Here is a 266,970-nt window from a genome sequence, read left to right on the forward strand (position 1 = left end):
TGAGAAGGGGAAGTTTTAAATTAAGTGGAGGTGCTGCAATAGAATTGGCTGAAGTCTAATCTAATATGCATGGAATAATGAGCAGGAGCACACACAGCAGCTGGAATTTTGGACATGGGAAAAAATTGGGAGAGAAGCCATTCTATTAGTTTGCAGAATATGGGTCACTAGACCACTGAGTCTTGACAAGAAAACTTTGCCTCTTGAAGATTCCCAAGTCAGTTTCAGACTGTGCAGTAGATGGTATGCTAACAAAATAGGACTAGTTTCAGAGTAACAGCCATGTTAGTCTGTATTCGCAAAAAGAAAAGGAGTACTTGTGGCACCTTAGAGACTAACCAATTTATTTGAGCATGAGCTTTCGTGAGCTACAGCTCACTTCATCAGATGCATACCGTGGAAACTGCAGCAGACTTTATATATACACAGAGAATATGAAACAATACCTCCTCCCACCCCACTGTCCTGCGATACCCAAGAAAATCGCATCTACACAGATCCATCCTATAGGGTTTTAGTAAGAGGGACGCGAGATCAAAACACATCTTGGCACACTCCAATGTTTGATTTGGAGCAATACTTTGATCTCATCTGACCTCAGTCCTACCATCAAAAGGGAGTGGATAGTTATCTGCATTCAAACCGGCCTTTTTATATGATGTCTGCTATGCCCTATGCTGCTAAACTGAACGTCATTTTTAAGGGAACACTTCTATATTCCAGGATATGTCTTCAAACTCCTGCTTGCAAGGAAAGATCAAACAGAAACATATCCTGGAGGCATCAGAATAAATATGCTTAGGCTCAGTTTACAGTAAGGAGTTATCAGCTTCATTGAACACCTCCACTCTGGTTGGATGTCTGTGTACCACTAAGTGACTCACTGGCTCTTTCCGTGCTAGAGGCTGTCGGTTCAAATGTGGGGGATGCCCTAATAGTGAGGGATAAAGTCTAACGGTTGGTTTAAAGATATTATTCTCAGTTACAGCACCAAGAGTCCCTGGTGGCCCAAGTGATAATGTTTGTGTTATATAGGAAGTCAAACTAGATGATCATAATGGTCCATCCTGGCCTTAAAATCTATTAAATCTAACTAAACTCCCGCAGAGAGTTCTGATCCTGTGTAGTAAAGGATGAATTCTTCAAGTTTGGTTCTCCGAAAATCTGGGTCAGGAACAAATAAAATTGGGGTGGGACTCTGTCTAGGACATTATGCTATCTAGGCTACTTCCTCCAATTACTTTTCCCCTGAGCATATTGGTTATATTTGATTATTTTGTTACCACTGGAAGGAGATTTTGGTCCTGCAATTTCACTACATGGATTCCCTTCCCCTCCCCCTCATCTGATTCAAATCCTATTAAAGTCAACAGAAACACTCCCATTGATTATTGATTGTCTGACTCCTTTATGCTCTATCTGTTACACTGGAACTTCAAAGACTCTGTCATAAATGAAAGGACACACCAGCCACAAGTCAGCAACTTGCAAAAGTCTATTTATTGTGTTGGTGTACTACAGAGAGAGATTACCATCCTGTCATTTTTATGGTATCCTATTAAGGTGAATTATTCATTCTATTCAAAGGCATGCAGAATAGCAGCACATAACTACAGCCTCTTCTTTATGTTAATGATAAAATACAGAGTTGCAGTTCAGTGTTAACCATAGTTAACCCATGAGATATCTCAGTATTAGGGAACTTAGAGTCTTAGTCTACAGGTCACTTTTGCGTTTCATGTCAGGGACTGTCTTGTGGTTTCCCTAGATTTGTTGTTTGTACAAAATTAATTCAAACAACATTTTAGATTGAAATTCCAGTGTCCCATAACGGGTAGAAATCATGAGACAATCTGTTTTGAAATACACTTTGCCAACAGTAATGTCACATATTTCCCCACGATGATATATGTAGTCAGTGTGGGAATTTATACAAGGGGAGGTCCTGGATTGTGGAAAGGACCCTCATGGCTTCTGAGGATGGGAAGGTGGAGAAAATAACTGGGGGTCCCTACAGGACAGGGGTCCTGGCAGGTGAATTCTAGCACTAATGAGATACTGAATAAAAAGCACCCTCCTGGCCAACACTGATCTTTTGGATTGCTCTGATTTGCTGCACTTGCCTGGGAAAGACATGCAGATGGTGTGAAGCAGAAAGAGAGAAGCCAACAATAAGCACCTAACTGTCACATGTTTTGGGGTGAACACCTTGATTTTGTTTAAGGTTTAATAGCATAAGGGAGAGACATGTGACTAATCTTTCTCTGTTCTGTGGAGATCAATGAGTTAAAACAGTATTTTCTGTATATCTAGATATTTATATGGCCCCATCACCAAGTATTTATGGGTTTATCTTCACCCCCAAAGAGGCTGAGAGGTATTATTACACCCAGTTTTCTGCTGTGCCACTAAAGCACAGCAATATTAGAAATCAGATTTTTCAGAGGCGTTGAGCGCCCGCCTCTCCCATTGATTTCTGCTGCAGTTGCGGGACTCAGGCCTGACTTTTCACAAGTGGTTACTGATTTTAGGTGCCTCCATTTCTGTGTGCCCAACTTGAGGCCATCTTAGGAGCCGTATTTGAAGACTGTGCCTACACCTGCCTTGTATAAACTAGGCTCTTTTTAGGTGTCAAGCTGGGCACCCAAAATCACTCGTCCCTTTTGAAAATGTAGGTCTGGGTGCTTCTGAAAACCAGACTTTATGTGATTTGTGCAAAAGCAGCCAGGAAGTCTGGGGCAGAGTCCACAACCTCCCACACACTTTACAAAGAAGCAGTTCCCACCCGAGACATTAGGGAGCTAGGCTTTGGCTCATGAAACTTTCAAGGGACTTAGCAGCAGCCCAAAGGGGAAAACAGTAGAGGAGGTAGTTTTTCTCCTTGACAAATTGAATAATTACTGTACATCATAACCTGATGTTCATGCTGTCTCATGTCTCTCTCTGTTGCATTTCACGAACACTCACCAGAATTAGTTGGTATATGCAGAGTGGCCTATTCACGCAAGCAACACCTGTATGACTATGACTATGAAATGACTTCTCACTCCCCCTATACTCACCTTTGCATGTTTATAGATTATAATTATATATCAGCATCCATGTCATATTGTTCTGATGCCATGGAGCAGATGTGCCTCCCATATCCCCAACCAGTTCTTGTATATTCCCTGTTCTGAAGTCTCTCTCTTAATGTGGGCAAGATGATGCCACCAATGTGGCCAAGTCAGGACTCTCTTGGTTTTGCAGAGCATTGTCGTTTAGGGATTAGTTTTGCAAACTACAAACTCAGTGCTGTTTCTCCACCAGTTTCCATTTGATGTGAATGCTGAACGTTTTGGAGGGATGATGATTTGGAAAAATGGCTCCAGTTTGGGCCCATCCCTAGAGGATTTCAATATAAAAAAATTCACGTTTCCTTTTAAATTGCCAAACATCTCCCTTTTAAGGATGTTTATGTTGCGATCATTTGAGGGTTTCTCTACACTTTCCATCAGCCTCTGCTATATTCCTAAGGGAAAACTATATCTATAAAGCAGACAAAGGCCCGAACCAAGACACCTGAGCCAAAACTCCAGATCTGAACACCCTAGAACTTGGCAAGTGTGTGCGTAAAATCTGAACCCCAATTCCAGTCTGAATTTCACAATGGTCTTTGTCTCCTGAATCCAAAACATGGATCCAAACACCCCAGAACTTTGTGGGGATCCAGATCCTCATTTTGTAAACCCATCTCTGCTGTATTGTCTTCAGTAAAATCAAAGACTTCAATCCTGCCACTGGCTCTGTGCTCTTGCAGGGGGCCTGCCCAAAGTACAGCTGTTTGCAGGATCAGGGCGCAAATCCTAGCTCCAGTAACTCTCAGCTCATTTCTATTAATCCATAGTTTATTTCAGTCAAATATCAGCTACACAAACAAAACAAAAGGGGACTTCCCCTCCCTTGGATTTATAGAACTTTTCCTTCTGGCAGCCACAGAAACAGAAGAAACCAAGTGTCCCAGAGAACATGAAGGTGTTTTCTTCAAATAAAAAGAGGTTTATTAAGATAATGAGAATGACACTGTGGTGTGTTGTACATCGATTGCAGCTCTCAGAGAAACAACAGCAAGTACAAAACCCTGCAGAACTTCGATAGCCATTATCATCACAGCCTGTTGTCCATGCTACAGGCCTGTGACTCCAAAACTTCATTCCCATTTCTAATGGCAGAAAATCCAAAGACTTTCCTCTTTCAAAAAAAAAAAAATCCCAACTCAATTAGATATAAATAACTTGCACTGGACATTTTAAAACTTTCAGATTTAATTACACATAAATAAATATGTACAGATTTAGAACAGTTCAGTTCGATTTGGCCTGGTTCAAGTTCTGCTCCTTGTGCTTTATTAATTATTATTATTAATTTTAGAAACCTATGTGCTGTTATTTGTAGATTGTGGAGTTTTATTTAGTCCCAGGTGTAACTTAACCTGCTTGACCCCATTGGCTTGCATGTAACATTCCAGAAGGTTCTCGTTGATCAATTCCCATCTTGGAAAGAAGTCTGAGTGTAAGACTGTTCTCCTGACATGGTTCAGGGTTCCATAGGCCCTGGAGAAAATCTGTAGTGAGTGTCAGTTTGTTGCAAACTGTAAACAAAGTCTTAAAACCGCTTGAAAATCAAGGCAGCAACGCTGGTGATTTTCCTCTTGTCTTGGGCATAGGACGATTGTGTAGGTGGCATCATTGGAAGATTCCCTGTCTGCCTGTTGAAGGCAGGTTATACATCCAGATCTGCCTGCAATACAAAAAAATCCCACCTGACTTACTTCTGCCTCAGTTTCAAAAGCATCTTGAGTGGCTGAGGCCTTTCCTCTCTGGTGATTTTTCGGTGTTTCAGTTTGAACAGACTCCTGGGGCACTTCAGTATTTTGTTGTGGGTTAAAAAACAAAACAAAATAAAATTGCACATGACTTGGCTTCCTGCATCCACCATTAAAATAAACAAAAGCCATCAACCTGTCTTATTCTCGTGATCTCAGTGATGTCCATTAAGGTTCTTTTCTTCTTCTTTTTCTTCTTCTTCTTTCTTAAATTCTTTAAATCTTCTTGTTTATTTGTTTGCTTTAAGAGTTGCGTCTCAAGTTCAAACATCGTAGTTCGGAAAACATATTTTTTTTCTAACACCAATAAGATCAGACCTCCTATCATGAGCTGGGAAGAACTCCCCCCAGTGGGGAGGGGGAGGGAGACAGCATGTTATTTCCGATGTTTCACTTCTTTCTCTGATGCTTTAGAGTCTCCAGCTGCATGCCCATTCCCTGTGCTGTTCATGAACATTTTATCCAAACCCTTGAGGGACTCCACCAGGTAGTTCTGGAAGGCTGTGAGTGCTGCACAGATAGCTGGACCCCCGAAGCCGTGGGTTATCAGGCTGAAGTGAGTCAAGCAGCTTTGGACACCTGGCTCTAAGATGAGAGACGGGCGGCTGTTCCCAAGCGGAGAACGATCCTGGGCCATCAAGTCTGCAAACTCTTTACAAATTTGCCTACAAGAGAAAGGAAGCCATTACGTTTTTAAAGAGGCTGGAAACCTATGGTCTTAAGTTTCTGTTTGTGCTCTGTTTCTGTAATTCATTTAATCTGTTATCACTGGGGAGACTGACTGAGCCAAGAGACTCCAAGTGTTTCCCTTCCAGGACACTGGTCTGAATTCAGCCCTGAGCTGGTAGGGATTGAAGGTCATTTCCATTGGCTAGCTGTTTGCTAGCCTGGACGAGATGAGTTTAATGGGTCTCCGATTCAATTCCCTGTGCATCATTATGAAGCCCCAGTAAGAATCATGTTTGCACAGGTGTCACTGAGGGCATGATTTGAAGGCAATGGGGTTGCACAGGTATTACTTAGGGCATGATTTAGCTTGCAGAATCTTTATGATTGGTGATGATGTCCAAGAAGGAAAGAACCTGGCTTGAAGTTCAGGTCCCAGGATGAGTTTGCAGGACTGGCAGTTAAATAAAATCCTTTTACTGTAAACTAAGTGAAATGATCTGAAAGTCTCTGAGGCCCAAAAAGCAAGGAACCCCATGAAGCTATTTTTAATGAGTCACTGTTTGGAGCAGAACACCACTTGAAAACAGTTAGCTTAAAACAATCCAACAACAAAAAATAAGAGGAAAGTGTTTGGTGAAGTGATGCATTATCCCCAAAGGAGATGTCATGAAAGGCAAACATAAGCCAAATGCGTGCAGTGTCAATGAGCATGTCCTTTGAATGTTCATGTTCGTCCTTCCAATGTGAGTGAATGATGCATTTCACTGTGTTGTGTATCCGTTGGATATGAGTGTGTGCAGCCCATTACCGTGAGTGTGTCCTCCTTGGGGCAAGGACTGTCTTTCTGTGATATGTATGTACAGTGCCTAGCACAAGGGCGCCTCGATGCTGCTGGGGATGCATACTCACTTGGTAGCCAGGAGCATGTTTTTCCGGGTGTGGAGTTCGCTGGGATCGGAGTGCTGACGGCACAGGTATTCCGCTGCTGCCTTCGCTGGGAACTCTGTTTCACACACGTATCCAAAATCCCGGGCGAGGTGAACCGCTTCGCCTAGAAGAAGGACAAATTAATGAGCTGGGTCTGTACTTGTGTAACAACGAGGGAGCATTTTGTGCAGAAGTCTCCACATATCTTATTGGGATGCCTTGCTCATTTCTGTTGGGGCTGGATGCCCTTTTCCTCAGATCTCTAGCCAAGGGGAGAAAAACTCTGGACTCTCCAGGATTGGCTCTAGCATTCTGGGACTAGCTGCGTCACAGGGTGGCTAGCCCCTGTGAAGAAGTAGGTCCAGCTCTCCTGTTCAAAGACAAGTGCTCCCATTTGGCCAATTAAGAGGGCAGGGCACCACTGGGGGCTATAAAGAACCAGAGAGGATCAGAGACAGGGAGGGGAGTGAGGGATGCTCCCCTGGTAAAGGGATGGGGGGAGGGATAGCTCCGTGGTTTGAGCAATGGCCTGCTAAACCCAGGGTTGTGAGTTCAGTCCTTGAGGGGGCAATTTAGGGATCTGGGGCAAAAATTGGGGATTGGTCCTGCTTTGAGCAGGGGGTTGGACTAGATGACCTCCTGAGGTTCCTTCCAACGCTGATATTCTATGATTCTATGATCTCCCAGCAGAGAGGCTGTGGGGTTCCTGCTGGGAAGAGTGGAGCTGTTCTCTGGATGTGGAAGGGCTGGGCTGGCTGCCTTGGTACAAGGACAGGAGAGGACTGGGCTGGATAGCTGGAGCATGAGGAGGGATCCTAGGACGGTATGCTGTGCATACTGTTTTGGATTATGCTAGGGAAGTTCTAGACAAAGGTTGTGGCACTTTGTTAAAATTTACATGCATGGGACTTCTGTAATAAATGGAATGCACAAGGGCTATATTTATACTTGGGAAGATGCTTTGGAGGGAAAACTGAGGCAGACAGGCCTGTCGTGTTGCACCTGCCACAAGGGGGCCCTTCTGGAGGTGCTGCACTATGTCAAGCTCCCACCGAAGGCAATGGGAGTTTCTTGTGCCCTGCTGTGGGAGAATCATGCCCCAGGAGTCCTGATTGACAGTCACCAGCTCTAAGAACAAAATCCCTCCCTCCCTCCTTTGCTGGCTGATAAAGTAACACACCAAAGTCAATGTGGCTGAAGTTACATCTGGGTGGAATTTGGCCCATTGTGCTGTGTTCTTGCAGGAGGAAGCATAACAGAGACAACTCTGTCCCTCCCACCTCCCGCATCATCTCTCTCTTTCTCGCACCGGTATTCTCCTTCTATCTTTTCATACTGGCCCTCCTATTTCAGAATCAGAGTATGATCCCATTGTGTTAGGCAACCATGCTGCCTTACCACAAACCCAGACTATCAAAGGGGACTGACTCCTTTTGTGGGGGGGGGACACCCTAATATTGTGATTACTCAAGAACAGGGGAAGGGGGGAAGCACAGGAGGAATAGAAGGAAGATAGGTTCTTGTTTGTATCCTTCCTCACTGAACAGAAAGGCCTAAGGGGAGAGTGCTCAGCCTAGGTATCCATCATTCCATGGAACTGCCCTCTCATTGATGAAATTGATCCATCTTCAGGCATCCCCATGGAAATAATCAGAGCTGATGGCAATTGATCATGCCCAAACCCCCGGTTAGGCAGACAGAGCTAATTTGACTTGCCCCCCACTGTTCATACGTATTAGGCCATCCATCCTAATAGCATTAACCTAGTTCCCATCGCTGCCACCCCAGCTCTGAGAATTGTGCGTGAAGCCTCGTTTGGGCAGAGTGTTTGCGCTTCCCTGTCCGAAGCGTCTCAGTTTCCTTTCCCTCCTCGCTCCCTCAGCCATCACTATATCATGAAATACTAGAAGATCAGAGAGGGGGCAATTCTGTGTGTGTGGGCACATGTGCGTGTGCACAATATGCATGAAAATACAGTCACTTCTGTGGAACCGAAGCTATAACAGAGGGGTTAAAGCAAAGCACTGGAAGTTGGGACTTCTTGGCTCTGTCCTTGGTGCTTGGTGGAAGCATGTGGTAGTGGCTAAAGCTAAGTGTTTTGAAGGTGACTAGTGATTTGGGAGCCCAACTTGAGACACTGTAAAGGGGCTTGATCCGAGGGTCAGTACATGTTCTTAAAGTGCTTTGCTGAATCAGGGCCTGGTGGAGCAGGGGCTTCCTTACCTGCTGTAATGAAATAGATTGGGACACCTTCAGGCCAGTGTGGCGCAGGAGGGCACATGGCAGAGATGGCCATGAAGGAGAGTTGTCAAGTGACTTTACACAGGTAATGCCCTAATTCAGCCAACATTTCATCCCACGTGTTTCTTTCAGCGCCTGGGCAGTCTCAGTAAAGTTTTCAGGCCAGATGCCTACATTAGCCACGTTCTTTTCAAACTCTTTTCTGGAGTGTTTGAGAGTGTTTTGAAAGTTGGAACGTAACCTGGTATCTTGTGTAGAATTAAGGCCAACTTCATCCCTGGTGTAACTCCAGTGAAGCCTGAACCCAAAATGCCAGAGAGCAGACGGCCGAAAATCCCATGAAAAATTCCAAACACACATTTCTATTTCTACTGATTTGCCCATGTGGCTCTCTTAAATATTTCTAACATGTCTAGCATTGCAGTATCTAAGTGCTAAATACTGTCCTTGAGATTTGCATAGTACATTCATGGAGGACATCAGGATGGCTTCTGCTCTTCCCTTCCCCCTGGTTCTAGCATGCCATGCTTCCTCTTTATAAGATGATGAGATTGGCACTTGAGAATCAAAAGAGACAAATCTTAGACTCCAAACTGGCTGAACCTTAGCACAGGAGAAACAGCGTGTGAGTTCTACTTGAAGCAAAGCTCTGGAAGCAAGCAAACTGTCCACTAAGCACATCCCTCGAGTACAGCCTTATGTGTCTAATGTTCTTCTTTTGCTATTTTAGGTGATGATTTTTATTCCCCTGTCTCATTTACCCACAGCCACCAATTCTCCCTACATCTATAAAAAGAAAAGGAGTACTTGTGGCACCTTAGAGACTAACCAATTTATCTGAGCATAAGCTTTCGTGAGCTACAGCTCACTTCATCGGATGCATACTGTGGAAAGTGTAGAAGATCTTTTTATACACACAAAGCATGAAAAAATGGGTGTTTACCACTGCAAAAGGTTTTCTCTCCCCCCTTTTGCAGTGGTAAACTTTTGCAGTGGTAAACACCCATTTTTTCATGCTTTGTGTGTATAAAAAGATCTTCTGCACTTTCCACAGTATGCATCCAATGAAGTGAGCTGTAGCTCACGAAAGCTTATGTACAAATAAATGACATCATCCCTCCATCTATAGTTATGAACAGCTCTGCATCAATATAAAAATATAATTAATGCTCAGAAACACCCAGTAATAAATAAAAAAATGAATAAATAAAAGTACAGAGGTTGAAGAGGCAGAGGGGAGCAAACAGATTAAAATAAGACGGCAAATGTCCAAGAAAAAAGGGGCCTGGGGCATAGCAGGGCAACCTAGTTTCTGTCTGCTGAAAAATGGCAAAGCATTAGCACCTTCCCCTGGGTGAACCATCTTCCAATACCAGAACGCTGAGTTGCAAGAGGAAATCAGATCCATCAAGCACACATGGCCCCACTCTTTTATTTACTATGAGCCGTTAAGCAGTAACCAAAAAGCCAGCAGCCTCGTGAAATCAAAATGTATATTTCTTCCTTTCTTTCGTTCTTTTCGTTCTTTTCTTTGAATGGAAATCAGCCTGTCATTCAGCGCGCACCGACTGCCCTTGGTAACAACCTCCACCTAATGAAGCGGGTCATTTAATTTGCTGGCAACAATGGAGACAATTTTCTATTCAAAAACTGCAGGCAGCTGCCTCCAACACGCTGGGCGCAAATACAATGGATTCCGAAGCTGGAAGGGAGTTGGAGCTACCATTTCATTTGTCTCCTTCCTGTGTCCTTTGGTCCATAGATGCGGTAGCAACATCATCATTTCCATAGTGTGAAGGCTGTGAGGAGAACTACTAAACATGCAGCTTTAAGCAAGGGGACTTCATGTTTAAAGGGCAAGTTATATGTTGACTATGGAGGCCCTACATAGCATATTTCCCGTAGCCTCACTCAGCACCCACCATACTCACAGATCAGCCACTACAGACTGTCTCCCTCTACACACCCTAGAAGGCTGTGGTTCCCTCACTGTTCTCTTTTGGGAATTGAACCCTGCTGTCTCACACAGCAGAGCCATTGAGCCAACCTCAAGCATATTTTTAAGGAGTGTGCGGAGCACTAGTGTATCATGAATCCAGACATAGGGGCAGCTAGGATTGGAAGTGCATTTGACCTATTTCAAAGGCAAGTCAAGGGAACATGTGGAGATCTACACAAGTCTGAGTCCCAACAAACAGGTCTGTTTGGGCCAAGGACACAACATTTTCAGTAGTGCAGTAACTTTGCAATAGAAGTGAGTGCATATTTGTGAATAGGGTGGTGAATATTCGTGATAATTTCTTAATGAGTTTGCTTTGGCCGCGTTCCTGCTCCTTTTGTGTTTGCTTTCTGTGAATCTTCATGCAACTGAGTTTTACTTGTAGTAATTCACAAAAGTGAATTTTAAGCTCCAATAGTCATTTATAGCACATTTCAAACTAGTGCTGAAAATTTGATTTGAAGAGTTAAGCTCATACAATGAGGGAGCAGAAAGAATAACATTTGACTTATGTGAACCAGTCATAGCTAAGCAACACAGGTTGGGTTTCAGATTTCAGTGGTTCTAAATTCTAGATCCCGTGATGTTCTAAAGGACCCCAAAAGCATTGGTTGCCATGTGTAAGCGCTGCAACATTTGCCTTGACAGGTCTGCAGAGTCCTACCTCGTTCCGATTGTGAGTGCTTTCTCCAGACTGTGCTCTTGTTAGCCCAGCAGAAATCTGTTAGTTCAGAAGATGTGCTTGGGTCAAGATGGAGAATTACATGCAGACCCCACTTTGGCTTAATGATGGCTGCTGCATAATCTGTTCTGTTTTAGGCCTTCTGTCAAATTGCAAATGGAGGACTTAGAATGGGCAAAGGTTGGGCACCCCAGTCTGATGTTAAACCACAGAACGACTCTTACCTTCCACCAACGACGTCAGCAAAGTGACATTGGCAGCTTTACGCCTTCCTGCAGGTAGATTTAAGCCTATTTTCTCTAATCTTTCCCTTAAACACCTTCCACCATTTTTTGATTTTGCCCTGCAAGAGGGAAACAAGGAGGGAAAAGATTTTAGTTGAAAGGAAAGAAAAAGCAACACACAAATTGCTGTTGTAACTGAGTAGTTTCTTGATCTGGCATAAAATATACAATAAGCTTCACGAATCTCAATTGTAAGAACTACTGATAACAGAATATAAAGTTTGTTAAAATCAATTTCTATATTCCAAATGACACAGTAGTCCTGGATTCTTTTATAGCCCTGGAGAGAATGAAACAGATATGAGACTAAAAAGAACCTTCATCCAATCACTAGTTTTATTGTTTCAAATTCTCAACAATAGCAATCCTCTGTGATGCCTTTGTTCCAACAAACAGCAGCTCATCTAAGTTTGTGCAGGAGACTCACAGATTCATTAACAAAGAAGCATTTGGGCTGCAAACTTGTAGGAACTTGCAAGGTGATGCGCTATATTGCAAAAATACCCATGTGCCCAGAAGTGCACAGAGACCTGCTGGGCTTTAATATTGTTCCAAAAGGTGGGTCTTACTGGAGTGACAACAGCAACAGCCAACCAGTGAGCTCATTGCAGGTTTGGGGCTGCATCTCCGCAAAAGGCAATAAAATTGACTATCCCCCAAAGCAGCAGCAAAACATGTGGCCTGTTACTGGAATAATTTAATTCAACAACTCTGCAGCCTTTGCTGTTCTGAGATAAAAAGAGCCCTGGACTGGGACTTCTCTATCCGATGACAAGATATAAGAATAACCACGTGGTAGAGTTGAACAAAGCACTTGCAATGGATCCCAGAACTAGGGCACAAGCTGCAAAATTCGTACTTGGGTTCAGATATTGAACACCCCTGAAGTTTGGCAAGGTGTTTGGGATAGGGCTTTGGCTTGGCCTTTTATAGAGCTAGGGGGCAGCTGCACAATTTGGATCAGAATGTGAACTTTCCCAGATTCAGATCTCGGGGTTTGAAATTGTAACCAGACCTGTACATCATACCAAATCGGAAGGACCCGCAGATGCCATCTGAAGTCAGTGGGACAGTCTCAAGGGCATTCCCTAGACTGTAAGCTCTTTGGGGCAGGGTTTATCTTTTTGTTCTGTGTTTGACTGAGGCTCCTAGGCTCTACTGCAATGCAAATAATTAAAAATGACCGGCAAGGGTTCATCACTGGAAATAGCTCAGACACTTTGACCTGAAGGAAGCAGAGGAGAGACAAAATCAGAGGAAGATAAGTAAGGTGTGGTACTTACCTCCTTAGGACTCCCCCGAGAAGAGAGGCATTGAGACACTCTGGTGGGGAGAGCCTTCTCTGCACCTCCCCGACAGTCACTTTGTACTTAGAGGTGGAACTGAGAAGGGAGAGCCGGCCAGGCACGGAGCAGAAGACCTCGTTGGGATTTGTCACCCCTCCAATCAAACTGTCTTTGTTCATCGATAGGGCAGAGATGGTGGTGCCGTTTGCCTTCGAGGGGATGGGCACTGGAAGGAAAAGCAGCAAGAGAGAAAGAATGTCACTGGAAAGGATCTAAAGCAGAGAAAACAGAAACTTGGTGATGCTTGGGGCCACTCTGGCAGCATTCCAGGAGCTCAATGTACAGGCATTTCCGTCGTAAGAAGTAAACAGACATGACCATGGTGTTTTCCTTGGTCTTGTATGTTTCTTAATGGAGAAAGAGAAACTGCCTGAGGGGTGGGTTTGAAAACCAGGCAAAATGCAGATCTGTAACTTATCCCTCCAAATTCAGGGGTGCTAGGACCCGGGGTTCTTGTTTGGCCTCTAGGAAAGGACCAGGTGCATAATTTTGACCAGATCCCCAATCCCGCCTTCCCCTGTCTGTCTTAGGGGTGCTTAGGATCCAAGATTTTGGTTTGGCCTGTCACAGAGAAAGGGGCCATTTGCAAAACTCAGATCTGGATCCTGTCTCAAGATTTCCAGCACTGCTGATTTTTGGAGGGGTTTTGGATTTGGGATTTTCATTGGGGCCCATGGTCACACAGCACCATTAGGGAGGAACAACAGACCTGGACTCTGTTCCTAGTGCCTCCGTTATCTGAGACTCAGCAAACCCCAGGGGAGCTAAGGGAGATGTGAGTGGACATGGGAAGGCTCATATTGACTTCATCTGGCTTTGGATCAGGCACACAGCAAGCGGGAACCCCACACTTGGGTCACCCTGGTCTAAAGTTAACTGAAAAGATCAGTTCACCAAACAACCCAGAACAAACTGCCTTATACTTAATGGGGAAAATGCCAATTAAAAGCAGAAAGGCAGACGGATGATGGTGAACAGCAAGCTCACACAGAGCCCATGGCCTTACACCGAGAGTGAAACTGGCCTATTTTCCCCAGACATCACTTCACTATGAAACCTCTTTAGACACAATAAAGGTTTCTTGGTTAGAGCCATGGCAGAGGCTTGTGCCAAGTGACTTTGGGTTTTATATTTTGAAATTAATACCCAATTTAACTCTGAATCCACGGTTTTCAAAGACGCCATAGCTAACTGCAAATGCAATCACTCCAGATTGTTTAAACCCTGGCATTCTTTGTGGTTACTGAGTAATGGTCACTCCATGATGTACATTCAAACAGTACACATGCCTAATACTTAGAGCAACAAATAACAGGGTGAGATCCAGGTTTTATAAAGGAAATACACATGCCCAAAATGAAACAGCAAACCTGAAATTTAATCGGAAAGGGCAAGTATACTGAGCCCATTAAGGGGGCCTTACAATCAGCATATTGTAAATACAGCTCAACAACTTGTTAGCATGGCAATAAAAGAGCAGCACATGTTACATAAAAATGGCTAATGTTTTAGGGCTAAAAGATGAATGGAAATAAGCTATGGTCTATTAAGTTCCCTCTCAGTGTGAAACTCTGACAACGTCGGGGGACTGAAGGACAGGTTGCATGGGTTTCCCTTCGGAACTGACTAGCAAAGGGTAAAGTTCTGACAGTTGTGACACTTGGGATTGTGGCTGATGGAGAGGTTCTAAGGGAAGAACAGAGGCTAAAAGATTCAAGAACATCACCGTATGGGCTAGGAAAGCAGAGCTGCTTCCAGACAGCAGCGACGTCAGGGCTTTCTTTCACATTCCCCGGATGGTTAATATTTATCCCTTGGCACATTCCTAAAATAAAAAGCCAGAGCATGTTTTAAAAATGTCCACGTATCACTGCAAAGATGTGTCTCATTGCAGGTCCATGCATTTCTAAGTTTTTGGACTTCATTGAGACATGAATCAACATGCATCCATGCAGCCCCATGCATCCCTGGAGAGCTGTGTATGTCTTGTGGTTTCATGTGTTTTGTGCATCACAGTGTGTCCACGTGTTTCCATGCATTCATGTGTCAGTGAAGAGTTGTGCATTACTTGTAGGTTCATACTTCATCCCTGTGGATTCATGCATCAAGTGTATTCATGCTTCCGTGCACCACTGGGCACCTACGTATCTGTGTGTCTGACTACATATCCATGCAGGACGGTACAACCATGCAACACGACTCATCCACATGTCACAGCATTTGTTTTCCCCTGGTCCTGGATGAGAGAGCGAATCTTGGACTTGGTGCGGTATAATGCTGGAAGCTATTGGAAAGCTCACCTTGCAGAGCAAAAAGGTAAAATGCAGACATGTGTTTGGGAGGCATTCCATGCCGTGACAGAGTGCGGGGCAGCAAGGCCAGGCGCTACGGTCCATGGCAGCACGGTGACGGGCGGATGAACAGGACATGATGAGGCACTGACACATGGTGTGTCACTATGACAGTTTTAAAACGTGCTGACTTTTTTTTAGGAATATGCACACTGCAGAAAACCAATCCACCTAGAGAAGACTAAGCTAGTCCCTGCCACTCCCAGAGCCACAGTCCAGAACCAGTTAGGCAGCCTCTGTTACATGCAATGACTTTCTGAATGTTATAGGTGCTGTGACAAGGAGAACCCATAGCAGACAATTAATTTGAATAATGATCTGTATTTCAGTAGTGCTTAGAAACCCCAACTGAGACCAGGGCCCCATTTTGCTAGGTGCTGTACATACACAGAAGGAGAGAGTCCCGTCCCAAAGTGTTTGCACTCTAAATAGACAAGACAGACAAAAAGGTGGAAGGGGAAACAGAGGCAAAGAGAGGGGAAGTAACTTGTCCAAGGTCACAGAATAGGCCATTGCTAGTGCTGGGAATAGACTTCAAATCTCCTGACTCCAAGATCACTACCCTATCCACTAGACCAGGCTTCCTTAATCCAATCAGACAATCAAACATAACTACATGAAATATTTTTGTTTTGGTGTCGCTTTCTGTTTGCCTGGTCCGATCTCCAGCTTTTTTACCAATAAACCTGCTGCAGATGAGAGACAAAACTACCATCAGAGACTGGGAGTTTGGTTTCTTTGGCCTTTTTGGAACCAAAATTGGCTCTTGTCATGAGCAAACCAAAATGTCCCCCTGATCTGCAGAAAGCTGCTTTCCTGTTGCCTCAAGACTCAGGTGATCGGAACACCAGTCAGCCTGCAGACAAGAAGGAAGCACAAGACTCTCAGAGGTTTACCCAGTACTCAGCAGGCAACACGAAGCCCTGCCTGCACTAGCTCTGGGTTTGCTTTGTTTCCGATGCAAGCAGAATCTCACTTTCCAAACCATGTTGGTGCTTCCAGATGACTGACCATCTGGGAAGTGCTGTGTTGCACTAAGCAAAGAACATTTCTGAGATTTAGACCTGGGCCCCAGTACAGCAGGAGGAACCACTGTAGCAAGATTTAAAATTACATTATGGGGACAAGGTTTTCAAGGCAAACTAGCTGGGCTTCGGGCCATTGGATGGTTCTCCCCAGGAAGCGTTCTGCTACTCTGTGTGCTAAGCAGAGGCGGCACTGTGTTGTACGGTTTGGATACAAATCTAAATCGGAACATTCCCAGTGTTCAGGGGTGTTTGCCTCCAGCCTTAAGGCTCTGATATACAAATTAAGCAGGCTGCATTGTACTGGGCTTTCTCCTTTAAAGTCTGCTTGGTTTAGACCACCTGAGATGTCCTGTATGGGGTTTGATCCACCTTGGAACACTGCGGGTATTGCCTTCCCATCAGTAGGCTTATTCTTCCATTAGACTCCATGAGAAATAGGTGTGTATATCAAGGGAGGAATTCGCAAAAAGAAAAGGAGTACTTGTGGCACCTTAGAGACTAACAAATGTATCTATCAACTTCATGAAAAAACTTGTGCGGATACAGACAGACATCATCTTCCTCTCCAAATGCAAACAGATGGACATCAGTGGTCAAATAAATTTGTTAGTCTCTAAGGTGCCACAAGTCCTCCTTTTCTTTTTGCGAATACAGACTAACACGGCTGTTACTCTGAAACCTGTCATTATGCAAGGGAGGAATTGACCCCACTGCAGATGGATAACCCTAGAAATATAGGACCCAAATTAGGAACTTTGGTGAGCTGAGCCATCTGTCCTTGTATTATACAAAGACTGTATTTCCACCATGAATGTTACAGGGACACGCCCAAGGCTCTGCTCATCTGTGTAACAGGGTGAATATAAACCCAGCCACTGGGTGGCAAGGAAGGAGTTAAAATGCTCTTCTGGACACAGAACTCACCACAGGTGTTTGTCTCCTCACTGCAGGGATTGCCAGACAGCCAGGCTGGGGAGGAGAGGTAATTGGATAGGGCTCAGCTGAAGGGAATTACTCCAGGAGGACAAAGGGATGCAGCAGTGGTGGGTTTCTCTGTGTGTGTGTGGGTGTTGAGCTGGGCTAGGGGACTGGCAATGGATCTGATTTAAGTTAGTGAGCATCACCTCTACCTGCCAGAGCTTTCAAAGCTACAGAAATCAATGGGATAGGGAGAATGGGGAAGCTGATAAAATATGGCTAGGTGGCACTGTCTGCATAGTTTAGCTTCTATGGATTTAAGCCCTTGCCCTCTTGACTCACCGGTGATACTTTTATTGTGTATTTTTAGTAACTGCCTGGAAAACTTGAAACCTCTTTCTTTCCTGATGCTTTCTGCTTCACTACAACAATTATTATTACTTAATTATTTCTATAGAAACAGTTACCCAGATTATTACCCCATTTAGCTCCAATGTTGAAAGACAGCCCCTGCCCCAGAGAGCTTACAGACTATGCAACAGCTAAATAATGCGCTCAGACAAGGGAGGACCTGGTAGCGTTAGAGATGGGGCTGGGGGCGTGTTCCCAGAGGTCCGCAGTTGCAGGGAGCCTACAGCCCAGGCAGTGCTAGAAGACAGTGTTCTGCAAAGCAAAGGTGGGATTTAAGGAGGGATTTAAAAGATGTGGCTTGTGTGCTGGGCGACCAGCACGGATTTATTTTTAAGCAAGGAACATTAAGTTCCCATTCTGGGGGGAAAACTCATGGAGTCTGCAGACAGTTTTAGGCAGATGGATAGATTGTGTTTTGGGGCCACCTATCTTTAGTTGTGTCCCTTTAGAAATCCCAAGTTAAATCCGGGGCTTTAAGACTATAAATGGCAGCGTGACATTAATGAATAGCATTTATTTGGCACAACTGGTGTATTCTGTTTGTGCAAAAAGGCTCCGGTTGAGAAAAGGGACCCATAGTACTGAGCGCTGAACAGACACATAGCGAGAAGCAGTCCCTGCCCCAAGAAACTTACAGCGTAAATAGACAAGGGTGAAGACAAGGAGTATTATCATCTCCATTTTATAGATGGAGAACCGAGGCCCAGATTCACAAAGGTACTTAGACATCTAGCTCCTATTGAAATAAATGGGAGTTAGGTGAATCTAGCCCTACAGACTTGCCCAAGGTTTGAAAAGCTTTGAACTTGCTTTGAAATGACGTTGTCCTGAAATATCAGGGGGGATTTTCTCACATAGTCTCTGATCTATTATCCTCTCTCGTATAATAAATTTAGCCATTAAAAATACTGCAGTGTCAGTAATAAACGTGCAAGCAGTGGGCAGATATTGGAAGGAAATTTGCCTCTGTGTTTCTTGTTCGTGTTGCCAGGTGCATTTCCATCAGGCAGAGCTCAGGATCTCACTGTCTGGTTTACTCTCCCAGGGGAGGCACTGGTTGCTACACATTACACATTTTGTGTGTGCCGAACAGCAGGGTAAATGGTGACCTAAAATCCTATGTGAGCGTCCAGCCATGGTTCTAGAGGGTACATGCTGTTTTGTCTTCCCTTAGAATGAGAGAAACTTGTGATTTCCAACCAGAAATATCGTGTGTGTGTGTGTGTGTGCATGCTGATTTGCATCTCTTTTGTCCTCTGCACACACCTTGGGCATAGCTTTCTGAGATGGTGAAACTCACACGCTGAGACAGAACTCAATTAATCTGAGACAGGGACTTTCATAACAAGGGCCGAGAGAGATTTCAAAATGTGTCCCAGTTTCTAAGAACAGACAGCCATGTGGCCATTCTGCGTACCTTCCCTCACTGCTTTCAACAGGGTTTTATCACCCCATGCTCATCATGCTGGACCATGCCATGGAGCTGCTATAAACCCACAAATGCTGCAGAGTGGCCTGGTGGTAAGAGCTGAGAGACTGGAAGTCAGGACTCTGGGTGCTATTCCAGCTCTGCCCTGGACATGCATTGTGTCATTTCTTCTCTGTGTGCCTGGGTTTCACTATCTGCAGAATGGGGATAAAGATACCTTGGAGGAATGTTGTGCTGTTTAATTAAAGCTTGTCAGGTGCTTTGAGATCCTTGGATGAAAGATCCTGTAGGTGAAAGTGCTGGGATGGTAGATGTAGCCAGGGGGAGTAGATACAGTGCCAAGATATGAGACTGGTTGATGCTTTGTAGATAGACAGAAGGGAGCTGAAAGACCAACCTGTGAAGGACCTGGCATCTCCAGTGGGATGCTGCAGTTTTCTCAAAATGTAATGGGAGGCCAGGAGCCTGGGTTCTGTGCTGTGCCTCAGGCAATATAGCCCAGGGTGGTGAGGGGAAAGGTGGCTTCAAGCCATCTCTGTACCTCCTGGATTCTGGATTCAGCGGGGGCTGCATAGCCCCCTGTTGAAGTTAGGTCCGAGGGGCTGTTCTAACTTGTGGCCATTCTACAGCCCAGAATAACTGGAGTGCAGAGCTCCCTGGCCACATCCCCTCCTCCCATCAGGATGCCCTGGTGCCAGGGGCTGTGCAGGGAGACTGCACAGAGTCCTTTTGCCAGCTCTGCGCTGGCTGAGGAGGCCCCCTGCTCTGAGGGCATTCACCCAAGGCCATCTTTGCCTGCTACCTACCCCCTTCTATTGCTGAGTGGATTGTAATGGAGACTCAGGTGAGGGTCTCTTTGTGACCTGTGCCTGGCTGGGCCCACTGCAGGGTGAAGATGGGCCAGGCGATGTGAGGGACACAGGGCTCATATTACAAACACAGCCCCAGCAAGAGCAGAGGGAAATGAGAGCTACACTAGATCCACTTTTGCCTACAGTTTGCTGGGGGAAAAAAAATCTTTACACATTTACTCCGGTATCAGAATCCTTCCTTGCAAAGCATCTGGACCCAGCACTTGACTTTCCCTAAGCAGCTGCCTCAGCCCCCCGCAATAAATGGTACATCACACTCCCTGCAACTGAGAGCTTTAATTGTCACTTTACAATCTGTAAACTGATCATTCCCTGCAGCACCAGGAGCATGGCTAGAGGAGGGTTTCTCTTCTGCTCCATTGGAAGAATAATGTGTTGGCCGCTAACAATTGGCCCTGATTCTGATCTCGCTTATCCAGGGAACTTCATGGGCTTCACTGCAGTCCCCTCTGATGTGCTCAGAGTGCATGAGAGCAGGGCCAAGGTTTGTAAAATGTACAGATTGGTGTTTACAAAATGTAGCAGAAAGAAAGGAAGCTTGGAGTTTGGGTTTGGTTCTGGTTTGGGGAAGCATCCAAACTCCTGGTCATTTATCTGAATGTCTTGGGACTGGTTCTCACTGACAATTGACACCAGTGTAAATCAGGAGTCACTCCACTGAGCCAATGGAACTAGATGGGTGTGAAACCAGTGCCAGGGAGAACAGAGTAAGGCTTGTTTCTGTAGAATTGGGCTGGAGAGCTTCCAAGGCTAGGAAGCGTAAGCATGAGGTTTCTAGCATGTTTGCTCCTGGTCCCAGCTAAGAGTCCCCTACGCACAGAAGCCTTTGTTTTGGATTCAGGTTCCAGGTGCAGAGAGAAACCAGAAAGGAAAGAGGAAATGTATCCAAGAGGTTCCTCTCAAAAAGTGAGAAAAGTGAGGGCTTGGAAAGTTTCTTATTTTTCCCTTTCCGGTTTGACCCATCCCACACCAACCTCAGTGTCTGTTAGAAAGCAGACATCTCTCTATCCCCAGCTCCCATTGTACATCAAGCAGAATAAGCTTTCATCTGTCAGGGATGGGTTAGGATTGCAGCACTGACAGATCTGTAACCCTGTGGTGCTGTTGCCTCTGGAGATAACCTCCATCCTTTTTCTGAGTGCATGGTGCTTTGGTGGCAATGACATTCCACCTCCAGGCATCCATGGTGCTGTCTGTCTTTGCAACAAGTGGATATTTGAGCTTGTGAATATATAAAAACTCCTTGCAGTGCTTGGATCTCAAAACTCTATTGTCGAACCAGATACTGTCCTTAGAGACTAGTCAGTTAAACTCCTGATGTACATTTGAAAATGGCTCTCTTCCCTGTTCTTTCATTAGAAAATTGCATTCTTAGCCCCTGGCACACACCAGTATGTAGCAAAGAGAGCTTTACAAGGAAATTGGACTGGATGGAGGGAGTCTTGCAGCCTTGGCTTTGGTATTTCTTAGGTTTAAATTTTTCATCTTGTTCCCTATAGCTGGCTTTATTCCCACTGACATGCCATCCTGATGAGGAGGGGTTATGAATCACTGAATTTTGCTCAAAGAAGTTTCAAACAAGATCTGGGTGTAAATCAGGAAAGAGCCTTTTGCAAATCTTCATTTGAATTCAAAAGTGAATTTCAATTCTGCTGTGTCTGCAGTACGCTCACGTTTGCTTCCCACAAACATCTGAGCCTTCAAGCTTCAGTAGGCAACTTGTAAACAGCAATGTTTAACCAGGAATATTCACCACAAGCAAATTTTGAAGCTTCTATTTAATTGACAAATTAGTAGTATGCACAGTGGTGGTCAGGTAGTGTACATATGGCATCCAATCAAATTACAGGGAAAGTACCACATGATTTCTCTAGCTAGCCACCAGCCACTCAGACACCAGGATGAGGAGAATGATGGACACAGTTTGAGGTTCAGATATTGGGTCTTCACAGCGAATTGTTCTTACAGGAGAAAATATTTTACAACAAAAGCGGGCACGTGCTTTTTCATTTGAGAAATGTTTGTCCTTCTTGAAAACAATTTGTGGGCAGAAAAAGTGGCAACATTTGACAACTAAATTGTTTACTGCAAATTACTTGCTCAGCTTGATTTCCAACTCAGTCACTGGGCACGGTGAAGAGGAAACAGGGAGTACGTAGATCAATAAACGTCACCCTTCCTACCAGCCTGTTTTCCCCTTCTCTCTGACACATGCCTATCGAACCCTAGACCCCAGCTACATCAAACCTCTGTGTAATGCAGCTGTTATAGCCACATCTCTTCAGAAACTCAGAATGTTAACACTTGGATGGGTGTTTTAAAGAGGTATTCAGTGAAACCTGTACAGGAGACCAACCCTACAAAACAGCCTCTAATCTTAAGACTCAGCCCCCAGAAATATCCTTAGACACATTGGTCCTGGTTCTTTCTCCTCTCACTGGTGTCAACTCCACTGAGTTTAATGGAGTTACTATAGATTTACAACCGTGAGAGTAAAGTTCTGCTCCACCTTTAAAAGGACACCTGCACTGAGTAATCTATTTTTATCAGTCCTTTGAGAGGTTGCTTAAGACAAGTTTCACTGTGTGTGATAGAATTCTAGATGCTAGCACAAAGGAACCTTCTGTGTAAGCTAGTCCAGCCCCTTGCATTAGAAACAACAATGGCTAGCGATTAGAGCAGCAGACAGGGAATCAAGATTCCTGGATTCCATTCCTTGGCACAAAGTGGGACGTTGTCTATGTCACTTAAGCTCTCTCTGCCTCATTTTGCCCACTGGTAAGATGTATTTATGTAGACAGGGTTGAGAGGCTTTAGTTAATTAATGTTTGTAAACATTAAGAAGGGCAAAGGATTATCAGCATCCATCAAGGAGGACTAATCTAACCTCAGTTTGAATGTCTCCAGTTGTAAATTACATACTGTAGATACACAGATATACAAGAAGTGTCTGCATGTGGGTGTGAGTGAGAGTAGCTCCTATTGTACTGTTGAAAGCTCTTATTTTCAATCAGACGGTACTTCAGAGTTCAGATTGTTCAATTTCCTGGTGTTTCAGCAGGGAGGTATTTATTGATGGTCCTGAGAAGGAGGTCAGTGCCATCAGCTATATTTCAAACCTGCAGTCTGTAATTATCCTTTCTTCCCAGAGGGGATTATACAGGTATTTTCTTTATCTTGAATGCACGACCTGAACCAAGTCCCCATGTCAAAGACCCTCTCTAGGAAATGCCGCACTCTGCTTGCAGGCCTTTTCAAATGGAAGGATCGAAAGAATCTTGTTTTTTATCTTTCAGCTTTCAAGATTCCTGGGTGATGATCGGTAAATGGAACTTAGAATCTCAAAGGGAAAATGGAGTACAGGGCAGAAGCCTCCAACTGTTCCCACGAGATCGCTAACACGAAGAGACCCAGTGCTTAGCCAAGATCTTTATACTAAAATTTTCTTTCCAAATGCAAATCAATACAGTAGATTATGCCCCCAAAGCTGACCAGGTAAATATGTTTGACCAAAGTCATATTGGAGTAGTCTGAAGGGAGTTGTGGAATCCCTCTCACTGGAGATTTCTAAGAAGGGGTTAGACAACACCTGTTAGGGATGGTGTAGGTACACTTAGTCTTACCTCAGCCCAAGGGGCTGGACTACATGACCTTGCAAAGACCCTGCCAGCCCTATATTTCTATGCAATTCTACATTCTACCTGCTTAAATTTCCCCTGTGGTTTCAGTAGAATACAGATTCTTTTTTACTTCCCGCTCAAACTGTTGTCTACTGTTGCTGTGCCCTGTTAAACATATCCTGTGTTTAATCCCAGAGGTAGCTGAATGTCTGTGGTGGGTTTCATGATCAGCTTGTAACATTTATGAGAGCAGCTAAGTATTCTTTGGACTGAAAGGTGCTAGTTAAGTTAAAGATGAAACCTGAACACTGTATTATCTCCTTAAGGAAACAGACAATCAATCGGATAACAAAAACTATTCAAACATATGAGCATAAAGTCCTTTCATCTTCAGGTTTGGGAAATAGAGGTGAGCAAGTAATTGGCAACTAATAATTGTATTTAATTAATTTTGCCTTCTTTAGTGTTCATGAATTGTCTACAAAAGGATCACAAAATGCTCAAATGTATTTGTTATTCAGAATCATTCATGCATTTCTGCAGCTAATTCACAAACAATTCATTGTGAATATTCACAGTATGCACAGTCATGGTTAATTTCATAAGTCACATGGAATTGTTTCAGTTCTCTGATTGGATGACTTAGGTAACAGCCTGAATTGCAAATTTTGCAATTCAAAATTAGCAAATATTCAAGGTTAAAATTCACTCTTTGCTACTGAAACTCAAATGATCACAGAAAGTGAATACAAAAGGGTCACAGACACAGTCCCTTAGAAATGTGCTTTTGAATTTCAATTAATATTTCCGATAATTTTTTCCACCATTCACTCAGCTCTAGAAATAACTATCCAAGTAATGCTCTCCACAATGCTGTCTGCTGTCTATAGTGAACAATGTTGCAATTTTTATTTTCACCTTTATATCTCTGTTGAAAAGGTAGGGTTTATTACAATTTAGCTCCTTCAATTTTTCCTTCCTAATTAAATATAATCTTCCTTTAAGTCATGAAACTGAACCCCTTCTTCATGCCTATATTAGCAAAAATAAAATAAAATATAACAATAAATGAAATCCTTAATTCAATGATTACCAGCTCGCTATAATTCAATAGCTACTGCCCCTTTTCATAAATAATGTTTTTGCTTCACATTAATTTAGAAAAATATATAGATATTTGGAAGGGTGTGCAAAGGAAAATAAAATGGAGAGTGGAAAAGAATGAAAAGATAAATGAAGGTTTGAGAGTTTCCTAAAGTTTAAATGAAAGGAATTTGATACTGGAGTTCCGTGCCGATGACAAAGGAAGTTTCTTAGTGTCAAACTAGATCAGCCCAGCTTCAGATGTGTAACACAGTAGCAAACTCTTTCACACACATGCGCGCACACACACCATTCTGCCCTGTAGCATTAAGCATCACAGGTTTATTCATTTAGCAGCACAAACTCCCATTACTTTTTGGCAACGGGTATATGGGATCTTTATGTGTTTAAACAGTATAATCCATTTTACAGTAATATGCTTGAGAGGTTTTCACTGTAATTTCCTACAGAAGCGCCTGAATTTGTGTGGCTTGGATCTACATAATCTAAAAGGAGAGAACAAAGATGCAGTGTCTTTTAGAAATGGCTATGGATCCTATACAAGCCATGTTAATGTTGCTATCAATTTGTTAAAATGTATTTAGAGTATAGAAGGGTGAAAGACCCTTCAGCAAAGATTAGACTGGAATAGTCATACAAAAAAAGACTTCTCTTCATGTAGAACTTGCTGCCAATCCACAGAACATTTGGGGAGGGCTTTAATTTGAGCTTCAAACCACAGTCATGTAGATATGCCAGTCCACCTGCCATTTTGGAGTTGGTGGGTAGCTTGGAGATTGCTCTAGGGAAAAGACACCAGTACCACTGATCTCCATCAGACACCAGTGTCACAGTGGAAAGAGCCCTGTTTTTTTTTTCTAGTTCAAAAGCCTGCACACGGGCAAAATCACATGGGATGCCAGGCATTTTTCAGTATAATTGAAACCTTACTTAAAAGAGCAATGGGAGCATTCTCTATAGGTTTGTGAAGCTGCCGCCGTGTTCATGGGTGGGATTCTAGACATCTCATGGAAATGTACACACTGCAAAAATCTTTCATCACAGGCCCACCATGCTTTAGAAACTGCTTTAAGATGAATCCCTTATAAGATCCTGATTCTGGAACTCTGCGCCCATGCAGAACTCCCCGTTAACATCAGTGGGGCTCTGCACAGACGCAGGGGATTTGCCCGCATGGGTCCTTGTTGGACTGGGGTCTTGCTCCAGACAAGGGGGGAATTGGCAGATCTGGGTGTAATACCGACATGAGTTAAGATAAATTGTTTTGCCAAACAACCAATCTCAAGAAATTGATTCCTCCTGGTATTTTTGGTGGAAATTATTAAGCAGTTAGAGCTGGTCGAAAAATGGTCATCCACATGTTTTTTCAATATAAAATGGCTTTTGAGCAAAACAGGAATGTTCATAGAAAAAATTCATTTTCATCAACATTTTTTACAGGAGAAACAAAATCCCAACCAGCTCTAATAATAAGTGCCAAATTGAGTCCAATAATCTGCATGGAACGGGGAGTAATCATTATGAAAGAATTATTTTAATTGCAGCTGTTAATGTATCAATACATTCTTGTTACTTTTATAATTGTTCTGATCACTTCTTGATTTGAACGGCCCTTCCTGTTTGTGGCGACAAGTTGTGTGCTCCTGAATATTTTCAGGAAAAGACAGGAAGTGTCTCCTGCTAATACCACATCAAACACAACAAACAAAGTTCCACTTTCTCTCACCTGTTGCTTGCAGCATCTGATTACTGTCTATCTGTAATGAGTCTGCATGGAGTCAATGATGTCTCATGGTTAGAGGAGGGGACTGCATATCAGGAGGCCTGGGTTCTGTTGCCAGCTGTCATTGGCTCACTGAACAGTTTTGAGCAATTCTCTTAACCAGCTACTTTACTCTCCATCTATGCTACTTATGTGGCCCCATCAATACAGTATCTGAGAGCCTCCCAGTCTTTAATGGATTTATCCTCACAACATTCCTCTAAGGCCGGGAAGTGTTATTATTCCCATTGCACAGATGGGAAACTGAGGCACAGAGAGACTAGGGGCCAGATCCACAAAGGTATTTAGGCCCCTAGTTTCCATTGATTTCAGTGGGAGTTAGAGACCTAAATACCCTTGAAGATCTGGCCCTAAGTGACTTGCTCAAGGTCAGAGAGTAAATATGTGGCAGAACTGTGAATTAAATGCACATCTCCCAAGTCCCAGGCTAGTCCCTAACCTGTCCTCTCTGTGCCTCTGTTTTCCCATCAGTAAAGGTGGGACTTTCTGATCTTTTGCCAACCTGATGGAGCTCACTGGATGAGACAAGATCTTTGGCTGTCATGTGTTGTTCTCAGTTATACGCAGTTCATCATAAGCAATTTTTGCTTTTGTTTTTAGAGGATATTGTGCTAAATAAAGCCAGTGTGAGCTTTTAGCCAGACATGAAAAGATCCCTCTGGTCAATGCTCAGAAAGGAAATCAGTTCAGTCCAATACTGAAGGGGTCCAGAACAAGCCAAGAGAAAATGTATCGGAGTTGTGGGGGAGTGTCTGATCACAGCTAGTGGAGACTGTGGAACAGGAAGCACCGGAGAGATGAGAATTGTCTGGGAGGTTGTGTCTTCATCTAGTCATCTCCCATGTGGAGACGGAGCTCATGCAGCTCAGGACTCGTCCAGCCGGTCCAGATGGAACAAGGACTGACCGGATCCTTCATAACCCAGCCCCGAAGTACTTTGGTGACTCAGGCTAGATAAATAGCTGAGACAGAGCAGGGAGGATTCAACCTAAGCCAAAATTTCAAGCATGTTGGATACTTCTGCCAATGAACTGAAGCTGCGGAGTTCAGCTCCAGGGCTGACTCCCCAGGCACCCCGCCATTCAGCAAGAGACCTGACCCCCCAGGAACTCTGACATCCTGCTCTAAACTTGCCGTCAGTTACAGGGATTTCATTTGGGTTCATCTCTAGCAACAGGGACATGTCAACTGGCAGCTGCTTGGTCAAAGCCTCTTTCCAGTGGGCATGTGTGACCCCCTCAGACGTCCACCATAGAGAGTGAACCTAGGGCTCAAACCAACCCAGACCTCCAGTGACTGATCCCCCTCCCCACACACCCCTAAACCTGCCCAGCTGCCAACTTCTCCCTTGCTCTGCCGGTTCCCAAGCCTCTGCCTGAGTCCAGGACCCTGCAAGTGTCAGCTCTGCCTACGTGTGCTGGTTTTGTCTTGGGGCTGCAAAGCCCAAAAAGCCTGGGAGAGGCTCTTTAAAATATGACCAGCTGAGCCCAGATGTTTTCTCAAGAGCCCTCCAGCCCAGCTGTGCAGGTCCTGGCAATGCAGAGGGGTATCCTGACTTTTGGGAGTTTCACTGAACTGAACCTTCTGGGCAAATGTAGACCTGGTCCTATTCAAATCATTAGGTATTAGAGATGGCTTTCTGTCCCCAAAGATCAAGAGTGTCTGGCATCAAGGCATTGGTTTGGTCCGCTCTGCGCAGTAGGGCATGAAGCCGGATGTTGAGAGGAAAGAACCTTTGCAAATCTACTCAAGCATGTGGATTCTTTTTCCAGCAGGAACTCTCTCTGTGACTCAGAGCCTCTATTTGATCCATTTGAGCCAACAATGGTAACCAGATGCTGCAGGGATTGGGGTGGTAAAATAATCTGACTAGAGTAGAATTTAGCACAGAGCATCTCCAAAGCATTTTACCCACTTTGGCTAATGAATCCCTATTTTAAAGAGAAAAAAAACCCTGAGGCACAGAGAGATCAAGGCCCATGTCCTCAATGGCATTTAGGCTCCTAACTTCCACTGATGTCCATTGATTTCAGTGGGAGTTAGGAGTCTAAATACCTTTGAGGATCTGGGCCTAAGTGACCTGCCAAAGGTCACAGAGGAAGAGGAGGGATGGGCCAGCGGTTAGGGAACAATCTCTGACTCTGAGATCTGGGATCTTTAGGTAATTAAGGCTTTGTACATCTTCATCTGAGACTAGGGATCTTGGATTATCAGTTAGCAAGCAAGCGATGAAGGAAGAAGGACGGTCTAGTGATTACGGAGATTTGGGCTGTGAAGACCTGGGTTTGATTCCCAGCTCTGCCAAAGACGTCCTGTGTGACCTTAGGTAAGTCACATAGCCTCACTGTGCCTCAGTTCTCCATCTGTACAATGAGGATAACAGCAATACCTGGACAGTATGAAGAGAAGACATTAAATGAGGCGCTCAGATACTACAGCAAGCGGGCCAGCTCAGTACCTAGATCGAAAGCGAGCCAGTAGCTGAGCCAGGAATAGAACCCGGGATTTCCTGGCTCCCTCTGTGAGACGTAGCTGCCTGTCCGCTGAGGCAGAACAAAGAGCAATATTTTGCTTCCCAGCTCTGAGTGCTAATGTCAGTAGAGCTGGGCGGTTTGGGGAGGTTAAATGACTCGTTGTGAATCAAAGCCAAACATTCAGAGCAAGGTGACGCTTGGAGGAGGCAAATCCGGCCTGTTGCAGCTGAGGAAGTGTCCCAGGCATGTGTATTCCCAGATGAATATCATTTCTGAGCTGAGTGCCAGCGTCCTGGGTTCACAGCACAAGGACGCTGCTGAGCTCCCCAGGTTTATGATTTTGCCGATATGCGGCTAATCTCATTATGTTCCAGTTGGGGTGGTAGCTTCTTAGAGCACATAGCAAGGGGATATTACACCAGAAATATACCGTGGCGAGAGCGTTTGCTAAGTGAAACAAGTGCTCCTGGCAGTGAGGCCATGCTGGACCTGAGAGCACCCAGCCTGCTGCCTACAACACCACGCAGCAAAATTCCGGCGCGACATGGGATGCTGGGGTTTGTTAAACGGCATTTCAGTACTCAGCACACTCTGCCAGTTCCCGGCTGCTGGAGTCTGAGCTTTGCTGGGAATAGGTTGCAAGCACTGGGCTGGGTTCATGGGCACTCCAAGTACTTTCCAAGCCAGCAGCGTGGGGAGCTCTCCTGCATTTAGCCTCTGGGCGTGTATGGAGGGTGAGACATATATACAGAAAACTGTGATGCAGAAGTTGGTTCTGCAGAGCGTGTGGGTTTGAATGGCTGTACTTAAGTATTTTCATAGATTCCAAGGGACCACTGTGATCATCTAGTTAGCTCTCCTGTACCACACAGGCCAGAGAACTTCCCAAATTATTTCCCAGAGCAGATCTTTTAGAAAAACAGCCAATATTGATTTAAAAATGGTCAGTGATGGAGAATCCACCAGGACCTTTGGTAAATTGTTCCAATTGGTAATTACTCTCTCTGTTAAAAATGTGTGCCTTATTTCCACTCTGAATTTGTCTAGCTTCAACTTGAAGCCATTGGATCCTGTTGTGCCTTTCTCTGCTAGACTGAAGAGCCCTTTATTAAATACTGTATTTGTTCTCCATGTAGATACTTATACATTGTACTCATATCATCCCTTAACCTTCTCTTTATTAAGGTAAATAGATTGAGCTCCTTGAGTCTATCACTATAAAGCAGGTTTTCTAATCCTGTAATCATTCTGTGACTCTTCTCTGAACCTTCTCCAATTTATCAACATCCTTCTTGAATTGTGGGCACCAGAACTGGACACAGGATTCCAGCAGTGGTTGCACCAGTGCTAAATATAGAGGGAAAATAACCTCCTTGCTCCTACTTGAGAGTCCCCTGCTTATGTTTATTTTGGGTGTCTTACTCATTAATAGGAATATAGGAATTGCCAGACTGGATCAGATCAGTGCTCTTGGTAGTCCAGTATCCTGTCTCCAGCAGTGACCAAAACTGGTTACTTCAGAGGAAAGTGCAAGACACCTCACAATAAAATAAGTTGCCTATAGGGGAAGTTTCCTCCTAAACCCAGGCAGGTAACAGTTGGTTTATGCCCTGAAGTGTAAGAGCGTTTATAACCTGTTTCTATCCTGTCTAATGTAACTCTCTGGTTGCTCTCATTAGCCATGTAAGCATCTATTCCTTTTTTGAATCCTGATAAACTCTTGGAATCAAAGCTATCTAATAGCAATGAAATCCACAGGTTGATTGTGTGCTATGTTTAAAAAAAAAAGCTTTTAACTGGTTTAAAATTTGCTAACTATTAGTCCCCTTGAGAAAGGGTAAATACAGCCTGATTTATGTTCTCTATACCATCCATTAGTTTGTAAACTTCTCTCACATCTGCTCTTATTTGTCTCCTCTCTGACCAGTCCCAGTCTCTTCACTCTCTCCTCGTAAGGGAGTCTTTCCATGTCTCTAATAATTTTCCCAACCCATCTCTGCACCACCTCTATTTTGGCTGTATCCTTTTTTGGAGATGGAGCGACCAGGCCTGGACTCCAGGTGAAAACATCCAGCTGAGTCCCAGAAAGGTGTTAGAATATTCTCAGCTCTATGCTCCACCCCATTCCTCGCGCATCAAAATATTTGGCTTCTTTGGGGGCTGCTGCTGTGCTGTTCATAGAGGTTTCCATGGAGTTGCCCAGGACACCACTCTAGTAATTTCAGGTTTTGTTCGTGCCCTTGTCCCGTTGGCATGTGGATATGTTTGTGGAGGGCTGATGCAGTTTATCAATGAGTCTGTTACTAAAACTGCACTTAATTTAAACCCGTCTAAGCAGATCCCACTGCTGCCAGCACTTCACAGGCAGAATTCGCAGTGGAGTCAACAGATGGGCTGGGTGCAGACTGGCAGCATGTTCAGGCAACTCTAATAAACTAACCTCAAATCCTGCCCTCTCCTCCATGACCAGAGCGGGTCTTGGACACTGTAGGACTTGTATGCCTGAACTGCACCAGGAGCAGAGGCAGGACCGGGGGGAGGCAGGGAGCTCCTGCATGCCACCAAACCCAGTTCCTTGGGGCACCTTCCTAACCAGCACTGCGGGACCATAGCGGGGATCTTGTGGTCAGAGGAAAAGCTTGTGGGCTCTTGGCTATAAAGATCTGTCAAACATTCTCCCTTGACAAAGGGATGTGCATCTGTGCTGGAGGATAGTGTAAGAATAAGGTGGCAGTAGCCCCCACTGACCTCATCAGAGACATTCTGTACCCTATCTTATCCCTACCAAGCTCAGTTACTCAGAAGGAGGATCTGTGCCCCGCAAGCATTGAAGTTTTGCCCACTAAGCTTGTTAGCTCCATGCAAGGCACTTAAAGAAGAGTTTTTCATTAGTAAGAATAGTCAATTAACAGCATAAATGTGTTAATTAATTTTTTTGAAAGCTGGTGTCAGGTTCATGTTGCTGCTGTGAACTGAGTTTGCCTGGTGGCTTTATTGATTTGTTTAGATTTATTCACACACACGCACACACACAGTCCCCGCTCCATGGGCTGTGGGAGCCCCTTGACGTAACTAGAACTGCAATCTTTCAGTCAAAAATTGTTTTTGATGAAAAATGGCCTTTGTTTAAAAAAAAACCCGAAAAATTGTTTGGTTTTTTTTTTAATTTTTTTTCCAATTTTTGGATGGAAAAAACTAAATCAGAAAACTTTTGAGTTTTCAATTGTCCCTCCTTTTGCTCCAATTTTCAGTCTCGCTGCCCCCCACCCCACACACACACATACTTCTCTTCGGGGACAAAATGATAAAAAGGAGAAGGGGGGGAAGGAAAACCAAAATCCAAACATTTTCAGGTTTTCGGAGTTGACAGGGGTATTAAAATCTGAACGTAGTCATAAGAATCTTCAAGAAAATGACATTTTTTTAAATATTTGCAAAGCATAATTAGTCTTTTTGGACCAGCTCTAGGTATAACTCCAATCCGACATCACAAATGCCCAAACAGAACACCGGGGCAACAACACAATTCAATAGAATTCAGCAGCAGCCAGCTAGGCCATGCAAAAGCTCAAATCACCCAGCTTTGCAACAAACCAGTGTAGAAAAAAAGGGCGTCTATCGAGATATGCAGGAGAGTGGCACCCTGGGCTCTGTCGGCTGGTGCTCTGGCTAAGCTGTGTGCAATGGGACAACTCAGAGCAAAAGAAGGGAAATTGGAGGTTCCTTTAGAATCTATGAATGGGGCCTGACCTCCCCCGCCCCCGATCTTATCTACCACCTTATCCTCTCTCCATCTCCCATTCCTGGGTTGGTGCCTTCTGTCATCCTTGAAACAGCCTCCCATCCTCCTCTCAAGCCCTGTTTCACACTCCTGTCCCATAGAATCTCCCACACACATCTCCTCTCCTTTAAAGAGCATTTGTATGTGATCTGTTATGTAGTAGCTTGAGTGACAGCTCCAGAAAGTGCAGTGACTTGACCAAGGCAGTAGACAGTGACGGAACCTGAACCAAAAACCCAGGGGACCTGATGCCAAATCTACTCTAATCCTGAGATCATGTGTGATGGCCGCTGTCTTGGCCAATACCAGAGACAGAACTGGAGACTTCCTGAGCTAAAAGCATGAATCCCAACAGCTTGAACTAAAAAGCCGGTTGGGCTCAGGGGGGCACATCTAACATACACTGCCAGTGGGTCACGCACACACCCTCGAGGCATCAACTCATGAGGAACAATCCACGTTCCAAATTCACATCTCCCCAAAGGAAAGGCCATGTCAGTGTAACTTTTAAAGAACGCACCCAAGGAGCAGCCCAGCCACCTTCTCTGAACCTGGCTTTTAAAAAAGGCTTTTCCACTTCCAACAAAGGGGAAAGAATTCATTTAAAAACATCTAATTAAGCAGTAAGTCATGACAAGGTTCGTGAAACTCAGAGATAACACATGCCTGGGAGGCATTCTGAAGGCTGAGACAAAAAACAAGGCCTTCCACTGTGCTTGCCGTATGTTATCTCACATTAACACACACCTTGTTGTATCCTGCTGCAGTTATAAGACATTAAAATATCATTTTAATGAAGGGGTGCTTATGCAGGCACGGGTCAGAGTAAAAAACTTTCTTTTAATCTTTTTGTCTGTGATTATTGGGGGGCAGGGGGTGTATACACTGGAGGGAAACAACACCTCACCCAAATACTGGATACAGTCTTACAACTACAGGTCTTTGTGGCCTTGTATTTTACAGAATGACACCACATCTTCCCTTTCTCATGGCAGGATATGACGTTACACTAATCTCTTATGAATATACTTAATTCATTAACTGTTTTTTACCCTTGCCATATCAGGCTTCATGTTGTGTTAATTAATCTGAATTCTACAACACATACTGAAATTAACAAAAAATAAAATCACTCCCCTACCACCACCACCATCAAACTCTACCAAGGCCCATCCTACCACTGGCCTACACAGGAAGCTCCCCCTGAAAATTCTACGTGTGAATCAGGGCTTTTAATTTTGCAGGAGGATTATTTTTTATCTTGAAACCTGAAAATTGTGCGCAGGACTAGTCTGTGTAACTACCTATTTCTCATTCTCCCTCCTTCATTCCATCCATTAGTTTGTTACATCACTTGTTGCATTTAGACGCTAAGCTCTCTGGGGTAGGAACTCTTTGTTACTATGGGTCTGCACAGCACAATGGGGTCCTGATCCTGATTGGAGCTATGACACTTCCACTATCAACAGCAAAATATCCTCAGCTGACAAATCAAACAAATCAAAATAAAGACAGCAAGACCCTGATACTGCTGCCTCTGAAATCAAAGGAAGATTTGCCACTTCCTTCAGAGCAAGCAGGATTGGGCCCTAAACCTGCAAGTGCATTGGATGCAAATAGCTATTTACGTTTGGTGCATGTTTTATTTTGCTGATACTTAAGAAATATGAAGCACCAAAGCCATTTATTTATTTATAGGGCTTCATTGTAGACATCTAATCCATCACTCTCTTTCTAGGGACTCATCTGATCCTCCTGACTGTTGCATCTAAGCACCCATTGCCATACCATCATGACGATGCAAGAGCTTTTTGGGCAGACATGCCCTCTGCTGCTCTCACAATGAATATGTGTCTTAAAGGCACAAAGGTACCTAAGAGATTTTTGTTTTCTTTTGAACAAAAAGACTTTATCAGAAAGTTTCAAACATTCCAGAAAGGGCGTGAATGTGACAACCAAATAAACCTCCTTATTTCTGAGATCAAACTGCAGCCGTTCAGTGTAAAACTCAATGGCACCGTGCTCAATTTGACATACGGAAGAAAACTTCCCTCCACCTTCTAAAAGCCAGCAAAGTGAGGACTCTTTAAGCTCCCCGATTGTGAGCTCCAGCTGATTGTTTTTGGACATGTGTTGCTGTTTGTCTGAAGATGCTTTTTAATGTCAGAGTGTGAGCAGCTGTCTCACGCCTCAAAGACACTACGACAGCAGGTGAAAGAGAGCAGAAAATGCCATTTAGCTGAATCTATCAGGACAGCCAAGGCCTGCACTGAATTTGCACTGTGAGCTCAGAGGCATTGTTTGATTGTTCTGGTTAAATTATGGTGTTGAGAAAAATATATTCCCCTTCTCAGTTAAGGCTTGATCTGAAAAATGGTTATGGAAAAGAGGCATTTCTAAAGCACTTTCCAACAAGAGAATGAATAAACAGGTTTGTGTGGTGGGTGAGTGGGTGTGTGCACGTGTGGGATAGTCACAATATCTGTATCACCCTGCTTTAGCTATTTAAGATTTTACATATTTTCTTCTGAAACTAAAAATTTCTTATCACTTACCATTGTTAGTAATGGGGGGACGGATGGTCCAGTGGTTAGGTCACTAGCCTGCAACTCAAAAGATCCAGCTTTAATTCCCGTCACAGGCTCCCTGTGTGACCTTGGGCAAGTCACTTAGGTTATGTCTACACTGCAACTCAAGGTGTGACTGCAGCATACTTCAATCTAGCTGGTGTACGGAACAGTGGTGGATGCAGCTTTGGCACAGGCTAGCCACTATAGTACAAGCCTGCTGGGGACTGTGCGTACGTACCCAGGTTGCTGGTCCACATCGAGGTCTGTGCTGCTGTATCCTCATTGGTATTGTTACCCATGCTAGCTAGATTAAAACTAGGGTGGGTATGCTGCAATGACCCCTTCGTCTGCAGTGTTGATGTACCTGTAATCTCTCTGTGTCTGAGCTAAAGCCCATTGAAGTCAGGCTATGCCAGTACCTATATTAGGATTCAGCAAATGCCTCACAATGTTCTCTGGATATTCACTTGACTGAAACACAGGGTTTTGTTAGCCTATGTTCATCCTCCATCCCACAAAGATTCTAGCAAATGTGTTTACTGGGATAAATGTTCATGGAAACAGTGAATTTAAGACAATTATAAGAATATTTGTGGAAAGTGAATTATGAATGCATATTTGCAACCAAAATCTGGCTAAAAGGTCTGCACATCCAATCAGGGAATAGAAACAATCCTATATGATCGTATAGGACCCATCAAAACTAACCTACACAGCAACTTCTGAATAGTCACAACAACAAAGTGCTCTTGAACAATCTACAGACCAAGAATTATCCATAGAAATTACCCAGGAAATAATAACAAATAAAGGATAAATCTGAGAACATTGTAAATTTGCTCAGAGATGATTTGTGAAAAACAAAGAGGCTCCTCCATTCCCTGAATAAATTGTTCAGTCTGCAATGATATCTCCACAAACCGTGGAACCTTCTTGCAGGTGCAAATCCCCAGCCTGCTGCCATGCTTAAGGAGCTGGATAAGAACAAAATCTGGCCCTAAATTCTCTAGCCCTGACTGTCCGTGCTACAAACTGTGGTGCGCATGGCTATATCATTGAGAGAAATAGGGTTGTTATGCTTTATGCGTACTTCACCTTTAAATGTCGAGGAGTCTCCCTGTCTGCTGCTTGGGAGCTGTCATTTTGTCTTTCCTTTCAGATGCAGAATGTTGGGAGTGAGTCACACACTCTGGACTGATCCCCCCTACCTTCCACTCTGTGCAATCCACTGAATCTGTGCAAAGTGTGTGCAGTTGGGTGTAGGAAATGCCAGCAAATCAACCAGCAGTGTTTTATACCTGCCATGCACAGGGGTAAATGACTACACAAGGTGCAGGGCTATTGGGACTCAGGCTCACATTCCCTTCCTCCCCCCTGATACTTAATATTTGTTCATTCTTTGCTGCTTTTCTCAATCTTAAATAAAAGCAACTTAGACAGAAGGAGCCATGTTTAGCTCTGCGAGTCTGAGAAAACACAACAGATCCATATCAAACCACTTACTTCATCTCTTAAAGCTACATAGAAATGGTCTATGATGACACTAGCTACCAAAACTACTGACGTTAAAAAAACCCAACCAAATATTTTGGCAATAAACCCTCAAACTAAATGAAATCTCCTCAGTTGTGACCCTACCTGCTGTTGCAAGTATCTGAACGAGATGTCTGCAATATTGAATAACCGCCCTCTGCTGCAGCTTTACTCCATTGCCAAACAGATTGCATTAAATCTCAGTCACTCAAGGTTAGTATCAATTTGTGCAAAGGGAATATGGATCTGCTCCAGCCAGATCTATAATTATGGTCGCTGTACTAAAGAGATGAGGCATAATGCACCCTAGGGACTCCCAAGGTGACAGACTATACAGGCAGAGCTACTGTTTACAGGCATCAGAGATCTTTGTTGGGAAAGTTAGAGCGGTCTCTTAATATTTTGCTGCCATTTTTCTGCTCAAGTTTTCTGTAAAATGATTTCATGGCTTGGGACATGAGAATCTTTCAGATAAAGATGGGAAAAGGTCAGTTTAAAGTTTATGGAGTGGATGATGGAAGTTTTATTGACCAAGTGAGTTAGCCTTATCTCAGCACTTAGAAAGGAGTTTTTTCCCCTTTTCACCTGCAACGATTTATATTAGATTTGTGTCAGGGAGATCCATTGTGGGGAAGTTATGGATTAAACTTGCCTGATGCAGTAAGATTAAAGTGCAATTCTTGCAATACTGGGTGCTCTTTACATTTATCCATAACATCTAGTAGAGAGAAATATACTCAGAAATCCCCACTATAAATGTGTTCATCTCATAACTTTTATTCCCTGACTGTAAATTGCTTAGAATTTGTCTATGCAGGTTTTTTAAAATTAAAAAAAATTGAAATTCATTCTTTCAGTGCTGCCAGGGCAGGGAAGGGTGGATCCCGCAGAGAAAATGCAACAATATGTGCTTTGGTGTCTAGCGAATAAAACTAGCAACCCCAGACTGGAGCAAATCCTGAGGGTCCTTATTCGCTTCTCCCTTAGTGTTTACGCAGGTAAAATTCCCAGTTACCTGGAGCAAGGGCTTCCAGATTTGACCCTGAAGTAAGCAGAGGTGAGTGAAGAAAGAATGATGCAATATCACCTCAAAATAAATAAGGCTGCAAGGTAATTAGTTCTGCCTACTTCCAGTTAACGGCTCCACTGTTTATTTACTATTGACTAGCAACTCCTGGCTTACAATGCAAAAACATACCTTCCCTTCAGACATGCAAAGCAGAATGGGCAGTTATTTGAGGATTAACATACCATTAACCATGGCTATAGATATAAACTCTGGACAACGTTAAGGGCCTGATCGGCTCCCACTGATGTGAATGAGATCTTGACCACTGACTTCAGTCAGAGAAGGATCAGGCCCCCGTTTCTTTTTGAGTCAAAATATGCCCACTCTTGTAGGTGTTGCAGAGTTGTTAATCAAAAAGGGGAAACAGACAGCAGTTACTGAGCCCAAACTGCCGAGTGTAACGGGACTGAGTACCAAGAGAAAAGTACAGGGTCTGATCCTGCAAGCATTAACTAGGGAGCAGAATATGTAGTGCTGTCAGAAACCCCACTGGCTAGGCATGGTAAAGTACTGCATCCTCTAGTGAGGGTTTTCAAGATCTGGCCCACACGGTCACCTCCACCCCAGAGCAGGATGCACAGGCACCGTTTAAGGCCCATAGGCCTCTTGCTGGCCACCTGCACCAGAGGGAATTCCACTCTCACTACCTTAAAAATGAGGGACACCTTTCTGTGGTTTAAAAACTTGCCCATGAAACATGCCATGGGCCCAATCCTGGGGCTCTTATTCTGGCAGAACTCTGTTTTGCTAAGGAAGGCAGGATTGGGCCCCAGGTTTAGAAGGCTGGTTGTCTTTCTTTCTCCGTGGAAAGATATGGTTCCTGGGCAGAAGTAAAGCTCCCTGTTACATTAGGGACATGGAGGAGAGCTGGGGATTCTTTTGGTTTTTTGGTTCTGCAAAGTAGATCTTTTTCAGATACACATTTGCAGCTATTGCTCATGTAAAAGTTTCCCCAACTGCCTCCTTGCATCATAACACAACAATTCGGACTGTGTTATTGCTGAGCCACCAAAATGTTTTGGAATATATGATTAGAGATTATCTGTTTAGTTTGCACACTCTGCACTCTCATTTATGAACTTCACAATCAGTTTCTGCGTGTACATACAGAGAGATCTGGAAATTGTGTGCAAGGCTTTAAAGACACTATACTGGGGAAAACAAAAACAAAAATCTGGTTACTCTCCAAAACATATTGTACGTCTTTATTCTAAACGTAGCAGTTTGCTCAAAAAGAAACCTGATTGGAAATTATCCATGGGCACTGAAGTTGCAGAAGACTTGTATCTACTTGCCTTTTCTTTTCAGACTTTTTTTCCCCCCTTGAGACACTGCAAAATCTTCAGGATGCAAGCCTGGCTTTGTAACAATAATGATAATTCCAATTTGGGAGACAGAGATTTTCTAAATAATCATAAATTTTGACAAGTGAAGAGGGGAACACCCTCCCTTCACACACTGTAATTACACCCAAACTTTCCAGACTTGTATTCGCATTGAAGCATATTTTAAAACTGTTATCTCTGATGCTTTTGGCACACACAAAAAAGCAAATGTACAGCAAACACTTATGTGTAATGAGAGCGCAAACACACACTGGAGCCTGTTGTAATGATTTCTCATGCAATGGTATTTAATGAAATGCCTCTTATATGTTCTAATTAAAGCTAAAATAATTATGGTTGTTAATGCTTCACTGAAATGCCTTCTGTAATGAAATTTTATTCTTGGAATAACAATTTTCCTGTAAAGGGTACTGTAATGTACGATGTTTTTTTCTTTTCTTTTTTTTTTACTATGTAATGACTACCATCAGTGCACCATTAATGTCGATTGGAGCTTTGCCTGAATAAAGATTTGCAAGATTAGACCCAGTAAGAAAGGATTCTGATCTCTGCTAATCTCAGTGATTTACTCTAGGTTCCAACTGGTGAAATTAAGATCAGAAGTTGGGTTCAAAAGGTTTACCCCCACCCCTCACACCCTTTCTTCTTAAAACACAGTATAAATAATAGAGAGGCCTGATTTCTCTATTGCTCTATACTTTGTAGAATATAATCATTTACACCAGTGCAAAGTTAGTGTAAGATACTACCACTCTTTCATAGGGGTTTACACACCCACTTTGCACTAGTGCAAATGATTGTACAAATTGGAGGGCAATAGTGAAGCAGGCCCCAATTCTACAATCTTTACTCAGGCAAAACTCCCATTGACTTTACTGGTGTTTTGCTTGAGCAGGAGGACTGCAGCCCCAGGTCTCTCATTATTAACCCAGTTCAGGTGTCACTCAGGTGTTATCAGATATAGTTATCTCAGGAACCTTTGCATCCCTCTGAACTTCAGAAACCTGAAACTGCCCATATTAACTGTCACCACTAAACCTTTAAAGAGGGCTGTGGTTTTGTCCCTGTGCTTGTGTTTAATGGCTACACGTATCAGTGGTTAAACAGCGCTTTCTATCTACACGTTTGCTCTCTTCAAAATGTGAAGGGAAGCCAAGAGCAGGGTTTGACTATTTCATACAAGTTATTATCCCAGGGAGCCGCATAAATCGATCATGGTCTTAACCCTCTCGACAATACTCCGACGAAGTTTTTATTAGAAAAATATTTCACAGAGTTGAGCTATTTTAACCACGGGTCTTTGTTTTCAAGCAGATGGGGGCGTTTAACAGGTAGAGGCGAATCAGTCGTAAATTAGGAAAGACACTCTCAGTGACACCAGAGACCGTCAGCTACGTGTGTGTGTACACTTTGTGCGGGGCTGTATTTATGGCTCAAGTTTCTTTGACTGTCATTATTGCAATCCGGTTTCAGAGTAGCAGCCCTGTTAGTCTGTATCCCCAAAAAGAAAAGGAGGACTTGTGGCACCTTAGAGACTAACCAATTTATTTGAGCCTAAGCTTTCGTGAGCTACAGCTCACTTCATCGGATGCATTCAGTGGAAAATACAGTGGGGAGATGAATGCATCCGATGAAGTGGGCTGTAGCTCACCAAAGCTTAGGCTCAAATGAATTGGTTAATCTCTAAGGTACCACAAGTCCTCCTGTTCTTATTATTGAAATCCGTTTTCCTGACCATCAGAAACAGGGAATAAACTAAAGAAAAAATATCGCGTTACCATGGCAGGCGTTATTAATCTGCGGGTTACATTCTGCTGTCGGTCATTAGGGTTTACGCTGATGAAATAGTGTTGAAAATCAGTGGCCTTGATTTGCGCTGGTGCAAGGAAGAGTAATTTGGCTGCATCTTTGGACAGGGAGGAAGTGTTTGGGGTTCAGGTGGGAGGCTGGTTTCGATTCTTTGCTTTAACTGGGGGAAGGTAGTCAAGGCTTATCTTTACAAATTTAGGGAAATAGAGGGCTCTTGAGTAGAAGCGGGCTGAATAGGTGCAAAGTAGAAATATTTTGCACAGAATGAGATGAATGCGACTTCCCCTGTTTCATAAAAAAGTGTTTTCAGAGAGAGCGAGAAAGAGACCCCGGGACGATCAGTAAATACACCGAGTTCTCAGCAAAACCTCCAGAGCGTTCAGACGCTGTTTTATCTCCCGGGTCTCGGGGCATACTTCACAAAGTGACTGTTTAACGTTTGAAACAACCCACTATTAACCTCCCGCTGAATGCTCGGCCTGTTTGATTTGGAGTCGAATTTAATTTGGGAAGGTTAAAAATAATCCGCTCAAGTGGGGCTCCCAAATTAATCCCAAATAATCCGCTCAGGTGGGGCTCCCAAATTATCTTCAGTTGGCGTTAAAATCAACTGCGCTCAGCTGAAGTCAACTCCATTTCCCTAACATCAGCTCGCTTCGCTTTTCCAATTTCTCCCCAACAAGGATTTTGTTTTACATGGTCAGGGAGCGACTGGAGTCTGGGACAGGGAGGCAAATTCTGCATTTGCTTTGACTAGTATTCATTCGGATGGCGGGTCCGATCCTCAACCCTTTGTCGAATTAAAAACAAAACAAAATTGAAATCAGGGCAGGATCTGGCCCTTGGCTTTTGTAAGGTTAGAAATAAATGGACTCTGTCATGGGACAGCAGCATCAGACTCAGTGAGAACCGATGGCGGGGAAACGAGGTCAGGATCCGAATCAAGGGGGTGAGAGAAGCTGCGAAATGGCTGAGATCAGAAACGAGAGCCCCTGCGATAAAGCAGTGGGAATGGGTTGTAAGCGCCTAGGAGTCCCCCGCCGAGGGAAGCAGCAGTGACATGCCTACAAGACTCAGTTTCCCCGACCTGATCTTTAATCCCAGGCTCTGGAAATAACCCGGGGTTTACAAAGCACCTTGAAATCGTTTAAACATCAAGTCTAACGTAAGAGTGTCAATGGATAAATATCTCTGGGCCCATCGAGATCCGTGGGCTTTCTATTTGAAACCTTCCCCCCCCCGCTTTGGCAGTCCGGCTAGATGTACGGAAGTGCAGTTAATTCGCAGATGAGCTAAACGACACCAGTCACCCCATTAGGGAGAGTTTGTTTTTCCTTTGAACTGTTCCCGGGGATTGTAACTCGCCTGGCGAGCTCTTCCCCGGCCGGCCAGAGGCACAACGGCCTTGCGCGGCCTCTTGGGCTTTGTTGTTTTGCAAAACAAGATGAGAAAATAGTCTCGAAGCTGCATTTCATTAGAGCCCTTTACGGGGGGCATCCCTCCCCTCCGTCCGCTGCCCGCCCCAGCGCCCTGGGAGAAGAACATCCCGTCGACACGTTTCTTCCTCGCTATCTTCTTCTGCTGAACGTTGTGGGGGGCGGGGGGCCGCAAAGCAAAGCGCGACTTGAAGCCTGACCCGAGCCCTTTGAGGCGCACCATGCAATGGCCCGGGAGTCCTCAAAACAGCCGGCCCGGCCGAGTGGGACCGGCGGCTCCTGCCAGCCCGGGGAACTTCCTCGGGAACCTTCTCTGCTCGGCTCCCGGGCCCGGGGAGACCTGCGCCGGCCGCGGGACGGGCTTGGCTTATGGCTGATCAAGTCCCTACGACTGGCTGCGCCCCCGGTTCGAGTTCAAGGGGGTGAACTAGCGGGAACTCCCCTGGTTTTACACACCCCCCCCGCAGACCGGCCCCCCGCGCGCCCCCCCAGTCAGCAGGGGCTCATGGAGAGGGAGGACTGACAGCGACTCTAACGCAGCTGGGAGGGCTGATCCTTCACACCGAGATGAAATCTCATCCTCTCCTGCCCCCTGATTTTCGTCTCATTTCCCGAGGAGCCCTTTTTGCTGTGGCATTCTCAGCCTGTTACCCTGTTTGGGTTTCTCTCGCTTTCTTATCTATTTATTTTTTAAAAAATGACCCAGTCTCATCCAAAGCAATATTGCTGCCAAGAGCCCAAAGACCCTCTCTCTTTGTGGTGCCTTGCTCTGGTGCAAAGCACATGCCTGGACCATTTCATGAACAAGAGAAACTAGTCTTGAAAAAAAAAAAGAAAACCGCATGCGGGTCTCCCTGTGACACCTTCACTCTCCGGGGCCAGGGGCCACTTTCTCTCTCTGCATTAATGCGACCCCAGACGCCTCTCTAGTCTAAACCCCTAGTTTAGTCCGAAATCAATATAAACTCGCCCGTACCATTGTTTTGGCCCAGACTGAGACTTGGCATACCCAGGTCCGATTTTGAAAAAGTAGATTTACAACAACAACAACAACAAACAACAGAAGGAAGCCAATTCACTGGCTTGCTCAGAAGGGATCCAAGGTTTCGGCGCCGACCGAAGAAGTCTGCAGGCCGAACGCAAGGCAGGGCAGTTTGCAGTCACGGTTGCAGATGCCTTTTATGTTGCGTTAGTCGAGAAAGTCTCGTTCCAAAATACAGCGCGGTAATTAATTGTCCCTGGTCTTTGTTTGTTTTGTATTCAAATGGCTTCCCGGGAATTCCTCCCGCTTTTGTCCCGACTTTAATCCGGCTTGATGGGGGTGCGCGGGGGGAGAGGGGGGCTGTGTGGAGTGTGACCCAGATGCTGTGGTCTCGAAACCAATTGCTCTGCGTTCGGGGGTAACTTTTGACAGCAAACTTCGTGAGGCGCCCTGGCGGCGCAGCGCCATCAGCGCGCAGTGAATGGTTGAACCTTTGCACAGACTTTTTAGGAACCTGCCCAGCGATTATGAAGCCAACCCCTGAAGGTCCCCGAGTCGCTGCTGGAAGGAACCAGCATTTTTCTGCCTATTACTGCGCAGTGACTTTTGGGGGGGTTGTCGCTGTTTGGGGGAGAGCAAGGGATGTAGACGCGGAAATTTATTTTTAAAAGTGCTAACCAGGTTTGCCCATTTCTCCATAACCCCTGGGAGCTGTTACGGTCCGTTGGGTAAATGCAGTTTCCAAACCGGGAACACATTCCGAGCTCTCCTATTTAGAAATGCTGCTCTGGAGATATTCTAGTCCAGGGATAAATAACCTGTGAGATCACCGCTCGGCTGCTCTCGGCAGCACCAGCCGCGTGTCGGGGCTCAAGAGGCGGGACAAGTTCCTGGAAGAGTTTGCAAACTACGCGCCCCGTCCTGCATATCTTTACCCAAGCGAGCAAGTCTGTACCGGGCCGGCCTGAGCCTGCATTCCCCGGCCACCCAAACCCGGGGGTGCCGGAGCGAGGCGGGATTGGCTAGCACCTTTGCACAGGTGGCTCCTGAGGCAGGCTCTCCTAGGCCGGGCTTTGTTTTTAAATTGTCTAATTGAGAGCCCCAGGTCTGCCGGTTCAATAGCAGAGCCAGCCAGCCTGCAGGCCCCTGGAGAAAACGGCTCCGCTTTGATTTTCTGTCTCGTATAACCAGGAGGTTTTGCCACCCACCCCCGGGCTGGAATTCCAGGCTCAGGGCTGGTTCCCCTCGGTCCCCAGCCAGCCCAGGGAGGGGGATGTAGTAACTTTGGCCGTACCGCCCTCAACCCCTGTGGGCGACTTGGATGGGGCCATACCTTGCCCAGAATCCCTGAGCCCGAGCGTGGCTGAGCGGCAGCCGACCTGCCACCCGCAGCATCCCGCTCGGATTGGCCCGGGAGTGTTGCCCTAAATCTGAACAGACAAGTTTCGATGGGCCGGAGCCTGCCCGGATTCCTGTGCAGAGAGTTAGCTGGGGAGTTGTATGGGGGGGGGGGGGAATTTACTGGGGGAGGCGGGAGTGCAGTGACTTGCTCCGGTGTCTGGGTCCCATCCTGGCTGTGCCAATGACCGGCTACTTGGCCTAGGGTAAGACCCAGATCCAAAGCGCACAGGGGCCAGCAGCTAGATTCTTTCCATCGGCCCCTGTAAGGCAGGGATACTATTCACCGGGGGGGCGGAGGGGGGCGCTGGGTGTTATTCAGCATTATGGAAGAAGGTTTGGGGCAGGAGACGGACAATTAGACATAATGCCGCTGGTCAAAGCCCTCTGGCCCCCGGAGACGCGTTTCTCCTTCTTCCGACTGTTTGTGCGCGTTTTGCTGGGCTTTCCCTGGAGTTTGACTGCTCTGGCTCCCGGGCCATTCCCGGCGTGTCACCCTGTAGGATGGTTGCCTTGGCCACATCCGCCGAGATGCCCACGGGCCGCTTTCATATGGAGCTGGCTGAACGGCTCCGCCACAACTGCGGGGCCTTTTATTTCTTATTCCGCTCTCCTTTTTCCCCAGGCGCTTTCAACCCAGCAGGTCTCGTTTTTTAAAAACTATATTTGACTTTGCTAATGCTATTTTACTGACCCACCTCAAACGGGACATTTTGATTCTAATGGGTGACTTTTTTAAAAAACAAAAAGGCAACTGTAACTTTGTCTGCGATGAGCACAGACTGTAAGAGCCCCATCCCGGCCGTGAACCCAAGGTCTTTCCAATGCTGAGCAGCGAGCCCGGATGGGATCCCAACCAAAGTCAGATTCTATTTTTAAAAATATTTTCCTAATTATATTTACTCTCCTGGGGAGGGGGCCGAAGAGACACTCCCCGCCCCCTCCCCCCCGCCAGCTTCGGGAATTCGCAACGATTTCACTTAGCCAATCAATCGGGCGAAGTGCAATCGATCGGGAGCTGCCGGCCAGGACAGTAAATAATCAATAGTAGATAATCACCCCCGAACTCTCCCGCTTTCTTCAAGATCGCGACTGCTCTTACCAGGAGCTGGGATTGGTGCAGTTTAAAAAAAAACCACCACCACCACCCATCCCTGCTCCACAGTGGTTTATTGTACCACTCCTGTTCCCGGCTGCTGAAGGCGCCGATCCAAAGCCAACTAAAATCCATGGAAGTCTTTCCATTGGCTTCCTTCGGCTTTGGATCAGGCCCCGTGTCCACTAGCTTGGAGCCTGTTCGGAGAGGGCTGTAGAGAAGTCCCCCCACCCGACCCCAGCACCCTTGCGTAGGAAGCAAGAGACCCAGGCAGTCCCCGGGCGCCCCCAACGTGTAAGCCCCAGCCAACCTCCTTCCCCCGGATCTGGAGCAGCTGCGGACTGGTGCGAAATAGCCCCAGCGCCAGGTCTGAGCAGTACAGTCCATCCTTGGGCCGTACGGATTTGGTGGGGTGGGGGGGATTCCAGTTAATCAGTGCCCTCCCCATCTGTGTTTCTCCGGCCCCTCTGACTCTGACATTGTTAGTGCTTTATGAGGCAGTAAATATCCAGAGGCAGGGAGGATGCATTTGAACGCCGGGCAGGCCCCTAAGTAATTACTTTTAATAGGGAAAAAAACCGAGGGTCTCTGCGAGAAACCGGAGATTGGATCAGGCCCTAAGTCCGGAAATTGGAGCAGGCAGCCCGGATTGGCAGCTCGTCTCTGAGCTGGTGTGAAATGTGTTTAAGGGATTATTTAAAAGGAAGAAATGCGGGGGCCGGACCCCATAAAGAGGCGAGGGACCCGGAACTGGTGTTTGGAGCAAACCCTGCGGCTTCAAACCCTAGGCAGCGCCAGAGATTGGGGCTCTCTCCCCCTTCCCAGTGGGAACTGGGGTCCCATTGCAGCGTCGGCCCGGTCCCCAGAGGTGGGTGGGCTACTAAGAAAGACTTTCCTTGCAGCCCCTGTTTCCAGAGGAGATCTCCTTACCTTTCTTGATCACCGACTGATCCAGTAAATTCAGCCCAGCATCATCCACAGCCTGAAAGCACGCAAGACACAAATATTAGGGTGCTGCTTTCCTAATGCAGAACTGAGGGGTGGGGAGCCGTGGAGATCTCTCCGTTTTCAAACGGGCCACATCATCAACACACACACACGAACAGCGGAGATCTAGGCTTCCCCGGGCTTTTCTTCAAAGATCGAATGAGATAAATTAGACCCTACAAATATTGGGCTTGCAAATGGATTCGTGCAGCTCCTGTGAACAGTCACCCCCAGTTATTTCATCAGATACTTTTAAACCTACTTTATGATTAAATTTTTACAGAGAGCAAGAATCTAGAGTTGTTCTTTCTTGTTAGCAACGCGCAGACTTCCCTGTGCGAGTATACTGCCTCGGTCGCTCAGGGGGGCCGGGGGGTCGTTCCAGGTAACTCCGGAGCTAATTCCTGTTTAAGGGGGGGACGCAGATAGTTTGCAATTGCCTCCAAGCGGCAGACAAACAAAAATATTCCGAGATTTGAGGGGACAGAGGACTAGGCTGTTCGCAGTGTGATTCTAGCCGTTGGTCCCAGGATATGGAGAGAGACCAGAGAGGCGAAGAAATGTTTTTTATTGGCCCAACTTGTGTGAATGGAATAGATTTTTCCTCAAAATGGAAAAAAAATTGTTTGAGCTAGGGATTAAATATCGTTCTGGGTGCTTTTGTATTCTTTGCGCATAATGTTTCTTTCTCCATATTTCCTTTGCTAGAGAGTTGACAAATCCGGAATAAAAAGCACACGCACATAAAAAAACCAAACCAAACCGTGTCGTGTTTTGTTAAAGTAATTGAAGTTCTCTACAAAACTCCTGCCCCTCTGCTAGCTACTGTCTTCACGTGGTAAATAAATAAAATGATACGAAAATACAAATAGAACTCGAATTACTTCGGTACACTTGGGATTGCGAACAAAACACCGACACAAATTCTCTCCCTGGGCTCTTTGTTAGCAGTTTGTGTCTTTGATGGCTCGGATAAAAGCATCGCTGGAATAGAATTGGATCAAACTAAAGGGAACGTCTCGATTTCTGTCCTTTAGAACGAGGATAGTATTTTGCTCCATCTTTTAAAACAGTGAAATGATGTTTTGTAAATATCTCTGCGCAGCCATTCCCCCGAGTCCGTCTGCGGCTAATATCACGATATAAAATGAAAACAGGAGAGGAGACATCGTGTGGCTAGAAAGTTATAAAACATTTCACATTCGGGGCGATTTGGATGGCAAAGGAAATCTAGTTTCTTGACAGGACAAGAGAGGAAAGGATCTGAGCGGAGGCGCAAATTCGGGAAAAGCGAATGGGAAGGAGAGTCTTGAATTTGCAGCAAATCCAGAATTTACCGCAAAGATCCAACCAATAGAATTGTAAAATAAGAAAATGAATATATCTACCGGACCGTTTTGCAATGGAAATGTCCCCCTCGATCCTCCCCAAAACAACCAACGAGGCAAAACACCAGTTCCAAGCGCAACCTTCCCCCCCGCCCCCGATCCTTGTCATTTTCTTTTCTTTCTTTCTTTTTTTTTACGAAGCATCATCGAAAACGAAGGGGTGAAAGCGAAAAAGGAGAGTTGTACTTTTAGAAGCGAACCCTCCCTTCGGAAAATGAGCCATCTCCACAGCCTGAGTGTGAAGGTCCCAAACCTCCCCCTGCCTGGGCAGAGCCTGCCTGTTACAGCGGAACAGAGGGTCTTTTCGGCTCGGAGAGACCAGCCGGGCATTTTCGGGATCACTTTTTGGTTTCACTCCCGGGATGGAGCATCTGATGGAGCAGCGAGGGGCTGTTTTATGATTAATTGACCCCACTGAACAGCTTCTCTCAAACAAAGGGGCTCCCCCTTTAGTCCCCCCCACACTTTAAATTAACCCCCTTTCCCCTTGAATCGCTTTGTTCCACCCGCTTTCCCCCCTTGGGCTGCCCTGGAAAGTCCCTTCCAAAAGACTGGACACAGCGCGGGGAACCCCTCCAGAAATGCAAACCGGGCCAGGGGCTCCGGGCTTTGCGCACCCAGCTGGGATCTGGGCACCGGCGGAACCGAGCCCTTCGGCCGGAGAAAGGCTGCTAACTCCCCACCAGCCCGGCCTCCTGGGGTACCCCCTCCACCCCCACGCCTGGCGGGCCTTGGGTCATTACACAGCCACGGGATGTACCTGGATGTCCTCGAGGCTGGGATGTCCGAGTCCATGGAGGCCCAGCGGCCCGTCTCCTAGCCCGTGGCCCGCATCGGCCAGCCCGTGCAGCAGGCGGGGGACCCCCGGATATTCCCGGCGGGGATCCAGGCTCAGCGCCCGGTGGGTCTGTGAGAGCAGCCCCGCTTCCTCCTGCCGGGCCCGCTGCGAGTGCCAGCCGGGCTGCTGGTGCTGGTGGATGGGGTTGATGGTGCTGTACGGATCCCCCAGGTGCGGGTAGCCGGCCTCCTGGCTCTGCGAGTAGGGCATGGGGGGCTGCGGGTAGGGCGGCGGGAAGTAGGGGGGCTGGAAGTCCGAGGCCGGCGTGTGGCAGAGCGGGGGAGCCGAGGAGTAAGCCGCCTGGTTCAGGGAGGAGAGCTGGGAGAGGCGGCCGCCGGTCGAGGCCCCGTTCAGCCCATCGGGACGGTCCTGCGGGGAGAAGAGAAGAAAGACGCTGGTCAGGCGGAGCTGGGGCCCCGGCTCCCTCGCCTCCCCCGTGGGCGCCCGGCTCCAGGGCCACCTGGCTTCCCAGAGGCGCAGAGAAGGTCACCAAGCCCTGGGCAAAGCCCCCAGCTCCAGCGCCTGACACCGCCTGGCCACCTGCCCCGCCACGGGGCTAGGAATCCGCTTTGCCCCCTGGCTCCGCGTCCCCTTGGCAGGGACAGGTCCCCGCTCCAGCCTGCAAACACCTTCCTACCTGCACCTCCCTCCTCCGCTTGGATCCCCCCGAGCCTCCCCAGGAGAAAACAAAGCGTCCGCTCGGGACCCCCGAGCTCTGACATCTGGCCAGAATCAGAGGGTGAAATCCCTTCTCGTTGGGAGGGACGAGGCTGCCTCCATTAAATATCTCTGGGGTGGCCCCCTATGAGTCTCTCCCCCCCCCACCAACTTACCATGGCTGAATAAGTGTGAACTAGCATCTGTGCGGGGGCGGGGGGGGGAGGCCTAGAGGAAGGTGTCAAAGCAGAGACGTGGAGGAATAAAAGAAACCCCAATAACAATCCTTCAAAATCGGGTACGGCCCAGCAGCTCCATGCAGGAAAAATCCCAGATCCAGCGGGGGGGAGTTACGCGGATGGCTTTGTCCCTTCGATTACAAAACCGTTCAGTTCCGAAGTGTTTCAGATGATTCCCACCTCCCTCTCCCTCTCCCTCTGAGCCCAAACCAACGCCATGCACTCCAGTTATAGAGCCGGGGGCGCGCCGGCAGCGCCGGGAGCGCGCGTTAAAGAGACAGAGCCCGAGTCTCGCCTTTTTGTATTATTATTTTAATGGGCGGGGGGGAGGTTTGTGTCTCTTTCTGAGGAGGGTTCTTTTTCTTTTTATTTTTTGTTTTTCTTTTTAAACAACCACTACATTCAGGGGAAGAATCTTAAACAAAACATATCCGTGTGAATCCGTTTACACTGAAAGGACTCTGGATTTAAAAAAAAAAACAACCCCACACAAATATTAAGAGACAGAGAGAGAAACCGTTTAGCAAAAATCAAATTGGTTCTTAGAATTTTTCTTAGTGGTTCTTTTAAGACCAGGTTTGTCTCTTTTCCGTTGAATACGGATGAGGCATCAAAGGGGGGGGGGGTGTTGATTCCGCTCCCACGGAAAATTCAGAGGGAATTTTAACTCGCGAGATCTCATTAACTATTCGCCTAATCTGGATTTGGAAGAACTGTGTTTTTTCCTGCTTTGCTTTGCTGGATTTTTGTGCCTTTCTTCCGGGCGTGCACCGCTTTCCATGGGGTCCATTACTTGCATTTTTTTTTTTGTTTCATTCTTGCATTTTTGTGTTGAGCACAGACTCATTTAAAAAGAAAAGTCCTCCCCTTCCCCCCACCCCCGCCTGTTGGGGTGGGAGCCGGTGAATCCCAACCACCGCAGCCTCCAAGCAGGCTGCAAAAATCTTTGGAAATTCCGGTTCTCCCCCCCCCCCGCCCCCGCCCCCGCCCCCGCCCCAGTCCCTCAAGTCCACTGATGTCGACGCTGTGTCCCGCGGGCTTGGGGGGGGGGGCGGTTGCTGGAGCAAAGAACAATTTCAAATGGCTGAGTCGTGGCTGGGCTGGGGGAGGGAAGATGCTTGTGGAGACGGATCGCGGTTTAAAGGAAACGTTTGTGTGGCTCTAAGGTTTCAGTTTATTAGCCTGAGCAAGGTGTTAATTTTTCTCTTGTACGAAAAGCGAAATTCCCAGTAGCAGCCTCGGAAATCAATCGATTCTGCCCCCCCCCTTCGCCCCCCAACCCGGAGCAAAGCGGCTCCCTCTGCGTCCCGCACCGACCCGCGGGGGTTATGCTGAACTTTACGAATTCACTCTCGAAATTGCAAGAATAAAAATAGGCAGGAAACTTCAGAGCAGCAGCCGCAGACGCCAGCTCCTTGCGCCCCCCGCTGAAACCCGCCCACTGTCCAGCACCCCCAGCCTCTCTCCCCGCGGGGGAAGGAGCCCGGCCGGGGGGCGCCGGTCGCGAACAAATCCCCGGTATTCTTTAGACAACAATCTCCAGGCTCATCGATACATGGTTGTGTGTAAATCCCCCAGCCTCTCTGGATCCCGAGCGTCCGGATGGGCCAGCGGGCGGGCCGGGCCCAGGCAGGGGGGCAGCCTGCCCGGGGCAGGTTTCACCAGGTGAGCGGGGTCTCTGCCCGGGGCTCCGGGCGAGGGTGGAGGCCGGCCCGCTGCCGCCTGCCCTCAGCCCGCTCCGCAGGTGTTTTGTGGTTCAGAGCCCGTATTTTTGCAGCCCCGGCCACAGCGAGGACTGGGGGGAGGGGGGGTGGGGGTGGGGGTGGGGATGGGGCGGGGGGGAGCGTCTGTGTGAATTAAAAACAACGAAATAACTGTGTGAACCCCCCCCCTCCATGCAAAAAGAACAGGAGGCCTTGTGGCCCCTCAGAGACGAACACATTTATTTGAGCAGAAGCTTTCGTGAGCTACAGCCCACTTCATCGGATGCATCTGCAACGCTAAGATGTGTGTCCCCCCCCCCCCCCAGAGCTGGCGGCCCCTGCGCTGGAAAGTCCGTCAGCAAACGCTGAGTGCTGAAGTCTGGAGACTTGGAGTTTGAATCTCGGGTGGGCACCAGTTTAGCGCAGGCATCCACGAGCGCATCTGGACAAAACCCGCAGCAACGGGCGTGCACACACACGGATCAGCACCCGCGTGCACGCGCGCACACACGCACACACGCGCGCGCATCTGTGCAAAAATACACACACGGATCTGCACACACACACACACACACGTGTATCTGTACAAAACCACATAAACGGATCTGCACACAAACACCCCAACGGATCTGCACACACACGCAGAAGTATCTGTACAAAACACACAAAAGTATTTGCACACACACACACACACACGGATCTACACACACACGTGTAAAACACACAACCATATAAACGGATCTGCACACAAACACACGCAAACGTATCTGTGCAAAAACACACCAACGGATCTGCACACACACACACGAACAAATAGATCTCCATAGCTCCCCACCGACTTTTACAACTACTCAGAAGTCTACGTAGCGACACACCCCAAGATCTCGTTAAGTGTCCAGAGACACACACATCTCTCTCTGGAGCCGGCCACACAAGTACGCTTCTGTCTCTGGAATTATCCACCCACCGAGAGACAATTACACACCCCCTGTAGCAATGCACAGACGCCTCTTAACACCGGCATCACACACAGACACAAATCTAGATCCACGTGCCATGGTCCATGGCGGGCTGCACACACAGCCAGCCCTAAGCTGCCCTAAGCAAATATTGTCTGCATCACAGAGGCGCTCAGCGCCGCGCCTCGATCCCTACCTACAGACAGGCACAAACATCTCCCGGGAGTGCACAACCAAACACCGGGAAATGAACATCTGGGGTCCCCCCGGCCGTGCGCCCGCATCCCTCTGAAATAACACAACCCTGGGCACCGCGGAGATTGCTCCCAGTTTACTGTGTTTAGAGAAACCGGATCAACTTTGCTTAACCCCCTTGAGCCAGCCCCAGGCAGCCGGCCCCCTTCCCCTGTCACCCCGCTTCACGGGGCTCCCGTCGCAAACCCGACATGTGCAATTCTCCCACCTCCTGCGGGACCTCGCAGATGCAGGGACCTGGTCCCAGCAGGCGAGAGAACAACACACAGGAGACGTACAAACATTGTCCCTCAGGCACCGAGTCGGAAAGTGGCGAATTAAGCTGTTTATTTCGGAGTGGAAAATCATAATATTAAAGGAATCGACGTATTTCCCTGACGATAAAGATATTACGGATTTGTTTAAAAAAAAGAAAAGTGAAACACTGCAGGGGAAAATCAAGTTCCTTAGATTGCTGGTGAAATGAATTGATCATAGACACAGATGCGCCGGGTACTTCTCACCCTTCGCAGCCACGACGTGCAGGGAACTGACTGGCTGATCGCCCCTCTCCTGTGAGCGCTCCAGAGGCAGGCAGGGCCCGCGCCCCACTCCACCACAGTGCGCCCCCAAGAGAGGGGCAGAGAGCCGGGGGGCAAAGTCGGATTTTAAACAAAGTTTGATCCCTCACTTTCCTGTTTGCGCGTTAGCAAATGTCTCGCCCCGGTCGCTCCTGAAATGCTGAGATTCACACACACTATTCCCCCTTGGAGGAACAAGAATGAGGACCGTGTTGTTACACAAGAGACTTGAAGGGACATCCAGAAACCCAGACTATTTCGGGTTCTTTCTCCCTCCCTGCTGGGGCTAGTCCCACAATACAAAGCCTTATTCTACCGGTCCAATAAATCATTTCCCAGCCTTAGGACAAAGCCATGTGGCATTTCCAAAGCAGGTTCCCTGTACCGGGGGCAAATCACACGTCCTTCCGGATAGGAAACAAAACGAGGAGAAAGGAGCGTCACCCCACCCTTTACAGCTGCGAGGATATCGCACAGAAAGGCTTGAACTCCAGAGCCTGGCCAGCCTGTAGCAAAGGGGATCCTGCTGCATTTTAAATCAGCTTAATACATCATCAAGCCCCAGCCCCGAGAATAATCATTCTAATCACCAGCACCCCCCCCCCCCAGCTCCTCACCTGCAGGTACAACTGTTCTTCTTTCACGTTCTCGGCTTTCCAATGCATTTTGGGGCAGAAGGGAACTAAAAGCGCCTTTGTAAAGAGATGGAACAAACAATCGAATCGGACGAGCCAAATTCTTCTCCGGCTCCCTCCCTTCTCCCGAGGCCGCCTTTCCTCTCCAGCCGGCTGGGCTCGCGTTCGGGGCCGCGGGATCCAAGCTCCAGGAACCGGCCAGCGAAGGGCAGGTTCCAGGAAACCCGCCGCCCCTCGGAGGAGCCCGTGACCCCTGGCCCGGCGCACGTTTAATTTCCAGCCCTAACACAATTCTGGGGCAGGCGCAGTGGGGTGGATTTGAATATTGCGCTGCAGGGCGCGCTGCTCCGCATTAGAATAATTGAATCCGGAATCCCGAGTTCATTTGAAACTTTCCAGAGACGCGCCCGGGCTGAGCCCCCGGAGGGAGCGGGAGCAGCCGTGTCAGGAACCGAGCTAAAGGCGAATACCCCCCTCTCGGGTTTCTTGCTGGCTCGAATCGTGTGTCAGGGAGATCCGCGCTCCGCGGAGGCAGGGGACCCTCCCGCCTGGGATGGGCCGGTGCCTTCGGGCAGCGGGAATCGACCACGTCTGGACCCAGGCGAGGGCAGAATTAGTTTGACAAAACTTTCATTCCATTCTTTGGGGGGAGGGGGCGTGAGGGTGTGTTGGGGTATGTCGGGGGGGGGGGTGTGTAAGGGGAGAACTCAATTCTAAGATGCTACCAGCGCATCATGTAAACCAACCCAGTCCCTAGAAAGAGGTGTGAGGTCCTTCCCGTGTGGACATGCCTGCAGCAGGGTGGATGGGGCGCACCCAGCCGCTTTCTTGACCAAATCCTTCCCCTTCTCCTGCTGTCTTCTATTTGTTCGCTTGTTAGCACCGTCTTCACTTTCCCTTCTGCCTTACAGAGCCCAGCCTGCGCCGGAGAGGAGGATGATGAGGCAGAGGAAGGCTTTAGTGGCAGACAGTTGGAGGTACAGGGCTCTCCCTCCTCCAGCTCGGTGTCAACCTTCCCCCCTGCTCTGCTGAATGGTTTGGGAGCTGAGCAACCTCTTCCCCACACCCCACACTAAAGATTCTTTTTATTTCCCTTCCCTCCAAGCCACCCTAGGCCTGTGGTTAGAGCCCAGGACACCTGGGTTCTATTCCCAGCTCTGTCACTGACCTTGGGCAAGCTACTTCCCTGCTCTGTGCCTCAGTTTCCTCTCCCACCCTTTGTCTTTTTAGGTGGTCACAGACTGTCTCCTGGTCTGTGTTTGGTCAGCACCCGGCACAATGAGGCTTTGATCTCCTTTGGTCTGACTGTAATATGCATAATAAACAGCAACAAAGTCTTTGCTAGGACCAGACTGTCCACTGTTGTGCAGAAGTTTCCATTCCTGGCAGGGTGTAATTTGTGCAGGAGCAGAGAAGAAACACTTTAGCCTAAACTGTAATACACTGTGATGTGTGAGAGACATTAACAAACAGAATCCCACATTACATTTAATTTAATTCCACTCTTCCCGCCCGGAGCTACAGCTCCCTTCATTTTCATTTTCCCTCTGAATTCCCACAACTCAGTCCTCTTTGATTTCCAGGTTTAATTAACAATGCTCATTAAGTGAATTTTTATTCCTTTCTTTTAATATTACTCTGCCACCTGTCTTTAGGAGGCAAAGGCTGATCATTTATTCTAATTTATTCCTATTAAAGATGTCATTTAAGGGAGGGAGGAGGGATATGCAGCGGTGAAAAGGGCTGATCTCTGCAGATGCTCTTCAATTCCTCTCCCCGCCCTCCTTCCAAAAATTCTTTTCAAGGATGCTACCCCTGAAAGTTCTTTGGGGCTGTATTTATTTTCCACCAGATCCTTTCATTTGCTAAGAAAAATTGGATTTGCCATGCTGTATTTTGCAGTTATGTTCCAGTTCATTCTTAAAGCCCCTTGCCCATCTAGTCCTTCTTATGTTGATTCTTTATTCATCTGAAAGAGGCGCAACTGTGCAAAATGCTGGCAGTAAACACAGCTAACTCGCTTGCCCACAGGATCGCAGCACAATGGGGGAGGCTGGGATCTAAGCTGGGAGCATCAGAGAGGAAGCTGTGATTCCACTGGGAAAAAACAAAACAAAACAAAAAAGCAGAAAGGTACCACTTTGTTACCAAATAGTCCTCGTGAACTTGCTTTGTGACAAATCCCTTTGGGCACCTGGGAGAATGAGTCGCAGCAGAGCGGCTCTCAGCTCTCCTCTGCATGGAGGTGTAGGATGGTAGGAATTGCCGGGATGGATGAGACCCAGGGACCATCCAGCACAGGATCCTGTCTCTGCCACTGGCCAGCACCAGCTGCTTCAGAGGAAGGTGCAATACATTTTGAAAGTGTGAGTGTATGTTGGTGCTTTGGGGCTTGTGTGTTTGTGAGACTGAGTGTGTCTGCCTCAGTGTAGGAACCCACCACTGCAGGGCCCAGCTCTCTAAGATGAGGAGTTCTTCCTCTCCCCAACCCCCTTTTGCTGGGTATTCAACTCTCCTTCACTTGTTCTCACCTCATAACCAGGGCCCACGCCAGCCCCCATCGAAGCCAAGAGGAATTTTGCCATTGACTTTGATAGGGCTAAGATGAGGCCCTTGGTTCCTTGCTGCAGTGATCAGGGTCAATCTAGGAGTTTGCTTTATCACAAGCACCTACAAGTTCCAGTCATGGACCAGGACCCCGCTGCGCTAGGTGCTGTACAAACAGAACAAAAACACAGTCCCTGCCCGAACCAGCTTACAATCTAAGTAGGAGATACAGCCAGATGGGGAGTTCCAGGAAACAACGAGACAGCATTGTCTAACTAGACAAGACAGACGCAAGATGAAGGGACAGGACACATAATTTCATTCATACCTTTCTTCCAGGTTAGGACTGCCAAAGCAGGAACATGCAGAGTTACCTCTTCCTCATCTGCTGTGCCTAGGTGAGCAGCTCACCTGGCTTTGTCCAGCACCTCACTGGCAGCTCTGAGAAGCCACTGCATATGGAAGCACCAGGGAACCCTCTTATGCTTTTCTCCCTGTGCAACCTCCCTCTGGCTGGAGTTTCCCTATCACTGGAATTGCAAGCTGCACATTCCATTCCCTTCCATCCTACTGCACTGTCCAGGCACTTCCATTGCTGAACTGGAGTTCCACCACGTCCCAGGTCACTACGAGCAGGTTAGACAGAACTAACACAACGGGCAAGACTTGTAAGATTTCCCATCTGCCCATCAGTACTGCAGATTTATTTAGAGCATTTTCCAACAGCTATTGAAGTGCATCATTTAAACCGAACCTTAGAAACAGTTTCCTGCCCCACAGGCAACAGCCAGATTTCAAAATGTTGCTGGAGATTATTATTTATTACTCATATTATTGTGGAGTCCAGAAACCCCAGTCAGGATTACGGCCCCATTGTGCTGTGCGCTGCACAAACACACATCGAAACACAGGCCTCACCCCAACGAGATTACAATTGAATATGCTTAATTTTATAACTGGTTCAGACTGCCAAAAGCAATCGGACAGTATCATTTACAATATCTGCATAATCTAACTGTGGGTGTATACATTTCAGTTACACAACAAAGAGTCACATGTGTGCCACAAAGAGCACACACACACAGAGAACCAACCTGTATAATTTTTGCACTGGAAAATTTTCCTATAAGCAAAGGTTCACTATTAAACAAAACTGCAATGTGCATGATGTGATACATTGAACCAGTTGGGACTTTGATCCTACCAGTTTCAAATTCACCGTACAAATGGATTCATGGATACATGAGTACAAACTGTGTCACCCTCTGCTCAGACCACCATTTACCCTGCACCTTAAGCTATAAACAAGGGTGAAATCCTGGCTCCCCTGAAGTCAACTGGAAACTTGTTCACTTGTGAATATTGACATCCAAATTAGCAATCCCTGAAAAACTGGTCACATAGTGGAGATGGCAGAAGTTTATCCCCAGCCAGGTCTGTTTACCCCTTGATCATGTATCACCATTTATAGAGCCCCATGCATGTGTGTGGTGCTTTGTGCAGTCTCTGCTACGGGGCCTTTGCAGCCTAAGTTCAGACATATCACCAGTGAAAATAACTGGCTGAAATGGGGTGTTAGGGGCACATAAATAAGACCATATGGTCACTTGGCTTTTCCTCCAAAACAATGAGCTGATTCAGCCCCACATTGATTCTCTGCCATTAGGAATCCTGTCCCAGCTCTCATCAAATACTTGGGTGAGTCATGGACTGTTCCCATCATTCACAGTGTCCATTTAAAAGAAATATAGAGAACAAACAAAGCTACATAATGACAAAGTTCATATGGGGCTTGAGAGGACTGAAAAGAGTTCAGAAGAGAGGTACTTACTTAACCTGCGAGCTACCCCTAGAGGTGAGCTGGAATCGGTGCAACTTCTGGCACCACGTCGCCTAGCAAGACTAACCAACTTCATCCCATTTTGCAGCAAGCTGTTTGAACAAATGCCCTGGATGATTTCTGAGGCAGTGCAGCCACCAAATAGCAACCTTATGAAACGTTTAGTTTAATCACCAGGGCTTTTAGGGTGAGATGATGTGATATGAGTAAGCACCGTCGGATAACACATGTTACTGCAGAATGGGCGCTGCACCTTAAGCTATAAACATAAAACAAAACAAAATATGCATCAGCTCACTTGAGACCTTATCCATCCCACCCACACGATCGTGGGGTAAGTCTGCTCGCTCCTGCAGAGCCTGCACTGGTGTCAAGTACACGTTGTGAGATAAATGCACAACTTTGTGCGTGTGTGATCAGCTATAACACCGATGCCCGCGCCTGCCATTCCGGGACCTCAAAGCACTTGACTGGCATGAACGAGTTAGGACTCAGACCACCACTAGGCAGCAGGTGCTATCTTTCCCATTTTACAGATGGAGAAAGTGATGCCCAGAAAGTGCCATGACTTGCCTAAGGGCAGTCACCGAATCACCAGTAGAAGCTGCCGTAGACCCTAGTCGGCAGCATGGTCTTTCGAAGATGTGGGTCCTAGCCCTGGCTCAGATACTGGCCTGCCGCGTGGCCTTTGGCAAGTCACATAATTTTTATGAGACTCCTTCCTTTGTCTGTCTGGTCTATTTAGACTGTGAGCACTTTGGGGCGGGGGCGGGGACCGGCTCTCCTTCTGTGGCTGTGCTGTGCTCCCTGTGATGGGGCCTTTAGAGTGCTCCAATCACACCAAGATTCCTGACTCCACCCCCTGTGCTCTAACCACTAGCAAACACTCCCTTTGCATCATCAGAGCACACTAGGCCCGGGAAGAAAAGAGCGGCCTTTAAAGCTGTATTGCATCCAAGCCCATGTTTTAGAAAGCCAGATCCTCGTGGGAGGCTGTACTAGCATTTCCCATGCAGTCCAGTTGCTTATACAATGTGTTTGCCCTGTGAAATAAGTCACTGTCAGGCATTTAGCCCCATCTCCCTCTAACCCCCCAATGACTAGCTGGCAGCTCATGGAAAGCCGGGGGGTATATTCACTCTTACACATACGTGAAGAAACACGTAACTGTTAAGCAAACTGGGGATGGCCAATGGCTCAAGCTACCACCCACTTCTGCCCAGCAATGGACATTCATTCCCACATCCTGCCAGAGCAAGAGTGTGCCTTCCCTGAGCTGCGGAGTACAGGAATCAGGAGTTTAGGGGACTACTTCTACTCTAACTGGACTGATAGTTCCCCAAAGCCATTGCCCTTGGATGGAGCAGTTAAAGGGCTGGTCTGAATGGAGACTGTGGCTCTTAAGTATTTTTCCAGGTGGCACAAGCATCCATATCATAGACATCACCATTGCCATTAGCTACTGCCCTGATTGGCATGAAAGGTCAAGGATCAAATGGGTCACAGGGACTGGATTCCCTCCCCCTCTTAGAAGAGAGTCCCACTAGCACCCAGTTAGGTCTCTGTCCAGGCACTGTGCGTGGGAAGTTTCCAGTCTCTGGGGTCATCAGGCTGGCACTGCTCATGAGCAGGGAGGTGGAGAATCCTAGTGCTGAGCCAAGGGGTCTAGTCTGCTGTGGCTGCAGACACGTATCTCCTATTGACGATATCCTCTGCTAATGGGCGATCCAGGCCTCGTGACCAGAGGTGGAATCGTACATGGAATCTGGAGCAGGAGCCACCTTTATTAAATCATTTGGCAGGTTTTGATGATCTGAAATGCATTTTAAAATATTCCAATTCCTTTTGCCTGTCCCCTTGTTTGCTGAGGGCCAAGCTTTCTTGGGAGGATGGGGAGCTGCCCCCAATCAGCAGAAAGGGTGCTGACAGGCCCGTGTTAACACAGTGATGTACAGCCTTTAACCCTGGCAGGTTCATCCGCTTGCTTGGCTTGGATGATCATTCTTGGTGCCGCTTGCTTTTCTTTTGACTTGCATTCGGTTCAGGCTAGGGAGCTCAGAAAGATATGCCTCTGAACGACAGGTGACTCCAGACAGCAGACGCCATTGCTCTGATTATGAAAGCAAATGCCTTACATAAGACTGGGAGTTTGAAAAAAAAAACAAAAACCCATCCAACCAAGGCCTTCATCCAAGGAAGCTCCTCTCTCCTGGTCCTGTGCCCCAGGAAGCCGACAGTGCCCCTTCACCAGGGGTTTTCAGGGCACAGCCACCCTGAAGGGTTTGTTCTCTCCTCTTTGAGAAGTGGCAAACTCTAGCTTTAAAAGCTCTTTGGGTGACCCCTGGTGGTCATGCCTCAGAGTAGCTGGCTGGCTCCTGAACAGAGAGCTCATCTTCTCCAGTGAATTTTCTTTGGATAAAATTGGTTTTAACTGGTCCATCTAGGCTGGAGATTTTTTATCCCTAGACTGATATGGTTACATCAGGTTAAGCAGAAGCCTGGGCTAGTCTAACAGTAACAGCATAGAACCAAGCACCAGGAGAGCTGTGCTGTACTCCTGGCTCTTCCATAGCCTTACCTTGCCTTGCCTCTGTGCGCCTTAGTTTCCCCTTCTGTAAAATAGGTACAATACATTCCTCACATCAGAGGGAAGCCCTGAGGCTAAATTCACTGACATCTATAAAGTTCTTTGAAATCTGTACCCAGGGAGAGCAACACAAGGATAAAGGACTTGTTGGTCCAAGAGCCCCTCCCTGAGCATGTATAGAAAAGATCGCATCATCACAGATATTTAGGTAGAGCCAAACAAATAGCACAGTCTCCTGCCTGTGAGTAGCACTGGGGTTTTATAGGGAAAGCCTACATGATGGCACAGGGTGCAATAAAGGTTTTATTGGCAGGAGTTTGGGACAACATTAGTCACGAACCATGAGCTGTGAATTATGCAAGTCACCTCACAGGGTGTCTATAAACCCTTTGTCCTGCCTCACAGCAGCAGGGATTTGGTTTGTGTCACATTAGAGAGAAAAGTTATGGGGATTTTTGAGTTTTAAAAAACATTTGTCGTTCCTAGTTTTCATCTCCTTCTGCCCCAAAGGTCAAATCATCTCAGGAACATGTACAGGTCCTGGAGATACAGAAACATGAGGACGCATGTTTAAACATACTTCTCAATGTGGGAAGCTATTTTAGGTGGGCTGAATGTTTTTGAGTGTGAGGTCTGCTATTGAGCTTTACTAGTTACAAATAACACACACCCCTAGGAAGCCCCATTTTCCATACGGCTAGAGCAGGTGGTTTTATCATATCAGCCTTTAAAAGTCACTGGTCCCGCACCTAACAGGGGGTGCTTGTGGGGGGGAAGTTTCAATATTTGGTGGGGCAGGAAACTTTTCTGGGGTATCACAAGTGCAGTTACCTGAAATAGGACCAGGATGGCAAAAGCAGCACTTGCAGAGATGGATCAGAGCACGCGAGACAGCAAAACAAATAGAGCTTATCTCATGGCTGCAGAAACATCGTACAAGCATTTGTCCCATGAGTATCATTATCACGTGGGTGACATAAAACTCACACACACACACGCCTTCCACCTCTTAATTCAACCTTGAGTAAATTTGATCTAATTTTATCAAACAGCCAGGAACCAAATCATTTGAACTAACAGTCACACCACTCCCACGCTTCACCTTGATGGCTTGGAACAGCATTGTTGGATCAGTCAGTTACTACCAGGCCTTTCATTACTCAGGGGCCAATACACTGCATGAGGCAGAAGGAAGATACCCAGGGAGCTTCATGTTAGTGAAAACCCCACCTGCGCACTGGGCTATTCATGCTGTTGTTAGCAGTCTTGTCGCTATGAAGTTGTGCTCTGCACCCTAGTGGATAAATAGAGCAGCTGTTTATTTCAATGACGACCCGAGGAATAGGTGAAACGAAGAGAGACTCACAGTACTATCTGTTACACACAGCAGAAAATGAAATGTGCAGTAACAGAGATTATTTATTAGTTCAGAAAAGCAGCTACGCTCAGCTGTGGATATACGGCTAGATTGTGTCAAGGGTTTCTGGGGATAAATGGATCTTAAGGCCAGAAGACCATTCCAATCATCTCGTCTGGCCACCCACAGAACACAGGTCAGAGAATTTCACCTGGTGATTCCTGCATCCAGCCTACAGCTTCTGGCTAAGCTAGAGTGCGTCTTTTAGAAAGTCATCCAGCTCTTGTTTTAAAGATGCCACATGATGGAGAATCCACCATATGCCCTAGATAAGTTGTTCCAATGACTAATTATCCTCAGGGTTTAAAAAATGCTCCTTTTACAGGTCCCAATGCAGTAAGAAGCTCTGTGTGGCATAGGAGTCCATCAGCGTAATGGCCCTTGCAGGATTGGGCCCATATTTGGTTAGGTGGCCTGGTGTGATCATCAGAGCCTTGGAAATGTTTGGGGTAAATGGTAGGCAATCTTTGGGGCCCCCTAGCCTTACTCACCTTTGGAGCTCTGCAGTCCTCTTTCTGAGCTGCTGCTTGAATCGCAAGCATGGTGACTTTAGAATATCCAGCAAAGCGAGTACAAAGGAGAAAGGACGAGAGACGCTCATGCACTTTCATAGAATTAAATCTCATTAAGAAAGGGATTTGCAAACTGAAGCAACACACAAATTCTTCTATCGCAACTGGGCTTTTATTAAAACACTTTATTTAATATTTGAAATGCCAACAGAAGGAGAGAAGGTCAAAGTTTTCCTTGGTTCTTTTGGAAATGGCAAAGCCCATCCTGCACATGGGAACACAGGATCTATAGGCTGCATTCAAGAGCCCAGGGAGAGACAAATAAAAATCCTTTGGTCAAGATGAGAAAATATAAAATCAACATCCTGGGCAGTTTAAATCCCAGGATTCCATCTACACATGGGCTGGGGGTGCTCTCCAGTGCAGTGCCTGGTTTAACGGGGAGATAAACTTCCATTCTTATGACAATGAAAGAGACCTGCCAACAACGACAGACCAAAATTAACTGCAGCTTTGACCCTTTTGAAACAAAAGCTCAGCTGCACCCTGTACAATCACGCTGCTTGATCGGAGAGCGTGCAGTCATTTCACCTCCAGTTCACTAGCTGCCAGGGCAAGGCAGGCTCAGGTCACAAGGGAACTTGTGGCCATCTTGGATCAAGGCCCTAGTGGCATTTTGCTCACACTGCATCATGGAACCACCAGACCATTTGACACAGGGTTGTCCTTGTTGCTCAGCTGAGACCGCAGGACTAGAATAGCAGGGGGTGCTGCAGATCAGGACCGAGATCCATTCATAAAGCTGGTGGGGGGCTTCATTTTAGGGATGAGGTGCATTGGTAGGGGAGCCCCAGAGTGGCAGAGCAGGGGAGGGCTGCAGTTCAGGATGGAGGTCTAAGAGAGCTGTGTGAGAGCCCAGATTTGACCAGCAGGGGGTGCTGCTGCTCACAGGAGAGGTAAAGCCGTGGGGTGGCCCAGGACTGGAAAGCTGTACGCCTGGCTCAGGCTTGAGAGAAGCGAGTGCTTCTGCTTTCGTTAGCCTTATACACAAACCTCCTTGGAAACCACCCCCAGAACACGGAATCCAGGAAGAGTTGGCCATCGGGCCACTTTCCCAGCAACGCCAGAGCCTCATTAGTCCTGAAGAAAATGCATTTCGAAGGGGCACCCTCACGCCGGCCCTCTCCCCCGTTGGGACCCAACTCCCCTCACCCGAATCTGTGAATGCAGAGAGCCAGACGCAGCCAAGCAGCAATTATTCTGAACAGCAGGTGCCAGGCGGAGCAAACCCTGCTCCTCCGGGCCCTGCTGAGCTCTGACTGCACCTCTCTAATTTTACGAGGTGTTTGGCTACTTAAACGCCTCGTGCCCACGTCCTGGAAGTAAACGGTTGAAAGGTGTGTGAGGAGCTAGGAAAACCTCTCTCAAATGCCTGGCTTTATTCCCCGCAGCACGCGGCTGTGGGAGGAGGGGTCCTTCACCGCTCACAAAGGCACTGTTCTAAAGCTGCCAGGCCATAAAGGTTGGCCAGCTCCTTGCCCTGCTGTAAGATGATCACCTCCCTGCATTGCTGGCTGGCTCTGGCCAGCTCCAGCAAGACACCCTGCAATGCCGTCAGGAGCTCAAAGTCCACCGAGACCGGGGTAGCTTGACCCAATAACCGCAAGAGGTCGTCTAGCCAATGTGACCGGAGGACCATTTGGGGCAGCCAGGGAAAGAGCGGTACGCAGCTGGCAAAGGCCTGCATCCCCAGGAACCACAGCTCACTGAGGTCTGCCCAGGCTGCCTCGTAGGCTGGTGACACAGCCATGGCCAAGCACTGGCTGGCGGGATCCACCTGGGCCACGTGGGCCTGAGAAAGGAAGCAGATAGCGGCTTCGAAGAAGTCCTTGGCTGGTGGTATTCCGTGGAGAGCTGAAAGAAATGGGAAATGAATTAATTCACTGGGCTGGCCTTGGCATGCTCCCAAGAGTCAGCTTGCTGCAGGGCTTTCTTCAGCAGGTGCACAATAGGTGATAGGGGAGTTCCTTAATCCATGTCTTTCCAGCCCCCCACAAGCGTACCACATGCTCTTGTTCCACAAGGTTTTGGTTTGTTCACTAAACACATCTTTCCAGTAACAGGGCTCCTGACCACAAACTGGGCAGGTCACCCCTGCTGTGCAATCTCCCCCGGTCCCAGTCCCGTCCCATTGACAACAAAAGTGCTCAGCTACGTCGCCAGGATCGCTTCTTACCTGGAGAAACGTTAAGGATCCTGGCTATCATCAAGCCCAGTGTGGTAATGTTGGCTGCTAGAACAAGGCGGTTCCTCTGGGGAAGCAGAGCGGGGAGAGACTTCAGCAGCGCATCCATCAGGGAGGAAAAGCATCTGTCTTGCCTAGAGAAAACCAATGTGTGCTGAGTGGAGCTGGAAGCACCCAGAGGTGCCAGGCTTAACCCCATGGCAGGGAAGCAACACTGTCACAGTGGGAAAGTCCCAATCCTAAACCCTGGAGTCCTGGGCAAACTGGATGCACATTTTACAGCAAAGCTGAAGTGAGCGAGTGGCTGTTATCAGGACCCCAGAGCGTGGTGACAACTCTAGTTCTTCTCTCGGTGATGTCCCAAATGATCACACTCCTGTTACAGAAGGCAATTTCTCTCCATCCTGGCACCACAAACTGCACCTGGGACCCGAAGTGCCATCAGAGCTCTTTCTGCCTCAGCAACGCCCTGATCATTCTGTCAGTGATGTGTAAGGAAGAACTGACTCTGGCTTGGTCCCAGTGGCTGGGTCTGGTCTACAGGGGTAACACGAAACCACGCCTGTTTGTCTCAGCAGAGGTGCCGGACCTGATTCAGACATGCAGGGGTTAGAAACCTGAGTAATGAGGCACCCTTCTAAAAAATCCCTTTGGGACCAGATCTGCACTTTGAGGACCCAACTCCTTGCACAGAAGGGCTGGATTCAGTTTTCTCTAATGCAGCTCAAAGCACTGGGCAGTGTCACTCTAGAGCAGCCTAAGGGAAATCCTAGCTCTGCCAACATGCCTCCAGTCTGCCCTGAGAGTGTCTAGGCTGAGAGGGAAGTTCAGTGCCATGGCACATGCAGTTCTGGCCTCTCTTCTGAGCCTGCCAGTGGGGAGCCAATTAGTGACATGCTGGGAACTAGCCTGAAACCCAACAAACTCCTCTCTCCTACCACCTTCTTTATTCTTACTGAAGATCTTAAAACAAGTGCCTTCCTGCAGTTCCGGGTTTGTTACCTGACCAAGTCTGGGGCGGTCACCACAAGGTTAAGGAAAACTCCACAGGTGGTTTGCAAACTGATATCTATGCTGTTTGGAGGAGCAGAGGTCTGGGGGTTAGAGGCCAACAACTCCCACTGGTGCAGGAAATATTGACACAGCAATGCTGGAGCCCCCTCTGAGATAAGGATTTCCCGAGGTCGGTCCTCTGCCGTCAAATGGCACAAGCCAGGTAGCAGAAATCTGCAGAGGGGATGGGATGGGAAATACAGTAAAGGAGATGCAGTTAGCTGGTTGCAGGCTGACATTTCAATCCGTTAAAAACAAAATGCGTGCATGGGAGAATGGAACATAGGAATTGTCAGACTGGATCAACCCACAGGCTATCTAGTCCACTGTCCTGTCTCCAATCGGATGCTTCAGAATAACAGACAAGAAACCTCAGAGCAGGCAGATGTGGGAAATCTGCTCCCAGGAAGGTCTCACCCTAACTCCTAATAGCTAAGATCTGATGCAGGAGATTCTGTAACCCTTCCAGAACTCTTTGCTGCACTAACTGTTGCAACTCTGGCTAGTCTCATTATCGCCATAATCAATCCCTCCCGGAATCTTACAAAGGGAGTTCCAACTGCCTCTTGAACAGCAAACGAGAAATCCATATATACCGCTGAACAACAGTCAAGCTGTGAAACACAAGGCTAGAAGCCTGGTGTGTGAGCTGCACTGCCAGCCAGGAGACCAAGGTTCAATTCCCTGTCCTGGCTCCTAGCAATCGCAGACTGGCTGGAAATACTGTCGAGTTTACAGCATTGTGCCAGAACACAGCAGAAGATCCCCATCCCTGTGTGCTAGGTGAGCTCCAAGTGCTAGGATTACACCAGCAGAATTATTCAGCTCAGAAAGAAAAGGTGCTTTGAGGCTACAGTGGCATGTTCTGTACAAACCCTATGATCGAAAGACTGGGGTTAACAAGAGTGAAAAATACAAAATCAGATCGGCCCCCTATACTGCGAACACAGGGACATTTGAAATGAATGGCTGGTAAGTTTAGAACAAAAGGAATGCTACTTCCCACTGAATGCAGTCAACCCGTGGAACTCTATGTTGCAGGAGGGGACGAAATAAAATATTGTGGCAGGACTCCTAAAAACATATGAATAATGAACTACTGCAGTTCTGCTAAGACAAGAAGTGCCAACTCTCATGTTCCAAGACATTGGCTATTGCCACGAGACTCAAGAAAGGATTTCTCCAGCCACCTCATGCAGAGTTGCTCAAGTACGTAGATGTATTATGGGTTTTTTCCTTCCTCTGAGACATCAGCTGTGGACTGCTATTGGAAGCAGGATACAGACTTGATGGCCCCACAGTCTGATATGATCTATGTTTCTGTGCCAAGATGTCGGAGCAGCATAATTGTATCTATCCTATGCTTGAGATACTCACCTTAGAGCATCTCTGGGCCACTCGGAGCCCTGAGGGCTGCCTGGTCCAGACAGCTCCGCCGCATGCTGGGATGCACTCCTGGCTTTGTCCCCCTCTTGGAAAAGTGCCTTTGCATAATGAATGAGGAAAGGCAGGAGGTCGCAGATTTCCTGCTTGAGGGAGGAGGTCTCTTCAGCCAGCCAGGCACTGAGGATTCGAACAGAGGCAAATATGAAAGGATCCTTCAGCTTCTGCTTTCCCACCTGCCCAGGGAACAAACCAAGCATGAGATGATGCAGCAGAGGAGAGCTCTGGGAGCAGAGGCTTTTTCCCATTTCAGCCTCCCCAGTGAGGTGAGGCCAAAGGCAGGAAACCCTGGATGGCCCTTCCCCTCGGTGCTGAGCAATTCGTAAAGGACAGGAAAAGCTGGGCTCTGCACCTCACTGCAGTGAGGTAAACTGATAAACACATTTCTGTTGTGATATACTTCCTTTCAGCTTTAAGTCTTGACACTCCCCCGAAAGCTAAGTGAACTGGGCCACCTTGCCCTTCAGCTACACAGGGAATGAAAATTACACTGGTCCTAGGTCCAGGACTTGCTGTATTCAGTCCTGGACCAGAGCTGAGTCAGCACGGCTAGGCCAATGCACCAGGGACAGGTTTACAACCTCCTGGGGTTTCTGATGCTAGAGAGCATTGATTCCTGATTCTGGCTGGTCTCTAGATAGCAGCTGCCAAATATCTTTTTTCTTTGCAGGGAACACGGTGTCACCAACATGAGGATAATCACAGTGTTCACGATTCTGAATGTCTCGTGATTGGTCAGATCTGAAAAAGCTTTGAGAAGACCAGTACAGATGTTTTTGGAATCAGCGAGAACTATTCCAAGTGTCTGGTGATGGGAACAAGGAGCAGAAAGGAACACTTGGGGAGGGGAGAGTGTCAGTCTGGGGCTATAACTTTTAAATGACACAGAAGAAAACAAAAACAGAGAGGCCAAAGCAAACTCTCCCTGATTTCCATGGATGCAGGCATAGGCCTATGTGCATTTGGGATCTCCCAAAACCCAGCAACAGAGAGATCTCCCAGTGACTGCTCGCAGAAGGCAGGCATCACACCAGGGAGGGGGGCTATTTCCAGTCATAGCTTTACCTGTCTCAAGTAGTGTATTACAGCCCCAAACGCCTCCTCCATTATCCTCACGAGTTGCATTTTCTGTGCCTCCTTCAGCCGTGGTTTCTCTTCTTTCATGCACTCCAGGATCCCCAGCTCAATAAGGGTGTAACAGCCTGTTACTACCTCCTGCTTCCCATCCACGTCTGCTGGGTCCAGCTCCTCCAGGGACAGACGGACCTCCACACAAGCCAGGTTCACCAGCAGGGCCAGGAACTTGCTCCCGGCCCTCTCCGTTGGGATCCATTCTGAGCCACAGGCCTGTGTGAGGCAGGCAGCAAGCTTCAGTGCAGGGTCACGCTGGGACTGGCTCAGTTTGCTGCTCAGGATGCTAACCAGGCCTCTGTAAAGGTTGCAGAGGCACTCAGAAAGTTGTTGGTCCCGGGTGAGCAGCAGCGATGGAGATACAAAGTGAGGCAGACTATCACACAGCTGGAATTTGGTCATGTCTTCAGCCTGGTGGAATTCCTCACTGAGCCTGCTCAGCACAGCCCTAAGATCAGGGGTGGCTCTCTGCCAGCACTTAGTCTCTGCTGTGGCTAGAAGCCCCATGAGCAGCTCAAGGGCGCGGTCACAGCCGTAACTGCGGTTCACATAGGCCTGGCACAGAGCTGACACGGTTCCCTGGGACACCAACTCTTTGGGGCCCCTGGGAGTGCCCATGACTGCGCCCAGACACTGGTAAACATCATCAATCATGGAGCTGGTGGACATATCATCTGGATCAGATGGAGAAGCCAGGATGTTGTTAAAGGTCGGGATTTTGTTAAGGATCTGGGAATGGCTGGCTAACTCCGGATCAGTGCAGAAACATGCCAGGAGGGTGAGGCCAAGTGCTCGGAACATGTGCTCTGGACAGCCAGTTGGGGACTCCCTGGAAGCAAGAAGCCGGTTTGGGAACGTGAATCCAACTGCATCAAAGATCCGACGACGGGTTCTGGAGTCAACATCTCCTGCTCTGACCGCTTTGGTCACCTGCCAGACAAACCAAGGATCAGTGAGGAGCACAAACACATGGACAGAGGCCTTGCTAGAGGGTCTTTACAGGGCTGAGTAGTTCAAAAAGAGGCCAGAGGAACTCATTCATTTATACAGCGAAGTGGACCCCCAGCCATCCAGCGGCCCCCAGATCTGCATAGCAGCCTGGGCACCTGGACAAAAGGTACAGCTGTGAACCTCAGAGTGCTCCGCTAACACCAATTAACTCTCACAACAACCCCATGGAGATGTGTTTTACCCCCATTTTACAAACAGGAAGGCCTAGGTATAGAGATTTGGAGGAAGTTGCCCAAAGTCTCATCGCATGTCAGTGGTAGAACTGGAAACAGAACCCAGGAATCTGTACTTCTCCCTGCACTAACAATTCTCCCTGCAGAGACATCTAACCGATGGTGGCTGTTCCTATGTTTGTTTCTGAAGTGGTTGCACTCTATTGTGCCAGCTGAAAATGGATTCTTACCAAGAGCAGGGCTGCAAACTGCTCACTGTCATGTTTTGCATCTCTGAGCACACTCAGGCACCGCTCCAGCATTGCATTCCTTGTGCTTTCACTGGCCTCGGGAGTAGCTCCTGAATGGGAAGTCATGATGCTAAGTCCACCTGTGAACAAAGAAAGGCAGCGTTTACCAAACCAGCAAGCACTGGGATGCGGTGGGGCTGCCAGTTCCAATGGAGAAATCACGTATGATGGAGAGATGCTCTAACTGAGAAGAAGAGACAGAGGGGAACGTGACAGAGATGTTTAAGATCACTGAGAACTAATCAGAGCCCCGTCATTACCCTGCCCCGTAATCAGAGAACAAGGATTAAATTAATCGCAAGAAAATCTAAAAGAAAAGAAAAACGTTCCTGCCTATGTGCTCAGCCTATAGAATTCCCCACTGCAGATGGTCAGCATCTCAAATACAGTGGCTGGATTTTAAAAGGAGCTGGGTTATTTTATGGCTCATAATAAAATCTGTAGTCATGTAAGCTACCATAAGGGTAATCAAACATCAGGCTTCAGGGCATAAACGGATGAATGTAGGAATCAGGAAGGAATCTGCAGCATGGTAAAGTTGGCCAGGTTTTATGGTTGTTGCTTTGTGCATTTATATTTGAAGTATCAAATATTGATCACTGCCGGATCAATGGACTGATTTGGACTACATGGTCTATTCTTATTTAAATGAAGAGAGAAGAAATTATTAAAAACCATTTCAATCTAAGGGATGCCAACTTTTGCTCATTTAGAGCCACATTTATTTCTAGCTTAAACTTTGGAGTCGCGCCTTTCTCAAATACGTATTCCACACAGGCTGCTGGCAGCTTTCTTTTGTTTGGATAATTACATAGCAGAAAGCTTCCTTAATTATAACTACGTATTTGTGTGTGGCTGGGCTCAGAATCTGTCATCAGCATTTCCATTACAAACCACGGTTTCAGAGAAGTTTATTACTCCGCTATAAACATTTGTTCCAGGCTCATACATGGTACAGTACGTCCAAACCCACACGTGAAAAAAAATTTTAAACCAAATTTGGTTTAAAATGTTGAGGCTATTTTAAAATTACAGAAGCACTAGACAAATAGAAAACAGGAGTGTGGACATTTTGTAGGCGTGCTTCTACTGCTCAATAACAAACTTTGTGTTTTCACAAGGATATTTTGCAGAGTTGGATTCTTTTGGGCATTTCACATCAAAACAGCCACAATATTTGGGGGATGAAATCTGTGACTGTACCCTAGTCACTCTGCATAAAGCTTTTTGAATAGCCATTTGGTATTATGGTGCCACAATATGTAAATACAGCACGTACTAACATGAATGTGTATTTACATATTACAAATGTGCTTCCTGAGTCATAAATCTGCATATTAGACTAAATGAAAGAGTCCTGAAACTACCTATTAGAGGAAGCCCGACTAAATTAAAACGTGTGGATGGGGAGAGTCTGCTAGTTTTAGCAGGTTTCAGAGGAGCAGCCCTGTTAGTCTGTATTCGCAAAAAGAAAAGGAGGACTTGTGGCCCCTTAGAGACTAACCAATTTATTTGAGCATGAGCTTTCGTGAGCTACAGCTCACTTCACCGGATGCATACTGTGGGTCTTCTGCAGTTTCCACAGTATGCATCCAATGAAGTGAGCTGTAGCTCGCGAAAGCTTATGCTCAAATAAATTGGTTAGTCTCTAAGGTGCCACAAGTACTCCTTTTCTAGTTTTAGCAGTTACACGTCCAGAGCTCCTTTTCTTTTGGAACAATGCACATCACTTTATAATCTATTATATAGACAAGGATCCCTTCATCCACCACAGAAATGCAGCCACCTCTGGGATGGTAGGCAGCCAGCGTTTCACAGCACACAGCAATGCTACAGAACTAGTTCATAGTAGTAGCAGGAGAAGACTCCAGACCAAGGGGGTGAGATTGTGAGAGGTCATAAACCAGTTGCTTGTGTTGAAATTAGACCAGCTCTAAGGATCTTAATAAGCACAAGCGGCCCCAGGCCTCCGCTTTGTGTCCTCCCAGAATGGTGGCGCTCCCAGCAGCACAGAGTCCCCAGCCCCATCCAGCACGGACTCAGAGGGGAAGGCAGTGCCTAGTGACACCCCAACCCCACGTCCTGCAGCCCCGGGATCTGCTGCACCCTGCAGTTTGGGCATCACGATCCACGGCTTTACGCGTCGCCAAGCGGCGGCGTTTCCCAGGGCCCTGTTAATGGGCTTCTGGGAGTCAGTCGCCCTGTTAAGACGGGGGCATGACCCCCCACAAAAAAACTTTAGGGGTGGGTAGAAACAGTGACCAGGCCTGACTGTGTGGTGAGATGGGCTCCTGTCCCTGGGGGTATCCTGCCTGCCCTCCTCCCCCCGAACACATCCTCCCCCGCCCCCGACGTGCCCTTCAACTCGCCACATACCATGCTCCCCCCCCCGGCCATTGCCCCCCATGGAACCCTGGTCGGGCAGACCCCCCCCCCCCGGCCATTGCCCCCCATGGAACCCTGGTCGGGCAGACCCCCCCCCCGGCCATTGCCCCCCATGGAACCCTGGTCGGGCAGACCCCCCCCCCCGGCCATTGCCCCCCATGGAACCCTGGTCGGGCAGACCCCCCCCCCGGCCATTGCCCCCCATGGAACCCTGGTCGGGCAGACCCCCCCCCCGGCCATTGCCCCCCATGGAACCCTGGTCGGGCAGACCCCCCCCCCCCGGCCATTGCCCCCCATGGAACCCTGGTCGGGCAGACCCCCCCCCCCCGCCACTGCCCCCCATGGAACCCTGGTCGGGCAGACCCCCCCCCCGCCACTGCCCCCCATGGAACCCTGGTCGGACAGACCCCCCCCCCCCCGCCACTGCCCCCCATGGAACCCTGGTCGGGCAGACCCCCCCCCCGGCCATTGCCCCCCATGGAACCCTGGTCGGGCAGACCCCCCCCCGGCCATTGCCCCCCATGGAACCCGGTCGGGCAGACCCCCCCCCCGGCCATTGCCCCCCATGGAACCCTGGTCGGGCAGGACCCCCCCCCCCCCCGGCCATTGCCCCCCATGGAACCCTGGTCGGGCAGGACCCCCCCCCGCCATTGCCCCCCATGGAACCCTGGTCGGGCAGGACCCCCCCCCCCCGCCATTGCCCCCCATGGAACCCTGGTCGGGCAGGACCCCCCCCCCAGGCCATTGCCGCCCATGGAACCCTGGTCCGGCAGCCTCCCCCTCCTAGGGGATCTGGTCTCAGAGGGGGCTGACACAGAGGCTCCCTCCACCCCCCACAAAGTTCCCCTCATTCACAGCTATGAGAGCCTGAACATGCTGCCCTCACGTCAGCCGCCGGCCCCCAGGGTCCTCACCTCACACCCTTCAGCCTCTCCTCCCAGCCAGTCAGCGAGCCCCACGCCCCCGCTCCAGCCAATCGCGTGCTGGACTGTTAGGCAGCGGGTGATGCCGCCGCCGCCATGCCGGAAATGGGCAACGTCCGGCGGCAGGACTTCCTCGCGGCTCTCCGCAGGCCCGATGATCCCGCGAGCCCCTTCCCGACCCGGACGGCTCCTGGGGGCAGACGCGGCCAGGCCCCGCTAGATACACAGAAACCACCGCTCTCCGGCGCAGCCGCCTCTGTTTCCGCTTCCGGGTGCCGGGGGGGGGGGGAAAGGTGAGGTTGTGTTTCCGGGTCAGAGGTGAACGGGTGCCGCCCCCAGCCTGCCGCTGAGTGAAGCCGAGAGAAGGAGCCTCCGAGCCGGCGCACGCCCAGGGCCGGCTCCTCGGGAACCTCCCCTCACTGCGGGGGCAGACCCGGCCCCGGCCCCATGGAAGCGGGGGAGGAGGCTGCGCGCCCCCCCGGCGAGAGGCGCTGGAGGCCTGAGCCCCCCCTGCCCTGCGGGGAGCGGCGCGGGTGAGGTCGCGGGGGCCGCGGCGGGGGCCGCTCTCGGAGCCCCGCGCGACACCCCCGGGCCCCAGCGAGAGCCCGGCCCCCCGGTCATGTGCCCGTGGTAGGTACCCGCTTGTTTGGCGAGCCGCGTGCTCGGCGCTGCGCAGAGCTAGTGGCCGGGAGTTCCGCAGGCAGCGGCTGCTGGGCTCCCTCCGCTCCGGCACCGCTGCGCCCCCCCCCCCGCCCCCTGGCCGGCACGGGTGGGCTGGGGGCCGTTGGCGCTTGAGCGTGGGGAAAGCCCTGTTGGACCGGGGTTAGCAACCTCCAAGCGGCTCGGGGGCTTCTTGTAATGGGAGCCTCGGCTCCGCGGAGCCCGAGCCGGGTCTGGGCTGCGTGTGGTGCTCGCCGCGGGTATCTGCTGCCCGTCGTAACGCTGACTTTTAAAAAAAAAATAAAAAAATCCGTGTTCTTCAAAATAAAACGGTTAAAGGGATGTGCCGGAGATGGACTCTTTCCAGGGAACAGCAATAGCGTCTCTGTCAACTGATCAGCTCCCCCTGACTCTCATTTGACTCCCCGTTTTTTTCCAGGAAATTACTTTCACCTGTGCAAAGCCAGTCTGGCTTTTGCACTGGGAAGACTAAGGTATGCTATCTAGAGCTGCATGCAGGGAAGAGGGGAAAAGAGAGCAAACATTTGTTTCCCTTCTCAGTTTGGAGTGGGGCAGGGAAGCAAGTGAGATAATTTCAGGCTTATTTGGAGGAGTGTGCTATTTTATTCAATGCGTGTGTTACTTTATTTTGTACAGCAACGTTAGGATGTGGTGTTCCTAAATTGTATATGATTGCATAATAGAAGGAAAAAAGAAATCAAGAGACATAGTAGTGGAATAAAAACTTTGTCAGATGAAAGTAGACACTGTAGGTATTTTCATTATTAAACTCAGTGTCTGTGTTTACCAGTGTGACTGCCCAGCTAAAGCTCACCTTGTAATGTTTTGTAAAGGGTTTTGTTTTATTTTATGCTCCTCTTTCATCTGTTAAGGATAAGTTGCAGTCTTATGTCTCCCTGAAACATAAAATTTTAAATATGTATGCAAGGCAATATATATGATTACAAGCAAAATATATACTTTAAAAGGTCATCTATTCAGTAGGTTTACTAGGTTGTCTGAGTTGTAAGTTTAAAAAAAAAAAGTCTTGATTACTCAAATTGAATGTCTCATTTCACAGCTGTTAAGGTGCTGATCAAACACAGTTTATCGCTGTGTACACCAACAGACTTCTACAGAGCTGGCAGACCAGACTATGATAGGTCTTCATCGATCTAAAGACGTTTTAAGTAAACATTGTCCTGTGATCCATGCAGAAAGCTACAGCCGCAGACATGGAATTTTTGTTTTTGGGTGTGCTTGTAACACGCAGGACAGAAGTGTTGCAAACTTTCTTAGCTTTCTATTGGTTAAATCCTCCCCTTCAACTCCTTTTCCCATTTGTTACCTTGTGAAATTTTCTTGTTGTTATAAACTATGTTGGCATCAACAAGAATTATTTGCTGTCCATATTCTTGTCTACTGCTGTTGGCCAAAATTCTCTCCCTAATTCTATGGAAATTTCCTTAAGAATAAACTGATACTCAACTCTATAATAATAATGATAATACTGCTGAATCTCATCTGAGGAACTTGAGGTGGCTTACAGACATAAACTACGTAAGCATCACAATGCCCACATTCTGCCTTGTAAGGTTGATATTTGATATTATATTTTAGATGGTTAACTTTTTGTGTCATTCACATTTCTGAGCAATACATCTGATAGCTCCTTCCACTGACTGGGCTTTGGTAACATATGATGTTATGAAAGGACTCGAGTGACAGATCTCTTCAGAGCTAGTTAATGTTACATCTGGACTCTTATTCTCAGTCTGAGAATGTGACTAGTCAGGGATTGGAAGGAAAACTGATTAAACTCCAGTTATAACTTATTTTTTGTTTTTGATGCTGCCCTCAATCTTGGCACAGGTGAGACCTGGAAATTCAAAAAGATTGAACTTCTGGTTAGTGCCATCATCAGTGTCCTTAGAAGCAAAATTGGCTTTTAATTGGTTGTTTTGTCAATGCTGCTGAATCTTTGTCTTTGTTTCTGGCTGGTACCAGCCTGCACAAATAGCCAAGTGAGGACATTTTCTGCTGCCTGCCTAGCAGATGTGCTGGGCTTATTGGTGTTTGTCTTATCCAAGCAGCACTGGCTGGTTGTCAGCTGAGTGTTGTAGATTTGAAAGGGAAGTTTCCAGAGTGCGCACACAGAATCAAATGGATTATAATGATGCTATTGGGGATTTTGTTTTTTATGCTTCAAAGATGCAAGTGGTGGTGTCTAAAGGAATTGTGAAGGAAAAACAAATATCCTGACTTACTGCAGTACAAACACAGGAAATGGTGAGGATCTTTTCTGCTACTGTTGGTTTCATTTCAGATCTCTCATAATACTGGTAATTAGTTCTCTGTTGTTGGTCTGAGTCATGATAGATCAGATTGAACACTCCTTTCCCCCCCCAATTTCTTCAGTCCTTTCACCTTGTCAGCTTCATGAAGAACCACCTATAAATTGTTTGCTGCATGATTTCTCTTTCTTGTGTGTTTATAGAGCCCTGGTTCTGCCTACGAAGGCCATGGAGAAGAGGTTGGAAGCCAAGTTCAGCATTAGCTTCTGGATTTTATCAGGACGTTGCCTGGGAAGTTTTCACCTGTTCTACATGTGTGCCTGCCTCTGTGCCCTTTCTTCATCTACAGGTGACTATTCAGTTCTCTCTCTCAGCTATTTCTGTGCCTCAGTCTGGATTTAGCCCCTTGATTCATTTTAAATGTTTGAAGGGTGGGGTGTGTGAAATCTGTTAATTACCAGGCAGGCATCCTAGCTAGTGAAATAGCCAAAACAAAACCCAACCCACACGTAAGTACCTGTGAGGAAGGGGGGTTAACCACGTGTCTCCATAGCAAAGTATGCCTCTAAGCTGTTAGAAAGATAGGCTGACCAACACATTTTGTAGTAAAATGGTGATTTTACTACCCCTTTCTACAGCACTACTTTACTCCTCTAAGGGCTTGTCTACAGTTAAAACACTACAGCAAAACAGCTGATCCACTGCAGGTGTGCCAATGCAGAACTTCAGTGTAGACGCTACCTATACCGACTGGAAGGGTTCTCCCTTTCGGCGTAGGTAATCCACCTTCCCAGAATGCGGTAGCTAGGTTGACAGGAAGAATTCTTCCATTGACTAGCACTGTCTACATGGGGACTTATCTCAGTTTAACAGCACTGCTCAGTGGGGTGGATTTCTCACTCTCCTCACCCTCGTAGTTAAGAGGACCTAATTTTCTAGTGTAGACCTGGCCTAAGATGACAGTGCTACTGACCTGATAATCTTTTAAATAATCTGTAGCTCCCAGGCTACTAACAAAATTCTCCTTCAACCTGAAAAAAAAATTGTTTTCCACCTAGCTCCTATTCAGATGCGTCTGTCTTGCTTGGAGACAGTTTCCAGAGAGAGTCTTCTCAGAGTTAAGGATCTTTTCCAAAAGAGAGGATAAATGATACTGTGCAGAATCCCTTCATTTGACTCTGGGTTGAAAGCCAAAAAAGTTGGTTAACCTTGTAATGTTTAAAATCTCCACAAAGACAGTGAATCAGTTCAGTGATCTGAATTTACTTATAGAATCAAAGCAATGTAGGTTGGAAGGGACCTCCAGAGGGCATCAGATCCCACCCCCTGTATTAAGGCAGGACCCTTTTATCATTTTTGTTTTTCTCCTGTGGACTCTCTTCAGTTTGTCCACATCTTTCCTAAAGCGTGGCACCCGATATTGGACACAGTACTCCAGCAGAGGTCCCATCATGTGCCAAGTAGAACAGGACAGTTACCTTCTTTGTCCTACATATAAAACTACTGATCATACATCCCAGAATTATATTAGCTTTTTTTGCAACTGAATCATATTGTTGGCTCATGTTCAATTTGTGAACCACGAAAACCCCAAGAACCTTTTCTGCAGCTCTGTCACCTGGCCAGTTATTCCTATTTTGTAGTTTTGCATTTGATTTTTTTTCCCTCCTAAGTGAAGTATTTTGCACTTAACTTTTATTTAATTTCATTTTGTTGATTTCAGACCAGTTTCTAATTTGTCAAGGTCATTTTGAATACTAATCCTGTCCTCCAAAGTACGTGCAGTCCCTCCCAGCTTGGTGTCATCTGTGAATTTTATAGGCATACTCTCCATTCCATTATCCAAGTCATTAATAAAAATATTGAACAGTACCTGACCTAGGACTGATCCCTGGGGGACCCCATTAGATACACCCTCCCAGTTTGATAGCAAGCCATTGATAACTACTCTTTGAGTATGGTATTTCAATCAGTTGTGCACCAATCTTATAGCAATTTTATCTAGATCATGTTTCACTATTCTGTCTATGAGAATGTCATGTGGCACTGTGTCAAAAACCTTGCTGAAATCAAGATACATCATGTCTACAGTTTATCACCTGTGAGCTAGGCCAGTAATCCTGTCAAAGAAGGAAATTAGGTTGGTTTGACAATACCATGCTGGCTATTCCTTATAACCCTGTTATCCTTTAGATGTTTACAAATTGATTGTTTGTTAGTTTGTTCTAATATTTTTTCAGCTGTGGTTAAAAAGTTTTTGTTCTTATTTCCTGTTCAGACTTCAGCCTCCCAAAACCCTGGAAATGAAAACTAAATTAGTTACTTGTGCAGGATTTTTCATTTGATGGGGTTTTTTGTTTGTGTTTAAGATTTATCTTTGAGATTTCCAGATCGAAGCATTTTGTTGCATTTCAGGCCTTGTCTTCACTAGGAATAAGTGTGTTCTTACCACGTTAACTAACATGAGGTGAAATTCAAGTGAAAACAAGACAGCTTTTACATGTGTTGTCAGGTCCGGGTCAATGATAGGCTCCCTTTTTGTTTACCTCTACCTGCTAATATGTAAAAACGACAGATTGCGTTGTCTCACTAGGATCTTCCCATTTGTTAGTTGCCACATAATAAGTAAACTTTTTTCCCTGTGTGAGTGTACCCTCAGGCTGCCATTGTCTGTTACTTTCACTGTGTCTACCTTGATATTTGCCAAATGGTAGGTTTGATTAAGCTGATGAGCCGTAAGTGTCATTAATCTCATGGTCAGAGAACTGAAAGATGTGTTAAATCCCTGCTTTTTAGCTGAGAATTCTAATCTCTCTGTATTTTGTTGGCTTTTATCAGATCACTTGCTTGATTCCTGTAGACTGGTTTTCCTGTTAGGAGTTTCCTGTTTTTAATAAAGTTTCAAAACCCAAAGCTGTTGATTCTGTATTGCTCTAACTGAGCTTCGGGTACAGCATAGCGACATTTAAGGAGTAAATAAGGGTGTCTCTGTATGGGACAGTTTTACCAGTATAAGCTAAGGTGTGAATTTAAACTGACAGTTATACCAATATAACTATGCCTGCTATGACACACTTTCTGAGGAACAAAAATGCATTTTTTTAAATTTAATTTACACACTTTGGAAGGGGTTTAAGCTAAATCAAACAAACCCACGTTCATACCCAAATGAGTGTTCACCCAATGAGTTATTGGTATAGCTATACTGGTATAACTGGCAAACTGTTTCCATATAGGCAAGCTCTAAATCATTAATCTGAACTTCAGCGTAAGAAGATAAATCTGAGTGTGTTGATTATCTAAATACCCTCACAGACTTAGTGGCAATAGGCCAAAAAAAAAAAAGTCTAAAAGATTTAACTATCTGGTATTTTAATAATACATTGGTACCTAAAACAATTAAGAAATTTTTATTGCAGGGCTTGGTAACTTTAGCAGAAATCTACTAACTGTGGCCCCAGTTCTGCACAGTACTTAAACACATGCTTAGCTTTTAAGTACATGTATCTGTGCTTTGCTGAATTGGGTCCTGGAGGACTAAAACCACCAGCTAGATATGAAAGATGAAGTTGGGGGCTCCACCAGCAAGGTCCAAGGGCAATGGCCTGGTGAGAAGGCCAGTTTTGTTGCCCATCTTAGCTACTGGGGACGCAGAGCGTCCTTGGATTTTTAGTAGGCTGCCGTCTCTGGAGCCTGCTTGTGGGACTCCATCTTTCAAATCCAGCCTTTAGCTATTTGGGGTGTGATAAATGTGACTCCTCTCCCTATTCTATCAGCTGGATCAGGAAAAATACATTTCTGTCTCTTCTCCCCCACCGCACCTCCCTAATCCCAGAGCTTTCTGCCTGTTTGAGGTGAGGGGAAGTCTTCACTCCTCTACCCTACCCCTTAGCCTCTTATTTTTTGTGTATTATCCTCCTCATTAAATAATCCAATGCCTGCTTCTTTCGCGAGTCACAGCTCTTCCTAGCAGCAGTATGAAATGGATATGGTTCTTGATAATTTCACACTAAGGCTGACTGACCAGTCTTATTAATTTTACTCTATTGCTGCTTGGCAAAGCTCTGAGCAGCAGCAGAGGTACTGAAGCTGTCTGCCTGCAGACTCAGGAGGGCAGCCATGGCTGACATTTGGAAGTTTATGTTTATAACCATAAGCACTAGATTTTTATTTTTATTATTTTTAATGAATGAAAGCTTAAATTTTGAATAAATTAATCCTCGTTCGTCAGGGAGAACTTCCCATTCTCCACTAGTGTATAGGTAATCAAATGCTTTCCAGCTCCATTTTATTGCAATTAAAAAAGCAACAAACTCATTGTTAAGAAATGATTCACCAGTTGCAATCTGTAATTATTGAGTAAGGTGCTTTTTGTGGTGCCCCATTAGCTAGCTGTAGTTGTGCAATTACAGCAAGGTGTGAGAGGTGGGTTTTGGTTGGCATCAGGATAACCTGGACGGTTTCCCTCCGGGCTTAACTTTGTGCATGTGCAGCAGATTGGTTCCAGTTAACATTATTGTATCCCAAGAACATTTGAATTAAATGTCCAGCAAGCAAAAGTAAACCTTACACTAGTTCTGCTTGCCCTGTTCACACACTGCTCCAAACCACTGCACGTTAGGACTTGATTGACATTCCCTATTCAAGAGAAGCCAGGATTGGAGCAGAGGGGGGTGCTGTGGCTCATGACTATAGTGCAGCTGCAGTTGTGTGTAGTTACTTGACTGGAGTAGCAGAAAATGCTGTAGGTCAGGTTTCAGAGTTATTTCAGGGCTGTGTGAGTAGAATCTCGGGAAACTCTATCCATGGTATCGCTGGTTAAACCAGTGCTATTAGTTGGTTGCTGATTTATTTACTTTGACAGTAATCTGATTGCATTCAGATTGACTGTTCCTTTAGGGGATTCCAAATGAGGTCTCGAACAAAGAAATGGCTAGGGTCCAAGTATTCCCGAACAGGAGAGAGACTGTCAACTGACAGGTTTCAGAGGAGCAGCCGTGTTAGTCTGTATCCGCAAAAAGAAAAGGAGGACTTGTGGCACCTTAGAGACTAACCAGTTTATTTGAGCATAAGCTTTCGTGAGCTACAGCTCACTTCATCGGATGCATTCAACTGAGTTCACTTATGTCAACAATTAAAGCACAGAGGGTACACTTCTAACTTGTGGCCTTGAAGTTCCATGCAAACGCTGCATATTCATAGACCTACAGAATTTTGTGCTGTGTGCAAAGATGTAATGTAAGCAGTGCAAAGTAACTCATTGTTCCAAGAGGTTGAGTTTTGTTAAACTACTGTTTAAGTAGTTTAACAAAAGAGTTCTGTGGTCAGGGCTCAAACACTGCTAGAGATAATCTAAAATCTGAGACTGTCCCTTTGGCTAGCAAAATACACACTTTGCAGTTCTGTAGTGTGTCTTTCATTGCACTATTTCAGAGTAATTAATTGATGGGCTATTTGAGGCAGCAGCAGCTGTGACTTGCCCAAAGCCAGTGGCAGAGTCAGCATTAGAATCCAGGACTCCTGATTCCCAGTCCTCTGTTCTGACCACTAAACCATACTGCTGCAGATACACATATGAATGTTGTTCTACAATGTACTACGATTTTAGACTGCCAATTAAAACTCTTCATGTACCACACCATGAAATTTCTTCTGTTTTTTGTTTCTGTATTTCCTGCTCGGCTGGATATAGTCTCCATGACTTCCCTCTGAGGAGGAATTGGAAAGATTGGGACTGTTCAGAGAGAGGCAGGAAAAAATGAGGTATAGCAAATAATGAATGGCATAGAGCAGATACACAGGGCAAACAGAAGCACCCATTTATATAATACAAGAACTAGGGGGCATCTAATGAATTTGGAAGGCAACACATTTAAAAACAGAAACAAAGGAATATTTGTTCACATAGCACATAGGCAGTTTATGGACTTCGCCTCCATATGATCTTGCTGAGACCAAGAGCTCAATAGGACCAAGAAAGGATTAGACAGAGTATATGGATAAGAAAATTCACAGGCTAAAAAGCACTTACTGGCAGGGGTCAGGAGGAAACTTCTCTAAGGGAAGGCTATTTTATGGGCTTTCTTGCACTTTTCTGTGAAGCACCCAGTCTAGCTGGAGGCAGACGGGGCCAAGGAACACACGTGTTATGTTTTCGCTCTCAGTTAAAACCCAGGTAAGAGCCCAGTTTAGCCTGACTCCATCCACACAGAAACCACTAACCTGGGTTTGCAGGTACGTTAAGCCCCTCTCAGCTGGGGAGGAGCAGGGCTAGAGCCTGAGCTTCACTTTAATTGAGGCTGGAACCTGCCCATTTTGCAGTGAGCACGCAGGCCAAGTCACTCAAGTGCTGGTAGTCCTCCAGCGCCCCTTCCACAATTCCCCTGAAGGTCAAACACATTCTCCCACAGTTGACTTGGGAAGAGTCTTAGTGAGTCTCAGCACAAAGGACCCTGGGACATGCCTCCAGACACCACAGCAAGTGCAGAAACAGTGAGGACACAGTGACATGTGTAGGGTTGTGCTGGGGAAACACTTGTACCTGGGCTAGGCTAATGTGGATGCCAGTCACTTAAGTTAACTGCAGTGAGCACGTACCCACAGAGACAGCGAGAGCCCCTGCTGCGAGCACGACAGTCTTTCTCCCAGCCAGAAATGGGGTTAGCTGGGCTGAGGGGGATTTACAAAATCTGTCAAGGAAAGATTAAGGTGTAAGGAAGACACTGGTGTATTGGCCTTTTATTGTTTTTTACCCTTTGCTCTACAAGCTTTGTACCTTTGGTGCAAGGAATAAATAAAGCTTTGTTTTAAAGGCACTGTTTTTGAATCATTTTAATCAACAGGTCCCTGGAGTGAAAGGGCTGACAGATACCAAATGCAGTTGGGCAGGTGGCATAACACAGTTAGGAAGCTGGGGCTGTTGCCCAGAGACCCAGTCCCAGAGTGGGTGGACTGCATGGGTCTGCCAGAGTGAGGTGCAGGAAGTCCTAGCCTGTCACCTAAGAGGTGCACTTGAGAGGGGCTAAAAGTGATCAAAGGCACAGTTCATCTTGTAACCTTGACAGATGTAATTTCTTATGCTGAGGCTATAAATCAACCTCCAACTGTTGGGGGTTAGGAGGAAAGCTGCAGGGTTTCTTCTCTCTTTCTCTGAAGCAGCTAGTGCTGGCTACTGTCAGAGATAAGATACTGGGCAGATGCACACACAGGTCTGATCCAGTCTGGCACTTCCTATGTTCCAGTATTCTTCTACTGCTGCCCAGTCTTGCATGGCAATCAGCATAAGGAAACTGCCAGGAGAGCATTACCAGGAACAGTTTTGCCTGAAAACAGCTGGGTAATGCAAACAACATTTCCTGTCCTTTCTTCTGCTTTCCAAAATTTGACAGTAATGTTACATCACCTGCTGAGTGATGCTATAATGAGGCTTTACTCATTTACACAACAAAATGATCATAGAACTCTGTCAATATCAAACTCCAATAACGGTACTAAACTTGCTATGCCACCATTTAAATTGGCTGTGTGGGTTTAATAATATGTGCAAGAGACTCTGTCTGAAGAAATCACTGAGATCTTTTTAAATGAACCGTAAAAGCTGGCTATTAGCCCTCTCCATTCAAGACCAATGTTGTCTGTTTTAAGTGCATTTCAGGAAAAGCTTTATTGTAGTTACCATAAAAAACCCTAAAATTCCATTTTCAGTAGAAATATCCAAGCTTGCTCAAAGATGCCAGCACATTTGTGTGTCATACTGAGATATCGTGAAAACTTTGCACTATGGGTAATGAGTCTAATTTCATTTAAAACTTGCTTTAAATTACTAGCATCTCCTTTTCTTTCCTGGAGCTCCCACAAAAAAAAAATGGGTTAATGAGAGAGCCTTTTACTTGTACAATTTACTTTGTTGGATAATGCGTTTTGTATTTTAAAGGACCAGGTGACCTTTTTGGAGAGACCCCCAGAAAATATCCTGCAGGAAATAATTCTGCATTTGCCACATGAAGCTGGATTAAGACAGGAACTAATAGATCACTTCTATGATTCTACAAACCCCATCTTATAACGTGTTGCTTGTGTGCATGGGTTTTGTGAGTCCCATCAAAGATCAGGAGAATCGTATAGTTAAAAACCCAACATATTTCTATATGCCCATTGCTCTGTGTAGAGTACTGTAAATTGCACTGTTTCATAAATGCAAGCTCTTTCCATGAGCTGAGTAAATTGGGTTTTTAATTATCCATGTGCAATAGTTGGGAAGCTGTGTTGGGTAACCTGATGCTGACGTCAGGTAAAATATGGTGCAAGTGTATATTAGTAGAGCTCTGAAAATTAAAACTTGACCAAATGTAGTTGTAATCTCTGCTTTGTATTTCTGTACCTTCCATGTGCCAGCCAATTAAAAAGAGAAATGAAATGCTCTGTATACAGTGCCCTGGGGTCATCTCTGCTGATGTGATTGCACTGGTGTATCTAGGAGACGTTTATTAGGATTCAGACATGAGTTCTTAGAGGAATGTAATTTTTTTTTAGGGTGATTTTCCAGGGGAGATGTTTTCTCAGGAGCCATTTTTGTTGTGTGTGGCTTTTTTTTTTGTTTTTTTGTTTTTTTTTTAACACCTACTGTTCATTCAGCTTTGGATCAGACATGTACAGGAGTCTATGGACAGATACCCATGGATTTTTCAGTGGGCTTTGGACGAAGCCTTAAATTCCTAAGCACAAATCTTCCCCTGCAGAAGTCACAATGAGCTAGGGATAAAATCATTCCAGGGTAGGAACAGGTGAGCAGTGTAGAAAGGGGATGTAGTGGAGGGGTGTAGTCTTCCAGAGGCAGGTTAAAATCCATTGCTGCCCTGCTTTCAATTCACCTAATAGTTCTTTGGCTTAATTAGAGAGCGTTCTTAGCTTCCAACAGAAAGTGTATTTTGCACAGTTAAATAAAAAAAAACCCCTCGAGACAGGCAAAATTCCTCTTGATATTCACAATGATGGTGTTAGTCTTTAATCTCTATAGTACAAATCAAAGGACCCAAAGCTTTGTACTCGCAATAAACTTGCGAGAGCTGAGAATTGTCGATTTCAGATTTTAATGTGCATCCGATCACCACCGTCTCCTTCCCCCCACCCCATTTAAAAAATAATTTTTTTTATGCTCCCACCCTAATAACATGACGAACACTTCAGGTTACAGCAGGGTCATTTCCCCTGCTAGACTCCATGAAGCCCTGTCAGTGTGATCACAATCCAAGCACTTCAAAGTGTAATGAGGTCATATGTTTCCCCCAGGCAGGCGACTGGTCTGCTTGCTCTTTGAGCAGGGACTTCATGTTGATAAAGTGTGACAACAGTGATGCTGGTTTAAAAGGTACTGTTGTCAACTTAGCCTTCAGTTACGTTTATTCAGTGTTTCATTTAAAAATAGTAATTGGACTCTGCTTTGTTAGAAACCTTCACCTCCCCTTTTCTATCTTCTAAATGGAGGATGACCCTGGAGTTGCTGCCAAAACAGATTTAGAGCAAATTCTGTTGTCTGATTATTTCCTTCACTAGTCGTGTTACCCATTTATTTTCAATTTGCATTTGCCGGGTAAACATTAAAAATAAGTTGGAAATAAAACAGCCTCTTTGTTTCTCCCTACATTTGGAGAACAAAATCACTTTTAAGTTGGGTTGTTTTTCAATTAAAGTTACTATTTGGGGGGAATGGACTGTTTGTTTGGAGTAACACATCCTTTGAATAAAAACATTAACATCTTTAGAGCAGAATTTAACTTCACTTTGGTTTTAAGCAAATGGTTTACCTATGATTCCCGGTTTAGATTGCGTGGAGGTCAATGTGACCAGATGCTTTCAATGATTGATACTATAACTGCGCAGTTGCTGCATCATCGCAAAATTGCATGCACCCAATTACCTGGGACAGTTGAGAAAAATATAATTATCTTTATCATTGGAATAAGGCTTGCCAAGGAGCCTTTGTGCCTAGCTGCTAGATTTTCATGGTGATTTTGCAAGGCTGGGTTACTAGCCCTCTCAGTTAAACTGTAGTTCAGGACAGCGGTAAATTTCAAATTTTAGCACCAAAAAAAATCCCCTTCTCTCACACTTGAGTAACTTTGGTGGCTGTTCAGTATGTGGAATTTAGGTTTCCCTATACTAGTGGCTGTGAGCATGAACCAGGCCAACAGAAAGCATCAAGGAATTATAGTTAGAACAAAGAAACATATGACACTTCATGTTTGTTGCCTCTCTCATGCAAGGATCACAGAGCATTTTACGAAGGTAGATAAGAATTATTTTCATTTAATAGCTAAGGAAACTGAGGCATTGAAACTTGAACTCTCCTTCTCCCTTGCCTCAAAACACACACACTCTACCTGAAAAAATCTTTGCTAAATGTAGAACCCTTATTTTCTTTGAAGTGGAGAAGGAAGGAGAATGAGATTTTACATGGGGAAGAGGAAGAAAAATTTTCTAACCGTTCCCTTTTAAGGGAAGCTTAAAGCAATGTTAAGGATGGAACTTCCCTGCTTGTCTAAGTTGTAACTATAACAAGCATCACTGAGTATAACGCAGTACGACCGTTTCTCATTTCCAAAGTGTCCATCACTGTAGTAGCTATACACAATATGCAGAATCATTAGACTATTAGTATTTAACTCTCACTCTTGTGTTCATATTTTAGGGAAAAACACAGGATTTGTCATGTATTTGTTATCCATTAAAATAAATAGAAGTTACAAAATTTCCAGCAGTCAAGAGGACCTTGCCAGAGAGGCAAGGAGCCTGCTTTTTGGGTTGTGTCAGTCTTTGCACAGTGACACGGTTTGTAAGGTAATCTCCCAATGACCCATTATCTCTGGGGTATTGTAACAATCCCTTAAGCCATTAGTGTATTTTAGGGAGTCCTCAATCTGCAGAGCTCTGAGTATAGGGAGCCTTTAATTCATTGTTCTATGCGTGCACTCTTAAATTTTTCATGCTAAAAAAAATCCATAGGCAAAGTAGTTTGTTGTGCAAGCTGTTTGTACCTGATCTAAGTATGAAATAACTTGTCTTTTTAAAAACACGTGAAAGAACTACTGAAGTTTACATTGTGGAATAATCACCTGAACAATTAAAGTCACATAACTGCAATAAATAAACCCTGAAGCTAGAAAACTGAGGCTTATTTCTCTGCTCAGACTGCAAATTGGTCAAACTGACTCCCCCTCCCCTACAAAATTTGATTATGAAATTATGCTCCAGTGGTTTAAACATCATAAGTCAGGTCTCAGCCTAAGGCAAATTTTTTTATGACACCGAACACTCTGAAATGAGAGGTTTATAATGGGTAAGCTGACATAACCTTTACTATAGTGACTCTAGCTGCTGGAATCACACTTCAAGTTACCCTCTGAGTTATTTCCTGTATATTCCAATTTACTGCCACTTCATTTAATCCAAAAGTCCTATAAATGGGTCCATTAAATAAATTGTTTTCAAACAACAAGTCTTACAGCCATTCATTCTCAAACTTTTTAGTTGTAATGTGCAATTATAGTGTACACCTATGGCTTTTATCTGCCCTTTATAAAGGGGAGACTAACAACCAGTTTTGGCTAGTGGGTAACTCCCAATAAAAGCCAGAGATGACAGATGATAATTTATTAGGATTTCTTAAATCATCCTTGTATTCCCTTCTCTGCAAGATTTACAAAAACAAAACAAAAAACAATTCAACACTTAATTTAAAAGTTGATTTTTTTTGGCACATTACCAATATCACGTCTTCACCATGCACAGTTTTCACTGCAAGTAGGTTAATGAAAATACTTTTTGTTCATATTTGCTTTCTAGTCTTTCTTTTTGTGGTTTGCAGTGCTTCAGTGGTTAGGTTTCTGGTTGCTGTTTGAGAGAGGTTAATGTCCAAGAAAGCTGTCTTCACTGAATTAAAAAATGTAATGCAGATGATGTAAGTAGGTTTTTCAGAATGTATTGTTTAAATCTAAATTTTAGCTATAAATTAGTGTCCTTTTATACATATAAATACTGATGAGTTATTTTTTAAAAAGTACTGTACGAAGACCACTATCTTACTAGAAGCCATCATATTGAATAATACCTAGTACCCTCTCATTTTAGAATTAATCAATTTTGGTTTTTTGGCAAAATCTTGTGTTGAAATCCCTGGGGTTTAGATTCTTTAACAAATGACGTTTTAAAGACTTTAATAAAATTATTCTTAATCATGTTTATTACAGCAGTGTCTAAGGGACAACCAAGAAAGGTGCCTCGTTGTGCTGAGTGCTGTACAAATTCGAGTATTAAGTGGTACTTGCCCAAGGAGCCTCCAATCTAATCAGACAAGACAGACACAGGTTGGGGGAAGGAGTAGAACACGCAAGCAGGGTGAACTATGTGATAGTAGCAGACCTCATGTTAGTTTTGGGTGTGGCTTGAACTAATATGAACTAATGGAGTAGTATGTGAAATAGAGATGAAAACCATGATGGACTGTCCCTCTCGCTGCCTAGCCTCAAGAAAAGGTAGTAATCTACTCCACTTGGAGCAGAAAATCCCACCTGCTTTAATAATTGCCCTCTGAAGCTGCTTTCAACATTGTAGAGTCCTCAAGGTTTAAACAGGTGGCCTTATTAAAACATCGCTGATACAAGTCATTTCCATTCAAAAGCCTCTAGTTATTCGTTAGTCATTTAAAAAAAAAAAACGTGCTTCAGACCGAAATGTGAAAAACAAGGTCTCAGGCAGATGCATTCTTTATATTAATTTTTTCACCTTACCAAAATAAATATTTGTTGTTTTTTTAAGTTGTGTGAAGGGGGAGAGGGACAGCCTCAGAGACCTATTGGTGGCAGGCAAGCTTTACAGTTTGTGATCACCAAGTTATGAAGTTCTCTGGGCACGCTGCTGGGGAGGGATGTTGCCCCAAGTGATGAGTGGACCAGGCACAGAGAGACAATGAAGACTTAAACAGCTGCTTGTTCCTAAGGCTAATTTGAGTGGTGGCATGGGGTCAAAGATTTAGTCTAAATATTCTGTTTCCCACAGAGGTGGGGAGCATGCAGAAGGCAGTGCCTTGTCCCAGCTGAGAAGAGGAGTGTTTCATGTTGCTACTGGGGTGACAGGCATGATGTCCAATTGAGGGAAGAATCAGCACTCCCAAGGGCCCTTCGCATAGACATGGTATTACAAATAGCCTGATACAGAGTGGGACAACAGTGCTGATGCTGTTCCAGGTCAGGAAGGAGCAATATGTTAGGAAGGGGGAATGTGTAGCCCATTAAAAGTGGATCCTTTGCAGCCTAAATCATATGTTGTCCAAACAGGAGGACATAGAGAGGTGGAAATCAGTTTGGGGAGGCCTTGTCTCCCAAAAAAGTGAAAATTCCAGATTTCAGACATTTCCCCACCTTGCTCATTTGTTTCCCTACCTAAAGCCAAAGTGGTTTTAATCAACTTCCATGAGGCACTCTCACCTTTTTCTTTTTCAGGGAAGCACAATGGGTGACTTTGCTAACCTGACTCAGTCTGACTCAAATCACCCATATTTGAGCAAGTCCAAGTATCTGTTCACACGCTACTCATGTTCTTTATTTTATGACTTTGAGTCAAGGAGGGGTCTCAACCTTTGCTTAGAATTTTTTCCAAATCGGACCTTCTGAATGCAGGTTTCTCACATTAAAGTTCTGCTTACAAGTCTTCTGTTCTCCCTATAAAAGTCTTAGTAAAAGTATCCACCTGCAGCTGTAGTCTGTTGGAAATATTCCAACATGGCTTAGATGTGAATTGATAAAAGCTGGTGTGTCTGCAGCAACTTGTATCTTTGCTCAGTATGTTTGTTTCAGGGTAAGTGAAAGTCTGCAAGGACTTGGATAAATGGATTGAAATGGATTTTTTTTTTTTTTTTTTTTTTTGGTATCTGCTGCAGCTCCTTTATATCAAATCAGAATCTTAGTTCTCTTCAGTACTAAGTTCTGCCACGACACCTGAGAGGGACTAACATGGGGTTGTTCCCTATCCTCTATTTTCTAGTAGATCATCCATTTTAGTATTAAATGTCCCAACAAGAAGTCTAGTCCTTCCCTTGTGCGGAACTGTTCTGGATGTACTTGATTTTCCCTTTCTCAATTTCATTTCATTACTGTTCATTATGCTCCCTTGAATCACCCTACATAATTCCTCTCCATTCTCTCCCTTTGCATGCCTTAAGTACACTGTTGCTAATTGACATGCACGTTGAGTCCCTGAGATGCATTTTTGTAAAAACCTAGCTCCCCTTCGCATTTTTAGCAATATTATATTATGTAAATGGTACACTAGGAGGAAACTGTTTTCTCCTCAGTGAGGGAAGCACTTTGGTGTTCCAAGACCGTTACAAGTTTCTGGCCCTCTGTATGTGATGCCAATCTACAGTAGAGATCTAGTTCAGCAAAGAATGTTGACTGGTTATTTACCCTTGTCCCGAAGCCTGGAAATCCATACACATTACCAGCTAACAATGCTGTCTAAACCTTTTCAGCTGCTGGTGGCTTTCTGAGAGTATTTGGTCCTTTCCCCATGGCAGCAAACTGTGCATGATCCTCAGTCACAGGTGAATAGCCGGCATATGGGGGTCTGTGTATAAATTTCTCAGTATGTGTAGACTGTAGAGCTTGCTGGTTTAAATCTAATAGACTATAACAGAAAGTGCCTTCTAGACAGGCTACTATATTATGTTTGAATCCTACTATAATATTTTAATCTTGAGTTTTAATCATTGTTCTGCATGAAGAGATGCAGACTTCAAGCTGTTGACTCAACTATTGTTACCGCCCCCCTACAGGAAAATGTGATCGTCCTCTGATAACAATTGATACACAACCATACCACATCATTCTTTGATTACCAAGCAACTTTGTTTAGACAGTGGAACCTGCGCTTGCTCATGAGGAGCAGTGATTGATTCACATGACTTTGTAGCTGGGATTCCTGTGGTTTTATTTAATTGAAATTTCACACAAATGTACTTACAATAAAGCGGCAACCACTTATTACAAGAGAATACACATCCTAGAAGAAGGCAGTATGAATGCCAGACTACCTTGTATATGGGGGAGAGGAGGCTTGGAAGGAGGGGCAGAGGCATCTGCTCCCAGTAATCCTCCAGAAACTGCTTCCAAATAAAATCATAATGGTCTGTTTTATCACCTTTCCTAAAAGGGAATTTTCTCACCATCTTGGCCTTGTCTAATGGAGCATTAATCAGCACCTCTATACAACATGTCTTCTCTACCTCTTCATCAGAATAGACTTTTACTCTCTAAATTAAAAAGTTTGCTTCTGTGAAAGTGTAAATCTTTGCAACATTTCTGCAAGTAATAGCTCCCCTGTGGGGAACCTGAGCCACGGATAAATGAAGCGATTTCCCAGGGACCACAGAAAGAGTCATGGCACAGCCAGAATTAGGACTTTGAAAATCTGGCTTCCAGTCCCATTCTGAGTTCACTAAAGCACGTGACCTCTCCTGAATACATTTTTATACGGCATGTAAAGCTAAACCTATTTCTCATGATAGTTGTTACTTTTTCTTCTCTTCTCTTTTTTTTTAATGAAGCTATATAGTAAAGCTTATTTTGATTAGAAAAATTTAGGAAGTATCTCGTTGTGTTACTTATGGTTGATGATGTGACCACACTGCACAGTGATGTAGTGGGTGGACTGAATATTTTGCACCTATTGTACTTGTCAGGTGGACTCAATGGGACTGACAACGGGGAAAGAACTCAGTGGCCCAAGGTGCACTGCGCAGCTGATAACTTAAACTTAAAATGTTTAGTCTCTTCAGTACAAGGTTAGAACATCTCATTAGCCAAGGCTTGTGCTGCAGTCAGTCAACCTAAACATTCTTTATGCAGAGTATCTGCAGCAGGAAAGCAACTCCGCATTGACTTGGGCTTCAGAGCCCTTATACACTGAGCTACCATACATAAGCAGGCAAGCAGCTCTGGATACGGAAGAGCCCCCGTGTGTTTAAAATGTTTACCGTACTATTGCCAGAACTGAATCTGTTTGCTACAGGTCACTACACCTCAGTAGGTGAGGGACATGAGTGTGTACGTCTTCATTTCAAGATGCAGAAAAGAGTATTAATCTTATTAATATTTACGTGGTGCTTTACAAACATTATTGTAGCCTTAATGCACCTGTGACCTCGGTAAACTCTAATGCTGTTTTGCAGATGCATATATTGAGGCACTGAGATTGAGTAGTGAATCTAAGGTTGTGCAGCTTTTTAAAAGCAGATCCAGGAATGGAACCCAAGATTCATTACTTTGATCTAACCACTAGACCACACTGCTTCTCATAACTCAACTGTCCACATTTTTACTCAAAGCAGATGTCAACTGGGTTGAGAATGGAAGGTCATTTAAATTCTTGCTACCCCATGCTATGCTGAAGTCTTAGAACTCAGCACTAGTTACTGTGGTTGAAGTTCCCTCATTCTGACAAGAATCTCTGGAACGTGGCTGCATCTTCCACAGAGTAGTGGCCTGGCCAGATTATCCCCCTAGCTTGGTTTGCCACCATGTTGCCTGACATGATGATTTATAAAATCCCCTTTTGAGTTCTGACTTTAAGTAAAATGGTAATTTAGAAAATCAAAGGGGGGGTTAAAAATTCAGGGATCCTTAAAATAATAGAAGCTGCTTTTATACTTCAGCTGTCAGAAGTGATGTACTCAGATTTGGTCAGTCTACTTGTGTTGCTGTTATGTTGGTGCGGCGCATAGCTGGTGGTGGAAAGCTTGATTCTGATGCCTTTGGTGACAAATAACATTTGTATCTTTGTGCTGTGGGAGATTTTTAATCCAAAAGGGGCCTCGGTGTAGAGAGATGGATTTACCAGCCCTAACTGTTCACTGAGGTAACTCCAGCCCTTATCAGAAACTAGGTGTGCTGCCTAGTATTACTTTGCCCTTCTGTGATACCTTCCAGAGAGTTACAAGCTAAAGGAATTTAACCTCATGATGACCCTATGAATGGGGTAAGTTGCTGTTTTGATTTAGAGAGGGAAACTGAGGCACAGAGAGATGTAGTGACTTGTGTACGGTCATATGCAGTCAGTAGAGCAAGTTCTAGAACCCAGGAGTCCTGCCTTCTGGTTCCTTGCTCTGAGCTCACTCCTGTACTCTGAATACTCTTTGGCAGATTAACTGTTAGTCACTTCACAGCATTTTGAATTGTCTTTTCTTTTCTACTCTGCCTCCTTCCCAGATGCAAACTGGAACAGAGCCGTGTGCCAGCCAGAGAAGGTCCTGTTTGGTGGCCATTTGAGATCATGGAAAGATCACCAGCTACAGCTTCTGAAGGGATTTCACACTGCCCAGTCATGTCAGGCTGCTTGCTGCCAGAGCCCCAGCTGTGATGCCTTTTGGCTGTTGGAAAAGATGTGTATCCGGGTGAACTGCATGATTCCCCATCAGTGTCAGGCAAACAGGACTGACTCCTCAGATTCCGTTTTGGTGTTTCTAAAGAAATCGAAAACTACAGAGCACTCCTTAAGCTCTCAGTCTGAAGGTGAGGTGGAGACTCTGCTTCACAAATTGTTGGATTGGCAAATGCCAGTCCAAGCCAAAAAGAGACTGCGAAGGTCCTTCTGGGAGCTGTTGACACAAAAACAGCACTTGGCAAATGACAGGAGGGGCTTGCTGAAACGGGATAAAACAGATATACCCACCAGGGGGAATGCTGAAAATCTGCCATCCGGTACCTTGGACAGCAAATCTAAGAGCAGCTTGAGTAAAATTGATCTGAAGGATAACCCAGAATCTAGGCCTTCATTGAGGGAGGTGTATGTTCCCAGTGACCATGCAACTCGAGAGAAAACTTCACTGCAAAATGGAGCAGACTCAAGAGAACAGAAAAACAAAAGCCTTGCCTTTTCTGAGAGCAATAGTGTGAGTGGACTGAGTGATCCAACTGGTAGCAGCTCTCTATGGGTAAGTGTATGGAAAGAAATGGGAATGTGAATGGACTGTCTCTGTTGCTAGTGTCAATCGTAACTGGTATGAGTTGAGCATCCTTCTGGTTGTCATTTATTATGCAGGCTTCATATTAAGAACACTTAGAAGGCACCTTCAGAAATGTACTATCAGCCTCTTTGCAGGGAGATGGGGCAGTAGCGTTTCTCTGAATTGGGGTAGGATTTGATTTAATTTCATTAGCCCTTTGGCTCTTGGAAAAAAGATGACAGGCAGACTGCTTCCTGTCCCATATAATACACATCCTAAAAATGAGCGGTAAGAAGGAGAGATGTCTGGTGGGTGTGAAGTAACCAGCAAAAGGCAGGGAAGTGCATGTGTGTTGGAGTCAGTTACCCATAATATATCTGGTTGACCCACAAAATAAAATAAGTAGCTTTCTATAAGAAGAGTGTTGAATTCTGGATCAATTCAGCATATTACTCTACAAATCTCTACTATTTTGTCATGTGTCTTCAGATCAACTTTACTCTGTAACTGATCTGAAGTCTTAATTTTTTTTTTTAAGACTCATTCTTTCATACTCAGAAGTTCATAAGGGTTTACATTAGCAGTGGATAAATGAGGATCATTTGGGCTTCTATTCCAAAAAAATAAGAAGTCAGTACAGTATTTCCAGGTGTCGTCTGATCTGAACAGAAATAGACATGTTTGAAATACTAGGTGCTCTTTGTTATATGTGCAAAGGGTCTGATCATAGGCATTGTAGAGACTCTAATAGGAGTGGTGTTGCAGAGTGAATCATACATTAGGAAGCTACATTGCTTGAATATCTCCTGCCATATTTCAAGGATTTGGGATTATTGCAGTGGGCTCCTTTCTCCTGTAGTTACATTCTGGCTTAAGAGAATCTGTTCCACTCCAGCTATGCAAATCTTACGGTGCTAGGTAGTGCTGTGACTGATATCCATCACCAGCTTGCAGAACAGGATGTGGAGTGGAGCCAAAGGACACCACTGAAAATTCCAGAGCCAGGTGTGTGAAACAACATTGTGGTTTAGCTTTGCATTTGCAAATGTTTGATCTTCCAGAACCTCATGCTACTTAAGAGTGACTCATGAGTTTCTCTTTGTTTTCTCTCTCTCCTGCAATATTGCAGTATTTCTGTTCTTCCTGAAACCTTTCCTTCATCTAGCATTTCATAGGAGATTGAGACTTAAACAGTGATCTCATTCTCCCATTCCACATGCACCTGACTTCTGGGGAGATTTCACTACAGTTCACCTTAAACTTTTCTTGTCTCTCTCAGGCCTTGTCTACACTGGCAAGTTTCTGTACACACTGCCAAGCCACTTAGTGCTCAGAAATTGCGCAGTTGCAACGCTGTAAAAAAACTACCCCTGTGAGAGGCGTACAGCTGTCTGCGCCGGGGCTACAGCGCCGCGGTGCCAGTGTAGACACCCTGGTCGATTACAGCGCTGCAGTTGGCCTCCGGGAGGTGTCCCACAATACCTGTTCTCGCCTCTCTGGTCATGAACTCTACTGCCCTGCCCTCAGGTCACCAACCAGGAGCCCCACCCCTTAAATTCCTTGGGAATTTTGAAAGTCCCCTTCCTGTTTGCTCGGTGTCAAATGCAGTGGTCTCAGCACATCTTTCCAGGTTATTATGCCTGCTCATGCACCAGACAATCTCCCGCTTGGAACAATGTCGAGCTGCTGGACCTCATCAGCATTTGGGGAGAGGAGGCTGTCCAGTCTCAGCTGCGCTCCAGCCATAGGAATTATGATACATACAGACAGATGTCACGATGCATGACGGAAAGGGGCCGTGATCCGGACACATTGCAGTGCAAGGTGAAAGTGAAGGAGCTGCGGAACACCTACCACAAGGTGCGGGAGGCAAACCACCACTCCGGTGCTGCACCCATGGTTCTACAAAGAGCTGGACGCAACACTTGGTGGCAACCCCACCTCCACTGCAAAGGCCCCTGTGGATGCTTCGGTGGCTCGCATGCCAGTTGAGAGTGGACCGAGCCAGGAGGAGGAAATCTTGGATGAGGAGGCGGAGGGGGACCAAGAGGCAGAGGATGACTCGGAAGTCAGAGATGCATGCAGCCAGGAGCTCTTCTCTACCCCGGAGGAGGCTAGCCAGTGTTAGAGCTTGGCAAAGCGCAAACAGGAGTGGAGGCGCCTGGTAAGTGGCTTTGATTTTGGGAATCACTGAAGCGAGTTGTTGGGGGCAGGAGGGCTGCAGAAAGTAGGCTTGTGTCCGTATGATGCGCATACCACCACGTGCCTAGTCTGAAAGGCAGAACCAGGTGTTGATTGATTCCCTCACTTCACGGGAATCTGCCTCAGAGATCTCCACGAAACTCTCATGGAAATACTGGGCAATCCGCTGCTGCAGGTTCTTTGGCAGACCTGCTTTTTCTTGCCTCATTAAGGGTAACTTTCCCATGTCACTCTACCGTCACTGGGAGGGAGAACATGGCTGCACACAGACAAGCCGCATAAGGTCCAGGGCAGAAGCCACAGTCTTGGAGAAGACCCTCCCTTGATTCCCTGCTCACCCTCAGCAGCAAGATATCTTCCATAATGAGCACAGCCTGTGGAAAATGTGGGGACAGTAATGATAAGGCCCCCTCTACAGTGCTGGCTCTCCCCAAGAGCCACATGCCCAGTGTACAGTACGGTCCTGGAACACTGATTTCCTTGCCCCTACGGTTACTCACCATTTTGGGGGTCTTGTGGCTCATGTGTGCTTGCCTGGGGTAAGTCAGTTAGTGACAGGTATGTGAGTAGTGGCTGTGTTTTAAATCACTGAATCAGTGGCCTGTATGTTGCAAACAATACTGCTTCTGTAAAATGCTGCATTTTGGCTTCACAGATATGAGCTTGGGAGCCTAGCCTCCCTCTTTCTTATCGCCGGTTGAACGGCCGCACAGAATTAGAAAGCGGCCACGAAGAACTAAAGAGGACTTCCTGCGTGATGTCATGATAAACTCCGCGGCCGAAAAACAAGAATTGAAGGAGTGGCGGGACAGTGAGAAGAGGAACTGAAAGGAGAACACGGTGCGCCAGAACGAAGCCACAGAGTGACTCTTAAAGGTTATGGAGCACCAAGCAGACAGACTCCAGGCACTACTAACACTGCAAACCGAGCAGCTCCATGCCTGCCCACCCCTACAGCTGCTGTTGCAAAACTCTTCCTCATGCTCCTCCAGATACTGCCAACACACTCTTATCAATCTCCTGGCTCCAGTCTGTACCCGCTGCGTTCCACTCCTGCCCTGTCACGGTCCAGCCCTGTGGACTCTCAGTACCCACTGCACTCAACACCCGTCCCTCTGCAGTTTAGCCCTGCCGAAGTACAGGACCCGCTGCACTGTACTCCAAAGGACAAGGTTGCATATGATACCTGGACATACACAAAATTTCACAGGACCCCACCTCCTACTGGGACCCTCCCTTCCCCCTGTCTCCCACAGTGCTGACGTGCTTTTTTGTTTGTCTCTCTCCTCCGGTGGTTGTTTTTAATAAAAGAATTGTTTTGGTTTGAAAGCAAACAGAGCCCTGCAAAGCAACAGGCAATTTTCTTAAACCTTCACAGGGCATCGTCTGCACCAATCACCTCCTAGCATTACAAGCACTGCCCTCCTGAGCATAGCAACAAATGTTAGTGACTTTCTGCTTCAGATTGCTGCCTCAAGGCATCCCTGATCCTTATGGCCCTGCACTGCGCCCCTCTAATAGCCCTGGTCTCTGACTGTTCAAATTCAGCCTCCAGGCTCTGAGCCTCAGCAGTCCAGCCCTGAGTGAAGCTTTCACCCTTCCCTTCACAAATATTATGGAGTGTACAGCATGTGGCTGTAAGCATAGGAATATTGTCATCAGCCAGGTCCAGCCTCTCATAGAGGCAGTGCCAGCAGGCCTTTAAATGGCCAAAAGCACACTCAACAGTCATTCTGCATTTGCTCAGCCTGTTGTTAACCGCTCCTTGCTGCTGTCAAGGTTCCCCGTATATGGCTTCATAAGCCATGGCATTAAGGGGTAGGCAGGGTCTCCCAGGATCAGAGTGGGCATTTCGACTTCTCCTACAGTGATCAAGAAAGTCCCTGCTTGCAGCTTCCTGAACAGGCCAGTGTTCCGAAAGATGCACGCGTCGTGCACCTTTCCAGACCAGCCTGCGTTAATGTCTGTGAAATGCCAACGGTGATCCACAAGTGCCTGGAGAACCATTCAGAAATACCCCTTCTGATTAATGTACTTAGTGGCTGGGTGGTCTGGTGCCAGAATTGGAATATGCATGCCAGCTATTGCCCCCCCCGCAGTTAGGGAAGCCCATTTGTGCATGTTAACAGAAGCTACTGTTGGCCATGTTCAGACTGTGAATGAGGACTGCTACAGAGTAGCATGTCCCAAGATTTACCAGCTTCTTTAGTGCAAAGAATCTGTAGCTTCACTGAAGCATGAGAGCCCGTTAACTGGTAAGAAAGTGGAGAGAATCTTTCTTTGCACATAACATTAATAGTGCTTTACCCTTGTCTCTTCTGTCAATGGAGCTGAAAGTACTTTAAACACAGGAACAAATATAGTTCTTCACCCTTGCATTGGGGATGAGGAAACTGAGACAGAGCAGGTATAAGTGACCTACCCAACACTGCAAGGAGAGGGAGTTTTGCAGAAAAGCCTGAACCACAAGGCCAACCTTCCTCCCCTGGTATTAGCATTGGCTGGCTGTTTCGGAGTGTATGTTCAAGGGCTTCTTTTTTACCTGTTTCAGAGTAACAGCCGTGTTAGTCTGTATTCGCAAAAAGAAAAGGAGTACTTGTAGCACCTTTATCACATCAATGAAGTGTGCTGTAGCTCACGAAAGCTTATGCTCAAATAAATTGGTTAGTCTCTAAGGTGCCACAAGTACTCCTTTTTTCTTTTTTTTTTTTTTTTTTACCTGTGGTATTAAAATGTTCTCTCTAGTCTAATCTAGCTACTAGGACGCGTGGCAATGCAGTTCTGCAGCGTCCATTGCCCAGACTGAATGCCAGTAACGTGGTATTAAAGTCATGAGTGCCTTTCTTTGGTTTAACCTTTTGACCCAACTGTACCAGTTGAGTCAGTGATGGGGTAATTCAGTTACAAAACTGGTTCCAAATCAAAGATGGTGAAGTGCTGCATTTTAAGTGTTCAGCAGATATTATTGAAACTGCATTTGCTCAACAAATGCAGAGGTACTCTACAGATAAACCCAGTTAAAGTTGAAATGTCCGGGAGTTACCTTGCAGGCTACTAACCAGAGTGGAGCTAGGTGCTGTAGAAGGAATTTCTAATGAAAGAAAGGAAATTTGTTTTTGTCTGCTTTGATTATTTGTCATAAACTGACTCATGCTGCATGGTATGCGGGGGGTGGTGGGGGATGTGTACAAGTTTTCTGATCCCCCTTCCCCAAATAGTTTCTGATGTTCACATAGCTGTTTGAGTGCAGGTCGTTCAAGGCACGGATTACCTCTTTTAGGGGCAGTCTAAAATCAATAACTCTCTGCTGCAATGAGTGATTCTTAAATCAAAAAGATGCCGGTAGAATCCTCCTCCTTCATACCTGCCCACATCGCAGCTTCAGAAATAGGAATATGTGACGGACAAATTACCAGAGGGAAATCTGGTTCCCTGCTTTAGTGTCTTCAGCTTATTCTGCTGTCGCTCTGCTCATTTAAGACTTACAGACACCCCAGCGTCTTCTATGGAGTCTGCCATAGCACCTGATATGCCACAATAGCTGATGTATGTAGATATAAAGGGACTAAGCTATGTGCAGCTGAGCTGGAAACAACCTAGCTATTCTGGAGAAAGAGCCAAGGGGGAAGTGAGGGTGGGCAAAAACAGATAGTAGCCATGTTGGAAGAAAGGGGAGGGAGCTGCAAAAGCTTCCTATCAATAGGAGAATAGGTATAGGGGGCTTCGTTCCTCCCTAATTTTAGGAGGAACGTGTGAATATCTTGCAGGCATTTGATACTGTGCAGATATGAGGGGAATTTGGGGTCCGTTTGAGTTTGAAAACTAAATTGGCATCCAGTTTCAGATTGAGACATTCTCTTCTTTCCAGGCTCATGCAGGAACATCCACATCAGAACTCCCAGTGCTGGCTACGTTCTCCAGCCCCATAGCGCTGGGTTTGACTGCCACTGGCAAAGCTGAGAAACCCAAGCAGTCAAACGACACTTCCATCCAGCCTCTTTCCTTAGAGGAGATTCTCCCTACGATCAGTGCTCTGCAGGGGAAAAACACGATGAAGGTGCAGACCGTTACCACTCTGCCCACCGGTGTCCCCACCAACGACAGTGTTACCACCGTCCAGGCTATCTCTGCCATGTCATCAAGCACCCCTATGCCAGTGCCAGGTGAGTGTGTTTACTCCGCAGCACCTTCCAAAACCAGAATATCCCACTGAGAGACTGATGAGACATTAAACCACAGTAAAGCCACCACTGTGGGGCAGTACCTGAATAGTTTCTCCAAGAGAGTATTGGGGGGTCCTCTTCCAACATGTATGTTGGTTGGGGCCTTTGGCCCATCCTGGGGGTCCTGGCATGGGTCCCATACCATAGGCCCTCCTGAGGGCTTCTGGTATAGTCCCATGACAATCCCTGAACGGCCCATTGGGGCCCCTGGCAGAGACTGTGAGGCTATGGGATGGGATCCTGATTTGGAATTACAGATCTCTATATGTCTACTGAATCTTTTCTCCAAGTGCAGCTCAGAAGGAGTGATAATGTCTCTGGTACTGTAATGGGAATAGAGATCTGACATAAGATGTAGTGGCATGAAACCTTGTATCAGCAACTATCTACAGTACATGGCCCTCCATCAAGCTAAGTGTAAATCCCTCATTTGATTTGGTAAGGTGGTTGCCCATAATGGGGTATGACTTTCCCCCCCGGAAATGTCAACGTATAGTTCAGTCATGCAGAAGCAGTACTCTTGTCCGTTAGCCATGTCTTACTCTGCAGCAGAGTGTCATGTTTCCATTCACACAGGTGTTCCTAAGGGTGATCATTACAGAATGTGTAAAATAACAAAAGAACCACAAACAACACTAGGATAAACCAAACTTGACTCACTAGCTTCTTCTGTGAGGATCTGTGCATATACACAGAGCATTGTGTGTTGCTCACCTGGTGTGACTAGCTGCAGTACAACAAAATTCACTAAATTCAGTTCTTGGAAAGACCCAAAGCTGAATTCTTATAAATTTAGGGTGTATTTTGCCCCTGAAAATGGAACAGATGGCTTCGCGGAAAGGAAATGCTATGTACTTCGATAATTGGCAAAAAGCCAATTGGCTATCTGAACTAACCAGTTTACTAATCTTTTTTTAATAAATTCCTCCCCCCACTAGTGTTGGAGTTAATATATTCTTCAATGTCTGAAAAGTGACCTTCATAGGCAAACATTTGACTGGCGTCTTGCTGCTCTTTTATGAAGTATAAAGAAAACCTGAAAAGTTATTTTCAAAAAAGGGTTGGAGGCATTATTTTTCTGTTAGAAATCCAGATCTCCTTTTCCTCTGGGAGACACTCTGTGTGATTGGAGAACTAGTGGAATTGTGACATCGCAAGAGGTTAAGTAATTGAGAGGAGAAGGAAGTTTTACTCTTTTAGAACTTTTGTTCTGGGTTTCTTTCGTTAACTATTTAACTAATAAACAGATGAGAGTTTAAATATTCAGCCTCCCTAACTTTTTAAAATAGCTCCCAGTGTACCACTCTGAGATCCCAATAAGGTCTCAGGGAAGAACAGACTTCTTTTTCTTAATGTGTTCTCCCCCCCCCCCCCCCCCCCCCAGATTTTTTTAAAAAATGTGGGGAGAGCAAAAAATACTCTGAGAAAAGTAATTGCCTTTCAGGTCTTTGTACATAGTAAAGAACCAGAAAAGGCCACAAATCCCATTTTCCCCTACCTTTATCAAGTCACCTTTAAGAACAAAATTAGTCCTCTCTTTTCATCTCTCTGTACATATAAAATGATGGGGTCTAAATTAGCTGTTAACCCTCAAGAGAGAGATCTTGGAGTCATTGTGGATAGTTCTCTGAAAACATCCACTCAATGTGCAAGTCCAAAAATGGACAGTCAAAAAAGCAAACAGAACATTGGGAATCATTAAAAAAGGGATAGATAATAAGACAGAAAATATCATATTGCCTCTATAAATCCACAGTACGCCCACATCTTGAATTCTGCATGCAGATGTGGTTGCCCCATCTCAAAAAAGATATATTGGAATTGGAAAGGTTTAGGAAAGGGCAACAGAAATTGTTAGGGGTATGGAATGGCTGCCATATGAGGAGCGATTAATAAGACTGGGACTTTTCAGCTTGGAAGAGAGACGACTAAGGGGGGATATGATAGAGATCTATAAAATCATGACTTTTGTGGAGAAAATAAATAAGGAAGTGTTATTTTTCCTTCTCTTAACACAAGAACTAGGGTGTCACCAATGAAATTAATAGGCAGCAGGTTTAAAACAAACAAAAGGAAATATTTTTTCACACAATGCACAGTCAACCTGAGGAACTCCTTGCCAGAGAATGTTGTGAAGACCAAAACTATAACAGGATTAAAAAAAGAACTAGATAAATTAATGGAGGATAGGCCCATCAATGGCTATTAGCCAGGATGTGCAGGGATGGTGTCCCTAGCCTCTGTTTGCCAGAAGCTGGGAATGGGTGACAGGGGATGAATCACTTGATGATGACCTGTTCTGTTCATTCCCTGTAGGGCATCTGGCATTGGCCACTGTCGGAAGACAGGATACTGGGCTAGATGGACCTTTGGTCTGATTCAGTATGGCCGTTCTTATGAGTCAGCTTTGTAAAGAAATGGATGAGAAATGCTGCTGATCTTTTCTTCCTGATTAAGAAATGAGAGGAAAAATCAAAGTGAAACACCCTTGTATTTAGGGTGAGAAAAGCATGAAAGTGGAATGTGTGCAGCTTGTTTTAGAAAATCTGTTAGCCTGCAAGAAGCTTTTATTTTTTTCAGCTGAGAATACTTTGAATTCTTCATATATCTGTAAAGATCTGAAATTGCAGTTCAGTAAATAGCAGTTCTTGTCTTCCCCCTTCCATACAAGAGCATCTGGGTTCTTTCCTGAAAACCTATCTGCTGAGTCCTTCTCATCCCTGTTGGACTGGGTTGAATAGAGGTCTCTGTACAGAGCAAGAGGGTCCCATTTCAGCTCCTCAGAAAAGCAGCAGAAGTTACCTCCCTCTCTTTGGAGACACTGTGTAACTGAATAATTCTAGGCTTCCCTCACAATTGTGAAGGCCCCTTAGTGTTTCTGCATTCAGGTACTAGACAGAAACCTGAAGTGGCACTGAGTGATGGGATGTTTGCAAAATACAGCTATTTTGTAGCTGGCTTTTATTCCACAAGCTCAGAAGCCGAAGTTCTCTTTATGTATGTAATTTTTTTCCTGTTCCTTTTAACAGTTATGAAGGAGCTGGTAGTTTCTGCAGGAAACAATGTCCAAGTGACCCTGCCAAAGAATGAAGTTCAGTTAAATGCATTTGTCCTTCCTGAACCACCAACGGGTAAGACTTCATCATCGCCGCGCATTTAGAGCTCCCAATGAAGTGACAAACAAGAGATAAGTGCCTTGTTAAATAGGGAAAATCTTGAAACTCTCCCATCTAAATGTAGTCCTTCTCTACAGTTCACATGGCAGTATGGTCTGGGTCAGAAATGAGGAGCTGAATGCAGTAAGTTCTGCTGAGACTTGTTTTCGCTCAGCAAGAATGAGGATATTCTTCTTGCTCATGAGTGTGTGACAATCTCTGAGAGAAGACCATTGTTTTAAAGAACTGCTGAGCAAGCGAGGAAAACCTGGTTTTAGATTAATATTTTTCCCCTTCGCAGGACAACATGGTTGTTAGTTTTTGCTGAATGACACACACACATGCCTGTCACAATTTTCTCTTGTAGCCGTACAGACTTAGGCACAAGAAGGAACAAATAGCTGAGCTGAGCCTTAGGAGTAATTCAGTGAAGTGACAGGGTTTAAAAGAAAGAGAAGGCCACGTCTCATTTTCAGCTTAAGATCTGATGTACTGATCAGGAATTTTTAATCCGGGTCAGCAGTTTACCCCATGGGCAGTGAAAATATTTATTTGTCTGGAGTGAGTTTTTGTTGTCCTGGATTGCCAGACTGTAGACCTTCCTCTAGCTGACTGCTGACATATTACAGAATACTCTGGAAAACCGTTAATCCAGAGAGCATTTTGCTGTTCACTGGGATGGAAGTTTGCACGGAAATGGAATCTTGCTTTCTTGAGAACTTTCTCCACTAAACTGAAGTCCTACATCTCTGACAACATAACTTTTACAGAACTGTACTGTGACATTGCATTACAGTGTTTGCAAACAGATGAGAGACTTGCTCCTTGAACTCAGCTGTTCTTGTTTATTTCCTCCACCTGAAATATAAACATCCTTTGTCCTAATAATAATAATAATAATAATAATAATGCTTTGCAGTTACATATTGTGCTTCAGCTGAGAGTCTGAGTTCTACCTAAAGGTGATGAAGTTTTTTTACAGGGGAATTAGCTGAGGCATAGAAAAATACAATTTGACCATTGTCTCCCAGTGAGTCCCTTGTCCTAGCCATTAGACCTTGCTGCCTCCTATAAGAGCAAGGAGCAGAAATACAGACACTGCAGGTGTGTAGTCTCCAGAGAGAGCAGGTTTGGGAGTGATTGTCACTTCAACATTTTCTGTGAGGAGTTAGTGGGTCTTCAATGCCAGTCGATGGGAATCTGAGCTCCTGCACTTGCCTCTTTCTTTTTTTTTTTTAAACGCTCCTTTAATTGTGTGGACTCTGAAATTCTCCTTTCTTTAGGAACCAGCTACTCCTATGACTGGGGGCTGATTACTCACCCAAAAGACTACAGTGGAGAGATGGAAGGCAAACACTCCCAGACCCTCAAGTTATCTAAGGTGAAGCTCTGACTGCTTAGTATCCTGCTGTGTGTAATGCAGGGTGACACACTCTAGCAGAGAAGGCAGAGACCTTGTCAGCCACCAAGGACTTGCACGCTATTTCAGAATGAATAGGAAATTGCATGACAGGCAGGCTGCCGGTGTTTCAGCCAAAGACTTTTAGATAAATGTTTTATAAAGAGCTGAATGTAGTGCAGTAAAACCTGTGATAAAGAATGGACAGATTTAAGAGCCTCAATGCTGTCTACGAGCAGAATGTAAAACTCTAAAATGGCAGCTAACAATAAAATTCAAGAGAATGCCTTGATTGCTTTTCCCCTGAAGCTGGTCTGTGGTTAGATTATTTTTAAAGCTCCCTTTTACACACTCCCCCGTCTTGCCAGGATTTGGGGTGCTGCACAGTTATTAATGACACTAGCTCCCTGGCCTTTGCTTTTAAGGTGTTTTATAGCAAATTGAAAGGATCATTCTTTTCCACAGAGATGTGGGGAATCTTTAACAAGAGGGCTATTTTAAACAGTGCATGAAAATGTAATGCTGCTTTTACTGGGAGATTCCTGTGAGAAGCATCAATTCTGCTCCAGCACTGCACTCAGAAAGACCAGAGCTTTAGCCGTAGCAGCACGCAGGGTCCCTCCCCCCCCTTAGCCCCACAGTTGCCATCCAGCTTATAGCCTCAGCATTTAACCATTTCTTCTGCCCACACACATGCAATTCCAGACTTTTGGGGGTTTAGAGAAGTGAAGGGACCCTTGGCTGAACCATATTATGGGCACAATCCGTTTGTCCATGAAGGCTGAATGGAGGAGGATCCCCTATGTAAACTTTTTCTCACCTCTTAAATAGGCCCTGTGTTTTGGCCAGGAGACCTGAATTGAGCTCTGTAATGCCTCTTCTGTTGGTCGTCAGGTATTGCTAGAAAATCTAGCCTGGTTGAGAGCCCTATATCATCAGTAGCAATGGGAAATATCAGCCTTTTAATTTATGATGGAGTTGTTGAGACGAAAGATGCCTCAAGTTGCCTTGGAGCAGAACCCTCTGCCTTGCATATATGGACCACAACATAGTTTCCTCTGCTCTGTGCTGCTAACAATGTATCAGGATGCAAGATAATAGTCTGACCTCTTAATGGCTCCTGGCAGATTGTCACTGCCTTGAAGTTGTGTAACTTCTTCCATTTCCTTTCCAGCTCACCGTTGGTCTGTATGAATTCAAAGTAATAGTTGATGGGGGAAAAGCACATGGGGAAGGTTACGTGAATGTGACAGTTAACCCAAGTAAGTTCAGTGGCTGGATTGTGTCCCTACAAGTTTAATTTGGCAGCTGTATTATGGTATTTTGTTTGCTGGGCTTGGTTTTGGCTTAATATAGTAAGAATTCATTGGGGTGGGGGGGATGTATGAGAGAGAAAGAAATTACTTTCTGAAATGAAAAACTACCTCCTGTATACATAGCTATGCTATCCTGAGTGCAAACCTATTGAAAACTAATATTATACGATGAAAGGACTGGAGCACTGCTGCAGAAATACTTAGCAAACTCGTGCTCCTGGGAAAAGCACCACTCCAACAGAGACTAGTTGCATCAGGGATAAAACCTAGGGCAGCAGGGATGGGAGATGAAGCCTGTGCTTTGAAGCTCCTTGGGTTTTTCCCCTTATAGTAATAAGTATCAGCCCCATCTGCAGCCAGTTTAAATCAAATCTCATTCTAGGCAACAGGATACTTTACAAAGATTTTGTTTGTGCAGCAGGCTTATGTTGTGTATACAATAAACTCTGTGAAATATTGTTGGCGAAGTCTTTGTTTCCAGATAAAGGACTGCTTCCAGAGGTGGAAAAGGTTGAGGGATGTTAGGTTGGGCTTCAGCAGATCAGAGTTTTGAACTCCCTGACCCGTTCTTGCAAGTACATTGAACATTCTGTGTCTCCCTTGTTTATACAAGAGAACCTTTTCTTGAGCTTCAAAGACCTTTTTCCCTTGAACTTTGTAAGAAAAAGCAGTATTCTCGCCTCCCCAAAAATTTGTAAGAGGGTAGATGTAGACTTTTAAATATTATTGGATGTCCCCTTAGACCAGGGGTTGTCAACCTTTTTCTTTCGGAGACCCCCCCCCCCCCCAAAAAAAAACATGCTCTAAAAACTCCACGGCCCACCGATGCCACAGTAACTGGTTTTCTGCCTATAAAAGCCAGAGCTGGCGTTAAGGGGTAGCAAGCTGGGCAATTGCCCATGGCCCTATGCCACAGGGAGCACCGTGAAGCTAAGTTGCTCAGGCTTCTGCTTCAGCCCCAGGTGGCTGGCTCAGGGCCCCAGGCTCCAGCCCTATTCAGTGCGACTCCGGCTTTCTGCCCTGGGCCCCAGCAAGTCTAACATTGGTCCTGCTTGGCGGACCCCCTGAAACCTGCTTGTGGACTCCTGGTTGAGAACCGCTGCCTTAGACTACGTATTTTCTCAGGTCAATTTGAGTGTAAACAGTGAACCTGCAGCTCACCTAGCAGATTTGTTAAATTGCTCCTTTTTCAGAGTAGTGGCTGAACTCATTTGAGTGATCACAGGTGCCAGCCTGTTAGAAAACACCACATTCTGAATGCCGGATGCTCTAGAGGTGACGTGACAAGACGATATCATAATCCCTATGTGAGCCCTGGCTTCATGTCATAGCCTGCTTGTTCCCTTCTTTATTTTAGAACCCACCATCTGTAGCACACCACCTCAGGCTGATGTGTAAATAACTGGATTGTGCAGTGTCCAATCCCAAGGAAGATCAGGGCTGGGAGCTGTAATCATTGCAGGATTATCACAGACCTGTTGTTGTTATCAGCAGTCTAGGGGAGTGACCATGCCTCGCAACTGTACTTTGGACCTCTCTTCTCTTGGTCTTTCTGAGGCTGGATCATCGAGGCAATTCTATCAGCAAACTGAGTGGGCATAGGGTTGCAAAGAGTGGAAGGAATGTGTTGCATGTCTGTCTTTAGCAGCCCCTAGTGGACAATCTGAACAGTTTTGCAGAGTTCCTTGTCTTACGTTTGTACCATTGATCTGCCTGTAAACAACATTGTCACAGCGCTGTTGTTGTTGCAGAGCCTCGTGTGAATCAGCCTCCTGTGGCTATTGTGTCACCACAATCCCAAGAGATTTCCCTGCCGACCACCTCTACTGTCATTGATGGCAGCCGTGAGTACCCTAATCACATGTAATCCAGCAAGCTGAGGCTGGCTGTCCACTCTGGCAATGAGCAGACTCTGTGTCACATTAAGATGGAATAGATGTGTCCCTTTGTGCCACATTTCTGTGGAAAGAACCAGTTCGTAACCTGGGGACTTGGTTAACTCATCCTAATTATTTTTTAGGCTTTCCCTGTAATTCCTGTTAGCTTGAGGCAAGGACAGCACAGCTACTGGTCGTTATTGCCGATTTCTCTCTCCATTCTGCACGCATCGGCTTAAATACAAGGTCCCCCTCCTGGGGGCACTTGCCCCGGGGAGTCCACTGAAACGGGACGACGCAGAAGAGTTACAGCCCAACTATATTTCCTGGTTTCAACTGAAGTACAAAGAATCAAATGAGTCTATTCAAAATTGGTGGTCTTGTGTGTTAAGCTGCAAGCATATCAATTAACCAGCATAAGCGCTATTGATTTTGTTGTTGTTGTTGTTGTTGAAGCTCTGCCAAGCTTTCCTTTTAAACTTGTTCAGTTTTGTCTCATTGCCTGCCAAAAACCAGTATCTTTTTCCTGGGAAAAGTGGGATGTGTGTGTCTACAAAAACAGTGTATGGCATATGCAATTTGACCAAACCAGTATAATAGAGAAAGATCTACAACTAGAGACTGGGACAAAAAACTCCACTCTCCAAACTTGTGTGTAAAGAACAAATTAAAGCTCTTTATTTGAAATGTGCCCTCATAAAGCCAGATTCCTAACTCATGTTTTTTTAATTGAATTAGAAAGCACTGATGATGATAAAATTGTCAGTTTCCATTGGGAAGAATTGAAGGGGCCACTACGGGAAGAGAAGGTATCGACTGACACTGCCATATTGAAACTGACCAACTTGGTACCTGGGAATTACACATTCAGGTAAGTTTTGCATATAGCAGTTCATTAGTCCAGGTTCCATATGAATCTCTTTAGTTTTATACCTGATTACATCAGTCTGGGTTGCAAAAGATAGCAGAACAAATCCAGGAACTTTCTGGTCAGTTGCAAATAGAGGTTTATACTATATTTCACTTGAGTAAAGATTAAAAAATAGCTGGCTGACTTTTTTCTTTTTTTTTTTTTAACTTGTAGAATTCATATAAGACCATTGCAGGAAAAGGAGAATTTAGTATAACAGAGCTACTAAAATGTCTTAAAATACAAAAATAGATTATTCTACATTCAGGAGGAAATTGATTAGTTAAATACAGTATTCTCTCTAAATGTAATGTGTTCACTAGTGAAAAATTGTTTTTAGACTTACGTATTTATACAAATCTCTGGATAGTTATGTAGCAGTTGACTTTATTTTGACATCTGCTTGGAAAAAGGAGGGTATATTTATTTCCTTTGATCTATAATTTGCTGTGGCGTCAGTGCTAAACACAGCAGTGGATCTAATTAATAAAATGACACCTGATATAACTCATACACACATGAACAGAACAATACCTTTTATATACGGTGGCGTAATGTGTGTTACCTGGTACACGCTGGGGTTGAAGGTTTAGTAGAAAACTATTCCACTTTGTGCCTTTTTTCTGCTTAAGAAGGAATGCTGTCACCACAGGATTAATGGTGGGGTGTAATGATAAATACCTGAAATGAACATATGCTTTTAAAACTGGCAGGAGCTCTGGATTTTCAGTACAATGGGTGTGACTTTAACAGCATGTTGGAAAAATCTTGTTTCGTGGGGATTTCTTTGCATTTGTAACTAGCTGATAGATATTAGGAGGGGGGTGGATTTGGTTGTGGAATGCCTTGCTCTGCCCTTATAATTACACGTTTCTGTGATACTCATTTTGCAAGTGCACAGTAGACTTAAACTGTGTTTGCTCCCCCTCCCCCTCAAAGGCAAACACTTCAATCCCATACTAAGCTAGTTCTAGATTTCTAACCCCTCAGTTAAATCCAGACTGTTTCATCCCTTTGCATTTGAGCTCTTCGCTCATAGCCCTAACCTTTCTGTTTTTCCTTTTTGGTCTTTAGCCTAACAGTAGAGGATTCAGATGGTGCCAGCAACTCTACCACTGCCAGCTTGACTGTGAATAAAGAAGTGGATTATCCTCCAGTGGCAAACGCAGGCCCAAACCAAGTGATCACGCTTCCTCAAAATTCTATCACCTTGTACGGGAACCAGAGCACTGATGATCATAGCATTGTCAGCTACGAATGGTTACTCAGCCCCAATAGCAAAGGAAAGGTGATGGAGATGCAGGTAAGTAGAGGTTTCCCACTAATACCCTACATGATGCTTATCCATTGTGCTGTGATGTTTGCTAGTTGTCATTTAAAGGTCCAGTTTGTATGCAGAAATATCTCTCATAATCTGGGCAAGCCTATGTGTTGATTAAATATTAATATATGTCTAAACCTAAATACATTTTAAGATCACGTCAGGTTCGGTGGTTGAACTAACAGCCAAGTTTAATCAAGTCTTCTCCCTTTCCTCTCGGTATGTCGCTCCACTATCCCATCATGCTCTGAGGTGTTGAGGTTATGTTCACTTGCAAGTTGGGTTGTAAGCTCCTTGGACACTACATATCTGTTTGATGCCATGCATACCTATGGCTCCATATATGTGATTAATGATAATAAGCAGCCAGTTTCTACCGAGGATAGTTAATACTGGTTCTGGACCTTCATATCTCTGATCCCTTCAGTGAAAGGAGCCATTGTAATGCATTAGCTTGTTTTCTCAAAGGGCGTGAGGACACCAATATTACAGCTCTCTGCAATGCAAGAAGGTGATTACACCTACCAGCTAACGGTGACTGATTCTGCAGGCCACCAGTCCACCGCTGAGGTCACTGTGATAGTCCAGCCTGGTAAGTTCCCCTTATTACTAAGCAGTGCTGTTGCAAGGCATGGCAGGCAAGATTGCTGTTGCTAACTCTCACTTCTCCCAACATACTTCTGATTTGACTGTCACTTCACCACCGCTCTGTGCTGCACTTTCTCGCAGTGTAAGATGGGATTAATACTATCTATCCAGCTATCTTGTCTGAGGCTTCTATTCAATTGGGTATTTATGGGGAAACAATCCTAAACTTTGCCTTACAGAACAAGCAGCATGTTTAATTCCATCTCCTCTTCTTTTGTTGTCCCCAAATTATTTTCCAGAGAATAATAAGCCCCCCAAAGCAGATGCTGGCCCAGATAAAGAACTGACCCTCCCTGTGGACAGCACCATGCTAGATGGCAGCAAGAGCTCAGACGACCAGAAAATAGTCTCCTTCCTCTGGGAAAAAACACGGTCTGTATCACATCCCAGATCCTTCTGTTGGGAATATCTGTGACTTTAAACTTTAGTTTTAAAAAAATACCAGGGTCAAAATCTTGGTCCCATTGAATTCAATGGGAGTTTTGCCAATAACTACAGTGGAACCAGGATTTGGCTATTAATTGGAGGAGAGCCCCAATATAGGCCTTGCTGGAGCCCTAAGCATAAGTAACATATGAACCAAAGGGCTCCAGCAAGGCCTGTGCCCAGTTTTGTTTAAACGCTGGAAATATCCTGGCCTTAGCATTAAACTCTTTAAGCCCAATTCCATTCTAAGCTCATTTATACTACGGTTCTGGTAGTGTAAAGGGACCTCACCCACTTTAAAAAGCCCCTTTACACCAACAGTGTAAATGAGAATCTGGGATAACAGAAGCTCCTTTTTGTTTTAAATGGGGTCCTCTTGCAACACAAGCGTGAGCAGAGATAGCACTTCTTCTCCTGCAGCCCTGTTAATTTTGATCATTGTGTCAGGCTTCCCCTAAGAGGCTCTGATTATTTTTTGGAATTTAGGGCAAAGCCTATGGACAACTTTTAAATGTAACTTTTGGTTTTGTGTTAGCCCAACAGCGCAAGCTATGTGCGAAGTTTCGACTGTAAAAAGAGCTGTAATTGCTATAGTATTTTCACTGTTGTTTGCTCATTGTGCAATTACCACGAAGCTGTTTTTTCTAGCAGTCACCTGCATTCGGTAAATACTAATAAAGCACTTTTGCCCTGGGGAGTGTTTGGCACAACATTTAATTTGCACTAGACCCCCCGAGACTGTTCAGAATATACTGTATGTAGGATTTACCCATTTTAGTGTCTTATTGCCTGAGGTTGGAAGAAATAAATTTTCTTTATATGCTCAGGTATCTTGTCTCCTGCTGAGGAGCAGGGATATTACCTGGTAACTACACTTACCGTTGTTAGTGTAACTCCCCTGTTCATCAGTGTGAGATCCGATCCCAGGTCCACAGGCACAGACTAATGCTCTTTTGTTTTGGCTAGGGGCCCGGATGGTGTAAAACTGGAGAATGTCAACAGCAGCATTGCTACTGTAACTGGGCTTCAGGTTGGAACATACGAATTCACACTGACTGTCAAAGATGAAAGGAGCTTGCAAAGCGAAAGCTCAGTTAATGTCATCGTCAAAGAAGGTGTGTCCAGTTGTGCTGATGTTACAGTTAACGTCTGAGAAGAAAGACCTGTGCAATCACTGAGAGCAATCAGTGAAGGCCACTGCCCAGTGTGCAGCTGTTCTTCAAAAAAAAAAAAAAAAAAGGATGTGGGGGGCGCGCAAACAAAATGCCTAAGGAACGGGATGGAGAATAATACGGGAACTGTTCTAATGTCATTATACAAAGCAGTGGTTTGCCCTCACCTGGCATACTGTAGGTTATGACATACATGGTTACCCCATGTCAAAAAGGATATTTGGCGTTGGAGGGTATTCAGAGAAGGGCAAGAACTTTTTTTGTTCTGTTTGTACAGCACCTAGCACACTGGGGTCCTGGTCCATCTTAGGCACTATGATGATACAAATAAATAAATATAGTAAGAAGAAGAAAAGGCTAGGGGCCTTGAAAATCTCTCATTTGAAGAGAGATTGAAACCATGGGAGTGTTCAGTTTAGAGAGGACTATAAGGGGACATGATACAAGGCTACAAAATAATGAATGGCCTAGAGAAAGGGAGATCAGGAGCTTTTGTTCTCCCTGTCTCCTAATACAAGAATGAAGGGACTTGAACTGAAATGAAAAGGACTTGAATTGAAGCCTGATAAAATGTTGTTTTCACACAAGGCATAATGAGACTGGAATTCGTTGTCATGGGATGTCATTGAGGCCAAAAACTTAGTAAGAGTCAAAGAGGGATTTTATACAGATAGCAAGAATATCCCGTTATAATAGTTAATACTATAATGAAAGGTTTGGAAGGGTAATGAAGTCTCATGCTTGGTCTTAAGCCAGTCTGTACTTGTTAGGATGAGACCTTTGTGGGGCAGATTGTCACCTGCCTACTGGGGGGTTTCCAGCACCTTCCTCGTAAGCACCTCGTGCTGGCACCAGTCAGAGACAGGATACTGTGCTAAGTGGACCATGGGTCTGATCCAGTTTGGTAATTCCTGTTCTTGTAAATCAATATCAGTTTCTCTTGCTGCTATTTAACGGAATTCACTTCCGCAAGACATACACTGGACCCTCGCTAGAACGCGGGATTTGGGATCCATGCACAGTACTGTGTTAACGGGGGGGACCATGTTAAAATGAATTGCAATTAAAGTAATTAAATTTGGGATCCATGACCGCGACCGCGTTATATGCAAATTCGCGCTATATAAATGCGCATTCTAGCGAGGGTCCGTTGTTGCATCTGGTTCAGAATTTGGCCAGGACCTTGCAGTTACCACTTATTCTTACAAAAATTGCCATGGGATCTTTAATATGAGCATACTCAGGAACTCCTGTGTGTCATCTGAGTAGCACAGTGCTCCCTCCCAGCACCATACTGGGGTACAGGTTCAGATGTGACTGAAGGAAGAACAAACTGCACTGAATCCTGCAGTATCTGGGTTAACCCCCATTTAAGCCTGGGTCCAACCAGACCCTGCAAGTTATGGATGCCTAGACTACAGCACAGCCCCCAGTGCTATACTTAAGCTCTTACAAATTCTTGTAACAGTTTTTCATCTACTTGTTTAGAGATGAACAAGCCACCAGTTGCAAAGATTGCTGGGAATGTTGTCATCACCCTGCCTACAAACACAGCAGCCCTGGATGGATCCAAATCCTGGGATGATAAGGGAATTGTCAGCTACCTGTGGACCCGGGACGAGGGGAGTCCTGCGGCTGGGGTGAGTCCTGCAGACATGGTCTCTGTAGTGGGAATATGCAGCATTGCACGAGTATGAAAGATGTAGTGAGGTTTAGCTAGACTTTTTGGCAGATAGCTCCTAGAAGAGTACGACATTGGTTCCTGCACACTGATTGCTGTGTGGAGTGATGCAGCTCAGTATGTTGTATAGGGGTCAAATCTGCAGGGCCTTGTTTGTTTCTTAATATTAGTTTTGCTTAAATTCCCAGGAGGTGTTAAATAATTCAGACCATCACCCTGTGCTTTTCCTCTCCAACCTGGTGGAAGGGACATACACGTTCCATCTGAAAGTGACAGATGCCAAAGGAGAGAGTGATGCAGATAGGACCACTGTGGAAGTCAAAGCTGGTGAGTCCTCTTGCTCTTTGCACCTTGGAGATTTTTTCTAAACTGGAGTATCCTGCCATGAATGCACCTTTCCTGGCAATGGCAAAAGCTGGTTGCAATACCCAGGATCTTAGTAAAAGTGAAGGATTCTCTTTGTAGATTGTGTTTAGGGACTTTGTACCCTGATGCATGCTCTCATATGACAGAATCGATTGCAGGAAAGTTGTGTGTCTGAATCTGGAATGCTCCAAAATCCATCAAGAGCAGGAAAAGTCAGAACATGAAATTAGAGGGAGCTGATTAAATGATGTGGAACATTTACCTGATGAACATTAGACTCTAGACAAGCTATTTCAGCTTAGTCTCTAGTCTGTCAATCTGTAAAATAAGTGTAATTTTCGGGAAGTAGATAATTGCTACTGCCATATACCCAGTTGAATGACCTGTGTTGTCTTTTTTAAAAATAAACTCCTATAGCCAGCTTTTTTTTTTTCTTATCTATCCAACCATCCATCTATCCTGCGTTGAGGAGTTGTATTCAATTGCATTCTGTAATGTAGTGGACATCTGAGGGAAAATTAACTGGTCTTCTATGCTCATCCTTCTGAATATGGGATTTTCTGATGTTTTAGTACATGAGCTCTTGACTCAGCTAGGGAAAGTACAGGTGTCATAAATTGTTGGGGGGGGAACCATTATGTTTTCCTATAGTCTTTAAAGGTGTTGGTCCATTCTCCATGTGGAGAGCCCCACTGCAGAGTCTTACTGCTTGCCATTATGTATAGAGATCATGTCATCTCTATTATCCTCTCGCTATTAGATGCTGCACTTTGTGTCCCAAATAAAAGTATTTGAGGAAGCTACTAAAAATTAAGATTTTTCACCCACACTGTCATTTGGAAGCCCTTAAGGATCTGCATGATCTTGTTCTGTGTTCTCCCTAGATCCAAGGAAAAACAATCTTGTGGAGATGATACTGGATGTTAATGTCAGCCAGCTGACGGAAAGGCAGAAGGGTATGTTAATCCGTCAGATAGGCGTTCTGCTGGGGGTCCTGGACTCGGACATTACCGTACAAAAGATCCAGCCGTACACAGAGCAGAGGTAGGAGCGATGGAGCGGGCTGCACGAGGGGGTACTAAAGCAAGATTCACACTCCAGTGGGAATCAGAATGGATGATGATGGCATGCTGAAATGCTGCTCAAAGTGTATGTTCTTGGTTGACTAGAATTTGTGAATGTGAGTGGTCGGATAAGTATCAGTGTTCGTGCAGCTCTGGAGATTACCAGTTACTTTCCAAAAGCCAATTCCTGCTTGCTGCTGTGTTTGGTCCTTCATTCTACAGATTGATGGGGGAGTCTGTTACAAGGTGCAGATTGGAAAGTAGCTTGATGTGTTTGAAGGTTAGGAAGAATTTCTAAGATACATTCTAAAGAGATGCTTTGGTCAAACACAAGCTGTTGGGCTCAATACATCGCTAACTGGGTGAATTCTCTGAAGCTTATTGGCAGCTTGTGTAACCTGACTAACCTGCCTTGGCCTTAAAATACCAGCTTGACTTCAGCACTCCATCCTTGGAGCATAGAGATGATGCTTCTGTGCACTAAGACACGGGGAAGGTGATTGTTTTAGAGAGGGCTACAATGAATATTTTATACTGTTATCAAAGCCAGAACTACCAAATAATTCCTAATAACAGTATTCCAGTGTCATTACTAGAAGTATGTGTAAAGATGACCGAATAAAAAGGGGTGTGGTAACAGAAGTAGGTTATTTCAACAAGTTTTCAAACTAACCTGGATGTGTGTGACATGACTCCTCTTTTTTTAAATTAGAGGGAGAAGGTAGGTGAGGTAATACCTTTATTGGACAAACTTCCTTTGGTGAGAGACACAAGCTTTCACTCTTAAATTAGTGATTCAAAGAACATGAGACAGTGCATTAAGCTGAGCACCAGTAGAATCTAAACTATAGATCCACTTGGTTACACTTCGCGGTTTACAAAGCTTTGTCATGGTCAGTGTTCTGTACAAATGTTTAATCTTTACAAACATCTCTCAAGGCTCAGAGGAGACTAAGACAGAGTTAAACACTCAAGGTCACACCACAAGTCAGATATAGGATTAGACTTTGCACTTTTTTGACTTCCAGCCTTCTGTTAATTCCTGCACACCCACGCTTACCTGTGGCAACTGTAAAAGCAGAGCAATTCATTGTCCCTGGCAAACTTAAACAAATATTAAATGAGCCAAGAAATGGATAAGCTAATGCTTTTAGTTCTAACAGTATTTTTTCCATCTCTGCCTTGAACCTGGTTGCCACCATTCTTCCTCTGAGCCGGGGAGTAAGGAGTTTCTTCTAATCAATTTATATTTGGCTGTTACAAGTAAATCATTAATTAAGTAAACGGACAGTGTGCAAAGTACTCTAAAAAGGTGCAGTTCTTTTATACCAGATGACTCAGAACATGGCTTTGTGAGGTCCTATGTTTGCCTCCATGGCTATCGACCATATTCAGTTTGAGATAAAATGAGAGTTTCCCCAGAGCAAGATATGCATGATCTTGCTTTGTGTTCTGTGACACAGAGGAATGTCTGTTTATTCTCTCTTTCTGGAATGTAGTGATGACCAGTTGACATGTAATTCTGGCCAGATTCTCTTGGTAACATTTTCTCATGTCTGATTTGCAGCACAAAGATGGTGTTCTTTGTGCAGAACCAACCGCCCCATCAGATCTTCAAAGGGCACCATGTAGCGTGGACACTCAAAAGTGAACTCCGGAAACAGCAGTCGGACTTCCTCATCTTCCGAGCACTAGAAATTAATACAGTCAGTAAGTAGGAATAATGGTGGAAGGAGCTAACATCTGTTCTTCTCCCTCTTCGGATGCTTGCGGGACCAGGGGGCCTGCACAGGCTGTTAGCCCCTCTATCACCCCCCCCCAAGAAAATATCCTAGGTCTAGCACCAATAGGAAATCAAAGTGTAACCCACTGGGCAGTGAATGTTATGTCCAACCTCCATTCCCCCCCCCCCCCCGTGTCTGCTCCACAGAGCCTATTACAGTTCTCAGCTTGAGAGCCTGGCTTTTTAGCTGAAGTTTGTAGGCACTGGTGCTTTTAGATCTGGAGCTGCCAGGTTCAATCCCCAGTGTTGATCAAGAGGGTGATCATCACAAATGCATCCCCATTCCTACTACAGGTAAGCTATGCTAGGAACCTGCCCCTTCCCTTTTGTCCTGTTTATGGGAGAGCACTGCCCACCACAGGTCAGCTTTGCTGTCTGCTTAACGTGCTTGAAAAAGACGCACTAGGCATCCATCTCCGCTAAAGCCACCTAGGGAGAAGGTTAATTATCCTTAACTTTCTCAGTGGGTCTGGAGCAGCTCAGACACAGCTGATCTGTTTGCAGCTCTAGCTCTCTGATCTAGAGAGAAATTTAGCTCCGTTTTCTTAAGAAACGAAAACCAAGAAATGAGAAATCAGGTTGGTTTCACAGGCCGTCGAGAAAAGGAGAAAGATACTTATTGGGTGAGTGGATTCAAGTTTGATCCCTGTGGGATTGGGCAGCTCAGGAACTTTATTATATTTGCTGGTTTTTTTTTCTTTCATACTGTACCAGTTCTAAATCATGTGGTATCTGTTGCTTAAGTCTCAGCTTAACCTCACTCTCAGCCATTCCTGTCCACAGCATGCCAGCTGAATTGCTCTGAGCATGGGCGCTGTGACTCCTTCACCAAGCGCTGCATCTGCGACCCGTTCTGGATGGAGAACTTCATCAAAGTGCAGATGGGGGAGGGCGAGAGTAACTGCGGTAAGTGCAATCTGGGGTGCGGGGGAGAGTGATTTCCCTTCTTGAAGAGGGCTGCGTGGAAGGAGCTGAATGCTGCCTAGTTGAACAGATGGTGCATGAAGCTCATTGCCGTGCTGAAGAGCCGTTGTCTGCCAAAGTTAATTCAGCTGGGTTTTTCCTAACATCCAGTTACCCGGATTTGGGGCCCAATGTGGTTAATGGCAAAACTCTCATTGATTTTAATGGGAGCAGGAGCAGCGTCCCTATCCTGGTCAGTGAATATTTGGTAGGGAAACTGATCTCCAGAGCCCTCAGATGATAAACTCTGATAAAAAAAAGAGTTGAGTCCCTTTTCAGCATACGGCTAGCACCCCGGTCCTTTCCCTGGCTCACACAGCAAAGTGGACTCGCTGCCCATGCTTCTGCTTCCATTAAAGAAAGTCTAATGCTAACCTTTTGTGCGATTATGCTACAAAGAAGCGGAATTCACTGTTAAACCAGACTGTTGCTCCCCTGTCATGGAGGACTAACTTTTTAATAAGTTAATACATAGTGTGAAAAGTGTCTTGCAAGTGGCATGGACAACAGAGACCCGAGCAAAGAGAGGGCCTCAAAAATCAGGTCTGAAATGTGTAGGCTCCCTAGAGAAGTTAGTGGTGGAGCTGGCAATAGAATGCTGGTCTCGTGAATGCTATTAAGTGATTGTTATGATTGACCTTCTACCGGAGGGTCACCTAAAGTCCCAGCCACGAACTGTGTGAGATGCTAAATTGTGTATCTCTTGGGGTTTTTTTGGTCACAGAATGGAGCGTGCTGTATGTGATCATTGCGTCCTTTGTCATTGTGGTTGCCTTTGGAATCTTATCCTGGACTGTGGTCTGCTGTTGTAAGAGGTAATAACCTGAGCCTTTAAATCCTCATCTCTAATGCTTCAATACGTGTAGCTGCCTCTTGAGACAGGTCATCCAAACGATAGTCTAAGCAGGTCATCTTACATAGGCCTCTGTTATTCCCATATCTAAAAGTGTGTCATTCGTTGCCAATTCAGAAAGAATGGGGTGTGAACAATGGTGTAATGAGGAGAGAGTAGGGCAGAGGGGTACAGGTGAAACACAAAGGGCCTAGAACTCCAGGTTCAGTTTGGATGCAAGATGTTGATTAGCATAAAATTGTGCGACCAAAGTAATGTTTTTAATATAGTGTCCTCTCCTATGGATAAAACTGGAAACGAGTTACGCAGCTCTTACGCTTAGATCTTTTCCTGTCAGGGTTTGTCTAAATATGAACTTCAGCCTAACTTTTTCCCTTCTCCCCTCCCCCTCCAGGCGGAAAGGAAAACCCAAAAGGAAGAGCAAATACAAGATTTTGGATGCCACGGATCAAGAGAGTCTGGAGTTAAAACCAAACCTCAAAGCAGGTAAAACATGACAGAAGAGCTTAACGGTTGCAGAATGCTGACACAGAAAATCCCTCTCCTGCCGATGTAAAATCACAGTGTGAAACTAGCATGGTATTGAGTGATGATGACGATGCTAAGAAGGTCTGGGCTGTTGCTTCAGATCTAAAGACTGGTCACTTAGTCAAAGCATCGAAACCTCTTTGGTCTAGAAGAGAGGTTGGAAACTGCCTAAGAACTAGTCTCTGTCCTGGTATTTCCAGGTTCTGTCCCATTACAAAAAATACATGAACAGCCACTCCTTGTATTGTGGTACTTCCAGTTCTGAACCCAGCTGGATCCAAGCAGTGAGAGAGATGCGCAAAAATATAACCAAAAGCTATTTCTGTAAAGTTTGGGGCTCAATTCTTGGGCCTTATTTGAATGTTTACTCATCTCTAGCAGGATAAAAACTCATTGCCCTCATTAAATGTCTTGGCTGGATCCCAGAGCTGAGACCCTGACATATCCGTGTTGCAGCTGAGAAATGGAGCGGCATAGTGGGTTTGGACTGGCCAATGAACAGCAAGAAGTAGAGTTTGACTTCTCAAAAGGCACTGGGGACCATGCTCCTGCACGGCCTGGTCTGTTCTTCTGTCAACATGCTCTGTGATTTTCTCTCTTCCCCCCAAATCCTCCAGCCTAAAATGTCCATATAAAAATATCCCAAGAGTCTATGTCAAAGTTAATTATTCTCTCTTGTCACTGCCCTGTCACTTGTCACAGGACAACTAGGCAATGGGGCTTTGTGCTGAGAAGTTCTCATAACTGTAGTGTGAGTATGACCTGGAGTGGGTGTGGGGGCAGGAACCTAAGCAAAGATTTCTGAAACATCTAGATTCCTTGGGATCACAAGTTTGAAAGCGTGCCATGCTGGCTAGGAAAGCTGATGTCCCCCTTGAGAACAAGACCTTTTAAAAACCCAGGTTGTGCATGCTCTGTGTAAATACAGAATCCATTAGCCTTTTCCACCAGGACAGGGTGTGTCCCTCTGTCCTGGGCCAGTATTTCCCTCCCCACCTCTCACCTGGTGCATCGTGCTGGTTGTCACCCTCCACCCCAGAGATGGCTGCATTTCTTGTGCAGGTGATCTAGAAATGGTATGTTTGTATCTGTAGAACACCTGCACCAAATCATTGCTGCTGAGGGTAGGAGGAAGAAGTTGCGAAGCATGTGTAGAAGTTACACACACCCTCCAGAGAGTGAGAGATATTTCAGCTCTTAAAATAATTCTTACTAATGAGACTCTTCCCCTACTGTTTGTATGAAAGGGAGAGGTTGTGTTAACAGTTCATGGAAAGTAGTCCTTAATCTTTGTTCGCTAGCTGAAAATAATTGCTCATCCTAGTATTATCCTACTTAATGGCATTCCAGCAAAGTGAACAGTACCTAATGACAGCAGTGGAGGGCATTGCCATAACTGTGCTGATCAGATAATTCCTTTGGGAGCAATGCATCCTGATTGCTCAAGTTCAAATGCCATTGAAGAAAGGGGATGCTTCCCCCTCCCACAACATGCCCACTCCAGTTAAGTCTAACCATCTGGCAACTAGCACCAAAGAGCCTGACCACCAAACAAAGGGCTTATTGTGTCACCATCACCCTGTGGCAAATGTACCTCAAACTCTCACTTTTCACTGGTAACTAAATTCCCTCCTTGATGCTTCAGATGTTGTCTGCTAAGCAGAGTGTCTCTTTGCCCAATTACACATGAGAATGTTCCCGCTTTCAGAGCAAATGTTGCATTTCACCATAAAGTAAAAGCTGAAATTTAAATATTTCCTCTGTTGACAGCATCAGTATACATGTCTCTCCTCCGCCCTTGTGAATTTAATCTTAATTCAGCCCGTTAATTTACCTTCCTTCCCTTGCAGGCCGGAGGAGAAGCAGTGATGCTAGAGAAGGGCAAATAGTAAGAGTATGCAGTGATATTCTGTCACACCCCTGTCTACTCTTTACTACAGCCTCTAATCCCAATAGAACTATATCTAGGCAGTGCCCTCTCCCAAGGGCAGTGAGGTGTGAAAGCCCCAAACACCTCTCATCCACCCTGACAACCTCACCGGTTTCTCTACAGGTTGTGTCCTGGAGCATCTCAACATGAATGTGTGACCCTGATCATGTCACGATGCCTGAAACAAATTCAGGGGTGGTTTGTTGTCCTGCGAGCTTGGTGGCTCTTGGAGGGAGTTGGGGGATAGCTCCATGAGACTCAGCTGAGTTCTCAACGGATGATGTGCACCTAATAGCAGCACTGAGTGAGCCTGCGATCCCTTCTCCTGTTCGCTCTAGTGTATGTTACTGAGAACGTTGAAAGTGTTTCTAATGTGGGATTCTCTTTGGCTTCTTTTAAAGGCAGCAGACAGAAAGCTCAGGTCCTTAACACCAGCCTGATGCACTCTGAATCTGAACTGGACAGCGACGAAGCCATCTTCACGTGGCCGGACCGAGAGAAAGGGAAACTACTCCGGAGTCAGAATGGCTCCCTGCGCAATGGACAGGTGCTGCCCAAACCGAAGAACCAGAGAGAAGAGATCTTATAGCCAAGCCCTAGGTCACCTTTAGCTAGGGGACAGAGCAAAACGGGGGGCAACTCCATTCCCCTGTCACGGGGGGGCCCTTGGAGACCAGCTGGATCGTGTTAGGACAAAGCTGCTAACTTATTTCACGGAAACTACCTTTGTTTTTGTGGGTTTCTTTTCGTTCGATGGGAACTGGTTGTACTTGAATCCTGACTTCAAGGGAAATCAAAGGGAGGGAAAAGGAAACTGTGAAATACAGACTACCTGGCATCTGGAATGTAACAGGACAGAACCACTTACCACAGCTGTGAAAGCACAGATGCACCCACCTCATACTGCAATGGAGGAAAAGTTCCCACGGACCTTCAATCTACTCCCCACTGGAGGTTTCTTCCCTCTGAAGGAGGGTCAGGGTCGGGCTTGTAAGAGCCAGGCTTTGGGCTCCCGTCAGACCACCGCAGCCTCCCACGGTAATGGCACACTGACTGACTGACCTTTTTAAAAAAGAAAAACAAACCTAGCTCACATGTACTTCAGCTGCAGAAACAGCTTTTTTTCTCTACCCCAACCCCTCCACTAATTAAGCACCATTTTCTAAAAAATTAACCTTGTCCTTTCACACCAGCTGACCACATGGGGTGGGGGGGGCATTCAAAATACCGCGCTCACTCAGAATGGGCTGCCTCCGTTCACGGCTATGAGGAGGTTGTAATTGTTTTAAATTGTTAGTCTTGTCACTGGGAATGGAGATGAAATGGCACCTAATCTGATGCCGAAAGCTTAGCTGGGGTGAACGGCCCAGCTCCAGAGTCTGTGGTAGCCAGCTGAATGGGGCGCCCCCATTCCTTCAGCCAGCCCTTCCTGGTTTGGACCAGACCAGGGGATCGTTTGCTAATGGGAAGGAGAGTGCCTGTCTTTCTGGCATCTGCGACTAATAGCTTAATTCCAAAGCCCTGCAATGTTTATTCAGATCCATGGCACACTGTGTAGATCCTGAAACACTTCAGCGTATGCTCACTAACACTGTTGAATATCAATACTGCCCTCCATACTGTCAGAAGCCATGATGCTGTCCTTTCTTCAAACACTTACACACGTCAAAGACAAACATGGGTGGATACCTTCACTCCCCGATGGCTGGACATTCCCTTCCAGCTGGCACTTCGGTAGCCTTTTTTTTGTGCTGTAATTGAGTAGCATTGAGCCCTGGGTATGCTCTTAGCATCGAATTGTTTTGACTGGTGGCTGGCATGCACACAATCATTAAGTGACTGAAACTGGGACCATTCAAATCCTCTTTGCCCGAATACCTGCAGGTGGCTCTAGAGGTATGGAGTGTGTCCTCGCTGGGGAGCTTGGTTCTGAAGTACATGCCCCATTTGGTTGAGGACAACGTGGAGTTGAATGATTGTGTGGGGCACTCCCTCCCCAATGCCATTTCTGTCTCAACATGCTGCTTTCTTGAGCCAAACCTCCATCCTTGGCAAGCGTTTGCCCTTTTCATTGGGTTGTCAGATGCCTATGCCCTGCTGGGATGAGTACTTAGTTCTTGGCCTTTCTTTGTGTTTAATTAAACTGGTAACTTGTGTCACTGGCTTTCTTCTTTGGATACTGAAAGACAAAAGGCTTTAAACTCCTAAATTGTATTTATAGTACTGCACTACTGACTTGTGTTGAACCAGATGAAGATTAAAGACACTATTTAATTTGAGGGAGTGTCCCCCGTTGAATGTTGTCATGGCTGCTGCTAATTTAATGTTTCCGTGCAATCAGATGTCTTCCTTAGGCACAAGTGTTGGATTCTGTGTTTATTTCTACTTAGCTAATAAGACATGGGCATTTTGCCCAAATGGCTTAAGCCAGCTGTAGTTCTTGACCTCACTTGAAAGTGCTCTGTAGTGCAGGCTGCACTTCTACCATCCCGCATGCGTGTGCTCCTGTTCATCTCTCCATACTCGTGTGGTGGACTCAGCCTGGCTGTTCTCCCCCTAGGTGATGGGACCCCCAACGCGTTGCCATAATCCCACATCCACTCCTGCCTTTCCCCCACTACGTAGGGTGAAGGGAACACCAGAATTGTCCATTTAAAGGGACGCAGTCAAGTTAAAAATCACACTTCTGTCTGAAATGTACTGTTGTTTGTGAGTAGCACTGAAACCTGTGGGCAGGGTGTCATCCATGAAACTCCTTTAAACTGATGGTAAATATCCCTTTAATCCTCTCCTCCCTTAGGCACATACTTAAAGCCTGTCACTCCCCTTTCCTTCTGGGGAGGTCCTCCCTGCAGGGAATTCTCAGCCTGTTTACAGCAGCGAAGCTTCCAGGGATTCTTTTGCTGCAGCGATCAGTACCCCTCACCGGAGATGCGTGGCGTGCCTTTACACTGGCCCTCTGCCTTCCTGTTACGGAAGGGGGAAGCATTAAAACCTGTCCAGCTATTACTCGATGGCACCTTTGTTTAGCAGAGGTTTTTTTTTCCTTCCTCCCATTTCAACGTGGGGCCTGACCACTTACAATGAAGTGCTTTCGTTGGCTGACAGCAGCGATGTCGATAGAATAGTTGTTTCCTGCCTGGCATGGAGACGACTTGCATTTTGCAGAAGGCGACAGGCCTGCTACAGACTCCTTGCTAACCAGTTTTGGTAGGAGAGCTTCCTGTCCTTAGTCATTTGTCATCTGAAAATGCAGGCTTATGACTGCAGATCACAAGTCCCGAAAGTTAGATTTCCTGCTTGCCATTAGTATTCTTTTATTGTGCAACATTCCCCCTCTGCATGAAACACCCCCTCAGCCACCCCCAAAAAAACCCTGTTCTACACTTCAAATATTAACCCTTTGTGCCTCTAAATTGTTTCACCCTGACAGAGGTTACTAAGAAGTATGTATATACACATGCCCTCCCTATGCACTGATAAATGTGAGAAGCTTTTCGTAAATGAATTCAGAATCTAGGAAAATCTAATCTTAATCAAGGGACAAGAGGTCAGTGAAAAACCCTGACAAACAGAAGGTGGAAGCATTAGGTGCCTTGGTGTAAAAATCTCCGTTAGGGTGGAAGACAGTGTGGGCAGATTGCTTGGAAAAAGACAACAGCCCATGTTAGAGAAGATCCTCTGATGTAGGAGTGTGTACAATGAAAGCATTAGTTTAAAATCCTGTAACTCCCTTTCCTCCTCCCCAGGGTATTATTAATATCATTGCTCATTTGTTACCTAAGTACCCTGATCCTAGTTTGACCTTGCAATAAGAATTTTTCTGCATGGCTATGCGTTATAATGTCACAATTAGAGACTCTATGGCTACAAGTTACCCATGTGTGGAAGTTAAAAGCTGAGACATCTGTTAGATGAACCATCAGCCCAATTTGATTTTGTTTTCCTCACTCTTCAGTGTAAATGTACTTCAGACACACACTTGTGTTTAGTAAAGATGTTTGAATCAGAAGCCAGAATCTCTTGCAATGTTGAGATCCAGTTTTAAATAGTTTGTTCTTAATTTTTCACTAGTTCTGTACACTGGGGCGGCCCAACCTGTCTGAACTTTAATTTAATGTCATGCTGTTTGTTTGATTGCAGCGTTACTTGGATCAAGACCGGAAAATGGTTTTTTTAAAACCACATTTCTTTCAAATAAAAGGGAAGTTGTTTTGTTGCTGCTTATCTTACTTCCGGCTCCTGTTTCTGTCTAAATAGACTTTGATGGGGTGTCTAAAGCAAGCATCCCAAATGTGAGGCTCTTCCACTTGAAAAATATGCTGTCTACAGTCCATCAAATATCCTTTTGTTCCCTTTTCCCTATCCTCGACGTCTGCAAGCCACTTTGGTACCATTAACTAATAACAATGGTGCGGCCACTCTCCTGCCTAGCTGAGTGTTGTATTTTCAACTTGTCAGGAGCTGGAGTGCAATATTCTAAATTTGTAGATGGCTGAAACATGCTTTACCTAGAACTCGGAGGCTGCTCGAGACTAGCTGGAGCATCCTGGGCTGGATCTTGTAGATCTTGCCTAGACACGGCTCTCTGAGGGATGGCCCAGAGTCCGCAATATAAAACCTCATGGGTTTTCAGACCCACCAAAGATGCTTTGACTGGGTGCCCTTGCTTTAATGCCAATAGATATTGTCTGGTCATGAGCTTGACAGAGCTGCTGCAAATGATCTCTTCAACTTCCACCTCCTGTGCTCACTTTCCGTCTGTTTCATGGCGATTACCTTGAGAGACAACCCCACTAACTGCTCTTGGCCTGACTTCTTGCTTTTCAGGCTAGGACTGAAGAGGAAATTCAATCAAGACAAATGCGAGCTACTTCACTTAGGAAGGAAAAATCAAATGCACAGCTACAAAATGGTGAATAACTGTCTAAGTGGTAGAACTGCTGGCAGGGAGCTGGGGGTTTATAATGGATCATAAACGGAGTGAGAGTTGTCAGTGTGATGCAGCTGCAAAAAAAAAAAAGTGAATATTATTCTAGGGTGTATTAACGGGAGTGTTGTAGGTAAGACGTAGGAGGTAATGGTCCCACTCTACTCGGCACTGGGGAGGCCCTAGCTGGAGTACTTTGTCCAATTCTAGTGCTACGCTTTTTAGGAAGGATGTGGACAATTTGGAAAGAGTCCAGAGGACAGCAACTACCCTGATAAAAGGTTTATGAAAACTTGACCTAGGAGGAGAGTGTTTAGAAAAAGTTTGGTCTTGAGAAAAGAAGGTGGAGGGGTGACCTGTTAAGGGCTGTTATAAAGAGGACAGTGATTAATCATTCTCCCTGTCCATGGGAGGTAGGACAAGAAGTATTGGGCTTAATCTGCAGCCAGGGAGCTTTAGGTTAGATATTAGGACAAACTTTCTAACTCAAGGGGTAGTTTGGTTCTGGAACAGGCTTCCAAGGGAGGTTGTGGAGTCCCTGTCATTGCAGGTTGTTATGAACAAGCTGGACAAACGTATCAGGGCTGGTCTAGGTTTACTTGGTCCTGCCACAGCGCAGGGGGCTGGACTTGCCTACCTCTCAAGGTCCCTTCCAGCCCCTGTGACTGGTCAGCCCTCTGCTGTGTGCCTGGCTGTTGAAGGACATCCCTGATATACATATACCCCAAAGGCAGCCTCTGTGCTGATACCGTGGGACTTGGTGCAAGTGGTACACAGGCGCCAGCCCTAGGAAACCCCCCCACCCCTGTCTCTGACTTCCAGCCGTGTGCTTTAGCCGCAGAACCAGCCCTAAGTGCAAAGGCTGCCGCAGTCCCTGGCAAAAAAGCCCTGACAACTAATATTTCCGAGGCTGGGCGTGGAGGGAGGGAGCTTCATGTGCATCCGCTGAGGGCTGCTCTTACGGAAGCAGGAGGAGATGCAAATGTGGACTATTGATTTCACTGGAAAGCGAAATTGCTGAAGCTTCAGGGATTGAGCTTCAGCAACGTGCCCCGCTGTCTGTACCTCCTGATGAAGCCGAGGAAAGTTTATTAATTAGTGCAGTCCTTGAAAGAGATTAACAGGGGCTGCCCTGCTGTCAGTTAAACGAGTTGCTGTAGAGATTGCACATTAGCATTGCAGCGGCCAAAAGGAGCCTGTGTAACATTAGGGGGCTGGTTTATTTCAACAAGTGGAGGGAATTCACCTTCAGAGCTGCCCCTCTTTCCCCCTCACCAGCCCACGCCGTCTAGGTTACTGTACAACTTAGAAACGGTGCCCTGGAGTATACACCCCTGCTGCCGCTAGCGGTCACTCCAGGAGATGACCCGGCTGTGCGCTGTTACCTGGGCCCAGCCCCCGCTGCTGAGGGCAGCCTCTTCCCTCCCTTTTCTGCCTTAGGCTCAATTATCAATTGGCTCCAAAAAAAATAAGTATAAAAAAAAATCAACCTTAAATTTCTCAGATGGTCTAATGGCTCCAAATGGCACCATCTGCCCCAGGCCCCCTTCACTCTCCATATCTCCTAGCCCCTTGTGCCTGTTGGTTTTGGGCAGGATCTGGCCACCTGAGAGCAGCCCTACCACTTTCTAATCATTTTTAAGTTACAGCTTCCTAAAATGGCCACATTTCAACTTTTTCCACTCCAGGATCCTCCCTGCCCACCTAGCCAGGATCCCCCACCCATTTAGCACCATGGGATGGCCGTGACCCCGAGGCTATGAATTCATGTTCTTACTCAACCCCCAAGTGCGGTCCTGGCTTTTTACCTTAGATGGGGAACAAACCACCACCTAGCTCTGGGGCTAAAGCTTTGCAGCCAGCACTGCCCCTCAGGGAGATTCATCAGTGAGATCACAGGTGGGGTTTAGTGCTGGCCTGCTGGCCAAGTCCCAGTCTTGTCCTCTGTGCACTAGGCCACTCTGCCTCTCCCTAATCTAAGCATCCGATGAGACAGCAGGTGTCTCCTGCTGATGAAAAGAGCTAGTATTAGCAGTATTAGCCTGTGGTGTGCGTTAGGGCAGGGACTGACTCTCTGTTCTGTGTTTGTACAGCGCCTAGCGCAACGGGGCGTGGATCTCCGATGGGGGTCCCTACATGCAACCTCAACACAAAGGAAGAATGACTAACTCCGAGGCTCCGACGCCTTCTCTGCTGGACTGTTTGTTGCACCAGTGCGGCCCTATTGATCAAGCTGCACCCTGTGCAAACCCTCGGTACAGGGGTAAGCTGCAAATTGCAGGGGTTTTTTTGCCCCAAGGCAGCACCGTTGCACAAGGGGTCTGCACTGGCCCCAACCCCCCTCCTATCATAGACAGGACATTCAACTCAGCACTTGCTCTCCCCTCCCTTGAGAGGCAGCTGCAGCTCACGTGGGGGCAGAGGGGATGCCGCTCGCCAAGTCCTCCAGAGACCCTGCCACGTCTCCTGATGTACCAGGCAAGGTGTGGGGTCGGGGGGGTGGAGTTCTACAAGGCCCAAACTGACAATATCCCTGGGGGTTTGCACCACTCTTCCGTTACCAAAACAAAAACCAGCCTGTCCATCGGGGGCCAGTCCAGGGGTCCCTTGCTCTGCCTCTAGGGATGTGCGTGGTGCTGAGAGCCCTGTGTTTAGGGTAAGGTCTGCTAGCAGCCCCTTCCAGTTTGGCAGGGAGGCCAGGGCAGGAGAAAGCCAAAGGCCTAGCAATGAAGCAGGCCCAAAGATTTTTTTTTCCCTAAGGGAAAGTTTAAAATTTTGGTCTAAAATCTTTGTACCTAGAGGAGCTGCAGTGGTCCCCCTGTTGGCAGGGTTCGATGTGCCATCTCCCCCTGCCCAGTCTGGGGGTGCCCAGCTGCATTTAAGACTCACTCTGGTTTCCACAGTCCAGGATTGCCTTGCTATTACCTTGGACGCTAGGTGGTGATTTAGCTGCACTTGCTAATGTGTTTGCATTGACACCATTAAGGTTAACGACCTGCTTGTTAACAAGAGAAGATGGCTTTGAAGGGGAAATTTATTCTAATAATTGTCAATTGTCGTAGCCAATACCTGTGAATGACACGCCCCTGTTGCACTGCATGTTACATTAGCAGCAGGATAACACCAGCGCTGCCAGCTGCTTCTCGTGCTCATCAGATCCAGGGGATGGTTGCTGCCATGTCTGTTCTGCAGGGGCCACAGGATTCATGGGAAACAGCCACGCTCAGGGATGGCGCTGTTGAGAGGCGCAGGGCGCTGTTGAGAGGCGCACGGCTCTGCAGGTGGGGGCAGAGTGGGACGCAGGCCTGGTGCAGGGGGAGCAGCCTGTGAGGGTGGGGTCAGCTGGGGTGCTGAGTATGGGGGTCTTGAAGCTGCTCGGCAGATCTGGCTGTACTGAGCCCATTTGCCACTGGGAAGGGCATCTAGGCAGGTGCTGGGTAGATACTCGGCATGGATAAAGGTCAGACTTTATGCTGCTTGCTTTTATTGGCCTTTATTTAAGGAGACCCCGTCTCTTAAGGGGCAGAGCCGCCTGCCCGGTCACTCCAGGACACCTCAGGCCGATTACTGTTGTTTGCATTACGGTAGCAACAAGAGTCCCCAGCTGAGACCGGGGCCCCCAGGGTGCCAGGCGCTGCATGTGCCCTGCCTGAGATGTGGGGCCCTGCACAGAGCGGCCTCTAGTAAGAAGCAGCTCATCCGCCAAAGAGTGTACAACTGAATGGTGCAAAGGTGGGAGACAGGAAGTGCTGTTATCCCCACTGCATGCATGGGACCCGAGGCCCAGAGAGAGACAGCTTCCCCGGGGCTAGTGCCCCCCTGTCAGTTCCAGCCCCAGGTTCTGCTTGGAGCCCAGGGCTGGAGTTATGAGTCCCTCCTAGTTTCAATGCAAAACGATCAACCAGCCACGAATGCAGGCCAGGCCAGGTCCCATCTCCCTCCAACCCCCTGCAGCCCTTCCTGGCCACCCTGGCTAGGAGTCTGCGTTTGCAGCAAGGCTCCGAAGTGGAGAGATTTGGATGTTGCTGCCCGCTCAAGCCAGGATGCCCCCTGCAGTACCCACGAGATTCACCCCTTGCTTGGGGAGATTCTGCTGCCCAGTGAAGCTTTTCCCCTCGGGTCCTCCTGGCAGCATGGCTCTCAATGACCTGCCCTGTGTGCTGCAGCAGCCAGCCCTGCACTGAGGCGGGGCTGGGCTCACATGCACAGGGCTCCCCTGGGTGCAGATTCCAGTGCCGGGAGAGGCTCCCCTTAGATTCCTGCTGAGCAGGGTAGCAGGAAGGGAGAGGCCCTGAGAAATGCGGGGGTGGGAAAGGTGCATCTTGGTATTTAACTGTAATTCATTCATTAATTAGAGCTCCAGCTCGAGTTGTCCGTTATCTGCTCCCCTCCTCACTCAGCCTGACAGATGCTGAGACCCTCACAGCTCAGTCCCTGCTCCCAGGAGCGTGCCCGGGGTGTCACCAATGCAGCACCATGCCCCTGCTTCTGCCCCCTGGCTTGCAGTAGCTCTGACCCTCCCTCTGCCTGCTGCTTCTCAAAGAAGCCTTCCCATCGCTGCTTCAAAGCCAGGACCCCTCTGCCAGCATCCCCAGCCCCAGACGTACTGGATGTGTCACACCTCCTTTAGGGACAGGAGGATCTGAGGTCTCTCCACCCTGCTCTCTGTTGCTGTGATGTCCTGAGCAGTTGTGATGTGCAATACAGGTCATGTCCTAGGGGAACATGAGGTTGGCTGTGAGCGTGGGACATGCTTCACATGCAGCTGCTTTGCCGTGCAGAGGGGGAGGCCAAGTAGGGCATTGGGGCTGGGTGGAGGCATCCTGCTGCTGGGGACATTTCACTGGCTGCCTGGGCAGGTGCAGATAACGCTGTTGATCAATACAGCCCTGGGTCCCCCATTCTGTGTGAGCCCCTGGCTCCTTAAAGACCTGAGCTGGGACTGCTGGCTCAAGGGATAGCACACGGGGGCTGGGGACCAAGGGCTGTGAAACCTTCCCTATCTCCTGGGCTAATGTGGACCCTGGAATTAACCCTATAGTAGGTTTCAAGGCTTTTTAATTTCCTGGCGTCTTTGCTGTAGTTTAATCTGGTGTTTCAGGTGACTTTTGTTATGTTCACAGCCCACACACAGAGAAATTAGATAAAGGCCTACACACACTGGCTGGAAGGTTGCAGCACCCCACTGGATTTCTTAGAATTCAGAATGATTATACTCAGGAACCCAAAAACAGAGAGAGACAAAGCAGGCTGCTCCCTAGGCAGAGAGGCCCAACTACTCTGATCACAGATTTCCCTACAGTGTCCCCTTGTTTGCAAGCAGGACCAGGAACACACACACACGTCTTAAAGTGAGCTTGCAATTCCAAGACAGTTCTTCACACCACAGCTTTAGCTGGTTTAGGGCCTAGTTTTCAAGCCCAGGGCCCCCGCTTCCCCCACTGCATGTATACACAAGCACTGTGTGTGTGTGTGTGTGTGTGAGCGAGCACCTGCTTGAATCCTTGTACATCCAGGTGCAGGCAGGACATGGGTAAACATTGCTGTTTGCTTTGAATGCTCTCATCCGGGAGTCTGCCAGGGGTGTGCACATCTGCCTTTGCCCTGGCTACTTGGCTAGCAGCCACCACTATGGAAACCAAACAGGGTGTTAATTAGCGTGTGAGGTTTGGGTCTAGGAATTAAGGCCAGAGCTGGGGTCTGATTCTGCAGCCCATTGGGTGCAGAGTGCACATGGGGGAATCCAGCCCTTGTTTGGGTTCCTGAAGGGGAGCCAGGCGATCTGGAAAATCTGGCCTCTGAGGCTTTGAGGCAGAGATCAGGGCTGAGCATAATCTCCCATTAAGCCCTCCCAAGCCACATGCGTGCCCGCAGCACGGTGAGCAGCCCAGGGACCCACCAGGGCCTACACAGCCCCTGAGCAATGTGCCCTTCCCACGTGCCAAGGCCCCGCGCTAGCTAGCTGTGAGTCCGTCTTTCCATTGTTGAAAACAATCTCTTTTCCACACTTGCTGCCAAAGTTTTCCCGCTTTCCCCGGCTCCTGCACGCTCCAGTATATTTAGCTGCCTCTAGCCTGCTACCTTTCCTTATATAGCAGAGGCCAAACGAATTTCTCACTCTCATTATTAATAGCCTGCGAGGAGTTCTGAGGAGCCTGCCAAAAATAGCAGGCAAACGCTGTGCGGCCGGCCGGGGAGAGGGACATTAGTGCTGAGGGACTGGAGTGAAAGGCCCTGCCAAGAAAGTGCATTCTGCCAGGGGGAGACATGGGGGGACTCCTTGGTTTTCTCCTTTTCCAGTTGGTCACTAGAACAAGGAGTTGTATGTTCCCCGCCGACCGCCCCAATTCTCCACCTCGCACCTCCAGGGGGCTGCAAAGCCTCCTCTTGCGTTTGGGATGTTCTGCAGCTCCGAGGAGCCAGGCTCAAAGCCCAGAGGATGCTGCTGGCGAAAGGACCCGGTGGAGGGAGAGCTGGGAGGTAGGAGCTTGGCTTTCGAGTCTCTCTCATCACTTTGCAGGTGTGAGGCTTTCAGGAAGGGGGGTGGGGGGGAGCGGTTCAATATACTAAGAGCAACCTGCATTGCCTGGGCCTGCTTTGAGATGGGGGGGGGGGTCGAGTCCTTTCCACAGCCCCTCCCCACTCCCCCTTCTCCCCACTGCTCTTCCGCCAAAGGCCGATGGAGCACTGATCAGTGGGGCTTTGGCATGTCACAAATGAGGGGTGTTTGGCCTCCCCCCATCTCCAGAGTCTGGGTGTCAGGGGCTCCAAAAGTCACCCCAGCCCCAGGCGAGCAGGCAGCCCCTGGGAGCGCCGGCAGAGGGGACAGCAGGGGACCCGAACCCGCCGACACATTGCTGCGCACGTCAACTTGGAAAAGCCAAACTGAAGTCCAGAGCCACTGGCGAGAGGCGAAATGCTCCTTGCAGCAGGGTCAGGAGACGGCAGCGCCCAGCGGCTTCCCTCCTGGGCCTTGCCTACTAGCGTGCTGACAGAAAGCACGTCTACACCGCTGGACCCGGACAAGTCCCCCAAATCCCAAACGCCCAAACCCCCGAGTCTCCCCAGCGCTGATCAGCCAGCCAAAGGGTTTGGACGTCCTAAGGCAAGCGACCTCCTGAGCTCCCCTGCCTGGGGAGCCCTCTGACTTGCCCTGGCTGCTTTTTGCCTTTCATGCCTCGGGTTGGTTTGATGGCAGCGTCTCTGGGCCCCTTTGGCTGCTTGTGGCCAGGGTCTCCTAGAGCTGCTTCCTGGCCTGCTTCCACCATTTTGCAGCTCCCCGTGGGAGGGGGGCGAAGTCACTGCTGCAGCAGCCGCACGAGGGCTGGGGGTGGCTCAGAACTGTCCGGACTGGACTTCGCGTCTGCTGGCGAAAGGGGAGAGACAGGGGCCTCTTGCAATTTGCGCACCCGCGACAATATTTACTGGCAAATACAGAGGCCGGAGGATTCATTCGCGTAGATCTGTGCGGCTCCCTCGCCGTCCGCCTGGCAGCCGGGCATGGTTGTGTGTGTGTGTGGAAAGGGTGGGACTCGTCTTGGGATGGGGAGGTGAATTCTGCCTGCAGGGGAGGGGGGGAAGCCCCAGCAATGAATGAGGCTCCTTTATAAAGAAGAGGGGAGCATCTTTACCTACGTGCACCTGAAGGTGTCTGCAAGCCAGGCAGGGTCTGCCTTTAAATCTCCTCTCTCCCCTCCCCTCCCTCGCAAGGAACTTCTCAAGCTGAGCTGTGAGGATGCTGCATGCTCCTCGGGAACAGGATGCAGACAAGCTGAAGGAGTTCTGTGGCAAAGTCAAGACGAGCAGGCAAGTGCCGGGAACTGGCAGGCGACACCACCGCCCCCGGGTGCCGACGCTCCAGCCCCAGGCAGAAGTGGACTCACCTTCAGGACAGTAAGTGGCTCAGCACTGGGGAGGGGGCCAGAAATCGGGATGCTGGGGACTGCAGGGCGGGGGAGCTGGGTTTCCCTGGGCTGAGCGTTTAACCTTCACTAGTACAAGGCTGGTGCCTGCACTCCCAGCTCCCACGCCGGAGATGCCTTTTGTTATTTGCAGCCTCTGCACCAGACACTGATAATCAGAACCGTAATCAGCATTTTACTTGGGCTTTGCAGCAGCTTTGCAGAGTGTGTGTGTGGAGGGGGTGGGGGGCTCAGTCTCAGCCATGCGTGGGAGGAGAAGGGGCTTGTAGTCTCAGCAAATGTCCTGCAGGGGTAGGGATGGCTGCGGTCCTCTTGCTCCCCTACCCCCTAATTTGCTTGGGCCCAGTGGAGGTGCCCTGGGATTGGCGAAAGCAAAGAAGCAGGGTCATAGGCAAACTCTCCGCAGGCATGGGGGGCTGCAGGGCAGCACAAAGCCGGCTCTGCATCACCCCGGTGCTCGGGGTATGTGTGCTGGCCCCCCCCGGTGTCTGCACGGAGCGGGGGATAACGGTGCTCTGGGCGACGCTGCTGTGGGGCCAGCAGCCTGGCAGGGTCTCTCTCTTTAGAGACCCTGTGTCTGTGGTGGGGGAGAGAGCCTGAGCCGTAAATCACCTGCCTACAGTCAGCAACATGGCAGGGGTCCCCCAGAATAGGGTGCAGGGCTCCCTCGCTGCTGGGCAAATCCTTTGGGGGCCAGGACAAGGAGGAGCATCCCCTACATTAGTGTGTGTAGGGCGGGGAGGGGCAAAGGGATCCCAACTCTAACTTCTGGGCTCCTGATCCCCATATTCTGCACATGCCCACGGAGGATCAGCGTGGCAGGATGGGGCTCCTCTGGTCTAGCCGTCAGTCAGGCCCCACCGTCGCATTGTCATGTTGGTTTGAAGCAGAGGGAGGAGGGGTTTCTCCTGCCATCGGCAGGTCACTTCACAATTTCCTAGCCTAGCTGGTTTCTTTGGGGAGGGGGCAGAGGGGGGTGTGGGGGGCGCACTGGAAGGAGCTAGCCCTCTCACCCTGCGCCCAGCTCTGTGCCTGGTTGTGTGTCTCTCTTTTTTCTGCCGCTTGGTCTGATGAAGTGGCTAATGCAGTTGGTTTCCAATGGATCAATGGCCGGGGGAGGCAGGGAGCAGGGCCAAGCCGGAGCAGTGAACAGTACAACTTGGAAACGGCTGTGTTAGCGAGCGCCTGCCGAGCACCGGGCAGCACTGGGGAGAAAGCAGAAAAAAGACACTTCCTTTTATAGGCCGGCTGGGGCTGTGCTGGCCTGGCAGGGAGGGTGGCTGGATGCCTGCAAATCCCCACATCAAAGCCTCTCTTGGCAGCCTCCCCGGGCCCTCCATTACTCGGGCTTGTTGTTGCTCTCCCTCTGCAATGGAAGCCTCGGGAATTGCCAGGGGCTGGCTGTGAGCTGGGCACATGGGTGGAGCTCCATGGAGGGGCAGCAGCTGACAGGGGCTGAAGATCTGGCCCACATATGGGGGTTGGGGTCACTCGGCGATGGCTCCCCCGGCCCAGAATCACAGCCTGGGCACTCAGACGTGCCAGCTTCCCCCTGCAATGAGTGGCCAGGTATGTTCAGAGGGTCAAATAAAAGGCACTTTGGAGCAGTGGACCTGGCCCCGGCCTCCTGGTTTATCGGAGGAGGGTTGAAATCTTGCCATGGGGCTGCAGCCCTCCTCTCCAGCTTCCTGCGAGTTTCCAACCGCAGCCCCGGCTCCCCCGGCACAGTGCAAGAGCTGAGCAGCTGCTGGCTCAGACACTCGTCGGCACCCGTCAAGGGCAGCTCCAGCCCAGAAGAAATCTTGGGCCTGGGCCCAGTTAGGTTTGGACAAGTTGCGGGGTCGGACAACCCCAGGGATCTGAACCAGTAGCCAGCTCAGCCTACGCTGCCTGGCACCTCAGCTTCACCGGGGGCCTGCTGCATCATGCCGGGCTGTGTAGCTGGGATGGGGGAGCATGGCAGCTCCTGCGGGCAGGGGGATAGGGGGCATGATGCCACCCCAGAGGGGCTCTGGAAAGAGCCCTGACCAGAGGGAGGGGGAGGGGCTGGGGCATTAGAGGGGCAGTTGAAGGCTGCCAGATGCAAACATCTGGCTTTGCAGGGTGGGTGAGTGCTGTACTTAAGTCCGTGCAACACCTGCCTTGGGGCCAGCCCCGTGCAAAGGACACCACATCCCTGAAAGGAAGCAAAGAGCCCAGGCTGCTCCTCAGCAGCGCTGGCTTCCCATCCCAGCGCTCCTAAGCCACTCAGCTTATGCTGCCGGGAGCCGGGCTCCTGTCCCCTCCAAGGTCACCAGGTCTCACCCCTGCACCACCAAAGCCAAGGTCAGAGCAGGATTCCTCTGCATGGCCGGTGCTGGGCTCCGAGGGACAGCGGCAAGGCGGGGGTGTGAGGGCTGGGGCAGCAGGCGGCTGTGGGTCAGAGGCAATGGCAGAGCCACGGGGCGTGGGTCAGGGCTGAAATGTGCTAGCAGAGATGGGGCTGGGGGGCATGACTGGAATGAGAGGGGATGCTGTGGGTCAGGAGTGAGGGGGGCTATGGAGGTCTTGCCTGCAGACTGTGTGGGGAGGGAGGGCTGTGGGGCAGGAGGGAGGGGAGGAAGCTCAGGCTGGCCCTGCCCAAAGCGTGCCTGGCTCCCCCAGCTCTGGCTGCTTCCCACGTAACAAATCAGGCGGGGGACAGGGTTCAGCCCCAGTGCCTGTCGGTGACACACAGGCGTCTGTGTCCCTGTGGCTTCGCAGGGCCGAGCAGAGCAAGGCCTGGGCCCCTAACAGAGCTGGGTCGAAGGGCCCAGGCTCGCAGGAAGCCGGTGCCAGAACTGGGCCTTGAATCCAGGGCTCCCAAGTCCCAGCTCAGCCCCTAACCCTTGTTCCTGGCACCTGATTGTGGTGTCGCAGTGCCCCTAGGCACCTGCTACCTCTCTAGCCAGAGCCCCCTCGGGGCAGGGTCATGGCAGAGACTCCCGGGGTGGGGGGGGTGGGGGGGCAGCCATCCCTTTAGCAAAACAGCCATGATCAGCTGGGGGAACGGAGCTGTAGACAAAGGCAAAGAAAGAGCAGAGCTCCCCAGACCGGCTCTGGGCTGCCAGGACCATTTCCTGTGCCGGCTGGGCCATTTCAGAGCGTTTCTCTTGGGGGCGCTGTTGTGCGCAGGGGCGTTTTGCAGACACAGAGACATGCACAGAGTTCCCGGCCGTGCACTGCGCACGCAGCGTCACACGCACGTGGGTACACAGACCTGGCCACTCACGGCAGTGTCCCAAATGCACGACCGCCTGCACCCACTAGCATCAGTTAGCCACGGGGATATTCACTAGTGCACTTGAACGCCCCAGGCTGGTTCCCCTCGCACTCGCAGCCGGGGAGATAATAGCGCAGAGACCTGCTGCTCACTTGCCCGTGCCCTGTCCTAGACATTTTGGGGTCACGCCCTCCTCTTCCTCGGCCTTTGCAGCTCTTCTCTCCTGGGGGAAGGGCGATGAGCTCTGGGGCGAGCTGAGGGCCTGATCCGGTTTGCTGGGGTGGTGTGAATGGCTGCAGTGAGGTGGGGGGCGCTCTCTGGGTGGAGGGGAGGGTCTGGTATCAAACTCCAAGGAAATCGCTGCAGGCTGAGAGCTCAGCACAGTGGGGCTGAGGAGTGGGGGGCGAGGGAGCGGCGATGCCAGCCCCGTGCGGGGCGGGGAGACAAGGCTCGGGGGGGTGGGGCACGTAGGGCTCCAGCAAGCAGCAATATCAGCCCCCGTTTTGCGCGGGGGGCAGGCAGGCAGAGCTTTGGTGAGCAGCAATGCCAGTCCCGCGCAGGAAGGAGGGCTCGGACCAGCCCTGTGGGGTGGGGCAAGGCTCGGGCCAGCTCCATGGGAGTCGGGGCGGGGCCTCAGGCCAGCCCCATGGGGGGAGGGGAGGCTCGGGCCAGCCCCACGATGGTGTCCTGTTTTCCCTTTGGGAAATATGGTCACCCTCCTGTGAGGGCAGGAGAGGGGGACCCCGGAGTGTGCTGGGCACACCGGCCCCTTGCCTGGTGCAGGAGAAGCTGCCCCAACCCCTCTGCTGCTGGGGCTTGGGCCAGGTCCAGATTTCAGTCCTGGGAGCCGGGAGCCCAAGGACCACAGGCTGGGCTGCAGCCAGAGGGAGCCAGATCCCGCCCTGGGGTGACTCCAGCCGCTCGGGGTGCGCTGTAGGGATGGCCTTGGCTCCAGAGGCCGAGCAGCATCTCGTCTGCCAGAAGCTGCTGCTCTCCCAGGCTCCCAGAAGCCGGGTCAGCCGCGCAGTAAGTGCATATTTGGCACCCGGCAGCTCCTTGCAGAGACAGGCAGCACGTGTGGTCGCTGTCCGCCCGGTGCTGAGTCACTGCTCGCCTGAGGCCGCACCGCCTGCTCCGGGGAATGTGCCCCTGGGACCAAGTGGTCTCCTGGGCCCAGCCTGCCCCGTCCCTGGAGCCCAGAGGGCTACGACCCTGGCTCTAGGCCCGGGGGGCTCTGCCCAGCTTCCTCAGCCAGAGCCACTGCTGCTCCTCATGGCCCGCTTGAAAACCAGTCCCATCGGGCACGGGCACGGCCAGGCTTTTTTGCAGGGGGAGGGGAGGGGGCTGTGTTTCAGCCTCCGAGACGGCCCCTGGCTTGCACCCAGCGCTCCAAGGGTCCGTTCTCCAGCTCTGGTTCAGTGCAGCTCAGGAGAATGGGTGTTTGGGGGAAAGCTCCCCCGTTTTAGTGCCATTGAATCAATCTCTTCTCACCCCAATTCTGCCTTGACCCTGGACCCCCCTCTGCAGCCTCAACCAGACCTGACCACCCCCTGCTCGGCCCCTCCAGGCTGGGGCTTCAATCCCCAGGGGCCCGACTCCACCACTGGGGCTCTCAGCAGCAGCCGGAGAGCCCAGCTCCTCCTGCTCCGAGGGTGGGGGCTGGGAATCAGGATGCCTGGGTTCTATCCTTGGCTCTGGAAGGGAGTGGGGTCTAGTGGTTAGAGCGGGGCGGGGGAGGGGGGGCGGGCTGGGAGTCGTGGCTCCTATGTTCTATTCCCAGCTCTAGCACCAATTTGATACGTGACCTTGGGCAAGTCACTTCCCATCCTTGGGAGATACAATGGCCAAAGAGGGGCCTGGGGTGACCTGCCACCTGACAGAGGACCCAGGCCCTGGCCCAGCAGCTGGTATTGCCAGGAGCTTCCCTCTGCCTGGCCTCTGCAAAGAGCCAGCTTCTGCTCAGCTAATGTGCACCACAGCTGAGAGCAGGAACTGGGGTGGGGCGGGAGGCGGCCCTTGCCCAGTGCCCTCGGGCCGCATGGCCAGCGCTGAGGGTGGCAAGCCGTCCCTCCAGCCTAGAATGGCCCTGCAGCTCTCCCAGCCTCTCCGCTAACTTTGGCCCTTCCAGCATCCCTGTCCCCAGAGTGCCGCAGACCAGGGCTAAGGGCTCTGTTGGGGCAGGTGGGGCCTGCAATCAGCAGGCCAAATTCACCCCTGCACTTACACACACCCCCGCCCATTCCCTGTGTATCTCTTACTGCCGTGGCATCCAGCCCCTCCTGGCCCGTGGGGAATAATGGAGGGGCAGGACTGCCCCAGCAACCCCTCCCCCCATCCCTGACCTGCCCATGCTGGGGAATGGGGGTTCTTGCAGGGGGGAGCGCAGGCAGCTCTGGGCCAGGCTTGAGAGAGTGCACTGCACAGCTTTGTACCTTGTGCCAGCCAGGAAACCAGGGCGAACCGCTGCCCTGAGCAGGGACCATGGAGCCAGGAGCCCTCCGCACCCACTTTGCACAGGTGGGATGGGGTGCCAAGGGGAAAGGAGGGGGGCAGTGGGCCCACCTACAGCAACCCCTTGCAGAGAGAGAGAGAGAGACAGAGACAGAGAGACACTCACAGAGCTCCGCAGAGGCAAGTACAGTCTGCTCTGACTTTCCCTTGCTCCAAAGTCCTCTGTGCCCTTTGCTCAGCGCCGGCAGGGGCCTTGGGGGACTGGCTCGGGGCAATGCGCTGTGTGACGTCAATGGCACCTTAGCCTCTGCGCGGGGGCTAACATCACCCATCGTGCCTTGGAGCCAGGGATTACTTGCAAGGGGTGAGCACTGGGGTAGGGGGTCCATCCCAGCCATCCATTCCCTAGGTCCAAACATTCCCAGCCCAATGGGCCCAAATCTCCCCTGCAACCAGTACAACCTCATTGGCTCCAGCAGCGTTATTCCTGATTTACACCAGGGTGGGAACAGAATTGGAGACAAAGAGCAGTGATTTCCAGCAAGTTGCATGAGTCCCCTGCCCCCTTGACCCTGCTCTGTGGCTCTGAAACCTCCCCTTCCCCAGAGGCGGCAGCTCTCCCTCCAGGAGTTTCATGAGCTCGTCGGGGCTAAAACAAATCCACCAAGTGGCCCCGGGCCTGATCCTTGACTGGTGTAAATCAGTGCAGCAATGCAGATTTACACCCACTGAGGTTCTGGCCCTTAGGGAGGAGGAGGCTCTGCGTGAATCCCCGGGATCTTCCAGCGCCTGATTGTCCTCGCTGCTGAGCCCCAAATGGCAGCACTGAGTCTGCAGAGGCAGGAGGGCCTGGTGGTTAGGACTCTAGCCTGCACGGGGCAGCCCAGTAGTCAGGTCCCTGCTCCGGCCTGTACAATGGGGTAATAGCACTTCCCAGCCTCGCAGGGGGAGAGTGGGGGGGCAGGGAGGCTAAGTCCGTGAAAGGCTGTGAGGTGCTCAGATATTACGGTGACGGGCGCCACATTGGGATCTTAGCTAGAGGGGGATGTGGGGGGAGCATGAGCCCCCGGTGCCGTCCCCAGCCTCAGTACTGAACTCCAAATGTTGCTTTGACAGGGAGAACACTCAAGAGGCTGAGGGAGTGGGTCCACTGTGCTCTCGCTCCAGCTGTAAGAGGATCCCAGAGTGCATTGGAACCGAAGCCTCAAGTCATCCCTGAGGTAGGTGTGTAAGTACCATTCCACCCCATCTCTGCATTTTACAGCTGGGGAAACTGAGGCACAGAACAGGGCAGTGGCTGGGGGACACAGTGAGCGGAGGCAAGGGATGGAGCTAGAAAAGGCTGTTGTGAACCTGGCCGATTTTTACAAATGAGGAGTGGGTGTGACAGCATGACACCAAGGTCTGGGGGGTCGAGTCTATGGCAAGCCAGGGAAGTCGGCACAAACGTGAGGGGGAAATGGCGCAGCTGGTTTCCCCTGGAGCAGCGAGTCTCTCGATTTGTCTGTCTGGAGGGTCACAGGGCGCTGTGGGTTTCACGCCTCGTTCCCAAGGCTCAGCACAGATTTTTGTGAAAAGGCCCGTACACTTTGGGGTGCGGGGGGGAGCCACAGGGATTGCAAAAGCCTCCAGCTGTTATTTGTATTACAGCTGCGATCAGGGCCCCATTGTGCCAGGTGCTGTACATACACAGAGACAGCCCCTGCCCTGAAGTGCCGACAAGACAAAGGAAAAACTAGTATCCCCATTTAATGATGGGAGAAACTGAGGCACGGAGAGACTAAGTGACTGGCCCAGGGTGATACAGAGAGGCAGTGTCAGGGCTGGGAAGTGAGCCTTGATCTGCTGAGCCCCCAGCTAGTGCCTTAGCTGCAAGCCCAACCTCTGAGCTAACACAGCTCTGTGTCTGAGCCATGTGACTCACAAGTACATTTGTTGTGCTCCCTGCAGACAGTACTTGGCCAGACTGAGGCAGGAGCTCACACAGTTACAAACTGCAGCAGAAAAAATGACCTGTGCTAGGAGTTAATTGTGCAAAGAAAGAGGAAATGTTTTGGGCTTCGAATTCTGTTCTCCTGGCCTGAGGTCTGTGTTAGGATAATAAATACACAGTTATTGGGGGGTTGATTTTTATAATCTCAGGGGTAGGGGAAGCTAGAAATAGGTCCTCAGCCCTGTTAAACTTGTGCCTTTCGCCTCACTAAAGCAGCCTTAAGAAATATGAAATATTTCCTGCATTCACATCCTGAATAAAACAGCGTCGTGGGGAATGGAGGGTGGTTCTTGTTTTTGTTTTTTTACTTTTAACCTTTCAAGCAGTGAAAGAAAGAAGGTAAATGACTCTCCCCACTCCCTATGTCCCGCCTGAGTGTGATGTCAAAAGGGGAATTCAAGCTCAGTATTTCAAACCTTCCTAGGCTGTGGAAGCAAGAAGAGCTGGTTTAACACACGAGTCTTGGGTTTCTAGCTGTTCAGGAGTCTCGATGATTTGCACGGCTCAGACCGTAGATTTCTATCTAACTGGGCTTGGATTTAAGGCCATCAGAGATCATTAGAGCTCATCTAATCTCCTGCATAACCCAGGCCAGAGAATGGATCTGACCCTCACCACCGTAGTACCTGAGTGCCTCCCAATCATGGCCAGCTTTCACCCTCCTAGCAGCATCCTCCCCATTTACAGGCAGGGAACCACGGCACAGAGAGGTGAAATGACTTGCGCAAGGTCACACACAAGAGTCTGTGGCGGAGTTAGGAACTGGGGCCACATTTCTTGAAGGCTCCTCTGGTGCTTTCACGACTAGCCCATCCTGCCTAGCCAACAAGAGATAAACCTGGGTTGTTGGTGCCGTTTTGGGAAACCACTCTTGTGCTCGGTGTTGAGAGCAGAAAGGGGGAGAGGCGGGGTTGCTTTCCAGTATGATGCATGCATCTGAAACAACCTTATAAGGAGGTGCAAATTTCAGTTAACATAGAAGCCTTCCGGTATGCAACATGCCAGGAGTATGGTACTCCTAGCCCATGGAGTAAACCTTCGGCTGTGTCTAGACTGCAGATACAGGGTGTGACTGCAGTGCAGGCTGACAGGCCCGTGCTAGCGTTAATCCAGCTAGCTCAGGTACTGGAGCAGTGAAGCCCCAGCGGCGCGGGCCAGCCCCCACGAGTTATTAGCCAGGGTTCCGGGCGGGTTTGCACAGCCGGCGATGAATCTCCTGCTGCTGCAGCATCACTGCTCCAGGCTCTGAGCTAGTTAGATTAAAGCTGGCTCAGGTATGTCTGCCGGAGCTGCAGTCCCACCCTGTGACCCCAGTCTAGGCGTACCCATATTTTCCTTCTTCAGTCTGCAATGCAAGCAGTGGATAGATCTGGGGTCCTTGTTCAGTGGAACACTAACCCTACCCAGCGCAGCAGCATGCGGGCCAGATTTCCCAAAGAGCCAGCACGTTGGGTTCACGCCGGGCATGGGGCTCTCCTGAAAATCTGCCCCAACGCGTCACGACAGGAGCGTCTGGCTGCTGGGGGCGTCAAAACTCGGCCCAGAGGAAGAGACGCTCAGCTAACGTAAAGCAGCGGAGCTCCACCGGCCATGACGGAACTCGGCTGATTCACCCCTGCTGAGGATCCAGTCCATAAATCTGTCTATAACGCCTAGAGAGTCAGCCAGGGGGCTTCATCGTTGTCATGTCTGAGCAGACAGCGAGACAGAGACTGAGGTTGGCTTCTGGAGGGGTGGGATTTGCTCACCTGAACCTTCCCCTGGGCTGATGGGTGACATTGTCCACTGGTCATCTCAACCTCTGGGTTACAACTAGGTAACTCTATGGTGCTAAATATAGAGTCATAGACTTTAAGGTCAGAAGGGAACATTATGATCGTCTAGTCTGACCTCCTGCACGATGCAGGCCGCAGAATCTCACCCATCCACTCCTGTAACGAACCCCTAACCTATGTCTGAGCTATTGAAGTCCTCAGATTGTGGTTTAAAGACTTCAAGGTGCAGAGAATCCTCCAGCAAGTGACCCGTGCCCCATGCTGCAGAGGAAGGCAAAAAACCCCCAGGGTCTCTGCCAATCTGCCCTGGAGGAAAATTCCTTCCCGACCCCAAATATGGCGATCAGCTAAACCCTGAGCATGTGGGCAAGACTCACCAGCCAGACACCCAGAAAATAATTCTCTGTAGTAACTCAGATCCCACCCCATCTAATATCCCATCACAGGCCATTGGGCATATTTACCACTAATAGTCAAAGATCAATTAATTGCCAAAATTAGACTATCCCATCATACCATCCCCTCCATAAACTTATCAAGCTTAGTCTTGAAGCCAGATATGTCTTTTGCCCCCACTGCTCCCCTTGGAAGGCTGTTCCAGAACTTTACTCCTCTGATGGTTAGAAACCTTCATCTAATTTCAAGTCTAAACTTCCTGATGGCCAGTTTATATCCATTTGTTATCCGAAGGTCTCTGATCCACACAGGAGAACCCAGTTCCCTGCTCCAGCTATTAAACCTCCCTCCTTCCCTAAGCCTGAAAAAAGAACCCAGGAGTCCTAGCTCCCAGATCTGTATTTTAAGCACCAGACTGGCCTTCCCCTTTATGAATAAGCAGCAGTGAGACTGGACGAATCCTGAGTGAAAGCATCAAGGAGAAACGTGGTGGCCCTGCCACCAGGCTGGGGATCTCGCTACAGGGTCTAGCCTCAGCTCTGCTTCGGCCAAAGGTTCCTGGCCCAGGGCTGGCACGATGCAAATGACACGTGGTACAAAAGATTCCTGAGCCAGGAGGGGAACCTGGAGGAGCTTGTCAGCTCCAAGCTGGGCTCAGAGAGAATTTGGGGTCCAGTCAAACAGGTGTAAACTGGCTCATTGCTGGAACCAGGGAAAAGCCTCCCCCGCCCCGACCCCCCACCTCCACTGCGTGACAGGAGCCCCCAAGTCACCTCCGGCTTCTGGTTGAAACAGAGCCTGTTTCTCTGAAGTTTAGCGCTGGCCAGGCCTTTCTAGGTCCGTGCTCCCTCGCTCACCCTCCCCAGCCGGGGGCTGAGCGCAGGCTTGGATTTCGCTTGCTCTGTGCATTAGGGAAAGGAGGGAGCAGTTCTGCTGAGTAGACGTTTTCGTCCTGCTCTCCTTTGCCTCAGGGAAAGGCAATCTCATGTGGGGATTAGGCCATGCAGGGGGCGAAGTTATCTGCAGCCGTGTATGATAGCAGAGGGTATTTGCTGGGCTTAGCCAAGGCCTAGTGGTGGGTTTCTCCCACCCCTGCAAAACTATAAAGTTCAGCAGGATTCAAGAGGTGCCCTGAGAGGTGCTACTCCGGATTGGAATAGCAGGGGGTTGTAGGTCAGGACTGAGGGGTATCAGCAGAGCTGGGCGGGTGCACAGGACTGGGGTAGCAGGGGCACTGTGGCTCAGGGTTGAGGGGCATTGGCAGAACTGGTGATGAAGGGAGCCCAGGGGCTGGAATAGACGGGGACTGTGGGTTGGGATTGGGGGGCATCGATAGAGCCATGTGGGGGATGCTTGCCAGCACACCCCTGCTCTGTAGCTGGCTCTGTCCCTTGCTTTTGGGAGGACTGAATTCACCCCTTTGCTTTCCCGGGTGTCACACTAGCCCCTGCTCCAGGATTCCCGGCAAGCTGCTGCCAGCCCTTGGCTCATCCTACCCTGAATATATCTGCTGCCCCTTAACCCTGGCCTGCCCCTGCATTCTGTAAGGAGCCATGAAGAGAGAGCAAGGCCTGGAACAGGAGGAGCCCAGCTAACAGCAGGGGCAGGACTCCCCCTCCTCTCCCTGGCTTGGGGAAGCAGCTCCTTCTCCTGCTGTGGGGAGAGACAATTTGCTTTGACCCTCAGCCAGCCCAGTGGCAACCCTGAGCCCTCGAGCCCCCACACATGCTTTCATGGGAACTGCAAAATGAGGAGTCTTTTTGGCTGCCCAAGCTGTTCGTCTGCCATTTGAGTCAAACTCAGCCAAGGCCCCTCGGCTGCCCCTGGCCCTGGAATTTGGGGCTGGACAGAAATGGACGAGGTTTGTTTTTCATGCCGATGAGCCCTGCAACCCCAGCCTGCAGGTGCAGTCATGGCAGGGACAGTGCAGGCCACTTGCCCCTAAGCCAGGAGGCAGCCCCTTTATGTCTGGCAGAAAGTCCAGTCTCTGGCTCAGTAAATTCACAGCCTCTCTGCTGTGGCAGCCAACAGGTGGGATGGGCCACTACAAACTGGGTTCAGCACCTCCAGCTCATCTCACAGAGCCACTGCAGTCAGCCAAACAGCTCCCAGCTCCCCTGCAGTTTTTAGAAAGTCCATTTCTTTACTTCTGTTCTAAACCACTGAGAGGGGGTGCCCTGTATTGCCGAGCTGCTGCCGTGTTCTGCCCCAGAGGTGGCTGCACTGCAGTGCTGGGTGAGGCCTATATCTCCCTGGCAGGTGTGCTGCAAAGCTTAATTAGTTTCAGAGTAACAGCCGTGTTAGTCTGTATTCGCAAAAAGAAAAGGAGGACTTGTGGCACCTTCGAGACTAACCAATTTATTTGAGCATAAGCTTTCGTGAGCTACAGCTCACTTCATCGAATGCATACTGTGGAAAATACAGTGGGGAGATTTATATTAGTTAATGACACAGGCAAAGTGCTTCGAGCTGCTCCCATGAAAGGCAGAGAATTAGCATCAATGACAGTGAAACAGTAACCAGGTGTCTATTGGGAGTTCTCGCTCTTTATATCAGCGCCTAATAGACCCGACGGCAAGTCTGCTTGGCCCCCGAAACCCGGGGACCAGACTGCATGTTCCAGAGCACCATCTGCTGGCACCATGTCGATTTACAGCTGTGCAGACATGGAGCACGCTTGTAACACTAGCATAAGCCACCTGCCCGGAGCCCAGTCAAGAGCACCCTCCCGTCTCCGGTAAGTGCTTCATTTTTCATGCTCCTTGGAGTGGCTCGATTTTCCAAGCTGCAGCCCACTGCTGCATTTGAACTCATGACCGAGAGGGTCTCTGGAGCCAGTCATTCCCCGCCCCCAAGCCTTTCAATAAAGGACAAGGAGCCACCCCCAGTCTCACCCACAGGCAAATGTCAGACTCCAAGCACGTCTCACCGCCGTTGTTTCAGCCAGGCCCATCCTGCCCCCCTTGTCCCCAGGTGGGTAACGTAATCTCCTTGATGTAGTTCCAGTTCCAGTCAGTGCCGCTCGGGGCTGAGGTGCCCTGGCAGCACGGAGAGGTTACGCAGGAGACAGTCCCTCTTTCTCTGCCTTTACAGCCCGACTCACTTGCCCCCCTCTCCCCCGACCCTGCTACACGGAGGGAATCGATAGCGTTTAGAGCTGACAAATGAAAAACGTTCCTGAGCGGAGAGGAGGTGGGGACGTGGAGCTTTTAGCGTGGTTGGTAAAAACATGTCGTCGTCCCATGGAAAACGAAGCTGGTTCGGAGAAGGGTTTTAATGTAGCCGGATCACTGTGGGGAAGTTACTGTTAATGGAGATGGTGGGGGGCAGGTAATACACGCGGCAACGGATCTCTGACCGGTTCGGGACCTTTGGCGCCATCCTGTGCATTGCAGCCGTTCTCCGTGTTGGGGATAGAACTCAATCTTGCTCTGCAACCGCAGGCCTAAGCATCTTTCAGCGTTAGCGCTATAGGGACAATGAAGCACACTGCAGCAGTCTGACTCTATTCAACGGAGGACAGCGGTGTACACTTTATACATGTGCACACTCACGTGCGTGCACAGAAACACCCACACCCACGGCAGCAGCCGGGTTGTAGAATTACTTTGCATTTGTTGAGCACCTGCTGGCAGAGGATCCCATAGTGCTTTGCAAACATTGAATGAAGCCTGACAGATAGAGCAAAACCCGTGAGCCTCATTTTACAGATAGAGAAACTGAGGCACAGAGGGGCGAAGGGGCTGGCCCGGTGGGCAGACAGAAAGGAGCATGGGATAGAGAATGGGAACAAGGGATGGGCAAAATCAGCGCAGCGAGGCTCCCTAACCACAAGTACTTTGGGAGGAGTTTGGAGCAGGGTCTCCAGGGCCGATTCCCTTAGTTATTTGTACTGTTTCATAGACCTGGACCCTCTGCAGCTCACCCAACCTCCCTAGTGCAGCCCAGAGGCTGGCAGCCTGGCAGAGTGAATCAGCACCACAGGCTGGAGCATGATCAGCCTGCAGCCAGAGACGTGCAAGAGCCAGACCTGAGGGGCACAGGCCCTGGGTTTGCCCCTCAGTCTCCCATGTGGCTTTGCTGAGAGCTTTGTGCTCCAGTGGGGGATACAACAGCCCCAACTCCCCCCACCTCCAGCATGAGCCAGAGCTGAACTCCCCAAGGGCACTTGCCATTTCAGGGTGGGGGGTGGCCCCGCCATCAGGCGCTCCCAGCTCCCTCCTGCCCAGGGGATGCTCACAACACAGGGCAAGGGGACAGAGCTCCCCCTGCCCCATAGTCTCTAAAGCTGCTGTTTCATTGCATTCTCTTTTCAGGGTCCAGAACGGGCCTCCCAGGGAAGGAGCTGGAGCAGGGGGGAACTGGGACCAGCTGCCTCGGAGTCTCCAGGAGATGGGGTTTGTCCAGTCCAGGAGGATTACTGGAAGGCAGCCTTGAGATGGTGGTAGGTGCTGATCCTGGCTGGTGAGCCCTGTGCATGCTGCAGGGAGCTGGTACATGCGGGGGCTTGCCCCTCGGGGCCTCAGCACCCCAGCAAGGGCCCAGAAAATTATTTTCATACACACACCCCATCCTGCCCGCACAGCTAGAGGCCCGACTCGCGCAGCTTAGGGGATGACAGCAACAAACCAAGCACCAATGGGGGCTGCCAGGTGCACGGCCTGGAGGAGCAGCCCCTCCCTCCCAACCCTACATACTTCTTCATATGCCCATAGGGAGTCAGCCGGCGTTATGGAATGTTAAGAAGTATGTATCTTTGGGCTGGGGTCCTCACATCCTGCAGACACTGGCTCAGGACAGGGTCTGCACCCCGGCCACTGGAGGAAGACCACAGGCTCATACTTGTCTGGGGGGACGGAAGCCCCGACGTGGGACTGGGCCCTGGAGAGAGTGTGTCCCTGGGGCTGGTAAAAAGGAACCAGATCAACTTGGAACTGGATTTGGTCCCCTTCAACCAGCTGCAGTGGCGCATATGCCAGCCTCACCAGGCGATGGACAGCACCTGTGCGGCATGCTGTGTACGTGTGTCTTATATGCCTGCTATGCTTGGGAAGAACGAGACGTGGGAGAATGGGGCGGCTTGGAGGCACCAGGGTATTTTAATAGGATCCAGCTTGTTCGCCGTCCCCTGGGGCAAGAAGACAGGAGTTCCCAGAGTCATTGGAGGACAGTGGTTTGTGGTAAGATCTCTCCCTTTGCCCAGGGACCCCTCCTCTGGGACTCCTTACAAAAGCTAAACCTATGTTGAGGGGCGTGTGCAGGATCAGGGTTAGTGGCTAGCTTCAGCTTTTGACCTGGGAGCTTGGTCTACCCAGGATCTCAAACAGGGAAAGCTCTAAAGGAATTTAATTGTGACCTGCAAAGGGAGTTTCAAAGTTTGGTTTATGTCGCTTTTTCAGTTCTTGATGGTGGATAGAGATGGCCTGAAAGGGTTCTCCCCTACCCCGTCTGCCCGCTTTTTATTTTTAACCTTAGAAATATCAGCTGTGTCAAGATTGGCTGTGATGATATCACTGGAGGACTCCCTGTGGCTCTCAGGGATATATGCTGGCAACTGCCTCGTGTCTTTCATTCAACACTTAATTGGACTGTGGAACTCACTGCCACAGGAGATTGTTGAGACCAGAACCCTCACAAAGGAGGACTGGACGTTTATATCGATAACAGAAATCTACAGAGCTAACATAGATAATGCTAAAACAGAGAGTTTTGATAAAAAAACCTCCTGCTTCAGGGCTCAAGCCAGTCTCTAACTATTAGGGGTTAGGATGAGAACTTTCTGTGGGGCAGAGTATCCCACAGAAGCCTGCTACAGGGCTTCTTGTCCCTTTCTCTGAGGAATCTGGGGCTGGTTACTGTTGGACGAGATACTGGACGAGATGGACCTTGGGTTGGAGCCTACATTTAACTGAAGAGGTGGGGGTGTTGATCTTTAAAGATGGGCAATAGAGTTAAATAAAGCATTAACGTCAAACAAAGTCTTAAGCACTCTGACTCAAAATCTTTTCCTCTCTTGATTGCTAAACGGTTGCCCTCTTGCACTGTCACCATTTCACTCATTCTCCAGTTGCACGTAGGCTAAACAAGACCTTAATTTCTAACGTTAAAAAAACCCGTGCAGAATTTGTAATCCTCTTAGCCCTTTTTATCCACCATAAAGAACTAAAACAAAGCACCATGGTCCTTTTCGCTTTGCAGGCCACCTTTGCAACATGTTTATCGGGCAGACAGCTACCGCCTCAATCACTCACTTTCTAGTGCCCAGCCTTGGAATTAAACACCCGATCAGAAAATATATGAACTATACCATCTGGTCACAGGGGGGAGAAGTTTGAGGTGGGTGCGGGAGGGTTTATGTGCTAAGGACAATTAATGATAAATAAGTCCTGCTAATTCTGTGCAAAGTATGGGAGAGGTTAAACGGGCAGGGTTCCCTAATGAGTTACTTTGCCTTTGGGATGGGTTGCGTATTCCTCTATCCATAGACAACCACATAAAAGCCGACTCCCTGGAGCTGGGTGCTGGGCTCCCTGTCTGTAGCTGGAGTGTTTTCTCTTTAGTGCCCGGCTGCTCTGCGAGTAAGTGAAATTTGCAATGATCAAGTGGCCTAGCTAATTCTATCTGGGGCTGGGGAATCTTCCGAGCAGGTCTGTTTGGAAGGGAGACTATTTTAAACAGAAATGGAAGGAGAACTAACTGTCTTGTAAAAAGAACAGGAGGACTTGTGGCACTTTAGAGACTAACAAATTTATGTCTGTATCTGTACGAAGTTTTTTTTTTGTCTTGTGTGAAAGGGAACCTCTTAACCCTTATTTTAAGCAGGCAGATTTCCTTATCCCAAGCTACTAATGCTGCCTTTAATTATTAAACCTGAGACAGCTGTTCGAATCCAGTTCTGCCTTGCACTGGCTGGGCCACTTCCTCTGTGTGTTCTCCCCCGTGATGGGCTGGGAAGCAGGAGCTAATGCAGTCACAAGGCTGTAGGGTCTGTGCAGACTTCTCCAGTGGGCTTGGGTTTTGCAGCAGACTCAGGTGTCTACCCTTGAGGCCAAACCTGACATCTCTGAAGGATCCTTGTGCTGTTACCACGTCTGTCTCCTACACCCACCCGTCCACCTCTGGCGTTTGGCGTGGACTGGCTGTCCGGGTTTCACTTGCCCTGAAGTAACTGGGTTGTCTAGGGTTATTTCTACTCCATGTGGATTGCACTGCAGGCAGGTAGCAAATTTCATCTTAAAGGCATGGCTTCGTGCTGTCCCTTTAAAGGGCCAGAAGCAGGTGTCCTGTCCCTAGCCATCTACCCACAGCTTTTCATCTTAGGAAGCCTACATGGAGTCACTCCACGAAGGGGCTGACAGCTCCCCGTGGCCGCAATGGCAGCAGAAGTCAAACCGATGCAATTCAAAGAAGAAAAAGAAGAGAAAAGCTTCTGCAGCCACCGTAAAGCTCCTTGTTCCTGCCTGGCCCAAGGCCAGCTGCATCAGGAGCCCAGGGCTGGGAGGGGGCCAAGTGCCGCCCTGGTTGCACAGTTGCGATCTCACGAGCAACGCGGCCCGTTCCCGGATCTGCTGCTACAGAGGCGGAGCCGCTTGCGCCCGTGGATGGGAGCGGGGCCCATTCCTTCCTCTTGGGCCGTCCCGCTGAGGCGTCAAACCGTGAGGCGTCGGTTGCTCCTGGCATGTTTTTCTACGCTTAGTGGGGAGAGAAAAGAGCAGAAAGGAGCGGGGCTGGAGGGCGTGATCAGAGCCCCCTTCCAACGGAGCCCTGGTTCCTTGCAACCGGATGGCGCTTGTGGCAGGACTATGGTGACAATGAGCTGGGGGAGGGAGTCGCGCGGGCGGAGGTGTGGGGTGCAGGTGAGCTGCCCTAGCAACCTGCAGCCCGAGCGGGCGGCATAGCCGTGCCGATGCCCTGTTGAGAGAATAGCACTGGCGTGCGTGTGCGCCCCGGAAATCACGCCCTCGCTCCGTGGGAACTGACGGAGCTGGATCCTGAGACTGCCAGTCCTTAGCCTCGGCTTTCCTCGTCTCTCCCACACCCTGCCCCTGCCCCTCGGGCCCCAGGTGAGAGCAGGGGACTCAGAAGTTGGCCTGGCTGCGTGTCAGTCTCCTCCTGCTCAGGGCTGAGAAAGCTGGTGTGGATCCAGGACCCCCCCTCAGCCATGGGTCGTAACTGTCTTCACGTCCCTTTCGCTAAGGGGAACGCGCACCACGAATTGTGACCCTCACACAGAGGTGCAAGTAAGCCAGTGCGCCCCGGTATGGGGTACCAGCAAGAGCCATTGCGCCGTACTGGGGCGGCCCGGCTTCCCCAGGTGGCCACTTAAAGGGCCTGGGGCTCCCAGCAGTGGCTGGAGCCCAAGGCCCTTTAAATAGCCCCCAGAGCCCTGGGGTCGCAGTGGCAGCCCGGGGCTCTGGCAGCGGTTTAAAGGGCCCAGGGCGGTAGCGGCTGCCGGCTGCTACCCCGGCGGGGACGGGGAAGGGCACTTACCTTGGCTCTGATCCGCCCCATCCCCGCCCCTTCCGGGGGCCAGAGCCAGCCCCAACTCAGCCCCGTACCGGTAAGTCCCTATTTCTACTTCCACCCCTGGCCTCCGAGGCAAGCTGTAGAATGTTTGTACGGTAACTCCTCACTTAACCGCGTCCCGGTGAACGTTGTTACCTTGCCGATCCATTCGGGAACATGCTCGTTTAACGTTGCGCAATGCTCCCGTAGAACGTTGTTTGGCGGCCGCCGGCTTTGCCTACTGCTGGCAGGAAGAGCATCCCCCTGGAGCGAGCTGGCCGGGGTGGGGGGTCTTGGAACCAGGGTGGGCCAGCAGCCCCCCTCTCAGCTCCCCGCTCCCCTAAGTTCCCTGGAGGGCAGCCGCCCAGCAGGCTACCAATTACCGCCAGTTCATCTGTCCCTCCCCCCACTGCCGTCTGCTACTCCTGCCCTCTGCCTTGGATCCTCCTGCTTGCTGTGCAGGGAGTGGGGGGAAAAAGGGGTGCCGATGTCAGGGTGCCCTCTCCCCCCGGACTCCATCTCTACAGAGCAGAGGGGACACAACAGGGCTCAGGAGGGAGGGAGCTTGCTGGCAGCAGCTGCTGTCTCAACTTGCTGATCTACTTAAAAAGGCAGTGTACTTAGAGTAGGGTCAGCGTACTTAAAGGGGCACTGTGCATCTCTCTCACATACACACACGCGGTGTGTGTGTCTCTGTCTCACACACACATGCACCCCTCGTCACTTTGGAAAGTGGAGGGAGTGGTGCGCTCCAGTGGGATAGCCTGGGTTCATCATCACGTTCAGTTTCCGCAGGGAATGTTTGCAGCCACGGCCATGCGTCCGTTGTGTCTCCTCCCTCCATTTGTGCTGCCTTGTAGAGTGTGAGGCTACAGTAACAACAGTGTGTTAACCCTTGAGGGCCCAGCTGAATGCTAGTTCATCATTTAGCAGTAAGGCATTCCCTGGGAAATATCCCACCCTCTTCCACCCTCTGACTCCACCACCTCAACCGCGCTTCACAATCATCGTTGCTGTGTACAGTGTTCAATTGTTTGTTTAAAACATATATAGTATGTGTATATATATATATATAATGTCTTTTGTCTGGTGAAAAAATTTTCCCTGGAACCTAACCCCCGCTATTTACATTAATTCTTATGGGGAAATTGGATTCGCTTAACATCGTTTCCCTAAAAGTAGCATTTCTCAGGAAGGTATCTACAACGTCAAGTGAGGAGTTACTGTAGTTTGTAGGCGGCCAGGACGCCCGAGGGCCCAGCAGAGCAGGAGTGTTGCCAAAGGTTATCACCACAACTTAACCATTGATGCAAAGCAGTCCTCCCATGCCTTCCCACAATCCCACTGGAATCTCCCCACTGGCTTCCACTGACTCCCCTTTTGCACGCAGTGACCCTGCCCTGACGTTCACAGCCATGTCATGCTGGCCATGTAGGTCCTCGACCCTCAGCTGCCAGTTCTGATTTCAGATCCAGTGATGGAGGCCAAGGCGGGTGAATCACCATGTTCTGAACTAGCACCTGCTGCTTTGGCCCTGCCTTGGCCTGAGACGAGGTCACCTCCGGCTGGAGATCCTTCCCAGGAGCCAGAGGAGCTGTTTGACCAGGCGCCGGACCAAGAGGAACCAGGTGAGACCGACACAGAGGAGAAACCGGAATCAGAGTCCAGTAAATCCACTTGCTGACCATGCCTATGGGTGATGTACACTGGCATTACTTGTTATGGGGTGGGGGGGGCGACACTATGAACAGTGAGGTGGCAATAATGACTAAGGACTGATACAGCTTCCCTGGTGGGCAGTAACTTCCAGCTTTCATCCTCTCCCCCTAGACCATGCACGTCCCCAGATGGATTTGAAGTAGGTTAGGGTGGGGTGCGGTGAGAAACCATTAACAGTCAGACTGCAGAGGGCAAAGGAGCTCCGGTTCAACCACAGTACCTTGTTGTGAAATGAGCCCCCCTCATAAGCAAGACACACTTGGGTTGTCTCTTTATAGCACACTAAGCAAAGCAGTGCAGGATTTTTGCATGTTCCAAAGTGCACAGCTAGTTATTTAATCTCTGCTCATAAACCAGGCACCCATCATGTATCCAAATGTCACTGTGGGCATCCAAGGTTAGCCACGCAGGCAGCAGAAGGGAGCATGCCCAAAGGTCAGGAATGAGGCAACACCTCCCTGGTGCACAACACCTTTTTCCTGCACCTATGACATCCCTCTCTGCTATGAGGAAGGCATATGTGTTAATGTCACAACAGCGGTATCCCGCACATTCAAGCCCAGTGCAGGGGAGGGAAAGAGAGAACTTATTCTGATGTGCAATTTCACTACTTGTATCTGATTAAAACACCTAGTTTCTGTTACATGCTCCATGCCACTTGGTGTTGAAAGCCGTGTGGGTTTCTCAGTATCCTAGCAATTCAAAAACTTTTTTTTTTTTGCTTTGGGGAAGGATTTGAGCCAAAATCCAGGTAGTGTGAGGTTTTTAAAATATCAGTGAATTTAACATTTGCAAAATTTTTGTTTTGGGGGTGAACGAGACACTTTGTTCTGATTGAGTTTTCTTTATATTTTTAAACAATAAATTTTGAAGGAAATGTCCAAACAAAATTGTGTGGAACTAAAAAGTCAAAACACCTTTGACTCTTGAAATTTTGACACACACAATTCTGTGAAAGCCACGCAAATCTGCGCAGCATTTTAGCAATGCCAAATCTGCTGCTTTTTAAAAAATTTTGTAAAATAAATAATCTTGGGCTGAAACGTCTGCCAGCTGCATTTAGCGCACCAGTGCCTGTCTAGAGCTTGACTTGCAGAATTCAGCAAGAGCATTCGTATGGCTGCTGTCAGTGAGTAACCACCACTAACATTTAAACTGCTCCTTCCCTTTCATCTGGTCATGCTGAACTACCTGGCATGTTTCAAGTGCTGTTGCGTACTGATGATGACAATCCGGCTGCTAATCCTCACTAGAAAGGGTTTTGAAACATCCCTCTCTGGGAAGACCTCACATTTTATGGGGGGTGGAATTGGCTTTTGCATGTATTCAATTAATGAGCTTTCTTATGCTGGTTTGTTCACAAGATGCACCAAAACAGAGCCGTTTGCCCCAGCACCTATAAATCACTATTGTCTCCATCATACAAAGCAAACATTTGAGAGTATAGGTCACCTCTTGTTGCCAGGGTCTGGAGGTCTAGTAGAAAGTAGCCTGTAAAGATTCAGATTCTTGAACCCACTCAGTCTAAAACATTCCCCTTTATCTTCTTAGTTGTCTCCTGAAGCTCTGCATGTGGCTGACACATTCTCCTGTCAACATCACACCTTGCCATTCTCTGGGCAAGGCCGACACTTACTGCTGCTTTCTGCTGTACCTGCTTCTCTTGCCAAGACATCAGTAGCTCTACAGAAACGGCTACTAGCAGCAGTGTGTGTCACTGCCGTGTGCGGGCTCCATGCCACCACACCTGCTGGCTTCCTGGAACGAGGTGGACTGTGGGAGTTTCCAGGTTTTAGATCTTTGCAGTCTCAGATCCGCCCTGGCAGGGAGCAGAGTTCTCCCATGATGCCTAGGGAGAGTGGTTCAGTTTGTAGTGATGCTATGAACCCTGGGACACGTTCCCAGAAGCCTTAGTGTAACACAACCGGATGCAGTGTTAGTGCGGACACAGGGAGTCACAGCCCACCGCAGCAGCACACACTTGTTGACGTATGGCAAGGTCATGCTGTCGCATGTTAGCCTGAATCAGGAGAAGTTTGCTGAGATAGGGTCAATCAAGGCAGCTCTGTAGAGTAGACACACTTCCACAGCAGAAACCAGTGGTGGGGTGAATGTCATAGAATCATAGAATATCAGGGTTGGAAGGGACCTCAGGAGGTCATCTAGTCCCACCCCCTGCTCAAAGCAGGACCAATCCCCAATTTTTGCCCCAGATCCCTAAATGGCCCCCTCAAGGATTGAACTCACAACCCTGGGTTTAGCAGGCCAATGCTCAAACCACTGAGCTATCCTGACCCCCAAATTTGTTGGGACAGCTGGAAATAAAAACATTCTAAGCTGGTCTAAGTGGATGATTACTTCACCCCCCAGAGCAAACAATACTGAGGCAAATCTGCTTTACGTGTGTAAGGACAGAGGGCCTCCGCTCTGAGTGAAGTTCATGAAGCGTGTGCTCAGTGTGGGTTAGTATCCAGTGCTACTGGTAATGTATTTTCTGTAGCATCTGAAACGCTCTGCCTCTTCTCTCTGCTGCTCTTACCTGGACCACCATTTCTGGAATGCCAGTGCAGTACAATCTTCTCACTCCTGCTGCTCCAGTCTCCTCCTCTGGGCTGGTCAGAGACCTTCCTGAACGAAGAGGACAAAGGAACCCTTCAGAAAGTGGATCTGCTGGATAAATGTGTCCTGTTGGCAAGTGCCTGCTTTGTGTGGAAGTACTTACTGATCATTGCAGCAGAGCAAAATCCAGCAAATTTAGACAGCGATTTAGAAACAAGCCTGGACCATGGAGGTGTCTGCACCAGGAGCTGGCTTCCTCCTCCATGTCTATGTGTTTAAAATTTGCTGATCTCATTGTAATGATGCCAATCTTCTCTTTCCCTAGAGTCCAGCAGCAAAGCCATGAAAGCAGCAATCGGGGCAACTGTCGGAATAGGTAAGGGGCTAATTCAAAGCACTTAATTCATCCAGAGTTTTTTGTGGCACAGTTTCTCCCCCTGCAGACAGTTCAGGTGTCATGCTGAGTGGTGGCAAAGAGACTCCAGATGAGTGAACATGCTGGCCTGTAGGGAGCAGGGAACCTCATTGGCTGCTTGACTGTGTCCCAGTGAGTCGGCAGCGGCTCCAGAGGAAGAATGGGGTCACTGGCCTGGGGAGCAGAAATCTGCATTTGAACTCGTGTGTGTGCCCATGGGGGCTGAGCCTATTTTGCAGAACTGGACGGCCCTCCAGGCATGGGGTGTCCTAGCCCTGGTTGTTCCAATGATCTGCCTTGCCTGGGATGACTCTCCCTGTAGCCCTTCCTGGCAGTCTAGGTCAGGGCATGCAGCTCTGTGGGAGCTGTGGGTGGGAGCTGGTTCACGGACGTTCTTCTGGCTGGAGCCAGTCGAGGGGCTTGTCGACACGTACACCGGTGCTGCTGTAGCACTTTCGTGAAGGTGCCACTACACCGACGGGAGAGCTGCTCCCATCGCCGTAGTTCATCCGCCTCTGCCAGAGGCACGAGCTGTGTCGATGGGAGACGCTCCCCTCTTGACATAGTGCTGTCTGCAGAGCTGGCGTTAGGGGGCAGCAAGCAGGGCAGTGGCCTGGGGCCCCACGCCACAGGGGCCCCCGCAAAGCTAAGTTACATGATCGGGTAACTTCATCCCCACATGGCAGAACTCGGGCTTCAGCTCCTTCGCTTCTGCCTGGGGCCCTAGCAAGTCTAATGCGGCCCTGGCTGTCTACACTGGGGGGCTAGGTCAGTAGAACTACGTTGCTCAGGGTGTGAATTTTTCACACCCCTAGGGGATGTAGTTACACTGATTGTAAGACCTGGCCTAACAGCCGATGCTGTGCTTAACACTGCAGTGTCTCTAATGCAGGAGTTGCAGTCATTGGGGCCCCAGTAGCAATCTGGGCAGCAGGCTTTACTGGAGCAGGCATTGCAGCTGGGTCCCTTGCTGCCAAGATGATGTCAGCAGCAGCCATAGCCAATGGAGGAGGAGTGGCTGCTGGGAGTCTTGTGGCAGCCCTGCAATCAGCTGGTAAGCCTACGGGGCATCAGGAGGTGATGCCTCATTCAGACACATGTCCAGTGCTCTCCTGCCTTGCGAAGAACTCACCATGGAAAAGTGATCCTGCCACTTCCAGACAAGCTCTGATTTTCCTTTAGAAGGAAGAGCAACGTCTCTATATTGTTTGACCAAATGTGTTGCTAACTGACCTTGCAAACGTGACCTGCAGGGGCAGCGCTGCATGCATTCAACAGTATGCTGGTGATGGTGGTGGTCTGGCTAGCTTGGGCCTGACCTCATCGAAATAAGTAGCATTAATCATGTTGTGTATTCAGTATCTTACCAAGTATAGCTTTTTAACTTCGGTTAAACTGTCAGGCCAGTCCCTGGTGCTCTGTGCCTTCCAGCATTTGCATCTAAAGGTGGAGGTCCCGATTACCATGGGGGTGGGATGGGAGGGAGGTGCTTCCTTGAATCCACAGCTCAAGCCATCAGAAATTGAGGCAAGGATGCTGTACGTGTCCCAACATTGCATGAGCTATTGCACTGGGGTGCATGCTCAGCTCACTGCAGGAACAAGAACTAACCCACATGTTTGGGTTTAGACGCTCAAAGGATTTATTTCCTCTAGGAAGGAGTTGTGAAGGGGAGAGATGAGAGCTAAAACCCTGGCAGGTTAGGAATAAATACAGTACTGGGTTCACCGTACCTCTGATCAGGGACTCATCCAATAATGGATGATGCAAATGAGCCAAGGCAGAGGTGCACAGATCAACAGGTGTTCAACCCACAAGTGTCTTGCAGCTCTTGGTAAGAAAGAAGACTGCAGCCAGCAGCCTTAAAATAGCAGAGTCCATTATGTCAGTGCAGAAAGCATTAAGGGTTAATTCTCAGATTTCACTGGCAGTCTATCCCTTATCCGCAGAGGCCAGCGGCAGGGGTTAGCTAGTGGCTCTGGGCTAGATTCTATTCTCAGTTATGCTCATGCAAGTCCAGAGTGACTCCACTGATCTCTGGAGTCTCTCTGGATTTACACTACTAAGAGCAGACGTCACTCCTCTAAGAGAGTCAACGGACTAGTGCAATGTAGTGATACTGACTAGCTGTTCCTCTGATTCTTTGCAGGCGCTGTAGGACTCTCACTAGGTGCTAAAGTTGGGCTGGGTACTGCACTCGGATCTGTAGGTGCAGCTGTTGGCTCCTGGTTCTCTAAGAATGAATGAAAGCCGTGCAAGCCCTGCTGGCCTCAGAAGTAGACACTGACCAGTCCTGGAAACCCTTAAACTGCAAAGCTGGGCCAGAACAGCATGTGGGGTGTGGCAGTTACTTCGTTGTTGCCTGGGAAAAGCTACTGCAAACGTGTCACTTGTTCTGCCTTCTCTTTGACCGTTGTTGAGCTGCTCTGATTATGGTGCGGGAGGGGTGTGTGAAAACAATAAAGCTGGTTTTAAATGGACAAACTTGTTGGTTTGAAATTGATGTGGGGAGAGTCAAAACCCTTGGGAGCATCAGAGGTTGTGAAAGCCTCTCCAAGCGAGATGCTTATGGAGTGAATTCTGTGTCCAATCCTGCCTCGGTGGCAGGTTGCTGTATCAGCTGATCCTCCCTGTATCTTTTCCCTGAAGCGCACATATGCCTGTCCCCTGTGGGGTTTTTGAGAAGACACAATAGGCTGAATAGAGAAATCTCACACCAGACGCATTGTCTGCTCCTGAGTGTGGATGCTGCCAATCCCACCTGCCCAGGCTAAGTGACAACACAATCTCTAGCTAGCCCTATGCCTCGCTCTCAGCCAGGCCTTCAGTCGCCCTCCTGGGTTTAGGACTTGCTATCAATTTTACTCTCTGGCTGCAATTGAGTCAGCTATTTAACCCTCCTTCTGAAATGCTGATAACACTGTTCTTGTCAGTAGCCTGCGAAGATCAAATCAATCTGAGTGCCTGAAACCTGCTCCCAGCCCCTGTTAGACTGGCTGTAGATGTCCTGATTTTATAGGGACAGTCCCGATATTTGAGGCTTTGTCTGATATAGGCACCTATTACCCCCCAACCCCGTCCTGATTTTTCACACTTGCTGTCTGGGCACCCTAACTGGCTGAGCCAGAAGCCTCTAGCTTCTTGGGCATTGGCATGAGAGAAGAGACGCACTAGACCCGTGGAGAAGAGATCTGATTCAAAGGCAGAAGTTAGTTCTGCGATGTAAGCAGCCCTTGCCAGCTGTGTTTATCTTGGCTGACGAGAGAACCCTTCCTCGGAAGCACAAACTGTGGGTTCCCTCCTGCAGCTGCCCAACGTGGCAAAAGAAATGGTATAGTTACAATGAGTTCAGTGCTGAACGATGTGGAAGTGGATCCTTGCACACGGGGAAGTGGTGTCAATGACCAGCCACCGCCACTTGCTTCGTTTTGGCTTCATTCCCACTCGTCCGACAGCCCCACTCAGCAATGGGAGAAGGAGCTAGATTCCATTTCCACCTTGTGCATCATCCACAGGCTTGCTTACTGAGCTCCAAACAGTTGCCTATAGGAAACCCGCTGAAGACAGACGGCTGCCCAGTGCCACTGAGGGCAGAATGCCGCCCGCGGCAGCAGCTGCTGGTGAGGATGCCCAAGGCATCCCATCTAAAGCCGGTGAGGAGCGAATGCTGTTACGCTGGTGGGGCCCTGTCTACACTGGCACATTGCTGTGCAGTAAAGCAGCTGTCTGTGCTGTAACTCCCGAGGAAGAAGCGCCTGGCTCAGCCTCTCAATGCTAGTGCCTTGCCTTTGGCTGGCTTTAGTGCCCAATATACAGTGAGTTTTGGTTTCAGTGTAGATCCCAGTGGACAATTCCCTGCATCCCGCAACCTCGTTTAACTTGCTCCTATCCCTACCCTTTGGGGGTAGTTGCAGCAGAGAAACAAAGGGCTGACTGGACCTCAGACTGAGCTTCCCTCTCCCTCCAGCCCAGCCCTGTGGGCAGAGGGTCTGCTATGTGAGGACAGCTTCCAATCCAGAGCTGCCAAGCCACTAACCTGCCTTTTTACAAAGAGCCCCTTTTCCTGTCAGGGGAAGGGGGGGGGAACACAACTATTCAGGGAAACTCGGGAAAGTTTCTGTTTTAATTCTGCTGCATTTCTCTTGAGGATCTCCAGTCAACTTGCAAACCAACGAAGGAAATCTCATCAAACCTCTCCCCGCGAGGCCGGGGAGGAGTCACACCAACATAGAATAATCTTTTGAAAAGGGTTTCAGGCCCTTGGTTATCCACCAGGAAGCAGCAAAAATAAATAAAGAGGCAGAACCGGAATGGGGTTTGCTCTGGGCCTCCTTTGGATAACGTTTGTCAGGCAGGCAGACCCATGAGCAGTAGAGCAGGACCGGAAACTTTCAACAAAATGTTTTCCAATTGAAAAATGCCGGTTGGTCAAAAACAAACCTTCTGCTGGGCAGGTTACTCAGTTCAGGGGGGAACTTCTGCTCTGCCAAAGAGAACGCTCTTGGGATTGCCGATAGCCCGCTGGTTTGACACCTCCCCTGGGCTGTGGGAGTCCTGGCTTCCAGGTCCTGCCGTGCCTCATTCCGAGCAGACAAACAGGTGAGCGCCCTGACCCCAGGGTTGTTCGGGAACACACACATGCTCAGGAAGGGTCTTATGCTAGTTATGAAGTGGAAATGTTTTCTGGCCAGCCCTAGTCAGTAGGTGTGTTCATATTTCAAAAAACCCCAAACCCCCCTCCCCACCAAAACAAGCCACCATGCTGCACACGGACTGGACAAGCATTAGACCAGGGGTTCTCAAATTGGGGGTCTGGACCCCTCAGGGGATTGCGAGGTTATTGCATGGGGGGGTCATGAGCTGTCAGCCTCCACCCCAAATTCCACTTTGTCTCCAGCATTTATAATGGTGTTAAATACATAAACAAGTGTTTTTAATTCATAAGGGGGGTCGCACTCAGAGGCTTGCTATGTGAAAGGGGTCACCAGTAAAAAAAGTTTGAGAGCCACTGCGTTAGACTCTCCCTCCAGGGCTGAAGTGTAAGGAAAGCGGGGGGAGGGGGAGGAAATGATCGGCGTACCTAAAAGCAGGTGCCATCTGGCTCTGAATCGCAGGGGCTAGGGTTGGGGGCAGGGAGGGGGGGTTGAGCACACTTTGGCTGCTCACAAGCGAATCCTCCCTAATCCTGTGTTTAAAAGGGAGCAAGTGGACCCTGGCATTTTCCCTGCCTTTGGGGTGGCCTGCGTGTCCTGTGGTCTAGACACACCCACGCAAGAGCTGGTTTACTGTATATAGCTGGGTGCAGCGCTCCCTATATATAGCGACATCCCTCAGAGGGTGGACCATTCTGCCCCAAGACTGAAGGTAAGTTGCTGCTCTGTTGATAAGAGAATTTTACCTTGCAATGGTGCTAAAAACAAACACATTGAAAATGACAGGAACCTGCAGCGCCATAAATTTTACCCCCCCCCCCCATAACATAAGTAACATTTTTAACTTTACCTGGGCTTCAGGTACCTTCTGATTAGGGTTGCAAAGGTTAGATTTTTATTGGTAAATGTGGATTGCTGCACACACACACACCCACAAAAGAATATTTCCAATAATTGAAGTTTATGGATAGGCAAAGTAAGACAAATGCCGCTAGAGAACTTAGAGTTTGAATGAAGGATATTTATTTACTTTGGATATTTGGATATGTGATGTTGACAATTCATCGTAAAGGTTATAAGGCTTTAACTTTTTGAATAACAAGGTCTTCTGCCATTAAATAATTATTCACACACACCCTTACCCCGTTGCCTGCCCATCTCCAATAATTTCCTGCAACGGTGAAAATTTAAATCTATAAAAATGCTTAAACCCCACACTGTGACCATTTAAATAGACACATTTTTAAAGACAACAGTATCTGTTAATTTATTTTAAAAAATTTAATTCTGCCAACCTTATCTCTGTGAGGCTCTCCCTGGAGCAGATGATATTTACAACAGATGTGGAAAGACGGCTTCCAACCAAGTAACTTCCCCATTAGCAAGAGCCTTTTTAATCTGATTTCTTTCCCGTGCGTAGCCACACTTCTAATTAAGAAACCTAGTACAGCAGAAACTCCGAGTTAGGAGCTGACCAGTCAGCCACACACCTCATTTGGAACCAGAATCAGGCCGCAGCAGAGACAAACGAAAGCAAGTACAGCACAGTGCCGTGTTACATGTAAACTACTAAAAAAAAAAGGGAAAGTTTAAAAGAAAAAGATTTGACAAGCTCAGGAAACTCTTTCTGTGCTTGTTTCATTTAAATTGAGATGGTTAAAAGCAGCAATTCTCTTCTGCATTGTGAAGTTTCAAAGCTGTATTAAGTCAATGTTCAGTTGTAAACTTTTGAAAGACCAGCCATAACGTTTAGTTCAGCGATACGAACATTTCAGCTTTAGGCACAACCTCCATTCCCGGCAGTTCGGAACTCTGAGGTTCTACTGTATTTTTTAAGTCCGTGTTTGCTTTTACTTTCGTTTCTCCTTTTCATTTCTCGCAGCTTGGGCTGGGAAATTGAAACCTAGGGCTCCTCTTTCACCTGCTTGTCATCAGTGATTATGCAAACTTCTCTAATGCTCTTGAATTGTGAGGTTTGGGTTGGGTGGTTGTTTTTTTGGAGGGGGGGGCAGGGAGAAGGGAAGGGTTGTCTTTGATTGTGGGCCAAATTTCAAGTGAGTACCCCTTGAAAAGCCCCCCGAGTCTAACTTTTCTGCAGAGAGCTTTGAGATTCTTAGTGGATGCATTTGAGTCGGTCTCAGACAATCTTCTGGAACCAGGTGGGGACAGTGAACAACACTGTTTTAAAAAATATTCTGGAAGGGTTCAAGGCAGGTGGCTCTGAAAGCTGTTTCCTTTGAGGCTCTCACTAATGTATAGCGGGGGGAGAGCAGGGATGGAGGAGGCTGAGTACAACAAAATTGCAGGGCAGTTAGGGCACGGGTGGGCAACCTATGGCCCACGGGCCAAATCCGTCAGCCGTTTTAAGCCGGCCCTCGAGCTCCCCCTAGGGAGCGGGGTCTGGGGCTTGCTCCGCTCCAGCACTCCAATCGGGGAGCAGAGTCGGGGCTGCTCCACGAGGCTCCCAGAAGCAACGGCATGGCCCCCCTCTGGCTCCTATGCACTCCAATGGCCCCCCTCCAGCGCTCCAATGGGAGCTGCAGGGGCAGTGCCTGTGGATGGGGCAGCGTGCAGAGCCACCTGGCCATGTCTCTGCATAGGAGCTGGAGAAGGGACATGCCGCTGCTTCCAGGAACTTCTTGAGGTAAGTGCCACCCAGAGCCTGCACCCCTGAGCCTCTCTCCACCCTCCAACCCCCTGCCCCAGCCTTGATTCCCCTCCCGCCCTCCGAACCCCTCAATCCCAGCCCAAAGCACCCTCCTGCACTCCAAACCTTTCATCCCCAGCCCTACCCAGAGCCTGCACCCCTTCCCACAGCCCAACCCCCTGACACAATCCCCCTCCCGCCCTCCAAACCCCTCGGTCCCAGCCCAGAGCACCCTCCTACACCCCAAACTCCTCATTCCCAGCCCCAGAGCTTGCACCCTCAGCCGGAGGGGAAATGTTCAGCAAGAATTTAAACTACAATCTACCCAAGAATGAAAGGGGTGACAGACAACCCCCTTCGCATGGCGCAGGGAGGTCCTGCATGGGTGGGGACAGTCTGGGCCGGGAGCGAGGCTGGATGGGTGGTAGCACAGAGCCATGCATCCCCCACGTGCAATCGGAGGGGTGCTAAGCACGCACGAGAGCCGAGCGCTGGGGTTGGCTAGGTGGGCGATGGGGTTTGGCGAGACATCTTGCAGACCAGCTGCGAGAATGGGTTACCCCTGGACACTAGCTCAGGCTGCATGTGGGTAAGAAGCTGAGGGCTAGTTAGTGACACTGGGGCATGTACAAACACCAGCAAGTACACGTGTGTGGGCTTGTGCGGCCAGTGGTGTAGCCCCACACCCGTGGCACTGGCCCCCAGGGGCTGTATTTGGGAGGATGCTCAGAACCGGACTAACTGCACTTCCCACTTTCTGTGCAGGGCCAACGATACCCAGGTGACAGACTCAGAGCCACATGCAGCAAACATGCTTGGTAAGAGCCTTTTATTTACCTGTGCCTTGAACAAGAATTGCCCCCCGACGGAGTCACCACGCTGTGCTAGCAGCCAGCCACCCCTTGAAACCCAGAACAGGGGGAGGCCCTGGACACTTCCAGTGCAGCCCCAGTGCTCCCTTCCTGCAGTGGCGCGTGCGTGAGGAAGTGTCTGCCCGTGTAGTGAAGAGAACAATTCAGAACTAGCCCCACTGGCTGGGTTCCTTCTCCCTGGCGCTGGCCAGACTGAGGCTCATCACCACCATAGGGCAAACAGTCTCCTGAGTGGCCCTGCTCCCATGGGCGGCCGGGGTGGGGCCAGGATGGGGTGGAGACTTCAGAGCCACTTCAGTTCTTCTTTTTTAAATGTTCCTTTTGCAACAGACTGGAGCATCCCCAAATCCCTTCCCTCTTGTTCTGCTATGCTGAGCCTCGGTTACATTGGGCTGAGGCTCTTCATGGCTTCCCCGGCCTTGGCTGCAGCCTCCTGGTCAGTGAGATGCTGCTTTACAGAGACAGGGAACCCATCAGGTAATTCCCCAGGCTGAGGAGGCATCACTCTCCTTATCAAACACTTCACATTGGAAACAGGCCCTCCAGCTGCTTTAGATACAGAGGTTCAAATAAAAAAAATATCCTGGTGCTCACTAATGGCACCGACCTCCCCAGCTTTGCATGATTACATGTTTATAGCACGTGAATGTCTTTGCTGGGTCACTAACATCAGATTCTCATTCCCTAGACAGTCTTGTTACTTTGGTTGGAGCAGGAATTGGAGCAGGTAAGGGGCTAACCCCTGGCACTGGCTGGTTGACACTTGACATCTGTACTTATCAAAGACTTATTCGGCCCGGGACTCTCCTGGCTCACCAGCTGCCCCAGCAGTGCAGGGATCCCTGCTAGTGCGAATGAACCTCAGGAGAGTCAGGCATCCAATGTTATAGACTGGTGGGGAACAAGAACTCTGCCTGTCAGCTTGACTTCTTCCCCAGCCCACATGAGGCCGCAGGGTCGCTGTGGGAGCAGGGTCAGGGGCTGGAGACAATACCTTTGAAACCCTGCAAGCCCACCGTTCATTTTGCTGGTGTGAAAATGGAGAACCTGTACCCACTGGGCTATACCGGGCCTAGGCCTTCCTTATACAGTACGTGCCCTTGGTGAGAGTTCCATCCCCAGCTATTGCCCTGGTGCTGTCCTTCCAGGGGCAACCGGCCCCAGAGGGGTACGGCAAGGCCTGTAGCATCAATGCACTCTGCTGAGCAGAGATAGGAAGGCAAGATGCTGCTTCTGAGCTCCACTTGTGCACCCTGCTAGGGCTTGCTTTGCAGATTAGCGAAAGTTCAGTTCAGGGAGCGGTTCTCATATCACTCTGACCCTGTTGCCCACCCTGGTTGCTAACCACACGATCCATTGGACCACCCAGGAGAGGAGCTGGGGGGGTGGATGGGTGCAGGTCCATGGAGGGCTGGCTCTGCTGCAGAAGCAATTGCTGTAGGAGCCTGGACTTTGCTTATCATCACTGTGTCATGAACGTAGGCGTGGCATTCGTTGGAATCCCAGTAGTAGTCGGGGCAGTCGGCTTTACTGGAGCAGGCATTGCAGCTGGGTCCATTGCTGCCAAGATGATGTCCGCAGCGGCCATAGCCAATGGAGGAGGGGTAGCCGCTGGGAGTGCTGTGGCAACCCTGCAATCCATTGGTAAGTAATGGGGAGCTAACCTGTCACTGAAATGCACGTGTGTCTGGTAGTGCACTCCTGCCCTATGAACAACTCTTCATGGAGAGAGTCTGGCATTTCTGCGGTGGTTCTGACTTCTCTTGCATGTAATGAGGAATGAGTCTCTCCCCTGACTGGCCAAACCTGCTCCCCACAGATCCTGCTAATAAACTGCTAAGCACTTAGATGCAACATGCTCTAGCTTCTCTGTTCACTAGGTGCTCACTCCGTACCATTGCTCGCTTCCATTGCTGTAGAGGAACAGATGGGATCTTCAGAGGTGCTCAGGGTTCACTCACTTAACTCTGTTCTCGCTGGGGATGCGCCCCATTGACTTTAAGGGGAATAGTGTCAGTGTTTGAGTGTTTGAAAATCCCACTCCTGTTCAAGGGTGCACCAACAAGACTGGTCAGCAAAGTACAGAACTGGCCTCTTGGCTCCTGGTAAAAGGGACTCTGCCAAGCAACAGTGTAACCTATTGCATCCATACAGAAAGCACAAAGAGTCATGACTTCTGTAGTGCCCGGATGTGGGAAGGGGATAACTGGCCTGCTAGTATAACGTCGTGATACTGGCTAGCTGATTCTCTGTTTCCTCTCAGGTGCTGCAGGCCTCCCTGTAGCTGCCAAAGCTGTGATAGTAGGTGTTGGGGCAGCAGCCAGTGCCTTATTCTGAAAGCTCCAACGGCTCCTTTATGCTCTGGAAGACGCACTGACTCGTCTGCTGGCAGTTTCTCAATGGCACCATCAGGCTTATGCATCAAGTAGCAAGTTAGAGAAATGGCTCTGTAGTTGAATGCAAAAACAAGTGGCCTGTAGAAACAGCTCCCGCACATCTGTCGCTTGTTCTACCTTCTCCACAACAGACGTCAAGTTCTGTTGGGATTATGGCTGAATTATTGCTGTTGGCTGAAATGTGAGAAATCAATAAACTTTTGCAAATTTAAATGCCCTGAGTTGTTATGGTTGAAAATTGTTGATTGTGTGTCAGTGGAAAAATAGCTCACCGAATGTGCACACACACCTTCATGCCACTGGATTGCCAGGACCAAAACAAAGTGTTGTCAAAGTGGAAAAAAGAGCTAGAAGCTCTAGACCTCTGCCAGAGATAGATCTATCCAGAGCCGGCTTTGCAATAAACCTGGGGTTTAATCTTGTGGCCACTCAATGTGGCTATGGCTAGCCATTCCTAGCTCAGTGGCGGGTTACTCAGTGGAGTATTGTTCCTTATTGTTTCTTGATGACTCAGCCCCAGGACACGCAATACGGTGAGATGGGAAAGCTCTAAGAAGAGCACCCTTGCTACTAGGGCCTCGTGGAGTGGATTGATGCAGCTGGTCCTCCAATCCCCCATTACTGTGACAGTCTCAAACCAGGATGAAACCATTCTCTGTCTAGTCCAGGCATTAGAGTTACGTGGGTATTAAAATCAAACAGAAAACAGAGTTTTGGGCCATGTCACTAAAAATCCCCCTCCCCCAATTACTCACCTTTCAGCCTCTTGTGATGTCACCATTTCACTAGTTCGCCTTGACCACTGAATCTTCTAGGCTAATGTAACAAGCAAAAAAAACCCAACCAAGCAGAATTTTAAACCACAGAGGTCCCCTCTAGCCACTCTACAGCCGCACAGAAGAGGGTGGAACCCCAGGGGGGCAGTTGTTTTGCAGCTTGTATCTACAGAATGTTTCTTGGGCAAGGAGACGGGGAGGTGGTACCCGGCCCGGCTAGGATGTGGCAAGGATGGGGTTTACTGTCTTGGCATAGAAGGACTGTACCATTTGGGTCTGGATCACAAGGGGAGGCACTGCAAGTGGTTTTCTCTGTTTGTGCCCTACAAATGTTAACATGCAAATCCTCCAGCATCCGGGTGTCCGGCGGCAGGGAGGTTCAAGGGGAGCAGGGCGTGGGATCTTGCCATCCCTGCTGTTGGTGCAGGATGCTTCGTCCTCTCGACACACATACCCATGCAGTAGCAGACGCCTGGAAACTGAGCTCCTGATACAGCTGCATTGCACAGCAATCAATTCATTCTGCTCACCCGGTGCTGGAGGTAAGTTGCTGCTCTGAGGGTAAGAGACCCTTCATTCTAATAGCCCTGACCTACCACTTCTAACTCTGTCCAGGGCTAGGGAATCTGCGTGCAGTGGGTGATGATTCAAGGAGAAGTGAGGGGATGCCTATAAATTACATAAAGCATTGTGGGGGTGGGGGTGGGGCTTAATTTTGCTTGTTTGTTTCAGTGTTACAAGGAGTGGATGGGTCAGTGGGTCTTGGCAAAAATCACCAAACTGTGTTATGTCGTTTATACACAATTCCTGAAAGACGAACTGCTGGGGAAGTGAATGATGCCTTTAAATGAAATCCTACTTTAAGCACCCAGAATTCCTCATTCGGGCTTTGGAAGAAAGATTCTTCCAGGGTGAATAAAGTCCAACTTGGGCTGGAAAATAGAAATCTAAGAAATCAGTTTCGTTTCCTGTGTTGTTTGCGCACAAAGCTGTAAGCAGGCCTTCTGTTTGGGCCAATCAGCGTAGAGAAGCCCTGAGAACATGGTCCTGTTAGAGCTCGTGTAGCTACAGCCAAGAGGGGGGCAAATGCTTCTTCAAAGCTTCTGAATCTCCGTCTTCTACCAGCTTTTAGGGGAGACGAGGTGGGTGAGGTAATAGCTCTTCCTGGACCAACTCCTGTTGGTGTGAGAGATGAGCTTTCAAGCTACACCGGGCTCTTCGTCAGGTCTGGGACAGGGACTCCGGGTGTCACAGCTAAATGCAAGGTCGCACAGATTGTTTAGAATATGGAGTTGACACCTAGGGTACGGGACCAGTCCAGGTGATGTGGCCCCTTTAATGCCCCTGTGGCCGCAGGACAAAGAGGTGAGTGGGTTACCGATTTTTGTCATACGCCCGAAACCCAGCGTCTTTACGAAGCCCAAGATTTTTAGTGGCTAGCAAAATTATGAATTTAAGCTCCCAGGATTGCCTTTTGAGGGTGCCAGTTTCCTTTGAGGACAAGGCCTGAGCATGAGAGCTCACAACAGAGTGAGCCTTTGGCGAGAAGCGTTCGCCCCCCAGGTGAGAGCACATTTTGTCTTTTATCATTTTCATGTGAGTCCATTCGAGAGCGCAGCAATTGTCTGGCTTCACCCACCGAGGGACCAGCCGGGCTTTTACCCCAGCTGGCTCATTACATGGGTTTTAGAAGCCACATCCCAGCTTACTCTGCAGCTGCTATAGAAAGGGAGGAATTTGCACACACCAAGGGAAGGAGACAGGGACAAAGTCAACCCTATGCTGAGGTGATGGCAGTCCAGGCAGGGGAAGGGAAGAGCAGAGGAGGAGCTGGGCCATGGTTGTTACCCTAGAATTTCTTGATACGTGTGCAGCTTCCCAACAGAGCTGTGCTCCCCACACGTGCACTGGGCATGACTCCTTGCAGCTAGGAGTTCACTTGTCCGTGACAAGGTCCCACACCCTCCATGTGGGGCTCAGCTATGCAGGAGGAGGATGGGTTACCCCAGCTATTAGCACAGGCTCCGCAAAGGAAGAGGCCTGTGCTGAGGCTCTCTTGTGTTAGTGGCTCTGGGACACCTCCCCAGAGCTGCACTGGGCGTTGCTAGGAGGGAGTTGCCCTATGCTGTTGCCGACGTAACCCCAGGCCTCTGGCACCTGCCCGAGGCATGGGGCGTGGGTGGAGTCTCAGACCTGGTCTAAGTGTATTTTTGGCTTTTTGCTCAGGGCTGACGAAGCGGAGCTGCTATCCCAATCATCAGGGCGTGTGGGTCAGAGTCTGAGTCATGGTTGGTAAGGTCCTTCTCTTTCACGAACTGAGCTTTGACCAGGAACGGTCTCCGTCCCAGGCAACACGAATGCGTCAGGGTATCGTGCAGGCAGCCAGTAACCCCGCAAGCCCAGAACAGGGGTTCTTGCATCTGGCTCTGGCCCCTGTAAGAGACCGGAAACTGGATGGAGATGGACCTCGGGTCTGATCCAGTTTGGCAATTCCTATGTACATGGGCAGGCCCGGGAAACTTGCTCTTCTAATGCAACCCAGTGGTCTGTTCATACAGCGCGGCTTGCGTGAGGATCTATTTGCCATTGAACTAAGGCAGAGAAAGGCTTACTGTGACAAGCATTAGCTTGGAAAGACTGGGAGGGGGCCAGATTCTGGTGAGCTACAGCAGTAAATCGGGAGTCATTCCACTGATCTCACTGGTCCCTTGGTTCTCCTTTATTTGATCCTTTTAAAATATCCCTTTTGGAGCATCCCTTTTAAAATATCCCTTTATTTCCCTTTTCACTGCTGCGCCTACCCGGCCCCGAGGATCCCAGAAGCCATCTTCCCAGCGTTGCTGGCCTCACCGGGAGCTAGGGTGACCAGAGGTCCTGATTTTATAGGGACAGTCCAGATTTTGGGGGCTTTGTCTTATATAGGCACCTATTACCCCCCACCCCCGGCCCGATTTTTCAGACTCGCTGTCAGGTCACCCTACCAGGAGCCCTGGGGCTGCTCAGTGCTCTTGAATCAAGAGAATGAGCGAGCCTTTCAGAGAGTGGAGCCCTGAGTACATAGCTCATTATCGAGTAGAAATGCTCAAAGATGACGGCGAAGTGGAATCCAGCATGTTTAGAGACAGGGAACGTTCAAACAAAATCCAGGTCACTCACGCTAACCAGCATCACAGGCCTCTCCCCATTTCTATTCTGACCTGCTGATCATCTGCTGAAGTCTTTGATGGCTCACTAGTATAAACATCTCCTTTCCTAGGATTTATCCCCATTGCTGTGGGAGCAACTGTTGGATTAGGTAAGTTGCAAGCTCAGGACAGTGGGTCAATATTGCAAAATACTTGAGATTGTAACTGAGATTTATCGCGCCTTGGGTTTACTTGGCTCACCTGCTCTCCCAAAGCACAGGGGTCTCGCCTACTGAGAACGCGTTGGCCCTTATGACCCGTGTGGAGCAGAATGCTGCGGCACTTGGCTGTCTGATGCCTGCCCCAAGCCATGCGAAGCTGCAGGTGCTCACAGGAGAGCAGGGAGAGGGGCTGGAGACATAGGCGCCGACTCCATGGGTGCACCAGGGCTGCAGCACCCACGGGGAAAAATTAGTGGGTGCTCGGCTCCCACCGGCAGCCAAGCTCCCCTCCCCCCACACCACCTCCTCCTCCCCTGAGAGCGCTGTGTCCGCGCTCCTCCACCTACCTCCCAGCGCTGCCCGCCCGGCTGCCGCCAAACAGCTGTTTGGCCTCTCCGGGAGGGGAGGGAGGAGCGGGAACGTGGCGTACTCAGGGGAGGAGGCAGGGAAGAGCCGGGGCTGGGGCGGGGATTTGGAGAGGGAGTCGGAATAGGGGCAGGGAGGGGGCGGAGTTAGGGCGGGAACTTTGGGGAACGGGTTGGAATGGGGGTGGGGCAGGGGCGGGGTCTCGTGGAAGGGGTGGAGTCAGGGGGGGGGCTTGAAAATGTACAAGCCCTGTATTGAATTTTGCCACTGCAAAAATGGAGCCATGGGTGGTGGTTCAGAGCATGAGCAATTGAAGCAGTGAGGGAGCCGGTCTGGGGGTGGCTCTGGGGACCGAAGCTGGAGATGCAGTGCTCTGGGATCCCATTTTGCAGCACTTTTTGTCATGCAGGGGTTGCCACCGTTGTTGTCCCAGCAGCGCTCGGGGCAGCAGGCTTTACTGGAGCAGGCATTGCAGTTGGGACACCTGCTGCCAAGATGATGTCAGCAGCGGCTATAGCCAATGGAGGAGGGGTAGCCGCTGGAAGTGCTGTGGCAACCCTGCAATCCATAGGTAAGTCTAGCAGGCATTAGGAGCTGAGCTTCGTTCATATGCATCAGTGTCTGATCTGGCAAATTCTGCAGTGAAGGATGATCTTAGTATTTCCACATTTGCTCTCACTTCTCTTGCATGTAAAGAACTGTCCCTCCACTGTCTTGGCAAATGAGCTCTGCTCCTCCCTGTTCGTATGGTCCTCCATGCTATCCTGTTATCAGTGGTCTCACTAGTGGGGACCTGGGCTCACTGCCTAACTAGCACTGGCCTTATCCTGCACTCACCTAGGATCCTGTTCACGATCTTCTTGCAAAGGGGAAACCGTCAGATGCAGGACCTGTAGCTGCAAATGCTGTCAGGCAAGAGGTGGAATTCCACATTGCCAGGGGGGATGCTTCCTCAATCTCACAGCTCTAGCCAGCCAGGAGAAATTAAGCCAGGGACGCTAGCCTTATCCCAACACTGAACCGGGTGTATGTGCAATTACACTCGGCTGCCACTCCACTACAGAGGAACACAAACAAGCAGATGCTTGAAAGAAAGTGTTTTGGTTTTCTAAGTGCCCAGGAGAAGGGAGTGAGGGGAAGGGGAAGAGCTTAGAAAGTAGCTGCTGTTACTCATATAAATCCACAGAAGGCCCTTAAAGGCGATGGCAAAAGGAAGCCAGACGTGATTGTGGACTGGGCTCACTCACTATTCTGCATTAGACACAAATGACCCGAGCTAGAGGAACGCAGATTCCAGTGTGTTCTGTGAAGACAGGGGAACAAAGCACACGGCTGTCTTGCTCGTCCTGGTGACGGCAGGCCGATTTAAGAACGTAATCCATTAGATCCATGCCAAAAACGAAGGAGGGTTATTTGTTTTGTTGTGCCCCCCGTCAGACTGTGTCGGCAGGAGCTTTGCTGGAAATTGATGTACCACAGGCAGGGGTTAACTGGCCTGCGTGGAGAGCTCAGGAACTGGGGTAACATTTCCTCTGTTTCCTCTCAGGTGCTGCAGGACTTTCTCTTGCTACAAAAGGTATCCTGGCAGCTGCTGGGGGAGCACTTGCATACTTCTTTCCAAAGTGAAAGCTACGTCTGCTCTTCCTCCTGCAGAAACAGCCACTGCAGCCTGCCGCTTGCTTCTTCTGCCTTCTCCACAAACAGCCTTTACAGTTGGTTTGGCTGGTGACTGAGTTATTCCTGCTGGCTGAAATGTGAGAAAACAATAAAAGCCTTTTGCTGATTTAAATGTCGTTACAGAGCTGACAGCTGTTGAGTGTGTGGCAGAGTGGAAGCTGACCACGGCGTTTGTGCGTGCGTGCCACACACACACACTCGCTGAGTGTTGTCAAAGTGTGACCACAGCCACGATCAGTTGGAGTCTGCTCATGCCCAGCACCTTCCCAGAAGAGGGCGTTGCAGGGCATTTGGGGTTCCAGCTTGTGTCCATTCCTAACTCAGGGGCAGGGTGCTGGGGAGCACGATGCTACCTCTCTTTCCGGTCTCGTAGGGATCTTTTCTGTTGCTCAATGCAGTCCAGCTGTGTGCAAAGCCCCAAAAGGGGAAAGCTCCAACAAGAACTAGTGTCTGCCAATAAGGCCCCTCTGGAGTGGAGATCACAAATGGTCCCCTGCGTCCAGGCCAGTGTGCTGGTGTCTCCAGCTAGCCCAATGGCACAAAAACTATTTCACACCCTGATTGCTGGGGGACTGGAACAATGTGTAGCGTGGGAGCCATTGAACCACACTGTAAACCCTAGATATGATGGAAACCACGTTAAGCCGGGGGGTGCACCAGCACCCCCTGTGCTCTTAATTCCAGCCCCTGTGCTGAGCACTATTCACCTGCCGCCCCATGGGAACAAAGCGTAATCTGATCATCAATTCTGGTCGTCTACATCTTGCACGTTCCCTTGCTGCAGCTGAATCAGAAGCCGCTGCCTGACTTAGACCCCCCTTCGCTGAAATGCTGACACTACCGATCTTTGCGTGTAGCTGGACGAGATCGAACTGTCTGAGAGCTTAATGCTCATGTGAAACAGCTCCTGGTATCTGTTACCTTGAGTTGAGCCAGTGCTTATTGGCTCAGCAAATACCAAAGACGCTAAGGAGCTGCTATGGGGGACCGGAGATCTGATGCAAAGGTAAAAACTAGTTCTACCATCATATAAAAATACTCTCCACCAGCTTTCTCAGAGCGAGATTAATCTACACTAACGTGGTGACCATTAGCCTCCGGCACAGAGGCTGAGTTTGATCAGCTCAGGCAGCTGGCCCTGGTGGTGTGCACAGAAAAGTGAACGGTTACTGCAGGTTTCCGTAAACAAGGCCAGTTCAGTGGAGGGTGATGAGGTGTACCAACCCCACCTGGGGCCAGAAGGGGTCAGTGAGAGCCTGGAGGAGCTCAATCACCCCTGCCCTGCTACACCTGCCATGCGTGTCAAGCCCAGAGGGAGGCATTAAAGGGCTGAACCTGGTACAGGTGTGGCTGGCTATGAGGGAGAGCAGGTGCTTGGCTCTCACTCAAGCAGGGAAGCTTGGCCGGAGCTAGGAGCTGAGGAGACCTGCTGGCAGACAGGGTCTCCCTGAAGGTAGCTAGGCCTGCAACAGGGAGCTCAAGGCAATTGGGAAGGGAAGTGGTAGGGAGTGAGTCTGCCCAGGGCTGCATGCTGGGTCAGAGACTACCCTTCCAGAGAGAGAGAGAACTTCCCTCCTGCAGAATCAGCTGGCCAGCAGGAAGCTCTGCAGGGAGCCTGGGGAAGAGGCTTGGAGGGAGTGGCCCTGATACACCAAGAGCCTGGGAAAAGGCTGCGAGAGAGGCCTAAGACACAGCAACGTAGGAAGAGATTCCACAGAGACAGCAAGGGGTCTGCGTAGTCAGGCCTTGGCTACTGATTCAAGGGTCCCTATCTGCCCACTGAGGAAGGTGGAGCAGAAACCCCCCAACAAGGGGGGAGGACTGATGAAGTCCCCTGATGCTACGTGTAAGGACTAGTGAGACTGGAGTGAGACCCAAAGCCCACTGTGAGGTTGGTGGACTGCTTGTCGGACCATTGGTTTACCGTGGAAGGAGTGGGACTATGCGTGACCCAGCCAGAGGGCCGAGCCGCAAGAAGAAGCAGACCAGGGCCCCGGTGCCTTCAGCAAGGGATGCAGAAGGAGAGCCTGTGTCCCATGAGCAGCTCCCTGGGGCTGGGCTGGCTGGTGAGTCACACTTGTACCTGCTGTTTTATCCAAACATGGCTCCCTTCCCCACCTTAGCTCCCGGTGTGAGGTCAGAGTCGCGTGCACTTGCTGTGGTGACCCAGTAGCTTTATGTGGCTTTTACGCTGAGCTCTGCATCCCCAGCCTAGCTGCAGATGCATGAGCAAGCTTCAGCTCCTTCTGATGCGTCCTCAGCAGAACTGCGCACCAGGCTCCAGGCCTGCGTGTGACTGCAGAGGTGTCGCTGTGCGTGGAATTTGGCCTCTAAAACCTCTTGCAGGTGAAGGCACATAAGGAAAGCCCCCCAGCTCCACTCTCTGATCTGGGGGAGGGGGGGGGGTTGCAGGGCTGGAAGTTAGATAAAGGAGTCTCTTTAACTTGCCGCCTGACCACATTTAGTCTGAGTCTGGTCGACTGACTACCTAGGACCCCAAAAGGCCAGTTTTGCAGAAATCCCCTTTTTCTGTGTATACAAGAAGAGCATTTTTCCCCTTGTTGCCTGTGGTTATTCTGTGGGTCAGTGGCTCCCGCTGCTCGCTGTTCTGTAACTAGCATTCCATGCAGTGACTTTAAAGATGCATTTCAAACAGCGAGCAAGCTAGCAGCTCTGCTGGGAGTCCACTCAAGGTTAGCCCCTGGCCTCCTATCGTTTAGCTCTTGCCGAGAGATCGAACATGCTGCCTCCACAGCACCCTGGGTATTTGGGTTTTACTTCAGGCAGACTCCATCTATAGAGAGGGTCTCTGGTAAGCACCCTCCCCAAATACAGAGAAGTGACCAGTCAGCTGCCCTTCCTAAGGGAACTGATCGGTGTTCTGCAGCAGCAGGAAACCTATCAGTCACCTGTCTACTTGTAAAGTATCAGAGCCTAGTTCTCCAATGTATGCACAAAGCTACCAGCCTGGGACCAGAACCAGATCCTCAGCTGGTGTAATCAGAAGTGAAGGACAGCAGTCTGATCTACACCAGCTGAGGAGCTGGCCCGTGCCATTTCATCTCTTTGACCTTTGGTGGACAATGGTGCCTGGTGATAACCTGTGTTTAGGAAAGCGGGAACTACTGTTTTGGTGCAAAACCTTGTTACTTGCATTACTGCATACCGAACCCCTCTGTGCTAGGCACTGTACAATCAGAACACCGCGAGGGTCCCTGCCCCAGAGAGCAACAAGAGACAACATGTGGGTACAGACAGATATGAGGAGATAATATTGGGCTGCATGATGAGCAGTGATCTCAGCACACCAGTGATTGAGTTTAAGGGTTTTTTTCATAGGCATCACAGAAAAGGAGAGTTTTAAGGGAGGAACTCAAGGTCAACAATGGTAGCGCTGTTTATATTCAGGAGGAGCAACTCCAAACCTGAGGGACAGTGGGGGTCGGGGGGGGTGTGTGGAAGTACAAAGGGGCTTGTTTGAAAATGTAACACATGGGCAATGGAGGCAGAGCTGACATCCCTGTAGCAAAGGCCTGATGACGGGTGGGATGGGGAAAGGCTGTCAAGGGCTTGAAAGGGAAGACAAGTAGCTTATGGTGGGGGGAGGGGAAGGGTTGGAGAGAAGGATGTTCTTTAAATGCATATATGTTAATCGCTGCTATTTAATGGCCGAGCATTGCAATGATGGGGGAACCCTGCCCTGTCTCACTTCAGAGCTGAGGGAGAAGTATCAGGGCCTCCTGCGTGCGCTCAAAGCTGGTTTGTGGCCAGTGAGAGATTCTCTCTCCCACACAGTTGCTAATATTTGCATAAGTCTTGGTTGCATTTTGTGCCCCAAGTGTGGAAACATGCTGACTCAAACTACTCCCCTGATTAATTCCAGTGGAGTCCAGCAAGGTCATGCCGGCACTTTTTAAAGGGATCCAGGGTTTCCTTCTGCTGGCAGCGCTCCCCACTGGAGGATGAGAGGGGGTGGTGAGAGAAGAGAGCCCAGCACCTGTTCAGGCTTTAAGACCAGCGTTGCTCAGAGACACCGCTCGACTGTCCCTCGTTTTACGGGATGTCGCTCATTTGGTTTTTTTGTCAAATTACTCCATGCAGAGTTGGTGTGTTCTCACTCTTAGCACTGAAAGTTATTTGCGTCTGCCCTGTAGAATCATGAGACGGCTGGAGGTGGCAATAGCCCTTCCTGTAAAGGAAGGCATCCCTGCCGCGCTTTGAGGGTCCTGCATGGATACATTTTCATGTCTCTCTCATGGGGTCTGTCATTCACTGTGTCCCACATTTGCTTACGCACAAGCAAATTACCCAGCCAAGAGGGTCAGCAGCATGACACCTCCCCAACCTGCTATTCATCCTTTACTTCACTGTGTGTGACCAATTCACTTTTAAAAAGTTTGATGCCAACTTTCAGAGTCACAAAGCTACCCCAAGTAACTGGAGCTATTTTAAAACAAGGGAAATTGTGGGGTGTGTGTTTTTCTGAATATACAGCTTTGCATGATTGTGTGAAAATGGAACATCTGTTCTTTACCATAATTTATTCAAAAACAGGAGGAGGACAATAGTTAACTGGTGGCCAGATGCCAGGAATCCCCTAATCTGCTCTAATCCATGAGTTCAGCCCATAGCCCACTGTTTCTGCCGGAGAATCTCCACTCTTCTGATTTGGAAGAAGCAGCCGTCAGCCTAGTGCTTTACCTATGTATTTCAAAACCACCAAAAAGTCAAACTCTGTTCTTTACACCTTACAATACCTAGCAGGGTTTGCCCAGTAATGGCTCCATAAAGCGCCCTACGCGCCAGGGATAGACGTAGGAGCAATAGAATGAGCCTAACTCTCCCTTAATTTCAATATCCAGAAAATCTTCTCCATGGAGAGAGCATAGCCTAGGACCTAGTCTCCTCCTGGTCTTCAAGAAGATCAGCCCCTCAAGCCTCACCCAGTACCCTGGAGAGACCACGCAGCTTCCCCAGGTCTCACTGCTCACTACACCTACAGAGGACACTAGCCAAGTTAAAGGCTGACTTAGTGCAGCTGGTTGTACAGGTAGGTGTGTAGAGAGCCAGGGGACAGACTGATGGCACAGGGCAGTCGGCACTGACGTTATTTTGGGTCACTTGCATTAGGGCAGCTCTTAGATGATTCCAGACAGAGATCAGGGCTTCATTGTGCTTGGCACTGTACGGACATAATGGAAAGGCAGGTCCTGGCCCAAACAGCTTATTTAGAATCCAGCCTGCGTCAGCACTGACCAGAAATCATTATCAGCAGTCTCCGAGCAATGAGCTAACAAGATCAGGAGGTTCCTGATGCACAGATGTCCACAAGAGTTATTCTCTGGGACCCCAGAGGGGCAGGACAGAGCAGGGAGACTGTCACTTTACCATGTGCTTGGATTAGGGTGGCTGCCGATTTAAAGCTTTAGGGCACTCCCAGCCACTCATGGTAAACTGGCCCATGGGTGCATGCTATACTGCATTCAAGAGGGCAGCTGAGTTTAGCCCGCTCCTGCAGCCGTGCTGGGAAGGCCTATAGTTCGTTGCCAGTGTTGCCTTCTTTCACGCCCTATAAACAAGCCTGCACATCAGCTTCTTCCCTTCTCACCCCGACCCCTTATTGTCGGACTCCTTGCCGGGGAGACAAGTCTGAGATGGAAGGGAGTAAAGGGGCAGTAGTTTTGTTCTGCAAACAAGGGGTGGGTGGGTGTAAAAATATATATTAAAAAGGCTCTGTTATATATTAAAAAACCTTCCCACATTTTCAGCGGAAGGTACTTTGCTCACTCATTCATCTGCCCCCATGCCAAATCTCCCCCCACCCTTTTTAATTCTTAAAAAGTCAGCCTTTCAACCAGCCGTGTGATGTTAACAAAGCAGTATTGGCACACTCAGCTCCCAAGCGGCCCTCCAAAATCAAAGAACAACCTTGCAGACCAACTCTGTTACAGCAGCAAACTGGTATGGGACCAGATTTCAATGCTAAACTTCTAGATGAAGCCTGCAGAAGATAACTTCTCATTGGTCAATGTGCTGATCAATGGTAGCACGATACTCTGATGCAGAGAAAAAACAAGTTTACTTCCAGACTCCACAGCTCTGGGGGGCTAAAAGGACCCCAGGTTCCTCTCCAGCAACCCCAGGCTGCAACCCCCTGCCTCTGTGTGGGATACATCTCATCTTTATACCCTGTTGGCTTTCACCCCAACAGTAGAGAGCACATGGGTCCCCGTCTGAGCCTTGTTGCAGTTAAGCATATTCACGTGACACCTGATGTAAAGAATCTCCAAGCAGGACAATCTTACCTCACCCTGTTCACACAAGCCCAGGCAGCTTCCCTGGGCTATGCAAGCGGCAGGTCCAGCGTGTCACGCTAGCAGTAGGGTCTCTCCAGCGCGCCTGCTGGCTTGACCTTCATATTGGCAAAGGTCACCTTTTCCAAGCAGCAAAGCTTTACAGGCTGCAGAATATAAAGTTCTCCCTTTGTTACTGTTCCTAAAAAGGCTGACCTCCCCCTGAAACCTCCTCTGAGCACCTCCAAAGCTCACACGCTAATATAAGGCACCTGGTGGAGAAGTAAAGGCTACCTAAGCACTATATAGAAACTAATTCCTTTCAGGTGGGCTTAAGAAAAGGCTCTTTCCTCTTTTCCTGACCAGACTAAGTCAACATAGGGCTGACGTACAAATGAATGTTAACTTGTACAGAGCACTCTCCATGCAACCTTCTATACGCTAATTCGGGAGTGGTCTGCATGAGTCCATCAGACCCAGCTTTGGGGGTAGAATGGGTAGGGGGAGATGGGTGGCTGGACACACGTTAAACATGCAGGATAAATGGGGAAGAATACTTGGGGCCAGGTTCTGCACTTAGTTACACCAGTGTAAATCCTGAATGCCTCAGGAATCATACTGGTGTAAGAGCAGAATCTGACCAGCCCTTTGTTTCCACACACACAGATGAGACACCGACAAAGATGTAGGTAGTTTTATTATAAACAGTGTTTAATTCAAATTGTACAGGGTGACAGATGACCGACTGGACTGATACGTGAAATGAGAACTTTTTATCAGAACAATATAAAAAAAAAACCCCCACAAATGCAGTAGGTGCTTAATATATATACACACACACACACTTAAACCTGCCACTTTCTCCAAAACCTCCCTACCCCACTGCGATTCCTCAGAACATAGCCACTACACACACAGATAGCAAAGACCAGACCTACAACTGTTGGTTATTTAAAAAAAAAAAATCATTGCAATAATATGGACCAGCCCAAGAACTTTTGTGGATTTATCATTTGTTAATTGACTAAACACTTTGTTATAAAGGAAGTAGACTAATGCTTAAATCCTATTTGTATATAATTAAGGCCCTGACTCTGTAAACGCTTATGCACATGCTCCACTTCAAGCACAAGAATAGTCTCATTCATGTCTAGAGTTCTATTCACAAGTTTAAAGTTAAGGCCGTGAGTATCTCTGGGATTTGAGCCTAAATCGTGGGGAAAAGAAAAATATCATTGCAAGAGCAACAATAAAAATGTACTACTCAAATGGACTTGCTAAAGTATCTTAAATTCTTTTTATATTAATGTGAGACTTTTCCCTGGGGCCAAAAAACGTCCCGTGTGTTCCCTTTGAAATAGAGTTCAGAGAAGTTCTGCCTCCGAGGTCAGGACTGTGTTTCTCTTCCTTTGCACCAATACGATGCCCTCCCTAGTGTCCAGGTGCAGCAAGCACAGGGTTTTTCTTTAACCCCCCCCCCCCCCCAAAAAAAAAAACTCCACTTTTTTGTATTTTGAAGCATGTATAAAAAGGGAGCCTTATCCAGTGTTATACACTTATACTACATTAGTGTACAAGGCTTTCTATTTCTAACATTTGTATTCCAGTTACTAGATCTTCTACAATAATCTACCTAGGATAAATGCGTTAACCAAGGGGATTGGTCATCGAGCTGCCATTCCCATAGTTTTGCTACGACCTTTTCAAAACACATGCCATTGTTTTTAATAAAAGTCTTGGTTTAACCTTGTCTGTCTCCTTAAGTGAACACCAGCTGTTAATGCTTATGTCTGGTTCCCTTACAATGACGCTACAAAGATACCAAAAAAAAAAAAATCATACAGAGCTTCCATAACTTGTCTTGATAGATTTGGCTTCATAAGAACCCAGGTTACAGCTTTGGAAGTGGGCCTAAAATATCTGGTCACTCTTTGGTCTACCTAGAGGAAACCCATGTGGTTCAGTAGTTTATCACTAAACAGTATTAGTGCAATATTTAGTGCTTTAAAAAAAAAAAGTGTGTGTGTGTAAATACTACACATACTCTCCCACAGAAAAGCTTCTAAAACAGACTCCAAGAAACTGCTGAGCTTGAATTAATATGCAAACTAGATCCCATTAACTTGGGTTTGAATAGAGACTGGGAGTGGCTGGGTCATTACACGTATTGAATCTATTTCCCCACGTTAAGTATCCTCACACCTTCTTGTCAACAGTCTAAATGGGCTAGCTTGATTATCACTACAAAAGTTTTTTTCTCCGGCTGATAATAGCTCATCTTAATTAATTAGCCTCTGACTCCACCTTTTCATGTTCTCTGTATGTGTGTATATATCTTCTTCTTCTATGTTCCATTCTGTGCATCCGATGAAGTGAGCTGTAGCCCACAAAAGCTTATGGTCAAATAAATTTGTTAGTCTCTAAGGTGCCACAAGTCCTCCTTTTCTTTTTGCGGACACAGACTAACACGGCTGCTACTCTGAAATCTCTCAGGACAGTTATTTGGTGTGGCAAATGTTAACTGCACTATTATAAATTTATCTCTTTGTCTAAACAGAAATGTGACCAGTGCTGTATCATTTCTCTTACCTTTTCCGGCACTTAGTCGTGTTCAGCAAGTTTAAATTGAACAGTCATTCGACTTTAAGATGCTTTCTGTGAACGAGGAAGGGTTGCTAGTAGGCTGCAAATGTACCACTTAGGTCCCAATCCTGCAACCACTTATACACATGCTTATGTGTACTCATGTAGGTCAGTACGGGAATATTCATGCGTTTCAGGTTAAGTACATGCAAGTTTTGGCAGAATCAGGGCCTTAAAAACACTCCCACTCGCCTCCCACACCCAATGTGTCTAAATACAAAGGAGAAATGTGGATCTAATTAGAAAAACTGGAGAATTTCACTGTACCTATTAGAGGGCATAAACCGCATTTTGGATTGATTCCCTCCCCCACCCCCCCCAGCTAAAGTGATGTTAACATAAGAACGTAAGAACAGCCACACTGGGTCAGACCAAAGGTCCATCTAGCCCAGTCTCCCGTCTTCTGACAGTGGCCAATGGCAGGTGCCCCACAGGGAGTGAACAGAACAGGTCATCCTCAAGTGATGCATCACCTGTCGCCCGTTCCCAGCTTCTGGCAAACAGCTAAATGATCAGGATAAACTGTAGCTGTGGATTTTCAGGGGCAACAGCTAAACTAAGTTGTCCTGTACCACGGAATCGAGCTGGCTGTTAAGGATTATTACATGACATTCGTAGCAGCAGACGGGTAATGCCAATTGTGCTCTCACACAGCAGCTGCACTTATATCCTCAGCAACTTTATTTTTACCGTTACCATCAAGCAAAGTGATGGATGGCTTATTACTATGGCAGGTCGCTTGGTTCTTTTGTAAATCTGTCCACATAAGTAGTGTAAAGATCCCCAAAGCCTTCAGGGGCAGACGTTACAAATTGTTCTAATAGGATGTATATGAAAATGCTCTTGTAAAGCAGGGAAATAGAAAAGGAAAACTAGGACTTGGGCTTAGTGGCACATAGTTATAGAAGAATAGGGGGACAAAGTGACCTTTTCCCCCCTGCAGCTTTTGCTGGTGTGTGCCACAACTTTGGAAGTGTCTCTGTATAATTATGGTAGCACTCAGACATCAACCAGGATGGGGTCCCATTGTGCTAGGTCCTGTACAAAACACACAGGAAAACATGGTCCTTGCCCTGAAGATCTTAAACTTTGGATTTTTTAAAAATAAAAACAGGTTACAAGGTATAAGCTTTAAACTGGTATCCTGCCATTATTTGCGAAACAAGGATTTAACCTTTCAGCCAGGTTGAAAAATGTTTAGTCATTTTTCCAGAATACAGATATTGCTGATCAACAAAGAACATCCTTACCCGGCCAGCCCATCTGGCGAGGGAATAACCTGTCCTTTAGGTGTCACACATTTAACTACACCAATCTCCACTTTTTTAAAAAGCTGATTTTTAGAAGAGGTATTTATTCACTATCTACCCATTTAGGCCTTTTAAAGTAATACTTTACAGTTGCATAGCACCTTTCAGAGGACTGCAAGGCACTTTACAGAATTTAATCTCATAACACCCATGAGGTAGGAAAGTATATCCAATTTACAGATGGGGAAACTGAGGTACAGAGGGGCAAGTGACTCAAATAAGGCTTTCATCTACATTATAGGAGTAGTTTTTATAATGTATGTTAGGTCTAGGGCTACATGATGAGCCAATTGCATTGCTGGGAATAGAACGGAGGAGTCCTGTCTCAATCCTTTTGTCTAACATCTAAAGAATTTTGTTAAGGACACTAGCTGCCCAACAGATCCAGACTGCCCTTTGGTGTATTCTGATTGTTAGGGTTATAAACACATATAGGAAATACTAAAATGTGAAGCAGTTCTACCCAAGATAGTCTGTTCATTTGTGGATAAGCAATGAGAGCCATCCATTCCATACCCGACACAGATAGTCTGGACACCAAGAATGCAGACTGGATTTTGGTCAATGAAATGGACTGTACCTTTATGATGATCTGATTTCAAATTTTTTAAAACTTGACCACTTTTCAAGAGCTGCTCTCTGCATTTTATTCCCCCCCCCCCCCCCAGTTAAGAGTGAGGTTGGGAAATTCCAGTTGTTTAAACACAAACCTCCACCAATTAGCCCTGAAAATATTTAGCTGAATGTTACCATCTTATCAGTGTTTAAGAACTAGGCATCAGAGAATCCAAGGGGTCTGGATTTTATGAAACAGTTAAAACTTTTAAAACCGTTCTAGAATTTTTCAGCACGTTGGGCCAGATCTAGAGCTGGTATAAATAAGTGTAGTTCTGTTGATTTCAATAGATGTGGCCTCTAACTTTTATAAATTAAAAAAAAAAAAAAAATTGCTGGCCAGAACACCATCATAGCCCTCTTCCTCAAATCTAAATAGCAAAAAAAAACCATATTAGACAGAGCTTGGACTTCTCGACCTATGAACGACTAAATTAGGGCTACCATAGACTTGTCCCATCTCTGCTGTTAGTGCATACGTGCATCATGTGGTTGATTAGGTTGGACCTTCTTTGAAGAAGAAACATTGCATGCAGAATGATGGGACGCATACACCTTAAGCCCATCTAACGTTATTCACCTGCTATACAAAAATCACTTGTCCGCATAAACTGACCCCAAAGCCAAACATGATAAAGTATTTGCAATGCAGAGCTCTTGGGAACACAGTGCAGCCGCTGCAGGTTCTCCACTTTTATTTAAATATTCTATTACCCCTTGGCAAGTGCAAAAGGACTTCCTTCTAAGGCAACACAAAAACACCCAAAGAGCATTAAGAGACTTTTTGTTGAAAATAACACACAAGATTTTACGCATGCTCAACCAGACACTGTAGGCTTGGGGAGAATTGCTGGGTGAAATTCTATGGGCTGTATTAAAGTAGGTGGTCAGACTAGATCCGGGATTGGAAACCTTTGACATGCGGTAAGCCCCCTGGCGGGCTATGGGCCAAAGGTTGCTGATCCCTGGACTAGATGATCATCATGTTCCCTTTTAGATTATTATCTCTGAGATTTACAGCTGGCAATCCCAGCTTTAAAAGCCAACTACTCCAAACAGTCATAAATCCAGCCCTATTGTGCACAAAACATGTGTACCTCCATTTTCCAGGTCAATTTTCCCTGAGCAAAAATATATGACTATTTCTGGTACATGTATGGCTAGGGCTAATTCATGGACGTGCTTTCCTTGGCTTTACTGAGCTACAGATGGTTCTCAAGGTACTGACCAGAACAGACTGAGGGATTGCAATGGTGTAAAATCTCGTCTTGCTCGGTCATCTTTCAAGGCATCTATGAGCAGGGACATAAAATGGCAACAGACTGCTTATCTTTGCATATACCTACAATTAAACAGCCGTAATGCTTCAGTGTAGACACAGGTAATCCACCTCTCTGAGACGCAGTGGGTTGGTTGACGGAAGAATTCTTCTGTCACTCCAGAGCTCTCTATGGCCGGGGTAGGTCAGTTTAACAATCTCTCTCAGGGGTGCGGATTTTTCACAACCCGGAGACAGACATCGCTATGCCAGCGTCTGTTCCCAACGTAGATGAGCCCTGACAAGTGCAAATTTTACTGCACTGGTAATACTTGTGTAATGCAAGCAGGCTTTTTGGCTCTTAAGGGAAAAACTGGATTCCATGGTTCAGCTTTACTACTGCAGAAGAAAGGTAAAACTCTCATCCACAGTACATGAAATAAGAAACCAGCAGGTGGTCTGTCACTTGAGAACTGAGAAAAGCCTGATTCATGTTGCTCTCTGGACAAATGATGCAACTGACAACTAGAGAAGGATTTGGTAGGCTTTGACTGTTTGTAAAGATTTGTCCTGGGAATTAAAAAGTTTTGCAACTTCAAAAAAGATTTACAGTGGGCTGGTCTATGCTGGGAATTTACATTGGCATACCTACGGCTCTCAAAATCCACACCTCTGAGCAATGTAACTATGCCAACTTAATCCCCAAGGTGTCACAGTGCTAGGTTGATGGAAGAATTCTTCTGTTGACGTAGCTACTGCCTCCCTACTTATGAAGGGAGAGCCCCTCCCATCAGCGTAGGTAGCGTCTAACTGCACGGCTGGTGCCACTGTAGTGGTTGAGGTGTGTATACCCAGTATATACAGTGAAGATAGGTCAATTCTATCAGTTCTCTGCTACTTGTCTGCTAAGTTGGCTGCTCAAAGCTACCTGCTTCTTTCAGGCCTGCAAACGAGCCTGCAGAGATGTTCCCTTCTATTTGGAACGTACTGTAGAGCAGCAGCTAAGCAGGGGAGGAGAGCAAATCCAGATTCTGAATCCACTGGATTGATCAAGAATGTTAAATAGGAGAACACACAAAGCAACAAGAGAATGCAACCATGCTTTGTTGAGGCCAGCCAAACTCCAAATGCCCTCATTTTACACACAAAGCATGGAGACTGAAGATGAAAAGAGGAGCACAGTATACAAGGTCTTATCCATAGTAGCTGTTTTGTAAGGCAACAGTTCATAACCCTGGCTGTAAAGCTCCCTCAGTACTGCTTGGCCATTATATTACTGTACCCTTAGGAAGTAAGAAACCGATACCACTGATGCCATTTTATTTTAAGCTTGTGAGGTGACATTACTGAACTGGAGACTGTTGCCAGATGAATGCAGATTTTTTTAGATCAGTGGCTAATGAGGTCAATGGAATAATTAATGCAACATGCATCTTTCCTTTGTGCTGGATTCCGAAGTCAATGGAAGCTGATGGAGATCAGCACATACAGTGTGCTCAGCATATTTCAGGATACATCCCACTAGAAAATGTCAGAATTGTGCAGAGGACAACCAGGCCCCAAAAAGGCATTTTTAAAATCTTTGCAAAATCGACAGTCTCAAATTATTGGTTCTGGCTGTAATTCACTATGTAATATACTCTGTAATATGGAACCAGGCAGCCTGGCTTCCAGGCCCTCAAGCTAAACAATCTTAACAGCTATGCTGTCCTATCTGTGCCCAGAAAAGAAACACTTGAAAATCATGTCATTGGGTTAGGAGGCCTAAAAATAAGCAAAGAAACCCTACTGGCAGAAAGCAGCACCTTCTGTTTGTCCTGCTTGCATCCACCACTGTCCTTTCTTTGCCAAGTGCAGACTAAAAAAGTTATTTATTTTTCTCCTTAAATAGAACATTTCAAGTTACGAGCAGTATTGCCCGGGCAGCGAGCAATACAGATAGAAATATTTATAATAAAAATAAAGTAAGAGTTTCAGGAAACGCAGTAACTTTGAAACTGTGTGTGTAGTTAATATCTCTTGAACTCTTCGAGGCAACAGGTCTTGCCCCAGTGTTGAGTCCAATCAAAATGACGACAGATCTGAGAGGCTGAGGCAGCACTGGAATATCAAGGAAATGCATATTGTCTCTTACAAACAGCCACCAATCAGCAGTTGTTACACTGGGAAAAACTAAACTACGGTCCTGTTAATGGGACAAAAAGAACCAAAACGGCAATGAACTGTTTATCATACAAAAAATTAAATAAAAAGACAAATACAACATTCATCAACATTGCTGTCAGTCAGTCAGGCTAAAGTGGTATAGATTTGTTTGCTAAGAGGATATGAGGGGTAATTATTTTTCATTCCAAGAACCTGGAACAAACTGACATCCTGTAGTTCCATAGACAGCCAAGAGTGACGTTCTCCAGAGCCAGAAAGAAAAATGAGTAAGTCACCCATCATATACAAAGATATGATTTTATTCTACGGGAAAATTTCTGTAACTTCTATCCAGGGAAAAGCAGAAATTTTTGTTTAAAAACAAACCTAACAGGATGTCTTGACTGTTTCCCTTGCTTATTCATTGAAAAAATTTCACACAACTCTCTAATAGAAAGGGGTGAAAAAACAACCTGACAAAGACATTATAGCTGCCCTCATGAGCAATGTCCAAGAATTACAATAATTCATGGATATCTCCTGTGATGTGAGGTTCTGGGTAGACCTGCATGCAACTGAGACACTACTTGTTCTGTTTTTTCGGGGCAATGGAGTTGTGGGTTTTTGTTTTTTCCAACCATACAGTATCTGTCGTCGTCAGTTAAAGGCATGGGAATATTTTTTCTTCTTGAAAAAACATCAGCTGTTCGAACACAAGCTGTGTGTTTGCTATCTACCTACTTTTAATATTACTATAGGGAGAAGGTTAGTATTTAAACACTGTAAAATTAATGTAATTGAGATCATTAAGCCTCCAAGCCTCTGGGCAGTTTATTGGTACGGTAATAATGGCCAGGGTATTTTCCCCCACAGCTTTAGGACAAGATGTGAAATAAACAGTCTCTGATCAGAAATGACAGACACAGATGGACTTGGATCATACAGAATCAGGGGCAGGTTTACTTTTCACACAGTTTTCTGTATTAAAAAATACATCAGTGAAATCCGTTACAGGCAGGGACAGGACTACCGAGTACACAACGTCAAGAGACTACTTTCCAATTTTATTGTTTAAATTACCTTTGTTACTGCTAAAAGTAAAGAAAATTAAAAAAACAAATTTAATTCAAGGCTGTTGATTTTCAACTCCTGAAACTGCAGTGAGAGGGTCAGATATCAAAACCCTGCTACAGACGTTGGGCAACTGGCTGCAACTACTGATTTAAAAAAAAAAAAAAAAAGTACAATTCTCTTTAAAAATAGTCTTGTATTTATGACCTGTCGTCCTCAGAAATGAGCATCTTAAGCTTGAGAAAATGGAGAGACAGATGTTATCTAATCAGTGTCCTGTCCTCTGGATACAGTATGGGAGATTCCCCTTTTAAAAGATACAGTAACAGCCAAGCCATTGAAAAAAATATTTCAATTTCCAACACTATCACTAAATTTCTTTGGGTGGGGTGGGGTAAAAAAACACACAAGGTACTTTTCTACCACAGTTCTGTTGTCAAAAGTAATACTGCACTGTTGCAAGGGTGGAGAGAGTATCTTCACTTTGAAATGACAAGGCCCTCCAGACTTGCACGGTATAAAAACAAAGAATTAGGGGGGAATGGGAGAAAAAGGGAAGGAAAGCTGCCGTATGACAAAAAAAACCCAAACCAAAACAACTCCCTCCAAAACAACTATTTTTGCGCACCACAGCATTTGCTAGATTACATCAACAGATTGCAGAGGCTATTCAGGGGATTTTCTGCACATAGCCCTAGACCCTCGCTCTCCTATATGTATTCCAGAGATTTTTGTCCCATAACGTGATTGCTCTGATGCTTGACTTACAGCATCTCCCACACATCAGAGATCCAACAGAGTCGTAGTTACTAGCATGGACTAAGAGCTAGACTCTGGGGTCATGTGACTGTTTGAACGCAGCCCAGGTAGTCATCCACTAGGGTAGTAATCTGGCAGATATAACATTGACTTCTGGCTTAATATCTTTCTTAATCTTTGATCCCAGTAAAAAATAAAATAAAACTAAAAAAGTGTGTGTATACATAACGGAAGGTGTCTATTTGTCTAGACCTCACTGCACTTTGTCTCCTGTCCACATGGAGATCGCTAGGATCTCCACAGGCTCTTTGGCAGCAATGGCTGCCAGCCATTGGGCTGCAAAGTCATGTGAGCCACAGTCTAGTTCTCTATGCCCATGGTTACTATGGTAGAATTTATACAACAGTTTTGCTTAAAAATATTTCACAATTTTGTTTTAATCCCAAACAAATGAAGGATTTATGCACCGCTTGAACAGGTTAATTAATCTTGAGTTTGTTTAGAGGATTTATCACTGCATTGGACACTGGCGTTTCTTGCAGCTTAAAGTAGTTTGCTTCCTTCTGATTCCAGTTTGCACATCCATTGTGGTTCAAAATATGCCTGTGTAGTGATGTTAACTTGGCTTATTTGATACACAACATTTTCTGAAGGCTGGATGTGTTCACAGTTTGGTACTTGCAACGGGTATTGAAAGGAAAATACCCCACTTCAGTTAGTCTGACAATTCAATATCAGAGTCCTCTGATCTGACTTTGGCAAGTTCTTCGTGTACCTCCCTCACCATAAGAATACGTGTTAACATGATGTCCAAGGTCCCGGGGTCTATTGGCAACGTGGAGTACCACATAGGGCTATTAGGTACACAAGACCGCTCAGGTTGAAGGTAAAACACATCACTTCTCTGCTTCACGCTTTCAGAACTGTTAGTGTAAAGAAAGGAAGACTGTATATCAGAAGGCAGCATTATCAGTCCTGTTTACAACACAGTTCAAGAGACAAAGGGAAAGTAGCTCAGCCCTATTACCTGACGTTACCTTGAGAGGGAATCACTACAATTTAAACAGTAAAATTTGGATCTCCATTCTAGTGACTCAATCTCCGCCCTTCACTGCAGTGAGCTGACAATCCGTCTCCAGTTTAAAGGGCATTAGCCGTTTATAGAACCAAACAGAACAGCTGCGTCTCCTTACGGAGGTGGTTCTTCAGTTGCAGTTTCATCCCATTACATGATATCACCGTCTTAACATAATTAATGTTCAATCTCAGAATAAAACTGGTTCTCGTGTTCTAGGCAACATGGGAGCTCCTGGTAAGTATATGCAGACTAACTGCATTACTGATATTTCCCAGGACACTGGATAACTTTTGAAGCCTTCTTTGGGATACTGAGGGTACCAAAGCCTAGCCTGCCTGTTAGTGATAGCAGAATGGTGAACCCATCCACTTGAAAGACTGGCCTTAAGAATCGGACAGAGTGCCTTGCAGTCTTGCCTAGCAAGAAGAGTAAAGCCCTCAGCAGAAAGGATTCTGCTCCCTGCTGGGCTTTACAATTGTCACATTAAAATCCAGAAAGTGAAAGAGGCTTTTCACTGCCACTTCTGCAGAGGCTGAACTATGATGTCATATGAGGTGGTGCAGCAAATGTGTGATAGCTCAGAATGACACCTTCTGACAGTATGAGAGTGAACACAAGGAACGTGCGAAAGAAGCAGGGAGTGGAGAGAGTTGCTGGACATGGCTTTGCCTGAGCAGGGCTATTTTGCACTAATTTGGCTGTGTGTGTGTTTCAAATAATGATTTACAGGGCTATTAGCGGGCACTAATGAGATGTCGCTCTCTGGCATGTATGTTCTTTTGAGAGAGAATAATACTGAACTCCATTGCTCAATGATCTTAAGTGGAGAGTGAGGGAGAGACTGAATGATTTATACGTTCATCCTTGTTCTGCAGCTTCCTTTGTGACTCCTGGAGTAAAGTTAATCTCATCTTTCAGCAAGTAAATGTCAGCATCTCTAGTTTACTTCATCGGACGCATGCAGTGGAAAACGTATTTTCCACTGCATGCATCAGATGAAGTGAGCTGTAGCTCACGAAAGCTTATGCTCAAATAAATCTGTAAGTCTCTAAGGTGCTACAAGTCCTCCTTTTCTTTTTGCAGATACACACTAACACGGCTGCTACTCTGAAACATCTCTTGCTGTTACCTCTAAATCATACTTTTCCACCCTGCTTTGAGGAAAGTGCTACTGAGATGCTGCTTATCTTGAGCAACAGATTACTGCATTGTAGAGCTTGGCTCTACTTCTTGGAGCAAGGGGCCAAATTACAGTCATTCTGCAGGGTCCAGGATCCGTGAGCGTGAGGGCAAAGGAATGGCAGGGGTTACTGCATCCTCCTCTGCCCCTCTCCTCCACCTAGCCCGGGGAACTCTTGGAAAAGTTAATGCAAACCACAGCTGTATTACCATGCGACAGCATTTCCCCATCACCGGTTGAACCTTGGGGAACCTGCTGGTGCCTGGCTCCATTTGAGCTGTGATGTTGTTGAGGAGGAGTAGGGAGCCTCCGAGCCTGTGCAGAGGCAAAGGGCTGGGTGACCCTGGTCCTGAGGAACTCGATAGAGATTTGCGGATGGATCATTTCCTTGCTTCTTTGCAGGGTAACTGCATGCATGGAACCCCCTTCTTGTGCGGTGTTTGGAGAAAACTCCCCAAGAGGAGCCGCAGAGTTGCCCTACCCCACCACAAGTTTCCTTGCAGGAGGTCACAATCTGCTCCAAGTATAATCCAAAATTAGGCTGTGCCAATCACTCACCATTTTGACAAGTAAAACTCATAGAGTCGGACTGGACATCTCAGAGGGTTATCTGTGTTTTCAGCCATTTCCACTGCTGTTGGAACCTCCTCGTCCTCACTCCGTTTCCTTTTTCCTACAGATAACTTATCTGGATACAGGAAAACGACACCACATGAGCTCAGTGGAGAACAGTCCTCCTCTGTGAGAGTAAGCTGAGGCTGTCTGGTTTAGTTCTGCACCCTGATGGGGCTTTGAGCAGCGCATACATGACGTGCTGTTTGATAGGCTCGCTTTTCACGCAAACTGACACTGCCAAGTCAAACACTGGAAACAACTTTGTCAAATGAATGCCATCACTTGTGTCGCTGACCGTTAAAAAGGAGCCCAACATAATAGAAAGGATCTGCTTCTACACAGATTTAAATGCTGGATCAGGATAATGTAATGGCTTAAACAATATTTAGTTTCACCTTGTTAATGCTGTTTTATAGGGACTGATAAGAGCCCTTGCCCCCATCCACAGCTCAAGTGCTAGAACACCATCGTACCCGTGCACGGTCATCCTCGGTGTGCCTGTTCCCCATCTACCTCAGTGTGTACATCCTTTCAAAGACAGATCCACTTACCAGCCACTATCCTTTTCTCCCCCATCTCCTTCTGCTGCACCTTCAGAGCAGACACCCCCACTGCTTTTAATAGTAGTTATATAAAAATGAAATAAAGATCGACCACACAGTATATCTTGCTTATGCAAATGACCTTTGCCAGGACCCAGAATGAATTTTGGGTAAGTTCCGAAATGAAGGATAGGTCTCTATGTACAGCACTGCAGTAGTGTACCTGTATCTATACAGCTGTGGCACATGTGGTGAAGATGCTCGATGGCGATGGAAGAGAGCTCTCCCACCAACCTAAGTGTTCATGTAAACAGTGCTATGTCGCTGTAACCTATGTTGCTCAGGGGGGTGGAATATTCATACCCCTGAGCGACTAAGTTTTCCCAACATAGGCTGTAGTGTAGTCATAGCCTAAGACATAGTGGCCCAATTCTGTATGGACCTGTAACACTATTGGAATCCATGGAGCTACACATGGTGTAAGTCAATGTAGAAATTGGCCCAGTATCCTCCAGAGCCCATCGAACAATCAGACCAGACATATTACAAAGTACCTCCCCTGTGAAAGATGCTATGAATAATAAAATGGCATAATAGCAGAAACCACCTGACAGGCATTTAAAAGAGACTTTGTGGTCACTCATTTAGAAAATAAGTAGTGCATGTTATCAATCTTATCAAGGACTTCAACTCTAAGAGGGAAAAGTAGACGTGTTACTCCCCTCCTGGAGAAGTTAAGAAGACCTAGCACCAAGCAAAAGCGGACCAACAATAGCAACTATCTTAATAGAGAGAATTCATGGCTTATCAAAATTAACTAAAGTAGCCAATAGCATGATGATCCTGCTTGCTGTCCTTACAAAGTCTCTGATCAGTGGCAGTCAGCATGCTTCCACCAAGTTTTCAATTCACAAACATCACCATCCCACCAACAGCTCCTCTCCCAGGGCTCATTGCCACCCCTCACAGAATCAGATTTAGCTTTAGCATTTCCCAGCTTACCCATGAGCTGTTAAACCACTACTGCAGCGAAGGAAAGCTGCATTCTCTCTCTATGTCTGGGGCCTGCAAAAGGACAGTTTCCACTCCCTCCTCCTGCATTTCATGTGTGTCAACAGCTCTGGCTGGCTTGGCTTTATGTGTCCTCCGGCTGCTCTGTCTTAGGGTGTGCATGCTACAAAGCAGATCCTAACTAAGCAGACTGACTTCAAGTGCCCCTGACTTCAGTGGGGGCTAAAGGTGCTCAGCACCTTAAGGAGCCTGGTCCTCCGTGCTATCAGCTCTTCAGGAAGGGAATGAATCTTATTCTAGGTTTGCATTGCTGGATGTGCTTTTGCTGCTCTAAAAATGATTAGTGAAAAGCTGTCAAATATTCTGGGCATCTCATTCACAGGTTTCTATCAGCTGTAGGGGCTCATACAGAATTTTGGTTTAAACCCAGCTGGAATTCAAAAAGAAAAGGGGGTGGGAGGACAAGGGGAGGGAAGTTAAAGTATCAGCAGAATCCCAAATATTAGTAAATGTGCAAAATGCACGACTACATTTTTTCCCCCGTTTTAAAATGAAGCATTGGCAATGGTGCTGGGGCTACAAAAATCCAAATTAAAACCACTCAAGTCATTAGAAAGCAGCAACACACCTGATTCTACCTCTTGTTTTTGAAAAGGTGGGAAAAAACGCAGGTACGTCATCTTGGTGTTGTATTTCAGAGTCCGGGTGCGTCTCATAACGTGGGCAAAGGACAGCTTCAGATGCTCACTGACATTCTTTAGTTGGAAGTATTTGGTATTGAAGAACAGAAGTGTGTTCAATAAGACTATAGGGGAATATGCACCGAGCTGTTTACATTCCCATAAATGTTCCTCTTCAATTCTCGAGAACATGTAACCTGAGGATAATGGGCAAAGGAAAAGGAAAAATCAGCTCTTTACTAAACAACTATCTCATTGTAAGGGCAACTCTCTGCTCTCAGATATGAGTAAGCAGCTTCAGCAGTGACCTGGGGGGCACAATGTGATCCCTGAAGATTTTCATAGGTTTAAGGAAAGCAATAAACCCCTGTTGGATGGGGGAGGAGTTGCACGAAAAAGGCAGGTCCTGCCAGACAAATTATAATATAAATCAAATCCTCCCAGACAACCTGATGCATCAATGACCTGTACATCAGGTCAAACTCAGACCTACAGTAAGTACATTTAACTTGACTGAAATCAACAGAACTGCATACACTTACACAAGGGATAAATATGACCCATCAAGCATGAGGAAGACCAAGCTGTTGATCAGTGAGACTTTTCAAAAGCAAATGGAAATAAGGGTCTAAAGCAGCCATTATTTATCTCAGTAAGACCTCATCACACGTTCATGTTATGTAGCCCAATCAACTCCTTACACATTAACACTTCTTGGGCGTGGAGCATGGATAGTGACGGGATACCTCCATTTGGAGATACACTGCTGTGACACAGTGAACTTGCGAGCAGGTAAAGAAAAGGAATTTATGGAGGTTAATCACAGATGTCAGGTTTCAGAGTAGCAGCCGTGTTAGTCTCTATTCACAAAAAGAAAAGGAGTACTTGTGGCACCTTACAGACTAACAAATTTATCTGAGCATAAGCTTTCGTGACTTACAGCTCACTTCATCGGATGCATTCAGTTTTTTCCACTGAATGCACCTGATGAAATGGGTTTTAGCCCACGAAACCTTATGCTCAAATAAATTTGTTAGTCTCTAAGGTGCTATAAGTACTCCTTTTCTAATCACAGATGTGTTAGGCAACCAGAGGTCTTGGTGGATGTAGCACCATGTAAATGCATGGTTTTTCTTTTGTTTTTTTATTAAAAGAAATACACAGAAAGATGGTCATGGATCCAGGTATGCAGTCACCACAATCACTAAAGGTTCTTTGGTACCCTGAAACCAAGCTCCTCTATCCAAATTACAGTGTTTAAAAAAAAAAAAGTGTTCAGCTGTTTTAGTTGTATTTATAAAATTACCACCTTTGTCTCATTCAGCGCCCCTCAAGTATACCAACCAGCCAACTCTGCAGGAAACAGAGGGAGGATTTATAACAAGACTTTGAAAGCCTCCCATGAAAGATGCTAGATGAAGAGCATTCAAAAATTAATTCATGAAGCTCCAAGACATATGGCTAAGGGAAGCGTTATACCCATTTTACAGAGGCATAACCTGAGGCAGAGAGATGGTTAAGTGTGTCTTGCTAAAGGTCCCATAGTAAGTAAGTGGCAGAGTTGAATATGAAATCCAGGATTCCCGTCTCTCACAAATGACTACATGTTGTGGAGAGGGGAGGAGGATAGCACCTCACAGTACAGATCACGCACCTAATCATGGTAGACTTAATGGAGTGGTTCAGTGCTGCTGTTCTTTCGCCCCAGCACTCTTCAGATGACATGTACTGTAAGGAGCACCCTTGAGAACTCATTCATTTATAAAGATGGGTTTCACTGTCATGCATGTATATAAAAACAACACAATATGAAAAATAATTGTCCTACCATTTGGAAGTATTGTAGGTTCCCAGATTTTCAATAGTTTTGTAAGTTCAATCATAAACCTGGAATAGGGCTCGGTAAATATGTTATCTATTCTACCATTCTCAAACAGGTACTACAAGAGAAAAGAAAGGAAGAGATACAATTCATAGTTACATAGAAGAGTGCTGACAGGTTACTGGGTGTCAGATTTATTTTGGTTCTCTCCTACGGTATTTCTCTTTGCCTTCCTTTTACAATTACGCTAAAAATGAATGTGCATTTCCAAATGTGTTATGTTCCAAATCACTTTACTGGCTTCCCAGGTATGATAAACACAGGGACAGTGGCCTCTCTTATTAAATGGGAGATGCAGGCACGAATTATTATTAATGTGCAGATCTAGAGCAGCGTTCTGAAAATTTACCATCCTTGAACACAACAAAATACATCCCCAAACATGGCTCTGTCTACAGATGCCAGCGTAATAATTTCAGCCTCTTTCTAATGAACTGGGCTTAAATATGCTAACACAGTGTCTCTTGCCAACACAGACAGCACCTAAGCCTACCAAGGGCACAACCACAGACTTATTATGATGTCACAGGCAGGCTTGTTCTCAGTAATCTTTATGGGGGGAAGTGGGGGGCAGGGGAAGAGTTCAATCTTCATCATGAAAGTATTGTCCTTTAATGGCTAATGGACTAGGATACAAACATTCTACTGCAGTTTGGGGGAAAAAAAAGAAGTTAGCTTGAAAAAGAAATGCAATCCAAAGAAATTTCTGATGCTTCCTGGATGCTGGTCACAGGCAAACCAAATTTATAGCTCTTCTTCCATTTTGTCAAACATGTCTGGTGAAAAATGTTAAGGTGACAAGTCAACCAACCAACCAAATGAGGTTTAATGCCCAGAAAAGCATTTGATCCTAAACCTCTGAATGGTTACTGGAGAGAGTGAACAAATATGCTACCTAAGGAAAAACTGGCCCCACCTTGAACTGAGTCAGTTTGCGTTTTAAAGAGCTAGTTATAAGGTTCTGGGGGTTTTTTGTCATTGTTTCAGCTTATGGTAAACAAGCAGGCCACAATAACTAGGTACATTTTTTCTTCCTATTGGTTAATTCTAATTTTATTGTTCTCATGATATTATTTCTTTAAGTGGTTTATCTGTGATAACTAACTGCCTAGCAATGGTAGTCCAAGACTTTTTCCAGATATGCTAGCATGTTAAGGAAGGGTGTTCCTTAACCACTCATGATAGGGCCTGCCCTGGCTGCCAGACAGGTTTTTGAGGTTTGTGTGAGGGGTTAAGAATAAGCCTTAAAAATGGGGTAACCAAGTGGCCCTCATCTCCAAAATAAAATCCCAAAAGCCAACAATTACTATAGACACTACATTAAAAAATGTCTTATTTACAAACTTGGCAATGCAGTGGTTCAATGAGTTACCTGCTGAATTCCAAGGCACAAGTATAAGATGCTGTCGGGATCATATTTTTCACCGTTTGGTCTCCGCACCTCTTGGATAAACTGGCACAAGCCAAAACTCAGCTCAGCAAAAGTGCATGAGAGAATATCCTCCTTGAGTTTCACAGGTCGAACTGTGGGGAATAGAAATACAGGAGACATAAGACCCCATTCTGCAGGTCCATCCTTCTGTACTTCCTGGTCCTGTACATCACATGAGCAAAGTGTGTCGGAGATGGATGTTGTAACAACAACTCATCTCACGTCTAAAATAACAGTTCATCACTTTCCCATCTTAGTTAACAATTATGACGCAGTTGTTGTTTTCTGAGTATTTAGTAACATCCTTAACTGCCACCATATGTAACCAATACAAATTTTAACTGAGCAATAAGAAAATGGATACTTAAAACTAAGCAAGACTGTATAGTAGTGTGATCACTGAACCCATGAAATAGTGACTTATAGTTTAGGCTGGCAGTGTAGGTTTCATAAATCAATTTCATTTCTATAGCTGGATTCAGGGGACTCTTGAGTGGGAGAATGATCTTGAGCATTTCCTAGTAGCTCCGGAAATGAATTGGGTGCAGTATGTTTGACTCCTTTACTTAAAGGGAGGAAGGAATTAAGCGTTTAAAGGGTCAGGATATGGAGAGTGGGAAGAAGAGCAAACATAAGCAAACATATTCTGGTTCCAGAATAAATGGTCAGAGAACTCTGAGTGAATGCACTGGGCTTGCTCCCTCCATCCCATAGGCAAGTTTCTTTTGCAGACTAGACAGAAAGCCTTTGTGGGGTAAGTTTGGGTATGGAGGCAGTTCCTGGGAGTATGCAGGAAGATGAGTGGAGTTCCCTCACCCGCAAAACATAGGATAGACAAAAACTGAATGGATTGCATTTCTGTGGCAACCTACAACCAGCTGTTCTTATATAACAAAAAAATTCCAAAGGAGCACAGGGAAAAAGTTCTCTTCCTAATCCGAAGATTTTTCCTTTCTGATATAAACCCCTCCCATTCTGTTTCAGAAACTTTTTTTTTTTAAAAAATTTATTTCCCCAAAAGTATTTTAAAATCTATCCGTTTGTTCTCTTCCCTGCAACCAAACCCCTCCACAACTCTCAACTACTATTTCTAAATTAATGGATTTATTAATCCAGTTCGCCTCAGAAAGCATGCCCATAAAACTCTTGGTGTATTCCTAGGTCAGACTAGGGAAGAGGGAAAGGGAAGCAGTGGCGTTGGACTCAGCCTCTGCCAGAACCCCAGAATTACTGGATGCTTCTGCTAAAAATCACCACCAGTGAAAATGTTAACAATGTTGACATTTCAGACATCATTATTAGGCTCTAGAGCCAACGTACCAATGATATAAAAGGAATGCTTCGTGCCTTTCTGAGCTGTAGCATAGCATTGGGAAACATTTGGAAGATTTTTCTATGCAACTGTAAGGGCAAGAAATGAAGGGTCTGATTCTCTGCTTCATCATTCACTATAAAACCAGTGAAGAGTTACAAAACTGGCATATGAATACTTAAATTCTGGAGAAACAGATGGGGACAACACAAGGGTCAGTACAGGGTCATACCCTATGCTAGCTCAGTCAGAACCCTGCACCTCTATAAACACACCTGTGCTTCAAATCAAGTACAAATGTGCATAAAATGAACACTTGTAGGGACATGAGTGATTGTAATATTTATACTGTTCAACTTCCAAATTTCGAGTCCTGCTTTGATAGGTGACATAACAGATTAAAAGCAATAGACAAAAAAGATGCTTAAAAAAAACCAAAACCAATAGCCATGAAACTTGAGACCCGTTTCCTAAAATCCTTGCTCCTAGGGACCTGGGCCTCAGTATCAATGGCACGCCTCTGACTCCATCTTGAGAGCTACATCACAACAGGTGCCCTCCAAGTAGCAGGTTTTGCTTCAACAGAAAAAAGTTTACCTCCAAATTTTAGTTCCCCTTGGTCTTCCTGTGCGTTCTTCCATTGGACCCAATTCCTCCAGGCATTTACCCCATACATGTACTTCAGGGTCATCCCAGAAACAGAGCAGCCTGGATAGGAACCCTGCATAAGATTCCGAGGCTCCACAGAAACAATGGACTTCTTCCTCCCCTGCAGGAAATCCAAAAAAGCTCATATAACGGTGTCCAGTTATGGACCGCTTTTAACCTGATCTCACAGAAAAAGTGCATTACACTTTGACGAGCTAGAAATCGCTTACACTCCTGAAGCTCCTGTTATAACAGAGTGTCAGAGGACTTCATAAAGAGTGGAGAAATATTAACTTCATTTTAAAGATGGGACAACTAAGGCACAGGGAGGTTCTGCACACACAGCAAGTCAATGACAGAGACAAAACATAGGTCTCCTTGCTTCTAGTCTCCTGCCCTAATCCCTGGACAGCAATGCCACAGCCCATGATTAAAATGCATAAACGAGTAAAACTTGATAGTTTTCTGTGCATTATTATACAAATAAAAATATAGGCTCCAAAAAAGTTGCTTTTAAATGCTACACGCTCTTTAAATGCTACCCTATAAAAAGAACACTGATTCCTCCTAACAAAAATATCTAATTTTATAGAATAAACATAAAATGTAGATAAAATATTTCCAATCCTGATCTTTGTTTCCTTATTTTGTGTTTGTTCAAACTCACGAAAAGTAAATATGTATGTAAGATTAGCACCTTAGATACATGGAGTTTTTAATATGATGGAAGGATGCTTTCTTACCCGTCTTTTTGGCTGTGGGAAGCCATCTCTATGTCTCCGCCTTGCTCGTGAACGTGAGTGGAGACCCAGTCCTTTACTGAGCGGGTCAAATGAGTCTAAAGTCAAAACAACATCAGCACAAGTTAAATTAATTATATGATTTAACGGGGCCATCTAGAAATGAGAGTTTCAGACATTACTAAGTATCTTAAAATTCGAGATGCCACATCTGGATATTCCTATTGCATTACCACTGGATAGTTAAGCAGTGGTATTAAGTTGTAAAGCAGCTCTGTTGAGACTGTCAGCTAGAAGGAAGCTCGGAGATGGAGGACTCCTATGTAAGGGACATGGAATTCTCAGGGTAGGGGGAAAAGCCCCAACACACTGATGTGCTTCTCTACATAAGAAACTGATATCCTTTGTACTCATGAAAGACTCATTAAGACTCCCACCAGGACAGAGAGGTGTCAAATTCACAAGCAGTCAATGAAGAGTAACCACTATTCTCTATCAAATCCTCTAAACGATGTTTTTTTAAAGTGTAAGCAAACACGTGCTCTATGTTATAGGGTTCAAGTATCTCTATTAGAGAAGATGTACTGCAGCTTTAAGAACATGCATTTGTACTGAGTAACAAACATAAGCCCTTCATGGGCAAATTAACTTCTTGCATTAAAGATAACGGAAGGCTAGTTCCCAGCAAATCATGTAGATTTTTTTTTAATACGTGACAGTGCATTTTTCTACGTTATACAAACCTGAGGGAAAGTCTGCCTCCAGGTCCTGCTCCATGTCCCCTTTAGAGAACTGCCTCAACTCGGGGTCTGGATCCTGCATGGCATTTGATCGTAAGGCATAGTGATTCAGCTCGTCCTCCCAGCTGTGTGGAGTTGACACTGCTTCCGATTCTAGGTCTCCACTGTAGGTGCTACCTTGATCTGCAATTAAGAGGAGCCATAGAATCATAGAATCATAGAATATCAGGGTTGGAAGGGACCCCTGAAGGTCATCTAGTCCAACCCCCTGCTCGAAGCAGGACCAATTCCCAGTTAAATCATCCCAGCCAGGGCTTTGTCAAGCCTGACCTTAAAAACTTCCAAGGAAGGAGATTCCACCACCTCCCTAGGCAACGCATTCCAGTGTTTCACCACCCTCTTAGTGAAAAAGTTTTTCCTAATATCCAATCTAAACCTCCCCCACTGCAACTTGAGGCCATTACTCCTCGTTCTGTCATCTGCTACCATTGAGAACAGTCTAGAGCCATCCTCTTTGGAACCCCCTTTCAGGTAGTTGAAAGCAGCTATCAAATCCCCCCTCATTCTTCTCTTCTGCAGGCTAAACGTACATGTACACCATGTACACCAAATGCACCAAACGGAAAAAGAGATGTACAGTAGGACCCAAGTCCTCTCTGCAAATGAAATACCAACCTTTCTCAAATATCTTAGGGTCCAGGAACAGCTCATGCTCAGATGTTTGGGATCCTTAAGAGAAAAAAAAATACAACTAGAATTCGTATGGACATGAAGTATTTTACTTATTTAAAACAGCAGCTGAAATGCAGAATTTCTTAGCTCATATAATTGATCCAAAAGGTCAGGAGACTAACCAGTCAGTCTTGGGCGAAGAACAGTGCGGGCAGGTGGCGTGCAGATTCTATACTCCCCACTATCGCTCTACTAATACACCTTAACCTGGGCTCCAGTCATCTCATGGAAAAATAAACCCAAACCCCCCAACATTCACACACCGTTTTCTTAATTTTTTTCCTCACCTCACTATTTACTGGGGTCATTTGCAGACAAACAGGATCTTTGTTTTGTCTTTTCAGGTTGCTTCCCATCTTTCATAAGGGAAGATTCCCCCTTCTTCCCCCAATCCCTTCTACAGTCCAGTCGATGAAAACCCGACTTAGACAGCTGGGAAGCACTTGGGTGGCATAACCAGCTCTATGCTACTCTCCTGATGCACGCCACCTGAAAATGCACAAAGTTCTGGGGCAACAGCTCCGCACCCCCTGGGGTCTCTTACTGCCAATGCAAGTGAGATCAGCCCCTGGCTTCCCCCAGGATCAGGGAAGTGTAAAAATGCCACGTTGCCACCTCTGGCCCCCTGTACCTCCTCTGGTCCTTTGACAAGTACAGCTCAACCAGATCCAAGGTTCTAGCCCATAAACCCCTGAAAAAATCACATGTGGCTACTTGTGAGTGAGGGGATCAGGACCTGCAATGGGAACCGAGCAGCAATCATAAATGAATTTTAAAGAAAAAACAAACAAACATGCCCTCAAAATAAACAACAAAAAAACAGACGACAGGATATGGAAGCAAAATTATTTCTAAATGGACTATGTGTTTAAAGTATTCAAGGAAGCATCCTGGCTTTAAGAGACGGGTAACCAAAATCCCTTATGGAGGAAGACCATTTTCACTGCATTTGCCCGTGGGAAAATAAAATAGCAGCTTGCTGATGGGGCAAAAGGAAGGCTTATCACAGCATGAGGCAGGGGCATCTGGTCCAATGCAGGCAAAGCTGACATTTACCCACCTTTCACAGAAATGCTTCCTTTAATATCCTTTTTAAAATGATCACATACCTCCATGAGAGTGCGTTTTTTCCTTCTCTTCATCTTCTGCAATCATTTCTGCCATTTGAAGGAGATCAGCCTCAAATGGATTTGTGGGAATCTTCTCCTTGATGTCCTGAATAGTCTCTATGATCTTATCGGCATTGTCCAGAGTAGTTGGGATAAGCATGGGAACTGGAACCTAAACACACACAGGAAAGTTTAGATTTCCGAGCAATGACTTGTTTTGTTGTACATGAAGTAGTTTTTTGTGTACCAAATGCATTGAAGAGGATCCAGCTATTTTTCTTCCTCTGGCTCTTAGTCTGTGTTGCCCCTTTAGTCTATCTGCAGATGGGATAACTTGCTGTATCTCTGCAATAACCGGAACGATTCCTTTTACCACCACCTCTTTCCCCTACTGCCCAGCTTTATGACTCTGCATAATGACCAAAACGAATCAAGTGGAAGAGGACTGGATGGGATTCCCTCCAAACCCCATAACTGACCAGAGATTTGAGTGCCAGAAGAGCTCAATGTCTGAGTACATGGCTTTTGTGGCACTTCCAGCCTCTGAAAACTCTGGGACCTAGACCCCAGGATCTGAATCTGAACCCAAGAGTCTCACATTGGATTAGCCTATGCTAACTCTTTTCCTAAAAGGATGTTTACAGTATTTACATTGCTAGAGGTTCTGAAAGCACCCTGGGACAGTGGTAGAAACGCTACATAAGCGGGTATTTGGTTATAGATAAGAGAGACTCAGGCCGAAGATTTTAGGAAATCTCTATCTAATTGAAATCTTTTGATAATGAAGTTGGGACCCCTAGGTTATAATTTAAGGTACAGTAGCAGAGGAGCTCTTTGAGGATGGGTATTAAATTTTAAGTGACCTCTAAGGCAATGGGACATGACTATAGCTCTTGCAACCATCTTTTCCCCCGAATACTGCCTACTGGGATGTGTTTAGACAGAGTAAGAACAAATATAACCCTCACTGTTCTTTGTTCTAGCGAGACCAATCTGTAAACTGCAGGCCATAGAACATAACCATGAGTTGTCAGATGAGCTAAAGGGTAACTTACAGGTACTGGGACCCCAAGTGGAACTGGCGTGTACTGGGTGAAGAGGTGAAGGGGCACGGGCACAAACACTGGTACGGGAACAGGCACCACAAGGATTTGGGGTCGAACTTCATCTTCCTCTGTCATATTAAAAAAAAAAAAGAAGTGGTTTGGTTCCCAGAGGCAAGGGAGCGCCTGACAACTCAGTAATATCTCAGAGTGGTCCATGGAGAATTATTATTAATAATTCCATTAACAGTGACTTCTGCTTGTAACTCTCCATGCACAACCTTGTACGTTCATCCCAGTGACTGACATGTCTACATAGCTGTGCGCACACCTCCTGCCCCTAGCTCTTAACAGAGGATTACATGCCAGGTAATAAGACAGATTTACCTGAAACAGGACAGGATTCCTGTCAAGACAGATAAATGTATGTATCATAGAAAGTCAAGGGCTATGACTTAGACCACTCTTCACCGGACTAGCTTCCACCCCCTTTTATGGCAAGGTCTAAATCCTGGTCACAAAGGGTCAAATGGGAGTTTTACGATTGATTTCACTTGAATTGGAATATAGCCTTAAAACGTTTAGGGCAAGTATTCAAAGAGGATGCCAAATTTGTGCCTGTGTCTGCATCAATAAAAGCCAGCATTTTATTGAAAAACTGCACCTACACATGCCAAGTGGATTATTCCATATCTAACTATTTAATTCACCCACACTGGGTTTGACACTCCACTCTTTTCATGGACTTACTCTAGCAAATCCCCTGCATCTTCCTTGGAAGTGACATTTAACTTTAGTGCTGTTACTAGAAACTGTTAGGTGTACAATTCAGATGTAAACAATGCTGTGACCATATACATGAACAATGGCGGAGAAAGGTATTTCATATGCTGTTCTATCAGAAGAAGGATGATTGAAATGAATACTAGACTGCGTGATCTTGTGTCTTGTACTCAAATTTGGGAGCCAAAAACTCCTTAATTCTAATCCTAGAGCAACACAAGTCCCTCCGTAGCCTTCAGCATGTCTCTTGACCTCCCTGCTTCACTTTCCATGTCTATAACATGATGATAGCACCCTTGTGAAAGTTAGAGATGATTCCAAGGTGCATTCCACATGCAGTTTTCATGCACTTCAAGAAATGCAGATGGAGATTCTTATATAGTTATAACAGAAAATGATGCTTAAAAGCACTATGCAATCAAGCAAAACCCTTTTATTTTAATATTAGAAATCCTTGTCACACACACTGTTACTCATTCACCTGCAATACAGGCCTTTTTTTAAAAAGGAAGGCAATCTGACACGTACCAGTCTGGCATTCCTTATTCTGGGTATGAGGTTTGCAAGATGTGGCCTTGGTCTGGGTGATCGGCTTGCACAATAATGCTTTGTTTTTTAAAAGCCTTGGAGGTTGTGATGGTGGTAGTTTCAGGGCGTCTGTCTGAGTACTAGCCTGGTTTTAAATACAGAAAAGAAAGTATGTTAAGTTCAATACATTTGGCTATGGTATTTTGTTACAAAATGAGATACAAGCCTCCTGCAATAATATAAGACAGATATAATTTAAAAAATGGAGAATTTGGTATGCAACATGCTTTACTGTTAAAGTGTGATAACCACAAAAAATTTTAAAAAATGGTATCTTATTTGCTCCTCGTGTGTCTTTACATCTCTCTCTTATTTCTGTCAGTGAAGCAAAGGGTGTTTTGTTTATTGCTGTCAACACTGCTGAGAATAAACCTGCAAGAGTGTCTTGTTTTAGATAACAAATAATGCTGGCTAAGTTCTGATTTGAAACCTTAACTGTTTAACAAATATCTAAGACCCAGAAAGAACACAGCTTAGTTTTCAGATGCCATGTGGGGAATGCAATTAGAAATATTCCATCAACTAGGCAAACTCACGTGAAGTCACTAAAAGGGAAAAAATATAAAAGTAGAACACACCAAGCCCGTCAATCTTAGGATCACCTTTTTGACTGTAAGCAGACTGATTAGTTTTGTTTCTAATTTCCTGCACACTGTGCTGAATCTCTCTCTCTCATCATCTATTCCAATAGCATAATCAGATTACAGTAGAGACTCCACTAAGGGGGGGGAACATATATTTGCATTAATGGGCATATCGTAGTTTAGAACATCAAATCAGCAGTTTACCAGTGTACACCAGAAGAAAGACTTCTCTGTGCAGTAAAAATTCTAGCTATCTATGAAGATGTTAACACGTTGGATGTATTTTGAATCTCAGTCACTGTCAGAAAAAAGATCAGTTTAAATAACTGCTGTAACACTACATATGGAAAAGAGATATTTGATGTTTGGATAATATCTCTAACAAATTAGTGTGTCTGAGCAAAGCGTGGGGGAGGGGGAGCAGGAGGAAGCGTAAAGGTTCTTTTGCAAAAAACTTACATCTCCAATGATCTTTGCTGTCACAGTAGGAACTGCACCTGTTAATTAGAACAGCATAAACTTAATTTCTGTGTTGCCTAACAGCAAGGCCCTCTTCCTACAGAGGTCAAGTCTTAATCCCCACTGGGCCCAATTCTCTGTTGAATTTAATTAACATTATAGTTATTTACACCTATGCAAAGTGAATGTGAAACCCTCGCCATTCTAATCTGGTAGCATTTTACATTGGCTCTGCAGTGGTATAAGTGAAGGCACAAAGTGCAGGGCAATGAAGAACTGGGCCTGTTATCTTCAGTGGGAGCAGGACCTAATGCTGCCTATCAGATCTATGAGCAACCAAAATATAAGCCCAAGGAAAAAAAGATATAAAGACTTTGAAATTGAGTATTGAGGAATTCTACCTTGTAAGACGGTGTTGGAATTAACCGTGGGCTGGGCAGCAGGGGCACTTGCTAGGGATACCACGTTTGCTATGACTGGAGTTGAATCCTTCCTTAGAGAAGGAGGGCCTGATGAAGACGTTGGTGTCATGGAAAGGTTTGCTGTTTAGAAAAAGCAGAAGAAATATAGTGTAAGCATTAATATTACTGATAACAGGGCGTATTCATAGCTAGTCTAACATATGATGCAAGACCCACCCTCCACTCCAATATATACGCTCTTATAGTTAAAAGCTTGTTGTAAGTGTCAACTGCAGGTTTTCAATTTAGATTTAAAAAAATCTGTTTCTTTAAATTCCATATGCAAACCATGCTACCCAATCAGTGGGACATCTCAGATGTTCATCACAGCATGAAAGGACCTTTCTATTTGTATTATTATGTTTTATTACATAAGTGCCATGGGGCCAACTGAGAACGGGACCGCACTGTGCTAGGAACTGTACAAACTGTAGTATAAGAGACAGACCATGCCCAAAATCCTTATAATCTAAACAACTCAGGCGAATTGTAACCATGTCCTACAAGACTCTTCACTATCAAAGGTTTGTTTAAGTCCTTGACATTCATAATCCCCACGTTTACCATATTTCACAAAAGGTACTGTTCCCAGGAGTCTCTGGTACTAATCTGGACATGAGGCCAGATTTTCGGAAGTATTGCACACCTGTAGCACTTCTGTTTCAGATGAAGTTGCAGGTACACTGAACTTCTGAAAATCAGGGCCATGGTACCTATCACTATCCTTACTACTTAAAACACACTAACTGACAAACTTTACACTACACCAGGAGTGTCAAATGTTTTAGTGACGGTGTGAGAGTATAAATTAAATTACTGAGTTACATATTACCCTCAATCCACAGCAAAAGTCCCACTGCTATCAATAGGAGATTTGCACAAGGATCAAGGGTAGAATATGGCCTGGAAGCATACAATACGCTTTAATATTATTTATTATTTGGTGAGTAATTTATAGTGTTGCAGTCACTATCATTCGCTGGCAGAATATGCCCCTCTTTAGGACCACTACTATTTCTCCCCTTTGTTTCTCTACCTCTTCCTGTCTTCCTCCCCTCTAACACTTCATTCCCTACAGCAACTCACAGTTCCTATTCCTTTGGGATGAACTTTCACCCTCCTTCCCATTCCATCTGCTCAAATAATCAGTGAGGAATAGCTACAGCTTACATCAAGCTTAACACTAATATTTTAAGAGTCAACACCTAACGAAACTGGAGCTCGGAGTCATTGTTTCAAAATGTCTGCACATTTGGGAAGACAACCCAGCACTGGTTAAACTGAGTTCACATTTGAAAGTCTGTCTTCGCAATCATGAGGTTTACAAATGTATTTTTTTTAATTAATACGTAGATTCTGCCAAATATAATGCTGCCATGTGGGCCGCTTCAAGAAAACCAGATGCCTGATATCTCTTCAACGGACATTACTCTAATCGAATGTGCTTTTGCGAACAGTGACACTCAAAAAATAATTTATTTGTCTCGTTTTCTCTACATTGAGCATTTATGTCTACTTAACACATAGAGAAATCTTGTTTCTCCGCTAGAGAGGATTCAAGTAACAAGAGGCAGAAAAGCCCTATATCAGTGTTTCTCAACCTGAGTGAGGAGGGATCACAAGTGCAAGGCCAGCATTTGGGGGTGGCAAGCAGGGCACTTGTCTGGGGCCTCATGCCACAGGGGGCCCATGAAGCTAAGTTATATGCTTCAGCCCCGGGCAGCAGGGCTCAGGCTTTGGTTTAGTAGAGGGGTAAAAAAATATATTTATTTATTTTTTTAAAGACCAAAGCGGGTTGCCAGCACAGAAAGGTTGAGAAACATGGCCCTGTATCATAGAATCATTTAGAAGGGACTGCTAGGGTCTAGTCTAACCCGCTGCCAAGATGCGGGATATACCTGAGTCCATCCAATGGCTATTCTCTCAGTAGGGGGTGTGCGCGTACGTTATTTATGAAAAGATCCACTGAACTGAGTTTCCCCCGAAATGTACATACTGCATTATCCAAAGCAATTGTTCTGTTCTTATGTTCTAATTCACATCCTATTTTACCTGTGTTGTTCTGAGGTGGGGGTTCAGACACAGTTTGCTGATTACAGAACATCAAAATACAAAGCAGGTTGCAAAAATGTTTGATCTCCCCTTGCCATTTCATAGACTCACTGAGTTTACCTTGTCTTTTACAACCATCACACTTTGCCATCTAAAAAAAAAACAGCACAGGGAAAAAAATTAAAAAACTCAAATACCAGGATAACAATGCATGCATATAAGTGACCCCCTTCCCACCTACCTCCAAAAAAAGCTTTCAGCTTATATGCTGGTTACTTTTATAATAGCCACAACATTTAGTGGCATTGCCACAAAACAGCCTAAGGAATGAGAGCATTATATGGTGTTCTCCTGCGAGGTTCCTCTATATGTAGAACTGGTGTTCACAACTTGTGGGGGGTGGGAGGCATTCAAAGCCACAAAGGGAACCTGGCACCCAACTCCCCTTTCTACCTTTGGCTATCTCCTCTGCAAAGCCTAGGAGCAGCACCAAAGCCAATAAACAGGATTTTATAATTAAAGAGGCACAGGGTGGTGAGCTGAGTGTGCCCCAGAGTGAGTCAGAGAACAAGCAGGGCTGAAGACCCAAATAACCTGACTAATTCTGACAGTAAATGAAAAACACCAAAGAGCAAAGACTTCTTTTTCATTCAGCTCCCACAGATATGCACAACTTTAACGGAAGCAGAGGTCCACTGTAGACAGTTTCACGCAGCTCTTGGGCTTCAGAAGTTCTTTTGTTATGGCATTTAAATTTCAGAAAGTGTCGCATGAAAGCTACTTACCTGATAAAACAAAACCGTAAATTTAGACATGCACTCTTCTGAGCAGAACTCCTCCATCTTCCCCCCAAAGTGATTCTGGACCAGTTTGGGGGAAGCCTGTAAACAGTAACTGCACATTTTACAGTGGTTTCCCCAACGTTTAGCCAAGTCGTGTTTATAGAGCAGTTTACAACCTAAGACATCAAAGGAAGAACAAAAAAAAATTTTTTTATATCAAATTAAGGTGTTTATTTAGCTCTTGCAGTTAATTGTGACTTTTATAATCAATTTTAATATATTATCGTAAAGTATGGACAAAGACCTAGGAAGGTTAACAGATGAGATTTCTCATTTTCTTGCCCTAATTTTATGGCAGGATGCTTTCTGATAGGATTTACCTGACACACAGGCCTGCCTTTTCTTACCTTCACTACAGAATGGCTTGTCTATTCCTGAGAATCGCACTGTCTCCTTGATAATCTTCTCAATTTTGCAGTATGCACACATTGCCATTACACTACTTCTCTTCTTATATTCATCACAGCAGGTCTTCCCACAAAACTGAAACATTTTACCCTGTAATTACATGAGAATAATGCAATTATGCAAAATCTTGTTTTCCCTCCAAAACCAGTATTTTTAAATAGTTAAAAAACAAAACAAAAAAAAAAAACACATGTAAGGGATTTCTAGTGCTGGTGAAAGTCACCATTTGATAATGCTGGAGAATAAAGTCCGCAGAACAGGTGCAGCACAAGGTGGGAGTGGAAAGGTTCCCACAGATGCACCCATCAATGTTCTTCACTCCTGATCGAAGGGATCATCTCTAGAGGCAAGAAGGAAAGCTGCCTACATAGTCATTTAATCCTTTGCCTTTCTTCTGAGGCAATCAAAAAGGAAGCAAATCAATGCCAATTCTGATGGTGGTTTTGCTGTACCGAACCTACTACCCAAATCCCAGGATAGCTGGCCATAGCAAGACACCGAAGGACTATTGCCAGGTTATTGCCCCTCGTTAGGGTTTTGTGTCCGTTTCTGATTCAGAAAGATCTGCATGCAAAGCTCTAATCTTTATTACCTTGTAGTCAAGCAGTTCAGGTTTGGTTGCAAACAGTCGGTTACAGTGCTGACACTTGAGTTTCACAACAGTGCGGGCGAAAGTGACTTGCTGGGACTGAGCAGCAAGCCTCTGGAGACCAGCTGCAGCTGAGCTGCTCATGGGACTGGGGGAGACAGTCGAGGTAGTGCCACCTGATGCGGATACCGTTGCCCCAGAGGGAATGCTCACAATGACTTGACCCTGCGACAAGGGCACCACAGAGGAGGAGTTCATTCCTGCAGGCTTGTTGAACAAGTTCTGTTGGAAAGCAATTGAGGAAGGTATATTTTGCAACAGGAAACCCATGTCTTGGAGATTATAGCACTAGTCTGCCATTCTATTAATTGAACTTTGAAAGAAAGTCTAGACATGATACCTGAAAAGCTACAACACAGCTGTAACTGCAGAAATTGCGTATGCTCCCATCTGACATAGCCAGGTGATACTGAGGGATTGCTGAAGTTTTACAGCTGTTACACTGAACTTGGACACCTGATGGAAAAACAACGAAAAAAGAAAACCTAGTGAATAAACCCATGATTAAAAGCATTGCAAATGGCTTTATGCTGTGCGTACAAAAAACCACCAAGCATTCTGAATGACAAAGTTAGATATATCTAAGAAAGAATATGACCAACATCCTATAGAAAAAGCAGCAGCCAGAGTAGATTGAGCACTTTATGATATGTTGACATGAGCACTGCAATAGTGGTACATAGGTTCCTGCATCGCACTTTATTGTTAATTAATGCTCACAGTATTGCTGGCAGGTCAGTAAACATTTGCCCATTTTACAAGAGAAGCATCAGAGGGACAGAAGCTAAAGCCAAAGCGGGAATGAGTGTCAATCTGGAATGTTAAAATGCAAAAGTTCCGAGGCCCTCACCTGTCATTTGTGACACGTAAAACCCTCAACCCTTTTACAACAAAAAATAAAAATACAAAACCTGCTGTTTAAACAATAATACATTTGAAGGGTTTGGCAGAAACATGATGACCTATGTACAAGATACAGGAAGCAGAGTACTAGAGTGATTAAAGTCTTCCCAGTGCTTTTGACTATATGAAAAGCTATAATTTTTTAAAATTATAATTGTAGTACTGGAACACAGTGTATGCAGAATGCAAAAGAATGTATGTTCCTTGATAAAATCCCATGGTTAACTGGCTGAGAAAGAACTTGGCCTGCAAAGAACTGGAGTGTTTTACAAACAAAGGCCAACAAACAAACCAACAAACCATGCACTGGTTATCACCTCAGAACCATCATTTATGTACAATTTCATCGCAATTGTAGGCATGCCCATGACAAAACGGTGCACTTGAGTAGTGCACCCTGCCACTCACACCACACCTGTCTGTTTCATGCTTGTGAAGAGGAAGTACATTAAGATTTACAGATATCTTCCTGCTCTCTGAAGTCATAGGAAATTCTGCACAGGTTGTTATTCTAGCAGACAGGGAACAGGGTGTGAATTCGATATCAACACAGCAGATAGATCCACTTTTAGGGCTATCAGCATTCAAAGCATGCAAGTAAGTTTACACCCAAGAACACAAAAAGAAAAAGAGGTAGTAAACTAAAAGTTGATAAAACTTTAGCTTCTATTCTTTTTTCCTGGCAAAATAAGATAATATTTAAACTGGAAGCACTGCAAAGTTAATAGTTGTGTATACAACAAGGAAAAAACATAGCTTTTATTTCAGCCTATTATTCTAATGATTTTTTAAGCTTTGTTTTCAGGATGAACTAAGTTTGATCTAAAACTAGATGGAACTACAGATGTAAAACAAAAACAAAGGAATACAGTTACCTGCAGATGTAACCATTTTAACTCTGTAGGCTGACAAGCAGTTAACAGAGCAAAAGAGTTCGGTCTTTCCTAAATTATTTGTGCTCTCTATCATCTCAGCTGAAGATCTCAAAGACTTGCACAGTGCACAGGGTGTGATTTTTGCTGATTTCTGTGGAAAGAATAAAATAAGTCACTCATCTGGAGCTTAAAATTTGTATCAAACCTGCACATTTATGTACTAGAGTGATTAAATATGAGAGCCAGTGTATGTGAAGTTTGATTTCTTATGAAGTTATTGCAGTGTTTATTACTTACAATGTATTTCTTCACTGTAACCTTATGCTCCCTCATGTTTGTTTGTACTCCTTGTTTTATGTCTAGGTTGTAAGCCCGTCTTTTTATGTGTTTAAATAGTACTAGCATAATAGTTCTGGGGCCTCTAGCCACTGCTGCAACACCAACAATTCCATTCATCTAGTAGCTTTGGTTGGAGTGTCTCAAATATTTTGCTAACGTTAACTTTCAACACACCAGTGAAGTAGGTACGCAATATTGCCATTTTTGCAGATGGAAAGACGAAGGCACAGACAGATGAAGTTACTTGTCATGGGACACAGTCAGTGGCAGGGCTGAGACTAGAGTCAACTACCATCTCCTATCCTTAAAAATGCATTTTGTTCTGTAATCAAGTAATATTGGAATTTTGTGGAAGGACACAAGGGAAAGATAGACTATATACAATGTAAGCATTTAAACTATCAAAGACAAGCAGTTGGTTAGAACTGGTTTATCAGTTGTGATAAATATATTTTGGGCGTAAGTTATATACAAGCAATAAAAGATTTATTAACCTTTCATTTTCTTTTTTTTATAAGCTTTGTAAATATTATGGTGGCGCCAGTAAGGTCTCCATAGTTAAGGTTATACTGAGATTCGTACAAACAGAACTAAAATCCCTTTTTTCACTGTTTAATTAATTTGGTTTCTTAATTTGTCCCAACAGCTCTTCGGAAGACAATTTAATTTTCCAGGTCATTTTCTGGATGAAATGTTCCTACTTTTCCAGAACAAACACTTAAAATAAAATCATTTTGAAATTCATCCCCTTTTTCTGACTTATGTAATCTGAATAATGGAACTGCAGACTCTTCAAATTACATACTACATGCTTACTCTAGCTACAGTTGAGGGAATTTTTTTCTAAAATAATTTTTTTAGATGCTATTTGTCATAACATTTTTGTTTTAATTATAAATCAAAAGCTCGTGTCTTTAAGAGATACCATTATAATATCAGAGGTAAAGATAAATGAATAGGGAGATATGAATGAGCCTATCATTGTCCCCTCCCACATTCCCCTTCACCCAACTCCCTTTACAGTCATCTTTCCACTCCCACTGGCTCCCCACAACACTGCTTTTTGGAGTTGGAGGAACAGAAGAGGAGAGTGGGGATGTGGGTTTGTTAGAGATGGGAGGGCGCAGGGGGAGTCTAAGTCCCACCACTGATTTGCAACTGTACAAGCTGTACAACTACATTGTCTTAAAAATTTCTTCTAAAAAGGAGACGGGAGATAAAAAATTAAGGGGAAGAAAAAAAAAAAAAAAACAGAGGGAGGATGCAAGTGACCAAAACTTAAAATATGCTCAGCCATAGACTGAATTTCTTAAAGTCCTGGGAGAAGGTGAGGGGGGAGGGATTATTTGCATCATTTGCAGGAACAGAACCTAAGAAATAAAAGAATAAAAAAAGGAAGGCTGAAGGCTGACATTAGTAGAGGACAGTTACAGTTGTGTGGGTGCCTTTGCTATACATTTCTTTAAATTGTTTGATTGCTTAAGTTTAGCCTTAACTAGTTTTTTGGAGTCACATTCCTTTTTTAAAGATAAAAACATTCTTGTGATTTTGTACCCTTCAGTTATTGATATATACTCCCAAAATGTAACACCAGTTAATGGAGATTTTTCTCTGGGAATGTCAAAACAAAATATATACCAGTGATACTGAAACAATTATTTCATAGAGCTAATGGCTTTTAGCTGTAGAGCTATAAAATATTCACTATTCACTTTGGAAAGCAACAATTAGCCAGCTATTATTAAAAAAAAAGTTAGTTAAAAGGATCAGAAAGGGCAGTGAATCAAGCAGAGTTGGGAAGAGAGGAAACAAAGCCCCTCAACTCACTGTCATATGAAAATGTTTGAGATACATGTTCGTAACTCATTTATGCAGTACAAATGGGTTTCTCCAATGACATACAACATAAAACTTAAATTTGAAATCATTCTTTCCCAGATTTCTACTGCATAAAGATACATTTTTCTCCTTTTTCCCAGTTCCTTTCCATCTAAGACCTGTTCCTTGCTCTTTCATCCAGGTTTAGGCTACAATTTTCAGCAGTGATCATTGTTTTTGAAGGTACATTTTTGCATCTGCACATCAATTACCTGCAGATACAAATGCCACCATTTAATCAGCCAAGTACCTGATTTGCAGGCAGAGTCAAGTATCTTGACATCTTAATGGTGATACCTGAATGGACAATGCAAAAATGGAGGTTACATTTAAAATATCAGGGCCTTATTATTTATCTTCTATACAGTGCTACAAATCTACAGGGCACCATACTGTGGTAGGCAGGTGTCAAACAGGTAACTGGTTCCTACACTTAAGGACTTACAACCTAAAGACAACAAAACAAGGGGGATAGCCATTAGAGCTTGAGTGTTCAACATAGGGTTCTCTTAGAGACAGGCTTGAGATATAGTTTGGATGTCAATTTGAATTTCTCCAAAGTTGGTGATGTCTGGATATGAGATTTTGGTTCAGGTCTATTTCTAGTTTATCAGAGGTGGAGTCAGAGGAAGCTTAGCATCTGCTGGTAGCCGTTCTAGGCATGCAAGGTAGCATGAAAAAAGGTATGGAGACAAAGTGACATGTTTGAGCAGAGCTTGAGAAATTAAAGGGCAGAGATGTATTCAGGACAGAGTTAATGAGAAGCCTTCAGTTGGTCTATTCTAAAGTCTACACTTATCAATTAAAGTAACTTCTCAATCGATGGGGCACATGAAGTTTTAGGAGTATCAAAAAAAAAAGTACCTGTTTGTACCCGGTAACACATGTTGAACTGCAGAACTTCTTTGACTGTCCTTCTATTTGAAGAACGTGGCATTGGCCAGAGCCACTGTAACAGTAGCCCCCGCAATTCTCACAGCAGTTCATAGTCAGGTTATTAGCAGAACGGAACTTGGAGAAGCAGGCATCACTGCAGAGTTTGTGTACAACATTCTGATAATTCACTTCATGTCTAATCTAAAAGAATAAAAAGTAAAATAGTTAGTGTCTGAGATATTAAACTGTTCTGATCTGCAGGAAATTCAAACTAGAAAGTAGAAGTTACATATAAATTACCACTGCATTCTTCTGGCACATGCTGCACTTGGTTGAAATGCTGTTAGTATGAATAGTAACAACAGGTTTCCTTTTCAATTCATATGTAGAAAGACATGACTGGCTGCAGAAATCCTTGCTGGAGTTTGTATTGTCAAACTGCGCAGTGATCACATCCTTTGGATTTAGGATCTCTCTATTTAAATTTAAAAAAAAAAAAAAAAAAAAATTAAAAGACAGATCAGCTTGATACGTCTGTGGCCCTTGGCAGACCAAACGCATTCTCTGTAATAGCAGTAGTGCAGTAGTAAGAGAGTGTGACAGTCTCTCACTCCCATGGGCTTTATTTCAATACAGTAGCCTTTCTCAACTATAAAACCCGCAGAATACACTGAGACAAACTTCTTTGTTTAAAAATCTTACTCTCAAATTGCTGACTTTGTAAATCTGAAGGTAACAAATCTGTTATTGAGGAAGTCACAGTGATATAAACAAAGTAACATTCACTATGAAAAGTGACTTTTGTAACTAAAAATACCACATATGAATAACTCTCCTTGATAATCAGATCCTGCCACAATTAGGCTCAGAGGCTATTCATCTGCCTCAGATTATGGTATATATTACATATTGATGAAAGCTTGAACAGCTACACCCAAAATTTCTCTTGGTTTAGTTTGGAGATAAGGAGACAAAAGAAGATATGGTTTATAGGCATTAAAACTGCTTCTGTAGCAGTAGACAACAAATCCTGGTTCAATGGTACTTTCTTATTCAGAACAGGTTTTTCAATTTATGCCTAAAAAGGGCAAAGTTTCTTTTTCCATACCTGACAGGAGTTGTGAGCATCTGATTTAGGTCATGATATCCCCATAACTAGAAACTTATTTCAGGCTCAATAATTTCATTTCTTCAGCTCAGCAAGGGTTAGATATTAGATAATGAAGCGCCCCCTGCGTGCTCTCAGGTGGCTTCTTTGGTCAAAAACTTAATGGACAAAACATAACCTTGCAAAGTGGAGAGACTACTCCTATTGCTAAGTTTGATAAATAGCTTAGAGAGCTAGAATTTGTAGGGAATCTCATGAAATACAAGCTATCGATTACATTCAACTACTAAACTTGATTTTACTTCATTGACTTTAGTAATTTAATTGTTTTAAGTTGAAGAGCATCTGTTAAATGCATTCTCAAAATATATTTAAAACTTGAAGAAGTCTAATTTTGTATATGATTATTTTTAGAATGGGGGAAGGGGACCAAGTACCTTTTGAGAGGCAAACTTTTATTTCCTGTCGATTTTAACTGGAAAAAAAGAAGGTGTGCATATCAGGGTAAGCGTTTTAAAAAATATATGTAGTTGCATATAACAGCCCATTTGCAGTGACAGAAAACCCAGTTCACACTACCATTTGCAGACAGCTCAATCAGCAGAGGCAGAGAATGAAATGTATTTCTGAAAGGAAAGACTGGTGGTAGAAGTGGATACTGGGGGGCCAGAGGAGGAAGGAGAGGATGTAACATAGTGATCCCTAACAAGCTAACTTTTCTTCATAAACAAAGCCTTTAATTATTCATCTGAATGTTAGTTATTACTAGAACTAGCTAGAACACTGCTTTACTTTGAGCAGCTTGAGCACGTCTTCTTTGTAGAAGCTGGTGGACGAGAAGCTGGAACAGTGTATCCAGTGAGGCACAGTGTGGAGCAGAAGAGCTGAGTAGAGCCTTTCCTCTGGTACGCTGTTTGTCCCTTCTGGAGGATTTTTTTACAGCCAGAACAGGAAACCCGAATGGCTGTGGTTGGAACTGAAGGCAGCATTTTACTCATGCCAGAGGATGCCACAGCAGGCTGGAAACCTGATGTCAACTGTGGAGCTAGAAAAACAAGAGGAAATATATATTAACAGCCAGTATGTACTGGGTGAAATTCACCCTGTGCAGAAGGCCAGCCTCTGCATTTGAGGGACTAACTGGGATTTCAGTAATGCACAAGCTTTGTCCATACATACGTATATATGCGCCTTGTCCTGGCCTTCTGCACAGGAGCAAATTCCACCCATTGTTATAATTAAATACATACTTTTACACCCCTTCCAGATTTAATTCTCTCTTGGGTTCTGAAATACAAGCATTTTGTAGGTTCCAACTGAAGAGTGTCCAGAGTGTCTAGAAGCTCAACCAGACTTCATTCTGCTGCAGTTAGATAGCAAATGAAAAGCATGCTAACCCACGGCGTCATTTTTTGAAGTTGAAACATGTGGAAGATTTAATTACATTTGGTCTTTCCTGTTCCTTACCAAGAGGACTGCCACTGACTGAAAATACAGCACTGATCTTCAGCTCCCCTTCCTGAGTTTTTGGCTGCTGGCCGTACTCCTGAACAAAGGGAAAAGGAGATCAAATAAACAAACCTAACAAAAAGTGACATTAAAACAAATGAAAGGACATCAATTCCTTCATAATGTGCTACTAAATACAAGATCCAAGAAACCAAAATAAATGAGAACTCTTCATAAACTTCTATGTCAAAAATCAAGGGCCAGAGACATACCAGACATTGTTGCATACAAAAAACATCTATATACCCACTGCATTCTCAAAGCTCACATTGGTGTATGCAAATTGTGTAGTGCTGTGTGGAGATTTCATAGCATGAATTGTATGTCCCCTTCGTCAGTTATATTTTCAAATCACTTTGATGGCCAAGTCTTAAAACAAATCCATGCTTCTCCCCAAATAATTAGCAGTTATTAGAGAGCTTTTCAGTTACAAAGCATGTTGCAACTTATTGTTCTTGCCCTTGCCTTGTAAAATAGAGGCAAGTACAGTCCTCAATTTACATATGAGAAAACAGAGATTATGGACATGAGGAAGTCACTTAAAGGGAGTAGATGTGGGAACTAAAATGAGGTGTTCCTGTCTTCTATTCAGATCATGCACCCCTACTTGCTCTCTCGAGACATTTAAACCAAACAGCAGCCACCACCCAGAAGCAAGGCACATTCTATATGCAGATTCTAAAGTCTAAAACAATAGTTTCATGGAACTATATAAATGTTTAAATAATTTTCAAAACACACAACACATTCAATGTTCCATAAAGGAATCTACAAGGCAGATAAAGTTTATCCTATTTCCAGGCATGTGGGGGCAGTAAAATCCACATACTGTGTATAATGTCAAGCTTTATAATATTTCTATTGGGGAAGGAGGAAATTCCAAACTTCTTTACTAAGACAACTGAGTTACGTCTCTTAGAATTTCCCACAAGAACACCCAGGGATACTAGTTCCCTTTGGGAACTGACGGACTGCAACATTTAAAGTTTCTTCTCTTTTTAAAGTGAAGTTTTATCCGTGTGCATCAGAACAGAGCTTTTTTTTTTTTTTACTATAAAAAAAAAAAACAACTGTAAAACAACTGAAAATCACTACAGCTTTTAAGGTTTACAAATCAGCTGTAAACAGGCATTTTAACAACTTTAATTATAGTGTTAGCTGCAGGCACTGTTGGTAATGGGAACAGGATCACATCCTGATGTCCATCATGCATGATTAGGTTCTTAGAGAGCAAAATTTCAAAGCAATACAATTGAGCTAAAAATTAGAAAGCATCAGCCTTGAAAATCACTTGCAGCAAAGTCTGCTGTGTATTTCAGACTGAAGAAAAAACACATTCCCAACTTAACAAAGCCAAATTAAGAAAATCCTCACCAGCTTCCACATCCTCAGTAACAAATAAAGATGAATACTATAGCGTTCTTTTACCCAAGTGATTTGTGTGTCTAAGAATTTAAACTTCATATATCTTAGTTTCCAAGTCTTCACTGACATTGATCAATATGACCTTTGATAAGCAAAGGATATCCTGCATTAAGTTCTGCTTTCATAGCCAAACCCATATAGCCTGAAATAAGAATCTGCAGATTATTACACACAAGAATGAATATTTAAATTACAGTGAACAAAATAAATAAAAAATAAATCAATGTTGTATTCTCCAACCAACCACTGACACAGATACCAACTAGCAAGTCCTAGAGTAAACGAGATTCATGAAATATTTTGTCAAATAATTTGAAATAATACATACACTTGAGAAAAAAAATAATCACAAAATGTTCATGAACTTTGCACAAACAAAATGAGGTGAAATTTGAATGAATAGTTGTTACAAATGATATTTCCAGCTTTAACCAGTACACAGGAAACTTCTTCTTTACATTTATCTATGAATAACATCTTTGTTCACTTGGACCCAGAAGGCACCATAGTGCAAGTTTATAAAGATTTTCAAAGAAAAATAAATGGAAAGACTAAAAGGGGCAGATACAGAAGAAAGAGTACAAAAAGGTACAGAAAGAACAAAACAAAAAAATCCACCACTAAACAAAACCACCAAAACACAGGCAGCAGCGTCAATACTATCAGTATTTACAAACCCTAACCTTGTTCTCCTCTTACCTAGAGAATAATTATTCTCACACACACACACACACACACACTCTCTTTTTAAAAGCCTTAGGCAAACACTAATTACCCTATGAGGATGATATTATACCCATATTAGGAATGAGGAAGACTGAGGCATTGTCAAATCAAATGATTTGCTTAAGGCCACAAAACGATCAAGTGACAAAGATAGGTTAGAACTTTTAAAATCCTGCCCATGCCCCCCTGCCACCATATTCAATCCACTAGCCCAGTGGTGCCCAACTTATTACACAGGAGGGCCACATAAACCTACGGAGGGCCACATAAACCTAAGCCCAGTCTTGTGTGGGAGGCCAAACAGATTCTACATATTTTAATAAGATTTAAACTCACCTGTACTGATTTATATTTTAAGTTCAGTTTGTTTCGTATGTATTTAGATAGACTAGTGGTTCCCAAACTTTTTCCGCCGCTTGTGCAGGGAAAGACCCTGGCGGGCCGGGCCGCTGTTTACCTGCCATGTCCGCAGGTTCGGCCAATCGCGGTTCCCAGTGGCCGCGGTTCGTTGCTTCAGGCGCAGCAGCAAACCGCAGCCAGTGGGAGCCACGATCAGCCGAACCTGTGGACGTGGCAGGTAAACTGGCCTGGCCCGGCCTGCCAGGGGCTTTCCCTGCACAAGCAACGGAACAAGTTTGGGAACCACTGAGAACGACAATACTGTATATAGAAACAACCTATTTATACATTTGTGTAAACTAAAATGACGACAAAACACTAATGAATCGGCCATTAGTATTTTGTGCTGAAGCAGGCTGCGGGCCTTAGGAAATGCACTGGTGGGCCGTGTATGGCCCACAGGCCATCGGTTGGGCACCACTGCATTAGACCAATGGTTCTCAACCTTAGAATCATTCAACTTTTTTCCGTATGGTCACAAAAATTTCTATAAAGTTCAAGAAAGCATTTAAGCATACACTTAAATGTTCCTATAACTGAAGTCAAGTCAATGGGAGTTAAGCATGTGGCTAATTGCTTTTGTGAATCAAGGCCTCTACGGGTATGTCTACACAGGGATAAAAGACCCAGGACACAGATGCAGCTGGCCTGGGCTCATCGGACTCAGGCTCTGGGGTTGAAAATACTACTATGTAGACGTTTGGGATTGGGCCCCACAAGCCTGAGCCAGCTGATCTGGGCCACCCACAGGTTTTTTATCCCCATGTAGACAATCCCTAAGCTCTATTTCCAAAAAATTGTTTCTAGCCTTTATGCTTATGAAGGTAATCTTTCAGATCTAAACAGCAGATGTAGTCTATTTTTATATACTGCTAAGGTGTGACAATTCACAAAATAGTCAATAAAAACCATGAATTATACTTTAGATTTTTTAAACATGACATTGCCATGGGCTGGACCGAAGTGTCTACGTTAGCCACAAATGACATCATAAACTTATATGCAGTGCTATGGTTTTAAAAAATTATGTATTACGGCATTTTTGTTTTTACCTAACAAACAGTATGAAACATTCTGGGATACGGGGTCATGGGAGGAAAAAAGCTGTTTGGTTTTGGGACTGGGGCTAGTAAAAGACAGAGAATCCCTGCACTAAGATGTACTGCCTGTAGGACTAAGCTTCAACCAACAACCAAGCGCAAGATTTAATTCATACCCAGTTTACAGGACTGAGTGTAAGGAACCAGAATATAAGAAGTGGCGGCAGCCTTACCTCAGCGTTATCAGGTTCGTCTTTAATTTTGTCTAACAGTCCCTGCTGTGGTGCTATCGCTTTATCATATTCATCATCCAAAGGCTCTTCCTTAATTCTAATATTTGATGCAAAGGAATTCCCCAGCTCCTGACCAATGGATTCCTTACTCGCAAACAGGTAGCTAGACTCCTGAAGCACAATAATATGGAAAAGAATGACACAATATCCAACGTTTAGATGACCATTTCCTGTATGTCTGTAACTATTCCCTTCCCTCTTCAAATGCTTTGGCTCTTGTGAACAAAGCAACAGACACTTAAAACCGGCAGGCTCTACAAATCTAGGATGAAATCACAGCCTTGCTGAAGTCAATGGTAAAACTCCCACAGACTTCAGTAGGGTCAGGATTTCATCTATTAAGCAGTTTTTCCACATAAGAACGGCAGTACTCGGTCAGACCAAAGGTCCATCGGCCCAGTACCCTCTCCTCCGACAGCGGACAATGCCAGGTGAGCCAGAGGAAACGAACAGAACAGGTAATCATTAAGTGATCCTTTCCATCGCCAGTCCCAGCTTCGAGCAAACGGCACAGGGCACTGCAGAAGAGCTCACCAAACAGGGTCCACTTGTGTAGTAGCTGGTCTCTAAATGATGTGTACAGCAACTTTACTATCAAGGGCCCCCATCCAAAGAGGGTGGGAAAAATTAAAATAATCTGCATTTGATCTTTCAAAGTAGTAAAAATGTATATGGAGACAAACTGCAAATATTTTTTAAAAATTCAGTTTTAAAGTTACACTCACACATAAAACAGTTATTTTGAAATACCCAAAACAAATACATTTTGCTATACCAAAAAAACCCCCTGAGAGATCCATAACTTACCCTGAAGTTAGTTTCTGGAATCTGTGGTGCTAACTGTGTCCGTAACGTTTCTTCTACTTGATTAGTAACTGGGGAAAATGTATATTAAAGTGAATACAATTCTTAGACAAAACTGCTTCAAATCTGTCTTGGGTCTCTGAATATCTCCAATGTATTATAATCAAACTTCTCCTTCTCTTCCTTCCCAAAGCAGGTCAAATATAATGCTCAAACAGAATTAAGATTTTTGTTCTTCGATTCGACAATTTATTTCCCCACATCAGTGAAATGGTCATAAAATTCTGAATTCTCCCTGTGGGTTATTTGCATCCGAATGAACTCTGAGGATCCTGCCATGTTTCTGCATTTACATTTATATCTGACTATTGATTTTTTCAAAACAAGGAAACAAAACAACTCATCTATTTCTTGCTTTTCTGCCCCTTTCCCTCACTCCATAAGCACTAGCAGCTAATACATGATGAGATGTATTCAGTGCATGCTCTTCGTAAAATGTTCAAAGATACTGCATTTGTTACATAAGTCTAGCAAGTTTGTGAACATTTATTATAGTTGTCACAGTTAGTGGCCACTTTACTCAAGGTTGCAAAAAGAGTTTCTGAGAGTTTCAACTTTAAGCTCATCATAATTTTCCAAAATATGCCCCTCTGGGACAGAAATATTTTGTGATTCAGACATAAACTGAGATTGTAAGACATTGATTTTAAAATACTTGTAGAGTTACAAGCCTTTGAAAATGCAGGATTGGGTATGCACAGCAGTAAATACCCGAGATGTAAATTGTGCAGAACACTAAAAGGCAGCAATCAGAAACCTCTCATTCCAGGACCAGTCTTACAGCCTACTTTCTCCCCATTCCCAGAGATTTCTGAACATGATTAGATCATATGTTACTTCAGCTTGTTTTGTTACTGTCAAGCTTTGCATCCCACACTGTACTGAGGCTTCCAGAGCCTGGGAAATTTGAAATAGGTGCATGGGTAGCAGGACCACTAGACCACTTTCAGGCTCCCTTGACTGAGGAGAGGATCCCCAGGCATCCCTTTGGCCCTGTCCATGATGGTTGGAGAGAGAGTCCAAGAAGCAAATTCCTTGGTCCAGTAGAGAGAGTGTCTCAAAGCTGCTCTCTAGCTGACTTCTTGAAGGCACTAGTGTAGCTCTAATAAACCTTCCCCCATTGCCACTATGAAAGGCACATTCCTTGAACGGCACACATATTAATAGCATGCATTTCACAGAAGTATCAGTGCATTACTGACAAACTTTTAAAGACAAAAATCACGGAAGAGAAAAATGGAAGTATAAAGAGACTGCAAAGAACATGATCACAATCACAGTAAGAAAGTTTAAGGTGACATTGAGCTCACTTAATAAAGCCTCAATTAACAGGGTTTAGGTTGAGATATTCCGAAGAAGGCTAAGGGAGTCAAGCACCCAATGCCTAAAGGCTAGAATTTTCAGAAGAGCCTAAATACATAATTTATAAAATATGCATTTGTCATATTTCAAGGTTTAATGTAAAATACTTCCCCTGCATTCAAGTGGACACATTACCCTCCCCAAGATAATGAGTTACCTAATTAACTCTATGAGTGGTCTGTATCTAGTTCTCTTTTTCCCCTCTCCTGAGCTGTTATTTCTGTGGGTTAAACTGTTACCTGCTTTATCAAGGAAACTGCTTTTCAATCTGGAATCCAACTCTTTAGGAATTTTTTCCAAACGTTTTTCACGTTCTTGGAAAGGTCCTTCTCTGCTTTTCTCTTTTGTTGAAAAAGTCTCTTTACCATTATCTCTTGCTATGCTAAAATCCTTCCGAATGGGTTTAAATATAGGGCCCTGGTCACATGATGAAGTTATGTCCTTTTGGATTGCATTTTGTATTTGCAATTCTTTTTCACTGTCCAATTCGTGTTCTGTAACTCTCTTTCCATCCTCCAGGTTATCTTCAGTGTGAATCGTAGAAGGGAGACTGTCTTTTGGAGTAAAATTTTGATCGTCCTCATTGTCACTCCCAACAACTGGAATCCCTGCAAGATCCCCCGAGTTCAGAAAATAATCATCTTCATCCAGCAGTGAGTTTTCAGATCCCGTTCGATTCTGCATTTCATAGGATATGCTTTCAAGGGCAGGTATTAAATTGTGATCCGTATCCTCAGACATTTCTGCATCCAGAATATCACCACCTATGAATAAGGAAAAAGAGTGTTCAAAAGCCACCATGTTTGGGTTTAACAGAGAATATGTGTACAGCATTAAACTTTAGCTTACTCATAAATACACACATTAATAAAAGAAGCACTTACATTTCTCTGTAATGTCAAAAACTGCATTAGATTTGTCTTCAAACTGTAAGAAGGAAAGCATTACATGATTATCCATGGCAAGTGTGATGTATTGTGGTGTAACTTACCCTACAACAAAATTCACAACCCACCACCACCAAAATTGTCAATACAAGATTTTGTAAATTAGGATTACTCTATTCTGCAATATAACTGATTAGAAGTTGCAAAGTGACATTTATTGTAGCTGCTTTAGTAGTATACAGAAAAGCACAGCTATGGAGTTTTAGAAATAATACTGCCTCACTTAAGGGTAAAAAAACCCCCAATTTAGTTTAATCTCCACCCCACCCCAAAAAAAAACCAACAAAAAAACCCCACACACCCAAATAAGTAAAGATCAGGGATTCCACCCAAGGGAAACTAAGGCCTAATGTAGTCCAAATTAGCCTTTGTCATACCCAAATACTAAGGTGACCAGCACACTATGAATACAGAGACACCAGCACACAGAACTTCCATTGACCTTATGGGCTGCATAACCATAACGGATACTCTTGCCATTTGGCCAGGGAATCTTCCCTTTTCCGTAACACACATATAAGGTAACACCTTATTTCCCAAGAGTTTTGACAGTGCATGAGAGTAAGGGACAGAACTGAAAAGTGCTTGTTTTTATGTATTGTACGGAACATGTGTTTTCATTATACATTCCCTGATAGATGTTAACATTGATAGCATCCTTTGAGGCTTTTCAAAGCAAGAATGTCCACCAAGGAGAACCAGAATGTTCAACTGCATTATTACTATTTCTTCTGGTGACATATCTTTCCTTTCAGTGGAAATCGTAAAGCTTCCTTTTTAAGTCATATCTGCTTTCTGAAGGCAACTGTAAGAGGTAAAGAAGTAAAACTTCCCATCGAGGCTAGAATAATCTTTGCCTTCCTCATCTGGAGCACAAGATAAGATTAGACAAACAGACATCCCCTTAGGTAATCTGTAGCTCCTGGAAGGTTTGAGCTTTCTTACTGTTGCAAAAAGGAGGACTTGTGGCACCTTAGAGACTAACAAATTTATTTGAGCACAAGCTTTCGTGAGCTACAGCTCACTTCACTGGATGCATTCATTTGGTAGTCTGGTGAGATGCAAATCTCAGGCTGGTCTGTGGGCCCAATTCTCTTCTCAATTACACTAGTGTAAATCAGGAGTATTTCCACTGAAGTGAACAGAGTTACATTAGTGTAAAAATCACTGTGAGAATAAAATCAGGATCTATAAATCCAGAACTCTTCCTAGCGCTGGTACCTAGATATTGAGAACTCAAGAGAGAAGGATGCAATACTGGAAGTATCCCTGGTAGCAGATTCTCAGTAGGCACTTGCTGCCATTTCCCCAGGGTGTGCAGGTATGTAGCCATACTGGAAGTCTTCTGTAAGAGGTTCAGTTCTACATCCAGATCCAGTAGCAATGTTTTCACTCTTCTTCATGAGGACAAAGAACATACTAGAGAAAACTTGCTAGAAAGGCATTTTAAGTTTCCAATGGAGGTGAGACATTAGATCAAACTCATTCTCCTTCTTGAGTTGCATTAAAATCTTAAGTGATTCTTGAGCTCTTGAGCAGCTCTGAGAACTAATTTTTAGGATCCACCATAGCCTTTGGTAGTCATCTTACACGTGTTCAGAATCTAGCTCTTTTTCCTCCTCTCCAGGTCCCATACGTGCTGGCAAAGTGCTGAAGTCCTGTAGTTCCTGGAGGCTAGAGTGTTAGAACCCTAATTACTTCTGCTCCATGGAGGGGATTCAGAACCATAAAATGTTAGAGATGAAGAAGGGGCCAGAGAGATATTTGCTTTATGGCAGATTTGCAGGATGTGTCCTTTATGGAATTCAAAACTTTGCCATGATCAATTTGACAAGGAATCAGACGATAATGGAGTCTACATGGAGGATGCTGAAGCTGGAAAGTTGTACCTCAAGAACACATCAATTTTTCCATCCTTGAAGTCTTTTGGAAAGAAATCACTGTTAAAGAGACATTTATCCTGTAGAGGACCTCTCTAACTTGGGCACTTTCACATAGTACTGTACAATCCTTTGTCACTTTATAGAAACTGAGAGATCCTGTGAATTGTCACCTGTAAGTTTTGCCCCTTCAATATACTAACTGCTTCATTCAGGGAAATGAGAGGTTCAACTTAGATTGTAAACAATAAGTGTTTGTACAGCACCTAGCATTATGGGACTTTAGGCGCCAACATACAATACCACGTTCCTTCTCTGAACAGGCAGAAATATTTGCAATTTAGACGGCTTGGAATGGCTCTTTAAAGTGTTTACCACATTTTCAACCATCAGATTATTCTTGAAGGAAAAACCTGTTTTGGATTTGTCTCTTTCCTCTATGGAGCTGTCAGAATGAGAGGTGATGTGTACGTTTTCCTTGGGCGTTAGTAGATCCTTTTGGATTTATTCTTTTTACAGGATTCAAGGCATACATGAAAACATGACTAGATCACTAGTGTGTTTTTATTTCTACTTTGTTTTACCCTGCTGGCAACCATTGAAGGCCCTAGTTTTATATACAGTATATCACACAATCCACCTTAGAATTAAATATCCTTCTTGATAGGTTCCCTTCTTGGGACTCTTAGCAGACTTGGAGGAGCCTTCAACCACAGCAGGAACAAGGAGTAATTGACCTGGGAAAGACATACTGGAGTGTAACTACTTAGGTCAAGGCAGAAGCAAGAACTGAGAACAGAGGTACCAAGTCTAGATGTGTTGGAGAAACTTCTCTGCCTATTGCCAATAAGGCCAACTATAAAGCTTCAGAACATAGGGACTATAATACCTGATCAGTCTACCTAGTCCGGTATACAGATTCTGACAGTGGCCAGCACCGAAACCCTCAGGTGCAAAAATCCTCAAAATGGACAACTCAATGACCAGCCTATTGCGACTGGGGAAAACATCCCCTATCAATCAGTGGTTTAATTATACACTGAAGGGTGAGGGTTTATATCCCTTTTTTCCCCTCTAACTAATGTAACTGTGGATATTCTCACTACTCATATATATTTCTAATCCATTTTTTAATCCCATTAAACTCTATGTCTCCATGTTATCTCATGGAAGTAAGTTCCATGTTTATACATTTTGTTGTAACAAATAATTATCTTTTAGCAGTTTTGAATTTGTTGCTTTCAATTTCTTTGGGTGCCCCCACCATTCTTGTATTACGAGAAAGGGTAAATAAGAATGCCCAACTGGCCTTCTCTATACCTTCTTTACTTTGTATACTTTTATCATTCTATCTCTTCATTGTCATCTCTCTAAGAAGTCCCAATATTTCCTCACATGGAAGTCTTTCCATGCCCCAAACAAATGTCCTCTATTTCTGAATGCCCTCTATTTATTCTGCTCTAGCCTTTTAGAAGGTGCCAAGAAATGAACAAAGTATTCCAAGTGTGGATATATATTTGACTTATACAATGATATTAAACGTATTTTTCTATCCCATTCCTTATGCATCCCAATATTGTTTAGTTTAAACAAAAAACACTCCTGAATATCGAACAGAAATTTTCACTGAACTTCCAAGGAAACCCTAATAATGGCATAGCCCCAACTTGTTGGGGAGCAGCCCTGGTTCTTGAACTATCCAATCTCCCTTAAGTCTATCTAAGCTTCTGCTCTTCTTTACCATCACACTGTTGCATTGAAGGAACAGACCCCAAGAGCCATTTGGAGGTAGGGGCTCAAATTGCTCAGATTGTCTCCGGAAGAGATACCTACCTCTTCCTATGGGCATAAAAAGACAACTTCCTTCATTTTTTCTGCACTGAATAAGTACCGAGCAAGTTCAGCACCTGCATTCTCCTTTTTCCCTTTTCAGCCATCCCCCAAAACTCCTCCGACCTTCCAAAGGTGAGGCTAGACTCCCTAGTTTTCTAAGGGCAGAACCCTGTGACATGAACTCCCACAGAAGTCTTTGAAGGTTGAGAGTTCTGAGCACCACACATCATCAAGACCTAAAAACATAAGTCTGCAGATTGGCTATTGCTTTTTCAAAAAAGGCAGATGTTTTGCTTGTCATAGTGCAATCGTAGGCGGCTCACCCTTCAAGTGTCTGCTCTACCACTAATGTAGCTCTGATGAGTGGAGCACAATTTCGTTCTAGAAAATTTTAGGAGAAAAATAATATAGTCCTATAGTTGCGTAACTGGAACAAAGAGCTAGCTTCAGAGTTTGAGGTTATTTTCATATACAAAATAGTACGTAAGTGTACAGAGCAATTTCTCACAGCACAGTATCCTACTGATTACAAGAAGCAGTACACAGCTACTCTACACGGGGATGAGAACATAGCCATCTTATAGGAAACAGAAAAAGTCAATATCCAAAACCAAAGTGTTGCTGCACTGAGTAATATAGGGACACTATAAATTACCATATTATGCTAATACAGATGTTCTGGTGTGATATTATAAGTAGACTCACAACAACTGCAATTAACAAACAAGAGGAGGCGGGAGGAAAGTTTTTCCCCATAAAAAGCTGCTTGACCTGCACTGTCCCAAAGCAGAGTTTAAGGAAGCTAGCTGCAAAAATTAGCAATAAAATAAGATAAATGAGTGTTCTTGCTACTCACATTACTACATCACTTTGTACTCCTGACTTGACTGCACGTAGGTTTTAATAGACAACAGGACAATTGACATACTCCTTACCAGTGGATCATAATACCCTCACACTAGTTACCACAGGCCTTATTGGGTGCTTCTGCATGTAGTCTTTTCCCTTTAAATGGTATACATACTGGAAAAAATGCTGCGTTGCATTTAAGGCAATGTTCTGATCCTCTCTCTGACTACAATACTTCACGGTAGCTCTACTGTAAGATCTACAGCTCCAGTCAACATGAGAAAATTGTTAGTCCATACCACTTTAAATTCTTCTGAACACTGCCTTCACTTTGCCCTAAGTTTGGTCTCCTTACATCACTGGCAATGTGTTTTAGTGATCCAAGTACGGAACTGGAGTCCAGGAATTCTCATCATGGCTCAACTGCTGACCCACTGCATTACTCTGAGAAAGTTAATTTGAACATTGCACCTCAGTTTCCCAAACTAGCGTGAGAACTTCACGAAGATGTTGTGAGGATCACTTAATATCGGTAAAGCTATTTAAACATGCAAGTTGCTATATAAGTAGCAAGTATTATTTTGGAAACCAGATCCTACTGCTTATAGGTCTGATCTTGCTGGGCACCTTCAACCCCTATTCAAGTCGGTGGGAATTGGGGGCACTCTGCATATCACAAGTATCCCACATATTGCAGGGCAGAGCTCCATGTACTGTATCTATCACCCACACTTCTTTATGATGCACATTTGTTATAGCTAGAAGGACCTGGAAGAAGATGGAGCACACCAAGCTCCAATAGTCTGTGCCTGATGTTCCAAGTGTATTTCCAAAAGTGATCTTAATAAATTGAGGCAAGATATAGGATTACTGCACCACTTTGCTAGCCAAAGAGTTTTTTTCTAAGTGAGGATGTTTTATTTTGCTATGTATTCATGTCACATCATTTCTATAAAGTGCACTTAGTGTGATAGGTATGCTTATGACAGCTAAATTCTGAAACTAGCAAAAGTTATGTGTTGCTATTTTTCATAATGGAGATGTTTTAGAAGAATATGGATTTTAGGTATTTTCTCAAGTTTGAAGATTACATTATCTTGTATTCTGCATATCCAAAGTGCTCTTCAGCTGTGCACACAAGAAACCTGCTTAGGTGTTAGCTTGTCTAAAGAAAATAAGGCTTTTGATAAGCTGGGCACCAAAATATTTAGCAGAATTGTCAGATTAATTGAAGTAAATCCGATATGTTGTGCTTTAGTTTAATTCTTCCTTTTAAGCCTAAGCATCTAAAAAACCACACTGCTGTGTAAAATGTATTTTACTCAAGTTGCAAGGCACATCAGAATTATTAGACACTAGAAAACTCACCACCAGCCCCTTTTTTTGCCTGGCATAGGTGACAGAAGGGCATTAACTGTAGTTTAGTATTAAACACTTTAATTTGAAATAATTAAAAACTTGTTCACAATTACAATGTCATTCAAAATGGCAACAACATCCATAAACCAAACATTTAACTAATAATTATTTTTGTGTAATACAAAGAGTAAGGCTGCCTTGAGGCTGGCAATTTCATTTTTTATGCAAAACAGGTAAGTATAACATTTTTTAAAAACAAACCATTAAGTTCCCTCCCTTGTTCCTTTGTAACAATCCCTTGGAAGCTTGAAATATTTTTTCCCTTCACAGTTTTTCACCACATAGGTTTTAGGGCTGATTATAGGCAGGGATGCTAGGTCAACTGTAATATATATTTTTTAAATCACAGATTCCACAGTTTCCTACCTCCTATGCAGTTTCCCATGTGCGCACACACCACAGCCACATCGCTTTGGAAAACAGAAAACTTTTACAGAAGACAGATTTTTTTTTAAAAAAAGGTCATTCAAAATGTAATTAATATTCCTGAACCCAGGTATAACGAGGTCAGAAAGTGCTCCCTGACCCTTGGTGCATGACATCACTGGAGGGTTGTTAGGCATTCAGCCAATCACATTGCCCCTCCTAGATTTGAAACCTGTACAACACAAATAGTTAAAATTAATCAGTGGGCCATTCTTAGGGCTCCTTTTGCAGAATAACAGAGAGACCAATTGATTCATACCTTCAAACACCTAGAGAGTGAGGAGAGCAGAGGGTAACAAAGAGCCAGCCTGCTGCAAATACCTGCTACAGGAAAAGAAGCACTTCAACAGGAAGAGAACCCCTAGAGGTCAGAAGAGCCATAGAGATCTGTGAATAAGAGAGCCACAGAGTAGTGCATTAAAGACTGCTATTTAATTCTACAGAGCCCCCTAGCAGCTTCAGCAGTTTCAGCTGCCTGTAGCTAGCGTCTTATTTCTGCCATTCAGTTGCAGTGGGTGTGTAATGTATTTCTGTGTTATTTCTGGAGATAGTTGAAATAAAGTTTTGCTATAACATGTCTCTGGAATTTTAATTTCTACTACATTGTAAGCATTTTTAGATACAAATCTATTCTGAAACAGAAAAAAAAATACAACTAAATTTAAATTTAATAATGAGGAAGTATCAACAAGACCCTATCATTTCTCCACATGTATTGGGGGGGAGGGGGGAATATATATGGGTTGTCACTGAACTTGTCAATCTACTTTTTAAGTCAAAGAAACTGCATTACAACATGCATTTTAGAGAATAATTGCCAAGTACATAGAAGTACTAATACTGTGAGATGTACCCTTTAAAATCAGTGGGACTGTAAATACTCAACAACTCATAGGATTGGGCCCAGATTTTTTTAAAATCAAGATTTTAGCCTAACCTTGATAATGTCCCTTTAATTACAGTTATTTTTTTCTTTTTAAGCATAGGCAATTCCTAACAATTCTACATACATGTTAAAAAATACCAAGGAAGACATTTTTCTGTTTCGTATTGCTTCTGACCTTGTTATTCACGATAAAATGTAAAGCTATACTTCATCCAAGGTTAATAGGCCACCTAAGCACCAAAATAAAAATTCTCAAAATATCCTTAATAGATTAACAGTGAGTTGCTAGCATCTTTACCCAAGCATCTAGGCTCCTACTATACATGAAGCCTAACCCTGCATTATGCTGATGGCATCACCCCCACCCACCCAGAAATCTCAGTTGCAGATTGCAACAAAGCTATAGGAGGTCAGGCAAATGGTTTCCTCACATGCATACACACACTTTATTGCATATTTTGAAAATTATTTGGTACTCGTAGTTTGTACCCAATAAAAGCAGAAGGGGCTCCTACTCCCATAAAAAAAAATCCTCACCAAAAAAATGCAATAATGGGGGGAAACCTTCCTACCTGGCCCAATGGCCCCCAATAGGAAGGCTGTGGTTTGCAGCAGTTTTGTGCTGGTTGCAAAACCACCAGCCTGGTGCACATGGAGCGGAAGCCTGCCAATCTAGATGCCTGGAACCTACAACCATTTAAACAAAACAAAACAAAAAAAAAAGGGGGGTGGGGGGAAGCGGGCGAGAGGAATTGGGGGGGTTACATCAGTTACATGCTGAACATCCTTCCTCCTCCTGCCATTTAAGTCATTATACACACATCCCCCAAATCCATGGACTGTGGTGAAACACATCTGCAACTCACGTTTAATTTTAGAAGAATTATACCGGTGTAAATCAGGAGGAACTTCACTGAAGTCAGAGTTACAATGGTATAAAACCAGGATGAAATCAAAATCAGTCCCTATACATTTTAGCAGCAAATGTTACTGATGTGATATTCATTAGATGAAATATTCCAAACCAAGTTTCACTTTACATATTTTATTAACCCATTAGAATGTTTGTATTTTCCAGACTGAAAGTATATGCTTAGAAGAATTTGTCCGCAGCTTCTAAAAAGTTAACATTTCCTCAGTTAGGAGATTCTATCCTGCAAGGTGCTGGAGAGCCCTTTGCTCCCATTTAACTCAATGTGAGTTGAGGAGGTCACTCAGTAATTCACAGGATTGAGGTTTTGATCACGTTATAAAAAAACAAAAACCATGCGTTTAAATTAATACAGCCAACTGACAATGATGACTACAAATATACTGTTTGGGGCCAGAGGACCAGCATACCAGAATCTAAGAGTCACACTTTCCTTTACTCAGTGTATCTCCCAAGAGGTTAACTAGTTAACCACACTAACAATTGTTTTGTCAGAAATTATATTACTAACAGAACATCAATTTCCATCCCACCATCAACCTCAGCCTGGACCAGTCCACACAAGAGATCCACTTCCGGGATACTACGGTGCTAATAAGCGATGGTCACATAAACACCACCCTATGCTGGAAATCTACTGACCGCGATGCCTACCTACATGCCTCCAGCTTTCATCCAGACCACACCACACGATCCATTGTCTACAGCAAAGCTCTACGATACAAACCGCATTTGCTCCAACCCCTCAGACAGAGACAAACACCTACCAGATCTCTATCAAGCGTTCTTACAACTACAATACCCACCTGCTGAAGTGAAGAAACAGATTGACAGAGCCAGAAGAGTACCCAGAAGTCACCTACTACAGGACAGGCCCAACAAAGAAAATAACAGAACGCCACTAGCCATCACCTTCAGCCCCCAACTAAAACCTCTCCAATGCATCATCAGGGATCTACAACCTATCCTGAAGGACAACCCATCACTCTCACAGATCTTGGGAGACAGGCCAGTCCTTGCTTACAGACACCTCCCAACCTGAAGTAAATACTCACCAGCAACCACATACCACACAACAGAACCACTAACCCAGGAACCTATCCTTGCAACAAAGCCCGTTGCCAACTGTGTCCACATATCTATTCAGGGGACACCATCATAGGGCCTAATCACATCAGCCACCCTATCAGGGCTCGTTCACCCGCACATCTACCAATGTGATATATGCCATCATGTGCCAGCAATGCCCCTCTGCCATGTACATTGGCCAAACTGGACAGTCTCTACGTAAAAGAATAAATGGACACAAATCAGTCGTCAAGAATTATAACATTCAAAAACCAGTTAGAGAACACTTCAATCTCTTTGGTCACTCGATTACAGACCTAAAAGTGGCAATTCTTCAACAAAAAAACTTCAAAAACAAACTCCAACGAGAGACTGCTGAATTGGAATTAATTTGCAAACTGGATACAATTAACTTAGGCTTGAATAAAGACTGGGAGTGGATGGGTCATAACACAAAGTAAAACTATTTCCACATGTTTATTCCTCTCTCCCGCCCCCCACCCCCACACTGTTCCTCAGACATTCTTGTCAACTGCTGGAAATGGCCCACCTTGATTATCACTACAAAAGGCTTCTGCCCCCCGCCCCCCCTTCCTGCTGGCAATAGCTCACCTTACCTGATCACTCTGGTTACAGTGTGTATGGTAACACACATTGTTTCATGTTCTCTGTGTATATAAATCTCCCCACTGTATTTTCCACTGAATGCATCCGATGAAGTGAGCTGTAGCTCACGAAAGCTTAGGCTCAAATAAATTGGTTAGTCTCTAAGGTGCCACAAGTCCTCCTTTTCTTTTTGCGGATACAGACTAACAGGGCTGCTACTCTGAAACAGAACATAGGTTGTTTTATTAAACTTACGACAATAAGTCTTTGAAGACAGTGATAACTCTAGACAGAGTTTGTTTCCTTCTGGTTTTGGCTCTAGTCCACCCCCAAATAAGAGACCTACAAGAGGGCTTTGCATATAAATTAAGAAAATACAGGAATGGGCTATCCTCTGGTTGCTGAAATATTACTTCAGGGATTCTCAGACTTTTTCACCATGTGGTTGACATTATGTTAATAGATTGATTGGTGGACCAGATAACAGACCTGTGGTCTTTACCTCCCTTCCCAAAACTGTCCTGTGGCAACTACAACAGTTGCTTACATGGAAGACAGGAAAGCCTTTATTTGTTTTTAGATACCTCTACTACAATGTGTTTTGTCCTTACTGAAACAATGTAATCAGGACATTGACTTTAGCTCTTTAATTCATCTTCCCTGCTGATGCTTTCTTTTGCCTGTTCCTCCTCTCTCTTTTACATGGTGCCTTGCCACCTGATCCTCTCCTTTCCCTACTCTCATAATCATGGACATTCCCCTTCAGCTGGTGGCTAAAATTCCAGTCCAGCTTGTGGTTCTAGTTCCCATGGCTGGCTCCTATTTCCTCTTCTCCTCCTACACAGTTGTGGCTCTTAGTAGAGGCAGCTAGACTGGATGCTCCTCCTTGTTTCCAATGTCTGCTATACATAATCTGGATACCTCCAAAAACATTATTATGTGACCCAAAAACTCCCAGCAACCCACCAGCAAATGCTCCACAGGACAGTTTTGAATTGTTGCACCACATAAATAAATGGGAGCACAAAAACAAGACAGTTTGTACAAGATGCCCCAGTAAAAATAGCCAACATAAATTAAACATGCTGGAAACAACTATCCAAGATGAGGACCCTAGTGGTAAAGATTAGACTGTTTCTTCTGTAGCATTTGGCTCCTATGACAGCATTCAAAATGACTATTACCAGCAGCCTAGAACTTCTTCATCCATTGTGATACTTTCCAGAAAACTCACTCCATGGTCGACAGAAGGAGTGAAGCAATTTTAGGAGACATAAAAGATATAGAAATTCATACCACAATGCAAGCACATGATGCTCCAGTGCCCTTACAGAAAAATAAGAAGGTGCTGGTCTACAGAGCAGATATTTTGGAAAACAAGCTAAAACTAAACTCAATCTCAAGCTCACTCAGAAACAAAACATTGTCAAACTTTAGAGCCTACAAATCCACTCAGGCCTACATCTTATTCTGCCAATCGCTAAGACAGACAAGTCTGTTTACATTGACGGGAGATACTGCTGACTGCTTCTTATTTACAATGTCACCTGAAAGTAAGAACAGGCATTCGCATGGCACTTTTATAGCCGGCATTGCAAGGTATTTACATGCCAGATATGCTAAACATTCGTATGCCCTTCCGTGCCTCAGCCACCATTCCAGAGGACACGCATCCATGCTGATGATGCTCATTAAAAAAATAACGTGTCAATTAAATTTGTGACTGTACTCCTTGGGGGAGAACTGTATGTCTCCAGCTCTGTTTTACCTGCAGTCTGTATATATTTCATGTTATAGCAGTCTTGGACGATGACCCAGCACATGTTCGTTTTAATAACACATTCACAGCAGATTTGACAAAACGCAAAGAAGGTACTGATATGAGATTTCTAAAAATAGCTACAGCACTCGACCCAAGGTTTAAGAATCGGAAGCGCCGTCCAAAATCTGAGAGGGACGAGGTGTGGAGCATGCTTTTAGAAGTCTTAAAAGAGCAACACTGATGTGGAAACTACAGAACACAAACCACCAAAAAGGAAAATCAACCTTCTGCTGGTGGCATCTGACTCAGATGATGAAAATGAACATGTCCGCACTGCTCTGGATCATCATCAAGCAGAACCCATCATCAGCATGGAATCATGACCTCTGGAATGGTGGTTGAAGCGTGAATGGAAATATGTATCTTTAGCGCATCTGACATGTAAATATCTTGCAATGCCAGCTACAACAGTGCCAATGCAACCACTTATTCTAACTTTCAGGTGAGACTGTGAACAAGAAGCAGACAGCATTATCTCCTGCAAATTGTAACCAACCTTGTTTGTCTGAGTGATTGGCTAACCAAGAAGTAGGACTGAGTGGACTTGTAGGCTCAAAAATTTTACACTGTTTTATTTTTGAATGCAGTTTTTTTTTACATAATTCTACATTTGTAAGTTCAACTTTCATGATAAAGAGATTGCACTACAGTACTTGTATGAGGTGAATTGAACAATAAAATGTTTTTGTTTTTTACTGTACAAATATTTGTAATAAAAAATAAATATAAAGTGAGCATTGTACACTTTGTATTCTATGCTGTAATTGAAATGAATATATTTTGAAATGTAGTAAACATCCAAATTTTTTAAAAATAAATGGTATTCTATTATTAACAGTGTGATTAATTAATTTTTTAATCGCACGATTAATCGCTATTAATTATTTTAATCCCATGACAGCCCTAATAAACATTGGTGTGGAATTTTAATAAATAGCCTGAGTATTTGTATATATGATTTCAGATATTTTTAATTCAAACAGGTAGATGAACTTTATGCTTTCTAGTTACAGAATTAAATTTATATGTAGAACTCTGTTTTGGCTTTTCCATCTAAACTGAAAAAGCATAGGTCTGATGTTTGTTGTAGTGTTTGATTGGGACTTTTTTCTGAATGATGCTCTAAAAAGGATTGTTTGATTCTGAACTGAGAGAGACTGGGGTTTAATTTTTCTATTATTACTGTGTGTTTAGTACAGAGGCGTTGTACTTTGGCCTGAGGAATAATGAGGCTGTTCGTGGTTCATATCCCAGACTTCATTGTGCTATACTGTCAGTGTTCAGTTGGACCAGCCTCCGCTGTCTCTGGAGCATGACTGGAGATTCCACTCTTGGTGATTTATGAATAATTATGGATACAGCTCTAAGGGGGAAATTTTATGAATGCTGTATATGTTTAATAGGTCTCAAATGCTAATTTCAGGAATTACTTTTTGTTATTGTTTGTACCTAAACATTTCTTGATTTATTTTAATTTACATGATGAATATTTCTACATTATTTCTCCCACCTATATTTCACTGTATACTTGCTATTAACTTAGCTTTAGATGAGAGTCTTTTGAATATTAATGTATTAAAAACTGAAGTAAAAGCTGATTATATAATCTTCCCAAAGACATATTTTTTGTTTGTTTTTTACTAAAACCCTACTGATTTCCCTAAACAATTTTCTAGCTAATGCTACATTTTTTTTGTCATGGAAAAAGTATCATTTTTCATGAAGAACCATGGCAACTTTCACAGGGCAACATCAAATTTCATGAACATTCATGTTAACAGCCAGTATCAATTAAACAATACTTCATCATGAGCTGAAATATTTCAGTACGTACCAGAATGAAGAAGCAAAGAATTTCCATTTACTTTTTAACTTGTTGGAACTTTGAAAATATTCAAGAATCAAAGGGAGAACTTATATAACTTACTGAAAAAATCAGAATAAATTTCAATAAAAAAATTAAACAAAAGATACAGGAACATCTGCTCTATGAAATTTTTTGTTCAGCTGAGTTCAGCCCGCCACAATATTCTGTGTACCACATGCAATACGAGACTTAAAGTTGGCATAGATATTATTTACTCTCATTTTCAGTTCCTTTGCCAGAGTAGTGTAAAGTGGCCCTGTTATAAATGAGAATCCAGCCCAAATTCTCTGGTCTTATGCTCCTGTGTTTAAAATCCTGCAGTGCAACATAGTGTGAAAAGGTTATTTCAGCACTTGCATTGTGGACTGGCACACACAGACGACTGCAACACTTGTCAAATCAGAAAAATTATCAAAGTTCTTATACTTTGCCAATCTCAGTCTGATGAATCATGGCCTAAATAAGAGATTTTCACAGGAGGTGGGGGGAGAGGGGAGGAACTGCTGGACAGCTAGAATTTTATGTTTTTGAAGCAAGTGGTAAATTCTATGATTTCCATAAAATTGAAACCACAGTTAAGGAAGTTTTAATTACAATGATATTTGAATATCATATATATTTTTCAATGAAAATTAAGAGTTACACATAGACACTTTGAAACTTCAAAATGTGTTCCAATTTTTATATGCTTCTGAAAGGCCACTTAAAAGTTTCTAAATGTGCAATTTCATTGCAGTATTATTGAGTTAGAGACAATATTATTGTCAAAGCATTCCTACAATCTGACTGCTAGTTCTCTCTGGAGGAACTAAAAGAAAAACCAAAAACATTTTTGATAGGTGACCAACTGTGATTTTACCTTTCTAATTTATTTTTTGCCAAAAGCCAAAGAAAAGCAATAGTTTTGCACTGATAATCAAATATTACATTTGAGATTGCTTTCTAATATATAGCAAAAATGTATGGAAAATACAAAGCAGCTATGGTATTCACAACATTACCAGTTCTCAACTAGTCTAAAAAAGGCAGTAAGTAGCATGCATTTGTTGAACGAAGAACATTTTCATACTCTAAAGCTACAGATAAGACGTCTTTAAAAAACTAGTTACTTTTATTTTTGTTTCCCTTGCAGTTTCTGGAAAGTAGCATTTGCAGACAGATGGCACTAAGAACAAGGAAAGGGTAAATAGAGAACTAGATGACATTTAAATTATAAGGGGAGCACCATTCGCTAACCTTTCTTATGGCTTACATGAGTGTCCTTTTTCCTGAGATGGCTAAACAGCAAATCAGGGTAGCAGACCTCCTATCTCTCTCAAACTCACCTGTCATGTGATCTTTGCTTCAGTGTGAACTATGCTGCTAGCAGTGCAGACACTACCTGCTGGTGGAACCAGTTCCACACAAGAGGCCAACTCGCCAGACTTCCTACTGCATTCCTGATATAATCCATTTAATCTTCCCTGTGGCACAGCTCAATTTCTGCTCCAGGTAATTCCCCATATGGATCCTTGCACATCCTTTTTGTGTTCCCTTTAGACATCTGACATTAAAAAATGCACTTCTGTTGCTCTTCTCTGCCTGTCTCCCTTTTTCACCAGTAGAGACATGATGTTGCTTTCACTATAGAACGGAAAGCAAAAAATAGGCTAAGACACTAGAAAGCAGGAGCAGCTGCCACCCTAATGACAAGGGCTTGATGAAAAGTCTTCTACTGGAGAAGTCTTACTTTAACAGGTAGAGATGATTACAAAGCACAGCTGTTATCAGCAAGAACAGGACTGGGCTACAATAGCTCTGTTTCTATGCAGCTAGGAACTCGTTATAAAATGGACAGACAGCAGCCATCTGGATAGAGGGGGCTATTGACAGGAGTCCTTCAAGAAAATTCAGTAAATAGAATCAGCTACAATATTATTTAGACATTATTAGAAGGTGAAGATGGAAACAGGTCCATTTCAAGAACGTTGGACATGATTCTCACTGCAAGGCCACTTTACACAGCTCTAGTTGTGTGAAGGGCCTTAAAGTGTGCTTAAGTATATTTTACTTCCACTTGAAGACCCCTTTACACTGCTCTGGCAATGTAAAGTGGTCTTCATATATAAGAGAATCAGGCCCATTTCATTCACATATAGCAGCCAAGTGTGGAAGGATAATGGTAGCAACATGTTCTTTGAGAGATGGACTGTGACAGTAAATGCCTTTGAGAATCATAGGGTTAGAAGGGACCACGAGTCTAACCCCCTGCCAAGATGAAAGGCTGTTTATAATGTCTTTGTGCCACTGAAGGAGGTTCAGCAATAGCAATTCTCAAATGAGAGAACATTTCCTTCTATTTTCAATGGCACAAGAATCATACTGAAGTTAACAAATGTTTGAAGATATCTGCCTTAGTGATGTAAGATGCCTGCTTGTCTATCAGTGCTAATTTAAATTTCCATGGCCCCAAGGCTGCCTAACTTTACTCACACTTAGTACTTTACTCCACAAATATTCCCACTGATTTTAGTACGGATGACAGAATAAGAACCTAAATAAATACATGCCCTGTTTAAATTGTAATCTGTTCAAGAGAGGGACATTACAGTTAACTAAGAGGAAAGTGCCATGCACATTTGAGGCACTGAAAAAAAAAAAAAAGAATTTCACTCCTTAGTAGAAGATATATTAGTGGACAACCTTCAACTTAAACCTTTAGCATTTATAAATACAAAAGTAGTTTTCTAATAATTTAACTAGGTTTATTTATATTCCTTATAAAATGTATCAGTGTTGTTTTGGTGAGAACACTAATCTCCTTTTATAGTGATTTTTTAATATTAAAAGTTGCAGAATATTATTAAAAAGCAAATAGAAGGCCAGCTTTTTGTTTTTTGCAATAGCAAAGAGTTCATCTTTCCTTCATTCTTTGCAGATGTTCCTGGATCAAGTTGCAAGATTGCATCCAATGGATTTAGCAAGATGACAATTTCAACATGTACAGAACTATCACTCTGGAGTGACAGTCCTTGCAAAAGGTATGGGGCCGGGAGGGGTGGGGGGGCGTGGAGGAGGTTCTTAACACAGATGAGAGCAATTTCTGAATATGCAAGCATTATAACTTATCAGGCTACCAAAAAGTTTAAAGGTAATTAGGATATCCAGAAAGGAAAGGAATTCATGGTTTTCCTCTTTTTACAATACATTACCACTGCGTATCCCAAACATCTCCTCTCAAAGATGGAATACATTTGGCAATAAACGCTGCATAATGTACCTAAGAGAAAGATAGGTTCACAGAAGACCTATATTACTAACATCTGAATTGAGTGGAAATGAAGTTTTGCCTTGTATTTTCTAATGTATTTCTCTCATCAAGTCCCTTACCCTCCCAACTCCTTGGTAATATCTGAGAGCCTGGTCACTGATACACACCTTTAGACTTGTGGGGAGTTGCACCAAGTTGAGTGGGACTGCTCCCGAGTATAAAGCTACACAAATGTATAAGTGTTTGAAGGATTGGGATCTAAGACAAAATTATGTTGATGTCCCATGACCCTGTGGTAGTCTTGAGCAATATAAAACTGCTTAGACAGTGTTGCCAATTACATCCAGAAGATTCACATATGCTACCTAACAACTAAGCAATCACAAGGTTCATGTTATTTGAAGCAAATTAATTAAGTTAATCTTCTTTTATACGTACGAACAAAAAGTTTTGTAGAGAATACTCATTGTCTCTAACTACATAAATTTGTTAGTCTCTAAGGTGCCACAAGTACTTCTGTTCTCATTGTCTCTAAGGTCCAGAATTTGAAAGGACTTCATCATAAACAGCATCTTTCAGACAATGGAAATGGGACAGCTCAGAAGAATGGTAATGGGATACAAACTTTCTTTTCTAAATCAGAAGCTCAAATCCAGGTTAGTATTGATTCACTTATTACTGACAGTTTTCAACTGGAGTTATACAAGTGCAGAAAAGAGCCACTGACTTGCTGCACATTTATTTAGAAAAATGCTTTAAAACTTATTTTTATCAGCTATGCTTCAGGCAACTAAACACAGGGAATAAGAAATCTATGACTGAGATCCCTTATCACTGTGGTAAAATAACATGCCTAATATTCATGCAGACTTAACTGTGAAACTGAAGGACCATGTCTCAGTATTAGGTGGGCTAATAGTACTCATATAGTAGCTGCAGTCCGAGTAGCTAAGAACTGGATGAGCCTGCCATGCTGAGAACTCACTTTGGTTTGGCATGGACAATTAACATAACTTTTTAAAAACAACTAGTGTGTGCTTAAACAAGGGAAAGCCAGACAATTAAATCCCAATGATGAAACCTAATGAACTTGAATTGTGTTGTTCGAATGATGACACCCGGAGGACCAACATATCGCTCAACTGATTGGCACTGGAAAATTTTAGGGAAACCTAGAAAATTTCCAACATTTGAAATGCACCTTAGCTACCGGATTCCATGCCCTTAATTAGTGGGGACTTTGCTTGTTGGGTCATGGCATCGCCAGCAGGCTTTATGGTGGCACCTCGCCCCCAGCCCGGTCAGGACCTCCTGCCACAGACTACCGAGGTTTTGGCAGGGGAGGTTGGCGGGGACCGGGGGAGGAGAAGAGAAAGAAGGATCGTTTCCAGACAGCCATCTTTTCAAGACCACTTTAAAAGGTGGCTTCTGCTCCCCCATCCTCCACGGGCCAGGTCCCGATCAGCGCCCCCCCAACAGCGGAGGCGGGCTGCCCCATCCCTTTAACAGGGACAAAGGGGAGCGGGCGCGCGCGTCCCTCCCACCAGCTCAGCACACTCCGGATACCCCCCCCGGGCTGCCCCACTCCCTGCCCCTCTGCCTGCGAGCGCGGCCCCCTCCTCGGCGGGCCGGCGCCTCCCACAGGCCCCCTCCCCCTGACCCGCCCCTGACCCTTCCCCTTTGACCTCCCCAGCCTCCCCCCCCGGGCCCCCCTCCTCCCTCCGCTCACCCTGGCACGAGCTCTGGGTCCCTCCTCCTTTGCCTCCGCCATGTTGGGCCCCCGCAGCCCTCACACCCCGGGGGGGGGTCTCTGCCGCTCGCCCCCCTGGAGGAGGAGGTGACACGGAGCGGTGGGGGTCGGCCCCGAGCCCTGCTGCGAGGGAGGGGGCTCCGACCGGGCTCCCCGGGAAGGGGGGGGTCTAGGCCGCTCCCTCGGGGGGGCGGAAGGGGGGGAGGCTGGTCGGACCCTCCAAGCCGCCAACCTCTTAAAGCTGCAACGACAAGCCCCAGCACGGGGGGGGTGGCCGAGTGCGCATGCGCAAGGCGCATGCGCTGAGGCTCAGCTTCCCCCGCCCCCCCCCTCCCCGCGCATGCGCGCTTGCCCCCCCTTGCTCCTTCAGGTCCAGGTTGGCTCCCTCTTAAAGGGCACCGCGCCCATGTCTAGGCTGCGCTGGGAGGGGCGGGGACCAGAGCCTGCAGCCTCAGTGGAGACCCAGGGGCTCTGTGCTCTGTAGGGAGGGGGAGGGGTTGCTGTTAGGGGTTGCACTACACCAGGCAGCACTTGTGGCCTGTCTGCAGGGGGACCGTGGCACCCCGTGCCAAGGCGTCCCCTGCAGCCTCCGCACAGTGCCCCAGTGGCCTCCCCCATGCTCCCGTACCCCACCCTCGCGCCCCACGCCCGGGTGCCCCACTACCCCCCTCGCCCTCTGGCACGCCCGCCGCCCATTTCGCACTCCCCACCTCACGCCGCAGCACCCGGGCAACCTTGCCACAGCGCCCCCTCGCCCTATGACGCTCACACCTCACACTCCGGCACCCGCACCGTAGGCCTCACATCGCGGCAGCTAGGCCATGATACCAGAGCCCCTGCCTCCATCACACACCACAACATCCCCACCTCATGCCATGGTGCCCTCCCCTCTAGCACCTGGGACCAATTGGCCTCAGTGAAGACTGGCTGCAGGTCCCCACCCCCTGTGGGATTGCCAGATGCAATAAGGCAACTTTGTCCCAGTGACCAAGCTGTTCACAAGCCCCCACCAAAGCCATGCTTGAAGTGACCTCGTGGTGTCATGACATTACTCTTGGAGGCAGTATGTATTTGTTTATTTAAAGGAAGCCGGCAAGTTAAAAATAATATAGTCTTTCAAACAAATTTCCTCCCCTATGTTGCTCATGACATCTGAGTTAATTAGCACTGAAAGGATGTTGTTTATCTTTCATCTCTGAGATAATCTATTTTTGTTATTAATATTTATACTATGACAGAGCCCCGAGGTGCATCTCTCCCATCCTGGGATCAGCACCCCATTGTTTTAGAGACAAAAATAGACAGAGTCCCTACCCTGATGAGCTATTTATTGTTTGCCCTTCACTTGGACTGGCCAGTCAAACTAGATTAGTCAGTTTTGCTTTTGTTTATAGTGTCCAGGCTATGTCATTCACTAATAATAATATCATAGTAAGTTTCTAGTTAATTTCACTTTTTGTCAGTGCAATACCTGGATTGCAAATATGTGGAGGATAATTTATTTGTTTTCATTGGAGCTTTCCCAATTTTGCAGAAAGATTTCTGTTGGTCATAGGTTCAGCAAAGATCTGTTTCTACAGAAACTAATCCCCCAATCCTGCAAAGATTTGCACATGTTTAACTTTACGCACATAAGAGGTCTCATTTTTAAGTACAGGTTTCAGAGTAACAGCCGTGTTAGTCTGTCTTTGCAAAAAGAAAAGGAGTACTTGTGGCACCTTAGAGACTCATGCTCAAATAAATTGGTTAGTCTCTAAGGTGCCACAAGTACTCCTTTTATTTTTAAGTACATGAATAGTCCCACTGATTTTAAGTTAAACTTTAGCTTGTATGTAAATCTTTGCAGGATCTAAATCTTTGCAGGGTTTAAATCTTTAAAGCTTTGTAATGATGTTCATCACCTTGATACCTCCCACCAGTAACAGGGCATATGCCTTTCAAAAATACATGAAGACTGTAAATCCTTCATGCTAGAGACTGTCATCAGCTTTTACCTCGTATAGTGTCAAACATATTGTCAGCACCCAAGGATAATAAATATGAACAACATAATCCCAGTTGTTTACTAGTTAAATAATCTAATTGTTAATTAATTTTTTTTACTAAATAGAGTATTCATTTCCTATCCTAATCTGATGTGCACTGTTGTTGAACAGCTGTTAAACAATAGCCATATTCTTTGCCATAGATAGCTGCATTTCAGTGATGGTTGAAATGATCCCTGCATAAACTGTATCCTAATAAATTATTAATAAATTATTAATTATACTTTACTTTTCATCCTTAAATGAATTAACTATTTAATAGTTTATATATCAGTTCGTTACATCTTAAAGTACTTTGGAATCCTTCACAATGAAAAGTGCTATATAATATAAACAATAAATTTGTTGTGAGACTTAATTAATATTTATAAAGTTCTCTTAATATTCTTGGATGGATGGAAGTGCAAAGTATAAATATTTATTAGTGGCCCAAAACAATGGAGTAACAATATTGTCAAATCCTAGAATACGATGAAGTTGTCTTAAAAATTATTATTTAAAAAAAAAGTGAAGTTCTTTTTCTTTGACTTTTGGTTGCTGAGCCTGTAAGTTGCATAGGGATCACATCTTCAAACTTTGCTCCACAATCATTAGGGCTAGAGCTTGAAATGAAAGCTGAGATTTTTATGTAATCACATGACTCGAGGAGCTGGGGCTTTAAGAAATATCCCCAGACGCTCAATGAAATCACAAGTGTTTGCAAAACTGATGTTGCGCACTGTCGTGTCTGGAACAATGCTGTAGAGTACTGTGACACTTTTTATGAGTTGTTCAGCGCACAACGACAGGAACAATAAGCTTTTTCTTCTTATGTTTTTCTCATCAAAGAAGTAAACTGAGGAGCTGAGGAAATGTCAGCATAAGCCCCCAGATCTGACACTATACTGAAAATGCACACAAAACACTGAGTAATATTTTTTGTTAGCAATAGGCCCTGTCATTCAAATTGAATGTTACAAGACAATGTGCTGTTAACAAGTGTGCCTGATAAAGGATTTTCTTGTATTGGTACGGTGTTACTGATAGTGAGGTTTATTATTTTGTGGAATAATCTCCCACTAGAAGTGTGGAAAATCGTGTCACTTGAGACATTTAAAACTAGATCAGGCAGAGCCTTGGAGCATAGATTCTAAAGTACAGTCTTGCATTAGCCCCTCTTAAGAATGGAGTAGGCAAACTGATGGGACAAATTTTCAAAGTTGCCACAACTTGGCTTAATCTTGCACCAAACATTAACCATGTTTGTATTAAAATTTTTATATGAGATTGTGTATAACTCTGTTCTTCCAAAAATACTGCAGGACATGCTGCTCAGCTATAGTAAAACTCTAGCTTTACTTACACAAAGATTTGCACTGGGTTAATTAACCCAGTGCCAACCCGCATGTGGACACTCTTATTTTGGTTTAAGAATGACTTAGATTCATGTAGCTTAGACTTGTTCCTAATTGATTTAAGATAAACTGAAATAAGCCGTTTCAACTGACATAAGGGTTTCCACACAGCCTTGGGCACTGGTTTAATTAAATCCATTTAAAATCACATCTTAAGTTAACCGTGTGCAGCAGCATATAGGTAAGATTGTTACCAGTGGAGTAGAGTGAAAGTCCTAAATTACATCAGTACATTTCTGTGGTCTTTCAATCTTCTTATAATGAAGCGTCACTCCATTAATAGTAATTTTTCACTCCAGTGTGCTCAGATGCCACTCTGCTAAGTCCCCTGGCGTACAGCATTTCCCACATACCAGATAGATGCATTCCAAAGAGACTACCACCTGCCCACTCCCCTGCTCTAGGGGCCTGATCAGCACACGGGAATCTATGCGTATGTCCATATTGCATTGTAAGCCCAGGTCTATAAGACCTGTGCTTGTAGAGTGTGTTTCCAAGCCCACACGTGAACCATAGGTGCTGGAACTAGGGGTGCTAGCTTTAAGTGGTTTCGATTATATACAGGGTTTACAGTTTGGTTCATTGGCTCTCAGCACCCCCACTATAAAAATTGTTCCAGCACCACTGACCTGAGCATCCACACTCCATTGTAAACCTGGGTTTACAATTGCTGAATATGAGTCTCATAGCCATGGTAACGCATCCATACTGAAGTAGGCTGACCTTGTGACTCAGGTCTGTGGCTTGAGCTGTATCCACACTGCAAAATGACAGGGCTTGGACTTGAGTCACAGAGAGATTCAAGCTCTGTCCCAACACAATAGGAGGATCCTAGAACCCGGGTCCTATATGCTTGCTGACCCGAGTTAGACTGATTTTGTGTGTGAATGGAACGGGGGCTTAGGCTCAAATCTGAATCAGAGCCTGGACTTAGTGTGCTATGTAGACATACCCTGTGGAAGTTAAATAGGATTTGGATCAGGCCTAGGTGATAGAGGAGGGTTAAGAGAAGTAGACAATATCCCATGGCAAAAGGCTAATATGGCATCCACTGACTCCCACTCTTGGTGCATCTGTTTTTAGGCTGGAATGAAAAGGAACTGGATTACTCTTGCCACAGCTGCTTCCCACTGGTAGCAACAACACACAAAACTGATAATGCCCCCTGAAAATGCAAGGGGTGAAGAAAGCCCTTGCCACTGTTCCTGGGCTGAGGAAGTGGGAGCAATAACCAGGTAGGCTCTCTCCTGTTATAGCGAAACTCCACTTAACTATGACTTTTCTGTGTGAAAATAAACACTCCACTTCAGGACTTAGATTACGTGGTGATGGACACTATAGAGAAAAAAAACATAGACAGACAGGTAGATTAGACAGGTAGACAGATGTGAGGGTTGTATACTGATTTATAATTGGTTTTAATTTATAGAAAAAAACCCCCAAACCATAGCCTATGGCACACCTCTGTTTAAGAGCATTTGTCTTTAAATTATTGACATTTCTAAAAAAAGTGATTGTGAAATTCCAATCATGTGCAGGCTGCAGTTCAATGAATTGAATGCATGATCATTCCACATACCCGCAGACATGAATAGCTGAGTGTGGATCATCCAAATAAACCCCTCGGCATTGCACATTCTTATCTATGCACTCCTTCCTCTATTTTAACTCAATTCGATTCAAAGAATTGCAGCTGCAAATACTTGGACCATTTAAAAGTGTTAAATTGTCCTGATCCAATACAAATAAATAACAATAATAATGTTTTCTTCCAAATTTAGAAGCAGATTCTGTGAGCATCTTCGCTTTATTTTGTGGGATTACCTGGAAGAATCATGGCTAGCATGGCTCTGGAGCACATTGTGTACACGTTGGGAGCTCAGTTTTGAAACATTGGGACCTTAATAGGACAATATATGAACAGCTGCGATTTCAAAAAATGGAAGTTTGGAGTTAACAGAACTGTACGTCTCTATAGAATAAAACATTTACTGCTGTATTAGCAAACAAGCAGGTCAATTTTCGAGGGATGAGAAATAGGTCTGGGAGAAAAATTTTGGTCAAATAGTCTATACACTGAAAAATGCAGCTTTGGGGCCAATTAAACGATGAATGAATTTGGTGAATAGTTTTGGTTGAATAAAAAATTGAATTTTTTTAAAAAGTCTAAATAGTTTGTTTTGACATTTTCACAAGGAAACGTTTTCACTTTTTGTCTGAAACAATGTTTCCTTTCTAAATTTAGCTATATTTTTAAATTAAAAAAAAAAAACAACATTCAAAGTGTAAAAAAAACCTTGAAATGTAAGCAATAAAACAAAAAACTTCATTTCAGGTCGAAACACTTTTTTTTTTCTTCCAGAGTTTTGGTTCAGCCACCAAACCCAAAACTCAATTATTCACTCAGTTCCAGTGAGAAATCTGTGGCTGAGAGAGCTCCTTTCCCACAAGTTTATATAATACAGAGACACTCCGATATGATGGTGATGAGCCTGATACACAAACCTAGACAAATTACATTAGACAGAAAAGTTGCTCAGCAAAGACCTTCCTTTAGTGACCTCCTGTTGGAGTGATCTGGAAAGGATGTTTGAGTTCGGTCTCTTAGGTTCAGTGTTAATAGGGAGGGTTCAGCTCCATTTTGCTTATTTATATCAAACCCATTTTTTTCCCTATAGTTTTTAATAGCAAAAATAGTGACTTTGATTTTCCCTTTTATGGAAACCTCGAAGTGTGAGAGAATCCCCTTTAAAGAGATACCTCCTCAGCTGTACTCACTGTTGCTTGTCCTCGCACTGCAGTGCTCTTTACATTCCTGACATCTGCCCCAGAAAGTTCGGAAACACCTGGACTAGCATTCTCATCAGCACGCGCTGGATCCACCTCTGCATTCGTGGATGACTGGGAAATGCAATATAGAAATGTTACATTGGAATCTTGCCTGCAATACAAATCACTCCTAAACCATTTTTGCCATGTGGCTTGTCACGCTGAACATATACCCTTACCACACAAAAATGCTTTCTATTGGAGCTCAGACTTCTACTCCCTGCTGCCAGCCCTGCAGTTGCTCGTATTCTCAGTCTGGGGACAGCTTTCTTCTTCAGAGGGTTTCTTTTGTATCCACAGCATCATGCCATGTCCGCCATCGTTGAGAAATCACATTCATCAAAGGGATCTTCACAGAGCATGCTATTTTTACTTGGCTTCCAGCTCATTTCCCTTCTGCGAACCTCAGTCCATGCTGCTCTCATTTTCCCCTTGGAAGGGAAGTGGTAAAGGAATTTGCCACTACTCTGCCCATTAGTACAAAAGGAAAACACACAATACACCATCCTGACCGGGTATTTGGTTTGCTTTCCGAACCAACTCACAGGACAGCTCAGCTGTGCAATCTCTTTCCTTCTCCTCAAGCCTGCCACCCTGCGCAAGGCCTTCTTTTTATTCACAGCACTGCATTTCCCCTACCTTTACTCCTCCCACTACCAGCCAGCAGCCACTCTATCCATTCATGCCATAGTGTCCAATTGTTTCAATAACCACCATCACTCCACAGACCGGCAGGGAACTCTTGGGGTAGGAAATGTGGGGGTTAGCCTGGGACTGTTTTGTCTCCTTTCAGGCAACACGATGGGTTGTGGGATTGGCATTTCTGGCTCCCCCTCTCCTTCCAGCATAGCAGCAGGTGGAGGGAGTGGGTGAATGTTAGGGAAAAATCTGTAACTATTATTGGGGATGCAAATGAACCTGGAGGAGAGGGTTGGGAGCGTGGGGAGGAGCTAAGGTTTGCTCTGCCAGTGAGAGGGAGGTGAATGAAGTACCAGGTCTACATTAGAAAAGATGTGCTGGTATAGCTATACCAACCTGGCTATACATGCAAACCCGCCTAGTGTACACACAGTTTGTACACAGAGTGCTTTTGCCAGTCTAGCTTATACTAGTTCAGCAAGCGAAATAAGATATGCCAGCCAAAGCACTTCTATGCCAGTATAACTGTGTCTGCACTAGGACTTTAGCTGGTATAGAAATGTCACCAAAATACTATATCCCTAACTGATATTACTATTTCAGAGGAGCAGCCGTGTTAGTCTGTATTCGCAAAAAGAAAAGGAGGACTTGTGGCACCTTAGAGACTAACCGATTTATTTGAGCATAAGCTTTCGTGAGCTACAGCTCACTTCATCGGATGCATATTACTATATCGCTAACGTTTCTAGTGAAGACCTGACCTAAGAGGATTGCTGGGGAGGCACACCTGGCAGGGGAAAGCACCTATTCACAGTCATTTCACCCTTCAAGCACAGGCGGGGATGGCACCAGCAAGGGACTGTGGGGTCTCAGGACCGGATCATTGAGAGGGGGGACAGCAATGCGCAGAGGCTGGGCCTTCCTGCCTGTGGTAGGATGTGGGGAGAGGACAGTGTTCACAGGCTCTGAGGAGGATGGCAGCAGGGAAAGGGGAACTGAGACTGAATGAGGGCTGTCCCCCTAGGCAGAAGCTCGTGGGATCTAGCAGCTGAAGTTTAGACTGTCTATGGATCTTGTAGCCTTTGCTCCTGTCTAGCTCCACCAGAGTAGCTGCAGTGGCCGCTCTAGTGTAGACAAGGTGCTGGCAGTCTCTAGATTTGCTCTGAGATAGTAGTTTTAGATTACACGGTGCTTAAAATGCTGGTGGCCTCCTGGAGCCCTGCGTCCCACAGGTGGGGCTGCATCATTGTTAGCAATGGAGAGCAATAGTTCAGAAAAAAACCTAGTGTAGACACAACCTTTGTACCGTGGCTGCCCAGTAGAGAAAGCAGGAAATTAAATGCAGGGAGCAGCCTAGGTTTGTTTTTCTTTTACACAGTTACCATTGTTTTGTCTCAGAACCCTCCCAGCACAGGGCACCATTGGTGGGGAGAAGGAAGCTGGCAGACAGCGGGGACAGCAGGAGTTCAGATTACAGTATGGTGATTTGCATTTCCATGGCACTAGTGATGTCACGGGCCTACACTAATCAAGGTCTCCTGAGGCACTAAAGACAAAGGGGAGCGACAACAAGCATGGAAACAAAGTAGACTCAAAGGACAGAAGCCAAGCTTAAAAAAGAAATGCATTCAGCAAGCGCTTAGTCATATACTCACGAACACAGGAGTGATGGCAGGGTCATAATTTTTTTCTTTGCAGTTCACCTTTAAACTCCCCACTCGCACGCCTCCCAGATTTGCAGGGCTGAATTTGTCACTGAATAACATCCCCTTCCCCCAACCTTCCCCTGATTAGCAAACAAAAAAAGGCAGCTGCTTCAGTCTCCCTGCTAGAGAGATGCCCAGGAAGTGTCTGATGGGAGGTGGATTGAAAGAAGGAAGCAGAACTCAAAAGGAAATATTCTAGCTTTCCCTCCACAAACAGATGCCCTTCTGCATTTTTTTCAATAAGGTCTTGCGACAGGGACTTTCTGCGGGCATGCCGGCCCAGGATGGGCTATTCACTTCTAGATCTGTGATGGATTTGATTTGCTTGTGCCACATTACCCCAAAACACTGCAGGAACTAGAGAGTGGACTTATGTGAATAACTAGGGAAGAAAAGCAACCATATTTTCATCAATCATCCTGTAATATTTTTTTTGCTGTGGGAATGATCAGGTGTCTATCATCAGATGAATTATTCTATGGATGGACCCGACAACCGGAATTTGGCCCAGAATTTAAAATCAGTATAAGCATGCATTTATAAAACCTAAAACCTGTGGAATCCTTCCACCGTTTTTTTTTTAATTCCAAAGAAAACAGCTGTTTTTTTTAAATATGCCAACATTCAGTGTTTGCAACACAAACATGGCAGTGCTAAGATCCTGAAAGTGAAACTGACTGTAAGTACAAATTAGGGAAATTGATTTCAATGATTTTCATTGTCCAGCCAGAGAAAAATGCAAAAACTAAACAAGGAGAATATAAACAGTGAGAAGTACACTGGGTTTTTAAAAAATCACACTGTCAGTAACTTTAAAAAATGAACTTGTTTGTTTACATAATAAAAATTTTAGTTGACAGTGGCCAAAATATGTAAATTTGGGTGTCTATAGTTAGGCACCTAAATCCATGTTTAAAACACCTGAAGCTAGTCCAGGCTAATTGTTATGCAGGTCTATAAAATCATGAATGGTGTGAAGAAAATGAATAAGGGAATGTTATTTAGCCCTCTACATAACACATGAACCAGGAGTCACCCAATTAAATGAATAGACAGCAGGTTTAAAACAAACTAAAGAAAGTACTTCTGCATACAATGCACCGTCAGCCTGTGGAACTAATCGCCAGTGGATGTTGTGAAGGCCAAAATTATAACTGGGTTCAAAAAAGAATTAGATAAGTTCATGGAGCATAGTCCATCAATAGCTATTAGCCAAGATGGTCAGGGACACAACCACATGCTCAGATGTCCCTAAGCCTCTGACTGCCAGAAGCTGGGACTGGATAACAGGGATGGATCACTCAGTGATTGCCCTGTTCTGTCCATTCCTTATAAAATATCTGGCAGCATCCACTGTTGGAAGACAGGATACTGGGCTAGATGAACCATTGATCTGACCCAGTGTGGCCATTCTTATGTTCTTGTGTTAACCTTTATTGGTCCACACCCCCACAAATGGACAACAAATCATCCCATGTTTCAGAGTAACAGCTGTGTTAGTCTGTATTCGCAAAAAGAAAAGGAGTACTTGTGGCACCTTAGAGACTAACCAATTTATTTGAGCATAAGCTTTTGTGAGCTACAGCTCACTTCATCAGATGCATACTGTGGAAAATACAGAAGATGTTTTTATACACACAAACCATGAAAAAATGGGTGTTTATCACTAATAAACTGATAAACTGATAAAAACTAATAAACTGATACACAAGTACTCCTTTTCTTTTTGCAAATCATCCCATGACTCACTCATTCCTCCACTGATTTGCAGCTTATATTTTACATTAGAAATTCAGGTCTCATCTACCTTGGAAGACTCTGGGGCAGGGATGTCAAAGTCGTTTGGTGGAGAGGGCCAGATTCCATATTTAATTATGGTCCATGGGCCAGGATTTATATTGAGGACTTCATATCCTCTCAATACACAGCAGGTCTCCCACTGATGTCAGAGGGAGGTCTGAATAGAGAACAAGAAGAGACCACAACCTTCATGCAGTAACTCAACTTTTATTAAGTATCAGAGGGGTAGCCGTGTTAGTCTATATCTACAAAAACAACGAGGAGTCCAGTGTCACCTTAAAGACTAACAGATTTATTTGGGCATAAGCTTTCATGGGTAAAAAACTCACTTCTTCAAAAGTCAACTTTTATTATTTATTATTCAGTATATTGTTGTCACACTCAGACCTTGTCTGCACTAGTAAGGGTTAGCAAATGCTCCTAGTGGAGACACAGCTTTTGTCGGTATAGTTTATACTAGTTCCCCGAACAAAATAAACTATACCAGCAAAAGGACTTTTTTCCAGGGTAACTGTGTCTACATTAGGATATGATTTTTTCACACTCCTAAGCAACACGGCTATGCCATGAAAACTTTAATGTGTATGTCAGGTCTGAGTGAGAAAGTAGGCTCCTCTTTAGGCCACTGCTATTTCTGCCCTTCATTTCCCTTCCTTTCACTGTTTCTCACTCTTTTCTGCCTTTGTGAATCTCCTGTTTTGTTCACTCTGCTTTTCTTTCCCTGCAGCCATTCCCAATTCCCATCCTTCAGAGGCTTTATTCCCACCCCATTCCCCATTCCATCTGGTAAACTGATCAGCAATGGAATAGTTAACATTGACATTGATAGATCTTCATTGGGCTTTCCAGGTGAGGCTCCAAAGAGATTAATAGGATATCAGGAAGTTCACCTCTCTAATTCATTGTGTCAGGCTGCTTGCAGGCTCAGGCAGATATCATGACATCAGGTCAGGTTATCGCTGCAGTCATGAGAAGTGTGTAACGTTGTTGTTGTTGGGCTGTTGGTCCCAGGATATTAGAGAGATAAGGTGGGTGAGGTAATGTCTTTTATTTGACCAACTTCTGTTGGTGAAAGAGACAAGCTTTCGAGCTTACACCAAACTCTTCTTCAGGTCTGGGAAAAGAGGAAGCTTACATTTTTTAAAATGAAACTTGATTTTGCACAATCTGAGTATGTCATGAGGGCCACAAAAATACATCATGCAGCTCCAGCCCAGCTCCTGGGCTGTCTGTTTGATAGCCCAGTTATGGTGACTGGAATTATGACGTCTAAATATACAAGACTTACAGCAGGCGATTGAGAGGGGAAAAGATTTTACTCCAGGCTTGTCTACATGGGGAAATTTACTAGCAAAACTATACAAGGATAGTGCTAGCACTGTAGTTATACCTGTATAACTCCCAAAAGGGGCATCCTTAGGGCATGTCTTCGCTAGCCATGGCACCGCTTTAACGTAGCGGCGTAGTCCCGGCTCCTCCACAAGGGGCATAACTACGAGCGGCGGGAGCGCGGCTCCCAGCACAGGTGCACTGTCTCCACTGCCACTTTACAGCACTCCAACTTGTAGCGCGATGGGTTTCCCTGAGCGAGAACGTTGCAGCGCTATGAAGTGGCAGTGTAGACAAGGCCTTAGTCCAGAATAGATGTGTCCACATGGGGACTTATACAGTATAGCTATAGAGGTATACTTATACCAGTATGGTTCTGCTGGTAAATTTCCCCATGTACACAAGTCCTCAGACTGTTTTAAATGTCTGCTGTTTGTTTCTGTTAACACCTACTGAAGGCCAGTGATTAGTGAACAATTGAGAGAAAGGGTGGCTTTGTTAAGGATCCAACCCTCTTTCCTTCAGTTAAGGTGTGAGCTCACAGTACACATCTCTGAGCCCAGCTTCCCCTTCCACAAGAAAGTCCTATAGCAAAACCAGGGAAGATCAGATTGATATTCAATTCCTGATACTTCTAACATAAATAACGAGTGTGTAGTGTGTGTTTGTAATATAAGAATTGTTGTACTGTGTCAGACCTGACGTCCATTTAGCCCAGTGTCCTGTCTTTGACAGTGGCCAACACCAGAGGCTTCAGAGGAAGTGTAAGAACAGCGCAGTAGCAGATGTAGGATAATCTGCTCCCCGCATTATTCTCAGCCTGCTCTACAAGAGTTAGAGATCAGCTTAAGGCCTGAAGCATTAGTTTTAACATCCCTTTCTAATTTTTATCACCACTCCAAACATTCTTGTTATCTATACAGATGTCCAACCCCTTTCTGAATCTTGCTAAATTCTTGGCCACAACAACTTCCAGTGGCAATAAGTTCCACAGTGTAATTAAGTGCTGTATGAAAAAGTATTTCCTTTTATCTGTTTTGAATTTGCCAGTTTTTAAATTTCAGTATATACAAAACAACCTTTCAGGCCCTTTTATACGTCATCAAGAAGCAAAAAGAGGGAATACACTCAATTTAAAAAATGCTCCTTTGCACGGCTCCTTCAATGGACCCTATGTCCATTGTAAAGCACCTGAAAATTGGGAACAGCATGATCCCAAGGTGCCTTGGGACAATACTGTTTCTTAAAAATCCATGATATGTACTTTCTTGGGTTTGTAATTCTCTAGTCTTGTGTGTGTTTTCTATAGAATCATAGAATCATAGAATATCAGGGTTGGAAGGGACCCCTGAAGGTCATCTAGTCCAACCCCCTGCTCGAAGCAGGACCAATTCCCAGTTAAATCATCCCAGCCAGGGCTTTGTCAAGCCTGACCTTAAAAACCTCCAAGGAAGGAGATTCCACCACCTCCCTAGGTAACGCATTCCAGTGTTTCACCACCCTCTTAGTGAAAAAGTTTTTCCTAATATCCAATCTAAACCTCCCCCACTGCAACTTGAGGCCATTACTCCTCGTTCTGTCATCTGCTACCATTGAGAACAGTCTAGAGCCATCCTCTTTGGAACCCCCTTTCAGGTAGTTGAAAGCAGCTATCAAATCCCCCCTCATTCTTCTCTTCTGCAGGCTAAACAATCCCAGCTCCCTCAGCCTCTCCTCATAAGTCATGTGTTCTAGACCCCTAATCATTTTTGTTGCCCTTCGCTGGACTCTCTCCAATTTATCCACATCCTTCTTGTAGTGTGGGGCCCAAAACTGGACACAGTACTCCAGATGAGGCCTCACCAATGTCGAATAGAGGGGGACGATCACGTCCCTCGATCTGCTCGCTATGCCCCTACGTATACATCCCAAAATGCCATTGGCCTTCTTGGCAACAAGGGCACACTGCTGACTCATATCCAGCTTCTCGTCCACTGTCACCCCTAGGTCCTTTTCCGCAGAACTGCTGCCTAGCCATTCGGTCCCTAGTCTGTAGCGGTGCATTGGATTCTTCCGTCCTAAGTGCAGGACCCTGCACTTATCCTTATTGAACCTCATCAGATTTCTTTTGGCCCAATCCTCCAATTTGTCTAGGTCCTTCTGTATCCTATCCCTCCCCTCCAGCGTATCTACCACTCCTCCCAGTTTAGTATCGTCCGCAAATTTGCTGAGAGTGCAATCCACACCATCCTCCAGATCATTTATGAAGATATTGAACAATGATGTTCCATCATTTCATGCAAAGTTTATATTTTGGAAATAATTGGTTTTTTTTTAAATCGAAAGAGAAAATAAATTACTTGTCCTGTAAGATTCTTGGAAAGATGGGGCAGTGTGGCATAGCGGGTAGGGAGAGAGATGAGTCTCCACATCCCTGCTGTCCAACAGATCCCTTTGGCCAGGCTGACATTGACTAAAGCAGTAGTTCAGGGCTGCTGGAGCTTCTGAATGGTTGATGTATTTGTTTCCCCATCAGCCCTTGACTTGCTCAGTAGGAAAGTCATTATTTTTGATAGGTTTCAGAGTAGCAGCCGTGTTAGTCTGTATTCGCAAAAAGAAAAGGAGGACTTGTGGCACCTTAGAGACTAACCAATTTATTTGAGCATAAGCTTTCGTGAGCTACAGCTCACTTCATCGGATGCATTCAGCTACTTTTACACTTTAATACCTGGTTTCAGAGTAGCAGCCGTGTTAGTCTGTATTTGCAAAAAGAAAAGGAGGACTTGTGGCACGTTATAGACTAACAAATTTATTTGAGCATAAGCTTTCGTGAGCTACAGCTCACTTTATTTGAGCATAAGCTTTCGTGAGCTACAGCTCACTTCATGAAGTGATGAAGTGAGCTGTAGCTCACGAAAGCTTATGCTCACATAAATTTGTTAGTCTCTAAGGTGCCACAAGTACTCCTTTAATACCTTATTTCTTTTTAGTGACAAGATTTGAAGTTCTCCTAGCAGAAGAAATGGAAAGAGCATTAACTATAGAATCACGATGTAGTTTATATTTCTAAAGCACATTATGTCATGGTGGCTCTCATAAAACTTTACAAATTGATGGCCCACACATGAGTGCTTCCTACAAGATGTGGAGCACCCTTAATCCCAACTGCCTTATCTGGAAGATAAGGGCACTTCCACCCTCCCACGAGGCACACTCAGCATGCTGGAGTGTGTCTTTAACAAACATACACAAGAATCATTCCATCCATCAGTGAAATGCAGCCATATCTGGTGAGGAATGCACACAGCTGGATGGAAGGATAATTTATTTATTTATTGTAACAGCTAGGAGCTCCAGTCATGGGCAAGGACCCCATTGTGCTAAGCACTGTGCAAATACAGAACCAGACAGTCCATGCCCCAAAGAGCTTACAAGTTAAGTATAAGGCAAGAGACAATGGATGGATACAAACAGACCAAAGGGGAAACAATGAGACAATGAGTACAAGGAAGTGATAAGACAATACTTGTCAGGATGTTAGGCAAGGATAGCTGAGCAGTTAGGGTGTTAGCCTAGTGCTTGAGGGAGGAGCTGGGTTCAATTTGTTGCTCTGCTACAGACTTCCTGTGTGACCTTGGGCAAGTTACTTAGTCTCTCTGTGCCTCAGTTCCCCATCTGTAAAATAGGAATAACAGTACTTTCACTTCCCAGGGATGTTGTGAGAATGAATATGTTAAAGGTAGAAAGGTACTTGGATACTGTGATAAGGGGGGCCAAATAAGTACAGTAGATAAATAGGTCTACCCATGAACCTCTGGTTATAAAAGCAGGAAATAATTCTTGCTTCTTTGTGGCTGGGGTTCATTCCCTTTTAGTCCCAGTATATCTCCCACTCCCCGCAACCTCACAACCTCAATCCCAATTCTACAAACACTTAATCCCATGAGTAGCCTCAGTGAAGCCAATGAGCAAGTAAAGTTATGCCGGTGTTTAAATGTTTATAGGATCAGCACTTAGGGCTGGGTTCTCTGATCCACTAAGCAGCTCAAAGTAAATGTAAACCAGCCAGAGATTCCCCGTGTGGACTCCTAGACTAATTGCACTGCCCAGCCCACCATCAGAGAAGGAAGATGGTAGGGAGGGAAAAGGAGGGGGCATGGCAGAGCTAGGTTCTCTTCTGCCCAATTCCTCACTGTTGTAATGTCCCTAAATTAAAGCTGTCCCCCTACACCTTTAAACTACACAAGCCCAATTTTTCCTCCTTTGTAAGTCAATTTTATGGCAGCTTTGAATTTTCACTGCGGGTCTGAATCTGCTGCCACTGACATCAGCAGCAAATCAATCAGTGACTTCAATGGGATCAGGATCGTGTCCAGAGAAATTAAACACAGGAAAGTACTTAACTCACCTTGTCCTCCCCTGCCCAGTCTCCAACAGAATTTACAGTCCCTGTCATGGCAGTATTCATACAACAGTTTCCCTAGTAAATCTAGGATTTTCTTTCCTTTTTCCCTAGGATGTGGGGCCTGATTCTGATCTCCTTTACCCCAGTGTAAATCAGGACTAACTCACAGCAAAACCAGCGTTAGTGAGTGGAGAATTAAGCCCCCGATCTATGTCTTTGCCTTACTGTCACTGCAGTCACCTAACCAGCCTTCCTGGTTAACAACTGACCTGCAGGCATGTTTGTTATGGTGCACAGGAAATACCACTGGAGAGCAGGTTTAATCAATGCTCAAGCCAGGAATTAAAACTGTAGAGGATGGGAAGGAGGACTCCTATTCTCAAGTGACGTAAGAAAGTTGCTCAATTGATCGGACGGGCCTCTACAGCAATAATTAGGCATTGCTGTCTCTTATCTCTATAAAAAGAAAAGGAGTACTTGTGGCACCTTAGAGACTAACCAATCAGATACATACCGTGGAAACTGCAGCAGACTTTCCACGGTATGTATCTGATGAAGTGAGCTGTAGCTCACGAAAGCTCATGCTCGAATAAATTGGTTAGTCTCTAAGGTGCCACAAGTACTCCTTTTCTTTTTGCGAATACAGACTAACACGGCTGTTACTCTGAATCTTATCTCTATGTACCAGATGTTGCTGTATGGGTGTTTTCCCCCCCACTCATTCTTTTTATTTAATAAAAGGGTCAATTTGGCGTTCATAAACTGGGCTTGAACCCTGGCATAATATGGGTAAACGTGCAGGCTTCCCCGTGTACACCCCTGTCCTGCAGCTCCCCTGCTATTCCATACATGCCCCCCTGCACTACTTCTCCCACTGTGCACTTCAGTTCCCATCAACAGTGCCGTCTGGGCATCACGTAGCCAGTTCATAGCAAATCCCTCCACTTCACCCAGCAAGTGCAAGCTTCTTGTCCTCAGCTTCAAGGTTCTTCATAGTCGGGTGTCCCCATTGGTCTATTCTAGTCTCTTGTGGCCTGATTTTCAAAGGTGCTGAGCATCCACAGCTTCCCTTGACTTCAGTCGGAGTTGTGGATGCAGCCACTGGACCATTCGGCACCATTCTGAAGGTCAGCCTGGTATTGGTAATGCCCAAGCATAGGACTGTTTACCCATGGGTGTGCATACACCATCTCCTCTCAATATGCCACTGATTATTTAGTTATTATTACATATTTGTCTTTGGCATATTTGTCTGGAGAATGTCTCACAGTTTTCTTCTTGTTTGTTTTTGTGTTTCAGCAGCACACTCCCTATTGTGAATAATTACAAAAACGGGCACGGTCAAAAGAGGCTATTTTGTAAAAATTCCCAACTGCTTAGCCAATGTCTCTTTGATTTCATACCTATCAAAAATGCTCACAATGCACTTATAATGTCATGAGACATTTGGTCATATCCTGCTCTCTGTTAGATCGGTGTAAATCCAAAGTTACTCCATATACTTCAGTTAGTTAGTCTAGATCTATATAGGTCTAACTGAGAGCAGAATTAACTCCATGGAAAACCATGGCTCTAGGTCTAGGTCATGGTAATTGGCTGTAATGTGGTAATTGGCTCATGAGTTCTTGAGACTGGGATGGAATTGTGTCACAGGCCACTTGTGCTATGTGCTCTGGCCCCAGTTCTGCCAAGACGTACAAACATTCTTAACTTTAAGCACATGTGTAAGTTTTTGAAGGCTTGTGGCCTATGTCATGTATATGAGGAAGTGGGGGAAGGTGCAGGGAGAAAGCAGGGGTTTCTTCCTGACCTAGATGTCAACCTGCTCATGTGCTGAAGCATGAGGACTGAGAACCTTTATAATACTCATCCATGCTTCTGTCACTGCAGATGCTGTTCTTATGAGTGTTTAATCCTTTTATTTAGTCTTTCTAAGATTATACGAATTATTACCAGAAGAAAACTGTCAAACATATAGAAGAAACATAATATGTCAAATTAATTCCGAGTGTAACTCCAGTGAATTTAGTAGAGTTACACAAGGGATAAATTTGGACCATTGCACTTACACACAATATTTCTGTTCCTCCCCAAATGCATGAGCACTTTCCTAAGAACTATTCTCTGCAAAGATTTCCTGACAAGTCTTTTCATATAATTAGTTGGCCACTTCTTCAATTTGGCTTGTTCTCTGCACTTCCCACGCAGAGATAAATGGTAATTGGGATAAAATACAACATGGCTTTACAAAAGGTAAATCATGCCGGATCTATCTGATCTCTTTCTTTGAGAAGATAACTGAATTTTTAGATAAAAGAAATGTAGCAGCTCTAATCTACCTGGATTTTAGTAAGGCATTTGATACAGTTCCACATGGGAAATCAGTAGTTAAATTGGAGAAGATGGGGATTTATATGAGAATTGAAAGGTGGATAAGGAACTGTTTAAAGGGGAGACTACAATGGGTCATGCTAAAAGGTGAACTGTCAGGCTGGAGGGAAGTTAATTGTGGAGCTCCTTAGGGATCAGTCTTGGGACCAATTTTATTTAACATTTTCATTCATGACGTTGGCACAAAAAGTGGGAGTGTGCTAATAAAATCTGCAGTTGACACAAAGTTGGGAGGTATTGCCAATACAAAGTAGAAGCAGAATATCATAAAAGAAGATCTGGAGGACCTTGAAACTGGAGTGAAATGGGATTAAATTTAATAGTGCAAAGTGCAAGGTCATACTTACTACACATACAGGTAAGTGATAATTCCCTGAAAACTCCATGAGTCAAACAGCATAGAGTTTTCAATCTTTTCTGCACCCTTCCTGTGTATAGTACTTTGAGGTGGGATAATCTGGCCACATTTATTTCTTGTTGGTGACATTTTAAAAAGCAGTTTAGTATCTCAGCTATTTTCAAATCACTACTTTAATCCCCTTCCTCATTTATTAATGTACTTCATTTCTCCCTATATGCCATGTTCTTCTACATTTGTAAAAGCCCTCTTAGCCCATTCGATAGCATTAGCTTATTTTGCTGTTTTTCTATATTCCTTGTATACCTTAACTGATTCTGAGAATTCTTGTTTGGTTGCCTCCTCCTTTTCTATTTCCAGTTCATATGGATATTGACCTCAGAACACCTTGTGAAGTCATATGGACTGATTCTTATTTCTTGTATTCTTTTCAGAGAAACTGCAGTTGTAGTACCTCATTTATAGTGTCTTTTAGGATTCCCTAGCATTTTTTCACACACATGGATTTTACTAATTCCTCTCTCTGCATCTTACTCACCAGATTTAATAATTGCCTAAAATGAGTTTTCTTGAAGTCTAATGCCTTGTACTACAGCATTCTATGAATTCATTCTTTACTATGGTCAATACAAATACTGTGTGTATGGTCACTGGTCCAACCTTCCCAATTGTACTCGTATTCCCAGGAAGTTCCTCCCAATAAAGCTAGGTTGAAGTCTCCCCAAATTGGAATCCCTGCTTCCTGGAGTTATAAAATTGTTTTTTATACAACTCAAGGACGTCCTTGATATTGCCTATTTAGCTGTCTTTGTTAGCCATAAGATATCTTGTTTACATCCCCCATGAACACAGCATCCTGACACTAAAAGTACATTGAGAGTTGGTCCCAAGAATTGCCCCTTGTTTCCACTCACCTCTTGTCCTGTAGGTTTGTAGCAAATGATCATAGTTGTTTCTCCATTGCCTTTCATACTTTGTATCTAATCCAAAGAATGTTGTCAAATAGAAGCTCCCTAAACTAAAAATAGTTTTCACTTAAGACACAGCAAAGGTAGAAATATTGACTGTATATTGAATATTCTCTGTTTTCACTGCCTACTGAAAGGAAATAGTCCAGTGTGAGGGAGAAAATGACAATTATTTGTATTTTGGTTAGACTGAGTTAAAAAATGCTTTCTCCTGTCATACAACCACTGAGACACCTAGCGGTGGAAATGTTTACTGCTCTTGGCAGTTGGAACTCACATCTCAGGAGAGCATCCATTTTAAAACATCATTTTGGGTTCCATCCTGCTGGAATTAAGTCGATTGAAGTATCATGACTGTTATGTATATAATGTTTTGAAAAATAATTAGAGCTGTAAGAAATTTCTCTTTAAAAAACCAGAAGTCATAGTGGAATCCAAACTTTGTTTCATGTACATATTCCATGCTCTGCCTTGGATCATCCAAAGGGTTAACAAACAATTTCAACAAACCTGGCTCGGCTTTAGAATTTCACACCAAAACCACATGAATGTTTTGGTTTCGGTGTGAAATCAAGCAAAACTTTTTGGTTTTGATTGAGTTTTGTTTTGAGTTTTGGGTCTCCTTCCAACCTAATACTGAATGTAAAATGGAGGGGAGAGGGGGAGAAATTGCAAATCCGTGTGGATTAAAACACTCAAAACTGAAACTACAGACTACCACATGCCTCTAATTATAGCAAACAAAATGAGTCCATGATATAACTTCACTGCAGTTAACGGTGCTATCCACCTGGGATGTATTTGGCCTACTGTCTATATTGATCTGCAGAACGTTGTGACAGCAGTATTATGGAGTAGTGATCTGTGTAGTATTACATTTAAGAGTAACTCGCTAGTGGGGCTCCTCTGTTACTACTTTTGGGTCCCAAATCTGCTTTTTCCACCAGCTAATTGACATGGGTTTTTACCATACACCCATCTTGGGGCTGGTATTAAAATCTAGCAGTTGGATAAAATGTTAGCACAAAGCTCAAGGTCACAGCTTAAATGTAATGACTAGTTCTATATAATAGCAGGGGTTCATTAAATGGCTTTATTTTTCTAACTTGAAAATTTTTCACTTGTGAT

General features: G+C 45.8%; 6 protein-coding genes and 1 long non-coding RNA gene across 18 annotated transcripts; 4 read left to right on the plus strand and 3 right to left on the minus strand.

Annotated features, from left to right (window-relative positions):
- Positions 1 to 5,240: 5,240 nt before the first annotated feature.
- Positions 5,241 to 50,095, minus strand: TFAP2E (transcription factor AP-2 epsilon). The gene is made up of 7 exons (XM_077837894.1): positions 50,069 to 50,095; positions 49,158 to 49,604; positions 46,953 to 47,004; positions 12,950 to 13,178; positions 11,607 to 11,725; positions 6,443 to 6,584; positions 5,241 to 5,529 (listed from the first exon to the last, which is right to left on the minus strand). Exons 1-7 carry the CDS (start codon positions 50,093 to 50,095, stop codon positions 5,241 to 5,243), a joined length of 1,305 nt encoding a protein of 434 aa, XP_077694020.1.
- A 13,216-nt stretch (positions 50,096 to 63,311) lies between these two features.
- NCDN (neurochondrin) lies at positions 63,312 to 74,049 on the minus strand. Of its 2 annotated transcripts, none has more exons than XM_077837824.1 (7): positions 73,792 to 74,049; positions 70,433 to 70,572; positions 68,953 to 69,948; positions 67,822 to 68,063; positions 66,394 to 66,618; positions 65,383 to 65,525; positions 63,312 to 65,060 (listed from the first exon to the last, which is right to left on the minus strand). In XM_077837824.1, exons 2-7 carry the CDS (start codon positions 70,556 to 70,558, stop codon positions 64,624 to 64,626), a joined length of 2,169 nt encoding a protein of 722 aa, XP_077693950.1. In that variant the 5' UTR covers positions 70,559 to 70,572; positions 73,792 to 74,049; the 3' UTR covers positions 63,312 to 64,623. The 2 variants fall into 2 exon arrangements, with proteins under 2 accessions (XP_077693950.1, XP_077693951.1); XM_077837825.1 differs by lacking the exon at positions 73,792 to 74,049 and adding an exon at positions 73,764 to 73,774.
- Positions 74,050 to 74,133: 84 nt separating this feature from the next.
- Positions 74,134 to 124,845, plus strand: KIAA0319L (KIAA0319 like). 2 transcript variants are annotated; one of them, XM_077837821.1, is made up of 21 exons: positions 74,134 to 74,430; positions 76,958 to 77,103; positions 94,013 to 94,737; positions 100,820 to 101,114; positions 104,204 to 104,305; positions 105,613 to 105,710; positions 106,903 to 106,990; positions 108,796 to 108,888; positions 109,660 to 109,792; positions 110,906 to 111,134; positions 111,621 to 111,744; positions 112,040 to 112,172; positions 113,193 to 113,341; positions 114,887 to 115,038; positions 115,268 to 115,406; positions 116,330 to 116,489; positions 118,077 to 118,219; positions 119,076 to 119,198; positions 119,980 to 120,070; positions 120,503 to 120,594; positions 122,968 to 124,845. In XM_077837821.1, exons 2-21 carry the CDS (start codon positions 76,983 to 76,985, stop codon positions 123,153 to 123,155), a joined length of 3,378 nt encoding a protein of 1,125 aa, XP_077693947.1. In that variant the 5' UTR covers positions 74,134 to 74,430; positions 76,958 to 76,982; the 3' UTR covers positions 123,156 to 124,845. The 2 variants fall into 2 exon arrangements, with proteins under 2 accessions (XP_077693947.1, XP_077693949.1); XM_077837823.1 differs by lacking the exons at positions 74,134 to 74,430; positions 76,958 to 77,103 and adding an exon at positions 89,233 to 89,284.
- A 2,529-nt stretch (positions 124,846 to 127,374) lies between these two features.
- LOC144277153 (interferon alpha-inducible protein 27-like protein 2A) lies at positions 127,375 to 160,947 on the plus strand. Of its 3 annotated transcripts, none has more exons than XM_077837748.1 (10): positions 127,375 to 127,481; positions 129,590 to 129,759; positions 133,797 to 133,976; positions 135,207 to 135,389; positions 142,227 to 142,330; positions 149,591 to 149,718; positions 155,249 to 155,407; positions 158,383 to 158,433; positions 159,365 to 159,526; positions 160,622 to 160,947. In XM_077837748.1, exons 7-10 carry the CDS (start codon positions 155,257 to 155,259, stop codon positions 160,717 to 160,719), a joined length of 462 nt encoding a protein of 153 aa, XP_077693874.1. In that variant the 5' UTR covers positions 127,375 to 127,481; positions 129,590 to 129,759; positions 133,797 to 133,976; positions 135,207 to 135,389; positions 142,227 to 142,330; positions 149,591 to 149,718; positions 155,249 to 155,256; the 3' UTR covers positions 160,720 to 160,947. The 3 variants fall into 3 exon arrangements, with proteins under 3 accessions (XP_077693874.1, XP_077693873.1, XP_077693875.1); XM_077837747.1 differs by having other exon boundaries at positions 127,380 to 127,481; positions 155,249 to 155,446; XM_077837749.1 differs by lacking the exons at positions 127,375 to 127,481; positions 129,590 to 129,759; positions 133,797 to 133,976; ... (1 more) ...; positions 142,227 to 142,330; positions 149,591 to 149,718 and having other exon boundaries at positions 155,341 to 155,475.
- A 3,633-nt stretch (positions 160,948 to 164,580) lies between these two features.
- On the plus strand, positions 164,581 to 169,252 carry LOC144277155 (interferon alpha-inducible protein 27-like protein 2A). Its single transcript, XM_077837751.1, has 5 exons — positions 164,581 to 164,661; positions 166,537 to 166,589; positions 167,332 to 167,370; positions 168,126 to 168,287; positions 168,907 to 169,252. Exons 2-5 carry the CDS (start codon positions 166,583 to 166,585, stop codon positions 168,978 to 168,980), a joined length of 282 nt encoding a protein of 93 aa, XP_077693877.1. The 5' UTR covers positions 164,581 to 164,661; positions 166,537 to 166,582; the 3' UTR covers positions 168,981 to 169,252.
- A 402-nt stretch (positions 169,253 to 169,654) lies between these two features.
- Positions 169,655 to 175,320, plus strand: LOC144277154 (uncharacterized). 2 transcript variants are annotated; one of them, XR_013348412.1, is made up of 5 exons: positions 169,655 to 170,357; positions 172,042 to 172,107; positions 173,072 to 173,110; positions 173,937 to 174,098; positions 175,074 to 175,320. It is a non-coding gene; the product is annotated as an uncharacterized LOC144277154 (long non-coding RNA). The 2 variants fall into 2 exon arrangements; XR_013348413.1 differs by lacking the exon at positions 169,655 to 170,357 and having other exon boundaries at positions 170,621 to 172,107.
- Positions 175,321 to 190,400: 15,080 nt separating this feature from the next.
- LOC144277120 (zinc finger MYM-type protein 4) lies at positions 190,401 to 246,225 on the minus strand. 7 transcript variants are annotated; one of them, XM_077837691.1, is made up of 30 exons: positions 245,979 to 245,996; positions 234,079 to 234,206; positions 227,350 to 227,392; positions 226,705 to 227,229; positions 225,047 to 225,114; positions 224,180 to 224,350; positions 220,315 to 220,393; positions 219,640 to 219,892; positions 218,040 to 218,214; positions 217,728 to 217,940; positions 214,647 to 214,797; positions 213,209 to 213,324; positions 212,812 to 213,090; positions 212,159 to 212,309; positions 211,755 to 211,927; positions 210,970 to 211,120; positions 208,858 to 208,998; positions 208,457 to 208,494; positions 207,354 to 207,498; positions 206,055 to 206,173; positions 205,000 to 205,171; positions 203,834 to 203,887; positions 203,162 to 203,341; positions 202,422 to 202,516; positions 201,628 to 201,799; positions 199,659 to 199,810; positions 198,233 to 198,344; positions 196,353 to 196,601; positions 194,115 to 194,244; positions 190,401 to 192,221 (listed from the first exon to the last, which is right to left on the minus strand). In XM_077837691.1, exons 4-30 carry the CDS (start codon positions 227,204 to 227,206, stop codon positions 192,014 to 192,016), a joined length of 4,449 nt encoding a protein of 1,482 aa, XP_077693817.1. In that variant the 5' UTR covers positions 227,207 to 227,229; positions 227,350 to 227,392; positions 234,079 to 234,206; positions 245,979 to 245,996; the 3' UTR covers positions 190,401 to 192,013. The 7 variants fall into 7 exon arrangements, with proteins under 7 accessions (XP_077693817.1, XP_077693816.1, XP_077693820.1 ...); XM_077837690.1 differs by lacking the exon at positions 245,979 to 245,996 and adding an exon at positions 242,325 to 242,584; XM_077837694.1 differs by lacking the exon at positions 234,079 to 234,206 and having other exon boundaries at positions 211,090 to 211,120; positions 245,979 to 246,225.
- Between the last annotated feature and the right edge of the window lie 20,745 nt (positions 246,226 to 266,970).

This window comes from Eretmochelys imbricata, chromosome 19 (genome assembly GCF_965152235.1).
Source record: "Eretmochelys imbricata isolate rEreImb1 chromosome 19, rEreImb1.hap1, whole genome shotgun sequence".
Classification (NCBI taxonomy): Eukaryota; Metazoa; Chordata; order Testudines; family Cheloniidae; genus Eretmochelys; species Eretmochelys imbricata.

Excerpts from the sequence above, each read along its gene's own strand:
- TFAP2E (XM_077837894.1), bottom strand. The coding sequence starts at position 50,095 with ATGCTAGTTCACACTTATTCAGCCATG. Across the intron at positions 49,605-50,068 it reads TTCACACTTATTCAGCCATG|GACCGTCCCGATGGGCTGAA; the intron begins GTAAGTTGGTGG and ends TTCTCCCCGCAG. Across the intron at positions 13,179-46,952 it reads TCAGTCGGTGATCAAGAAAG|TGCCCATCCCCTCGAAGGCA; the intron begins GTAAGGAGATCT and ends TTTTCCTTCCAG.
- LOC144277155 (XM_077837751.1), top strand. Across the intron at positions 167,371-168,125 it reads TGGAGCAGGAATTGGAGCAG|GCGTGGCATTCGTTGGAATC; the intron begins GTAAGGGGCTAA and ends TCATGAACGTAG. Across the intron at positions 168,288-168,906 it reads GGCAACCCTGCAATCCATTG|GTGCTGCAGGCCTCCCTGTA; the intron begins GTAAGTAATGGG and ends GTTTCCTCTCAG.
- LOC144277153 (XM_077837747.1), top strand. The coding sequence starts at position 155,257 with ATGGAGGCCAAGGCGGGTGAATCACCATGTTCTGAACTAGCACCTGCT. Across the intron at positions 155,447-158,382 it reads GAAACCGGAATCAGAGTCCA|AGTCCAGCAGCAAAGCCATG; the intron begins GTAAATCCACTT and ends CTCTTTCCCTAG. Across the intron at positions 159,527-160,621 it reads GGCAGCCCTGCAATCAGCTG|GCGCTGTAGGACTCTCACTA; the intron begins GTAAGCCTACGG and ends GATTCTTTGCAG.
- NCDN (XM_077837824.1), bottom strand. The coding sequence starts at position 70,558 with ATGACTTCCCATTCAGGAGCTACTCCCGAGGCCAGTGAAAGCACAAGG. Across the intron at positions 69,949-70,432 it reads AGTTTGCAGCCCTGCTCTTG|GTGACCAAAGCGGTCAGAGC; the intron begins GTAAGAATCCAT and ends TTTGTCTGGCAG. Across the intron at positions 66,619-67,821 it reads TGGCCCAGAGATGCTCTAAG|ATTTCTGCTACCTGGCTTGT; the intron begins GTGAGTATCTCA and ends TCCCCTCTGCAG.
- KIAA0319L (XM_077837821.1), top strand. The coding sequence starts at position 76,983 with ATGGAGAAGAGGTTGGAAGCCAAGTTCAGCATTAGCTTCTGGATTTTA. Across the intron at positions 109,793-110,905 it reads CCTGGGAATTACACATTCAG|CCTAACAGTAGAGGATTCAG; the intron begins GTAAGTTTTGCA and ends TTTGGTCTTTAG. Across the intron at positions 118,220-119,075 it reads ACTAGAAATTAATACAGTCA|CATGCCAGCTGAATTGCTCT; the intron begins GTAAGTAGGAAT and ends TCCTGTCCACAG.
- LOC144277120 (XM_077837689.1), bottom strand. The coding sequence starts at position 246,020 with ATGGCGGAGGCAAAGGAGGAGGGACCCAGAGCTCGTGCCAGG. Across the intron at positions 225,115-226,704 it reads CAGTTTCCTTGATAAAGCAG|TTACTAATCAAGTAGAAGAA; the intron begins GTAACAGTTTAA and ends CATTTTCCCCAG. Across the intron at positions 213,325-214,646 it reads TAAAATGGTTACATCTGCAG|GTGTCCAAGTTCAGTGTAAC; the intron begins GTAACTGTATTC and ends TTTTTCCATCAG.